General features: G+C 40.3%; 5 long non-coding RNA genes across 11 annotated transcripts; 3 read left to right on the top strand and 2 right to left on the bottom strand.

The window, feature by feature from the left end:
- Positions 1-74,457: 74,457 nt before the first annotated feature.
- LOC129657197 (uncharacterized) lies at positions 74,458-80,632 on the top strand. The gene is made up of 3 exons (XR_008716599.1): positions 74,458-74,621; positions 74,776-74,886; positions 80,375-80,632. It is a non-coding gene; the product is annotated as an uncharacterized LOC129657197 (long non-coding RNA).
- A 38,346-nt stretch (positions 80,633-118,978) lies between these two features.
- Positions 118,979-209,834, top strand: LOC129657741 (uncharacterized). Of its 6 annotated transcripts, none has more exons than XR_008717055.1 (7): positions 118,979-119,118; positions 119,381-119,441; positions 119,602-119,686; positions 119,792-119,902; positions 179,354-179,479; positions 183,485-183,653; positions 209,586-209,834. It is a non-coding gene; the product is annotated as an uncharacterized LOC129657741 (long non-coding RNA). The 6 variants fall into 6 exon arrangements; XR_008717054.1 differs by having other exon boundaries at positions 119,599-119,686; positions 119,804-119,902; XR_008717056.1 differs by lacking the exon at positions 119,381-119,441 and having other exon boundaries at positions 119,599-119,686; positions 119,804-119,902.
- LOC129657742 (uncharacterized) lies at positions 172,279-190,008 on the bottom strand. Its single transcript, XR_008717060.1, has 3 exons — positions 189,500-190,008; positions 174,424-174,456; positions 172,279-174,325 (listed from the first exon to the last, which is right to left on the bottom strand). It is a non-coding gene; the product is annotated as an uncharacterized LOC129657742 (long non-coding RNA).
- A 17,167-nt stretch (positions 209,835-227,001) lies between the features above and the next one.
- LOC129657739 (uncharacterized) lies at positions 227,002-274,189 on the bottom strand. The gene is made up of 5 exons (XR_008717051.1): positions 274,055-274,189; positions 264,795-264,880; positions 229,655-229,698; positions 229,070-229,156; positions 227,002-228,083 (listed from the first exon to the last, which is right to left on the bottom strand). It is a non-coding gene; the product is annotated as an uncharacterized LOC129657739 (long non-coding RNA).
- On the top strand, positions 272,502-276,306 carry LOC129657740 (uncharacterized). Of its 2 annotated transcripts, none has more exons than XR_008717053.1 (4): positions 272,502-272,567; positions 273,557-273,657; positions 274,609-274,741; positions 275,906-276,306. It is a non-coding gene; the product is annotated as an uncharacterized LOC129657740 (long non-coding RNA). The 2 variants fall into 2 exon arrangements; XR_008717052.1 differs by lacking the exon at positions 272,502-272,567 and adding an exon at positions 273,046-273,432.
- Positions 276,307-288,358: the final 12,052 nt, after the last annotated feature.

Raw genomic sequence — 288,358 nt, 5'->3', positions numbered from 1 at the left:
GATCCCCTAGAGAAAGAAATGTCAATGTACCCAGTCAGTATTCTTGCCTAGGAAATCCCACGGGCAGAAGATCCTGGTGGGCTAACAGCCCATGGGGTTGCAAAAGAGTCGGACGTGACTTAGCAACTAGACAACAGCAACTATCTATAAGCTGATTCTTTGGTGGTAATTTGGAAATTAGCTCTAATACTGGTGTTACTTCATTGGCACCAATAATGTGATTTATCCCGTTAGAAAAATCATAATTGTGGAATTATTTGCATGTTCATTTAGCTATTGTTTATTAACTGTCTGTTATGCACTGGGCACTGTGCTAAACAAGGTTCACTTACAGTGTTAATCAAGTAAGACACAGTTACAGATTTGTCACAATTTCTTTTCTTATGCACGATATGTAGTGAAAGACGCAATAATGCTCAGGAAAAGTGTTAGTTTTATAATAGCCAATGGAGCATCTATCAGCAGGAACCCAATCTTGCCTATGACATCAAGGAAGGCTTCTCTGACAAAGTGATACTTAAATTGAGATATTAAGAATAAGTAGAATTTAGCCAGATGAAGGGGTATTGGGGAGTAGTTGAGGGAAGAGGGTAATAAATTCTGAGCAACAGAAAATTATTTTAGCAGAATCAGAGGCAACGTGAGTTGAATAAAGTAAAAGATAGGAAACATGGAAAGATGAGTCTGTAAGATGAACCCAAACCAAACCATTTAGAGCCATGTAACTCTTGTTAGCGGAGAAGGCAATGGCACCCCACTCCAGTACTCTAGCCTGGAAAATCCCTGGTGGGCTGCAGTCCATGGGGTCACTAAGAGTCGGACACGACTGAGCGACTTCACTTTCACTTTTCACTTTCATGCACTGGAGAAGAAAATGGCAACCCATTCCAGTGTTCTTGCCTGGAGAATCCCAGGGATGGGGGAGCCTGGTGGGCTGCCGTCTATGGGGTCGCACAGAGTCGGACACGACTGAAGCGACTTAGCAGCAGCAGCAGCAGCAGCAACTCTTGTTAGAGTGTTTTATGCTAAGTTACAGTACTAAGTGATTTCATTTAGAAAGATGGAACCATCAAATATACAGTTTCAAAAGATTACTCACTACATATCAATTTCTTCATATGCAATAGAGGTAATGTGGTCTCTTGTAGCTTTCAAATTCTGTGATATAAGTTAAAAAATCTTGGCAGATTTGTTTAGCAATCTATGTATTTGAGTAATGATAGTTCCAAAGGACCATTGGCTTGGGTGACAAAATTCATTTTCTGAAATGCAAAAGAATGTCTAAGGAGAACTGAGTCTGGAAAAACATATGAACTTAACTCCTCATGGCTTCCTTTGGCTGAGCAATGACAGAACAGTGGATCTGACCAAAAAAACATCCATTCTGTATGTGCTACCTGATCATGTGGTCATATTTTACCCTTGCACATAGAATATATGTTCCTTTTATCAATAAACAAGAATCCAGAATTCTGTCCTTCACACCAATGAGATTTTAATAAATATATTACTTTATTAAAGTAAATTTTAATAAAGATATTACTATGTTTTTTTCAGTAGTGTATTGATGCTCTAATTTTCAATAATCCTAAATGTACTTACTTATTTTCACACTCTTTTCTCACTTAAGTTATGTTTCAGGAAGTGAAAGATAGGAGTGCCAAGTTGCCTCTGAAAGCATGGGGTTCACCTGGCCTTAGGTAAATGTGCAGAAGCCACTGGCTACCCTGATGTAGTTCTGCTCCCACCTCTGTATCACAGTGTTGAATTAGGAAAAGACAGTACCTAAAGGGGCTGACTGGTTGGTCATATTCCAATTATAAGCTGATGTAAAACAATAAAGAACAAGCTATTTTTTCATACAATTCAGAATTTTATTCACTTTAATTATTTTCTTTTTTCTGGCTGGAAATTCTTATGCTTTCTCCAGATGTTAACATAATTTTTTATCAGCTCAGGTTTTCCTGCACGTCACAGGGCTGAATTCTAGCAGAGAGATTGTAGGGAGAAAAAGAAATGCCCATTAAGGAAAATTTCTGTTCACACATGCTTTCATATCCACACACAGAGAATTTTAAAAGTCTGAACAGGGATACTTGGCCTACTTTATCTCTGTCTTCACCCTTCTGTCCCCAAAGAAACAGAAGGCAGTGAAACAGTGTAGATTCCGCATGCAGTTGCAGGACTGTTCATTTACATAGCCTAGCTGACTTAAGTCTTGGGGAATGCTTCTTCCCCATTTCAAATGATCCCTTCCCTGCACAGATCTACTGTTATTATAATATTCATGGCATCTCTTTACATCTTTTTCTTTCCCAGGGGAAAATGACTTATCTGAATGGTAATTTGCATGTGAAAAATTGTATCCCAGGATCATATTCTCTGACAATGAGATAACATTAGAAAATATTAATAATTAGGAACTCATGTGTTTAAAAATATATAAACAATTCCTTTTTTTAATTTATTTTTTTATTGAAGGATACTTGCTTTACAGAACTTTGTTGTTTTCTGTCAAACCTCAACATGAATCAGCCATAGGTATACATACAACCCCTCCCTTTTGAACCTCCCTCCCATCTCTTTCCCCATCCCATCCCTCTAGATTGATACAGAGCCTCTGTTTGAGTTTCCTGAGCCACACAGCAAATTCCCGTTGGCTATCTATATTACATATAGTAATGTAAGTTTCCGTGTTACTCTTTCCATACATCTCACCATCTCCTCCCCTCTCCACATGTCCATAAGTCTATTCTCTATGTCTGCTTCTCCACTGCTTCCCTTTAGATAAATTCTTCAGTACCATTTTTCTAGATTCCATATATGTGCGTTACTACATGATATTATCTTTCTCTTTCTGACTCACGTCACTCTGTGTAATAGGTTCTAGGTTCATCCACCTCATCAGAACTGACTCAAATACATTCCTTTTTATGGCTGAGTAATATTCTATTGTATATATGTACCACAACTTCTTTATCCATTCCTCTGTTGACAGACGTCTAGGTGGCTTCCATGTTCTAGCTGTTATATATAGTGCTGCAATGAATTATGGGATACATGTGTCTTTTTCAATTTTGGTTCCCTCAAGGTATATGCCTAGGAGTGGAATTGCTGAGTCATTTGGTGGTTTTATTCCTAGTTTTTAAGGAATCTCCATATCATCTTCCATACAGGCTGCATCAATTAACATTCCCACCAACAGTGCAAGAGCGTTCCCTTTTCTCCACACCCTCTCCAGCATTTATTGTTTGCAGACTTTTTGATGATGGCCATTCTAACCAGGTGTGAGGTGATACCTCATTGTGGTTTTGATCTGCATTTCTTTAACAATGAGCGATATTGAGCATCATTTCATGTGTTTGTTAGTCATCTGTATGTCTTCTTTGAAAAAATATCTGTTTAAATCTTTTTGCCACTTTTTGATTGGGTTGCTTGTTTTTCTGGTACTGAGTTGTATGTATGCTGCCTGTATATTTTGGAAATTAATCCTTCTCAGTTGTTTCATTTGCTATTATTTTCTCCCATTCTGAGGGTTGTCTTCACCTTGCTTATAGTTGCCTTTGCTGTGCAAATGCTTTTAAGTTTAATCAGGTTCCACTTGTTTACTTTTGTTTTTATTTCAATTACTCTAGGTGGTGGGGTCATAGAGGATCTTGCTTTATGTCATGAAGAATTCTGCCTATGTTTTCCTATAAGAGTTTTATAGTTTCTGGTCTTACATTTAGGTCTTCAATCCATTTTGAGTTTATCTTTGTGTATGGTGTTAGGAAGTGTTCTAATTTCATTCTTTTACATGTAGCTGTCCAGTTTTCCCAGCACCATTTATTGAAGAGGCTGTCTTTCCCCCATTGTATATTCTTGCCTCCTTTGTCAAAAATAAGTTACCCATAGGTGCATGAGTTTATTTCTGGGCTTTCTATCTTGTTCCATTGGTCTATATTTCTGTTTCTGTGCCAGTATCATGCTGTCTTGATTGTAGCTTTGTAGTATAATCTGAAGTCAGGAAGGTTGATTCCTCCAGTTCCATTCTTGTTTCTCAAGACAGCTTTGGCTATTCAGGGTCTTTTGTGTTTCCATATGAATTATGAAATGTTTTTTTCTAGTTCTGTGGAAAATGTCATACAACCCAACAATTCCACTGCTGGGCATACACACCGAGGAAACCAGAACTGAAAGAGACACATGTACCCCAGTGTTCATCGCAGCACTGTTTACAATAGCTAGGACGTGGAAGCAACATGGATGCCCATCAGCAGATGAATGGATAAGAAAGCTGTGGTACATATACACAATGGAGTATTACTCAGCTATTAAAAAGAATGCTCTTGAATCAGTTCTAATGAGGTGGATGAAACTGGAGCCTATTATACAGAGTGAAGTAAGAAAGAAAAACACCAATACAATATAGTAACATATATATATATAGAATTTAGAAAGATGGTAACAATGACCCTATATGCAAGACAGTGAAAGAGACACAGATGTAAAGAACAGATTATTGGACTCTGGGAGAAGGCTATGGTGGGATGATTTGAGAGAATAGCATTGAAACATGTATACTACCATATATGAAACAGATCACCAGTCCATGTTCTATGCCTGAGACAGGGCATTCAGGGCCAGTGCACTGGGACAACCCCGAGGGATGGAATGGGAAGGGCAATGGGACAGGGGTTCAGGATGAGGGACACATGTACACCATGGCTGATTCATGTGAATGTATGGCAAAAACCACTACAATATAAGAGTAATTAGCCTCCAATTAAAATAAATAAGTTAATTTTGTAAATGTCATTGGTAATTTGATAGGGATCACATTGAATCTGTAGATTGCATTTGGTAGTATAGTCATTTTCACAATATTGATTTTTCCTACCCAGGAACATGAAATATCTCTCCATCTGTTTATGTCATCTTTGATTACTTTCAATACCATCTTATAATTTTCTGTGTACAGTTCTTTTGTCTCCTTAGGTAAGTTTATTCCTAGATATTTAATTATTTTTGTTGCAATGATGAATGGTATTCCTTAATTTCTCTTTCTGATTTTTCATTGTTAGTATATAGACATGCATGTGATTTCTGTGTATTGATTTTGTATCCTGCAACTTTGCTAAATTCATGGATTAGCTCTAGTAATTTTCTGATACTATCTTTAGGGTTTTCTTTTTTTGTTGTTGTTGCTAAATCTTGTTATATTTTTTTTAATTTTATTTTATTTTTAAACTTTACATAATTGTATTAGTTTTGCCAAATATAAAAATGAATCTGCCACAGGTATACATGTGTTCCCCATCCTGAACCCTCCTCCCACCTCCCTCCCCATTCCATTCCTCTGGGTCGTCCCAGTGCACCAGCCCCAAGCATCCAGTATCGTGCATCGAACCTGGACTGGCAACTCGTTTCATACATGATATTTTACATGTTTCAATGCCATTCTCCCAAATCTTCCCACCCTCTCTCTCTCCCACAGAGTCCATAAGACTATTCTATACATCAGTGTCTCTTTTGCTGTCTCGTACACAGGGTTATTGTTACCATCTTTCTAAATTCCATATATATGCATTAGTATACTGTATTGGTGTTTTTCTTTCTGGCTTACTTCACTCTGTATAATAGGCTCCAGTTTCATCCACCTCATTAGAACTGATTCAAATGTATTCTTTTTAATGGCTGAGTAATACTCCATTGTGTATATGTACCACGGCTTTCTTATCCATTCATCTGCTGATGGACATCTAGGTTGCTTCCATGTCCTGGCTATTATAAACAGTGCTGCGATGAACATTGGGGTACACGTGTCTCTTTCCCTTCTGGTTTCCTCAGTGTATATGCCCAGCAGTGGGATTGCTGGATCATAAGGCAGTTCTATTTCCAGTTTTTTAAGGAATCTCCACACTGTTCTCCATAGTGGCTGTACTAGTTTGCATGCCCACCAACAGTGTAAGAGGGTTCCCTTTTCTCCACACCCTCTCCAGCATGTATTACTTGTAGACTTTTGGATCGCAGCCATTCTGACTGGTGTGAAATGGTACCTCATAGTGGTTTTGATTTGCATTTCTCTGATAATGAGTGATGTTGAGCATCTTTTCATGTGTTTGTTAGCCATCTGTATGTCTTCTTTGGAGAAATGTCTATTTAGTTCTTTGGCCCATTTTTTGATTGGGTCATTTATTTTTCTGGAGTTGAGCTGTATGAGTTGCTTGTATATTCTCGAGATTAGTTGTTTGTCAGTTGCTTCATTTGCTATTATCTTCTCCCATTCTGAAGGCTATCTTTTCACCTTGCTAATACTTTCCTTTGATGTGCAGAAGCTTTTAAGGTTAATTAGGTCCCATTTGTTTATTTTTGCTTTTATTTCCAATATTCTGGGAGGTGGGTCATAGAGGATCCTGCTGTTTAGGGTTTTCTATGTACAGTATCATGTCATCTGCAAACAGTGACCACTTTATTTCTTTTCTAATCTGGATTCCTTTTATTTCCTTTTCTTCTCTGATTGTTGTAGCTAGGACTTCCAGGACTATGATGAATAATAGTGGTGAAAGTGGATACCATTTTCTTGTTCCTGATCTTAGGGGAAATGCTTTCAGTTTTTCACCATTGAGGATAATGTTTGCTGTAGGCTTATCATAAATGGCCTTTAATATGTTGAGGTAGGTTCTTTCTATACCCATTTTTTGAAGAGTTTTAATCATAAATGGGTGCTGAATTTTATCAAAGGTGTTTTCTGCATCTATTGAGATTATCATATGGTTTTTATCTTTCAATTTGTTAATATGGTGTATCACATTGATTGATTTGCATATATTAAGAATCCTTGCATTCCTGGAATAAACCCTATTTCATCATGATGTATGAGCTTTTTGATGTGTTGCTAAATTCTGTTCACTAAAATTTTGTTGAGGATTTTTGCATTTACGTTCATCAAAGACATTGGCCTGTAGTTTTCTTTCTTTGTGCGGTCTTTGGTTTTGGTATCAGGGTGATGGTGGCCTCATAGAATGAGTTTGGAAGCGTTCCTTCCTCTGTACTTTTTTGAAAGAGTTTTAGGTTAGGCATTGGCTCTTTTCTAAACACATGTATACCTGTGGCGGATTCATTTCGATATTTGGCAAAACTAATACGATATTGTAAAGTTTAAAAATAAAATAAAATTAAAAAAAAAAAAGAATTCTCCTGTGAAGCCACCTGGTCCTGCACTTTTGTTTTTTAAGAGATTTTTGATCACAGCTTCAATTTCAGTGCTTGTAATTGGGTTGTTCATAATTTCTATTTTTTCCTGATTCAGTCTTAGAAAACTGAACTTTTCTAAGAATCTGTCCATTTCTTCCAGGTTATCCATTTTATTGCCATACAGTTGTTCATAATATTCTCTTATAATCCTTTGTATTTCTGCATTGTCTGTTGTAACCTCTCCTTTTTCATTTCTAATTTTGTTAGTTTGAATCTTCTCTTCTGTTTTCTTGATGAGTCTGGTTAAAGGCTTGTCAATTTTATTTATCATCTCAAAGAACCAGCTTTAATTTTATTAATTTTTACTATTACTTCTTTCATTTCTTTTTCATTTATTTCTGCTCGGATTTTTATGATTTCTTTCCTTCTACTAATTTGGGTTTTGCTGTTGTTGTTGTTGTTGCTCTTTTTCCAGTTATTTTAGATGTAAATTTAGGTTGTCTATTCGATGTTTTTCTTGTTTCTTGAGGTAGGATTGTATTGCTATAAACGTCCCTCTTCGAACTTCATTTGCAGCTTGCCATAGGTTTTGGGTTGTTGTGTTTTCATTGTCATTTGTTTCTAGAAATTTTTTGATTTCTTCAGTAACCTGTTGGTTATTCAGAAGCATATTGTTTAATCTCCATGTGTTTATGTTTCTTAGTTTTTTCTTGTAATTGATATCTAGTCTCATAGTGTTGTGGTTGGAGAACATGCTTGGTCCGATTTCAATTTTCTTCAATGTACCGAGGTTTGATTTGTGACCTAAGATGTGATCTATCCTGGAGAATGTTCCATGTGCACTTGAGAAGGTGTCTTCTTCTGCATTTGGATGGAATGCCCTGAAGACATCAGTGAGATCCATCTCATCTAGTGTATCATTTAAGACTTGTTTCCTTATTAATTTTCTATTTTGATGATCTGTCCATTAGTGTGAGTAGGGTGTTAAAGTCTCCTACTATTATTGTGTTACTGTCAATTTCTCCTTTTATGTCTGTTAGTGTTTGTCTTATGTATTGAGGTGCTCCTACATTGGGTACATAAATATTTACAATTGTTATGTCTTCCTCTTGGATTGATCCTTGTTCATTATGCAGTATCTATTTTGTCTGACATGAGGGTTGCTATTCCAGTTTTCTTTTGCTTCCCATTTGCATGGAATATATTTTTCCATCCTCTCACTTTCAGTCTATATGTGTCTTTAGGTCTCAAGTGGGTTTCTTGTAGACAGCATATACATGGTTCTTATTCTTGTATCCATTCAGCCAGTCTGTGTCTTTTGGTTGGAGAATTTAATCCATTTACATTTAAAGTAATTATTGATATATATGTTCCTATTGCCATTTTCTTAATTGTTTGGGTTTGATTTTGTAGACCTCTTTTCTTCTCTTGTATTTCTTGACTGTATAAGTCCCTTTAACATTTGTCGTAAACCTGGTTTGATGGTACTCAATTCTCGTAACTTTTGCTTGTCTGAAAAGCGTTTTATTTCTCCATAAATTTTAAATGAGATCCTTGCCACATACAGTAATCTTGGTTATAGATTTTTCCCTTTCAATACTTTAAATATATCTTGCCATTCACTTCTGGCCTGTAGAGTTTCTGCTGAAAGATCAGCTGTTAAGTGTATGGGGTTTCCCTTGTGTGTTACTTGTTGCTTCTCCCTGCTGCTTTTAATATTCTTTCTTTGTGTTTAGTCTTTGTTAGTTTGATTAGTATGTGTCTTGGCATGTTTCTCCTTGGGTTTATCCTGTATGGGACTTTTGGACTTGGTTGACTATCTCCTTTTCCATGTTGGAGAAACACACTTCTTACACTTGCTGGGAGTCACAGTCCACCTCACCTCCCTAGGATGCCCTCCAACACTGTGCTGATCTCTGGACTTACTGAAGGGGCAGCTCAGATTCTAATCTGGCCCTCCTCCTATGTGTTCTTGCCTCCAGTGTCTCAGCTATCAGAATTAGTGCATTTTCTTTTATGGGAGCTCTCAATGATCTTTTATATATTCCACAGACACAGAGTCTGCCTAGTTGATCATATGGATTTAATCTTCAGCTTGTACAGCTGGTGGGAGGGTTTTGGGTCTACTTCCTTAGCCACACTGCCCCTCAGTTTCAATTGTGGTTTTATTTCCACCTCTACATGTGGGCCATCCACTGGGGTTTGCTCCTAAGGCTGACCTGGAGGACTTGGGTTTGCCCCTGTGAGGGCCAGATGTGGTGGTGGAGCTCCTTGGGTTGCAGGGGTTCTGGCAGCACCAGGTACTCAGGGGAGTTGGCAGCTAAGGCAGCAGGAAATATAGTGCTCTAGAAGGGTATGGCAACCAGTATTGGCCAATATGCTCCAGTATTCTTACCTGGAGAATCCCCCTCCCTGACAGAGTAGCCTGACAGGCCACAGTCTACAGAGTCCTTAAGAGTTTGACACAACTGAAGTGACCCTTTGTGCATAGACACAAGACTTTTTTTGCCTGTGGTAGTTCTGCCCCAGTGAGAGTTGAGCATGAAGATGGCTCAGTTGCTTGGCTTGAGGGGACCCTGGTGGCACCAATGTACAGGGACACAGACTCCCTCCACCACAGGAGTTATGGCTCTATCAGAGTCTTTTTCTGAGTCTCTTGTAGCTGGCAATCAGAAGGCCTCTTTGGCCAGTCTTTCTCCATAGTTCTGTCCATTCAGGCACTTAGAAGGCTCCCTGGTCTGGAGTCCTTCTCTGTTGTTTGGTGTGTCAGGCACATAGAGTGGCTTCCCCTGACTTGGGTGCTACTCTATAGATCGGTGTGTTAGGCACTTAAAGGGGCACCTGGATGAGGCCCTGCTCTGTAGTTCAGTGCCTCAGGTGTTTGATGGGCCAGCCTCTCTATTGTTTAGGTGCCGCTAGCGTGTGGGGTGAGAAAGGCTATGGTGATGGCTCCACCCCCTACACATGACTCAGCAGTATCACCTTGCTTCCATGGCTGCCAGGCTTTCCTCCACTGGCATTTTGCACCACGATCTCCTCCCTCACCTCCCCACCATCTGTCTCTCTGAAGTCAACAGCATCCCTTACCCTGAGATCGCTCCACACTCCACAAACTCCAGCTCCCAGCTGCTGCACCTTCCAGGAGCCCTCATCCCTGTCCGGGGTATGTATGGCTGCAGCAAGGACTGTTTGATTCTCTTTCCATTTAGGCTTCCACAGATCAGCTGTTTCACTCTCAGCCTTAAATGTTTCTCCTCTGACTCAGACAATTGCCCCTCTGTGGGAATCAGACCTCTGCTTCAGTTCTCCCACCCACCGAGGGCAGATCCAGTCATACTAACACTCCTAGTTCCTTCGTCCTATTTCACATGGTTCTATATTCTTTTCCACTGGTCAGGTACTCCTGTCTGCTCTCAGTTGGTGTTCTGCATGGACTTCATGTATCCATGAAGAGAGATGTACTCCACGTCCACTTACTCTTCTGCCATCTTGTTTTTCCCTCCAATCTTTTAAATAATTTATTAATCAAATATTGTGATGAATACTAGAAAATATTTAGAACTGAAATAAAGATTAAACATTACATACCAAGTTTTGCAGGATATAGATAACAAAATATCAAGACAGGAATGTATAATCTTAACTGTATACTTTAGAAAGAAGGATAACTGAAAATTAATGAGATTATCATTCAACTGATATAGTTAAAGAACAATATAGCAAAAAAATAAAAGTAGGCAAAAGAATGAATATAATGAAAAGAGGATGAATTAGTGAAATGAAAAATCACTATAAATATAATTTGTTATTTGAACAAAGTAATAAAACATATAGCCTTCTAGTATGATTGATCAAGAACAAAAGAGAAGACAGAGATTTGCTATCAGCATATTATAATATTACTCACATAGTAGATATCTTTCTGTGACAGCATAGTCACAGAGACGGCAATGGTCCCCATAATAATCTCTATATTTGATGTAATTGTAACAGAAATTCTAACAAGGATTTTTCACCAAACTTGAAAAATGCATCCTGAAATTATTTTGGCAACAGAATTAAAATTTGACAAAATTATATTTCAACAGGAATAAGAGGAAGGAGGAAGTAGAAGAAAAAAGGAAACAGTAAAGAAAGGGGGAAAAGCAGATTAAGAGAAAGAAATATTCTTTCCATCACCTTTCCAGAATTTCTACAAGGTTATCAAAATTAAAAGAGAATACTGATTCAGGATAAAAATAGATTAAGAAGTGTAAAATCAGACCAATATACAAATGGCAGCCTGGTATTTGATAGAGGTTACATTAGAGATTTATTGATATATCAAATAAAATCAACATGCAAAAGTGATAGTTACTTTAAAAATGCCTAGTTCATGACACTTTTGCTAAGAGCAATTTAAGTAATGCTTGTTTAGAGTGAGATGAAAAGAGAATAAACAGTCTTTATCAAGTCTTTTTTAAGACTTCTATCATTATAGACATGAAGATACACAGAGGTAGAGATGGCATGGGGTCAACGGAGTACTATTTTTTCATCTGTGAAAAGCCCTAGAGTGCAACTATGTTTTAATGTGGTTATCTAACATAGGAGAGATTGTTAATGCAAGAGAAGGGGGAAGTAATTGTGTAAGCAAGTCCTTGAGTAGATGAGAGAAGATGAAATACAGATTTTACATGGAGGATTCACTTTACTAGTAAGGAAAATACTTTCATAGTTACACAAGAGAAGAAAAATAAACAATATCCCCTGAAGGAGGGCATGGCAACCCACTCCAGTATCCTTGCCCGGAGAATCCCATGGACAGAGGAGCCTGATAGGCTACAGTCCATGGGGTTACAAAGAGTCAGACATGACTGAGCGACTAAGCACACACACAGTGCTTTCTTAAGGCTACAGCTAAAAAAAAAGGAAAATCTCACTTTCCCACTTTCCTATTCCTGATCCTGTCAGAACAGAGGAACCTCCTACTTTTGATGAAATATCAGGGTATTAATACCACAGACATGTCTTGAAGGGCAAATCCAAGATGTCTCACCATCCCACCCACGTCTCTCCTCACCACTCATCAGTGGCTGTTTGCCCATGCACATTTTCTTCCGGTGCCCTCTGTCCCACACCCAGAGTGGAAAAGGCTACCAATTTCCAGGACAGAATAGTGCTCAGAGCCTTTGCTGCATTCACAATATGCCACCTAAATTCAAGAAAATCAAATCAATTCTATTTTTTTCTCTCTGTTGAAAACTAGGTAGTTCAGTTTCTTGGGCTTGAGCCTTTATTTAGAAAAAAATAATGATAAAACAAAGTTCTCACAAACAAAATTCTCTAGAGCTCAAGTGTTTGGAAATATTTCACTGTTGGTCTTTTCATTTTCAGCTCCTCTGGCAAAAGATGCACCATAAGGGGTCTCCAAATACCTCAGTCCTGCTGCTCTTAGAGTTTGATATGACATTTTAAAGATTTGAAGAAAGTAAAGGATTCTAACCTTGATATGTGTTTCAGTTAATGAAACAGTATCTTCTATCTGATATCAAGCACAAAGGGAAACTTTCAGAATTAATACACAGAATGTTTATACCTGGAGGTAATGAGTTTCCCATCATTAACACAATTAAGCAGATGTCAGACAACTATTCCATGAGAATGCAGGGAGCATAGTGACCTCCACTGTTCTGTTTGCCCAACATTCCTCCCCAATTCTACTGTAAGATGCTTTTTTGACAGTCCCATCACTGGCTTCCAATGGAAACATTCATGCTTTTATTTGACTCTGAATGCAATTTACTGGCTTAGTAGTAGGGAAAAAAGAAGAAAAAAATCAAAACCATCAGGGAATTTTCCTGATGTCATATTGGATCTCACAGAAATGCTAGGGTATTGAGTTAAAATTTTTGAGCTGTTGAGCTAGACTCCCCAAGTTCATATTAGTCCCTCCACCTGAAGCTGAGGATAATCTGAAAGACATAGCACAGAGGCAATGAAAATACTCTATACAATACTAAAATGATGAATACATATCATTACATGTTTGTCTAAACCCATAGAATAACACCAAGAATGAACCATAATGTAAATTATAGGTTTTGGATGAAAACAATGTGTCATTGTGGGTTCATCAACTGTAATAAATGTTCTACTCTGATGGGGGATATTGATAATGGGGAAAAATATGCATGTTTGGGAGCAGGAGGTGTATGTAGGAAATCCACATACCTTCCCCTTAATTTTGCTGTGAACTTGAGGTTAAGTTCTCCCCCAAAAGTCCCTAATTTTAAAAAATGTTTAAAAAAAAAATTAGAAAGTGTTAACAACATTATTATTACTATCAACTCTTCATTGGCCATGCATTTGTTGAAGCAGAGCTAGGTGATGAAGGAGAGTCTCTGGGCTTTCAAGTGTGTTTCTAGGTATCCATGAAGCCAGATATGTCTTTGATTTTCCAATATATTATTTTTGCTGAAATAAAAGCAAACCAAATTAAACAAAAAATTTGGGGCAATGCCAGGTGGGTAGAAACTCTGCCACTCTACTCTTCAGTGATTCTGTGTCTACCTCACATTGACCCACTTATATTATTGATCACCCTTTGGCCAGGCCTCTGCTCTCTGTTATCCTGCCATAACTCTATCTGAGCTTAGAGTGTAGTAGCCAGCTATAGACATGTAAATCACTGCAGCAGAAAAAAATATTCAGTCCTTACTTTCCAGAAAGAAATTTATAAGGTTATGAGAACTTAAAAAATATTAATACATGGTAGAAAGATACTGCATTGTCAAGGTAAAAATCAGTCGTTCTTTTCCTCTTTACCTAGGAAATGTAACATCTTTATCTAGAATCCATTCTCTCTCAACCTCTAGGTCTTAAATGCCATTTTAGCAGATATTAGCCTTTGTGTTTTTTTTGTTTGTTTTTTGTTTTCATTTTCAGTAACAAAAAATTACCTAAAGTTTAAAAGGCAGAGGGAAACTGGGCTTAAGATCTTCAAGTAAGAATTTAATAAATACTCTTAAAGTCTCTCTATTTATCTATTTACCTACCTACCTATCTATCTACATATCCAACTACTATTCAGTGGGGTTAATTGCTACCCAGATTAAATGGGTAGGTATGGAAAAAGATAGGTGCCAAGTACTGAATGTAGAACTAGAGTAACTTTATGGTGTTGGAGAAGACTTTTGAGAGTCCCTTGAACTGCGAGGAGATCCAACCAGTCCATCCTAAGGGAGATCAGTCCTGGGTGTTCATTGGAGGGACTGATATTGAAGCTGAAATGCCAATACTTTGGCCACCTGATGCGAAGAGCTGACTCATTTGAAAAGACCCTGATGCTGGGAAAGATTGAGGGCAGGAGGAACAGGGGACGACTGCCGGGAGCTGGCATATTGCATATTGAGTGAGGATCTGGAATAGCTCAACTAGAATTCTATCACTGCCGGGGGCCAGCGTGAGGCACTCCGCCCGTGGCAAAGGTCATGAGGAAGGAGGCTCCGCATACGCAAAGGCGGGATCGAGCCTCAGGAGTCCCCCTGGAAATTCTCGAGCATCTACCCCCAAAACCAGAGTCTGCCTACTTTCTGCTTTGTGCTTTCACCTACACCTCTGACTTTACGGGGGGCTGTCCCCCACTACCTCTCTCTGAAAAAAGAGTTAGCTTACAGCTCCAGTTAATAATTCCTGGGTGTGACAGTGTTTCAACCTACAAACTCCTTTGGAAGTCCTCTAGCCTGCCTGAATAGGTTTTTTCCGGCAACATGTGAGAGGCAGGAGATGTTCTAAACTATCTAAACACAGATTCCTTTGAGTAGTTAAAAGATTGATTAGAAATTGTATTGGTGAAGGGTTTTTCACTTGTTGGGCCAATGTTTGCTGCTAAGTCTCCATATCCCTTACCTACTGTGTCCTTGGCGGTGTATTGATTGATATAATGGGTGTATAGAAATGTTAAGTAGTAGCCTCAATGTTTGTAACCTTGGACCCTTGAGTTAATTCTTTTCTTGATTGAGCCCACCTCACCGTTTGCCCTATAGGAATGCAACTTTATCCAATGCTTTTTGGAGGCTGGCGCCTGACTTTAGAATAATCACCTTTAGAGAAAAATACGTTTCTTAAAATGTTAACAGGCCTCCTGGCCAGAAGATGATGTAAATCACCTAAACTTTTGCATATGATAAGTTTGAAAGCCTGGCTTCGATAAGGATCAGGAACTGCTGTCTTTGCATGACTTTACCCCTTCCCCCATTATCCTCTATGCACAACTTAAGGTATAAAACTACTTTGGAAAATAAAGTACGCCCTTTTTTTGTTCACCGAAATTTGGTCTCCCCATGTCGTTCTTTCACCTTCTAGCTGAACTTTTCCTCTGAGGCAGGGAAGCTTGTCAAGCCTACTAATTTTGCCTGGGCTTCTAAGATCTGACATGGGAGGCCTTAGTGTCTCCTCTCCTTCGGGAGAACGGGAGGACGCCTGCGGCCTTCGTAGGTGACGTAAATTCCCTGCTTTCGAATTTTATTCAGCCCTTTTTCTTCACTGAATTTCTTCGCTGAGCTATCCTTATTTCACCACTCTTTATATCCTTAATAAACGTTTAATTAAGCAGTTGTTTCCTGATTTTCGCCGACGCGTCCCCGCTTCGAATTCCCTGGATCCACCGGGGCTGGACCCCAGCAGACGACAGAGGATGAGATGGTTGGATGGCATCACCGACTCAATGGACATGGGTTTGGGTGGACTTCAGGAGTTGATGATGGACAGGGAGGCCTGGCATGCTGCGATTCATGGGGTCGCAAAGAGTCAGACACAATTGAGCAACTGAACTGACTGAACTGAAGCCCATTTTAGTCACCTGTATTACAGAATAACACATTTACTATAGTATTATTATAATATCTAGTGATAAAATATAGAAAAATATTATAAACTATGAAGCGCATATGCAAATAAAGAAAACTACACTCTGAGTCTTTAATAGTTATGGACCTCTGCCTTATTTATCTCTATGTTCTCTCAGCACCTAACATAATGTTCCCAATTTTCTAATAAGTAAAATCCAAATTTCTTAATATTATTTTTAAAAAATCCTTCATGATCTAGCCCTTGATCATGTGTCTTGCATTATTTCATGCCACCTTTTTTAAATCATAGTCTCTAATTGTAGTGATTCTGCCATTCTGAGTTCATGAAATGGTCCTTTAACACCTGGGATCTTTGCATATGTTCTTCCCTGTGCTAGGGGCCCTCCTAATTCTATTTTCTTGGTTATATCTTACTCAACATTTGTCTCATTCTTTCTACCATTTTCACGACATCCCAAAGATGGGATTTGGTGCTTCTCCTGTGTGTCTTTGTGATATTCTATATATACTTGCTAACATATCACTTCATACTCTGCAGTTTACAAATGTTCTGAGAAAAAAAGGGTCAGTCTTATTCATTTTGAACAAGAGCATAGCAAAGAGCCATAGGGTAGGTGCTCAGAGAAATATGTTTAGGATGAATTCTAGTGTATCTTAAGAAAATATTAATAAATGGAAAAAGTTCTAATTTTATCTTATGGGGATCTGGTATTATTTAAGAAACAGTTCTTGAAAAGAGTAATTAGAGGATGTGTAACCTTCTGAAAAGATTGTAAATAGAAATGTGTATTTTTAGATATGATTTGTTGTCAGATTTGTGAACATATTAGTAGAATGACATTAAATTCAAAATTTGTGTGGAGAGGCCAAAATATAGCAGATATTAGATATCTCTAAGAGTTAGTGAAGACAATTCTTCTTGCAAAAATCTTCAGAGCCACTATTTGAGACCTAGTTACAGGTATCCTGGATCTGTCATCTCATATTGAGGATATAAAAAGGACACAGAAGGAATTTGTGAGGAGGGTTTTTTGCAGAGAACCAATGGAGTTCTCTGTTTCTCTCTCCCTTGCAGCCCCTCTCCCACAGATATCTGCACCTGAGGGAAGGGTGGGGGAATCAACCTCCTTCCACTCAAGCATAAAATTGAGGGGCTTCAGTGGAACCATTCACAGAATTTAATGTGTGCAACTCTGAGTTTGAAAAGCAGGGCAGATGCATATCTGATACACTTGTGGGAAATTAAGAAGATGAAATAGATGTTCAAGTAGTCTACTTAGTGAAGGAAAAGCAACTTGGATGGATAGTCACACACTCCCTGAGATTTGAGGCAGATGATACAGGACCTTTTCCCATGGACCAAATGCAACAAAGAGAGCCAGTGTCCAGCTAGCTGTCTTGTTTTCAAGCTTGCAGGGAAAGGGGACTCCAACAGAGTGGGATCTGTGTGACTTGGACTTCCAAAGGCAGTCAGGATCCAGAAGAAAACATATTGTCCACATCCAAAGGCCCAGGAGGGAAGCCTCTAAACACCTCATGATAGCATCCCCAGAAGGTCATCGCCAGGCCCCAAATGCATAAAGCCATTTTCTCAGTGTGCAAAGTCAGCAGAAACCCTGGGACACCTTTACTCTTCTCTCCCTCAAGCTCCAACCCTACTTCAGGGCCAGACAAGAGAGAAGATAAAAAAAAAGCCAACCGTGTTCCTTCTACAAAGACAAATGTCATACAAATGCTTCAAAGCCAATGAAAACATATTTTATAAGACATTAGAAGTCAGTGGCCTTCCAGAAATAGCATTGTGGATTTAAAAGAATGAGAAAGAAATTTACAAGAAAAATTGGACCCATAAAAACAAAGTTTAAAATATACTTTAAACATTCATTGTTTTATTTAGCTATTTTTAGTTCAGTTCAGTCACTCATTTACATCCGACTCTTTGAGACCCCATGGACTGCAGTACACCAGGCTTCCCTGTCCATCACCAACTCCCAGGGTTTACTCAAACTCATGTCCATTGTGTCGGTAATGCCATCCAACCATCTCATCCTCTGTCATCTCCTTCTCTTCCGGCCTTCAAACTTTCCTAGCATCAGGGTCTTTTCCAATGAGTTAGTTCTTTGCATCAGATGGCCAAAATACTGGAGTCTCCACTTCAGCATCACCTTCTTATGAATATTCAGGACTGACTTCCTTTAGGATTGACTAGTTGGATCTCCTTTCAGTCCAAGGGACTCTCAAGAGTCTTCTCTAATGCCACAGTTCAAAAGCATCAATTCTTCAGTCCTCAGCTTTCTTTATAGTCCAACTCTCACATCCATACATGACTACTGGAAAAACCATAGCTTTGACTAGATGGACCTTTGTTGGAAAAGTAATGTCTCTGCTTTTTATTATGCTGTCTAGGTTGATCAAAGCCTTTCTTCAATTTGTGAAAATATCTCAGAACACAGACACAGAACACCAAGCTCTACTGTACCTTTGCAGGAACAATGAGGGGTGAGATAATGTGAGCACCATATAACAATGCTAAATTATCCCCATCCCAAGAGAGATAAAAGAATTTAAATGCTAGTCAGCAGCAACACAACCAAGTAGTCAAATTAAATCATTTCTATTCAACCACTAAGAAAAAATATTCCTTTATTCAATCTGTACTAAGAAAAATGAATGACTTAATTTTTTTTTAACTCTTAAGATAACTGATTCTAGCTGAAGGACAAATAAGGAAGCTGGATTGATGGGCATTGAAGAGGAGCCCCCATGAGAACAAAGAAAGCAGAAGTAATGACAGAAAGCTATAGACAGAGATGGGTCTCATTAAGTCGTCCATGTTATCATGTCATAAAATATCACTGGAAAGGGCATAACTACTTCATTTCACAGATTAGGGTCCAGAATGATAAGTTAATTTATTTCTGGTGAAATATAGTATGGCATTTATACTATAAATAAATAAATATATACTATTTATAGTCAAGCATTTCTTTCATTCAATTATTGAGATCTTCAGTTCCTTTTCTGAGAATGTTATGTTTATATTCCTTGTCCATTTATATATTAGGCTATTTTTTGTTGTTGTTTATTTGTATAAATTAGTTACATATTCCAGATACCAATGTTTCAATTCCAATGTTTCTGTTGATTTCCAATGTTATTACAGTGTAGTTAGATGAAGTTTTTGGTTGATTCTGGTTCTTTGATCTTTATTTAATTATGTCTTTTGCAAGGGTACACAGTCAATTTTTACAGGGTCCTGTCTATGCTTGAAAAGACGGGGTTCACTAACATTGACTGTGATGGTCAATATATGTTTACTAGGGCAGACTTTCACTGTTATTCAGATCATCTAGAGCATGAGTGATTTGACTGCTCAATTTTTATTGAAGGCAGTATGGTAAATTTTTTTAAGTATTTGTTCATTAGTCAGTTTATCATTGAAATTCTTTTGATTTTTGTTTATCATATGTTGAAGCCATATTGTAAACTCCTAACTGACAAAGACTTGGGCTGTTTCTAAACTTTTCCTGTCACAAATCATGCTACATTGAATATTTTTGTACCTAAATTTTCAAACATATATACATGCATGCTGCTGCTGCTGCTAAGTCACTTCAGTTGTGTCCGACTCTGTGTGACCCCATAGGCGGCAGCCCACCAGGCTCCCCTGTCCCTGGGATTCTCCAGGCAAGAATTCTGGAGTGGGTTGCCATTTCCTTCTCCAATGCATGAAAGTGAAAAGTGAAAGTGAAGTCCCTCAGTCGTGTCCGACTCTTAGCGACCCCATGGACTGCATCCCACCAGGCTCCTCCGTCCATGGGATTTTCCAGGCAAGAGTACTGGAGTGGGGTGCCATTGCCTTCTCCATGCTAGTAGGATAAAATCTAGAAAGAAATAGATCAAAGCATATGCACATTCTTAATATACACAGATTTTACCAAGCAATCCTTCCTACAGTTCAAATTGCAGAAATTGATTGGCAGAAAAAACCCTACCTAGTTAGAACTGAATAAATTTTGAATTAATGGTGATCATTGGCGAATAAGAACCTTAGTCAAACCTGGTGAAATCTTTAAAAAGTTTTACCCTCTACTTTTCCAACTCAAACTCTTTTCTCTGCATCTTGATAAGGTGGCTATCTTTGCTACAGAATCTTAAAATAGATCCATTTCCATTTTCAGAAAACTTTGATTTTATTCTAATATATATGTATTTTTTTTCACCTGTTCTTTGGCATCCATGGGTGTCAGTGTAATATCCTTGGATGAAAAGACTGAAAAGTCATATCTTCTATTTCACAAATCAAAGTGTACCCAAAATGAGAGTATTAGAGAGAAACTACCCATGTTTTGCCAGCTACTGTGAAAAACACATAACAAAAAAAAGGATCCTCTAGTCTTTGAAGAATATCCCAAATAAATTTTGCAAGTTCCAATTTTCACCTTCTTGAGAAATATTACCATGTTCCCTCTGAATCACCAGTATAAGTTGTTGCCATTAAATTCAAATAGCCATTTTACTGACTTGAGGCCAAAGGTTAAAATGCAGGCATATGAACTGTGCAAAATGACTGTGTTTTTCTTCTGAGGGCATGTAGCTGAATTTTTCTTCTTAAAAATAGCATGCAAAGGTGTAGAGAAAATATCATTGCCTTATTAGGACATGGTGCTCACCTTCAGAGAAAAAAAATGTACCTTCTAGGGAAGCTTCCATGGGTGAGGAGAGGAGGCAAGATGTTCTACTGAGAGCACTGGAATCCTAAGGACTTGAAAGTTATGTCCCCTCTGTTGTTGCTGTCAGTCTCTCAGTCATGTCCGACCCTTTGCGACCCAATGGACTATAGCATGCCAGGCTTCCCTGTGCTTCACTATCTCCCAGTTTGCTAAAACTCACATCCATTGAGTCAGTGATGCCATCCAACCATCTCATCCTCTGCTGCCCCCTTCTCTTCTTGCCTTCAATCTTTGTGAGCATCAGTTTCTTTTCCAATGAGTCGGCTCTTTGCATCATCAGGTGGCTAAAGTATTGGAGATTCAGTTTCAGCATCAGTCCTTCCAATGAATTTTCAGGGTTGAGTGCCTTTAGGATTGACTAATTTGATCTACTTGCTGTCCAGGGGACTCTCAAGACTCGTAAGCAATTTATTAATTTAATTCCTCTCTTGCTTTGGTTTCATCACCTATAAAATGGGGTTTCAACTACCCAGGTCTACTTACACTAGAAAAATTTTAAATAAATACAGATATTTACTGTAAATGTCTTTTCCCTATGATTTTCTTAACATTTTCTTCTCTCTAGCTTACTCTCTTATAATACCTATAGCATGTAAAATGTGTGTTAATCAATTTTTATGCTAAGTTTCTTGTCAACAGTAGGCTATTGATAATTAAGTTCAGTTCAGTTCAGTCACTCAGTCATGTCTGACTCTTTGCAACACCACGGACTGCAGTACTTCACTGTCCTTCACCAACACCCAGAGCTTGCTCAAACTCATGTCCATCGACTCAGTGATGTCTTCCACCATCTCATCCTCTGTCATCCCCTTCTCCTGCCTTCAATCTTGCCCAGCATCAGGGTCTTTTCCAGTGAGTCAGTTCTTCGCATCAGGTGGCCAAAGTATTGGAGTTTCAGCTTCATCATCAGTCCTTCCAATGAATATTCAGGACTGATTTCCTTTAGGATCAACTGGTTGGAACTCCTTGCAGTCCAAGGGATTCTCAAGAGTCTTCTCCAACACCACAGCTCAAAAGCATCAATTCCTCGGTGCTCAACTTTCTTTATAGTCCAACTCTCACAGCCATACATGACTACTGAAAAAACCATAGCTTTGACTAGACAGACCTTTGTTGGTAAAGCAATGTCTCTGCTTTTTAATATGCCATCTAAATTGGTCATAGCTTTTCTTCCAAGGAGTAAATGTCTTTTAATTTCATGGCTGCAATCACCATCTGCAGTGATTTGGGGGCCCAGAAAAATAAAGTCTCTCACTGTTGCTACTATTTCCTCATCTATTTGCCATGAAGTGATGGGACTGGATGACATGATCTTAGTTTTCTGAGTGTTCAGTTTTAAGCCAACTTTTTCACTCTCCTCTTTCAGTTTCATCAAGAGGCTCTTTAGTTCTTCTTTGCTTTCTGCCATAAGGGTGGTGTCATCTGCATATCTGAGGTTATTGATATTTCTCCTAGCAATCTTGATCCCAGCTTATGCTTCATCCAGCCCAGCATTTCACATGACATACTCTTCAGATAAGTTAAATAAGCAGGATGACAATATACAGCCTTGACATACTCCTTTCCTGATTTGGAACCAGTCTGTTGTTCCATGTCCAGTTCTAACTGTTGCTTCCTGACCTGCATACAGATTTCTCAGGAAGCAAGTCAGGTGATCTGGTATTCCCATCTCTTTCAGAATTTCCCACAGTTTATTGTGATCTACACAGTCAAATACTTTGGCATAATCAATAAAGCATAAGTAGATATTTTTCTGGAACTCTCTTGCTTTCTCAATGATCCAACAGATGGTGGAAATTTGATCTCTGGTTCCTCTGCTTTTTTTAAATCCAGCTTGAACATCTGGAAGTTCATGGTTCATGTACTATTGAAGCCTGGCTTGGAGATTTTTGAGCATTACTTTGCGAGCGTGTGAAATGAGTGTGATTGTGCAGTAGTTGGACCTTTCTTTGGTATTGCCTTTATTTTGGATTGGAATGAACACTGAACTTTTCCAGTCCTATAGCCACTGCTGAGTCTTCCAAATTTGCTGGCTTATTGAGTGCACCACTTTCACAGCATCATCTTTTAGGATTTGAAATAGCTTAGCCGGAACTCCAGAACCTTCACTAGCTTTGTTCACAGTGATCCTTCCTAAGGCCCACTTGATTTTGCGTTCCAGGATGTCTGGCTCTATGTGGGTGATTGCACCATCATGGTTATCTGGGACATGAAGATCATTTTTGTATAGTTCTTCTGTGTATTCTCGTCACCTCTTCTTAATACCTTCTCCTTCTGTTAGGTCCATACCATTTCTGTCCTTTATTGTGCCCCTTTGCATGAAATGTTCCCTTGGTATCTCTAATTTTTTTGAGATCACTAATCTTTCCAATTCTATTGTTTTCCTCTATTTCTTTGCATTGATCACGAGGAAGGCTTTCTTATTTTCCTTGCTATTTTTTGGAACTCAGCATTCAAATGGGTATATCTTTCCTTTTCTCCTTTGCCTTTCATTTCTTTTCTTTTCTAAATTATTCATAAGGCCTCCTCAGACAACCATTTTTGCCTTTTTGCATTTCTTTTCCTTGGGGATGGTCTTAATCATTTCCTCCTGTACAATATCATGAACCTCCATGCATAGTTCTTCAGGGACTCTATCAGAACTTCCACTATATAATCGTAAGGAATTTGATTTAGGTCATACCTGAATGGTCTAGTGATTTTCCCTATTTGCTTCAATTTAAGTCTGAATTTGGCAATAAGGAGTTCCTGATCTGAGTCACAGTCAGTTCCCCGCCTTTGGCTGCAAAGAATATAGTCAATCTGATTTCGGTGTCGACCATCTGGTGATGTCCATGTGTAGAGTCTTTTCTCGTGTTGTTGGAAGAGGGTGTTTGCTATGACCAGTGCATTCTCTTGGCAAAACTCTGTTAGCCTTTGCCCTGCTTCATTCTGTACTCCAAAGCCAAATTTGCCTGTTACTCCAGGTAGCTTTTGACTTCCTACTTCTACATTCCAGTCCCCTATAATGAAAAGGACATCTTTTTGGGGTGTTGGTTCTAGAAGGTCTTATAGGTCTTCATAGAACTGTTCGACTTCAGCTTCTTCAGCATTACTGGTTGGGGCATAGACTTGCATTACTGTGATATTGAATGGTTTGCCTTGGAAACGAACAGAGATCATTCTATCATTTTTGAGATTGCATCCAGGTACTGCATTTCAGACTCTTTTGTTGACTATGAGGGCTACTCCATTTCTTCTTGGTGATTCTTGCACACAGTAGTAGATAGAATGGTCATCTGAATTTAATTCACCCATTTCAGTTCATTTTAATTCACTGATTCCTAAAATGTCAATGTTCACTCTTGCCATCTCCTGTTTGACCACTTCTAATTTGCCTTGCTTCATGGACCTAACATTCCAGGTTCCTATGCAATATTGTTCTTACAGAATCAAACTTTACTTCCATCACCAGTCACATCTACAACTGGGCATGGTTTTTTCTTTGATTCTGTCTCTTCATTCTTTCTGGAGTTATTTCTCCACTCTTCTCCAGTAGCATGTTGAGCATCTGCTGACCTGGGGAGTTCATCTTTCAGTGTCATATCTTTTTGCCTTTTCATACCGTTCACGCGGTTCTCAAGGTAAGAATACTGAAGTGGTTTGCCATTCCCTTCTCCAGTGGACCACATTTTTTTCAGAACTCTCCACCATGACTTATCCATCTTGGGTGGCCCTTTATGGCACGGCTCATTGTTTCATTGAGCTAGACAAGGCTGTGATCCATGTGATCAGTTTGATTAGTTTTCTGCGATTGTGGTTTTCATTTTGTCTGCCCTCTGATGGATAGGAATAAGAGGCTTATGGAAGCTTCTTGATGAGAGAGACTGCCTGAGGGGGAAACTGGGTCTTGTTCTGATGGGCAGTGCGTGTTCAGTAAATCTTTCATCCAATTTTCTGTTGATGGGCAGGGCTGTGTTCCCTCCCTGTTGCTTGACCTGAGGCCAAACTATGGTGGAAGTAATAAAGAAAATGGTGACCTCCTTCAATAAGTCTTGCCACACTCAGTGGCCCCGACCCCACAGCAGGCCACCACTGACCCACGCCTCCACCAGAGACTCCTGGACACTCACAGGCAAGTCTGGGTCAGTCTCTTGTGGGGCCACTGCTCCTTTCTCCTGGGTCTTGGTGTGCATAAGGTTTTGTTTGTGCCCTCTATGAGTCTGCTTCCCCAGTCCTGTGTAAGTTCTGGCAACTCTGTGGTGGGGTTAATAATTAAATTGGGCAGAGTCAAAGGCTACACATAGATCTTTCATCACAAGGGGGTTGACACCCCTAACATCCCTGCTGTACACAGGTCAACTTACTGTCTTGCTTCATTCTCTCGACCAGAAGATGGTTAAAGTGATGTCTCTCAGTCATATCCGACTCTTTGCAACCCCATGGACTGTAACCTACCAGGCTCCTTGTCCATGGGATTTTCCAGGCAAGAGTACTGGAGTGGGTTGCCATTTCCTTCTCCAGGGGACCTTCCCAACCCAGGGATCAAACCCAGCGCTCCCACATTGCAGGCAGATGCTTTACCATCTGAGCCATCAGGAAAGAAGGTGGTTAAGCAGAGGTAAAACAAAGAGCAACAGGTGCTCATTTCTCTCATGGAGTTTACAATCTAGTAATCTCAAAAGCCTCCCCACCGTATGGCTCAGACGATGAAGCATCTGCCTACATTGTGGGAGACCCAGGTTCGAGCCCTGGGTTGGGAAGATCCTCTGGAGAAGGAAATGGCAACCCACTCCAGTACTCTTGCCTGGAAAATCCCATGGACAGAGAAGCCCGGTAGGCTACAGTCCATGGGGTCACAAAGAGTCGGAAACGACTGAGCGACTTCACTTCACTTGACTTCAATCTCAAAAGCAGATGTGCACTTTTGCCAGCTAGAACTCTCTACTCCACTCTGATTCTGATTAATTTCTACTTATCCTTTAAGAATCATTTTAGGGGAACTTCCCTAGTAACGGAGTGGATATGAATCGATTTGTCAGTGCAGGGGACATGGGTTGAATCCCTGGTCTGGGAAGATTCCACGTGCCACAGAGCAACTAAGTTCAGGCGCACAACACTGAAGCCCACTTGCTCTAAGGGCTGCCAGCCACAACTAGCAAGCCCCTCTGCCACAGCTACTGAGGCCCCCAAACCCCAAAGACAAGTCACAACTACCGAGGCTGCATGCTGCAACTACTGAAGCCCATGTGCCTAGAGCCTATGCTCCGCAACAAGAGAAGCCACCACAATGAGAAGCCTGTGCACCTGAACTAGAGAGGAGTCCCCGCCTGCTGCAACTAGAGAAAGGCTGCATGTGGCAATGGAGACCAAGCCTGGCCAAAAAAAAATAAATGAATACAGCAATGTGTTAATGTCAAAAATAATGCATATATATATATATATGAATCATTTTAGAAACAAATTATTCCATTAAACTTTTCCAAGTTATATGCTATGATGATCAGATTTATGGATTAATTTGGTTCAGCTACAGTCCTCAGCTATTTGATCAAACAGTATTTTAGGTGCTACTGTGAAGGTATTTTGTTGACATATGATTAAAGTTCATAATCAATTGACCCTACGCAAGGAAGGTTATCTGAAATAATCTGGGAGGGCCTGCTTCAATCAATTGAAAGGAACGTAGAGCAGAGCTGGGGCTTCCCTGTGAAACAGTAAATTCCACTTTTGAACAGCAGTGTCAGCCTTTGCCTGAAAGGTCCAACCAGCTCTTATGATGGTCAGCTCTGCAGATTTCCAATTGGCCTTGACAATCGTGTATGTCTGTTCCTTGCAATACATACATTCATACATACACCAGTGAAATAATGACTGTACCAATGAATGTAATAATCAGTGAATTAATGAAAATTAACACTTGTCTGGTTGAACGCTGACCAATACAGATGCTTCTATCTTATTTCTAACATAACACTTATTACTCTCCTATTATAATTGTCTCTATCATAACTAGTTTTTGGAAACATAATAGATAAATTCTCCTTGCTAGGAGAACACCTGTCACATAGTGAATTCTGTATGGATTTGTCTAATTTAATTTGTTTTAGATAACTGTCATTAGTAAATATCCTCTAAGGATTAAGCCTTTGGGTGTTAGGAAGATCTCAGTTTTTGAGTTTTGTCTCTCATTAACAGTGAGGTTTCAGGCAAGTTATCTAATACTTTTTAAGTTTTATTCTCCTGCTTTAGTCTGGGATGCTATGACAAAAACATGATAGACTGAGTGGCTTATACAACAAACATTCACAGCTCTGGTGGTTGGAAGGTGGAGGATCAAGGTGCTGACAGATTCAATGTCAGGTAAGAAACTGCTTCCTGGTCATAGGTTGCTATCTTCTCACTGAGTCCTTCTATAGTGAAAGCAGGAAGGGAGCGCTCTAGGATCTTTTCTCTGAGAGTGCTAATAGGGCTTCTCCGTCATGACCTAATGACCTTCCAAAGGCTCCACATCTAATAATATTACACTTGGGGTAAAGGCACTAACATATAAATTTGGGAGGGACATAAGCATTACATTCATCTTCCTTTCAGCAAAAAAGGTAGTGATAATATATCTACCACATAGAGTGATTTTAGGAGATATGAGAATAATTGCATTAAAATAGCATACTCGGAGAAGGCAATGGCACCCCACTCCAGTACACTTGCCTGGAAAATCCCATGGATGGAGGAGCCTGGTGAGCTGCAGTCCATGGGGTCGCTAGGAGTCGGACACGACTGAGCGACTTCACTTTCTCTTTTCACTTTCATGCATTGGAGAAGGAAATGGCAACCCACTCCAGTGTTCTTGCCTGGAGAATCCCAGGGACAGGGGAGCCTGGTGGGCTGCCATCTCTGGGGTCACACAGAGTCGGACAAGACTGAAGTGACTTAGCATAGCATAGCATAGCATAGCATACCCACTGTCACACAATAACAATATGATAAATATTTGCTATTCTTGTTCTTATAATCAACTGAAATGTAGAACAACTCTATGTGGCCTTTCTTTGAGAAATGTCCAATTAATTATCCAAAAGCAATTAATCTTTGTATCTGTGCCTTATTCCTGATGCTAGATGCCTCAGAGAACAGCACCTTGGCTGAGGTGCCTGCTGACCCAAGTCTCTGTAATGGACAGCCAATAACTAATAAGGTGCTGATCCCGCTTTTAGGATTCTCTCACACATGCATGCATAATGAATCCAATGAAATCTCAAACAGTACTTTCTTTTCATAAACATACCAAATCCATACAAGAATATACAACACCTCGCTCACTCAACTCTTCCCTGAAAAATCCAGCAATGATAAATCCACCACCACCAAGGGCACTCCTATCTATGTGGCCCTATCCCTTCAAAGCATTTTAATATTAAACAACCTTCTTTGAACCTTAGAGTAATCATTTAATGAATAGAGAGCATTTGCAAGTTCCCTTGGGCATTTGATGAGACAAATGATTTTTATATTGGTCTGTCAATTGTGTGAAGGAATTTATTTAGACTCCATGCAGCCTAGATAAAGACACTGGGGAACATCTCCCACTTACAGACTCTGTTTGCTAGTGTCTCTGCCATGAGAATCTAGATCTTATGTACTCAAAACGTTTTCTGGGAGCCCCAAAATACAGGGATGAAATATTGCCTTTTCAAGTTCCAACTCGAACATTATGAGTTGTACACCCTTGTGCAATTCACTTAACCTTTCTGAACCTCAATTTCTTTAACTGTAATGTTGGCAATAGTAGTATCTCCCTTAGAGGATTGTGAGGATTATAGTTACTAACATAGAAAGTAGCTCATAGGATCCTTCCAAGAAATGTTAGCTACAAAAACCTTTTCTTTCGAGAGGCCATTGTATGGTGTAGGAGAACTGCTGCTGCTGCTGCTGCCTGCTGCCAAGTCGCTTCAGTTGTGTCCGACTCTGTGTGACCCCACGGACTGCAGCCTACCAGGCTTCTCCATCCATGGGATTCTCCAGGCAAGAACACTGGAATGGGTTGCCATTTCCTTCTCCAATGCATGAAAGTGGAAAGTGAAAGTGAAGTCCCTCAGTCATGTCTGACTCTTAGCGACCCCATGGACTGCAGCCTACCAGGCTCCTCCATCCATGGGATTTTCCGGGCAACAGTACTGGAGTGGGGTGCCATTGCCTTCTCCCTGTAGGAGAACAGGCTGACCCAAATGCTTATTCCCCAACTAAGCTCAACAGAGACACATAAACTGACATATTAACCAGAACAGCCAAACAGTGAATAAAGAAAGATTATAGCAAATGTCTATATTAATGATGTAGAAAGGTCATGGTTACAGAGTATTTTTAATTTCACAAATTTCCACCTGTGATTAAGGAAAGCAAAGTATACCTATGCTTTTCCTTCATCAATATCAGTTACTACTCATGAGATCCATATGCTAAGTACAGAGAAATCTATCAAGAATATTATTAGAAAGACATTTTTAAAACAGCAGTGAAAAGTCTTAAAATTTATGAGTTTTACTTATTTCCTTCATTTCCTAAGTTATAATCTTTTTCTCAAAGGATAGATGCTCTGATATAGTATCACGAAAACAAATAAAATATGTTTAACCGTTTCTTGCTAAACAATATGAGCAACATTGCCACTTTCTGAATTGCTTCTCCATATTACATCCATTCTGAAATCTGAGCTCTAATAAATTTTTTAATATAAGATAATGTTATTTATTTCCCAGAACCAATAGCTTAGTTTATGTCTTGCAGCTGGTGTACCATATAAAAAATTCTGATAACATTATTAGGACCCTAAAACATCTTCATAAGATAGAATATTGAACGCTTCTATTGGTCATTTTCTGAGGCAATTTGATATTGTCCCATTTGGGAAAAAATAGAGCACTTATATAAGGGCTCTCGGAAGCAGATCTTTACTTCTTTCTCTCAGCTGGAAAAAAGAACTTACTATCTGACATCTACCAACTCTGTTTCTTTCTGTGAATATAGCAAGCCTCAGCACCTTGTCCAGCTCTCTATCATCACCTTCACCCTTATTCCCACATCTATCTGCACATTTCACTAACTAACCTAATCTTTCCCACATCCTTCCACTCTATCCTCCAAAATATACAGACTGCCTTATTTAAAAAAAAAAAAAGGAAAACCTTTATATCCTTAACTTGTTCATTGCTGTTTCTGTTAACCTTTCTCTCTCCACTTAATTGAATGTGATCTCTCCACAAGGATACCACTTGCCCTAAGCCCTCTCAAGTAGAAAGTCACTTTTGTCTCCTGCACTCCAACACCTCAAGGCTAAGAAACAAGCAGAGTATTCCTCATACTATTTTCACTCCCAAGCTAATTTTTATCCTTCCCCACACCCACACACAGACACAAAAAATCTTAGAACATAGGTTTTGAAGTTTTAATCATCGTAACTAACAACCACTATCCCTTCCCTTTTTTTGTAGATGTAATTTCCTAACCTCTCCTTGCCATTCCTCTCATTTCTTTTAAAATGTTAAGGTGCTCCTAATATCTGTGTTCACCTCTTATCTGATCAGGTGTATCCTTGAAAACACTTTAGATACTCTTGGATAATCCACTCATGACTCTGATCTCTCTTTTTCTTAACTTTCTCATTTACAGTTATCTTTTCCATCATCTCAATTCAGCCACCAGTTACTATCACCAGTATCATTCTCAATATTTGCAACTTCTTCTAGCATTTAAACTTATTGATTCTAGAAACACCATGTGAAAAAAAATCATATTTTTATATTGCCCATTTATTAACTCTAATTTCAATTAAGGTATAATCTCATATATTACAATGAACTGAGTATTAGATTTCTGCTTGCTCCCCATACTAACAAATATTTAATGACAGCTGGTATTTTTTCACTTCTATCCATTCTAGTGGATATCTGGTAATATTTCATATAAGTTTAAATTAGCATTTCTTTGATTACTAGTGATGTTGAGCATCGCTTCATGTGCTTATTGAGCATTCACATGTTTAATTTTTTGAAGAATCTGTCAAATCTTTTAATATTTGTGTATGTGAAAAATATGTGTTCACATAAAGACTTGTACAAAATTGTCCATAGAAGTTTTAACTACAATTGCATGAAAAAAGAAAGTGAAACTGAAGTCTCTCAGTCATGTCTGACTCTGCAACCCCATGGACTGTAGCCTGACAGGCTCCTCCATCCATGGGATTTTCCAGGCAAGAATACTGGAGTGGGTTGCCATTTCCTTCTCCTGGGGATCTTCCCGACCCAGGGATAGAACCCAGGTCTTCTGCGTTTCAGGCAGACTCTTTACCATCTGAGGCACCAGGGAAACCCTACAGCTGCATGCTGCTGCTGCTGCTGCTAAGTCACTTCAGTCGTGTCCAACTCTGTACGACACCATAGACGGTAGCCCATCAGGCTCCGCCATCCCTGGGATTCTTCAGACAAGAACACTGGAGTGGGTTTCCATTTCCTTCTCCAATGCATGAAAGTGAAAAGTAAAAGTGAAATCCCTCAGTCATGTCTGACCCTTAGCGACCCCATGGACTCCAACCTACCAGGCTCCTCTGTCCATGAAAGTTTCCAGGCAAGAGTGCATACAGTAACACAAATATAAAAACCATTATGTTGAATGAAAAAAAACAGACAAAATAGAGTTCATACTGTATGACTATTTGTTTGAAGTTCTAAAACAGGCCAAACAAGCCATAGTGACAGAAAACCTATCAGTGTTTGCTTGGAGCTAGAAGCAGGTGGGTGTAGGTATAGTTTGCAAAGTACACAGGAAACCTTTGAGTTGATGAAAATGCTATATCTTAAGTTAGAAGTAATTTCATAAATATGCACATATTAAACCTCTGAATCTGTTCAATTTATGGTATGCAAATTATACTCTAATACATATTATTTTTTAATGAAAACATATTAATTTCAACTTGGGCCTAATAGGAAACACTGAGTAAAGTAATGTTTACCCCTCACTGCACTCAGTGTGATTAAAAATTCAAATGTTACAATGAAAATAAGGCTATTATTTGGAGAGTTCTATATATGACTCTGTATATCAGGGTAATATGTGGCTCAATCATTTTCACTTTGAATGAGGAAAATTTGGGCCATGATCCAATTATGAGTTTATAACTCTGGTGAATAAGAATGAATGAGAAATTGAACTTTGCTACCTAATGAAGTATGCATGAAGATTATTTATCCAGATGAAAAATAACAAAAAAAGAAAATTTTACAGAAGAGTAATACTTTTAGAAACTTGCAGCCAATTCAAAACTATTCAATAACAAAATATAAAAAGGTAGAGTAACATTTTGTGTTGAAGGAAAACTATTAATTAGTATAATACATAATAAAATATATAGTCATATATATGTTATGTAAAATGTTTTATAAGCACTATAAAGTATTATTTTGGATGTTTCAAATATCCATAAGAGTATCACACTCTTACTGTGTTTATTCTACTTCGGGGATATAAAAGTTGTTTAAGAAAAAAACTCTAAGGCAAAGAGCTGCAGTTGGAAGGATCCTCAACACTTAGTATCATTAACAGCTCTATGTCTGTTGGTGAGATATTGCACAAGGGTGTTTTTACTTATGTATATCCTAGACAGTATTGATGGTTTCTCTGAAATGTGAAACCTGATTATGTGAATTTGCTTCACTATTCTGTGACATTGCTTCAAGCTGTTTTTGTGCCTGATCTATCAATCTCTTTCAACTACTGTCATTTGAAAATGGAATTTCCAGACACCAGCCCAAGGACTTGGAAGCAAAACAACTCACTAGTCTGTGAAACTAGGTACTGGTGTTTTCTTTAAAAAAAAGTCATCTATCAGCTGCCTGTCCTTTTCCAAGAAAGAAAATCATGAGAATTCCAGTGCCATTCTTATCCTCAATCCTGGCCTCTCTGCAAGCTGTTGTCTTCATAGTACTGGGATTCTGACATTTCAAAATGATTTGCCTAAGTGCAAGGTCTTATTCATCCATTGTGGCAGTTCCTTACTGTTCTCTTTCACTGTTAAGACCCATGTTCTTCAATCATGGGAACTTTTATACTATTTCTTTGGTATAAAGTCATCTCTTTTAATCTGTTCTACATTTATGAAATAATAGGTATTCTAATGCTGCTTTTCCTGGATGAATCCTAAATTTTCAAAACATTCTCCCCAAAGCAGATGTAATTTAATCTGCTTTTGAAAAATCTTCCATGGTTTTTATCATCTAACACAAAGAATTTGTGGGAAAAATAGAAATAAAGTTTATGCTCCTGGAAGCTCAGCTTTTCTAATAATGAGTAGATTGATACTAACTTTCTCATAAGGAAAAGCCCCATGCTCAAGGTTGTCTTCTCATGCTGCTGCTGCTGCTAAGTCACTTCAGTCATGTCCGACTCTTCAAGACCCCATGGACTGCAGCCTACCAGGCTCCTCCGTCCATGGGATTTTCCAGGCAAGAGTACTGGAGTGGGGTGCCATTGCCTTCTCTGTATCTTCTCATAAGAAGGACTAATCCATGGAAAGAATTTAAAAAACAACAGAATTTAAGGGAAAATGTAAAAAATTGTAACACAATTGGAATTGGATTCTCAGAACAAAATGAAACACAGAACATGCTAGAAGTACTTTTCCATGTTTAATGCCTAAGAATTTTCCAGAACTGATAAAAAAACACTATTTCATAGATTCAAAACCCCAGAAAACCCTGAGCAGGATAAATTCTAAAAATAATAAAATTTAATTTACAAAATAACAAGTGGATGCATTTTCAAACTGCTAAAAATCAAAGATATTTCATCTTAAATGAGCAAAGGTAATAGAGATAAATCATCTTCAAAGGAGAAAGATTGGTATTTCTTAATAGAAACTAGAAAAGACAATAGCATTGTTTAAGTGTTGAAAGAAAAATATTGTCATATTAGAATCTTATATCGTACAGAAGTATCCATCAAAACATGAAGTTTAACTAAACATTTTCAGACAAACAAAATCACAGATAAATTGTCACCTGAGTGTCTGAACCAAAAGTAACAATAAAAAGAAATTCTTGGGCTCAAGGAAAATGATGTCAGATGGATGCACAGAAGTGTTAAAAGGAAAGGGTCCACTGTAAAGGGTAAATGTTGACACGCTGCAGTGTGTGGTACAGTTTAGATCTGTGTATTCACTGATGTTACCTGGTGGTTTCAAAACCACAGTGGCCAAAGATTTTTACTCTTTTATGTATTTCATGATAGAATATATCTGGAGCATCCTGATCTCTCTTTCCAAAAAGCATGAGACATAAATAAAGCTGAGTGTCATGTGTCTTACTGTAAAAAAGGCTCCATTACTCCATGGGGATGCATCATGCTTATAAAAATCATCTAGGCTGCTGTTCCCACTCTTTCACTCCTCCTTGTAACTGTCTTCTTCTCTACTGCTACTGCTAAGTCACTTCAGTCTTGTCCGACTCTGTGTGACCCCATAGATGGCAGCCCTCCAGGCTCCCCCATCCCTGGGATTCTCCAGGCAAGAACACTGGAGTGGGTTTCCATTTCCTTCTCCAATGCATGAAAGTGAAAAGTGAAAGGGAAGTCGCTCAGTCATGCCTGACTCTTCGCGACCCCTTGGACTGCAGCCCACCAGGCTCCTCCATCCGTGGGATTTTCCAGGAAAGAGTACTGGAGTGGGGTGCCATCTCCTTCTTCTCTGCAGCACCACCTTTTTACCTTTCTTACAGAAAACAGGGAGGATCCTTGGCAATGCCTGCCAGAGATGCTGCTTTGATCTGGACAGTGACCCTGGGGTATTGAACCACTCAGTCATTCCTGAGTACAGAAAGACTTGACCTCTGATCCAGATCCCATTACCTCCTATGGTATGTGACATCTAGGGAATCACTATACTTTGAGCTTCAAATGTCCCTCTCTATGAGATAGGGGTCATAGAAATAGGCATGGCACAAGATTGCTGTGCTTTGACCATCCCAAAGCTCTGGGTTCCAGGTTCCAGGTTCCAGGTTTTCATCTCCCTCATAGTTCAGGGACACCCAAGGAAACATGAAAGGGCTTCCTTGGGTTGTACCCTGTGAGACCCACAGCCTTTCCATCAAAGTGTTGGTCACTGGAATGAAAAGAGGGCCAAGTTCAGGGTGTATGAGAGCATCGTGATCCTGAGTGATTGGAAAGCACATCAAAGAATGTTTTAGGGTTCCAGACAGCTTTGACATTGGAATGGAAATGAATGGCTCTGTGACACCTAAATGAGGAAAACTGATGGGAATCAGGTGTTCACTGGTGACCACATAGCCTTAACAATCACATCAGCCATCTCTACAGATACTAATGTAAGAGTCTCAGGGAAGAAAAAGGTGGGAAATGTGGGTGTGCCATATATATCCCTGAAGGGGACAGTATTTTTGCTTACAAGAGGGCTTTGCATGCTGTCTTAAATAAAATGGAGCTTTTGGGAATCTAGTAACCACACACTATTGTATTCAATTTTGCTTCTATGCATTCAGGTAGAATGTGAAGTCTGACTCAACTAAATCTTATGATCTTAGTTTTGGACCACACCACTTGCCCTTAACAGACAAACCATACCAATGGCCTTTGGTGAGAGTTTCTTACTGTAGGCATTTGTTGATATTTGGCTCTTTATATATTGTAAGTGGTGATTTTTAATTCTCATAATACTGTTATGTTTAAAATAGTTCTAAAAATTATTTTACACTGAAATAAAATATAGTAGTGGAATAGGAATTATTCTTCTGTATGATTGCCATCAACAATATTCATTGGATACCCTCTGTGTGCTGGAAACTCTGGAGAAAATTAAATATAAGATATTACCTTATATGCTTCTTTAGTTGGGAAGCTAAAAGGAGTCCACCTGTATGCTTCTCTAACTAAGGGGGTAAAAGTGACTGTATGTATTCTCACACATATCGTCTGGTACAAGGCAATAAACACCAAATGAGAATGATAATTAAGTGGTTTCTAAACTGACTGGTCATTTAGATCATCTGAATAGTTTAAATTTCAAAAACCTTATTCCAACCCCCAAAGACTGATCTGATCATTTGGATTAAGCTGATTCTTGGGCATTGGAGTATCAGTATAATTTTAACATAAATTTTTAATATATTGTTTACACCTACAAGGTAAAATTTTTAAATTATAAAAATGTAATGAGATATGTTTTACTCATCATCTGTTCTCTTGTCTGCTTTCTCACAAGCAAACATTTTTACAAGTATTTTAATCCTGTGTGTGCACACACACACACACACATATCTTTTTTTGAAAAAGTTAGCCCCACATGTACACTATTCTTTTACTTTTTCACTTAATGGAACTTGAGATTGTTTTATATTCTCAGGTAAAAATTGTTGCAGTCCTTTAACAGACCGGAACCTGGTGGTCTGGAGTCAATGATAAGATAGTGAAAGAGAGAGAGAGAGAGTGAAAGAGAGAGAGAGAGAGAAAGAAACAAAGAAAGACACGGGGACCCAAGCTCTGATGGAGCAAGGGTGCTTTATTAGCAGAAATGCAGGCTTATATATCATTAGTAAGATGATTACTCAGCTATTATACAGGATGAAATTTTATCAATAGCCACAATATGGATAGTCTAATACATACAAGGTCACTGACGCTGAAAAGAGTCACTGCATGTCTCATTCTATGACCTCAGTCTTGAGAACTGCGTAGAGCTCTACTCGTTCTCGGAATAGGAACTGATAAGGAACAGAGAATCCTTGAGAAATAGAAAACAGCATGCGGGAATCCTCCTGTTAAATGTTCCCTGACAAAAAATAAAAATCATGTGCACAAACTGTGTCAGTATTGAGACCATTCCTTTTATGCCCAAGTAAGACTCTGATGCTGGGAGGGATTGGGGCAGGAGGAGAAGGGGACGACAGAGGATGAGATGGCTGGATGACATCACCGACTCGATGGACATAAGTCTGAGTGAACTCCGGGAGTTGGTGATGGACAGGGAGGCCTGGTGTGCTGCAATTCATGGGGTCGCAAAGAGTTGGACATGACTGAGCGACTGAACTGAATTCAACTGAACTGATTGGGGAAAAGATCATCAGGCTAAAAGAAGGACAGGGTGAGATGTATGGAGAAAATAACATGGAAATTTACATTACCATATATAAATTAGATAGCCAATGGGAATTTCCTGTATGACTCAGGGAACTCAAACAGGGGCTCTATAACAACCTAGAGGGTAGAATGGGGAGGGAGATGGTAGGGGGAGGTTCAAGAGGGAAGGTACATACGTATACCTAGGGCTGATTCATGTTGATGTTTGGCAGAAACCAACAAAAGTCTGTAAATCAATTATACTTCAATTAAAAATAAAGAAATTTTTAAAAAATATCAGACATACCAAAGTATGTCAGTTGGGAATTTTAACTGCAAACTACTCAAATTGGCTCCAAAATCACTGCAGATGGTGACTGTAGCCATGAAATTAAAAGAAGCTTACTCCTTGGAAGGAAAGTTATGACCAACCTAGATAGCATATTCAAAAGCAGAGACATTACTTTGCCAACAAAGGTCCATCTAGTCAAGGCTATGGTTTTTCCAGTGGTCATGTATGGATGTGACAGTTGGACTGTGAAGAAAGCTGAAAGCGGAAGAATTGATGCTTTTGAACTGTGGTGTTGGAGAAGACTCTTGAGAGTCCCTTGGACTGCAAGGAGATCCAACCAGTCCATTCTGAAGGAGATCAGCCCTGGGATTTCTTTGGAAGGAATGATGCTAAAGCTGAAACTCCAGTACTTTGGCCTCCTCATGTGAAGAGTTGACTCATTGGAAAACACTCTGATGCTGGGAGGGATTGCGGGCAGGAGGAGAAGGGTACGACAGAGGATGAGATGGCTGGATGGCATCACTGACTCGATGGATGTGAGTCTGATTGAACTCCGGGAGTTAGTGATGGACAGGGAGGCCCTGGTGTGCTGCGATCCATGGGGTTGCAAAGAGTCGGACATGACTGAGCGACTGAACTGAACTGAACTGACTCAAATTCCAAAGAAGAGGAATTTTCAATGCAACCAAAGTGAAGTGCCATTGCCAGCATGCATATGATATTTCAGTCATAAATATGAAACTAGATATGGATACGAAGCAGGACTGAGTGGACTTCTTCCAAAGCAAGAAAATTTCAGTTTCTTACTTATTATAATTCCCATGAGAACTTTTGTTAACTGTAACACTACTGCTTGTGGCCAAAGTAAAAATGATGTCCCAAAATATGATTATATCAAAAGTGAAGGAAACCAGAATGTTTGAAATAGAATATAAAATGAAGCATAACAATATTTAGACTGATATAACTGGAAAACCATGGGCTCTGCTATGATGAAGACAATGGTCAATAAAAACTGGATTTCACTTCTTTCTATTTGACACAATCTAGTTTTCTTAGTCTTTTCAGTTTTGAAGTAAAAGTCAATTTCATCTGAGAGGCAAATGCTGATGTTATTGTTATTACCTTAGATTTTAGAACCAATTATTGACAGAAAATCAAAATTGAGAATCCCATTAAGAGAACTGGCAGGAAATTTCTGCCTGATTTATGTAAAGTTACCATCAGCATTTCAACTGAATTGTTAGGAAGATGGAGCAAATGTAATGCTTTTAATAAAACAAGCATGTATATGGCATGCAGGGTAATTCATGTTTATGCTGTAGCTTTCATTTTTTCCCTATAAATTTGGGAAGTTGAACTAGATCAGAAAATTATGATTTGTGCCCCAAATCCAGCCTGCCACCTGCATTCACATATAAAGATTTATAGGAATACAGTCACACCATTTATTAGTACATTGTTTGGGGCTGATTTTGCCCATGATGTCAAAGTTGAGTAGTTGCCAGTGGGATCATATACATGGCCATAAAGCCAAAAATATTTATAGAAGTTTATAAACTGCTAAATTAAATAATGACTAGCAAGATTTCACATTTGTGGAACACATGCTATTATCCACAAAATATACTAACAACTTTCTGTGCTTTATTTCATTTGTATTTATAAAAATGTATAATGAGTACTAAACTTTAGTACCTAAACTCATCTTGGGGGAAGTAATCCTAGTTCAGGTAAGATGGTTTTAAGGTCCTCATTCCTTATACAACACTTGTCAGTCTAATTAAGGACTAGGTGTATTTATGGAATGTGTATATCAGATAAGATGTGATGGATTTAAGAAGTAAAATGCATGAGTAAAATGATTGTTAGGCTATTTGAGGACAGGCATGATGTCTTTCTATTTCTCTAGTAATTATCACAGAACTGTCCTGTAGTTGGCACCTATTAAAATTTACATGAATGCATCAAGTCTGTGATCTTAAAGCCCCTTAATATTATATGAGATGACAAAAGACAATATAAAACCATAATAGAAGCCAGATATATTGTGGTGTACTCCTCTAAGAGACATAAGAAAAGTAAGATGTGTTATTGGAGGGAGCAATCAAAGTTGAAGCTTTCTATAATGCCTTTGAACCAGAAAATGAATAGGAATGGAATGAAGCTTGGACCTAGCTGCAGAATCTGTCTTCCAGAGCACAACCTTAAAATTCCAGTTAATTCTCCAAGGCATAGAGTGCTTACTGTCACACATCTGGAGAATACAAGTACTAACTACCCTTTCTGCATGTTTTCTTGTGTGTGAGGAGACCTCCTAGACAATGAGCTTGCTTTCTAACTAGAAAATATTATGACTTATTCCTCTGGCCACACCTCATTCAAAACACTCAACTGAAAAATTTCTAACTTCCTGTAGTACTAATAATTCTCAAAGCAGTCTCACAGGGGTCAGTTTCAAATCTGAACCAGAAAAAGTATTAAGAGATGTTATATAGATTTCATGCATTAGAGTAAGAGATCCCCAACCAAATCTAGGGGTTGCCAGAGTTGGTTAAATGTTACTTTTATGTATTCTCTGGTTTTATGTGCCTATCACTTTGAAACTCTTATAAATGAAAGGTATTTGCCTGTCCCCATCTGCAACAATAGCCCTTCACTAACTCAAAAACTGTTTACACTTGAATGATTCAACTCAGCTTAACACTAGGTCATATTTGTGACCATAATGTGATCGAAAGACACAAGCAAAGAACACTTAATCTCCTCTGTCAAATCTCCAGTATTATATTTTATATCAACTAGTCCATGTAGGAGCAAAAGCCAATAGTTATTAAACTTCTGCAAGTCATAAAAGGAGGAACTGTGATGAGGTGCCAGCCACCCACTGATGATTTCCTGGGATCATCAAAGCTTGTTGTCTTGAAGGAGGGAAGGGTCATGCTGTTCAACTATACGTGTGAAGTGAGGATAGCAGCAACACAAACAAGGAAAGGAGCAAGCAATGAGCACACAGAATCATATAAAAATAATTGACCTCAGAAGCCAGAATACCAAGTGACTGACAACTTCCCCCATGGTCATACGTGTGAATGGGAATATGGGAAGCTTCCTTTCTTAATATTACAAGACACTGAAAGTACTGTATTTCATAAAACACACACACACACACACACACACAGAGCCAGTAAAATACATGCACTTGGGTTAAAAACACATCTCACATTCAAGGAAGTTCTAGACTGATTTTAAATCTTAGCATGCACCTGAAATATGGTCAAAATTGATTTTCCTTCTGATTGACCTCTCTCAAACCTACGTACCATCCCAGTGGTTTCAGAGTCCTTATAACAAAATCCTCTGCTTTTAACTTGAGAACCCAGGCCACCTGCATCCACAAAGATTGGGATCTGACTATTTGTGTCAACATGACTCTTTCTTATTTGCTCAAGAAGATTCTTAGCCAAGAATATAAGGCTATAAACCAATAAATCACTTCACTATTGGTTCCAGGAATTTTCTAAAAGCCAATATATTTGATTGAATAATTTGCTCATCTGAGCAAACAACCCTGTTCTAGGAACAATGAGTTGGTCACTTAGCCAAAAAACTCACTTATCAAACAGCTATTCATCAGAACTCCCTATAAGACTTATTCCCGTGTGTCCACCGAACGAAAAATACTACCTCATGAACTTTACCCAAATCCCACTCAGAAAATGCCTTGAAGGACCTGTCCTAAACCATTAGGTCTCCCAAAGTTCAAACTCCTACCAATATCTACTCCTGACTTCTTTTTGAGGCACTATTGAGACTGGCAAAGTGCTACTCTCCCTTCCTGCAGTAGGTTTAATGAGCTTTGTTTTGAACAGTAGTTTATCCTGATGGTCTTTTGAGATGTTGATAGTCAACCCTTCCCAACTATATACCTGTCAGCTGCAATCTCCCCTGCTCTCTGAATGATTAAACTTCAGTAAGCATGGTGGGAATGTAGAAGAACAAGCTACTGAGGATGTAAATATGGAAAACCTATTCTACCTTCAGACATTTAAACTAGCTTGTCAGAAACAAATAAGACCACAATTTTATCTAAAATCAAAAAGGTGTTTTTGTCATATATGTGTATATTCATGAATCATCAAATACCTTTAAAAGACTATCGTGAGATTTTCTGATTCACATTTCAGATTATTTAATAAGAAGTAATAATATCTGAAGAGATAGGAAAAAGAGAAAGAAACATTCCAAACACAATTTGTAATATACATTTTGTTATTTTAAATAGCTTCTCAACACTCGTTCCCACCCTACCACCTCAATTCCCTTACTTCCTCTCCTGGTAAATGGCTTTGTTGACATTTGTTGACATTGTTGACATTGTTGACATTGTTGACATCAGGTGTCCAACAATGCTGCCATGTTATTTTGGAATGTTAAATCCCCCATGTTGGCTCAATTTTGTCAGCCAGAAAATTTCTTCCTTTTCATCCTTCATCCTTGTTTCCTTCCTTCCTCCTATTCCCTTTCTTTCTTTTTCTTCCTTTCTTCCTCCCTTTCCCACTCCCATCCCTCCCTCTTTCCTTCCTTCCTTTCTTCTTTCCTTTCCTCCTCTGATTTGCTTCTTCTGTTTTTTGTATTAATAATATATAAATATTATAATGATATTATAATATATTAAATAGTTAAATATATTAAATATATATTTAATACATTAAATAGTTCTAATGATGCTATGCTAGTCTATATCAATGAATAACTGGAAATGTTATGTGAAATATGCTTTATAAAAGATAATTTCATGACAGAGCTAGTTTTAAACTTTTCTGCTCAATTATATCTATACCATTTGACCTCTGGGAGACAGTGAAGGATAGGGAAGCCTGGCATGCTTCAGTCCATGGGTCCTAGAAAGTCGGACATGACTGAACAACTAGACCTCATCGTCAACTCTCCTAGGGGTCACATGCTCTGAGTCATTCTAAGAGTTTTTATTCATTACTGATTGATTACTCATTTAATTCTTCCCATGCTGTGTTATGCTGTCCTTAGTCGCCCAGTTGTGTCCAACTGTTTGAAAACCATTGGACTATAGCCCACCAGGCTCCTCTGTTCACAGGGATTCTCCAGGCAAGAACACTGGCGTGGGTTGCCGTGCCCTCCTCCAGGGGATATTACTAACCCAGATCTCCCATATTGCAGGCAGATTCTTTACTGTCTGAGCCACAGGAGAAGCCCAAGAATACTGGAGTGAGTAGCCTAGACCATCTCCAGGGGATCTTCCTGACCCAGGAATCAAACTGGGGTCTCCTGCATTTCAGGCAGTTCTTTACCAGCTGAGCTACCAGGGAAGCCTTAAGTCTTTCTGCTCAACCCAAATAACAGAATTAGCTATGTATTAAGTGTTGTTTCCCTGTTGGCTCAGATGGTAAAGAATCTACCTGCAATGTAGGACACCCAGGTTCAATCCCTGGATCTAGAAGATCCCCTGGAAAAAGAAATGGCTACTCACTCCAGTATTCTTGCCTGGAGAATCCCCATGGACAAAAGAAACTGGGCTACAGTTCATAGGGTCACAAAGAGTTGAACACGACTGAGTGACTAACCCTTTCACTAAGTGTGGTTGTTTAAAAGAATGATTCATAAAAACAACCTACTATTACATTTTATGTTTGTTTTGTGGTGTTTTAAAATGTAGGGTTTTTTATTATTTAGATATGGTGAGGCCAGCAGATCAAGAGATGATTACAACTGGAAAAATAGTTTGTTACTCACAGTGCTCCAGAGAAGGGGGCACACCAGGCCACACAGGACTACATAGGAAAGCAGCTAGGTTAATTAGGAAGCAGCAGTAAGGGGAAAGTATAGGCAGGAGCCCCAATTGTGGTTTTTGCGGGAAAAGTAAGACACAACAGGATAAGTAGACTTAGAATAAGCTAGTCTGAAATATTTCTGTGTACAGCACTTCTGGGTGATTAAAAGGTATTTTAGGTTTTACCATGCCAGTAGTCATATAGCGATTTTCAATTATGGTTTCAATTTCCATTTTCCTGATAAAAAATGATGTTGAACACTTTTATACATGTTAGTTAGTACCTCTCCAGGACGTTTTGCCATTTTTCACATTGAATTCTCTGTGTTTTTTCCTAGTTAATTTGTAGAATTCCTTTACCTTTTCTGAATATGAGTCCTTTGACAGATAAGTATTTAAAAATATTTCCTCCTAATCTGTGACTTCACTTTTATCTTTCTTAACAATGTGTTTTGACAAATAGAAGACCAATATATGGTGGCTCAGATGGTAAAGAATCTGCCTGCAATGTAGGAGACCTGAGTTCGATCCCTGGGTTGGGAAGATCCCCTGGAGGAGGGCATAGCAACCCACTCCAGTATTCTTGCCTGGAGAATCCCCATGGATAGGGGAGCCTGGCAGGCTTCAGTCAATGGGATTGCAAAGAGTCAGACACGACTGAGCAGCTAGGCACAGCACATGTAGTTTTTTTACTTTTATTTATTCTTTATCCATTCGTCTGTTGATAGACACTTAAGATGCTTCCATATCTTAGCAATATGCTGCTTTGAACATGTATCTTTTTTAATTAGTCTCTTCAGTAAGTAGACAGTTACATTTAAAAGAATGAAATTAAAACATTCTCTAATACCATATACAAAAATAAACTCAAAATGGATTAGAGACCTAAATGGAATACCAGAAACTATAAAACCCTTGGAGGAAAATATAGGCAGAACACTCTTTGACATAAATCATAGCAATATTTTTTAATCTGTCTCTTAAAGCAAAGAAAATATAAGCAAAAACAAGAAGACAGACCTACTTGAACTTAAAAGCTTTTGCACAGAAAAGGAACCCATTGACAAAATGAAAATACAGCCTACAGAATGGGAGAAAATATTTGCAAATGATATGAACGATAATGGGTTCAGTTCAATTCAGTCGCTCAGTCGTGTCCAACTCTTTGCAACCCCATGAACCACAGCATGCCAGGCCTCCCTGTCCATCACCAACTGCCAGAGGCTACCCAAACCCATATCCATTAAGTCAGTGATGCCATCCAACCATCTCAACCTCTGTCGTCCCCTTCTCCTCCTGCCCTCAATCTTTCCCAGCATCAGGGTCTTTTCACATGACTCAGCTCTTCACATCGGATGGCCAAAGTATTGGAGTTTCAGCTTCAACATCAGTCTTTCCAATGAATACCCAGGACTGATCTCCTTTAGGATGTACTGGTTGGATCTCCTTACAATCCAAGGGACTCTCAAGAGTCTTCTCCAACACCACAGTTCAAAAGCATCAACTTTTCGGCACTCAGCTTTCTTTATAGTCCAACTCTCACATCCATACATGACTCCTAGAAAAACTATAGCCTTGACTAGACAGACCTTTGTTGACAAAGTAATGTCTCTGCTTTTTAATACGCTGTCTAGGTTGGTCATAACTTTCCTTCCAAGGAGTAAGTGTCTTTTAATGTCATGGCTACAGTCACCATCTGCAGTGATTTTGGAGCCCCCAAAAATAAAGTCAGCCACTGTTTCCACTGTTTCCCCATCAATTTCCCATGAAGTGATGGGACCGAATGCCATGATCTTAGTTTTCTGAACGTTGAGCTTTAAGCCAACTTTTTCACTCTCCTCTTCCACTTTCATCAAGAGGCTCTTTAGTTCTTCTTCACTTTCTGCCATAAGGGTGGTGTCATCTGCATATCTGAGGTTATTGATATTTCTGCCAGCAATCTTGATTCCAGCTGCTGCTTCCTCCAGCCCAACACTTCTCATGATATACTCTGCATATAAGTTAAATAATGGGTTAATATCTAAACTGTATTAACAACTCGTACAAATTAGCATTGAAAAACAAACAACCCAATTAAAAAGTGGGCAGAAGACCTGAATGGATGTTTTTGCATAAGAGAAATGCATGTGGTCAATAAATACATGAAAAGATGTTTGACATCATCAGGGAAATGCAAATCAGAACCTCACACCTGTCAGAATGGCTATCATCAAAAAAGAACACAAATAACAAATGTTGGCAAAGATGTGGAGAAAGAGAAACTCTTGTACACTGTTGGTGGAGATGTAAATTGCTGCAGCCACTGTGGAAAACAGTATGGAGTTTTCTCAAAAAACTGAAACCAGAACTACCATGTGATCCAGAAATTCCACTCCTGGGTATACATATCCAAAAGAAAGTATTTCCTACCAGTTCTCCTTGAACTCCTCAGGTGGATATTATGACCTTGAATTCTGTTATAAACTATGGTAAGGACCAAATGTGACTGATCAGAAAAATATAACAACCACATAAAAAACCCCACAGTGTGTCTACTTACCCATAATCCTTCATTATTTAATAAATATATATTGATTTAATATATATTCTGAGACTATAAAGCTGAACAAGAAAAACATCGTCCTGAACCTTCAGGAAACTTCAGGAACTTCTATCATAGTAGGGTACATGGGTCAATTCATAGACCAGAAAAATAATAATTGCAGAATATAATGAGTGAAATAAAGGAAAGTGCTTTGACAGAGAAGAAAGGGGGCAGGCCAACCCTCAGATAATAACAAGTGATCAGGGAAGATCGCTGCAAGGAAATACAGAGCATCCACAGAAAATTAAGCTAACCCTACGATCTAGCCAAAGATTGATGCTTTTGAACTGTGGTGTTGGAGAAGACTCTTGGAGTACCTTGGACTGCAAGGAGATGCAACCAGTCAATTCTAAAGGAAATCAGTCCTGAGTATTCATTGGAAGGACTGATGCTGAAGCTGAAACTCCAATACTTTGGCCACCTGATGCAAAGAATTGACTCATTGGAAAAGACCCTGATGCTGGGAAAGATTGAAGGCAGGAGGAGAAGGCGACAACAGAAGACAAGATGGTTGGATGGTACACTGACTTGATGGACATGAGTTTGAGCAAGCTCTGGGAGTTGGTGATGGACTGGGAAGCCTGGCATGCTAGATAGATGGGGTCACAAAGAGGACACAACTGAGTGACTGAACTGAACTGAACTGCAATCTATCCAGGCAACTTCACATGCAAATTGCTCACTGAAGCAGGTAAGAAAGCACATTGACAGGGGGGAGGTCAATTGCTTAATTTGCTTATTTATCTGACTTTGGAAGTGGAGCAGACAAGACTAGAAATAAGAGCAAGTTTGTAAAATACTGCAGGTGAAATCCCAAGATGGGCTGTCAGTGGTTCTCTCCAGGAAAACCGTGTCAGTATCACCGGGAGTCCTTGAATCCTGCTTGTGCCTACACACATAAAGGCATAAAATAAAATAATTCTTATGGCACAACAGACACCCAGCCTACAGCCAGGAAAATGTCCAGAGATCCAGCCAGGAAAATGTCCAGAGAACATTTGGTCTCATGGACTTCGATCTGGCCAACCTATAGTCATGGGACATAAACTATTCCAATTTCCCCTAATTCTCTCTGGCTGAAGTTTATTTTAGCCTTGTCACTGATGGGTTTATTATTTTTAATGGCGTTCTGGGCAAAAGTACAACCTATTTCTCAAACAGAGCCTTGGTTTGTTCCACAAAATAATTCAACTTCTTCAGAAGACCCTGAAACTTTCTCAACTAATATAAAAAGAGCTTTGAGATCTAGCACATTGCATTTTCATCTAAACAGTTCATATTTAGAGTGTAGAGACATTTTTGTCTAGCAAAGGAAACACCAAATTTTTCTTCCTCTTTTATTAGCTCTAAGTTAAAAAAGAAACATTTCTTTAAAAAATTTTTGTTATCTTTTGGAATTCTTTTTTTTCTATAACCATTCTCTGCTGCTACTCTCACAATAAAATAGAGAACACAGCACAACTATTTTCTATGAAGGCTCTGGATTCTTTTCACCAAGGATTCTCTGAACTTGATGTATTTTAGAATGTTAAGATACATGAATTAGACTATCTGGTGACTAGATCTCAGTCTCTTATGATCAAAACTCAACTAAATATTTACAAAATCTGTGGTGAGATAGCCCCATGGTGTCCAATATTCAGGTGTAACAGAGAGGAAGAATGCTAGATTTTTCCCCCGTTTCCATCCTCAAGAGTAAAACTGAAAGAAACATTGTCGGTGAGATATTGTTTTCTTTGGACTGATACTCTGAGCAAAGACTTGAAATCACTCCTAGATGAAAAACAAGTGCCTCAGAGAATTCAAGAAGAAATACTGCAAAATGTGTTTATGAGGTTAAAGTTAGCACAATAAATTGTTTAATCCTCTCTGGGTGGAAATTAGATAGATAAGCAAAAATTGTAAATATATGTGTATGAGGGAGAGTTATATGCTGAGTTGTTTCCTATCAAAATTCTTATGCTGAGCTTCTCACCCCATTCCCTCAGAATATGATTCTATTTTGACATATGATCTTTACAGAGCTAATAAATGAGATCATTAGGGTGGGTCGTAATCTAATATAACTGGTATCTTTCTAAAAAGAGACTAGGACACAGACAAACATAGAGGAAAGAGCAAATGAAGATGTAGGGAGAAGACACAGCATTGTTCTCACTGAAGATAAATAGGTAGATGTCCCAGGTGACATGCAGTAAAGACCCCACCTGCCAAGGCTGGACATGTAACAGAAGCAGGTTCAATTCCTGGGTGGGGAAGATCCCCTGGAGAAGGGCACAGCAACCCACTCCAGTATTCTTGCCTGGAGAATCACATGGACAGAAGAGCCTGGCAGGCTGCAGTCCACAGGGTGGCACAGAGTAGGAATGACTGAAGTGACTTAGCATGCAGCACGCAGGCATGTATCCTCTAAAAGTCCCCTGCCTTTAAGAACACAATACCCAGGCATGTATAAAGCAGGTTGGCTAGTTTGATTAAGATTAAAGTGCATGTAGAGAAGAAGTGGACAATACATTTGAGAACAAGGAGTACTAAAAAGGGCACTGACTGCAAGTTAGGCAATCTGGGCTTTTGCCTTGCTTCTGCTACTTAACAGACTAGCCAAACCTGAGTAAGTCATTCCACTTACTGAGGCTTCTGTTTCTTCATCTGAAAAATGGGTATCATAACATTTTCACTTCTACCCTCAGCAAAAGTTATGAGAATCAAATGAGACTGTGAATAAGAAGATGCCTTGAGAACTACTGCACTGTATAAATATAAATTATTTTTTCAAAAATTACAGTTTGTGCCCCAAATAGAGAAAACTAAACTCACAAAGCAAATGCATTGTTTTTATGTCAAGACATTTGCATTCCCTTCAGAATGGGGTCTTGTTTATAGCAAGAGCATTTTCACACTAGAGGAAGGATACTAATTAGCTATCTGTAAAAGCGAAAGGGTAACCTTTCTATTTTTACTATAGAAACTGTAATTTAAACTTATGCAAGTAAATTTGTATTAAATTCCAAGCAGCATTTTGTTCTCTGATTTTCTGCTCTTAATTATGGATTGCAGCTATTCGATTACTATAAATGTATACATGCATATTGTTCAGAAATATTTTATGTTCATTTAAGGTATGACTTTTATTGTCTTTTATTATGACTTTTATTGTCTCTTTGGTAGACCTGTTGGGTAGATTATGTCTTGTGTTTCTGAGAGAACAAGATGTTTTCTGATATACAGAGAGGCATATTAAGCTATGGAAAAATATAAAAATATACCCATGTAGCAGCATATTGCAAACTCATATTTCCATTAATATAGAATTAAATAGAAAATATCTTCTCCTATAGAATTTACTGGCATGTCATCTTTTAGTATGCTAAGAGTGTCTCTACAAATTCTGAATTTCACAATTCACAATTTGTGAACTAATAGTTTAAAAATGTTGCTGTTTAGTTGCTAAGTCGTGTCTGAGTCTTTTGTGACCCCATGCACTGTAACCCACCAGTTTCCTCTATCCATGGATTTCCCAGGCAAAAATACTGGAATAGGTTGCCATTTCCTTCTCCAAGGGATCTTCCCAACCTGGCATTGAACCTGCTCTCCTGCACTGACAGGTGGATTCTTTACCACTGAGACACCTGTGAAATTCATTTAAAAAATAATCCTAGCTAATATTTTTGATAGACAATTATGTGCCAAGAACTGTGAATTCTTTACATGCCTTAACTCATTGAATCTCTAAAACAAAGCTACAATGTGCTTGTTATTAAGATCCTACTTTTACAGATCAGGAAAGAGTGTGCATCTCTCAGGATTAATCAAAAGAAACAAAAACTACTCTAAGTGTTTATGGCAGAATTTTTAAAAATCATTCTGCTAAATCATTCACAATTTAAAGAAAACTCTTAATAGACATTTTTAAAGATTAATGGCAGACACTACATATCAAAGCACATGGAATGCATCAAACATAGTCGTTTGAACAATTTTGTCATCTTAAATACTTACATTAGAAAATGTTGAAGCCTCAAGATGAATGAGCTAAGCATTCACACTAAGAATTAGGTGGTCCACTAAAAACCATAAATAAACCCAAATAAAATGAAAGAGAAGAGAGAGTAAACATATAAACAGAAATTAATATAAAAAAAACAGCAAAAAAGTTGGTTCTTTTAGTAAAAATTGTAACAAAGTTACCTATGTTAACATTTTTAGAGAAGAGAGTAGATGCCATATTACAAATGAATATAATCACAGATAATATAAAGAATAAAAAGATGAGAATATTAACAACTCTTTGTCATTCCTAAGGAAAACATGCAATTTACAAGGAAGAAATTGAAGTTTTGAATAGTCATATAATCATTAATGAACTTGAAGCAGTGATCAATCTATAAACCTATACCAAGGTCCTATTGGTTATAAAACACAAGTTCTACAAAACTTTCCACGAATTTCTGTACCTATTTTCCTGATCAACAGAAATGGATGATTATTCCTCAATTCAAAGTATGATACCAAAACTAGACAAATCATTATGGGCTTGCTTCATTCATAAATATAGAACCAAAATTCCTAAAAAACAAAAAAAAAGTTTAAAATTATAATGAAATAGTGCATTAAGAAGATAACATATTCTGACCACATTGGATTTATGGCAGGTATGCAAAAATAGTTTATAAAATCTAGTAATGTAATTTTCCACAGTAATGGTCTAAAAGAGAAAATTATATAATCATCTCAATAGATGCATAAATGTGACAAAATGCAAAACCTATTCAAGATAACAGTCTATTAGTACATTAGAAATAGAAGGGAACATCCTTAACCTAATAAAAAATATATCTCCCAAAATCATACATTACTCTGAAGCATTAGCTTTAAAATCAAGACAAGAAAGCAAATTTATCACCTTTTTAGCTTTGTTTTTGTTTTTTTAATTTATTTTATTTCAACTTTCAATGATTCTTTTTTTTTTTTCTTATTGGAGTATATTTGCTTTACAATATTTTGTCTGCCATAAAGAGTGAGGTAAGTCAGAAAGAGAAAAACAAATATTGTATATTAATACATGTATATGGAATCTAGAAAAAGGGTACAGATGAATCTATTTGCAGGGCAGGAATAGAGATGCAGACACAGAGATATCTATCACTTCTAATCTACAGTGTGTTGAATTTTCAAGCTACTAGCATTAAGCAAAAGAAAGAAACTAAAGTCACAAGAATTAGAAAGGACAACATTAAACTGATATATTCGCATGTACTCTCATTCACCTACAAACCCCAGAAAATGCATAGAAAAATAATTAGAAAAAATAGCAGCAGTTAATAAGGTGAACGGATATAAACATTACATAAAAGTCAGATATATTTTTATTCTCCAGCAGCAAAAATGAAGAAAGCATATTTAAAGAGAGGATTCCATTTAGAACTGTATCAAATAAATATTAAGTGCATAAAAATAAATCCAAAACAATCATGTTCAATATCTGCAAAGGAAAAATTTTAAAAGTCTGTGAAGTGGTATTCAAGAGTACCAAAGAGATATAAACCATGTTTATGGACAGGCAGGCTTAATGTTATGAAAATGTTAGTTTTCCAAAAATTAATCTATAAGATGAACAAAATGTCAAAAGCCTTCCTCAAAATGTTGGGGTTTTTTTAGTGGAACTTTACAAAGACTATTCTAAATGTGTATGACAAATTTGGGGCTGAGCATACCCAGGAAAATTCTAGTAAAAGCAAGAGGGAAGTATTCTCCTTATTATATATCAAGATTGATTATAAAATGTAAATAATCATGAATAGATAATAAGACTACAGGTCTTTGAGACGACAGATATATTATGTAAGATGAAGAAAGCAGAGATTAGAAATAAGTAATAAGTCAATTTGAACACTCTTTGCCAAGGCCTTTCTTTGGGATTGGAATGAAAACTGAACTTTTCCAGTCTTGGGGCCACTGCTGAGTTTTCCAGATTTGCTGGCTTATTGAGTGCACCACCTTACCAGCATCATCTTTTAGGATTTGAAATAGCTCAACTGGAATTCCATCACCTCCACCAGCTTTGTTTGTAGTGATACTTCCTAAGGCCCACTTGACTTCACATACCAGGATGTCTGGCTCTAGCTGTGTGACCACACTATCATAGTTATCTGGGTCATGAAGATCTTTTTTGTATAGTTCTTCTGTGTATTCTTGTCACCTCTTCTTTCTCCTTCTGTTAGGTCCATACTTTTCTGTCCTTTATTGAGCCCATCTTTGCATGAAATATTCCCTCAGTATCTCTAATTTTCTTGAAGAGATCTCTAGTCTTTCCCATTCTATTGTTTTCCTCTATTTCTTTGCATTGATCACTGATGAAGGCTTTCTTATCTCTCCTTGCTATTCTTTGGAACTCTGCATCCAAATGGGTATATCTTTCCTTTTCTATTTTGCCTTTCACTTCTCTTCTTTTCACAGCTATTTTTAAGGCCTCCCCAGGCAGCCATTTTGCCTTTTTGCATTTCTTTTCCTTGTGGATGGTCTTGATCATTTCCTCCTGTACAGTATCATGAACCTCCATGCATAGTTCCTCAGAGACTCTGTCTATCAGATCTAATCCCTTGAATCTATTTCTCACTTCCATTGTATAATCATAAGGGATTTGATTTAGGTCATACCTGAATTGTAGTGGTTTTCCCTACTTTCCTCAATTTAAGTCTGAATTTGACAATAAGGAGTTCATGATCTGAGTCACAGTCAGCTCCCAGTCTTGTTTTTGCTGACTGTATAGAGCTTCCCCATCTTTGGCTGCAAAGCATATAATCAGTCTGATTTTGGTATTGACCATCTGGTGATGTCCATGTGTAGAGTCTTCTCTCATGTTGTTGGAAGAGGGTGTTTGCTATGACCAATGCATTCTCTTGGCAAAACTCTGTTAGCCTTTGCCCTGCTTCATTCTGTACTCCAAGGCCAAATTTGCCTGTTACTCCAGGTAGGTCTTGACTTCCTATTTTTGCATTCCAGTCCCCTACAATGAAAAGGACATCTTTTTTGGGTGTTAGTTCTAGAAGGTCTTGTAGGTCTTCATAAAACTGTTCAACTTCAGCTTCTTCAGCGTTACTAGTTGGGGCATAGACTTGCATTACTGTGATACTGAATGGTTTGCCTTGGAAATGAACAGAGATCATTCTCTTGTTTTTGAGATTGCATCCAAGTACTGCATTTTGGACTCTTGTTGACTATGAATGCTACTCCATTTCTTCTAAGGGATTGGTGCCTGCAGTAGTAGATATAATGGCTATCTGAATTAAATTCATCCATTCCAGTCCATTTTAATTCCTGATTCTTAAAATGTCAATGTTCACTCTTGCCATCTCCTGTTTGACCACTTCCAATTTGCCTTGATTCATGGACCTAACATTCCAGATTTCTTTCCATGTTGCTCTGTATAACATCAGACTTTACTTCCATCACCCATCACATCCACAACTAGGTGTTGTTTTTGCTTTGGTTCCGTCTCTTCATTCTTTCTGGAGTTATTTCTCCACTCTTCTCCAGTTGCATATTGGGCACCTACCAACCTGGGGAGTTTATCTTCCAGTGTCATATCTTTTCGTCTTTTCATACAGTTCATGGGGTTCTCAAGGCAAGAATACTGAAGTGTTTTGCCATTCCCTTCTCCAGTGGACCATGTTTTGTCAGAACTCTCTGCCATGACCCATCCATTTCCCGTGACTCTACATGGCATGGCTCATAGTTCCATTGACTTAGACAAGGCTGTGGTCCATGTGATCAGTTTGATTAGTTTTCTGTGATTGGGGTTTTCATTTTGTCTGCCCTCTGATGGATAGGGATAAGAGGCTTATGGAATCTTCTTGATGGGAGAGACTGCCTGAAGGGGAAACTGGGTCTTGTTCTGATGAGGGGGCCATGTTCAGGAAATCTTTCATCTAATTTTCTGTTGATGGGTGGGGCTGTATTCCCTCCCTGTTGCTTGACCTGAGGCCAAACTATGGTGGAGATAATGAAGATAACAGGGACCTCCTTCAAAAAGTCCTGTGCATGTGCTGCCACACTCAGTGCCCCCGACCCCACAGCAGGCCACCACCGACCCACGCCTCCGCCAGAGACTCCTGGACACTCACAGCAAATGTGGGGCAGTTTCTTGTGGGGTCACTGCTCCTTGCTCCTGGGTCCCGGTGTACACAGGGTTTCATTTGTGCCCTCCAAGAGTCTGTTTCCCCAGTCTTGTGTAAGTTCCTGTGGTTCTATGGTGGGGTTAATGGCGACCTCCTCCAAGAGGGCTTATGCCATACCCAGGTCCACTGCACCCAGAGTCCCTGCAGCAGGACACCCGTTTCTCCACAGGAGACACTCAGACACAGTTCTGGCTCAGTCTCTGTGGGTTGGGCATGTGTTTTGTGCCCTTCCAGGTCTGAGCAGCTCATGCAACCAGGTGCTTGGTGAACGCATTGTCCCAGGTGAGCCATGCGTCTTAATCACCTACCTGGTCCTGGCCGCTCGGTTTCTCTGGTGCACCATGAGAGCACCTTTTCAGGTGTGCCGTAGGTCTCCTCTGGAGAGCTGATTTCGGGCTGCAACCCTCCTGGCAGGTGTCAACTATTCACGATCTCGGGAAGACATGGTTAGCAGCTGGGAGCCTGCTTCCAGTTTGGTGAAAGATGCCATCTCTGGGGCTGAGATTGTAGCAGCCCCTTGCCTTCCAGCTCTGGATGTTGTAAGCCCATCTCTCTGCCTCCGGGTGGGGAGGGGCCGGTATGCAGCCAGCTACATTTCCTTTGGTATTGGCTCAATCCTTTGTTCTGTGAGCAGGCCAGGTTTCAGGCTAGGGTGTTAGGTTAGAGCTTTTCTCAAGAAAGTTTTCTTTTCTGCAGTTGAGATTAGGCATGTATTCTGTGGGGTTTTTGTTTTTTTTCTCCTGCTTGTGTTGCCTTCTGAGATTACAAAACTCCCCATAGACCTGCCTGTAAGAGGGTTTCCTACTGTGTGGAAACTTCTCCTCCTTCACAACTCCCTCCCCAGGTCAGGTCTCCATCCCTAACTTTTTTGTCTCTCTTTTCGTCTTCTATATTTTGTCCTACCTTCTTTCCAAGAGAGTGGGCTGCTTTTCTGGGTGCCTGGTATCCTCCACCAGTGTTCAGAATTTGTTTTGTGAAAGCTGCTCAACATTCAAATCATCTTTTGATGAATTTGTGGGGGAGAAAGTAGTCTCCCTATCCTATTCCTCCTCCATCTTGAAGATCACTTTGACTGTGTGGATCACAACAAACTGGAAAATTCTTAAAGAGATGAGAATATCAGACCATTTGACCTGCCTCCTGAGAAATCCGTATGCAGGTCAAGAAGCAACAGTTAGGACTGGACATGGAACAACAGACTAGTTCCAAACAGGGAAAGGAGTGTTTCAAGGCTGTATATTGTCACCTTGCTTATTTAACTTATATGCAGAGTACATCATGCAAAATGCTGGGCTGGATAAAGCACAAGCTGGAATTAAAATTGCCAGGAGAAATATAAATAACCATAGATATACAGATGACTCCACCCTTATGGTAGAAAGCAAAGAAGAACTAAAGAGCCTCTTGGTGAAACTGAAAGAGGAGAGTGAAAAAGTTGGCTTAAAAACTAACATTCAGAAAACTAAGATCATGGCATTTGGTCCCATCACTTCATGGCAAATAGATGGGGAAACAATAGAAACAGTGAGAGACTTTATTTTGGGGGGCTCCAAAATCACTGCAGATGGTGACTACAGGCATGAAATTAAAAGACACTTGTATTCCTTGGAAGAAAAGCTATGAGCAACCTAGACAGCATATTAAAAAGCAGAGACATTACTTTACCACTGAAGGTCCATCTAGTCAAAGCTATGGTTTTTCCAATAGTCATATATGGTGTAAGAGTTGGACTATAAAGAAAGTTGAGTGCCAAAAAGTTGATGCTTTTGAGCTGTGGTGTTGGAGAAGACTCTTGAGAGTCCCTTGGACTACAAGGGGATCTAACCAGTGCATCCTAAAGGAAATCAGTCCTGAATATTCATTGGAAGGACTGATGATAAAGCTGAAACTCCAATACTTTGGCTATCTGATGTGAAGAATCAACTCATTGGAAAAGACCCTGATGCTGGGAAAGACTGAAGGTGGGAGGAGAAGGGGAGAACAGAGGATAAGATGATTGGATGGCATCACCAACGCAATGGACATGAGTTTGAGTAGGCTCCAGGAGTTGTGATGGACAGGGAACCTGACGTGCTGCAGTCCATGGGGTTGCAAAGAGTTGCACATGACTGAGTGACTGAACTGAACTCAACTGAACTGAGTAAGTCAATAATTAGTCAATAAGTAATAACCTTCCCTGGTAGCTCAGTTGGTAAAGAATCTGCCTGCAATGCAGGAGACCCTGGCTTGATTCCTGGATCAGGAAGATCTTCTGGGGAAGGGATAGGCTACCCATTCTGGTATTCTTGGATTTCTCTGGTGGCTCACCTGATAAAGAATCCTCCTGCAATGTGGGAGACCTGGCTTCCATCCCTGAGTTGGGTAGATCCCCTGGAGAAGGGAAAGGCTACCCACTCCAGTGTTCTGGCCTAGAGAATTCCATGGACTGTATAGTCCATGGGGTTGCAAATAGTCAAACACAACTGAGCAACTTTCATTTTCACTTTTCAGTCAACAAGTAAAGTAGGGGAACTTGGCTATTTGTATAGGAAAAGATGAAGTTGGATCCCTACCTGATACATTATGCAAAATCTACTCCATATGAATTAGGACTTAAATATCACAAATAAAAATTAAAACTCTTAGAAAATATAGGCTATAACTTTTTAGTCTTTGAGATATGAAACAAATTTTTATATGTTTACTGTAAAATATATATATATAAATCGATAAATTATGCTGTGCTACATTGGGGTCAGGAAGATCCCCTAGAGTAGGAAATGGCAACCCACTCCCATATTCTTGCCTGGAAAAACCCACGGACAGAGGAGCCTGGTGGGCTACAGTTGCAAAGAATCAGATACAACTGAGCACACACACATTAAAATTAATAATTTTGTTCAGCAAAATAAAACTTTAAGGACTTTTAAGAAAGTGAAAACACAGGCCCCATGCTTGCATGATATATTTATATTACACATAGTGGACAAAAGATTAATATCAAGAAGATATAATATAATATAAATTAGCATCCAAAACAAATACAAATATAGAAAAATGGGAAAAGAAATGTTAGAGTTCTTCACAGAGTAGGAAACATATGACCAATAAATGTGAAGAGCTATTCATTATATCAGAGAGAGAAAAATTAAGACCATAATGAAATACCATTTCACATCCTTTCAATTCACAAAACTTAAAGTATCCGAACATTCCAAGTGTTAGAAAGGATCCATGAGATCACTAAAATTTTTCTGATAGGGATAAAAATAAGCACAATCACTTTGAAAAAGTTTGATTTTATAGTCAATTATTGACTTCTCATATATCTGAAGGTTCAGTAATTCAACTCATTTTGTACACAAGAGAATCTCTTGTGGAGGTTTAATAGAAATTTCATTCAGAATATTCATAGCAGTCCTCTCTGTGATAGCAAAAACTTGGGAATACCCCAGCAGCCCACTGAAGACTATAAACAAAATGTGTTTTATTCACATGACAGAACATTGCATTGCAGTTAAAATGAATTAACTACAGTGTCATGCAACAAGCTAAATGAATCTTAGTCATATATTAAGTGAAATTCTAAGTCTCAAATGATTACATGAAGCATGCTCTATTTTAAAAGCTGAAAATAACTTTTAAAAAAAGACATAGTGCTTTAGGAATGATTATAGAGGCAATGAAAATGAGAGCAAGGGGACAATCATAGGAGTCAGAGGAGCAGGGATTCCTCTGGAGGACAGAACGAAAAGCGTGACGCATATAGCTGGATATAGATTATTTTCAAGGTCTTGGTTGCAGTTTTGCATGACAGGCTCACAGATGCTTATCAAATTATTGTTTAGCTTATATATACTAGTGTGACTATGTTAACTGCAACCTCCTAACTTATCCCCCTTTCCCCTTATCACATTATTAAAAACAACTAGCTGAATATATAAATAAACATGGGGCATTCATTGACCATAGAGAAAAGTGTATCAAAGGATAACAAAAGAAAACTGCATGTGTTTATTCCTAAATACTCAATAGAAACTCTCCTTTATATTACTGTGTGAACAGCCAAGGTTGGAACGGTGCAGCAAAAAACAATTACAGATCATTAATCATGATCTAGATCTGTTCCAAAATGATTTCAATTTCTAAGGAATTTTGCCCTAAAAGTTATTCTCCCTGGGTGTATCAGTCCCTCAGTTGCTACACGCACTTCAAAGGATCCCAATTTATGATAATTTAAATAATTTATACTCAACAAGTAAAGCAAAGCATGAAAATTAAAGACATCTTAAATCATTTTAAGGTTGCATAAGCATAATAGAATAATCTGAGAAGTAATTACATGATACCATGGGTGTGAATAAAGTCTAGCTCATGAATTAGGTTGCCTGTATTCTTTCTTAGTTCTCTACAAATGAGTCTGCATTTTAGAAATTTAAAGAGAGTTTAAACTAAGACCTCAGTGAAATTCTCTTTAGGGGCAAGCAGGCTGGCTTCTGAGTAGATGTCTGATATATGAAACAAAAAATAAAAAGGCATTTTTCAAGACATTTCTTTTTTCTCTTAGATAGAGGAAACATCCCTGTTTATCAAGTTCATCAGCATCTAAAATATGTTGCAGAATGACAATAAAGCTGTCATGGAGAAAATAATCCTAACCAATTTACTTCAGATGAGTCAACCCACTGTGTTATCTTCTCCAAGGGAGTGAAACGGTAACACCACAGGATCAAACGCAGCAGGTTTAGAAGAAGGAGGACTATTATTTCAGTGGTGAAGTGAACCTGCTTAGCAGGGTCAGCGAGCAATTGAGAGCCTCCCTTTATCACAGTATACTGATAAAAGATAAGTTTAAACTGCCTTTCAAATTAGCAAACCGCATATAATATGTTAAGTTTGCATTTGGTGGAAAATGCTCAGAGATCCACCTTGGGTATGAGACACAAATTTAATAGCTTTAAACCACTCTGTATGGATAGAAAGAGTAACTTCCTAAGTTTCTGCAGGGAAAAAAATAAAACCAAAGAATCACAGTCTGATATCTGTGGCTGTAGACTGATGTCATTGACAATGAAGAGTCCGAAGAGTAAATAGGATGATTTGAGTCAAGACCAACCACGCAAATATATTCCTATAGTGCTTGATTCACCTCAGGCTGCCATCACAAATTGCCACAGATTCAGTGACATGAAACAACAGAAATATATTCTCTCACAGTCCTGGAAACCATTAAATACTGAATCAAGATGTTAGCCCATGGTTATTCCTGCTGGAGACTCTGAAGAAGAATCTGCTCCATGGTTCTCTCCTAGATTCTGATAATTGCTAATGATCCTTAGTGTGCCTTGGCTGGTAAACTCCTCTTTCCATGCTCTCTCCACTTTTTAATGGAGTTTTCCCCTGGGTTTCATCACATAATGTTTGCCTAATGTATCTGTCTCTGGGTCTCTTCTCTTTTTACAAGATATCAGGTATACTAGATGAGGGTCCACCCTAATCAAGCAGGATCTCATCTTAACATGATTACTTCCACAAAGATACCATTTCCAAATAAGGTTATGTTCATGGGCCCTGGATGTTGGCTCTTTAATGTTTTTGAGGTGGGGGGAATTCAACCCACAACACTAATCAGTGGGAAAGTTTCAGGAGAAAAAGAGAGAATTATGGTCATAAAAAATGAAATTTCCTTCCCTGCCCTTTTATTCTGGGAACATCATCTGATGAAACATTCTGGGAATTAATAAGTTTCGAATAGCAAAGACCAGTAACACACTCATATGTCTCATAGGCTAAGAAGGTAACACTATTGAGTGAAATAGACTGTTTAATATGAGTTGATTTACTCACTTTATTCACTTAAAAAAAAAAAAAAAAAAAAAGCCTTAATAGAAAGTTTAATCCCTACCTCCTTTTTCAAATCACCAGGTACCTTTTCCATATATATTTTCCATGCAATTTTCATAATTCTCATTATGGTTTGTTTTACATAGGCATCTTGCATTGAACTTTTGACAGAGACACCTCACTGGAAATGTAGAAATACTTCTAATTTCCACAAAGAAATATGTTTTGTCTGAATTTTCTTGAAACACACACTTAGTCTAGCATATATCCTCTAACCTTTGATAGAATTATAGGCAGAAAATCATTTCCCTACTCTAAGACAAACTATAGTAAAAGCATAATGACATGCAGTGGCTGACACACAACTTCAGTAATGGGTGTCAGTAGGGAAGAATGGGGTTTGCCACACCTGTCCAAAAAAGGAAGAAGCTACTTAACTTCAACCAGTTAGCACCAGAAGAGAAGGCATGGACAGTCCTGAATGCAGGATGTCCAGGTAAGATATTTTAAGAAAAACGAAAAATCCAGTTCTGATTTTTCAAAAGAAACCACAAAACCACATTTTTATGAAAAATCTCCAGATGTTTTTAAAAACATAAAAATATTATTTTATGAAAGCCAAATAAAACACAGCTGTGAATTACATTCAGTTATAGACCACTTGGACTGCAAGGAGATCAAACCAGTTAGTCCTGTATGTTAGTTCCTCAATGTGTCTGACTCTGCAACCTCATGGATTGTAGTGCACCAGGCTCCTCTGTCCATGAAATTCTCCAGGCAAGAATACTGGAGTGGGTTGCCATGTCCTCCACGGGATCTTCCCGACCCAGGGATAGAACCCAGGTCTCCTGCATTATAGGCAGATGCTTTACCATTTGAGCTACTAGGGAAGCCCAGTCCTAAAGGAAATCAACATATCAACCTTTAAATATTCATTAAAGGACTGATGCTAAAGCTGAAGTTCCAATGCTTTGGCCACCTGATGCAAAGAGTTTACTCGTTGGAAAAGACCCTGATGCTGGGAAAGATGGAAGGCAAAAGGTGGAGGGGGAAGGGAGGTGGCAGAGGATGAGATAGTTAGATAGCATCACTGACTCAATAGACATTAATTTGAGCAAACTCTGGGAGTTACTGAAGGACAGGGGAGTCAGGTGTGCTGCAGTCCATAGGACCACACAGGGTCGGACACAACTTCGCGGCTGAAGAAATAGGCTACTAGTTGTATCCTTGAGACCACCAGGACAGCCATTTGAATGAATAGTTTTCCCTTTGGAAAGATTGACTTCCCTGCCTCCTTTCCCATTTCACCCCTTCCTGTCACTGCCTCTTCCTCTTTCTCCTTATCCTCTCTTTCTCCCTCCATGACTAAGTTCTGGCTCTCAAAATATGCTCTCCTCAAACAGAATTTGAAAAACTGAACCTAAGTAATCAGCTACTAAAATTAAACTATTGTTGCCTAATTTGTAGAAGAAAAATTAATCTATGAATAGAAGAATCTCGATTTTAAAGTTTTCTTCCACAAGCCAGCCCATGTGTTTTACTACTGACAGGAGACTTGATTATGTATAGTTTGACAGCTTTAGCTCTCTGCAACCCATCTTTATTGGATGTTATTTTCCACTGCATACATGAAATTAGACACTTTTTTGCTAATATACAGATTTTTTGATAGACATTCATCATTCTCATTAGCTACACAATAAGAAAATCCTTCTTCTTTTATCTTTTGAAATCTCAATTTCACAAAACAAAGGAAAATGTTTCTCTTACTAGAAAGTTCAAAGAATGACTCAAGTGCCCCCAGAAGAAGTTGAAAATGCCAAATGCTCATGCTTCACTATCAGATGCACCAGCTAGAATTTTGATACCCAAGTTAGGACCAAAAAGTAGCAGGATCTGTCCACAATCCTTTCTGGTGAGAGTGCTGGACAAATTGACCAACTTATAGAAATCCACCTTGACAGGCAGCAGGGAAAGTAATGGTTCTAGCTATATTGAATGATATTCAGCATTTGAGAACTGGTGGTGTCAGCTTGAACATCTATACCCAGGAGTGATGTTCAGTGGCAGTCCCCAGAAGGTCTTCATGTCCCATGGCATAACGTAGGCCCTGCTGCCGGCTGTGAAATCTCTAAGCTCAATTGTCCACATATCCAGAAGATTATGGATGATGTTGGGAAAGACTGAAGGCAGGAGGAGAAGGGGATGACAGAGGATAAGATGGTTAGATGGCATCACCGACTCAATGGACATGAGTTTGGGTAAACTCTGGGAGTTGGTGATGAACAGGGAGGCCTGGCGTGCTGCGATTCATGGGGTTGCAAAGAGTCGGACACGACTGAGTGACTGAACTGAAACTGAAAACTGAATTTCAAGTAACCAGATAATTTCTGTTGCTTGTAACCAAGTTGCTTGATTTATATAAAAATTAAATGTTAACAGTTATAGTATTTGTCTCATGATGCCTAAGAATTTTGCCTGATGAATAGCTTCCAGAACCACTGTTCTAGAGATGGAAGCAAAGCATAGTGGTTATTATTATGGACTCCACCTTAAATCCTGGCTCTGCTAACTCTTTGCGCTTCAGTTTTGTCATATGTAAAAAAAAGGAGTGGGTGCAGTAATAATGAACAATTATGAGATTTTTGTGAGGATGAATTAGGCGCTTGAACACAATGAACACTCAATAAATGTTGCCTATAGACATTATTTTCTCCTGAGCTATGCCACACAATTAGATGGAATTAGCCATTCCATCTGGATGGATGGTAAAGACATAGAGCCAGAGAGGAATTACAAGGTTTTGAAGCTGGAGTACTTAGGGTTTCAGTCTCTTTTGAAAGCAGTCAGCTGATACAGGAGTTGGATTACTCCAAAGTCTAAAAGCTTAAGAGAAAAACTGCAAATAATATCTGTTGCTTTAATGCTTCCCTCCAAATTCTAAAAATAAAAATCCTAGGAAGTCTCACCATTTCCATTCCTACAGTTTTTCCTCAAGTCTGGTATTCTCACAAGGCTCTCTATATCAGAGAATACAATTGGAGATCTCTGCCAGTGGAGCTTATATTATAGAACAAAATATATAAATAAATTAATGATAAAGTAGTAGGAAGGTAATTCATATGGTATTTGCACTGTAGTAAGTGTTAGGGGATATAATTGAGCAAGATAAGGGAAAATCTAAAGTGTCTGGAGTCCAAAGTTATAGCAAGTTACAATTTTAGAAGAGGTTGATATTTGAGTAGAGTTAAGGAAATCAAGAAACTACCTGTGTGTGAATAGCTCTGGAAAGAGCTTTCCAGGAAGAGGGAACAGCCACTGCAAAGATGCTAAGAAAGTTACATGCCTATTCTTTTGAAAGAAGAGCAAGGAGTTTTAGATGGAGCAGAGTCAGTAGGGGAAATTCACTGGATGAGATCACAGAGACAACTAGGGATTATTTTGTGGAGGCCTTTGTAGTTATTACAATGATTTTGACTTCTTCTGAGTGAGATGAGAAGCCACTGGAGACTTTTGAAGAGAACCAACCTCATACAGTTTATGTTCTAATAGCATCATTCTAGCTACAATGTTGACAATAAACTATAAACAGAGATAAGGCAAAGACAGAACGAGGGAGACCTGTGAGGCAACCACTTCAGGAATCCAGCAGAGCAATGACCATGTCTTATCCCAAGCTGGTGCTAGTGCACATGGTAAGAACTGGTCATACTCCATTTACAGTTTGAAGGTAGAATCAGTAAGAGTTCTGGATACTGATGTTTAGTTCTTCCCTGTGTCTTGTCAATCCTACTTCTGTATTTTGTCTTATCTCACACCAATGGCCATCTCTCCCGCTACATTGATGTGAGAGGTTCACTTCAGACATTATCATCCTACTTTCCTGAATTATCTTCCATGGCCCTTCACATATCTTACAATATAAACTCCTTAATATAACTCTCAAGACCTTTTATGAACTGGCACCTGTCCATGTGCAGGCTTTACCTACCTCTATCCCTGCAAGAGGGCAGTTGACTTCAGCCAAAGGATACTGAATGACGTGCCCTGTACTCATATTGCTACTTCACATGTCTGTGCCATCAGACCTACATTCCTCTTCCCATAACGTCTCTCTCCAGCACTTCATCTTGCTGACTTTTACTAGAGATCACTTAATCCAGTGTTTAATGAAGAAAAGTGATTTCAGGGAAGGAAAAAAAATGTCAACAGCCAACTACAGAATATTGACCACATTTATGAAAAGCTGGGAGCATAATTAGATTTCTAAGTTCATTGGATATGATTAAAAGAGATGAAGATTTCATATGTGCAGAAGTTTCAGTTAACTACACATCAGCAAAAGCATTACAGCAGAAGGAAATTCAGAAAAAAACGCTCTTTTTGTGTGTTAAAGTACACTCTTTGGATCATTTAGTCAAGGAGTGACCTTAAGCCTTCTCAAAGGACCCTTTCCATTGGAAAAAAAGTAGACCCTCTACCCATAACCTGCATCCAAGAGAATTTGAGGAAACGATCTGATATAAAAGTAAGTAGGGGAGTGATATAACCTGCTTATGTTTTTAAAAGATTATACGGGTTCTGTTGTATAGGATGGCAAGGAAGCAAAATTTGAGACAAGGACAGCAGTTAGGAAGCTATTTCAGTAGTGGTTCATGCATGAAATGGTGAGGCCTTAGACTAGGATTGTGGCTCTGAAGATGGTGAGCAGCAGCCAGATTCAAGATGTATGTCAAAAATAGGGTAGGTATAGCCCACTTGTGAAGGCTTATTCATGCTCAGATATAACAGCATGGAGGAATCAAGAGTAACTGTAGGCTTTTGCTTGAAGCAATGATGTCAGGACAGTGGTTTGTACAGTGTTGTACATGAAGTTGGAAGGTCTCTGTGAAGTCAGACACACACTGATGTACCTGAATGTGAGTGACCAACATCTCCCTTTCTGCCAGCCCTTTGGACAGCTCCATCACCTGGCTAGAATCAGTGCCTGTTACCTGTGGCTGTGACATTGAAGAGTAAGATGCCAGATGAGCCGTCTTCTCAACCTTGGAAACTTGTCCTGTTTGTTCCCACCATGAGTGGTTACTGGGGATGTCTCTTCAAATGTGCACAGACACTATCTGCACCAGGCTGGTTTATAATCTAACACAGAAAGAACATTAAAACAAGAAAGAATTCTAGTGTTCAGAACACCAAACCATCTACAAATGTTTTCCAAACTTACATAATTATCATAATAACTTGCTAACAATGCAGATCCCAGGACTCACCCTGGATCCATTGGGTCAGATCTTCCCAGAAAGGCAACTGTAAACTCATTGTTTTTCTTTTTTAACAAGTTCCCCGAAGTTAGACCAATGATGAGCTCAGTTTGGGAAACACTGGTCGACACCCAAACCTTCATTACAAGAGGAAATGAAAAGCTCCCCCCCCCCAAAAAAAAAAAGAAAGAAAAGCCCCAAGGAGTTAAGTAATTTCAAAAAGAAACAGTTCCCCTCCTGCAACTGAGAGTTTTACTTTTTTGCTTTCTTCTTTTAACTTTCCTCACTCCCTGTGCAATATATAGAAGTTACACGTTTTTGATCAATTTCGGAGAGGACTTGCTAACACTTCCTAATCATGTCTCCCTGGAGAAGTGACTGGAAACCTGAAATGGTCTCGGGAACTGCTCCATCCTTTCCTCATAAAAAGCTCACCTTGAAACAGAGGCAGACAGTCTCTACTCTAGGAAAATTATTTCTTCTTAATTGGAACCATCTAGAGAGATTTGGACCCATAGAGGCTCTCTGCCAAGTCTAAAAAAAAAAGAAAGCTGTCCCTTTGTCCTTATTATTTTCGAGATGATACATGTGATCTAACGGTTTTTGCACACTATGAGGCTCTCGTGGACATCAATAGGCATTATGCATGTAAAAGGGCAGCAGGAGTAGCTCATTATCTCCAGCCCAAGCAGAGAGAAATGCAATAATCATCGTTCTCTGCTTCTCTTCAAGCTTTTAACTGGCATTGGAAACATAAGTAACCTTAGTGCCTTGGGTTAGGTTGAGTAACACCTTTTTCAGTTGCCATATGGAATTCAATACCTGCTTGAAGAGCACAGAGGACTCAGTGAAGGAGCCATGGAATAGAAGGAACTATTCTTATCTCTAAAATGGAACAATTTGATTTGACTTTGAGAAGAACAGTGAAACCCCCAATAATACTTTCCAATACGCCCAAACTCTTAAGTAAATGAGGACTTTGTGTGTCCATCAAAGTTTAAAGTTATCTACATCAAAAATAAAAGTTGACTGGGGAAAATGCCAAACCGACTTCAAAAACATTATTAAGTCAAAGTCAAACCACTTTGCTTATGGAGTCTTCTGTTCTTTTTCTGGTCTAGACACTGCTATTGAATTGATAGAGCTTTACATCATACGAAGCCAGTTAGGTCTCAATTACCTGTTCCAATGAGAGAAGCCTGGCACAGATCATTTAAAATAGAAAAGGCACATCTCTGGATCAAAGCCTTGGCTTTTCTTCTCTCTGAGAAGCAATATTATCCTCACTTTTAGTCTTTCTCTTTTCCTGTTTACATTCTGAAGCTTCCAGGAGAAGAGTCATTCATTCATCACTTCCTTTGCTGAAGCAAAAATTATAAGAAAAAACACTATTTTTATCCTAATAATGATGGTTTCCTCCTCTCCAGTTGTGTAGGCTCTCAAATTGCCTACTCTGTTGTATCTCACTCTTTTCCCAAAGGAAAAAATCCTTTTAAGATTCTTTTGGTCAGCATCCTTTCAGAAAGGTGATCTTTTAATTGAGAACTGGATTTCAGGATTAAGATTTGCCCTGAATATCTGTCAATACTGCTTCAGTCACCCAAACATTAATGTCAGCGGTACTCCTTTCAAGCCAAGCTAATTCAGGCCAGTAATGCCATCAAGCATGATAAACACAAAATCTATATTATGAAAATTGAGATGACAAAGATCTCAATTTCTCTAAGTAATTCATTGAGAACAGAGCTTTACTTTTGTCTTTGCATTCTAAGCTACAGTAAATATTCTGTTCTTTTTTCTTGCTGCCAATAAAAAACCTGGTTTTTTGTTTTAGTTTTTGAAATATGTTTTGGCCACAGCCTTTTCAAATGCAGTGTAACATAGGAGGAGGCCGGCCTGATCCTTGCTCTCCTAGGGCTATTTCCAGAGCATTGATTTATCCTTGACTCACCATGTTCCCTGGGGTCTTTCTGCTGAAGACCAGGCCACTCAACTTCACACCCACTCCATGTACTCGAGCTGATACCTCTCACTCCCTGCTGTAAATACACATGTGCACACCCCTAACACAAGATTGCATACCTGGGTATGAAGGAAGAGCTAAAAGCCAAGCATCCTGCCTTCTCAGGTGGTAATGGGCAAGAAAAAAAGCCAAGAAGGAATGTAAGTATTCTTTTCATGCTTCAGACTGTGTCACAAGCCTATTATTGTTATCAAATCACCTTTCTTTCTATAAAACCACCCTGGCCCCTGAGCTAGATGATTCCTTAAGAGGAAGGACTGTGATTGATACTTCTTTGCATGACTCTCAGCTCAATGCCAATCACACAGTAATGGTCAAGAAATTCTTATTAATGGGCAGAAAATGTGATAGGCTTTTTAAATCATATAATTTAAACCCTTATTTTAAAAATAGTAAAATGTTTTCAGAAAAATGAAATGTAATCTCTGAAGTCACATGTATAACCAACAGGAGCCTAAGGCAGGACTAGAATCCAGGAATTGAATCCATGAACATCCAGGCTTTTTGTGTTTCAAGAACCAGGTAAAATAGATCCTCAGAATGATTCAGATATAAGAGATGCGGAGTTCCACACTGTCAGCCACTCAACTAAGGTGTCCTGTCAGAGAAGCAGGCCAGAAATTCAATTTGATAGGGATGAATTGGGCATCTTCTACATACAAAACTCAGTGTTAGGCATTTAGAAGAAAATACAGTAAAGTATATTGGTTTATTTATACTTCACAAAAACTATGACCCAATTGTCTTTATATAGATCACATACTTAATGAGTATAAATGTGTAGTAAACAAGTACATCTTGAATGATTTTTATGAAAAATAATGTAGTTACTCAAAGGACAGAGTATTTTTATTCATTTACTCATGTGTTCACTTATTCAAAAATACATGTTGAGAATCAAACATTTTGCAGGCCATCTCTCAGACAATTTGAATACAAAAGTGAATAATTCCAAGCCATTATTCTTTGTGATTTTACATACAAAAAGAAAAGTAAGTGAGAAAAATGTTATGGCAGCAACTCTGCTCTGTAACAGACCATTGGCATGGAGATGGTAGTTCATGAGAAAGAAGTCAGTTCATAAAGTATTTTAACTTGGAAGACACTCATTGAGCAGTTAAAGGTGTGATATGTTCCAGATGGAAGGGAAAGATTAAGACACGAAGACTTGGCACCACCTTGATGAAGGCTGTGGAAGAAGAAAGGGATGAAGTCAGGGAAAACAACAGGAAAGAATGGGGAGAAAAAGAACAGATCAAAATCTTTAGGAATTGATGAAGATTTTGGATTTTATTCTGTGAGCAGTAGAAGGCAATGAAAGTTTTCCAGCAAAGAAAGAATTTGATCAGATTTGAGGTGAATTGGGGAGATATGCCCGACAAAACATAGACAGCTAAATGATGCTTGAAGTTTTGGGTTAGAAACAACCGACTTTCAAATACACAGTAGAGATTTGATATGGAAGCAGGAAGGAGGTAAAGAATTTGATAACAAGTTAGATTTTGGACTTTATGCTAGGCAGAAGAAGGACTCCCCACAATGTCTCTGCTTTAATCTCAATAACCTGTGAACACATTACCTAACATGGCAAAAAAGACTTTGCAGATATTAATAAAGTTATGAACCTTAAAGGCACAGATACTTTCCTAGCTTCCCAGCTATGGTCAGAGAGAAATGAAATGAAAGGAGGGAGAGATTCAAAGTGTAAGAGGGATACAACTCTCCATCTCTGGCTTTAAATATGGAGAAAAGGGGCCAGGAGTTATGGAATATGGATGGCCTCTAGAAACGGGGAGTGGGCCTCAGCTGATAGCCAACAAAGAAGGAGAGATCTCAGCCCATAAAAACAAGGACCTAAGTGACGTCCAAAAGCTAAATAAGCAAGGAAACAGGTCCTCTTCCAAAAGCTTCAGAAAGAAACATAGTCTTACTGACATCTTGACTTTAGTTTGGTGAGATCTGGTGAGACCTATATCAAACTTCTAACCTAAAGAACTACGACATAATAAATTTAAGTTGTTGAACCCACCAAGTTTGTGGTAATCTATTGTGGCAGCAGTAGAAAACTAATACAGATTTGAAGACAAAAAAAAAAAAAAAAAGAGTCTAAAGAATTCCCAGAGAGGGAAAAGAAGAAGAATTTTCCAGAGATTTTGTAAAGGAAGAATTGGAGAGGTAAAGAGAAATCAGAGGAAATAATAGAACCAAAAGAGGAAAGAACTCTGAGAAGGAATGATCCAAACTGCTAACTGCAAGATGTCAAATAATATTGGACTGGTAGCCTTTGCCAAAGATAGTCTTCAAATCTGTGAACAGACTCTTTGAAGGATTAAACCAAAAGCTAGAAACAAAGCCTGTGCCTGGTGGACTGGCATCCCATAAATGAGTTAGTAACTTGCAAGAGATGATTTGACTCTAATTTGAATCAAGAGAGGAAAAGTCCACAGAACCAGTAAAGGCATGAAATGTGGTTTCTGTCTTCCTTTTGGCTTTATGTTTCATGAACATACACCCTAGTAGGTTAAACCGGTTAGTTTTAAAGCACTTAAAGTATTATTTGAAAGCTAAAAAGGATAGTGATTTTCTCTATTCCTTGGGGTTCCAATGGCATGAAGTGCAGCTGCCAAAGACCTAAAAAAACTCTAGTTGATCACCCTATTCTCCCACACACTTTCAAACTTCTGAATGACTTTAATTTAAATACAGCTCTTTACACCTATACCAGCCGGGCCTATCTTACTCAACTTTGTATCTCAAGCACCTAATCAATGGTGGGAACGTAGTAGATCTGGAAGATTTCTTTTCTGACAGCATTGGTGAATAAAAAAGCCTCATAATAAGTTGGTGAAGTCATAATAATATCCAAAACACGAATTATCACATGACTTTCAAAGACTCCCATTACCATGCATAATATTCATAATATCTGAACTTAGTTCTATTAAAACCCATACAAAACAAAGTTAACAGTAGCATAGAGATAATATTCAAAGTACTACATGTTCCTGCATACCTCATGGAGCTTTGTTCCAGAGAAGAATTGTTCCCAGGGAGTACCTTATCCTGACAAGGCTGGTTTGGCACACAATTGTGATGTATGTCCTTGACTAAATTCAAATTCACAGAACACAATACATATTTTATTTTCTGAAATAACAGAGCATTGTCTTGCCACAAGCATTCCTGGGAATACTTGGGTGTTATTTAAAAATCACTTTGAGATTCTCTGGGCAGCTTTGTTCAATATTTCCCAAAGTAGGTCTTCAGTTCTCTTTGCCCACATTATCCTTAGCTGCCTTCTTTCTTTAAAGCATGCCTCAGCTAGAGCCTCCAGGGCTCTCTCACAGCCCACCTCCACAAGAGCCTAAACTCGTCAATTTACTTATATGGAATTTAGAGACTGCTAGGGGATTTAGAGACTATTCAGTCCCACCAAGAAGAAGAGAAAATGGAATCAAAGGAACTGAGGTGAGATGTTCAGGAGACAAGGCTTATTAATGGCAAAGCCAGGCTGCAATCCTTGTTTATTGACTCAAAGGTGAATGTTCTTCCCACAACATACAGAAAGATGCCCACTCTTTCTTATAGGATTCAACCAACTTAGACAAAGTTTCTATTTCTTGCCCCCTTTGCAGAATGATTCTTCTGGTTCTTCCTCAAAGTATTAGGCTGATTAATACCGTCCAATGGCAACCCACTCCAGTAATCTTGCCTGGAAAATCCCATGGACAAAGGAACCTGGTAGGCTGCGGTCCATGGGGTCGCTAAGAGCCGGACATGACAGAGTGACTTCACTTTGACTTTTCACTTTCATACTTTGGAGAAGGAAATGGCAACCCACTCCAGTGTTCTTGCCTGGAGAATCCCAGGGATGGGGGAGCCTGGTGGGCTGCCGTCTATGGGGTCACACAGAGTCGGACACAACTAAGTGACTTAGCAGCAGCAGCAGCAAGGCTCAAATAGTAAAGAATCCATAAGCAATCTGGGAGACCTGGATTCTATCCCTGAGTTGGGAAGATCCCCTAGAAGAGGGCAAAGCCACCCACTCCAGTATTCTTGCCTGGAGAATCCCCATGGACAGAGGAGGCTGACAGGCTACAGTCCATGGGGTCACCAAGAGTTGGACACAACTGAGTGACTAAGCACACAATGTGTAGATTGTTAAACCAATCATAAAACCCCGTGGAAATCAATCCATGATATGCTCAGTTGTGGACTTGTGACATCTTTTGGAATTCATGTTATTTCCCTCTCCAACTCACTTCTTTCTACTCAGATTAAATTACATCATTTAGTCTATTTATCCATTCTTTTATTCATTCGTTATTTATTTCTGTTTATTCATGCATTCAATATTTTATATTTATAAACATTTATATATCATTTAATATTATGACAATCTATTCCTAAGCACTAAAAATACAGAGATGAAAACAGAAATGCATGTGTGTGTGTGTGTGTGTGTGTTTGCTTGCTTGATGTGAAAGGTCACCAAGAGATCTGGTTTTATCCTCTTTATGTGTTATGCTTTTACTAGTGATATGGACAAGTTTATAGGCCCATGCAAATGGGAAAGGGGAAGGAGATTTCAAAATAGGAAAAGCTGAACAAGAATTTTACCCCCCAAAATAGCTTTTATTTCTTCAGTGCAAGTGATTTACAAATAGCTTAATTTGTGACTGTCAGGTATATTCTGTTATTTCTTTGTAGTGATAAGAGTTTCCTTGGAGACTGGCAAAATCCAGGCTGGGAAACAGATTTTTAGACAGATAAAAAGCCATCTTCTATTTCAAGCATAGCATTTGGTCTCCTCCTTGTACTATATATGTGCTCAGTCACGTCTGACTCTTTGTGACCCCAAGGACTGTAGCCTGCCAGACTTCCCTGTCCGTGGGATTATCCAGGCAAGAATACTGCAGTAGATTGTCATTCCATCCTCCAGGGGCTCTTCCTGACCCAGGAATCGAACCCATGTCTCCTGCATCTCCTGAATTGACAGGTGGATTCTTTACTACTGAGAAATCTGGGAAGCACTTCTTCTACTAGATAACTACTTAAACATAAGAAAGATTTGATAGATGATAAATAGATACATACATTCTTTCAGAGATTTCTGGCCCAAGATTTAGATGGATGCCTTTCCCTTTGCCATGCTCCAGTTAATCAACTGATTCTTTTTATATTTAGAACATGAAAGATTCCTACAGTTTCCATGATTCCCCAGATTCCAAGATTCCTCAGATGTCCCTTCAGGTGAACGTGCTCTGAGGAGCCTGAGCAGCTGACAGCCCCCATCTGCCACATGCCACAGCAGTTATGTCTAGACCAGCTTCCCCTGGGGGCTGCTCTCTCTTACTAATTGAGCACAGCAGGGGATGAGAGCTGGACAGTTTCTGCCCAACACAGCTTCTCTGCTGGGCAACCTCTGCTCTGAGACTCTTGTCACCCTGGCCAAGACTCTCAGAGCTGCCTGGAAATCTGAAACTCCTTCTTGCTAACTATTTACCCTTCCTTCTCTTCTTTCATAAAAGTCATTCAGGCACTGTGGGTGAGAGTCCCTTATGCCTGTTCCCAGTCTCAGAGGCAGAACTCAAAGAGATAAATATTAGTCAAAGGATGTTTTATACTTCTTTTATGGCTTCTAAGAGCTCTCTTGACAAGTTTTCTTTTTAATTTCAAAATTCTATGCTACAAAAAAATCCTCATCCATATTCTACCCATCTTAGGAAAGAAGAGAAAATGGTCTACAGGCAAGCCTTGTGGGTATGCCATGATTACTGCTTCCTAAGAGAGGAGGTGTTTGGATGATGGACCATGATTGTATTGAGTCACAGGTTTTCTTGAACTGAGGGGCAGGGAGGGGTCTTGAAGCCAGGATTTTTCTGTTGTGTAACAGAAATGTTGCAAAGGAGCAAAGCTAACTAATTCATCTAAATAAAGAATGAGATGTGAGTTCAAAAGCCTGTTGGTGTTTCTGTTTATTCCCTCTGTCATAATTACATAAACCATCTTTTGTAATGAAATTGCCAAGGTCTTTCAGGAATCAGGAAACACTTGTGATGTTCTAGGGGACAGACTATGGCCTGAATCATGCTCTCCCAAAATTCGCATGTTAACAATTTAACCCACCATATGACTATATTGGGAATTGAACCTTTGAAGAAGTGATTAAGATTCAATGAAATCTTAAGAGTGGGACTTTAATCTGATAGGACTAGTGCCCTTTTTTATTAATTAATTAATTTTTTTGGTCTTGCAGCATGTGAGATATTAGTTCCCCAACCAAGGATTGAACCTGAACCCCCTTCACTGAAAGCACAGAGTCTTTACCTCTGGACCACCAGGGAAGTCCCAGTGCCCTTATAAGAAGAGGTAAAAACATCAGACCTCTTAAGCTCTCTTTATCATGTGAGGACACAGTAGGAAGGTAGCCACCTACAAGTCAAAAGCAGATGCTTCAGAAGGAAACCTACCTTGCTGATACTTTAATCTTAGACTTTCCAACTTCCACAATTATGTGAAATACATTTCTGTTGTTAAGCTATCCAGTCCAATTTTAAGATGACTAATACAGGCATTAGGACAATTATTGTCTGTATCTTTTCAAATATTGTCATAGGGTAGGTGGCCAAGAGTCTCCTAATACAGTGACATACAAAGATACCTTTTAAGAAAAAAAACATTAATTTTCTCCTTTGGTTAATTTCCTATTAGATAACTTTTACTGCTTTTATATATTAGTTAAAATATATAACTCAGTACCATTTATTCTTTAATTAATTCAGAAACATCTGCAAAGTTCTGCTAGGACCCAAATAGTGTCTCAAAAGAAAAATATTACAAAAAGAATTAAACTTTCACAATTAAGGCTATGGTTGGTACAAAAGTGTATGTGTGTTGGCATGGGGGAGTAACATGTAATAGACAAGAGACAGAGCTATATAGATAGAAAAAAAAAGGATGCCTTTAAAAATTCCACTAATTGCTGTTTGTTTTCCTTTTAATAGAAAAATGTTGGAAAATAACAAAGAATAAAAAGTTAACAGGAAGCCCCCTTTCTAACAGACATTTTTCTCTTACAATCAGTTAAAACAGTGATTTTATCTCTAGTAAAGCAAGGTCATGTTTTGTTTGTTCTCTGCAGTAAGTTTAGATGGAGTTCCTTAGAAAATTGAGAATGGGAAGGCTGAATGACAGTTGCAAAGTCAACTGTTGGAAAGTCAGGCAAGATACACTAAATGAAGAGTGGTGATCAGATTCCCCTCCCGGACTCTTGAATAAGCACAGACCCTAGGACTGCTTTTCTTAGACCATGCTCCTCAGGATCCCTGGATTTCCTAGAGATATATCACGGGACTCCTGGAGTGGGATGGGGACCCTAATCAATCGATACTTAATGTTCCCTTCCTCAGCCCCTCTCTATTTCATAAAAATGTTTTAAAACCAATCATGGTAGGTGCCTCCCCAAAAATGTTCAACTCCTGGTCTCCACATTGTGTGAATATATTGCCTCACATAGCAAAAAGGACTTTGCTGATTGATTACTGATTCTGAGACAAAAAGATCATCTTGGATAACACAATCACAAAGATCCTTATAAGAAAAAAGGGAAGTAGGAAAGAGTCAGAGAAGGAGATGTGACAGCAGAAGCAGAGGGCCAAGTGATGGAAGGGAGCATGAGCCAAGGAATGTGGGCAAAAGCAAGGAACCAGATCTCCACGAGGGCTTCCCTGGTGGCTCAGTAGTAAAGAATCTGCCTGCAATGCAGGAGACCTATTTTCAATCCCTAGGTTAGGAGGATCTCCTGGAAAAGGGAATGGCTACTCACTCCAGTATTCTTGCCTGGAGAATTCCATGGACAGAGAAGGCTGGCAGGCTATATAGTCCATGGAGTTTGAAAGAGTTGGACACAACTGAGCGACTAACATTTTCACTTTCTTTCAGATCTCCTCTGGAGCCTCCAGGAGGAATGGAGCCCTGTTGATACCTTGATGTTAGTCCAGTGAAACCCATTTCTGATGTCCACTCTAGACTTCTGACTCTCCCAGTTATAAGGTAATAAGCATGTATTAAGTCACTCAATTTGTAGTAATTCACTACAGCAGCAGTAAGAAACTAACACACTGATGAACTACAACAAATATTTCTCTAACTTTAATATATATAAGCCTCATCTAGTATTTTTATAAAATATTAATTTCCAGACTCCACTCCTCAGAATTCTGATGTAAGTTGTCTTCTGGTTAGTCTGAGAACATGCATTTTTAAGGAATACTTCTCCCTCCACACATGATACTGATTCCAGGTTTTCAACACTGAATGAAATCAGATTCACCATAAACAATCTCATAACATACAGGAAACCATGATACTAGCTAAAATAGTGTTGCCACAAATATCCCATCCACCCTCTAGTACTTTCAGCAAACATCCCTAAGAAAGATGCATCAGACACTGAACTCTGCCTGTGTTACATAGCAAGCTTCCAGTGTAAGCTTCCATCTTACAACTGTTCGTTGTGACAGTATATTGCAATGGAAGAGTTATTATTTACTTCACCAAAGAAATAATAAGTATAAGGAAATATAATTTAAAAGATCTGGGTCTTACAATCAGTAGAGATTGATCACACACTCTTCTGAGTCCCTGTCTAGATGTATAGCACTGGACTTCTCATCTTTGAACCTCAGTTTCCCCACATGTAAGGTGAGAGTTTTTAACAATCTCATAAGTACTTCCAGCAAGAATGTCCTCTAACTTATGGTCCACTTGAGTCTACTTGAAAGCAAGCAAAAGACACCAGCAAATTCCATTTTTTTTTCCTTTTGTCTCTAATCAACTTTGCTTCCTAAGGACATTCAAGAATGTATGGAATGTACGGAAAAGGGCTTCTTTTCCATTTTCAGGTGTCTACATTCTTAGGAAAATTATATCCCTTCAAAGGGAAACATATGTACACCCAGAATATGCCTAGTTTCGATGACTATTTCTTTACAGGCACACTTTCCCTCCAAAGAAGGTCATGACATATGGAGGGCGTGCCTGTTCACCTGGCAGACCTACCATCTTCAATTACTCTGAGACTCATACAGCATCCTATTAATCATCTGGTTCCTTTGTTTCACTACTTCTTTCTCCCACTAGACTCATCCTTATCAGTCCTTTGGTTTGGCATAATTCCTAGAACAAGGTAAGTAACTACCTTTCTCTACTCTGAACTGCTTAAAACAGACCTGGAACATTAAGCTTACATTGGAGAGGGAGATGGCAACCCACTCCGGTGTTCTTGCCTGGAGAATCCCAGGGACGGGGGAGCCTGCTGGGCTGCCGTCTATGGGGTCGCACGGAGTCGGACACAACTGAAGCGACTTAGCAGCAGCAGCAGCAGCATGGGGTGGGTGAGGGGTTGTTATCACATCTCACAAAAGAATTGTAATGTACAATTAAGAACACCTACTTTAGAATAAGAAAAGGCCCTAGTTCAAATCCAGGCTCTGCCAATGACTAATACTAGATATGCATCTTTGGGAAAGCTACTCAACTTCTCCTTACTTTGGTTTCCTTAACTACAGATATAGAGAGATACAGATTTATATCTAAATCTAGAGAATGAAGATGACAATACCTAATTCACATCATTGTGGACATTAAAGGTAATGTTTGTAAGGTACCTGGCACCCATTAAAAGCTTAGTATGGTAGATTTTATTTTCCCTATTATTCTGGTCAGTGAACTTTGGCATGTCCAGAGCTTAGGGATCTAGGATGGCTAGACTCAAAGTCATATCATAAACTTATAAATATCAGGAGTATTTGGCATAAGGAGACAGAACACAGGAGACAAAATAATTGTCTTTAAATATATGAAAAAACAAATTACATATGTTTTCTCCATTTACTGAGAACAGAGCAAAATTTGATAGGAGGATTTCTTTTCAGCCTAACAAATAATTTATTGACTTCTAGGACTGTGTGGGAATGGAAAGGACTCCCTTGAGAGGTAATGAGTATCCCATGGCTGAAGGAATTCAAGGGAAGCCCAGCTAGCCCTTTGGTGGGCATGTAATATAAAAGATTCAAGCATGGAATGAACTATTGGATTTTCATGACATTTAAAATACCTTCTAAGACTGAAATTCTATGGTTCTGTGATTATTACCAGCCCCAAAAGAGGAAGCAGGAGAAAAGTTTTAAAAGGTGAAAGAAAAACCAATCAATTTGGCTATCTACAAGAAATTCTTGAGAGAGACAGATGGGCTACAAATGTTGGCAGCATTAGTAAAACTAAGGATTGGGGATTGAAACATTCTGCACCTTCCCATTTACCATGGCTCTTAAATGTGCTTTTCTCAGTTGTAGTCCTATAATGCCAAATACATTATGTAAAACCTAAGTGTATGGATAGATTGTGAGAGACTCTTTAAAATGTAAACTCAATGGCAAAGCCCATTACATGAAATTATGTTTACTTAACTAGCTAAGAGCTTCAAAGCAGTTAAAACACATAAACCACCTTTTCTCCAGCTGAGAGATCATGAAAATGGATATAAAGAGTGTTAACAAGTATCCAAGGATTTGTAAAATGTCAGGCCCAGTGAACTCTTGAGTTTTAAGGAAGTGTACATCCAAGTGTTTTGAAGTCTTAATAAAGGCTGCATATTGCTCTCTCACTAGATCACTGTCTTTAGCTCTCTCTCTCTTCTTCAAAATGATTCAAGCATGTCTCATAGAAACAAGAAATTAGTAGGCTCATAATTTAAAAGAAATTATGGTAGATACTTTGGACATTATTTATAAAGAAAATTCAGTAGAAGCATTTGAAAAAAGCTGATGATACATGTACGTACATGTACCTACACACACGCGTGCACACACACACATACACACACATATTGCAGACTAATAGACTAATATCCTTCTCTAATACTAACAAAGCTAGGTGTTGATCTTAGGGCCTGACATAAATGCTAGGATGGATTTTCACTATGTATCAAATCACTTTTTAAGAAACAACATTCTTGAACTGTGGTATTGGGGAAGACTCTTGAGGCCCTTGGACTGCAAGGAGATCCAAGCAGTCCATCCTCAAGGAAATCAGTCCTGAATATTCATTGGAAGACCTGATGCTGAAGCTGAAACTCCAATACTTTGGCCACCTGATTCGAAGAACTGACTCATTTGAAAAGACCCTGATGTTGGGAAAGATTGAAGGTGGGAGGAGAAGGGGACAACAGAGGAGGAGACGGTTGGATGGCATCACCGACTCAATGGACGTGAGTTTGAGTAAACTCTGGGAGTTGGTGATGGACAGGGAGGCCTGGTGTGCTGCAGTCCACGGGGTCACAAAGAGTTGGACACGACTGAGCGACTGAACTGAACTGAACTGAAAGTTTGCAAAGAGCTTTCACGTCTATCTTTATTCTCACTCCAGTCTCTGTTGAACCAGGCAGGAAGAAAATTTGAGGATCAACTGTATTCTTAATATCATACATGGCATGTGTGACCAGCACACACACATGGTACAACATGCACCTCTGAAATATTCAAAGTGGAGTCACCCAAAGATGCTGATGATTTTTTGTTTCATACAGTGATTATTATCAAAGTGCTACTCACATTTAGAATATTCATTGAAAGACAAGAAACAGGTTATGAGTCCAGAATATCTTACAATGTTCAAGGGCTTTTCTGTCACTCAAGAATGTATATATGCTTTTGAAAAGAGAGAATTTTATTCTTTGCAGTTTCTAGTTAAGCAAATTAGAATGACTCCAGTGTTAAGCTTTGGTGACAAGTTGTACATTTAGTTTCTAAAAGCCTTTAAAAAGAATGCGTAGGTAATCAACAAGAAATGAAAATCTATCCATTATGCCCTGATTCTATCAGCAAATGGTACTATAAATAGGACCTAATAAAAGGACCAGAACAAAGCCCTCTGGTCAGGAGCTGGGCCCCAAATCATCTGAAATTCTATTTAGGAGATTAGATTGAAACCAATTCAATCCTTAAACAGAGGAACTAACATTAGACCTTAACAGAGATAACAAGATACGGTGATAAATGACATCAGAGGTGACCAATAAGCCTAACAGGACTGGAAAAGCCTACAAGTCATTCAATTTGCTGCTTTTCCAAGTAAATCACTAATGTCCACAAGCTGGCTCCACAGGAGCTGTGGGTGTGACTTATGACCAAACCTGAGAGGCTGAATGGTGTAATTAATGGAACATAGAAAGGATCTAACAGGGCCCACGCCTCTAAAGCAATCACTGCTGAATGCCCATGGAATGAACTGAAATCTCAAGTTTTTCTCCAAGGTGCTTTCCTTTTCAAATGAAATTTAATATGACATAGCTTTAAACCTTTACTATGAATAAAAATCATAATAATAACTAACATTTATTGAGCACATAGCATGTGTGGGTATCAAAATTCAGAACACCATGAAAAGGAAAGAATTCTAGATTTAGGCAGGTGTCTTGGGTTATAAAAAGTAAAAATGGCAAGGCATGAACAATGAGGACAAGAGCAGTATCTTTTTTAGGATTAAAGAAAAAACTACTGAAAGCAACCCTGGATCTGGGAGAGCTCTGAGAAGTAGCTGTTCATCAACAGCCGCTGAATACAGGGAAGAGCAGGGGACATGCAGGAAAGCAGGCTGCCAGCTAATAGGTATGATGCTCCATAATGCTCTATGTTTATGTGAAGGAATTTACAACCCAGCAATCACTACCGCAAAGCTTATACTTATCTCTTTACAATGCGTGCCTGCTCCTGGAGTTTTCCTGTTCCCTAACTCAGATGTCGAGAGAAAGAGGGGATAAAGTCCCAGTAATAAGAACTGGAAGACAAACCACTATATTTAGATATAGATTTAACCCTCTGTCTATATAAGTAGTGTCCGTGAGGCACAAAGCTGCTTAATCTTCCTCTCTTTGTATGCTTCCAAATCTCATCTCATTTTGCATCCTGTGTGCTCTGCACAAATGCCAATCCCCTTCGATTCAACCCTGATGTCAAATGACAAAGGGAAACATTCCCACTTGAACTCCTTCCCTTTCAGCCTTTTTGCTTCAAGTCTCCTTCAAACAAAGAATGCCTCTAATTCCCAGCTTGAGACTACTTTCTTACATGACGGGTAGCCTGGTGTGGCCAGGCACTTAAGGGAAAAAAGGGCAATGCCTTAGATTTCCCCCATGATGTAAATTAGAGAGTTGCAACCCCATCAGGGTCCTCCAATGAAGCTGCCCGCTGAGTGAGAAAGTATTGGATTTCCATCTGTGTGCCTCATACCATTGGTGGCTATTGTTTAAATAAACATTACTTTGTATTGCATTTTTTAAAAATTCAATACATGTTGATGCCTGGTTAAAAGGAAAGAAAATTGCAGTATTAAAAGACTAGTATTTTCAGAGTCTTGTGATGTAAATTGCTAATTTAAAACCCAAAATATTGTTAAAGTGTCTTTATTTAATAGCAGGTGATTGCAAGCTGTAATTTGCAAGCTGTAGATGCAGATGGTAATGTTTTTCCTCCCTTTTCAGCACTGCAGTACAGTATTTATTGCAGATCTATGCAGACACAGAACAGCCAACTGTGAAAGAAAACATTCTGCAAGAAGATTAACCACAAAGTTCATAAGACCAACATGGCTTTTGAGACCTGATCCACTCTGTCAAGGCAGGATCCTCTCCTTCCAAGCTTAGAGAATGTTTGCTCACCAAAAGAAGCTGAAGGTGACGTCATTGGTCTGCCAGGTCCCCACTAAGGTTAAAATACATGAGTGAGAGAGTGATATTTAATTTGGGCTTCATTTATTTATTCTCTGGCAGGAGAGAATCCAGGGAAGAGATGGAATGTAGAGAGAGGGTTAGAAGTTAAAATATAGGACTCTCAGTTAAATTTGAAGTTCAGACAGACAAACAATAATTTATTAGGGTAATTGTATCCCAAAGTGCTTGGGACAGCCTTACACTAATAAATTATTGATTCTTTATCTGAACTTCAAATTTAACTGGGAGACATGTATTTTAATTGGGAGACATATATAGGAGGGCATGGCAACCTACTCCAGTATCCTTGCCTGGAGAATCCCATGGACAGAGGAGCCTGGTAGGCCACGGTCCATAGGGTCCCAAAGAGTGGGACACAACTGAAGTGACTTAGAACGCATACATACACATATTTTTATTTGCTTAATCTTGCAACTCTATGTAGCGAGAAAGGGTAAGTAAATAAATCTCAATGTCATTTTCAGACAACAGACATGGCACTTGATGTTTACTGAACACTGGGCTAGGGACTTGCCTTCTGCTGCCCATGTAATCATGGCGAAGATTTATCAGTTAGCCTTATTTTGAAGATATATAATTGCGGTTCAGAGACCTTTGGTAACCTCACGCATAGAGATCACAGTAAGTCTGGACTTGGTGAGCAAAGTCTCTGTGACTTCAGAGCCTGAGTCCTTTCCACAAAATGATGCTGAGGGCTCACCTTTGTTCATTCTATCCCACAATACTCAGGGCATCTGACAGAAAATCAGTGCCGTTCACCAGCTCCTGGTGGCCTCCCAACTCTCTCAACCCTGCAACAAAACAAACCAACAAACAAACCCATCTATATCCCCCTGTGGGTGCGTGCTAAGTTGCTTCATTCATATCCGACTCTTTGTGACCCCAAGGACTGTAGCTTGCCAGTCTCCTCTGTCCATGGGAATCTCCACTCCAACTGGAGTGGGTTGCCACGTCCTCCTCCCAAGGATCTTCCCAACCCAGACATTGAACCCAAGTATCTTACATCTCCTGAATTGGTAGGCAGGTTCTTTACCACTAGCGATGCCTGGGAAGCCCACCCCAGTGACAACTAAAGCACTATTTGCTTTCATTTTTATTTTCAAGAAGGATAACAGCTGTTTCCCCAGGCATGTCATCCAAGTGAACTCCTGATAATTATTATATTCTCTTTGATTTGATTGTAACTGATTACCAAAAGACCTGGGCAGTCTGGCCTTCTTTGAGCACTTGACCTTACACATTTATATGGAATTCCAAAAGTGGTGACGCAGGACTAGAGCAAGAACAAGAAGGGGGCTGTTGACTGCTGACTCAGTAGCCACACCTCCCTTCTTTCCTGTTTATTCAGTGTTCACTACCTTACCGATGACTCCATAGCAGGTCATGATTGAGTGGTAGGGCTTCTCAACAGTTGTACTGTTGGCATTTGGGTGACATAATTCTTCATCCCAAGGCACTCCTCTGAATATCACACTTCTTCCTGTATCCTGGATCCTAAGTACCGCAGTCAGGCATTTAGTCACTTTGTAAACCTAAAACAGCCCTACTCATTTCTAAATCTTTCTGTTGGGGCAGGGACACCTCCGTCAGGCAATCTGGTTATCTCTTTACCTTAGCAGTCATGGGTTTGGTGGCCAGAGTCATCCAGGTCGGGCCAATGTAGACCTGAAGGGAAGTCCACTTGGAGCTTCTAAGAAAGATTTCCTCACTAAAGGAAAGAGAATCAGGGACAGAAGAGTGTCTCTTTCATCACTGGGTGTGCTTGTGTCTGTGTGAAATGTGGAGCTACCACAGCAATTCTTCACCCATGGGGGCAAAAACTGAAAAATGGGACAATGGCAAAGTGCAAAAATGGAAAAATCCTGGGCCCATGATGATATCACTGAGCTGCAAACTAGCAAACCTTGGGGCTGCCTGACTTGAAGCATGCTATCCTTGTTAAAGGCTCTTGAATGTGGGGGAGAGGGAGCACTCAAGTCACTTGCAGCTCAGAGGACCCAACTCTTCCATGATCCAAGGGCCCTGGACGTTTGAAGGGAGGGCAAGGAAAGAACTATGATGGGCGTGGGTGCCAGAGACAACTTTGGCAGATGATGGTAGAATTATAGGGGGAGAGGGGAAGGGGTGAAATTAGAGTAGTGGAATTGGAAGCCTAACTCTATCGCTAAATAACTTTGCAATCTTGAGTAAGGTCAATCATTATCTCAGCCTTACATTTCCAATCTGAAAACTATAAGGATGAAATTTACAAAAGTTTTTAGCTCACACCGATGGGCCACCCTACACCCACAGGACTGCTGTTTTTCACTGGTCCCTCCTCCTGACAACAGTGTGGTTCAGCCATACAGACCACTAACCCCACAGTCTTACAGCCAGGCCTCTTCACTCATCTCACCTGTACAATTTCTGAGCCACTTGAATTCAGCAACCCAATCTAAACCCACTCCCTTCACCCAGCTCCCTATCTGCCTACACTGCAGCCATGGCTCCTATGAAAAATCTTGTGGCATAGGGATCAATGAAAAGAAGCAGATCCTGACGTTTCCTCTTGACAGTGCCCATCCTGTCAAAGATGGAATCATGGATGCTGTCAGTTTTGAGCAGTTTCTTCAGGAAAGAATCAAAGTGAGTGGAAAAGCTGGAAATCTTAATGGAGATGCTGTAACAATGGAAAGAAGCAAAAGTGAGACTACCATAACTTCTGAGGTGCCTTTTTTCAAAAGGTATTTGAAATATCTCACCAAAAATATTTGGAGAAACATAATCTATGTGATTGGTTACAAGTAGTTGCAAAGTTACAAATTGCATTACTCCAGTTTAATCAAGATAGAGAAGAAGAGGAAGATGAATATTTTGTATGATGTCTTGAATAAAATTTGGGCTTCCCAGGTGGCTCAGTGGTAAAGAGTCTACCTGCCAAGGCAGGAGACGAGGGTTAAAAACCCATCCCCTACCATCCTAGAAGAGGTAGATATTGTATTTTATGGCTCTAATATGAATATCATTTGGGTCAAGAATCAGCCTCAGGATCTCTGCTATTTCTATGCATCTTTATGTCTGCACCAAATGAATTTCATGCTAATTAAAATACCAAAACCCAGTTCTGAGACACCCACAGTTAAAAAATTACCAATTTTTACTTTCAAGGAGCACCTAGTATACAGAATACACAAATGTTAACATTGCATCCCATCCTGTTCAACTTCTTATTAACGTTATTTGCAGAAAAATAAAAATTATTTCTCTTCATCTACTTAGAAGTATTATATAAACCACTTAGATACAGGATTCTCTAGTGCCATCTAGGGGATTTCAGACCAAAAAAAAAAAAAAAAAAACAAGAATCATCGGCTCAACTGAAAGAGAAAAACAAGAACTGAAAAATCAGCTATGACTCGCAATGTAATTTCTTATCCATCCCCAATAATGTTTCGGTAATCTTTTATTTTACAGTTTGGATGGCTGAGCAAGATCACACATGGTGCAGCATCTGGGGAACACATAAATGAGCAAAATGTATGACATTGCACCCGTGCTCTGTAGCCTGATATTTCAAAAACATAACCTTGAGAGAAAATGTTTCCCTATTAAAATCAATGCTTCTTTCTAAAACCAAATCAAGCAGGGTTTGCTAATATTTTAAAATGTGTTTTCTACATTCCTGGTTCCTACATATTAATCATGTGCAGTTAAGAATCCCAGCAAGCTCCCTATAAAGTTAAAGAGAAAAACCAGGTTTGATGCACGATACTGGATGCTTGGGGCTGGTGCACTGGGACGACCCAGAGGGATGGAATGGGGAGGGAGGAGGGAGGAGGGTTCAGGATGGGGAACACATGTATACCTGTGGCGGATTCATTTTGATATTTGGCAAAACTAATACAATTATGTAAAGTTTAAAAATAAAATAAAATTTAAAAAACTAAAAAAAAAAAGAAAAACCAAAAAGTGATGCACTTTGCAAAGACCTCATCTTCATCCTCAGGCCTGAGCACAGTGCCAAGCAGATCGAGGTCACAGCTAAGATTTCATTTTATTGAACTGAGGTCACTGAAGTGAAAGTGAAAGTCGCTCCGCTGTGTCCGACTCTTTGCAACCCCACTGACTACACGGTCCATGGAATTCTCCAGGCCAGAATACTGGAGTGGGTAGCTGTTCCCTTCTCCACGGGACCTGCCCAATCAAGGGATGGAACCCAGGTCTCCCACATTGCAGGCAGATTCTTTACCAGCTGAGCCACCAAGGAAGGCCAAGAATATTGGAGTGGGTAAGCTATCTTTTCTCCAGGAATCTTCCTGACCCAGGAATCGAACTGGGATCTGCTCCATTGCAGACAGATTCCTTACCAGCTGAGCCACTAGGGAAGCCCAAACTGGGCTCAGTAGCTTCTAAATGGTGTTGATTGACAATATGCAGTCCATCACTTCAAACATGCTATGGGTGACCCAATGACAGTAGTCTCCATGGACCTAAATAGCACATTTCTTGGGGAGGTTTACTTGCGTGATGACACTGTGAGGCACTTCTCCCTTAGGGGACTGCATTTAATCCTTCCCTCCAAACCTCTGATTCTTATAAATACCTAATTCCTATTTTATACATAAGAAAACTGAGACAAAGAGAGTGGAATAGCCTCTTCAAGGTAGCACAGTAAAAAACGTATAAGCAAGGTTTCAGATCCATATCGGACTTCAGCCTCAAGCAGTGTGCTTCTTCCAATAAGTGGAATTTCAAATATAGTATTTAAATATGACTACCAAATATCTTACAAACTATTTCAACCAAAGGGAAAGTGTTCATCAGGCTGAACCCTGTGAAATTCCTGACATCCAATCATTTTGTGCTACTGAAAGAGCACTTACATGCGATTCAGCACATGGGAAGGCAGACTCAAAGAAGTCTGGGGAGAAAAGAGACCTGTGTCTAAGGGTGTGCAGTACCCTGGGCTCTGCTATGTGGGCACCACCCCCAGATTCCAACCCCACGCATCTTTTACATGCAGCAGAATTCCCACACACTCAAAGAGATGGTCTTTATGGAGAAGCCTAGGAAGGGAAGAGATTTGTGTCCAGGTCAAGAATGGGGCACATGAAAAGTCTGACCACCTGGACAAGGGGGCAACATCTGACCTGGGTTCCTGGCACCCACATGTGAAATGACCCCCACTCCAGGCCTTAGGTCACACCCGCGGGGAGCCCAGCAGGGCCCCAGTGCTGGTGTCCCAAGCTGAGGACTGCTGGCCTTCCCTCCCTGCTCCTTAAGGCGACAAGCTGAAGTTCTAATAACAATTCCATCTGGTAAGTGTAGCCCTGGTAAACAGGTCCCAGGTTCCTGTCACTCTGCTGGTTTTCTGCCCTGAGGTCACATCCTCTCTGTCTTCTCCCTCCTCCAGACACTGTGCTGTGCTTCTACACACCTCCTGCCTACAGCTGGCAAGCTCCTCGAGCCTCCGATCTTAACTTCCAATTCCTTTCCCTAGGAAGGGTTCACCTCACCTCCAAAGCTAAATCCATGTCCCTTTTATGTGATCCTTTAAGGCTGGTAGGAGGAAAAGGTAGCTTTTGTTATGTTTGATTTGCCATAAGCTTTTCAGTTCTTCGCTACTGCAGACTTTCTTCATTAAACTGAATTACCTCCAATGATGCAGCTTCCTCATGTATACGTATGTGCCTGTCAAGATGAAGGTTCCTAAACTTCACCTCCAAGATGTATTGATTTTATTTATCCCACAAGTATTCTGTGATAGTAGGCACTGGCAAGGCAGCTCTCACATAATTTCTTCAGATTAACTTTGCTAATATCTGGCTTAAACAAATGTTCTTTCTCACTTGCTTCATTTGGCTGGAATAAGCCTCCGTGAATGTGTTGAGTTTGATGGGGTGATCAGGAATAGATGATGGGTGGGTAGATATTTTATCTAGCAATGGGTCAGAGCACCTTATTATTTTACAAAACTGAAAAGCATTGACTGTTTAATGGTGACTCTCAAGCAACCCTGATGGAGCCGCAATGGGCCTTACAAAGGCCATATACTGGAAAGTAGAAATGATCAAGGCTTATTGGTTCTCATTCCAATAAAGCTAATGACTTCTGCTTAATATGCAGTCAAAGGCTAATTGGTTTTAAGCAAAGATTTCATAACTTACTTATACTTTGTTTCAAAATACTTTCTCTCCATCCTTACCTTTCAAATATAGCAGGGGAAAATATAATTTATATATGAGTTTATATAACCTCCTTCTTTTGTTCAACCCATCTCCATCTACCCATGAAGGAAATATTTTGCTGAGTTGTCAAAGGAAACGTGTATAGGGACAGAAACTGGGGCCCACAGAAATGGCTGTGCAGAAGTACTTCATGGAAAACTAAAAGACAGGAAAGAAAACAAAAACTGAGCATGGACAGATGTTGTGGTGGCAAACAGGTAGGAGAACGAGAGGAGTGTGAGCAAAGAATTTAAGAAATACTTTCATGGATGATAAAGCGGAGCATCTTTGACTTTATTGAAAATTATCAAATAAAATAGTATTTCTCTATTATTTCAGAATGCTGAACTATAACCAATTAACTATGACCCTGCAGTGAGACTAAGCTATGTGGAGCCCTAAGATTTACTCCTGATAACCTGAGGCAAAGAACTGACTCATTTGAGAAGATCCTGATGCTGGGAAAGATTGAAGCCTGGAGAAGGGGACGACAGAGGATGAGATGGTTGGATGGCATCACTGACTCAATGGACATGAGTTTGAGTGAACTCTGGGAGTTGATGATGGACAGGGAAGCCTGGTGTGCTGCAGTCCATGGGGTCGCAAAGAGTCAGACACGATTGTGTGACTGAACTGAACTGAAGATTTACTCAGATTACACTAATGTGATGTACAATAAGAAAGACTAGTAGAATTGTGACTTTGTATAGAATTATCCTTCCCAATTAGCCTGCCCTATTTCCTCTAAAGCTGCAGGATTTATTGCATTATTTGGTTTTCTGATTTTTATTGTCAACTCTACACAGCATCCTGACAACCAGTGTCTCTGCTGTTCCCCTTGCCTCAAATATCCCTCACCTGAAAAATCTCCTTACAGTATCAATTCTGAGTTCCTCTGAAAGAGAAGAGGATTATAGAGAATGAAATAACATTTGAGATTAGACCTTTAGTGGGAATCTACCCAACCATTTAGCAGGGCCTCAGCAAGTCTGCTGGAGAAGGCAATGGCAAGCCATTCCAGTACTCTTGCCTAGAAAATCCCATGGATGGAGGAGCCTGGTGGGCTACAGTCCATGGGGTCACCTCGAGTAGGTCACGACTGAGTGACTTCACTTTCACTTTTCACTTTCACGCAATGGAGAAGGAAATGGCAACCCACTCCAGTGTTCTTGCCTGGAGAATCCCAGGGATGGCAGAGCCTGGTGGGCTGCTGTCTATGGGGTCACACAGAGTCGGACACAACTGAAGCGACTTAGCAGCAGCAGCAGCAGCAGCAGCAGCAAGTCTGCAAAGCATCAGGATGCTCACTAAAACCCAAATCCCAGAGTTCCAGCCTCAAAAATGATGACATCCAGACATTCAATATTTGAAGGCCCAGTGGTTTTCTTTACAGTCTTATTAACAAAGAGAACACTAAAAAAGTTCTCTTTGCTGACTTCTTTCTTGGCATTTCGGTTTTTTTTTTTGCTTGATTGTTTTCTGTTGACATGATCTGTCAACAAAAAGGCACTGAAGACGGTAAGCCTCATTTTAATTGTTCACAACACCTTCTATCACCTTATACCACTGGCTTATCACAATCTTGGTCACTAATTTTGGACTTCACTAAGCCCCAGTCTTCCTAGTCTATGAAATGAGATGTTGCAGCTTTCCTTTCTTCAATATATTTTTTTAATATCCTATTGGATGGTTTAAGATGCACATTAACTATTCCTGACCATGAAAGGCTTATTACATTTTAGGCATTTAGCTGTTTAGCTAAATTTATGGCATTACATTATAAGTTTTTGATATAATATTCATTAGTGACATCTGAAATGTGTTCACAAGTACACTGGCATTGATTGGAATTAAAAAAACTAAATTGGTTTAACTTTTACACTGTCTACAACTGCATATTTCTGTCTCTGTGAGCTTAAATAGGTAACTTTACCTCTTTGATCTTCATTATTTCATGAATAAAATGACTATTAGAAAATTATGTTAATAAAGATGGAAATGACTAAAATAAACACATTAGAATCTTAGTGGCTTGATACAACAGAAGGTTTTTTCTTATTCACATAGTGTTCAGTATGGGTGTTTAGCATTGTCTCCCGTGCAGGGATTCAGGGATGCAGGCTTCTTTCATCTTACAGATTTGTCTTCCCCTTCACTATGGCTCAGAGGTTAAAGCATCTGCCTGCAATGAGGAACACCCAGGTTCGATCCCTGGGTTGGGAAGATCCCCTGGAGAAGGAAATGGCAACCCACTCCAGTATTCTTGCCTGGAGAATCCCATGGAGGGAGGAGCCTGGTGGGCTACAGTCCACGGGGTCTCAGTCGGACACAAATTAGCGACTAAACAACAACAAATGGGCATATATGACTCTAAGCAAGCCTGAAAGAAAACTTGTGTTGGCCCAGGAGAAAAAGAAACTACGGTCTTATAAATTCATAACATTCTCTGCCAAAACACTTTTTTCAATGGTTGTGGAGAGGGTCATATGAGATAATGAGCATGCAAAATTACTTTGTAAATTATAATCTGCTATGCAACTATAGAATGCTATTTTTATTATAATTACTATATGTAACGTCTTTGTGAATACCTTACCACCAGGGAGTGGTAGCCTCCTTGGAAAGAAGAGAGTTTATGGATATAAAAAACACAAAATTTGGGGATTAAGTAAACTCTAAAAATTACATTTTATGAAACAAGGCAATCAGAGCCCTTTCCTCCAACTTGGGTGCCCTGGACTGCCCTAAAATTTCTTCTTCCTCCATGGTAGTAACAAGTTTTGTATGCAGAAAAACAATTACTGAAGCACTTTCCAGGTTATCTCAGTAGTCAGATTATTCACTGCAAAATTGAAATTTATTTATGATACCCTTCAATGCCAGAAACAATGAGTTGGAAATATAAAAATGAATCTACCCATAGTATTAACTAATTAACTAAAAATCTGTGGTTAGTATTCTCTAAGAGTAAAGCACTGTGCTGGGAAGATAGGGCACATCAGAAATCATATAAATCAAGATAAAAACAATTCTCAGTGTGATCCCTTCAATCAGATTTTTGAAAGTCTCACTTCTAAACCATTTAATGTTTGAGATCAGGTCATGGTATTTTTTCATCAGCCTTCTCACAAAGTAGCATGAGCAGCCCAATTATTCCACTAATTTTCAAAGAGTTCGCTTCTGTTTGTGTCTTTTAAATGATGGAACATGGAGAAAATGAAAATCCAAAAGATTGAATAAATTATATTGAATAGGGATAAAGCAGGAATGATTCATTTATTTATTTAATTTTTAGCCAAGAGAAACACTGAAGGGACTTCCTATGAGGCAATTAGCCATTCAACCTTTGTAATTTCAAACAAAGCAAATGAATCAGATATTTAAAGGGGTTTACAAAGATCTCACAAACTATAGGAGGTAGACTACAGATGCATTTGTATACCACTGCGTTGACTAGTGGGGATGATAGTGCCGGGTTGAGAGTGGTGATGTGGGTGTGTCTCTATGTCTTCATATTACATATAATCTCCACACTTGTAAATAGCCTGTGTTCAATGGATAGGGTATGAGTAAAGCAGTCCAAGTTTTTACCCTTATTCCCCAGCATAACTGATGGCTCAGTGGGTAAAGAAGCTGCCTACAGTGCAGGAGACACAGGAGATGCGGGTTCGATTCTTTTTTTTTTTTTTTAAACTTTACATAATTGTATTAGTTTTGCCAAATATCAAAATGAATCCGCCACAGGTATACGTGTGTTCCCCACCCTGAACACTCCTCCCTCCTCCCTCCCCATTCCATCCCTCTGGGTCATCCCAGTGCACCAGCCCCAAGCATCCAGTATTGTGCATCGAACCTGAACTGGCAACTCGTTTCATACATGATATTTTACATGTTTCAATGTCATTCTCCCAAATCTTCCCACCGTCTCCCTCTCTCACAGAGTCCATAAGACTGTTCTATACATCAGTGTCTCTTTTGCTGTCTCGTACACAGGGTTATTGTTACCATCTTTCTAAATTCCATATATATGCATTAGTATACTGTATTGGTGTTTTTCTTTCTGGCTTACTTCACTCTGTATAATAGGCTCCAGTTTCATCCACCTCATTAGAACTGATTCAAATGTATTCTTTTTAATGGCTGAGTAATACTCCATTGTGTATATGTACCATATCTTTCTTATCCATTCATCTGCTGATGGACATCTAGGTTGCTTCCATGTCCTGGCTATTGTAAACAGTGTTGTGATGAACACTGGGGTACAGGTGTCTCTTTCCCTTCTGGTTTCCTCAGTGTGTATGCCCAGCAGTGGGATTGCTGGATCATAAAGCGGTTCTATTTCCAGTTTTGTTTTTTTGTTTTTTTGTTTTTTTTTTAAACTTTACATAATTGTATTAGTTTTGCCAGATATCAAAATGAATCCGCCACAGGTATATGTGTGTTCCCCACCCTGAACACTCCTCCCTCCTCCCTCCCCATACCATCCCTCTGGGTCATCCCAGTGCACTAGCCCCAAGCATCCAGTATCGTGCATCGAAGCGGGTTCGATTCTTGGGTTGGAAAAATCCCCTGGAGGAGGGCATGACAACTCACTCCAATAGTCTTGCCTGGAGAATCCCATGGACTGAGGAGCCTGACGGTCTATAGTCCAAAAGGTCATGAAGAGTCAGACACAACTGAACAACCAAGCATGCACACTCACTCTGTAGAGTGTTCCCAGTTTGGACAATTCATTATATGGACAGGCTGTCAATGGATATGTGTTCATGGCTTGATAAGCAGAACTTGGGAAGCTGGCACTCATGTCACCTCATAACAGCTTCAAAGATGATTAAAACATCAAAATGCACAAATAACTGAGCACAGAGAAAGTCATAGTATCTCCAGCTCACAACTAAAATTCTTACTTTCCTTCCCATTAACATGGCCAGAGAGATCCACAGCAACAAGAAGATAGCCAATCAGCACTGATTTGTGAACTGCCACCCCAGAAATAGGAGGTGAGTGGTTATTTGAGAATCTGTATGAACTTATATCACCATTGCTAAAAGCCTGAACTTTAGCACCTGAAGTAACTTGTCCAATTTTTTTAAAATGCAGTATTCCTTGCTTTGATCCAGTAAAAATGATGACTCTATTTATCAATTAAGCCCTTTACTTATCTTTTCCAAGGGTGAATCTTAGATGTATTTATTTATGGCCTCATGATTGATTCTGAATTTTATTAATCATAATGATAACATTTCATATGACAAGAGGTCAGAGAGAACTTGGGCAGCATCCGGTTCTACATACTTCAAGTTATAGCACCCAGAGAGAACTAAAGCATTAGCTTATTGGAAACCTGGGGGGACTCTCCCAGTCCCCAACTCCTTACCTATATCCAAGTCACCACAACACCAACACTTGACTTCTGCTGGTTTCCAGTTTCTGCATTAGTGTTTGGAAGCATTAATACTGGAAATGTATTTCTTTCTCTAGAAGAATTAGGAAAGAGAAAATGAGTTTGGCATTCAGACCAGATCAAGCAAGTTCAGAGTGGTATGACCATAGCCTAAGCTAGCATTCAGTTAGAGAAACATCAGTTCACCCAAGCCATTCTTTCTAATTTGAGGAATAACAGTAAAACTCTTGATTCCTCCTGAGATAGCATCTTGCTTGAATGTGTGCTAAGTTGCTTCTGTCATGTCTGATTCTTTGCAACCCTATGCACTGTAACCCACCAAGCTCTTCTGTCTATGGGATACTCCAGGCAAGAATACTGGAGTGGGTTGCCATGCCCTCCTCCAGGGATCTTCCTGACCCAGGGGTCGAACCTGTGTCTCTTATATTTCCTGTATAGCAGTCAGGTTCTTTACCACTAGCACCACCTGGGAAGCCCTGAGATAGCATCAGTCAACAGCAAATAATATGCTTTCTCCTCTTAAATGTTCTCCGAGCCCATGCTCTTCCACAATCAGCCATAAAAATTCTCACAACCCTCCATGTAAGGATCTTTCCTTTGTTCACTGTTGTGTCCCCAAGGCCTGACCTAGTGTCTACCTGGGAGCTGTTTCAGACATATTTGTAAATTCATGAAGAAATGATGAAGTTCCCAAAGGGAAAATGCAACCAGGATATGAGTCTGCTGGGCAGTAAGCAGCCACATGTCCCCCTCACTGCCAGGACTCTGTAGAGTTGAGGAACCACCAGAGTCCCTGGGAAAACTGCCTTAGAGCCCAGAGAAACCAAGTAAGAAAGAGGTTTGCAGAAAAGTTATTAGCACTGCAAAAAGAAAAGAGTCATTCCTGGATGAGAATATTAACATTACAGAGACACAGCAAAAAATATATGCAAGAGGTAAATTGTTTATTGCGGAGGATTATGAAAGTGAGAGTGTTAGTCACTCAGTTGTGTCCAATTATTTCCAACCCCATGGACAGTAACCTCTGTCCGTGGAATTCTCCAGGCAAGAATACTGGAACGGGTTGCCATTCCCTTCATTCAGGGGATCTTCCCGACCCAGGGATCAAAACCCACATCCCCTTTATTGCAGGCAGATTCTTTATCATGTGAACCATCGGGGGAGGATAATAGCATTTGTGATTGAGTGGAGGTGGTTGTTGATAGCTGTAGACAACAGAAATAAGAACTCAAACTGGCTTAAATAATCCTAATGTTATATTTTCTGACATAATTGCTAGCCCAGGGTAGCTGGAGAATTCAGAGAGTCAAAATGTCATCATGGGTCCAGGTTCCCTCCAACCCCTGGCTTCTCAGAATCCTCACTATCAACATGACCTCTGAATGGCAGCACCATGGCTGAGGCAAGTGTCAAATCTAGATAACAATGCCCACAGGAAGAAGAGAGACAAACACTCCCTGTGGCTCTCTTTGTTTTATTTATGTATGTGTTGTTCATTTATTTTTGAAGAATGCATGCTCTTTATTACTATTAATGAGGCTTGTAATCCCCTGACTATCGTTTTCTCCCTGAACCAGAGCAAACATAATTCTTAGAGTCAGAAACTGCAGCTTTCCTTTACCAGCAATGAAACTTTTCCAAGAAGCTCTCAGAGTCTTTCCACTCACATCCCATTGATTGGATTCCACTTCTTTTCCTAACACATTCCTCAAAGCAAATGGAAATCCCCTTGCTGCTCTTATAGGGGCTGTGACAAGCTTAGGCTAAAGCCTATGACTGCATAGGGTGAACACCTAAAAAAAGAGTTATGCTAGAGAGAATAAAAAGAAACTGCTGTGTCAGCACCCATTAGGACTCCAGAGTAAGAGCATCAATGATTAATTAGCAACCGGGGTTAACTCTGTGACATGTGAAGACTGAGGCAATCCCAGAGAAATATCTCACACAGGCAAGGTGCTTAGTTTAAAAAATCTTTCCAGATCTCTGAAGAGGATAGCTACTGTTATCCTACTATCCTCTTTCCAGATAAGGAAACAAAGGTTCAACTGACTGACACATCAAGTTATATAATCAGGAAGTGGCAGTTGCGTATGAGGAGTCACACAGTTAGTGAAAATGTGTCCGGTTCCCTGTAATCAAAATTTCAAGTCACAGGGTTTTGAAAGAAAACTTGCAAGCAAATGCCCGAGACCCTATGAAGCCATATGTTAGATGTATTTCAAGAATCATAGTCACATTCTTTTGGTACATCATTTATTCATTTATTCAGTGACTTATTATGTGCAAGACAAACTGCCAAATACTTGAGACTAAAAAGATGAAAAGTACTCTGCCTCTGTGTAAAGTCCTGAGTTCACCTAACAGGTAAGAGTAAAAGGAAATCATCAACCCTATTTCCTAATCCTAAAATGTCATCAATTGGAAAACATGCAAAACCACACTGAAAAAGTAAAGGGGAGAGAAAATGCAACGTTAAGTGCACATATTGATTGTAAACTGCATATAAGTTTCAGAATGGTTCTAACCTGGAGGGAAAGACTGTCAGAAGAGGAGTGCTCTGCCAGCCACAGCACAGGTTCTATAATAAGGGAGACATGCAATGCTTCATGCAGGCACAGAGCTGAGTGTTCTCCAAGGAGGGTGTGGGGGTGATCGATGGGGAAGTTAACATTTTAAATACGAGCACAGGAAAATGAGCTTTCCAGATAGAGAGAATCCAGGAAGAAAGAACACAATAAGAAAACTGGTGCAGGTGAACCGAGTTCCAGGGTAGGAATAGAGATGCAGATGTAGAGAATGGATATGTGGACACAGCGAGGAAGGGGAGGGGGGAATGAAAGGGAGATGAGGTTTGACATAAATACACTGCCACGTGTGAAATAGCCAATGGGAGCCTGCAGTATATCCAGGGAGCTCAGCTTGGTGCTCTGTGATGACTTAGAGGGGTGGGATGGGGGCAATGGGAGGGAGGCCCACGAGGGAGGGGATATATGTATACAATATAGCTGATTCACGTTGTTGTACTACAGAAACTTCCCTGGTAGCTCAGCTGGTAGAGAATCCGCCTGCAGTACAGGAGACCCTGGTTCGATTCCTGGGTCAGGAAGATCCACCTGAGAAGGGATAGGCTACCCACTCCAGTGTTCTTGGACATCCCTGATAGCTCAGCTGGTAAAGAATCTGCCTGCAATGTGGAAGACCTGGGTTCAATCCCTGGATTGGTAAGATCCCCTGGAGAAGGGAACAGGTCCCCACTCCAGTATCCTGGCCTGGAAAATTCCATGGAGTGTGTAGTCCATGGGGTTGCAAAGAGTCGGACATGACTGAGCAACTTTCACTTTCACTTTTCACTGCAGGGACAAATACAACATTGTAAAAGAATTATACTCCAATAAAATATTTTTTAAAAACCATGATGTGGGAAACAACAGTGAATAATCAGTTCATTGTGGCTTCAAGGCAGGATCTTCCTCATTAAGGCAAGGGAAAAAAGCTACAGTGAGAAAGACAGTGAGAGAGAGAGAGCTGGGTACACATATAATCTAGGGCTTTTCAGCATGAAAATTTCAGCTACCCAATTATTCATTGAGCTACTGGAGCCAAATGCCTCTTGATGAGAGTCCTTAGCCCCCGCACGTACTGGCCTGGTCCTATAACTTCGTTTTCCTAAGCTTCATCCCCATCCTGTGTAACAGTGGCAGAGTCCCCAAGCCTGCTTCTCAGGAGGAACTCTCAGGGCTTACTGCCAAGCTACCCAGGAGGCCAAGAGCTCAAAGCTTGGTGTGTGGCAAGCATCCAATAAATGATAGCAGGCTAAGAAAAATGAGGAAAAGAGACCATTACTCAGCTTGACATTCAAAGAAACACCTCTCTTGGGTGCCACTCACACCCCTTCAGGAAAGCAAGAGGGTTTAGACAGAGGGACTGTGACCCTAAATGTAAAAACAGCCCAGTGCACCTCATTTCTGCAACCACCTGAAAAAAAAAATGGCAGGGTTGAATCTAGGGAAGAGCAGAGTGGAGATGACAGAGAGAGAATTATAAGCTGTACCACCTAGTAATTTCTGGAGATGGCATGGGTGGGGGAGGATGAGAGAATCTCCCCTGAGGTGTGGATGATTTCAAAATAAGGAGACTGGTGTCCCATTTCATTTGAAGATGGTTGAAAAATGGGAGGTTTACAAACGAATCAGTGGAGTGTGACAGAACCAGATTGAAGTGTTTCTTGTCAAAAGAATGGCTCTCACCCATTCTTTATGCTCTGAAGGCACTGAAGGGCACTCAGTATGATTCTAGGCCACTGAATGGAGAGGCACAGAGGCTGGTGGGCCATCATGCTGGCACACTACTCTGGACAGCGGTCCACAGTGCGGGCTGGCAGAAGCCCAAGTGACAACCCCTCCACCCCAAGAAGCAGAAGTAAAGCTGAATGCTAATGGAACATGGAAGGAGATGGGGACATGCGTGCCCCCACATAACACAAGCTCACCACCCTAGCTGTGAACCCAATATTAAACAAGTCCAGATAGAGACAGTGTATGCCACCCAGTCCCCCCACCAGATCCCAGGTCTTCCTGCTGTGAGCCTTGAACAACTCCCACCTTAGGGACTAACCCAGTGATGATTTGGAAAACTGTCACCAGAAGAAACTCAGGACATGAAACACACAGGCTAACCTCCTTCCCCATAACCCAGATGCCATCCTGGGAGGACGAGAAGAGGAAACTCACTGAATATCTACCCCAAGGACACTAAGCTTTAAACCAGTAGAACTTTGGGATTATGTTTTCTGCCATGTGTTCGTCTGTTCAGATAGCTGCAACAAAACAGCATAGACTCGGTAACTTATAAATAACAAACATTTGTTTCTCACAATTCTGGAGGCTGCGAAGTTCAAGATCAAGATGTGGATAGATTCAGTGTCTGGTAAAGGCCCACTCCTGGCTTCTTGTATCTTCAAGTGGAGAGTAGAGAGTGAGCAAGCAGGCTCATCTGTCTCTTCTTTAAGGGCACTAGTTACTTTCTTAGGCTTCACCCTCATGACCTAATGAACTTTCAAAGGCCCCACCTCCTAACACCATCACTTTGGGGGTTAAGGTTTCAACAAATGAACTTGGGGGGACATATACATTCAGCCCGCAATATAAGAGGCCATGAGAGGATTCATGAGTTAAAATGAGTTTAATCATAAGAAACCCAGGAGTTGAGAAAATTTCAGCTAACATTATTGAACCTTTGATTTTGTCAGGGGTGAGGTTACACATTTACATGGATTGCCAAATTGAATCCTCCTAAGTAGATAGCTGCTACAGTTATTTCTATTCCACAGGTGAGAAAACTGGTGTAAGAATTATGTGCTCTCATGTACGTATTGAGCAGAAACAGGAGTTAAAGGAGTAATACGCCATTTTATTCTCTCTCTAAAACACAGCAGCAAACATCACCTTCATGGGGGAGGAGTGCAGATGCCACCGAACACCCTTGAAATACCATCTCGTAAAAACGTGTGTTCCCAGCGCATGGGGTCTCCCCTCCCGTATCAGATGGGAAGGACAGCAATATCCAGGCGAATGTGTGATGGGGTTTTGGCCAGTGCCTCCTGTTCTCAGTGGAAAGCCTGGACTCTGGATCTGAGCTGACCAGCCTTGTCATCCTACGTCTGTGTAAACTGGGAACGCAAGTTCTCTGTGCCTCCCTTTCCATATGCTTCCAAGAAGATGAAAAGCCCAATGTGTCAGCATTGTAACAAGGACAGGGAACAAGATATGCAATGATGTGTGTAACACCTGGCACAGTGCTGTTACTTTTGCCATCTCCACAGCCTCATTCTCAGATACCTGTTCATTTATTAATAGGGAGCAAATTTCTCCTCTCTGACTCATAAAAGGTACATTTAAGAATTTAAAAGTTTTCTCCCTCCCAGGGCATTTCACTATCAGCATCATGAAAATCATAGCACCTTTAAAGACACAAAAGGATCAATTTATAAAAGAAAGATTTAAAATTCCCCATCAGGATGGGGATTTTATTAGATTTTATTAGATTAAGATTTTCCATGGGTCGAATGAAGATTAAGATTTTCAATGGGTCAAATCCCTTTCCTAAAACAATAAGAACATCATTTTAACTTTTTCTTTATTTCTAAACTCATTCTCTTCAGAAAACATGTGAGATGGTCAGGAAATGAAGGCAATATATTTTGTGAAATATTAGTTATTCAAAACAAGAAATAAAACATCAAGAAAGGAGATAGAGTCAACCTGTTCTTCCAAAAGGTCATGCCAAGCTATAGAGTCTAAAAACAACAGACCTTGATCTGAGTGTCTTATGAGCTAAAACAAAAGTGTTTCTGTTGCTCCCGGGAATTTACACCTTTAAAGCATATTCACCTACATGTTTTATTTGTTCCTCTCAGGAATCCAGTGAAGAAGAAATTATACTTCCCATTCAGTAGATAAGGAAACTGAGATTCCAAAAAGCAAAACCATCAGACCCAGACATCTTAAATCCTTGTTCAATGGCTGTTTGACTCTTCTGTTACCCCTTAGCCACCTACTTTCCCAGACAAGGTAGAATTCTGAAGCAGAAGAGGACTTCCGAGGTTATATAGTCCAGTTTTTAGAGAGCTGTTTTGAATTATGCATGTGTTTCAATACTCACATAAATAGTTTTAAATCCAATAAAATAATATTGAAATTCATGATTATCAGTGGTACATGCTTGACAACACAGCTGGCCACTTCCTTTGGGTTTGAGGTTGTATATTTTATGACACAGAGTAGCTAGAAGGTCAAATTATGTATTAGGGCATGATCCAGGTCCCTTTGGTTTTCTCATCTTGGGCATCAAGTGTCTAACAAGATTCATATCATTATCCCTGATAAGTCATGAATTAGGCATGTTTTTAAAAACTCTCTGTGGTTAAATAATACTTAGCAACATCATCCTCCAGAAGCACTTCTCTCCAGTCATGATTAGCCCTTTCTAATGATTCCGCTCAGCTAGGATTTTTAGTGTTTTTTAATTGCGTATTTTATGATATTTTAATTTTATGTTTATTCATTATTAATCATCTTTATTATATTTTAATTGTCAATGCACCATCCTAAGCAGTGAGAGGGAACACTTCACAAATAAGAATATTAATTTATTTGCCTTAAAATAACAATTAGGATTTTAATAAAATTACTTCTCATAATAGGTCTCTGTGGAATGTTAATTCCCCACCCTTTAATGAACTAATGAGATACGAGGTGAATTTCATTAAGCGCTGTGCTCACTTCTAACCAAAAAATCGTAAGCAACAATAGTAAACCTTCAAAATATTTACCTAAATGTAAGTTGCTGATTCCCTCTAAAAGGAAACCTAAGAGTTGTGCACAAAGAACTAAACCTAAATGCATCCTCCCTCATTCTGGTGACTGTTGAGAGGATTGAATACATTGACACTGCCCATCCCATTGTGGGCTCCAAACCACCTTGCAGTTTACTTGTTCCCCTATCAGGGAAGGGCTCCCTATGAGCACAGTTCAGTTCGTCACTCAGTCGTGTTCGACTCTCTGTGACCCCATGGACTGCTCCAACCATCTCATCCGCTGTCATCCCCTTCTCTTCCTGCCCTCAATCTTTCCCAGCATCACAGTCTTTTCAAATGAGTCAGCTCTTCGCATCAGGTGGCCAAAGTATTGGAGTTTTCAGCTTCAACACCAGTCCTTCCAATGAACACCCAGGACTGATCTCCTTTAGGATGGACTGGTTGGATCTCCTTGCAGTCCAAGGGACTCTCAAGAGTCTTATCCAACACCACAGTTCAAAAGCATCAATTCTTAGGTGCTCAGCTTTCTTTATAGTCTAACTCTTACATCCATACATGACCACTGGAAAAACCATAGTCTTGACTAGACAGACCTTTGTTGGCAAAGGAATGTCTCTGCTTTTGAATATGCTGTCTAGATTGGTCATAACTTTCCTTCCAAGGAGTAAGCATCTTTTAATTTCATGGCTGCAGTCACCATCTGCAGTGATTTTGGAGCCCAAAAAAATAAAGTCTGACACTGTTTCCACTGTTTCTCCATCTATTTGCCGTGGAGTGATGGGACCAGATGCCCTGATCTTAGTTTTCTGAATGTTGAGCTTTAAGGCAACTTTTTCATTCTTCTCTTTCACTTTCATCAAAAGGCTCTTTAGTTCTTCTTCACTTTCTGCCATAAGAGTGGTATCATCTGCATATCTGAGGTTATTAATATTTCTTCCAGAAATCTTGATTCCAGCTTGTGCTTCATCCAGCCCAGCATTTCCCAAGATGTACTCTGCATATAAGTTAATTAAGCCGAGTGACAATATACAGCCTTGACGTACTCCTTTTCCTATTTGGAACCAGTCTGTTGTTCCATGTCCGGTTCTAACTGTTGCTTCCTGACCTGCATACAGAGCACACAACTCTGCAAAACATCCTTAGTTGCAGGACCATTCAAGGTGCACACCTAATGTAATAATATTGACTGTTGATGATGCTTGCACCCAAAGATGTCACAGGGCTCTAAAAACATGTAAGCCCCACAAGTTCTCAACACCAGGAGAAGACTGCTGGTCCAGTCTTATAAACAGGGGAACCGAAGGGCAGGGAGAGGAAGCCACTTCTGTGATGCTTCCCGGACATGGTAGAAAGTCACATGGAAGAACAAGCTGGCCAGAAGCAGGCTGAACTTGCCTGGCCCTTCATTAAACATGGACTATCTTAATGGCTCTTGAATTTGCCATTAAGTTCTCCTACTTATGTTGTCAACACAGGAAAGTTGTGTGTGTTCTTTTAATGAATGTATTTTTTGTATTAAGAAGCAGAGACATTACTTTGCCAACAAAGGTCTGTATAGTCAAAGCTATAGTTTTTACAGTAACCATGTATGAATGTGAGGGTTGGTCTATAAAAAAGGTTGAGCACCAAAGGATTGATGCTTTCGAACTGTGGTGCTGAAGAAGACTCTTGAGAGTCCCTTAGACTGCAAGGAGATCAAATCAGTCAGTCTTAAAGGGAATCAACCCTGAATATTCATTGGAAATATTGTTGCTGAAGCTGAAATTCCAATACTTTGGCCACTTCCCAGATAGCTCGGTTGGTAAAGAATCTGCTTGCAATGCTGGAGACCTTAGTTTGATTCCTGGGTCGGAGAAGAAATAGGCTACCCACTCCAGTATTCCTGGTCTTCCCTTGTGGCTCAGCTGGTATAGAATCCTCCTGCAATGTGGGAGACCTGGGTTTGATCCCTGGGTTGGGAAGATCCCCTGGAGAAGAGAAGGCTACCTACTGCAGTATTCTAGCCTGGAGAATTCCATGGACTATAGTCCATGGGGTCACAAAAAGTCAGACACAACTGAACAACTTTCACTTCATTCACTGACATGAAGAACTGACTCACTGGAAAAGACCCTGATGCTGAGAAATTGAAGGCAGAAGGAGAAGGGGTTGGCAGAGGATGAGATGTTTAGATAGCACCACTGTCTCAGTGGACATGAATTTGAGCAAATTCTGGAAGATAGTGGAGGACAGAAGAGCCTTTCAGGTTACTGTCCATACATGCATGCTAAGCTGCATCAGTCATGTCCAACTCTTTGTGACCCCATGGACTGTAGCCCGCCAGGCCCCTCTGTCCATGGGATTCTCCAGGCAAGAATACTGGAGTGGGTTACTATGCCCTCTTCCGGGAGATCTTCCTGACCTGATGACTGAATCTGAGTGTCATGTCTCTTGCATTGGCAGGTGAGCTCTTTACCACTAACACCACTTGGTTGGCCTAGGCTACAGTCCACGGGGTCGCAAGGAGTTGGACACAGTGTAGGGACTGAACAACAACTCCAGCTTTTTTGTATTGCTGTCAAGGTTTGTTTTAATTCCACCCATTGATCTTTAGCTTTCTTGTCACTTGACAGTTTTAATAATCTGCTTCCATGTTGCAGCAGTAATTTTTCAAGTTGATATTTCCTCTTTTGGCAGACAATGCTACAGCTAATGTGGAATTAACCTAATATTCTTCCAGTATCATTTTAAAAATAATGCCATTATAATGGCTTTTTTGGTCATATCTGTTACTGTAGGATTGTGATATGTTCTTATATTGTTAATTTTCCAAATGCATAATTTATAAAAATCCTTCCCCAGAAAAGAAAAACAAATGTTAGCAAATCTTCCCATGTAGGTAGAAGTTTTTGTTTTGTTTTGTTTTGTTTCAATCAGTGGTTAAAATAATTCCCTTCACATGACTTTATTGTTTTCCCTTGAGGTCTCTGAAAGTAAACTAATTCACTTCAATGGAATCACTGCCATTAGTCTAGTTACCACACTGAAGTTTATAGTACATGACTACTAAATGCGACTAGCAGGAAGAAAGAAAAGCAACTCCATGAACTCTCAAGTAACAGTATGTTTTGTGCCCCAACACCCACTCCTACACACACGCACACGCACACACACACACACACACACACACACACATCTTTTGCAGTGTAGTTTAGGCTCCAGACATCTTTTAAAAACCATTTGGTAACTGATTAGGAGAATGAGTCCCTCTCATTCTTTAAATGACCCATTAAAATATCATTGTAAAACCTTCTACTATAAAGTCCAATTCCCTTGATATTATGAAACCCAGCCCAAGGAGAAGAACCACATAAGTGTTATTTGTTAAGACTAGAAATAAGAAGGCTTTCAGAGCTCTCATTTCCAAGTTCTCTTTTGATCAATCAAGAAGTGAAGTCTAACAAAGATGTCATAAATCTAAAGGTATTTAACACCATAGCAACCTAAGAAATAAATCTAACAACAGCAGGACCCACTTCAAAGAGCAGAAGGTAAATGTGGGAAGTAAAATTGTCTTCAGCAAAGTGACAGAAGAGAGGGACAGTTCCAAAACACACTTGGGTTAATTTCATTTCTCTTTCCATGAATCAATCATGAATTCTTAGAGGAAAGTGTTGATCAAAATATCTTTACAAATAACAGAAATCAATAAGGGTGACACCAACATATAGTGTGATTTTTGAGAATTAAACAATAAAGTCAACATTAAGAAATGTAAAATATACAACAGATGCCTGAAAGACACAATGGTTTTGTATAAACAAGCAAGTAAATCATAATGGACTTTACATAATGAAAAGTAACTGCTAAGTCACTTCAGTCATGTCCAACTCTGTGCGACCCCGTAGATGGCAGTCCACCAGGCTCCCCCATCCCTGGGATTCTCCAGGCAAGAACACTGGAGTGGGCTGCCATTTCCTTCTCCAGTGCATGAAAGTGAAAAGTGAAAGGGAAGTCGCTCAGTCGTGTCCGACTCTTAGTGACCCCATGGACTGCAGCCCACCAGGCTCCTCCATCCATGGGATTTTCCAGGCAAGAGTACTGGAGTGGGGTGCCATTGCCTTCTCCGAATGAAAAGTAGAAGCTTATCTAAAGAATGAGAGGACCGAGGGGAAGGGATGGAGAAGGGGCTCCTTGAAGTTTAGGAAAGCAGAGTCAGAGAGCCTGGTGTTGGCAGAAGAGGGGGGCCTGGCTCACGAGCTTGAGTCCTCCTGCTCCTGAATGTCACTTTTGTGGAGAATAGACTTAACTTACCTTAGCTCATTATCACTAGACATTAAGCACCACCCTGACACAAACTCCCGTTGTTGAGGCGCTGTGCTAACCAGGCAGTCTTCTAATTCTCAACTCGCTTCCATAATAGATGTGCTGCCATTCTAGTCTAGCTATGTTGGCAGTTAAATTTATCTTGGGAAACCACCCAAAGTGGCATTTCAGTTGATACTTTCTCAATTGTGAGTTTGTTTATTCTGGTTTATAGAAACAACTGGAAAAATAATAAAATATGTCTGAGGAGTTTAGGTCTGAAACTATCTTTTCCATCTTCCCCTCTTAGGCTGTATCTCTTCCTCAGAGTCGTTGAATTCCTGTTGCCAGCCCACCTCCATCACATCTCGGTGCCCATTGCTAATTGGCCCCTCTCGTTGATCTCTGAAGCTTCAGACTAGCCCCTGATATTAAGTTATCCTCACTTCCCCAGGTTAGAGGTTTTAGATCTCCAGATTACAATTGTGACTAAGACCCCTGACATCTGGGCAACCTACCCAGCTTTAATCCAATAAGAAGAATAGATCAGATAATGGAGAACTCAGCCTTCAGGCAAAAGACATTACAGGTGACAAATTAAAATGAGACTCTATGCCCCATGGCACCAGCCAGCTCACTTCAGGACATCTGCCATCTCTGGTCTGCATCCACTGGATGGCTTTGGGGTCCTCTTACCATTGAGACAATGAAATAACCCCTACAAATGTCCAAAATGTCCCCTGGGGGTGGTGACATTGGTTGAGAAGCACTGTTTTAAGATTTCTCATAAGCACAGATTGCTGCCCTCCATCAAAATAAATAAATAAATAAATAAAGCAGCCCATTTTTAAAAAAAATAGAAAGAGACCCTAATGCCTCCTTAACAATTTTGTTACATTTTCTTCTTCTCTTCATTGTCTTTTCCCCAGACTTGGCTGAAACACAGAGAGAAATCTCCTGACTTCAGCCCCTACTGAAATCCACCAGCAGACTTCCTGTTATTCTTAGCTGGAAAGCATGCTTAGGAGTCTGTGTCTCATATGAAACTGGGGACCCAAAGATCGAAGGGACGATTCAAAATGTTTTCATCAAATAACCATGACCCTTTAGGAAAGCCATCTGATATAGAGTCAAGGAACTTACGAGCTAGAAAGGACCTGAGAGATCACCTAATCTCATCCATCTATTATGACTCCATGTACATGGCAATGGCAACCACTTAAGTACTCTTGTCTGGAAAATCCCATGGACAGAGGAGCCTGGAAGGCTGCAGTAGATGGGGTCGCTAAGAGTCGGACACGACTGAGCGACTTCACTTTCACTTTTCACTTTCATGCATTGAAGAAGACAATGGCAACCCACTCCAGTGTTCTTGCCTGGAGACTCCCAGGGACAGGGGAGCTTGGTGGGCTGCCGTCTATGGGTCGCACAGAGTCGGACACGACTCAAGCAACTTAGCAGCAGCAGCAGTACATAGCAAGACTTTTCCAAAATCACATATATAAGAAATGAAAGGGAAAATCATACTCACCCTCAAATCCAAATATTTTTCCATTCCACCAAGCCTTTTCTTCTTAATTTCATTCAGTTCAGTTCAGTTTGGTCACTCAGTCATGTCTGACTCATTGCGACCCCATGGACTGCAGCACCCCAGGCCTCCCTGTCCATCACCAACTCCTGGAGTTTACTCAAACTCGTGTCCATCGAGTCGGTGATGCCATCCAACCATCTCATCCTCTGTCGTCCCCTTCTCCTCCTACCTTCAATCTTTCCCAGCATCAGGGTCTTTTTAAATGAGTCAGTTCTTCACATCAGGTGGCCAAAGTATTGGAGTTTCAGCTTCAGCATCAGTCCTTCCAATGAATATTTAAGATTTATTTCCTTTAGGATGTACTGGTTCGATCTCCTTGCAGTCCATGAGACTCTCAAGAGTCTTCTCCAACACCACAGTCCAAAAGCATCAAGTGTTCGGCATTCAGCTTTCTTTATAGTCCAACTCTCACATCCATACATGACTACTGGAAAAACCATAGCTTTGAGTAGACAGATCTTTGTTGGTAAAGTAATGTCTCTGCTTTTTAATATGCTGTCTAGGTTGGTCATAGCTTTTCTTTCAAGGAGCAAGAATCTTTTAATTTCATGGCTACAGTCACCATCTGCAGTGATTTTGGAGCCCAAGAAAATAAAGTCTGACACTGTTTCCATTGTTTCCCCATCTATTTGCCACTTTTTAATACTTTGATAATTAATTTCATTATTAGCAAATAAATAGGTTGAATTTAAAAAGATAGTTACAATCTCTTTATAGTTGTAAAGATTGTAACAATCTTTTTAACAGATTGAAGCAATCTGTTCTAGTCTCAACAACCCTTCTGAGTTGTTGAGACTATAACAACCTAGGCAATGTTTCTAGTATCAGATTCCTCTATCCCTATTTCAATTGAAATTGTAGAGAGAAGGAACTATTAGGACACTATTAATTTGCAGAAAGTTCTGGTAGCATTGCTCAGCTTGGGGAATGTAAGACGTTATCCACCACCTATGAAATACATGCTGCCTGAGAATGAAGCCAGCACAGAGAAGGTAGATCTGAGAGCTAGAGACAGCATCCTGACAATGTCCCTGGGACATCTGGAAACAGGCAAGCTTAAAGTTAGGCCTGACTTCACACCTGAAAATTGCAGTTCTATGAATTTAAGGGAAAAAAAATCTCATTTTTCCTTCAAGTAGTTTGGGTTCTATCTCTTTCACTTGAAATCAGGAAAAAACCTAATACAATGATAACATTTTCATGCAGCTTGAAGGAAAGTGATCGTCAATGATAAGGTTCTGAATTACAGAACAAAGTATTAAAAAGTGGACTGAGTATTCCAGAAAGCCTTGAGTCAGAACTGTGACTTGAGAAGAAAACTATCTTCTCTAGAACCCAGTTTTCTCATCTGTAAGACAAGATAGTACCTCCCTCACAGCGCTATGGTGAGAACTAAATTAATTTATAAATGTAAAATGATTAGATCAGTGTCTGGCACATATCTATATACCAGTGTGCATTTTATATTGCTGTTGTTGTTGAGTCGCTGTCATGTCCTACTCTTTGCAACCCAATGGAATATAGCCTGCCTGCCTCCTCGGTCCATGGATTTCCGAGGCAAGAATACTGGAGTGGGTTGCCATTTCCTTTTATATTAGACATTAATTAGAAATGAAAGCTAAAGTGTAAGTTATGGCAAAGGCCACTTGGGCTGCACTCAAGTTGGGAGACCTCATTACTCCTGGCCCAGCACCCAAGGAACCTGGGGGAACCCCAGATAGCAGGGGTTAATAAAAGGGCTCATTTCCACAGCTTTGAGAATCACATACAGGTTCCAAAAGTGACCCTGCCATGTGAGTGCTTCATTAATATGAGTGCATTTGTGTGTACATTTTAGCTTTACTTTTTACATTTTGGAAGAATCAAGATCTTATTTTATGCTGTGGCAGCTATAGTCATCATACTGCCAATTGAATTCTTCAACCCAGGTCCAAAAAGACAGTGACTTGTCTCTCTCATCATTTTTATTACAGTGATCATGCCAAGCTCTTAAGTTTTGAGGAAATCCCTTGCCTGTCTCATTTCCAGGCAGAGCACAAGTCAGAAAAACTGAGTTACAAACTTCTCCCCTTAGAAAAACAGTTCCTCGTCGCAATGAACTGACAGCATTCTTTTGAACTCTGCCTTTTCCATGTTTGTGATGTGAATAGACCTTGCAATTAATTATCAACATGAATAATATATGACTGTGAGCCCAAGAAATAAGTCAAAGGTTCCAAACTTTTTTTCTCTAGTTTCACCCGTGAGTGTTCTTGCAAATCCATGTTCCATTTTAAACATGTCAACACATTTGGGGATAGAAACATTTTGGTGCTGGTCTTTTCAAAGATGGCTCATTAGTGAACAACTCATGCAATTGATAAGTTACTGACTGAGGATGGAGAGACTCACATTTCTTATCTCTGCCTTTGCATGTTCAAGTGTCTCAGATGTACCGATGAAACTTTATTTTCTGTCTCTGACTCTGTCTCTCTCCTCTTTCTCATTTTCTCTCTCTCCTCTGTGTATCACAATAATTAGTTAGAACAGACTGGAGTTTTGCCAACATGTAATTCTCTTTCATCTCCAAGTGTGTCTTTTGGTCACCTTTCTTTTCCCTCTTCCACCCTCCCGCAAGTTGGTGAGTGGCTCAATCGTGTCCAGCTCTTATGACCCCATGGACTTTAGGCCACCGATCACTCTGTCTGTGGGATTTCCCAGGCAGGAAAACTGGAGTGGGTTGCCATTTCTTTCTCCAGGAAATCTTCCAGGCCCAAGGATCGAACCCAGGTCTCCTGCATTGAAGGCTGATTCTTTATGGACTGAGCCACCAGGGAGTGACAGGCCTTTTTGATTATAAATTGAGGCTTTGCAGCAACTGCAAGATTTCAGTTACAATATCTGATATCTTAAGACATAATAAGTATTCAGTGAAGGATATAGTTCAAAGTTCCACAGGAAAAAGAGATTGGGCTAAAACAATAGTGGTTTTTTGTTTGCTTTTTACATTCTGGTTGCAAGGCATGTGGGATCTTAATTTCCCAACCAGTGATCAAACCCATGCTTCCTGTGGTGGAAGCGCGGTCTTGATCCCTGGACCACCAGGCAAGTCCCCGGGACAGACATTCTTTGTGACAGCACTAGAGCTAAGTTAAACGGTGACGCTCACTTTTTGGGCAGCTTTCCAGGTATCCTTTTTTTTCTTTTCTCTCATTAATGACTGTGAAAACCAATATGGGAAGTAGCATGCACAGGCTAATTTGGTTGACTGACTAAATCAAATGGGCTGTTAGTGAATTACTAGCAGGGCTGTAGATTTGCATGAATAATCTTGGCTGATATCCATAACATCGCAGTCACACTTCTGCTAGTCTGTGTTTCATGAGGGCTGACTGGGCATAACTGCTTCCTCTCTGGTTGTGCCAGTGAACTAACTACGATTCCTGATGCTGACTGCTCAGTGCATCAAAAAGCCCCACTCCTCTGAGCCTAACAGAGGTGGGAGAAAACCAGGGCATTCTGTTGCTTTCGTGACAAAGGAAAAGGTACAATCCTCCTCCTTCTTCAATATCTCTAGGCAACCATTTAGCAGACAACAGAGCTCAACCCCTGGAAGCAGAGACCTAGGCTTCAGTCCCAACCTGATCAGGTATTAGTGGCGAGGACTTTAGCAAATCATTTCAATTCTGTGCCACTCATTTCCTCATCTGCAAGATGAACTTACTAATGTCTACCTTTGAAGGTTCCTGGGGGAATCTGATGACAGATAAAAAGCAGGAGCCTAAGAATAGTAGTTCTTGGTAAAAAGTTCAAAGAAAATAAATGAAAAAATTAAGAAACAGAATTTCATATATATACATATACATACTTCCCAGGTGGCTCAGTGATAAAGAAGCTGCCTGCCAATGCAGGGGATGTGGGTTCGATCCCTGGGTCAAGAAGATCCCCTGGAGAAGGAAATGGCAACCCACTACAGTATTCCTGCCTGAGAAATCCCATGCACAGAGGAACCTGGTGGGCTACAGTCCATTGGGTCACAGAAGAGTGGGATATGACTTGGCAGCTAAGCAACAATAGCAATATGTATATATACTTTACAGTACACTTGAAACTAATGTAACATTGTAAATTAACCATACCTCAATTAAAAAAATAAAGAGAAAAGGAAACAAGATATTAATAGTATCAAAGCAACAATAGTACTATTGTTATTATTAAACTAATTCTATGAGACATTATCAACAAGATTATCTAAAAATGATTCCAGGGGTTCTCTCTGGATTGCGTGAATAGGAGCTAGTACTCTTGCCTGGAAAATCCCATGGACAGAGGAGCCTGGTGGGCTGCAGTCCATGGGGTTGCAACTGAGCACTTCACTTTCACTTTTCATTTTCATGCATTGGAGAAGGAAATGGCAACCCATTTGCCTGGAGAATCCCAGGGACGGGGGAGTCTGGTGGGCTGCCATCTATGGGGTTGCACAGAGTTGGACTCGACTGAAGCGACTTAGCAGCAGCAACAGCAGCACTGGGGTTTACTCCTTCCCTCAGCAAGAAAAACTTGTCCCATGTTAGATTTTCTGTCTTTGTCTGTCTGAGCTTCTGTAACAAAATACCCTAGACTGGGTAACATAAAACAATAAAAATTTCTTTCTCACAGTCTGGAGACTGGAAGTTTAAGATCAAGGGGCCAGAGAGGCCAGGTTCTGGTGGAACCCTCTCCAAGTGTCTTCACATGGTAGAAGGGATCTCTGTGAGGTTTTATTATAAAAGCATTAATTACATTCATGAGGGCTCCATCCTCATGACCAAATTACGTCCCCAAATTCTACCTCTTAACCCCAACCCACTAGGTGTTAAGATTTCAACATGGGGATTTTGCAGGGACACAAACCTCCAGATGTAGCCCATTATAAGAAAGCACAGGAATAGGGGACAGGTTTCCTCTTCTGATATTTATCCCTGAGGTTTGCCCATCAGAGTACCTGGTCCTCAAGCACATTTACTTGGGGATCATGAAAGATATCAAGACTGTGTACTTTATTTTCTTGCTAATTCTTGTTGTGTAAATTTCCCAAACGGAACCTGTTCCTTAACCACACACTGTGATACTGAGGAATTTTTCTGGAGCCTATTGTACTTAGTCGCTAGTTGTGTCTGACTCTTTGCGACCCTTTGGACTGTAACCCATCAGGCTCCTCTGTCCATGGGATTTTTCAAGTAAGAATAGTGGAGTGGCTTGTCATTTCCTTCTCCAGGGGATCTTCCCGACTAGGATTGATCACACCTCTCTTGTGTCTCCTACATTGAAGGCAGATTCTTTACCCACGGAATCATTGGAGGAGCCCTGGAGCCTATTGCACAAGTCTAAAACTCTGGAATCTTTTTTACCAATCAATTCTAAAGATCCATCAATGAATTCTAGTTACATTATCTGTCATTATTGGCACAGATTTTCTTCTCTGGCCAGAGCACTCTACTAACCTCAGGAGGGCCAATTAATTAAAGTCTCCTCAAAGTGTTTGGTTTTTGTCATTATCATGTGGTCATTTCATATATTTAGTGGGAAGGAAAGAGATACAATAGATTTAGCAGGATAGAACAAAAATATATCCCCAGTGGTACCTGTGTCACCAATTGATTGATAACAAATTATAAACCAGGCACTATACAAGTCACTTAATAGATAGTGTCTTACAAAATTCTGACTTACCCTCTGATAAAAGAACTGGGATTCGGAGTGGTTAAATAACTTGCCTGAGGTCACACAACTGGTGAGTGATGAAAAGAGTTTGAACTCAGTTTTATTCTTGTAATAATAATTTATCCTGCTTCCTAAACAACTTGAACAGCCAAAGGGAAACTCAGAGCAGATGAATTGGGCTGGACTCAACACCCACACAGTTAGTCTCTTTCTTTCCAGTCACTAAAAAGGTGCCCCAAGGGCCTGAGAGTCTGCATGTGTCTCTGTAAGTGATCATTTATTTCCAGAGAGTGATTAAGGAAGAAAACAAGTAGGGTAGTTCTAGACACACAAATCACATTGCAAAGTATCTTTGTACACTGATCAGCTCTCATAAAGCTCATATTTAAAGCCCTGTCACATTCAAAATATTGGAAATATAAGTCGAGCTTTTACAGTGAATAGGAAGAATAAGGACAGAGTTTCCAAAGTTATAGCAAAGTCTACAAAACATGCAAATGAAATAAAATGATATTTTTCAAGCTTCACAAGCTTCAGTCTTTCAAATATTTACAGCTTTTAGGGACTAAAAGTACAATCCCCTTAGAACAGCAAAAAGATAATAAATGAGCAAGTCAGCACTACAAGTCACTTGAATATGCTTTATAAATTCCATTAATATTACCATAAATTGTAAACATGTTGATCCAGAGGAAGGTAAAAATGGAGCTCATATTTGTTTAGGACCAATTGTGCACTAGATTCTGTTCAGGAATATAATCCCACTTAATCTTCAGAGAGTAAATATTTGTATTTATTTTTGGCTTCCCATCATCTTATTCCCTCCCCTACATTTGAGTAATTCTCCTCCTGATGAGTCTTGTTGCAAGGCTGAAACTGCCTCTCACTTTGGAAGTTGAAACCCTTGCAGCCAAAGTCAATATGCTCCAACTTCAGAAAACCAGTTACGCCTGCACCAGAGTATGAACAAGGAACCAGCGAGAAAAAGAAGCAGCAATTCCACCACTATCCATGATAGTATCCCTTGACAGCGTCTCTTGACTTTGGCCATTATTCTTTCTGCCTCCATGCCTAATTCCTCATCACTTCAGGTGATTCAGTGAATCCCGTTTCTGCTTAACTCAGCCAGATTAGGTTTCTGTTGCTTGCCACTCAGAACCCAGCCTGATCCGCCTTACAACAATCTATCCTTTGGTAGGAGTATTATTATCCTATTATATTACCAAGACAATGCAGCTTTGATATTTCCAGTGATCTTTCCAAGATCATGCAGGTAGTAAGGACAGAATTGTGCACAATAGATTCTGTGTTCTGATAAGAACTACGAAGTGGTACCCAAAGCTTGTGTTAGCACCGCCATTGCTTGAGGAAAGCTACCCAAGGAGACAGCTGCCGAATGGCTCCTTCTCTGGAGTTGGAGTTTGCAAGGTTCAATTGTTAAGCAAACTGACTTATTTTAAAATACCAGGATCATATGCTGTCTTTTGTGAGGAGGCACTCTGACTATCCCAAGTAGAAGTGAATTTCCCAGGTAATACTGTGTGTTTTGATATTGACATTGCTATTCTGGTCTTGCAAAGCCATCCACCTAGGACCTTGTGCAGAGTTTAACCTCAGGAGATGCAGGAAGCTTCATCTGAACTTCAGCCCTGCTAACTCCATGACAAGGGAGAGGGAGGATGGGAAGAAGGAGGAGAGAAGGTTCTTCCTTTATGCCCCAGCACAAGAGAACTTTGGGGGTTGGGGGTAGGGGGAGCGGGTCTGCAGCTTCTCCAAATGGAGGCTGAGTTTCACAAGGCTGGGATCTGTTTTCTGACATAAGGAAGGAGCAGTGAAGAAAAGTCATTGCAGAACATGAGCTTGTCACCTCTGTGTTTACAAAGTACTCCTTTTTTGTACAAGGCAGTTAATGGGAGTACATTTAAAGGAAGCTGGAGGAATCCAGTGTTTTGAAGTTCAAGTTTTTCTATCTTTCATTGATCACATATCTCAATAAACAGACTTGCTGGATAGAGAGTGGCCTGAGTGACACTCCAAGCAGTGATGACTGGGACTTCCCTACCCGCTGGCAGAAGACCCTGCCTCAAATGAAAATGGACACTGGTTCTTGTGTTTAAATACAAAGAACACTGCAATGTGTCCTCCAGGGTCTGACAGATCTCTGCTAGAATGAAACAGGACCCACCAGTGCCTCTGTAGAGGCCCTTGCTTTTCAGATGGGAAAGGCTGATTCATCCCACCTCCCCTTTAAACCTTTGAACAACTGGCCTGAACATCCTTGTTGTCTTCAGAATGTGGGCTTCAGGACGTGCTTGGGTTCATGTCTTCTGAATGGAATGTGCCTGGGTTCAAACTCTGCTTCTGTGTTTGTTACTCCTAATTTTTGCCCAAGTTCTTTGCTTTTTATGTATCTCACTTTAGTTATCTATGAAATGAGAATTATAACAGGACCTACCACACTGGTTTGTCATGAAGAATAAATGAAATCCTTCCTTTAAAAGTTCTGAACATAAACTCAAAATGATATCTGTCTGCAAATATCCATGTACCTCTTGGCTTCTAGAGAAAGATGAGTTAAAATTTTATGATTAGCTCAATGCTTCCAAAGTCCCAAGCACCCCAGCTGGCCAAGTTACCCCTCCACTTCCCCAAGCCTCACTTCCATGTGTGTGAAAATAACCAGTGGTAGATTGCTGTTGTTCAGTCACTAAGTTGTGTCCGACTCTTTGCAACCCTAAGAACTGCAGCATGCCAGGCCTCCCTGTCCTTCACTATCTCCCAGAGCTTGCTCACATTCATGTCCATTGAGTCAGTGATGCCATCCAAGCACCTTGTCCTCTGTCACCTCCTTCTCCTCTTGCCCTCAGCCTTTCCCAACATCAGGGTCTTTATCAATGAGTCAGCTTTTGGCATCAGGCAGCCAAAGTGTTGGAGCTTCAGCTTCAGCACCAGCACCAGTTTTTTCAATTAATATTCAGGGTTAATTTCCTTTAGGATTGACTGGTTTTATCTCCTTGCTCTCCACGGAACCCTCAAGAGTCTTCTCCAGTACTATAGACCAAAAGCATCAATTCTTCAGTGCTCAGCCTTCTTTATGGTCCAACTCTCACATCTGTACCATGACTACTGGAAAACCCATAGCTTTGACTATGCAGACTTTTGTCAGCAAAGTGATGTCTCTGCTTTTTAATATGCTATCTAGATGTGTCATAGAATTTATTCCAAGAAGAAAGCCTCTTTTAATTCTATGGCTGCAGTCACTATCTGCAGTGATTTTGGAGTCCAGGAAAATTAAATCTGTCACTGTTTTCACTTTTTACCCATCTATTTGCCATGAAGTGATGGGACCGGATGCCATGATCTTTGTTTTTTGAAAATGGAGTTTTAAGCCAGCTTTTTCACTCTCCTCTTTCACCTTCATCAATAGTCTCTTTAGCTCCTCTTCACTTTCTGCCATTAAAGTGATATCATCTGCATATCTGAGGTTATTGATATTTCTCCTGGCAGTCTTGATTCCAACTTGTGAGTCATCCAACCCAGCATTTTGCATGATGTCCTTTGAATACGATTTAAATAATCAAGGTGACAATATACAGCCTTGATGTATTCCTTTCCAAGTTTTGAACCAGTCCATTGTTCCCTGTCCAGTTCTGTTGCTTCTTGTCCTGCATATAGGTTTCTCAAGAGACAGGTAAGGTAATCTGGTAGACTATAAGAAGACCCATGGGCTTGAGGCAAGGGTCAAATGCAAAAAATATAGAAGCTGTCAAATCAACTAAAAATCGGCAGGGATGATTAAACATTTTCCTAGATAGAAATCAGGCTTCTTGCTGTTTTTTGAGCATGCAGATGATATTCTCACCTCAGACCTTCACCCACACTGGGCTCTCTATTTGGAACTCTCTTCCACCAGCACTTGCCACGGTTAGCTCCAGCTCAAAGACCAAAGACCACTTCCTCAGAACAGTCTCCCCGACTACTCTATCTTAGTTAAGCAACACACACACACACACACACACACACAAACTAGTCACTTGCCCTGCATTGTTTTATGAACCCCACTGATTATATATTTGACACACTTCTTTGTGGTCTGTTTGTTCCCTGTCCCCCTCCCACCCCCACCCCACTGGAACATATACTCCTTGAAGAGCCCTGTCTCTCCTGCAGCTAGAGGAGCAGCTGGTACATGGTAGGTGTCCAGGAATACTTACTTGATGCATTGAAGAATTTTGAATTCTCTGTTACTCTAGTGTTTACTATATCAGTTAACACTGTGGCTGTAATCTTCTACTTACTTGAGTCTCAAGGCATTTGAGTGGCCAGGCTTTGTCAAGGTCACCCAAGGGCAATGATTTTCATGCTATGCTCTCTGGCACAGCTTCCCAAGCCAGACAATTGCTGACACATTCAGCTCTCAGGGCCTTCACCTCCCTCCTAGAGCAGAGTTCTTCCCATATTATGAATGGGGTTTGATGAGGAAAACCTTGAGAAGCACTGCTCCTGGGAGCCTGTGTGATTCCAGAGAGGTGCCCCAGGATCCCCAGCTTAGCGTGGTGTGGCATGGTGTGGTGTGGTATGGCAGGAATCCAGTGGCTTGACTCCTGGGTGCCCCACCCCATTTCCAACACAGCATCTCCACTTCATCCCTTCTTTATGCACTAAATGTCTAGAAATTGTGATATGTAAGAAATGAGTCCACAGCAACTTAAATCAAGACTTGAGTGATCCAGGCAGATGCAGATTATATCCTTGGAGGCACCCTTGCAGACCCTCTACAAAAATAAACATCTACCCTTCAGTGGTGAGTGCCTCATTGACAACAGTCCTCTAAATCACAAATTATCCTGCAGAAGGTCATGTGTCCTTGAATCTTAGAGAGAATAAATTCATTAACGCATTTTCTGAAGAATTTGCAGGAGAGCTGCTGTCCTAGGGAAGTGAGACAGAGCCATAGCACTAGGACATGATCAGAAAAGGCTTGAAGGGAGGGGGGACACCAGAGACCAATGGCCTCTCCCGGTGTTGCCCCTGCTCACACTGGTTATTGGTAAATGCTGTCCCATTGGCCCTACTCTGTCCCTTGCACAGACCTGTTGGCCTGAAGCCATTCATGAGCCGGCAGCCAACACGGCTTCTCATGCAATCCTTCTCCACATATCCTGCCAGGGAAACAGATTTTCAATGGCCTCCATCTGTAGGATATTGCTACCCATTCAGGGGTAAATTTCTAGTTCAGGGTAGCATAATAATTCCCATTAATGATGATATTATTCATGCAGCTAAAATCTGCATGCCCCCAGCTAAAACATTCCCCTGTAGAGGCTGCAACCCTTATCTATTCAGAAATCCTTCATTACAGGTGGGTAATGCGTTTGCTCTGTACAGGAGTGTGACACACAGTAATAGCCTCCCTCATTGTGCCTCTGAATCCTTTAAAGCACCAGGGGATTTTTATGTGCACCTTTAATCACTAAGCCCAGACTTCTGTTTGCGAGCATCCTGCTATCAGAGCAGATGACGAGAAGCGGTGCTTTCAAGCCCTGTGTTAGGAGGGTCTCATTTATCGCAAATATCTTCTCCACTCATCCCTGGTGCTGTTGACAGTTTGAGCCAAATAATTCTTTGTTGGGGCAGAGCGGCACTATCCTGCACATCGTAGAATGCTTGGCAGCATGCCTGGCCTCTACAAGGTGCCAGTAGCATCCCATCCACAGTGTAACAATCGGAAGTGTCTACAGACTATCAAATAGCCCCTTTGGGGCCAAACTCACCCCAGTTGAGAACCAGGAACACAAATATAATGAAAGGAGAGGAGAGATATCCCCTATTGTCCTAAAGCCCAAAATGTGAAACCCAGTCTACACACAAAGAACCCACACAAAAGCAAGAAAGCAGGTATTTTTCGTGTCAGATGAAACAGGTAAGTGGGCTTCCTAGGTAGCTCAGTGGTAAAAAATCTGCCTGCCAATGCAGGAGACATGGGTTCTATCCATGACTCTGGAATATTCTTTGGAATAGGAAATCACAGACAACTCCAGTATTTTTGCCTGGAAAATTCCATGGACAGAGAAGCCTGGTGGGCTACAGTCCAAAGGGCAGCAAAGAGTCAAACAAGACTAAGTGACTGAGCACAAGCACAACAACAACAGTCTCCAAGTAGCAATGGGAGCAGGAAAATTAACTTAGGTTTTATGGGTTTTAAATTAAATAAGTTAAGAATCCCTGATTAGAAAGGGTGATAGAGACCATTCTGGACAACTCCCCCATGATACTTGGGAGAAAACTCAAAAATGATAAGTAACTTCTGAATGGTCTCACAGTAATGATGACAGAGCCTGGACTCATTATTCAGGTCCCCAGACTCCCAGTTTTTAGCTTGCTACTCTTTAATTTATTCATTTATTTATTCATCAGGCATGTATTTTACATTTAATCCAACGTAAAGGACTGAGCCAAGGTTTGCGGATGAAAAAAGAGGCATATTCCCCAATAACGACAATGAAGACCATTCATCAGATACCTCTTATGGATCCATGGATGAGGCACTTTAGGTATATCAATCCTCATTTAAAAAAAAAAAAATCTATGAGGTTGGTACTAGTTGGTGATATTGATGGGTGCAATTAGACACTGGAGCCCCTTAACTCAAGTGACATTTACAAAGCCCAGCATTGTAACTGGAAATGTGCCAAGTGTCCTTTAGGAGTGATGTATCCACCAGAGCAGAGAGAAGTCCATAGTCCCTCACTGCTGGTAAGGGAACCATCACCATCTGCCAGCTACACATGATGAGTGGCAAAAGAAGGGACAGCAGCAGCAGCACAGAGCTAGGGTCAAACCCTGGCTCTGCCCTTTTTCTTTGCATCTTTTGAGCTAATCATATAAGCTCACTGGACCTTGGTTTCCCTGTTTGTAAAATGAAGACTTTAAGACATTTAGTAGGCAGTTAGTGTGGCTATGAAATAGATCATATCTTAAAGTCACCTCAGGTAGCCCCGCATAAGAGTGAATGTTCACTATTTCCTTTTCTTACTTTTTCTGCATGTTGGTTTCTTTATCTATAAAATGGAGATAATAAAAGTAGCTACTTAGTAAAGTTGTGAGGACTAAGAGTGTATATATTGGATTAGCCAGAAAGTTCCTTCAGGTTTTCCACACAATATTTCCATACCAGAAAATGTTTAGGGACTAGAGGTTAATACATATCAGATTTAGTTACTTTTTCAAATGCAAATAGCTCTGGAATAACATTGGTAGATGAATCAAAGGTGAGGATTCACAGATGCACCAAAGAGATGAAATATCATGCTTTCCTTCCAGTGCCCACTTCCCTTCCTGCTCATTTTGTGGATGAACAAGTAAGAAATCTAAGACTTTAAAAATGGAATAATTTTCCCAAGAGTTCTTGGTAAGCTGCTTTGTACCTCCAAGAGCTACCCTGAATCTGGCTGGAAGTAAGTTTCCTGTGGGTCAAAAAAGTGACATACCGGTCACAGACTGTCCATATTGAGGTCTCACTACAAATTTCATTGTGCAATTACTTAATTTGAAGAGTCAAAAATTACTCTGTTGTAACTAACAACAGAGTAATGCCCATGTAAAAATACTGCCACAGCTCCTGCAGGGTCACCCCCAATTGGAGATGCCACTGAGTCACTCCGTTCTCAGCAATTATCACTGCTTCAGAAAGCCTTTCTCTGACTATTCTATCAAAAATAACATGTCTTCCACTAAAGGTAACATTGCCTATATCACATCAGGCTTCTCAAAATTGATGTATTGAAATCTAATCCCCAGTAGGGTGGGGTTTGGGAGGTGATTAGGTCACAAGGATGGAGCCTCGTGAATGAGATTTAGTGCCCTTAAAAAAGAGAGCCCAGAGAACCCCCTTGGCTCTCCCACCATGCAAGGATACAGAGAGAAGACAGCCATCTATGAAACAGGAAACTGGGCTTCACCAGACAAGGAATATCTGGCACCTTGATCTAAGACTTCCCAACCTCCAGAGCTGTGAGCCATAAATTTCTGTTGTTTACATTATTCATGAACCACCGAGTCTATAGTATTTGTTTATAGCAGCCCAAATGGACTAAGGCACTTGGCTAATTGCTTATGTTCTCAGAGGTTTAGGTTTTTCTTGTGCAAAACAAGGATAATAATACATTTCTCAGAGACTTCTTACGATGAATAAATGAATTAATACGTGCAAAGTGCTTAGCACATGTCAGGGCCAAAAAGTGATATTTATCATTATAATTCTGAGCTTGCTTAGGTGTTAACCTCAAGAGGAAAAGTCAATACCAGTGCCGGCTTTAAAAATACCCCTTTGAAAGGTAAGAAAAATTTCGTGCAACAGGACTCCATAAAGTGCTCTTTCACTGTGCCTGACAGTGTTAAAGCAGCTTCCCCAAGGACCTCTCATTCATCAGGAGAATCTGCTTCCTCCCTCATGTTTCTGCTCGCCCTCTTTTCTCCCATCTGCACCATTAGCAGGGAGCAGATTGCCAGAGACCTGGGAAAGCACCTGGAAAACAGAAACGCCATACCATGAGCGGGTGAGGCTCTGGAGCCTGTACAGGTAATGGGGTCGAAAATGAAGATGTATTAGGGGAAGAGGCGTTACAACTCTGCTGATTAAGTGATGAAGTGAATGGAAATGAAAAACATGGCATCAATAATTAAGTGATCTTCGCAGCTCCAGGCAAAGGTAAAGGATGAAGGAGGCTGGATACTGTTGAAGGTTATAGAATGATCCGGCACCTGTAGCCTGAGGCCTTGCTGTGACACAAAGGAGGTAACTTTACTCCCAGTGTTTTCTATATTTATTCATGGTTTCTATCTTTTCAAAGATGTTATCAATTCTCTGGTTAGCTGGCTCTGCTCACTGAATAAATATAGGAAATATCTTCAGATTAACACACAGATAAAAACACAAGTTTCTGCCTATAACCTGAAAAACTGAGCTGAAATATTTCAATAAGCCATTTTGGATTCTAGATGCAGTGTTGTGCTTAGTTGCTCCTGCATGTCTGACTCTTTGTGACCCCACGAACTGTAGCCCGCCAGGCTCCTCTGTCCATGGGATTTTCCAAGCAAGAATACTGGAGTGGGTTGTCTTGCCCTCCTCAGGGAATTTTACCAACCCAGCGATCAAACCCAGGTCTTCAGTATTGCAGGCAGATTCTTTACCAACTGAGTTTGTAGGGAAGCCCAAGAATACAGGAATGGGTAGCCTATCCCTTCTCCAAGGGATCCTCCCATGACTTCTAGTTCAGTTCTGTTCAGTTCAGTTCAGTCGCTCAGTCGTTTCCGACTCTTGGCGACCCCATGAATCACAGCACACCAGGCCTCCCTGTCCATCACCAACTCCCGGAGTTCACTCAAACTCATGTCCATTGAGTCAGTGATGATATAGATTCTTGTAAATAGAAACTGTTGTGAAAATTTGCCCCATGTATAGACACTTTGGGCTTCCCTGGTGGCTCATACGGTAAAGAATCTGCCTGCAATGCAGGAGACCGAGGTTCCATCCCTGGGTTGGGAAGATCCCCTTGGAGCAGGAAGTGGCTAGCCACTCCAGAATTCTTGCCTGGAGCATACCATGGAGAGAGGAGCCTGGTGGGTTACAGTCCATGGGGTCACAAAGAGTCACACACAACTGAGCAACTAAGCACGCACACGCGCGCGCGCACACACACACACACACACACACACACACACATTCATAGGTGCCTTGGGAGGGGAAGGCTTGAGTATATTCACCAAGTGATGTACTCTTCGCTACTTTAAGTTGCGATAGTGGTTTCTCCCCTGACGACAGGCACTTGCTTGAATTGAAATTTCTCTGTTTTTCTCTGTCTTCTCTCTTTCTATCTCTCTCTGTCTCTCTTTTTTATCTAAGGACACAGTCTCTGGCAGTTTCCTAGAGGAAAGATTTTGTGGCTTAGAGGTTGGGTTAGCAAAGATCATGCAAGATGCCATTGCAGAAGAAAGCAAAGAAGAGCTACCTCACAACTCCTGGGAGAGACTGATGGTCTTGGCTGGCAAAGACTTTCCCAGTTCCCCCATCTCACTTCCTAGGAGCCTCATTGTGCTTCCTTTTCTGTCCAGGGATTACAGGAGAGGGAACCTGATAATTAACTCCCTTCTCCTTGAAACTTTCTAGTTTGAGGGAGGATCTCAAGTCTCACAAAGGTAATTAGCTGATTTATATGAGGCTAGAAGTCTCTCAATCACATTTCAGACAAGTGGTCATTCAGACTCTGCTTGAATACCTCTTATGATGGTAAACTCATTACCTACAAATATAGCTAATGCCATTTCTGAACAATTCTTCTTGGCCAGGGGGCCAATTGGTGCAAATAAACATTTCCATTAATTAGCCAATCAACTAATAACATTAATTCAAGGCTAAGGATGCAAACACAGCCAGAGCAAGAAAGGTTAATCACAATCCAATTATATATCCTTCCCCCAAACCTTCTTTCCTACAGCATCACTGGCCCATGCACTAAACAATGAATCAGGAAGCATGGAAATCTTTTTGTCAGTTTGGTCTCTGTCCACATTTGAACAGCTAGAAGGATAGTATCAAAAGAACAACAAAAACTTACTTAGGAAACATTATAAAGCACTCTGTCTGCCTCCATTAGATTAAAGCTGGGGAGTCATAAAAAATGCTTTTGTGGCTCTTTTTGTCCATAGTTCTTTGTGTAAAATTGTGTTTTTTATTCTGGTGACAGAAGTAATACGTTTTCATTGTAGAAAATTCAAAAACATGGTAAAGCACAAAGAAGAAAATAAAAATCATCCATAACCCCACTATCCACAGATAAATACTGTCATTTTGAAGTATATGCTTCCAGAGGGTTTTCTTTGTTATATTACTTAATTGGGATTATATTTTTCATAGTGTTTTATAATTTGCTTTTATTTAACATAACAATCTATTATGAACATTTTAACAAGTTACTAGATTTCTTCTTCAATGTAATCTTTAATGGTTATAGTATTTGTATACATACAGGTATATAACCTGTTTATACATACTTTTGTTTACAGTATATATATATATATATGCTATCTGTTTATATATCTGCTTGTAATGCTGTTGATGGGCCCCTAGGCTGTTAGCAGCTTGACATAATATGATATTACACATGACAGATCAGGACCTCTGGAACTACAGAGGAAAAGCCCAGAATCTAGACTTCAAGGGTCAAAGAGAGTTTCCTGAAGGGTGTGACAATGAATATTACTTTTCAGATTAGAACGTACAATAGCATACATTATGTGTTTGGTCTTCATGGTCAACCAAGACGGTCTTACCATTTTCCTTGTCCAATTAAACTTTAGACAAACTTTTTCCTGACTCTAAGCCCTGACCTCCCATCTCTTAAAGCATTTACTTCAGAAACATCTGTCAGTTCTTTCTTTGCTCCTTTGACAGGTCAATCTTTTTAAAAGCTTCTTGCCAGTTTTAGGGAACAAGAAGGTCTTTCTCAAGGACCTGGGAGCCATCCAATGGAAATGTCATCTTGGAGGTCAAGGATGCCCCTATGTCTAAGTCTCCCCAATAAGGCAGGAGCCTAACTTTGGCAGGCACCTTGCTCCAAGCTGTCTAACTACCTCAGATCATGAGAAAGTTTACTTTTTCTTTCAGTGAAGCCAATTAGCAAACAAAGACGGCCTGGAATTTGCCCTCATGTTTGCTCTTAAAAGCTCTCCAGTTCTTGGTTTCAGCATTTAAGCTCAGACTGTGTTCTGGCCTCTCTTCCTTATTGGAATAGTCTTCAGTAGAGTCTTTGCCTATTAGACAATCTTTGTCTCAACACCATGAAAGTTTCAAGAGATGTCATACCTCATTGTGCAAGTGAGGAAAACATGCCAACAAGAGAAGTAAAGTAGCTAAGAAATTTGAGAGCACCCAGAGTGGATACTAGTAAAGTGTTTGAGTTATCTTTGAATGGCCACATGCTGAGCTGCTATAAAGAAGTTGAGATTAACTGAAGCAGTTGTGTTATGCAATGAGAGTTCTGAAAGCTCAGTGGGTGCTCTGTGGCTTCTTCACCCACAAAATGAGAACAGTAATAGTACCCAATTACAGGGTTGTTGTGAAGATGAAATGAGTTAGCACATGAGAAATAGCCATTCCTGGTACACAGAGAGTGCTGTTCTTATGAATAGCGTTACAATTATTACCAAGGAAGAGCACCGATTCTAGATTCAGAATAGACTGGGAACCAATGCCAGCTGCATCACTTACTGAGTGAATTATGCAATTAATTTGTGTCCTTATAGATTGTTCAAAGGTTTAAACTGAGTAGTACATGCAAAACAAATCATTTACATTGGTCCTGTGGTGAGCAGAATTTTAAAATGGCCTTTAAGGTTGCTAGTACCAACTTATTCATTTAAACACTAATATAAAACCTGTAACCTGTAATCTATAACCCTTTATAGGCACTGCTTATAAAGAAATTTTGTAAATGCAATTAAAATCCCAAATCAGTTAACCTTAAAATACAAAGATAGCTGCAAAGGTATACTCTAATCACTCATGCCTTTTAGAAGCAAAAATTGTCTTGGCTGGTCAAAGAAGAGAAAGAAAAATTCCAAAAGTGAGAAAGATTCAGTGTGCAGTTGATGTCTGAAGTTGTAGGAGGCCACACGGAAGGACCTGAGAGCAGCCTCCTGGGGATGAGGGTGTATGCCTGTGTGCGTGCTAAGCCGTTTCAGTCATGTCCAACTCTTTGCAACCTTATGTACTGTAGATTGCCAGGCTCCTCTGTCCATGGGATTCTCCAGGCAAGAATACTGGAGTGGGTTGCCATGCCTTCCTCCAGGGATCTTCGCAATCCAGGGATCAATGCACATTTCTTACGTCTCCTGCATTGGCAGGCGGGTTCTTTACCACTAGTGAGCAGCAAAAACCATTCCTACATCTCAGAGAACCTACGCTCCAGAGAACTGAGTTCTCCCAACATCCCTCATGAGAGTACAAGTAGGCTCTTCCCCACATCCTACAGATGAGAGCACCACTTGGCCTATATCTTCATTTCAGCCTGTAAGACTGTAAGAAGGCAGCCAAGCCTGCCCCAACTTCTGACCTACAGAACCATAAGATAATAAATGGGAGTCATATTAAGCCACTACATTTGCGTTCATTTGTTATGCATAAGTAGAAAACTAACACAGTCCATTAGTTATGTGGGAAGTTTCTTTTTTTACCCCAAACCTCTTTTAACCACTGTCAAACTCAAATCAAAGGCAGATCCAGGGGCAGCCATGTAACACACTCTTTCCTGGCTGCCAATATCCCCTGACCCAAGGTCAAAGTATTACACTATTCCCCAAAGGATACCCTGGCCACTCAAGCCGATGTCCTGGTTAAAAGTCTAGGGCAGCCTCCAGAGTCCCTTTGAACATATACTTGCTTTTCAAGCCTCAGCACCAGTGTACTAAAGAGATCAGACTGTTTTCAAAATTGAGAATCTCAGGCAAGTCCATTTGTCCCTTTTTATTGACATTTCTGACCTTGCTGGAAAAACGTGTTATATTCTGTTATAAAAATTATCAGAGAGTGCAGCTTGCTGAGTGATGTTTTATATTAAAGGACAGAACATTCAAAGCCACTCTCCTTGAAGGAGTCCTACTGCCACTAAAAATCTCTAGGATCTTGGTGAGACTTTTTTCCCCCCTAATGTCAAGTCTTCTTTGTTAAGTGGGCCTGAATGTTAGCAAGTAGGTGGAACCATAGTGTGACATTTTCTTGATTGAATCTCTCCAGCAAGTTTAAGTACAGTTTTAAATCTAAGAGAAAGGCTTAGGCCTTATAAGAAAAAAAAAATTATTTTCTAAAAGTTCTTGGTTATTATTGAGGATACTTGTGAACACTGAGTTTGTTTAGATGTTGCTTCTTTTGACAAGTCTCAAAACAAAACCCCAAATCAAATTAGGATCAAATAAACATAAGTCCTCTGGGCTCTACATTATCCTATTCAGATGTCTTAAGATAGAAAACTTGTTCTGTTTAGGATAACCCTGCTATATATCTACCCTAATCTACAGTGACAGAGTACCCATGTTGGCCAGTATTCATTCAGAATTTAATTAAGTGTTTACTGATATATGTTAGGGACAATGACAGATGCTGGAGATGCAAGTTTGAAGGAGATATACTCCATATGCTGAAATAGAAAAGGCAGATATTAACCTTTATAAGGAACTCAAGCTACCCTTTCATCCTTTCCTATGAATAGATCAAAATTAAAAGCTGATGGGATCCCCTCATGGCTCAGACGGTAAAAAAAATAATAATAATAATTAATTAATTAAAAGCTGTATTGTGTTTTATAATAAGATAGTTGGACAACTGAGGGTCAACTCCTACTTGCCTAACTACTAGCTATGTAACCTTGGACAGATCATTTAAGTTGTCCAAACCCCACTTCCGTCATCTATAAAATGGTGGGGGGACATAATGATAATAAGATAATGAAAATATTGTGATGATGCAAGGAGATGGTCCATGTAAAAACACTTAGCACAGTGCCAGGTCCATAGCAAACAAGGGGTGATGATGATTACCATTATTATAATGATGATGATAATAAAAGGCCTTACTTGGCACACACTAGTGCTAGGAAGATGGATTTTTCTGCATGATTAGTGAAACACCTAAAGCTCTGGCTCCCATGAGCTGCGGCTTTTCTAATTTGTCCCTGTAGATTGCTTGTCAGCACAGGGCAGGAGGTCTCAGTCTTCCTGCAGAGATGTCATTCCCACCTGGAGAGGTTTAGGGTAATAAGGCATGAGACCTGTGAGAAGACATGCTCAGTTTGGGAAGCTTCCCAGAAAAGGACAATTTTCTAGGTGGACTAGAAGAGAAGAATGAGTGTTGACAAAATGTTCTGATCCATGCAGAGGTAGTTGGAATGGCTAGATTATGTGTGAAAGAAAGGAAACGGCAAAAGTGGAGACCACTAAAGTAAGGAGAACCTTGTGAAAAATGTCCTGTACCATGCCAGGGAGTTGAATGCTGAAGCATATTGTGTAGGGTTGTGGTATGTTCAAGTCTACACTTCTAAAAAGATCACCCCTAGCAACCATGAGGTTGGATTTATAGAAAGACAAAATGAGAGGCTGGGATCTCAGAAGGCTTTTATGCTGGAGAGGAAGGAAGGGGGTGGTTATGAAAACAGTCATTATGATGTGGACTGTGGCACAGAACCATAAAGGAATATGACATAGTGTAATATGGACCCTACACGTATAGTAGACCATGACCCCTGTAAAGTAAAAAGCCCCACAGTGTCTTGCTGATGCGACAGTAGGAGTTAACTGCTCTCTACTTTTTGAGCCATCTTCTCCCCTTCTGATGTGAAAATCTGAGTTTCCAGTTACTCTCATGACTTAGCCTCCATCTTGTAATCTCTTGGTCCATGTTAAGCCTTAGTCTAACTGCATACTTTGTGCAAATCTCCAAGACCTAAAGAGTTTTTTCAAAGGCATAAAAGGTAACTAATTTTACACAAAGCACATTTCCACTTCTTCATGGCCTGCCTTCCTCTGGAGAGAAAGAAACCAAGTTTGGGATAATTAGGATGCACGGAATGGTACTATCCCAGTAACTGCTAGCAACTAGGGTATGACTCTTATTACCACTTTCCTGTGCAGGGAAGATATTTTCATTTCAAGGGCTGCAAATTCCCCATTAAACCAAAAAAATATGAATTAATTCACCTGCAGCATTTTCTGTTGTTGATTTTCTCTTTTGATCCCCTTATCTTCCCAGTCATTCTGAACTGAACTCAAATCAATAACTCACACCTTTGCAATGAACAACATTTAAAGAAATTTCTGGTTTGAAAATTGTCTTACTGATTAATTTTCATCTTTAAAAGATATTACCAATGTTGTATTTGCATTTAGTTAAAGAAACCAGGCTCCCCAGGTGGCTCAGGGGTAAAGAAACTGCCTGCCAATGCAGGAAACATAAGAGACGCAGGTTCATTCCCTGAGTCGGGAAGATCCCCTGGAGAAGGGCATGGCAACCCACTCCGGTATTCTTGCCTGGAGAATCCCATGGACAGAGGAGCCTGGCAGGCTATAATCCATGGGGTAACAAACAGTCGGACACAACTGAAGTGACTTTGCATGCATGCAAAGAAATGAAATTACTCCCACTCACAATACCTATACCTTGGTGAAGAAAGCACAATTGGCAAAAGTTATAATGATTTACTCTTTGGTTGATTTATTGATTCTGCTTTTCAGATCTGATAATAGAGAGTAGTTTTTATTATTATTATACTTTTATATTTCAAAACAAGGTATATCCTGAAAATCACTATGAAAACTAAAGTGTGCTCATTTTTAAGTCACAAATAAGCTGAAATTGATAAAAATAGATTTTTTTGTTTTTACTTCTAAGTCTGCGCAAGAAACTACTAGCAATTCAACAGGCATGAGAGTAATAAATATTTCTTGATTACAAACATTTTACCAGGCTCCAGAAGATTGTCCATTACTTTTAACACTAGTCATGATTTCCTATGCCTGGACTTGAAGAAAAATTTACATTTGAACAAAAGAGGTTCTAGCATCTGTTCTAACATATATTTTTGATGTCACCAATTTGTTCCATATTTCAATCTCCCCATCAATATTTGGTATGCTTAAAAGTTGACTTTTAATCAACATGATTATATAATTTAATGACATAGGAAATTGCCCATTAAAGTTTATTTCAAAATAAAAGCAAAATGAAGAGAGATAACTATTTAAATAAATGTATTGACTTCTTTAAAATCTCAGCTAAAATGTATATTCATCAAGGTCAGTATCCACACCTATTTTTTTCTTGTTTCTCTGATTCCCTTTTGTCATATTTCTATAAATAGTGCTCCATAAATTTTAATTAAGTAATTGACTGTAGTCATGCCACAGGTTGACATTCATGTCCCACACTCAGCTTAGAACATACAACAGTGAATCAGGACAGAGCTTCTGCCACCGCCACAAGAAACAAATAACAGCCCAAAAACCCAGACTCGAGATCTTAGTCATCTAATGAGACACATAACTTTCAGCAATTTCTATTCCATTTTCTTCACATGGAATTTTTTTGTCCTTTCTGCACCGAGACCTCACAACAACATTTTTTGTACAAATATGCTATTTTATCTAAGCAGAGACTATGATAGATTACAATAGCTCTTTGGTCAAATATTAAAAACGTAGGGAAACTTGGGAAGATAGTCCTTTGATTTCCCCAACCCAGAGTGCTTAAGCTGATTTTAGGCAATTAGCTATCAAGGCTGAATTTTCTTCCTGCCATTTGTTTTGTTTTCTTTGGAGGAACCAATCCATCTACTGCTCCTACAAACATTCCTGAGGCATCTACTATTGGCCAGGCCCTATGCCAAATGGGAAAGTAAATAATAAATACAGTCCCTGACCTCAGGTAGTTTATAATCAAGTAGAGAAAATCTGTAACCGTTTAAAGTATTACATTAGTTTCTGACTGCAGTTCCCTGTGAATATGACCTGACAGGAGGCTGTGAGGTGAAGCTCAAAGGAAATCATGTGTGTAAAATGATAAGTTTAAAGCCTGGGACAGTTCAAGTACCCCCACCAGCCCTTGCAGAAGATCATGGAATCAGGGCCCCTGGGTACAGACACTGGGAGCTGAAAGAGCCTCTTTCCTGAGAGATGAGTGGAAATGGTACTATTATGGGTGACTGAGAATGCAATGGTACCTGGAAAGAAGAGGTCCTGAAGATATCATTTTCCATGTGGCGCTTTTGAGAGGATAAAGCTAAAGCCAAAATAATTTTCTTTCCTTGAATATCAACTGTTAAATACCAATTCTTCTTTTATGTACATTCTTCATTTCCTTAGCACTTGCCTGCCTTTCTAAGGTAGTTTTATAAGCCCTTCACTGCATGACTTCAGTAGTTACTGTGCATTAGTTCTACCATGCCAAGAAGTGTGCAGAAGGCACCCTGCTGAGCCCTCCAAGGAAGAGCTGCTCAGCCTGGAGAAGGAGGGTGGGGTGGCCCTACAGTGGGACTGCAGGCATGTAACACAGCACATGGGCTTGGAGCAAGGCAATTCTCTGCCAAATTTCTAGTCACTAGGATATTACTCTTCCAAACCCTGCAGGTCATCCAGCATCTGCTCTCTCTCTCTCTCTCGATCCTTTTGTTTCATGAACAACCAAGTACTTAAGATTCTGCCTTCTAAATACTTATCCAAATGGCCTCTCCTCTCTACCTGACTCCATTGGACTTCTGCTGTGGCTTCCTTCTTTACCTTGTTGCCTTCAGCCCTTCAGCTCCTTGACATGTTTTACAAAGTCCTTTACAACCTGTCTCTCATCTAACTTTCCAGCCACATTTTCCACAGTGCAGTCTGCACTTTTTCCTCCAGCACACGTGCTGGCCCTTGGTCTAGGATGCTCTCTCCAAACACATGTTTCTCCTTTGAGGAAATAAAATGACATTATCTCCACATATGGTGACTAACTTGTCCAGATTTATATGGGAATTGCTAGGGTTTACACTGGAAGTCCCATATCCCAGGAAATTCTGCTCAGTACCCCCCTTCCCTGGTGGCTCAGACAGTAAAGCGTCGGCCTACAATGCAGGAGACCCAGGTTCAATCCCTGGGTTGGGAAGATCTCCTGGAAAAGGAAATGGCAACCCACTCCAGTATTCTTGCCTGGAAAATCCCATAGACAGAGGAAACTGGTAGGCTATAGTCCATGGGATCACAGAGTCAGACACGGCTGAGCGACTTCACTTCACCCCACTTCTCTAAGCTTTCCTCGCCCCTCAGGTCAGTACATCTTTGTGCTCCCACAGTGCAGGCATGCTGTCCTCACCATGCTGTAGTATAATTATAGATTTATTTATCTTGACTCACCCTTTGACTCTAAGCTCCTTGAGGGCATATTTATTTTCTTCTTTGAATGCGATAAGCACCTAGTAGGCGGAGCCTGGCAGGCTGCAGTCTATGGGGTCGCACAGAGTCAGACACGACTGAAGCGACTTAGCAGCAGCAGCAGCAGCAGAAAGAGAAGGAAAGAAAGAAAGACGGAACAAAATAAAGAACACAAGACTGAAGTTATGTTATAGTAACTCTCGTTGAACTCCAGCTGACAACGACATCATACACTTCTCCATCACCATGCTTTTTAAATACGGAATACCTGTTGACTTAGTTTTTCTTCCTAAGTGCACTTCTTTCTACAACAATGCATGGGGACTTCCCTGGAGGTTCAATGGTTAAGACTCCATGCTTCCATTGCAAGTGCTGCAGGCTCAATGTCTGGTCAGGGAGCTTAAAATATCACGTGCTACATGGTGAAGCCAAAAATAATAATAATAAAAAATAAAGTAAAAATTTTTTTAAAAATTAAGAAAACATTCATGGGAGTAGAGAGCAGTATACTACTCAATAGGATATCTTTTCCAGGAATATACTGACTGGGGACTAAGAATAAATGCTAAAAAGCTGCTGTAACAAATAAGTACCAACACTTCAATAGTGGGACATAATAGAAGTTTAGTTTTCATTTAGATAAAGTTGAATTTAGAAAGCGAGTGCTCTTCTACAGCAGACACCTCTCCTCCACGTGGTCAGAGTCCCAGGCTCTTTGGGGCTAATATCTCTGCCATTCCCTTGAATTTAGAGTCCTCTAAGCCTAGACAACACAGAAAAAGAGCCTAGAGGATAGATTATGGGAGGCTACATAGGTCAGTCCTGATGAGGTTTGTGCACATCACTTCCCTCTCAAGCCATTGGCTAGAACTTGGCCCATAGCCACAACTATCTGCATAGAAGCTGGGAAAGGCAACCTGTGTGCCCAAGAAGTAGCAAAAACAGGTTTGATGAGTGACTACTCAGCTTCTGCCACTTCACTGAAACGAAATGTACTCCTACTAGCTGGGCAAACTTGAGGAAGGAAGTTAGTCTCTCTCGGACCCAGTTTTCTTACCAGTAAAATGGGAATAATAATGGTGCTTAACTCGAGGTTGTGAGATGAGGCTCAGATGAGGTAATAGATGTAAAATGATAAGCAAAGCCTGACATAGTCTATGTGCTTCATAAATGTGCATTAATTATGATTATGATTATTACCTACTGCTATTACTATTATTACTGGTATTACCACTACCCACTTTATGCCAAGGACATTTTGAGCAAGAAGTTGTCATTAAAATTGTTTTCTGGAGCCCTTAAAAATTTTCTTCTGGAGCCCTAGCTGCCTTCACACAGTCTGTCATTTCCTCCATCAAGCCCAGCCTCAGGTCTTCCAGCTGCCCTTATTAATCCTAAGCCACTAGGAGGAGAGAAGCAGAGAGTTCAGTTCTTTGACCACATATATACTAAATATCAAGCTTTACAAGTGGCAGTATTATCCATCATCAGACAATGATAAACTATAATGAAATACAATTTCACTTGTACTCAACCATGTATTTTATGAAGCAGCATAAAGTTTTACCATTAGCCTCAAAACACCTATGATTCCTTTTGTTCTATTTTCCTGGGCACCTTCAACAAAAACAACTATTGATTTTGAGTTGTCTGAAGTACACTCTGTAAAAAATTACCCTCAGTCCGTGGCTTTCTTTTTACTACACTCCGATAATGAGGGAAAATAGGATAGCAGAGAAATACACATCCAAGAGAGTTGTATGGAATCTTACGGTTAATGGCAGCCTCCATTTTAATTGTGCTCAAACCTGAATCTAGAAACCAAAATCCTAGCACTGCAGATCTGTCTCGAATAGAAACCTACATTCTTTCTAATACCTAACTGAGTCAAAATAGAGACAATAGAGAAATGTTATTTCGATTTCACAAAAGACTCTTCTCTTCATAGGTTTTTAAATGACACATTATCATATTTGATCCTCACAACACCCCGTGATGGAGATAACATGTTCCATGTTTAATAAAATAAAGTTTTGAAGTTAGTTAAGAAGTTGCTCAAGGTGATAAAGAAGTACTATGCTGGTAATAAGAACCCAATTCTTCTGTTCTAATTCTCAGACTATCACTCATTCCTCATTGTGGAATTCTTTAAAAAGTCAGGAGGATTTAATTCTGCAATGGATGCAAGGATAAGGTGTGAGTTCCAAGAGTGAAGCCCTTAGAACTGAAGTCACATAACACCTGAACCGGATCGTACTTACTCCAGCCGCCTAAAGGAACATGGGCAGCCATGAAGTCTCCTGCATCCTTAGAGGAGAAAGAGGCATCTCTCCCAGCTTTATTTGGCGTCATGGACTTTGGACTATATTGAGGCTGTGATGTGTTTTTCACAGTTCTTGGTTTCTTTGTCTCTCCCCCTAAGCCCACATATTTCCAAGCTTGGCTCCTTTGACATACACTCTTCTACTTGGGTGACTCCTGGTTTTTGATAGTGCATGATAAGAATTCCACAATGAGGAATAAGTGATGCTCCAGGAATTAGAACAGAAAAATTGGATTCTTGTCACCAGCATACTACTTCCTTACTACCTTGGGCAGTAGACACAGTGGCTTGTATGAAAGGAAGCTTTTCAAACAGTGGGGGTTTATTTCTTTTCCTTGCTTATTTCCCCAAAATGCCTGCAGAAAAGAAAGATAATCAGCATCTGAGCGGCTGTGGACAATTCACAAGGACATGCTTATTTCTTCCTAATTGATGGGAATTTATTTTCAGATTATAATTTAAAACACAGAGCTGACCCCAAATCATTATCCCAGTTACTTACTAATCCTCTCTAGCTTGTGTATTTCATTACTGTGTGCAATTTCTTTTGTTTTATTATGTTGTGTTTTACCACCCCGCTCCCCCAGACTGCTCTGCTCAAGCTTGATGTAAGGTATGTAGGTGGGGGTGGTGGGTACACATGGAGACACTGCATCTGTCTCACCTACAGCAGTGTCACCTATGAGCAGAGATCCTTCTACAGAGGCACTAAAACCACCTCCAGGAGACACAGATGCTCCATAGCTTCCTAGAGTCATTTGGAAACAAAGTTGCCTGTGTACACCCATAATTGTCAAACTCATTTGTAGCCTCTGCATTGCCACCACCAACCCCCACTGCCTTCTCTTACCCTAAATTGTTCCCTGAAAATGTAAGTTCCTCCCAAGCATGTGTTACCCAAAGAATAAATGCAATCATCTTACAGAAGCATTTATGCAGGAAGACAATAATAAAGAATGACTAGAAGAAACTGGTGGCAAGTCAAAAGCTAGTAGCAGCTGATAGCTTTTGTACAACCTGTCTCAGGCAATTTGGTAAGGGTGATTTCAACCCACCCGCGGGAGACACCCAGCCGGTTAATCGTCTGCCCCAATCTGCATCAGATCTTTCCAGCAACGGCCTCCTCCCCCAAGTCATCGAAATGAAAAGGCAAGTTAGTACACCTTCGCCATTAGTTGTTCACTGCAGTGCCGTCTTGTTTCACCTGAACTTTGTCATTTGGAGGCTAATGTTAGATAAAAAAGATAAAAAGCTGCTTTACATTTTATCTAGCCTGTTTTTGGAGTTTGAAAGGCTTCTGTTCTTCGACAAAGCCCTCAGTGGCTTGGCAAATGTGACAAGTGTGATTAGGCTGGAATGTCGTTTTAACAGTCAAACTCGAGGTAGTGCGAGTTTCACAGGACAATGAGGACTATTGCTAGAGCCCTTCCTCCATCACCAGGTCCTGGCAGAGAGCTGAGTGCTACTCCAATATGCATTCCCATCAACACACAGCACAGAGGTCTTCAGGGCACAGTGAATGCCTTTCCAATTGAATTGAATGCAAAGGAGTTTATATTGAAATAGCCAAAGGATCCTTTTCCTCTCAAAAAGGTCTCCTGGTGGGTGATTTTCATTTTAAGGTCTCCTGGTGGGTGATTTTCATTTTCTCCTTGGCCTTTTCTACATTTTTTTCAGGTTCTCTGACACAAACATTTATTACTTTCATAATCACTTACTTGAAAATCAGTTGTATAAAAATGAAGACTCCTGAGACCCTGCCTCCAAGAGGGTAAATTTCTATTCTGAAAAATACATAAAATGCAGGTTTTGCTGTGATCCCTACAACCTTAGAGTTATGAAATGATCATCAGCATAGAGAGGGAAATGGTGTCCTGGACCAAGTCTTATACATCTCTGTAGCTCCCAGGACACAGTGATATATTAAAACCATATATGTACATCAGGTACCTCATATACGTATGTGCAGTACACATGTGTGCAAAAGCTCTGACTACAGCTTCACGGTTTCAGCTTAGGCATTTAGGTAATATTTATTTCCTGCTGGAAAGGGAATCTAATCCCTAGTTTCTGGGAAGTATGTCACCTTTCTGTGGCCACAGAACCAAATATGTCTTAATAAGAGTCCTCACAGCATAACTGATGAAGCCTCAGTGTTCCTTCACCCCCAAAACTTTAGTGTCTTTTTTTTACCAAACTGAAAGGGTCAGGATTGTTGTCGCCATCTGAAAGGATTCAAGTCTGCTGGAGCAAGCTTTCACTGCATTGGAGAGCTTCTCCCAAACTTCTGGGGGCTCCACAGTCAAGGGGAATACATGTACCTCGAATTCAGTGGAGAGAAGGGTACTGGTCCCTCCACCACTCAGTCTGGACAGTGGCAGAGATGCTGCCTGCCTTCTCTCTAAAGTTGCCAAGATTTTTTCCAATTCTCTTTTGATTGGAAACAAAACTTGGAGAGAAATTCACACCACCATCCTTTCTCTTACTGAATTGATAGCTTTGTTCTTGCCCCTGCTGTTCATCAAAGGCTACTCCAGAAACCCAGAGTGGTACCTGGCTCTAACTAGTTTTCTTGGAAAAGCAGGGTGTAGAGGTCAGTGGAGGGCATTGGGGTCTTGACTCAGGTAAAGCACGAAGGTGAGGAAAGAACCCAGGCTGAGGGGACTCAGGGGCTCACCACATCCAACCCTCTTTCCCTCTCCCAGATCAGCTTCTTTCTAGGTATCAGCTGTGTTTTCTCCAAACTCCAGTAAGAAAGCTTGATGGCTTTGCTCCTGGAAGTTCTTATCTCAGATGCTTTACACATCACAACTGGGATTAAAACTTCAGTTTGAAAATCTAGGGAAGGATTCTGACCTGGCTGAGGTTGTTGTGAGATTAGGGTTCCAAAACAACACTACATTCATTATCTCACTTGAACATTACCAGAAACCTATTTAAAAATATTATTGCATGCATGCTCAGTCATTCAGTCATGTCTGACTCTTTGAGACCCCATGGAATATAGCCCACCAGGCTCCTCTATCCATGGGATTTTCCAGACAAGAATACGGGAGCAGGTTGCCATCTCCTCCTCCAGGGGATCTTCCCGGACCCGGAGATCAAACTCATGTCTCTTGCATCTCCGGCATTCGCAGGTGGATTCTTTACCATTGCATCACCTGAGAAGCCCACAAGTATTATTATGTGTTTCAAAGATTAGGAAACTGAGGCTAAACAGACTTTCCCAGTGTCTTGCAATTCCAGAGTGAGAGCAGAGAAGCCCCTGCAGTAGAAAATAAAAATAGAAGGCAATAATAAATATGCTGTAACAGTTAAAATCAATATATTGTTTTACTGAAACCATAATAAGCATCTTTTATGCATTACCTCATTATCCTTTCAGCAACTAAATGGTGATGTTTCTGTTATTATCTTCATTCTACAGAAGAGAAAACCAAGACATAAAGGGGTTTAATAACTTGCTTAAAGGCACATGGTAAGGGAAAAAGATTTAGTCACATGTGCGCTCTGAGCCACTAGTCTACATGGTCCCTATGCCTAAGAATCTGTTAATCTATTAGCATGCAAAAGTCCACTTTATGAAACAACAAGTATAGATGGTATATAATTCATTGAGAAATTGTATAGGATACACCATGAGTTCTACAGGAATTCAGAACAGGAAGAAATTAAATCCATGGAACCTAAAGTAGTCAGGAAAGATGTGATCAAAGTTCTAGACTCCAAAGGATATGGGGAGTTACTTGAACAAAATGTCGGAGTGATAGCATTTAGGGAAAGAGGAAGCATTAAGAATGGAATGCAGTCGGAAATAACTTTGGTATTTTTGAGGATGGAAAGAAGAAAATGAGTAGACTGGAAAAGCCAGTCTCTGGATCTTTTTTTCCCTTTACTTCATGTTATTATCATTATTATTTTTTTTAATAACGTGGAGCCCTCCTTCAGAATCTGATAAAGGCTATGGGCTATATCTCCTCATTAAAATGTGCATACACTCTGATATCACTTACATGTAAAATCTAAAAAAATGCAGCAAACAAGTGAATATAACAAAAAAGAAGCAGACTCATAGATACAAACTAGTGGTTACCAATGGGAAGGGAGGGAGGGAAAATACAGGGTGAGGAATGGGAGGTACAAACTGCTGGGTGTAAAATAGACTACAAGGATGCATCGTTGTACAACACAAAGAACATAGCCAATATTTGTGGATAAAATGATTAAAATGGTAAATGTTATGTTATGTATATATACCTTACCAGCATAAAAAGAAGAGACAAAAAAAGCTATCCCAAAAATAAAATGAAATAATATTCAGCATTCTTAAAAGGAAAAAAATGTATATCACCTTAAAAATTGTATCATGCATAAACACTATGATTGACCCTCCCCGATATAGAATTTCCTTCCCCAACCAAGCCCATCCATGAAAGTTTGCTGCAGAACTCCTGCACTACAATGTCCTAGGTTGGATTGTTTTCTAAATTAAACAGAACCAGGTACTACCAGTCTATATGAGGACTACTCAGAACTGGAAAAACTGGATTCTATGTCCTGGTAATTTCAGCCTCAATCTAGGTTCCCAACTTCTATGTCCTGAAGTACTCTGCTTCCTCATTTGGAAAATATTTATGGAACACCAAGGACTTACCCGGTGGCTCAGAGGGTAAAGAATCCTCCTGCAATGCAAGAGACCTGGGTTTGATCCCTGTGTCAGGAAGATCCCCTGGAGGAGGGCATGGTGACCCACTCCAGTATTCTTGCCTGGAGAATCCCATGGACAGAGGAGCCTGGTGGGCTACAGTCCATGGAATCGCAAAGAATCAGGCACGACTGAGGGACTAAGTACAAGGAACTGCAAGGCTTCCCAGGTGGCATTGGTGGTAAGAACCTGCCTGCCAGTGCAGGAGATACAAGAGATGTGGATTCAATCCCTGGGTCAGGAAGGTCCCCTGGAGAAAGAAATGGTAACCCTCTCTAGTGTTCTTGCCTGGAGAATCCCAAGGACAGAGGAGCCTGGCGGGCTACAGTCCATGGTATCTCAAAGAGTCAGACACGACTGGGTGACTTAGCACACACTCACTCGAGTCCCTGCTAGGGAGGCTCATGCTGGGCTCTGGCAGGACCCAGTCTCCAAAGAACTCATGTCTTGGTTCTCACCCTGACATTTCTGTCCATCATCTAACCTTACCTTTCTCATTTCTACATAGGTGAAATGATGCTTTATCATTTGAAAGGGTTCAGAGTATATACTCAGAGAAGGCAATGGCACCCCACTCCAGTACTCTTGCCTGGAAAATCCCATGGATGGAGGAGCCTGGTGGGCTGCAGTCCATGGGGTCGAGAAGAGTCGGACACAACTGAGCGACTTTACTTTCTCTTTTCACTTTCATGCACTGGAGAAGGAAATGGCAACCCACTCCAGTGTTCTTGCCTGGAGAATCCCAGGGATGGGGAAGCCTGGTGGGCTGCCGTCTATGGGGTCGCACAGAGTTGGACACGACTGAAGCGACTTAGCAGTAGCAGCAGCAGCAGAGAATATACTGATATACTAAAGAGTATACTTATATACTCCGTTATCCTAATACCTACATACTTGATTCACCTCACATTTGCCTGCTGAACAAATCTTTCTGGATCATTTCACTCTTACCTCTATGTTTTCTAAAATTCAACTCTCTTTATATGTGGGTGCTATTGACATATATGGAAAGTCATGTGGCCTATCAGAAGCCAGGCACCTTCAAAGCTGGAAAGTTAAAAACTTGACTCAACCACTTCCTAGCTGGAAGGTCCTGGGCAAGATGGAACTCACTAGCCTTGATTTCTGAACCTGATGAATGGGAGTAATAATCTACATTTCACAGTTATTATTTTGAAAAGAAGTAATCGATATCTGGTGTTTAGCATTTAGTTGGTATTATTTTTTAGTTGCCAAGTTATGTCTGATTCTTTGCCACCCCATGGACTGTAGCCTGCCAGTCTCCTCTGTCCATGGGATTTCCTAGGCAAGAATACTAGATGGGCTGCCATTTCCTTCTCCTGGAGATCTTCCTGACCCAGGGATTAAATCTGCATCTCCTGTATTAGCAGGCGGATTCTTTACCACTGAGCCTTAGGGAAGCCCTTGGCATTTAGTAGCTGTTCAGAAAATTATATAGTATACGTATTTTTTCATTTCTTCCAACATGTCTATTGCTTTTACATTTTAAACTGTTGGAGAGCAAAACAAATCAACAAAAGTGCTAGAATCACATGCATCATTTAATCCTGGGCAAGGGATGGAATTTCTTGTGGCAACATTAAAGAATCAGTTAGTGCTTTCTTCATATAACTCAAAGTCTGGCATTACTCCTGACTTCAATTATTAGCTAATGTTGCCCAAATCCAGTTTCAGCTTCAAATGTGATACATGTCCTAATTATTTGGCTAACTGTGCAATAACAGACTTTTTACTTTAAAGCATCAGTTGTGAATCCTTATGTTGCTAAGGATATATTTCAGTGCCAGAGGACCTTGTTAGATCATTTCTTATAATCAATTAGTTGGCATATAGGCAAGGCTATAAATTCTTTAACTGTCCTCTCCCTATAGGTTTTGATAATTTTCTTTCTTCTTTTTATTGAAGATAAAACACCCAAGAAATACCCTAAGCAGTTGCCATCACATTTCAGATAGTTTAAAAGTTTTATCCTTTTCTGACTCAGCTTCTCATCGAACAGAAAGCAGGGGTCCGCTGCAACCCCTCCCTGCCTCACAGCAGAAAAACAAGCCCACTCTGGGCTCCATGAGGGTTCTGGACAAAAGCACACAGCGCTTTGGCAAGTTACTGTGAATGCAAAGCACCACCATTAAAGGAACTATTTGAAACTAAATTGATTCTTTGTTCTTTCGCCAATTGGCTAATCCTCCTCTTGAGACGGAGTTCCATTTCAGAAATCTAAAAACACAGCTCTCGGATTGAGACTTAAAAGAGGCGAGGGATGTGCTGACATAGACATTAAGTAGGATTGAGCCGACCAGCAGCTGCATCCTGATGAGCTCGTTCAGGATTTCCCCAGGCTCCGCACTCCTGGAGCAGAAGAGAGAGAAGAGAAGGGAAAGTGAGAGGAAGGTCTGGGTGTCTGAGTCTGTGTTGGTGCTGCCCAGAGTGGCCCGTACCCTGCACCCCACCCACTAAATTCCAGCAGTGACCTTTTCCCCTGCTGGACACTTTTTAAACAGTTCCTGATTTTCATGAGAAAACTCTGGTGTCCTGGTCTCCATCTTCACAATATGGTCCCGGGGAGAATCCTTAGGTATAAGCAGCAAAACCGTTCAATCTGCCACATGTAGTTCGCATTGCATTTCTTTTAAGGGAGGATCAGGGGGTAGGGGAAAGGGGAAACAGAAAAATGGGGGGAAGGAAGGGTGGACTAATCTAGGAAAGCAAGGGTGTGGCCAGAACCTCATGGAGATCTCTCTGAGATCTTCTGAGTATTTATAACAACTTTCTCTTCTTTATTTTTAAGCTTTTGCATTATTTCATTATTACATGGTGTCTGTTCAATGCACAAATGTAGAAAGACAAAATAGAAAAAAAAAATTCATAATCCCCAAATTCCTTAATCCTTCCAGTCATTTGTATGCATTTATATGTATATATGGGCTTCCCAAGTGGTGTTAGTGGTGCCAGTGCAGGAGACATAAGAGATCTGGATTCAATCCCTGGGTCTGGAAGATCCCCTGGAGGAGGGCACAACTACCCACTCCAGTATTCTTGCCTGGAGAATCCCATAGACAGAGGAGCCTGAAGGATTACGGTCCATGGGGTTGCAAAGACTAGAACGCTACCAATGAGACTTAGTACACACACATATGTATATACACATCTTTTACATAAATGAGATATACTGTATGTATTTACTTAATTATATATCACTCATTCATTTGGGGCTAGTAAATTATGATAATTACTTTTATGTGTCAATTTGATCAAGCCATGGATTCTGAGATATTTAGCTAACTATTATTTTTAAGTGTGTCTGGGGGTGCATTTCCAGATTAGCATTTGAGTTAGTAAATTAAAGCAGATTGACCTCCCCAGTGTGGGCGGGCATCATTCAATCCCAAAATTCACTCTCTCTGATTAACTGAGCTGCAACATCAGTTTCCTGTACCATCAGTTCCCCTGATTCTTGGTTTTCAAACTGGGACTGGAATTGCACCACTGGCTTTCCAGAGATACAAGTTTGCATCTCTGGAGAACCTAATACATAAATACACATTCATGCTAATATTTTTAGTGGTTGCATAGAATTTTGTTGTATTACTCAGCTGTGGGTCTTTCCTGGCAGCTCAGCAGTAAAGGATCCGCTTGCAATGCAGGGATCAAAAGACATGGGTTCAATCCCTGGTTTGGGAAGATCCCCTTGAAGGAGGGCATGGAAACCCACTCCAGGATTCTTGCCTGGAGAATCCCATGGACAGAGGAGCCTGGCAGGCTACAGTCCATAGAGTCGCATGGAGTCAGACACAACTGAGTGACTGAGCTCACTTGCACTCAACCATAATTTAATTTTTTAGCTTCCTGACTGAGGACATTTATATTGTTTTCAAATTTTTAACTATTATAAACAACTAAGAAAAACTTTCTTGATCACATATTACTGCACATTGTTTTGAACATCCTGATGACCATGTGGCTTAATCATCCCTCCCCTGTCCCCAGTTTCAGTGCCTGGATTATGATAGGTGATGTAGGCCCCAGCTGTTGCCTGGGATGAAGGAAAAGACAGCACCACACACTCCATCCAAAGAACTGACAGGGTCTGGGTCATTTTAGGCCTCCTTAGAAGTTCTAACACCACCACATCCTTGAATTATGATTGAACAGTTACTTCTTGGGGAACACAAACAGCATGTGCTTCTCAGACATCAGCTAATTCAACCCTACTAACCACAGCCTTGGGGAAACACCTGATAAGATAAACTCCAACCCAATCTACAAAGAATCTAAGTCAGAACTGACACTTTCAGCATCCACCTTAAGGGACTCAGAACAATGAGATCATATTACAGGGTTCTTTTATTCTCACTCTGTTTTGAATGGTTTTACATTTTTCAATTTAAAAAACTTTTTTTTTTTTTTTTTTTGCTGCACTGGGTCTTAGTTGCGGCATGTGAGATCTAGTTCCCTGACCAGGAATCAAACCTGGACTTCTTACATGGGAGCTCAGAGTCCCACTGGACCACTGCGGAAGTCCTTTTAATAGTTTTATAATCATGTTTAGACATAGCAGCTGTAAGATGGATGGAGTTGGGAAGCTGCACTGGGGAATGTCTCCAGTCAGCAGTGGCATTGGTACACATCATAAAATATTCAAAGGCTTCCCAGGGATGTCAACTTATTCATAATTGACTTAAATGAATCACTGAAAAAAATCCTTTAATCTCTCATATAACATGTCTCTAAAAAATAAAGCTGGAACCACAGTTCAGTAAAAAACAAAAAATATATCCAGCAAGGGTTTCAATCACCTAGATGGATTTGTTGTTTGGTGTGGTGGCTTCGTTAAGCATTCCACGTTTGAAGGCACTCAAAACTTGGTCTCAATGGTCTTTAATGAAAGACATATCTAGGAGGATAAAAATGGCATTGTCCTTCATGTTATCATTGGGGTTTTAACTTATTTTTCCTTCAGAAAAAAAAAAAAAGAAAGAAAAAAACACAAAAGAAAGGAAGAGGAATACTTAAACTTCTCAACTTCACTGTTTCAAAAATGTTTTAAAATTCAAATGCAAGTGTTTAGAAGAGCCCCAGATGGAAACACCTTCTGTGTGGCTTCTGCCCCTGGAATCTCTTTGCAGAGAAGTAACTGATAGTGCACACTGTGGCAGCTGATGGGCACCAATGGGGCACATCCCTTGGTCATGCTGCTGCTGCTGCCAAGTCGCTTCAGTCGTGTCTGACTCTGTGCGACCCCATAGACAGCAGCCCACCAGGCTCCGCCGTCCCTGGGATTCTCCAGGCCAAGAACACTGGAGTGGGTTGCCATTTCCTTCTCCAATGCATGAAAGTGAATAGTGAAAGTGAAGTCACTCAGTCGTGTCTGACTCTTCTCGACCCCATGGACTGCAGCCCACCAGGCTCCTCCGTCCATGGGATTTTCCAGGCAAGAGTACTGGAGTGGGGTGCCATTGCCTTCTCCATACTTTGGTCATAGTGGGAGTTTTCATCATGAAAATTGGCAAATGTTACTAATCAGAGCTCTCCCTCCCACCCCCAGAGCCAGTTGTTAAGCATTCACTAGTTCCTGCCCCATCCCTGCCCACAGCCCATTAATCCGCTTCCTCTGACCAAGCATTGCCAGTGCAGAGAAGAGCTGCTGGCTGGCCACACACACACTCTTTGGAACACTGAAGAAATACATCTTTATCAATCAATAAAAGAGTAATCTTAGATTCATGAATAATAGGCATTTTTCTCTATCCTCAGAAAGGACTGAAATTCTACTTATAATTCTCATTTTCACTTAAATGTTCCCAAGACACATTGACACCCTGAACTCTCACAGTAGTTAGATTAAGAAATTAAATTAGGAACTCTTGTGCAGCTTATTATAAATTGCTCATTTGTCAAACCATTAAAGTTTTCGGAATGGCTGTGACTCTTGCCTGGGTTGTTCTGGTCAGTGAGCAAAGCATACAGGCAGGTGTGTCCCAAATGCATGTCCCCAGTAAACACTCAGTCTTCCAGTGCAGTGATTGGTTCATAGTCTACAAGCCCCAGAGTTGGATCCTAGGTGAGAGCTGCTACTTCTCTGCTATGGATTAGCCTTTCCACATGAATGCATTAATAGCCATTATTAATAATCACACAAGCATGAAACTGACAGACAAAAGATTTGCAGGTCATGGTTCTATCACACACAGTTTCATTTGTTCACTGATTTATTAGAATTTCATGGCTAAGATAACACAAATTTTAGCTATGCTAACATACGTGGATCTTAATTCTTTCTCTGCCAGGCTGCATTAACAAACAACATCCTCTTTGAATTTTTAAATTTTTTTAATGGAAAAGAGGAATAGAGAGCAAGATATGTAGAAAAAGCTTAAAATATCCCACCAAAAACCAATAGAAGCTTTAATAGAATACTAAATGTACAGTAAAGTATCCCACCAAAGACCAATAGAAGCTTTAACAGAATACTACATGTACACTAACTGGCATTCTAGTAAAAATTTGGAACCTCCAACTGGCTACTTGGGCTGAAAGAAAAAAAAAAAGAAAAGAAACAAAGAAGATAAAAAGAAAAGGCACCGCTACTTTTGTTTCTCTGAGTCCAGTTGTTGGAAATCTTTCAACTCAGAAAGACTGAACTCATCCAGTCACCTATTGTAGCAAATCACCAAACACTTAGTGCCTTAAAACAACACAAACTCATGATCTTACAGTTCTAAGAGTCAAAAGTCTAAAATGAGTCTAAGCTTAAATCACAGTGTAGGCATTCCCTTTGGGAGATCTAGGTTAAAAAAAAATTAACTTTTTTCCAGCTTCTACAGGCTGCCTACATTCCTTGGCTTGTGGTCCCATCAACCATTTTCAAATCCATTGATGTATCACTTTTAAATCAACATCTGTCTTCCTCTCTCTATCCTTCCCTTGGACACTTAAGATTACATTTGGCCCACCCAAATAACCCAGGACAGATTCCCCTATCTCAAGATCCTTTACGTAATCACTACTGCCAAGTCCCTTTTGTCATATAAAGTAATATGTTCACAGTTTTTGAGGATTAAGACATTGCTCTCTTAAAAGGGGTCACTATTTTGTTTCAGTTCAGTTCAATTCAGTCGTGTCCGACTCTGCGACCCCATGAATCGCAGCACGTCAGGCCTCCCTGTCCATCACCTGCCAGAGTCCAGACCCGGCTGATCCAGGGTATTCGAAGCGGGGACAGCGTCGGCAACCTATTTATTTATAAATATTTATCAAAGATATAAAGAGTAATAGAATGAGGATAGCTCAGTAGGAAAGTTCAGTGGAGAAAAGAGGCTGAGTAGCTTGGTTTACGCGGGAGACCAATAAAACTTCAAGACAAGAAGTTTGCACCACTTACACAGGCTGCAGGTGTCCTTCCGTTCTCCCAAAGGAGAGGAGACACTGAGGCCTTCCCGGTCGGATCTTAGAAGCCCAGGCATAATTAGCAAGCATGGTGGGTTCCGCGCTCCAGATGGAGACTCAGCCAGAATTTGAGAGAGTGACATGGGGAGACCAAGTTTCAGTGAACAAGGCCCACACTTTATTTTCCAAAGTAGTTTTTATACCTTAAGTTGTGCATAGAGGATAATGGGGGAAGGGGTGGAGTCATGCAAGGACAGCAGTTCCTGGTCCTAATCGAAGCCAGGCTTTCAAACTTATCATATGCAAAAGTTCAGGTGAATTACATCATCTTCTGGCCAGGAGGCCTGTTAACATTTTAAGAAACTTATTTTTCTCTAAAGGTGATTATTCCAAAGTCGGGCACCAGACTCCAAAAAAGCATTGGACAAAGCTGCATTCCTATAGGGCAAAGGTGAGGTGGGCTCAATCAAGAAAAGAATTAACTCAAGGGTCCAAGGTTACAAACATTGAGGCTACTACTTACATTTCTATACACCCATTATATCAATCAATACACTGCCAAGGACACAGTAGGTAAGGAGTATGGAGACTTAGCAGCAAACATTGGCCCAATAAGTGAAAAACCCTTCACCAATACAATTTCTAATCAATCTTTTAACTACTCAAAGGAATCTGTGTTTAGACAGTTTAGAACATCTCCTGCCTCTCACAGTTGGGAGGCTCTGAACAATCACATGTGGCCGGAAAAACCTATTCAGGCAGGCTAGAGGATTTCCAAAGGAGTTTGTAGGTTAAACACTGTCACACCCAGGAATTATTAACTGGAGCTGTAAGCTAATTCTTTTTTCAGAGAGAGGTAGTGGAGGACAGCCCCCCCTAAAGTCAGAGGTGTAGGTGAAAGCACAAAGCAGAAAGTAGGCAGACTCTGGTTTTGGGGGTAGATGCTCGAGAATTTCCAGGGGACTCCTGAGGCTCGATCCCGCCTTTGCATATGCCGAGCCTCCTTCCTCATGACCTTTGCCACGGGCGGAGTGCCTCATGCTGGCTCCCAGCAGTGATAGAATTCCAGGTGAGCTATTCCAGATCCTGAAAGATGATGCTGTGGAAAGTGCTGCACTCAATATGCAATATGCACTTAATATGCAATATGCTGGCTCCCGGCAATCACCAACTCCCAGAGTTCACTCAGACTCACATCCATCGAGTCAGTGATGCCATCCAGCCATCTCATCCTCTGTCGTCCCCTTCTCCTCCTGCCCCCAATACCTCCCAGCATCAGAGTCTTTTCCAATAAGTCAACTCTTCGCATGAGGTGGCCAAAGTACCGGAGTTTCAGCTTTAGCATCATTCCTTCCAAAGAAATCCCAGGGCTGATTTCTTTCACAATGGACTGGTTGGATCTCCTTGCAGTCCAAGGGACTCTCAAGAGTCTTCTCCAACACCACAGTTCAAAAGCATCAATTCTTCGGCGCTCAGCTTTCTTCACAGTCCAACTCTCACATCCATACATGACCACAGGAAAAACCTTAGCCTTGTTTACCACAGAGCAAAAACTGCCTTTGGAGGTAGGGAGGATAGTTCCTCATGGTGTGTGTAGTGAAGTCAACTGGAAATACTATTGCCTATATTTATTTGTAAGATAGAGCACGGACATGTGGATATCACTAAGGGGACTTCCAGGTAGAACGGTGAAAGTGTCAACTGGTTCTCTTGAGTAAACAAGAGAGAGATTATTTACAGAGAGAATTGTTCAGTTTGCAGGCAGAATTGCAAGGAAATATAGATGTAATGGGTTGTAATGCAATGGGTTGAAAAACAAAACCCAGGATGTAATGAGTTGAAAAACAAAACTATTTCACATTTTCACTATCATTAGTCAGTGAAAGATTAAAAAGTGAGACCTGGCCTCAGGGTTAAGATCAAATCAGAAGTGTATTTATAAGAGCTTTTGTTAAGACCTCAGAAGGATTTAGCAGAGTGCCTAGTTAGACCCTCTCCATGAGAATAAAGAATTTCTAAAAATCTTAAAGGCAATGTCCCACAGCACCCTGACACTCAGTCCAAAATAAAGGTCTGCCTCAAAAAGAAGTATGTGTGTGAGTTTAGGGGCATGGGTGAACCTAGTCAGACTCATAGAATTCCCACTGAGTGACCAAATGTAATAATGTATCAGCTTGGACTAACAGGGGTATAGACAGTTCAAAATGAATAGAGTCTGGGCTCTACCAGCAGCAAGTGGTTGGAGAAATCTACCTAGCTGCAAATACAGGCCATTTCTTTTGGAAAAAGAAAGATCAGAGGGTAAAAACAGAAGCTGCAGAGAACAATGGATTAGGAAACAGCTGGGGGTGGGTTGGGGGGTGGCAGAATTGGACCCTCAGCAAGCAACACTTCTTTATTTGGAATAAGGAGCCCTAATATGGTGGGCCAGGCTGGAGTTCAGAATTGTTATGGACCCATGACTGCTATGAGACCCTCCTACCCTTTGTATTTTGCTTCACTTTATCTTGCTTTGTTTTTCTACAGAAGGGCAGAATGCCACTGGCAGTGCCTCATTTGTATATATCAGAGGGCTTCCCAGGTGGCCCAGTGGTAAAGAATCCACCTCAGTGCAGAGACGTAAGGGACGCCGGTTTGATCCCTGGGTCAGGAAGGTCCCCTGGAGAAGGGAATGGCCACCCATTCCAACATTCTTGCCTGGAAAATTCCATGGACAGAGGTGGGCTACAGTTCATGGGGTTGCAGATTCGGGCATGACTATGTGAATTCCTTTGGCCCATAAGACACCTGCAAACAGAAATAGAGACTTGAAAAGAGCTTATATGTTTGGGCTTGTCCTCTTGTAATGCTGCCCCCACCATGACTCAGTCTAGCCTCCTTGAGGATGAAGAATCACATAGAAAGAGAGGTCCAGCCATCTCAATGCAGTCACATGAATGTGCACAGGCAAAACCAACAGAATAGATAACAGCAGTAGATAACTAATGTAGGAATTTAGTGTGAAGATGGTCCCAGGGCTTCCCAGGTGGCACTAGTGGTAGGAACCTGCCTGTCAATGCAGGAGACATAAGGGACATGGGTCCGATCCCAGGCTTGGGAAGATCCCCTGGAGGAGGGCATGGCAACCCACTCCAGTATTCTTGCCTGGAGAATCCCATGGACAGGGGAGGCTGGTGGGCTACAGTCCATAGGGTCACAAAGAGTTGGACAGGACTGAGGCAACTTAGCTGGCTCCGTACGGTTCCAGGAGCTCTTGAGAGCAAATGAACTTAAGTACCACTTTAAATATCTTTTCTAGAATCTGGACCCAGCTACCTCCTCATCTACTCTACAAATCAACCTACCACTCAACTGGTACCATTGCCTTCACTGATACTGGATTATCATTCATAAATCCCATTCCTAAAACTGAGTCCAACTCTTGCCCTCACTTGCATCCACCTTGAGACTCCCAGAATCATATTTTAAAATTAAGAACAGTTGTCAATAGTTGTGGTCATGTATGGATGTGAGAGTTGGACTGTGAACAAAGCTGAGTGCCAAAGAATTGATGCTTTTGAACTGTGGTGTTGGAGAAGACTCTTGAGAGTCCCTTGGACTGCAAGGAGATCCAACCAGTCCATTCTGAAGGAGATCAGCCCTGGGATTTCTTGGGAAGGAATGATGCTAAAGCTGAAACTCCAGTACTTTGGCCACCTGATGCGAAGAGTTGACTCCTTGGAAAAGACTCTGATGCTGAGAGGGATTGGGGCAGGAGGGAAGGGGATGATAGAGGATGAGATGGCTGGATGGCATTGCTGACTCGATGGACGTGAGTCTGAGTGAACTCTGGGAGTTGGTGATGGACAGGGAGGCCTGGCGTGCTGCGATTCATGGGGTCGCAAAGAGTCGGACACGACTGGGTGACTGAACTGAACTGACTGACCCTTTTTTAGATCTTTCTCCCATAGACCTTTACAGATTATTGAGTAGAATTCTCTGTTCTATACAGTAGGTCCTTATTAGCTAACTATTTTATATATAGTAATATGTATATGTCAATTCCAGTCCTAATTTAGGGACTGTATTCTCATAAAGTGATGCTCTCTTTTATACTAAGCAAAAATTATATGAGAATACATATACTGTTTTTAAAGGTATTGTTTAAGAATTCTCTTTAATAAAAGAAAAAGTGCACTGAGGAAAATAAATAAATAAAATAAAATTTAAAGAACAGTTGTCAATAGTTTTATGAGGTTTTAAAATAACATCATCCTTATAAGATGTCATATATGGGTCCTTGGGTCTTCTGTTTTCTAATAGCTCAGGTTACAAAGTTATAACGTGTCATGAGAGTAAACGTTCTTCATCGAGAGGAACTTCCATAATATGCTGTTTTATGAGACACTTTTCTCCCTCAAAATATTTTGTCATTTTTGCAAAAAAAGCTGTTAATATTTTAGGTAGCTTCTTTTTATCCTCCAGGTCCTCCTGAGCCTGGACTCCCAAGCAAAGTCAAGAAAATTAGAAACTTCTCTACCACATAGATTAATGAGGCAGATCCACATACTTCACCACCCAAGTCCCTCCTGGGAAGTAACTCCCATGTTTAGAAAAGGGCTCTTCCAGGTGGAAGCAGGCTATAACACTGATGGGAAAATTAAAGGGCAGAATGACCCAAACACTGGTAAGAAACAAGTTTTCACTATTATATCATTTCACCTGCTTCTCTCCTCACACCCATGAGATGAGCAGAGCTGATCATCATCACCACTTTAGAGATAAAGAAACTGAGGCTTCAGAGGAATAAGCGATGGCCAGGAGGTCACGGAGATTGTACGAGGCAAAGCCACAGCTTCAGCTCAGGTCCCTCTTTGAAATAGTATTTTGACAATTATCACTGTTTGGAGATGTCTGGACCCAAGCCTTGAATCTTTCTCATGTGAGCAGGTAAATTTCAGGTGATTTTGTAATTTTATCTTTTATCTGTGGATGATAGTAGTTGCATTGCAGAGTTATCATGAGGATTAGATGAAACAGAGAGAGGGGGAAACAGAGAAGCAGCCGTTTAATATGTAGGAACTGAATCAGATTGTGTGCACACATGCTAAGTGCTTCAGTCATGTCCGACTCTTTGCAACCCTATGAACTATAGCCCTCCAGGCTCCACTGTCCGTGAGATTCTCCAGGCAAGAATACTGGAATGGGTAGTCATGCCCTCCTCCAGTGGATCTTTTGGACCCAGAGATTGAACCTGAGTCTCTTACATTTCCTTCATTGACAGGCAGGTTCTTTACCACCAGCACCACCTGGGAAGTCCTATGTTGTTGCTGTTGTTCAGTCACTCAGTCGTGTCTGACTCTTTGCAACCCCATGGACTGCAACACACCAGGCTTCCCTGTCCTTCACCATCTCCCAGAGTTTGCTTAAACTCATATCCATTGAGTTGATGCCATCCAACCATCTCATTCTCTGTCATCCCCTTCTCCTCCTGTTTTCAATCTGTCCCAATATCAGAGTCTTTTCCCATGAGTCGGCTCTTTGCATCAGGTGGGAAGCCCTTCAGTTCAGTTCAGTTCAGTTCAGTCATGTCCGACTCCTTGCGATCCCATGAATCGCAGCACGCCAGGCCTCCCTGTCCATCACCAACTCTCGGAGTTCACCCAAACTCATGTCCATCAAGTCAGTGATGCCATCCAGCCATCTCATCCTCTGTCATCACCTTCTCCTCCTGCCCCCAATCCTTCCCAGCATCAGAGTCTTTTCCAATGAGTCAACTCTTCACATCAGGTGGCCAAATATTGGAGTTTCAGCTGCAGCATCAGTCCTTCCAAAGAACACCCAGGGCTAATCTCCTTTAGAATGGACTGGTTGGATCTCCTTGCAGTCCAATGGACTCTCAAGAGTCTTCTCCAACACCACAATTCAAAAGCATCAATTCTTCGGTGCTCAGCTTTCTTCACAGTCCAACTCTCACATCCATACATGACCACTGGAAAAACCATAGCCTTGACTAGACGGACCTTTGTTGGCAAAGTAATATCTCTGCTTTTCAATGTGCTATCTAGGTTGATCATAACTTTCCTTCCAAGGAGTAAGTGTCTTTTAATTCCATGGCTGCAGTCACCATTTGCAGTGATTTTGGAGCCCAAAAAAATAAAGTCTGACACTGTTTCCACCGTTTCCCATGAAGTGATGGGACCAGATGCCATGATCTTCATTTTCTGAATGTTGACTGAAGCATGTTAATATCTCTGCCTCTGTTTCCACAACTTTAAAATGGAGATAAAGATAATAGTCTTACATCATAGGATTTGGGGGAAGATTAAGGATGAGCTAATGTATGAAAAGCTCATCTAACAGAATCTGGCTTATAGTAAGTATCAGTTTGGCCTATAAGTCACATTCAATTGGGTACAAGTCCTGGGCTCTTTCCACTGCTCCATGCTACCTCAAAATTTTAGGGTTCCCAGGTTCAACTTTGGTGGATATTTGGTTCAACCAAATATCCGGTTTGCAAACCAAAACAAGTAACTCCTTTTAGGTGGCACTATTTTTAAAAAAATAGAGTTTGTCTCTGCTTTGATGAAGCACTAATGATTTTTGTGTGTGTGCCTGACTGTAACTGACTGTATTAAATAAATTATTTGCTATGACAGGGGAAAAGACTGAATATTTTTGAACAAAAGAAACAGTTCCACACCACCTAAGAAAGCTCCGTGGTCCCCTGTGGAGCTGAGCAGACACTGGTAAGGATCAATGTCTCGGAGAGCCTAGACTGTACATCAGCCCTTCAGCAAACCTCTATCAGCCTTCTGAGACTCTGAGCTCTAGGGATAAAAGAGGATGTCAATCAGAAGTGCTAATAAATCCTGAGTCTGAAAACAAAGGAGCTTAAAAATAATGACAGATCTCAGTGCATAATTAGGGGAGTTCTATTATATGCATGTTTAATTTTTTGTATTTTTTGTAATTAAATTTATTTATTTTTAATTTCAGGGTAATTGTTTTACAGCATTGTGTTGGTTTCTGCCAAACATCAACATGAATCAGTCGTAGGTATACCTATGTTCCCTCTTTCTTGAACCTCCCACCCACCTGCCTCCACATCCCACCCACTAGGTTGTTAAACAGCCCCAGTTTGAGTTCCCTGAGTCATACAGCAAAGTCCCATTGGCTATCTAGTTTGCATATGGTAATGTATTTTTCCATGTTACTCTTTCTATACATCCCACCCTCTCCTCCCTCCCCCGCACCCATACAGACATAGTTTTTATAAACTTTAAAGATATGCTCTTAAAGGGAGGGGATATGTATATGCCTATGGCTGATACATGTTGAGGTTTGACAGAAAACAATAAAATTCTGTAAAGCAATTATCCTTCAATTAAAAATAAATAATTTTTAAAAAAATAAAAAAAATAAAGATATGCTCTTAGGTTAAAAAATAAAGAGAGAGAAGTCAGAGAGACAGGGAGATAAGGAAATAACCACATGAGGAATGCAGTTAATCTCAACCAAAATCCTACTCCCCATTACTACACCCGGGCACAACAACGACAGGAGAGACACAGCCACCTCACAGTAGACTCATGAGCCTCCCCAGTGGAAGTGCTCACCTCACCAAGGTGTGAATGGAGGGCAGAGAGGGGGCTGCTTTTCATATAGCCTGTCTCAAAGGCAAGCTAACATCTTCCCCTAGTGCCCAACCAAAGCAAGATCCATCTGCTTTACTAATGACCCAGTTTTGTTCCTTTTTATGGCTGAGTAATAGTCCATTTTATATATGTACATCTTCTTTATCCACTCATCTGTTCATGGTCATCTAGGTTGCTTCCAGGTGGGTGTGTGCTTAGTCATGTCTAACTATTTGCAGCCCCAAGAACTATAACCCGCTAGGTTCCTCTGTCCATGGGATTCTCCAGGCAAGAATACTGGAGGGGGTTGCCATTTCCTACTCCTGGGGATCTTCCAGACCCAGGAATTGAGCCCATGTTTCCTGCAACTCCTACATTGGCAAGCATATTCTTTACCACTGAGCCACCTGGGAAGCCTTGCTTCCGGTCCTAGTTATTGTACATAGTGCTACAATGAACACTGCAATACGTGTGTCTTTTTGAATTATGATTTTCTCAGGATATGTGCCCACTAGTGAGATTGCTGGGTCATATGGTCAGGGCTTTGTGATGATCTAGATGGGTGGGAGAGCGGTGGGGTGGGAGGGAGGTCCAAGAGTGAGGGCATATATGTATACATATTGCTGATTCACTTTGTTGTACAGCAGAAACTAACACATGTTGCAAAGTAATGACACTCCAAAAAATATATATAAAAGTAAAATTAATGCCAAGAAAAGAAGCTCCATCTCCTCTAACACTGGAGGAGAAACAGCCTTCAGTGGATTTCCTGACACAAATGTCACATCCAGTGAGCTGCCATCCTAAGAGTTTTTAAGGGTAATCTTAACAACAGGAGATTTTCACCTCAGCTGCAACTCCATTGTTTTGTATTCTTAGAATGTATACAACAGTGCTTCAACCCTGGATCATTAATGTAACCTAGAAGAAATAAGAAACTTCAGTCTTCCTTCTAGAATGCAATTGATCAGGCCTTGTCAGTTCACACCCATACATTTAATTGGATTGCATTTTGGTAGGACACAGAATTGCAATCTTGTGTACAAAAAAGGAAAACAGAGATCTTTATTATTCCTTCACCCATCCTAACAATTACCGTGCTTCATCCTGTACAAGTAACAGTGCATTCACCCTTCAGCCACTGGGCTTTGGCCACATTCCTGTGATGAAGTGTAGTATTTGCAATAATGAAACTCAGCAGGAGTCATTTCTTTGAAAAAAAAATGTAGAATAAGTGTAGTACTACGCTTTCATCATCTGCTATGAAAGTAATACCACTGTCAGGAGGATTTGCTTTAAGTTTATCTGAAACTAATTTATACAGAATGGGATAAAGTACTGCTTCTCCCTGGAAATTGTGTCTGAGTGAGGAGAGGGGAGGAGATACAATTAAAGAGCCTTTTCAAAGAGAGCTTTTAATATAGGAGATTCAGACAGATAAAATATATGTTTTCAATAGAGTTAAAATTTCTTAAACTTGAAGCTTTATTTTATATATAAAATAAAAATGAAATGATCCTATTGTCTCTTTCTCAGCTTGATTATCAGCATTCAATTCAAATTTGGCCTAGATTATGTTATCAAGAAGCAATGCAAACAAAAAAGAAAAATAAATTCTAAGTGTTCAATTGATAGCTGCTCAATGAATTGCATCTCATTTAATTGATAAAGTTATTAGTATTATTCCCATTGTAGAGATGAGAAGCCTGAGGTTCCAGTAAATTAAGTGACATACTATTGTCTCATAGGTGATGGAACTGGGATTGAACTTAGTTAAGTCTCTTCACCCCAACGTGGCTTTTTTTTTTCATATGACTCACATCCCTGAACCATAGGGCCATCCCTAAGGTAGCTAACTTTACTCTCTTTGTGTAATCAGAGATACATCTACTATATCATGGGCCACTGACCAAGAAGAAATAACATCCTCAGGCCCTCTTTCTTTGGCCATCTTATCTATGCTTGGATAATCTGGCACAAATCCAAAAATTATAGTGTGCTGTCTTTCAAGGTCAACTCTTCATCTCTAACAGCTGGTGGAAAACTACATACAATCTATGGAAATCACAAATCAATTAATCAATCTGCTAGCCAAAATCAGAGCAAAAGATATTTTAAAACCTGTAATAAGTCACTTAATCTTAAAGGTGTAAAAGGTTTAGAAATTTAAGAATGTATCATTATGAAAGGCATGTTTGGGTACCACTGAAATCGCACCCAGACTGCTGAGCATTCAGCAGAGAAGAACTGGCTCAATGTTTAATGAATCAAGTGCTCTCTGTGGTTGCACCTGGGCCTCTCAAGGCCTCCTCCTCTGCTCAGCCCCAGGGAACCAGAGGAGCAGCAGCCGCTAAAAAGCACTGGGAGCAGCAGGGAAAAAAAAAAAAAAAAAAAACCTAGGTAACTTGAGATTAACTTTCTATCCCTCGGGCTGATAAATGCAGAGTGGGCAAAAGCAAAAAATAGAAATTTCCCATCACCTTCTTGCAATCTTCCCCCAGGATTCTGCGAGACCACTGTGCTGTCGATGATAGCAAGATGTATTCCTTCACCCAACCACAGAAGACTGGCTTCTTCAGCAAACACCCTGTTTTTCACACACCTTGATTCTGTCTTTTCTAGTGTTCAATTTTCTAATCCATTTCTTCCAATAGCTTCCAAGAGAAAAGGGGAAAATGCTTTCAAACTCTAATGTAAAAGTCTACAAATGAATAATCGTATGCAATCGTATGCACTTCTGTATGCTTTTAAGTGAGTATTTTGATTCTGTCGAAAAAGCACAAAATGAAGTGGGTACTAGAAAATAAATTCATTCCTCACGCATAATACAGGCCTTCCAAAATCAAACGGAAGCCCAAATTATTTGATCAAGTGAACCTGATAATAACCAGCTCTGCATTGTCAGTCAATTGCATGTGGGAACAACTTGGTGGAATGCCATTGCTTATGACTGTTATCATGGCCATCTACAATGCAGCATTTAGACACTTAACAAGTTCTAAATAAGCATCGTGTCTCACCACTTACAATGGTCCTAAATAATGAAATCTCTGAGGTTTAATTTATTAATCTGCATAATGAGTAAGTTCAAATAAATAAGCCCTGATATCCTTCCCAGCTATCTTATTTTCTAAAAATAGTCTAAGACCCTCAGTATGCCTGAAATAAGGGCATTTTGTAAATTATAATTTAAACCAAATGAAAAACAAGAAATTATTTTAAGGAAGCCATCAAAACAATGGACAAAAGTCAAAGGAACTGAGTGTCTTGGTTAGCTATTGTGAAATAAAAACCACATCAAACTTAATGCCATACACAATAGTAATCAGTTATCGGTATTTCCTCTCACAGTCTTGGACATTTTAGGTCTTGGAGGTGGGTGTTGTTCAGGATTTTCCATGAAGTTGGGGTCTGAAGTGCCTTGGGGATGGAGTCATGCCAAGCTGTCCTCACTCCTCAGTCAGGTTCTTGACACCAGTGATCAGCTGGGACTTCAACAGCCAACGCTGCCCAAAATACCTTTGGGTAGCCTGTACTTTCTTGAGGCATGACAGCTAGATTCCAAGAGGGAGCATTGCACAAGAGAGAGCTAGGTGGGTTGCCTTTTATGACCTGGGTAGTCACGTATTTTCACGTCCCTGCATTCCTCCATGTTTAGCATTCAAAAGCAAGCCACTAAGTCCTATCCATATTCAAGGAGAAAGGAAGAAGTTTATACTTCTTGATGAGAAGAAAGTCAAAGAATTTACATGATTTTTGAAATTGCTACATTGGCTTTGGTCAAATCACTTAATATTTAGGGCTTCACGATTCAATAAATTATGAAAATATGTATTTTGATGTCTAAAAGTCAAATATAAAACAGCAATGAATTCACCTGCATTTCTACAAATAGTTTCTCTTTCAAGAAAATAATAGCAATAGTATTAATATTAGCATTCATTGTGTGATTATTATGCTAAATGCCTTAAATATATTTTAAATTCCCTATGTCATAAATGTAATTATCATCCCCTTCGAACCTTATTGGGCTTCCCTGGTGGGTGACACAGCTGCACCTAAAACTCAGAGTAATTTGTTAACATTTGAGAAACCTAACAAAATCTATGTTTGCAATTGCTCACATAAAGAAAGACTGTAAACATTTCTTTAGAGCTCTGCAACAGTAATGTTATTTTGGTTTAAAATGTGTTTTCAGTACACTGATCATTATCAGGGAATGTTACTTATTCTTTATATGGAGAATAAATACAACCATCTCAAGTCCCTTTCCCAAGTTCCTCTGGGCAATTTATTCTGTAGAATAAATCATCCCCAAAGGAGTGTGCTTTGAGGACAAATGTATGTTCCCATTCTGCCAGTAGACACTCCAGAAGGACCCTTGAAACCACTTTGGAGGATACCCATTCAATAAAGAAAACGTTCCCCTATCAGAGAAGACCATGGGCAGTTATGGCAGGCCAGGCTGCAGGGAAATTCTGAAAGCAGAACTTTATCAGAATGCCAGAGCCCAAACCCAAGTGTTATTGTGCATGGAAGAAGCCTGTTCCTTCCACAGAGCATTTCATGCAGACTGGCCTCATTATTTTAAAAGACAGTCAGTCACAGCCTTAACAAGAGGTGCATGTGAAAGCCAGCTCCAGCATGATCAGGCATTCAACTGAAAAGTGAGTGTGTGCAAAGGCCAGGGGTTAAGTTAGACAGAACATGTCCCTCCCCTCCCCAATTATTGACATATTGACTGAGCAGAACAGTCAGAAAGCCAGGCCATCCCTCAGTCCTCCAAGTCCACACCACTTTACTGCAAAGGAAAATAGCCTTGCAACAAGTTGGAGAGCATGATGCTGATTATACTAATCAAGTGTCGCTCTTTCATCATTTCCAAATCACCAAAATGACCATTCAGAAAAGGTCAGATTTAATTCAACACAATCACCCACAGGGAGTATGGAATCCATGCTATATTAGGGTTGGATTAAAAAAAATTAAAGAAAAGATAAGTAACTACAAAACACCTAAAGAAGAAAAGGAAAAGAACAGATACTGTTCAACTTCCCCCTTGGAATTTATCCCATTGAAAAGTGTTTCCATGTACATTCAGCACCCAAGGAGGCTGGGGTTTTATTATATATCAGTAGACAAGCAAATATGAATAAATCAAAACCTGAATTTGCTTGGACAAAAATATGCCTGAAAAGAAATCAAACTGGCCTCTTATGATACACAGAAGTCCAGATAAACTTAATAACAGAGTTTATTGAAACGGTTGCCATACTGTTAGACTTTTACCAGTCCCTGCTACCTTGTGAAATTTCCATTACATAATTAGCTTGCAAACATTCCCCTGACTGCTCTTATATATGCTCTCCAGGGATGACTAGGAGGGCTCCATGATTGTTCTTGCTTATTGCAGAGCAAAGGTATCAGGGGGGTGTTTAAGATGTGGCAATGGCTATTCCAAGGTCTGAACCACACTAAGTCACCAAAAAAGGATTTGAATCCAAACTCTGTGGCTTGTTTCTAATAGACCTTGCTCAATATAGCTTGAGTACCCAAATTTTCTAATGTTCTTTAGAAATACAGTGAAATTCCAGAGCAGAGAACATGCCCCCCAAAAGTCCAAGTTTCAACAAATGAACAATATTTGTATAAATTTATATATATTTGCATATATACTTATATATATTTGTATATTATATATAAATTATATATAACATATGTAATCTGTTCTATATATCATTTATATATTTGTATTTTTTTTATTTTATTTTATTTTTAAACCTCAAACACTGTATTAGTTTTGCCAAACATCAAAACGAATCCACCACAGGTATACATGTGCTCCCCATCCTGAACCCTCCTCGTATATTTTATATATATGTATTAATTATAAACCATTGAGTCACCGCCTTACTTTCTACTTTCTTATACTGGATGTGTTACTTTTCTCCCCTTCATAGTAGGTGGTCACTTTTCATTGAATACAAAGACTCAGAACTAATTTTAGAGTTAATTAATGTATGTTGATAAGTGCATACTCTATGCTAAAGACTGTGAAAGGCACTTTCAACTGCTTCTACCTTATTTAATCTTCCACTCCTTTATTTAATCTTCCAACTTCTCCCTCTACTACACGATGTGGGTAAGTTAATTGGGGTCTTGGAGCCCCAGTCTCTTCATAGGGACAACAGGAATAACTATTGTACCTACGTCATAGGATTACTGTCAGAATCAAATAAAATAATGATGAAAGTGAAGTGGAAGTGTTAGTGGCTCAGTCGTGTCCTACTCTTTGAGACCCCACGGACCACAGCACACCAGGCTCCTCTGCCCATGGGATTCTCCAGGCAAGAATACTGGAGTGGATAACCATTCCCTTCTCCCGGGGATCTTCCCAATCCAGGGATCAAACCTGGGTTTCCCACATTGCAGGCAGATTCTTTACCATCTGAGCCACCAGAGAAGCCCCGAAATAATGATAGTGTCTATATATAAGAATTTTTTTGTTGCAAACAAATTAAAAAAAAAAAAAGGACTTGAAGAAAAAACGTTTGGAGAAAAAAATGGAGGAAGTAAAAAGATTAATGAAAGCTAAAGGACCATGTTCTCAGCAGCTACAGATTCCCAGAAAGTGTTCAGGGCAGGAAGCATGCTACCGTATCACAGTGAAGGCACCAGCAATGAATGAATTCTAGCTATATCTGCCAGTTACCTTGCTCAATATATACGAATCCCAAACCAGAAGCTCTGGTTAACCATATCCGAATTATGTGACTTTCCTTTGGGGCTTCCCTGGTGGCTCAGTGGTAAAGAACCTGCCTGCCAATGCAGGAGATATGGGTTCGATCCCTGGGTCAGGAATAGCCCGTGAAGAAGGAAATAGCAACACTCTCCAGTATTCTTTCCTGGGAAATATCATGGACAGTGGAGCCTGGTGAGCTATAATCCATGGGGTTGCAAAAGAGTTGGACATGACTTAGCAACTGAATGAACAACTTTCCTTTAGGTATATTGGGTGAAGTAAAGAAAGATCTGGCAAAAGGAATCCCATCAACTCCAAGGTTGAGAAAGGAGACCCTGAGTTGACACCCCCACTAAGAGGCCACAGACCTAGGGAGAGTTAAACCTCCCACAGGAAACGGAACCCTATCAGAGGGAAAGAGAATGGATGCCATGTATCAGGATAAAGGACGTCCACTACTGTATAACATACATGGTGCACGTGGGAACTCAGTAAGCGTCAGTTATCTATAACTTCCTTAGGATGTAGCTATGGTTATTCCATTCTGCAAAAATAAATAAATAAACTAAAGTTCAGAAAGGTCAGGTAATTTTCCCAAATTACATTTAAAAAATATTAATAAGTGAAACAAACTATCTGAATTCCAAGGCCAAACATTTCCAGTGGGAAGAATGTGGGTGAAGAGTTGAGAAAAAATAAAGAGCTATATAGTGCAATGAGTAACAAACAAAATATGTTTAGGATTTTAGTTATTAAGCTTGCTTTTTCCCTGGGCAAGGCCTGAATTTTCAATGTCTTGCTCTTCTGCAGTCTTTTCTGTGATCTTTGGATGTGCATTCCTGTGGGGATCAAGTATCATTATTCCCCCTTGGGGAAGCCTTCTGTTCAACAAAAGAAAAGCCAAACTTCTTCAGAGAGGTTAGAAGGTGCAAGTACAAGCTTTAACCATGTGTTTTCTGATGAAATGGTAGAAAGCAGTAAATGTTGATGAAGCCAGACACACATGAATTTTGCAACTCATCCCACATGAAGGGAAGGCCACCTGAGGCAACTGAGATGGCAGAAGGCATTGGTATCTTATGACGGTTATCTGGACATGTTTCCCTGAACCCTAGACCCCAGTCATCTCTAACTGATAACAAAGCCTGTTGACACTAGTAAAAATATTAAAATTGAAGAAAAAGAATGCATTCGTTTTCAAGGGTTACTTCCTCATTCCTACCCCACAATCACAATTCAAAGAATATTCTAAGTGCAGCTTGTAGCAAAGGTCTGAGCACTTCAGACAGAGTGGAGAAATGCTAGTGGTATATATGCTGCCCTCAATTCTAGCATGTTAGGACAGTTTACTAAGAGTTCCCTTTGCAGAACTTTAGGGAGAAACAGGAATAGAATTTAGGGAAGTTGGTTAGATCCTTGGACATCAGGATAAACACTTCTGTGAAGGGAAAAACAAAAAAAAAAATGAGGTCAAAAAGTATATGAGGGGATGCGGGGCTTGGAGATGGTGTATGGCAGACATCCAGTGTAAAGAGGAGCATCCCAGTGCCCAGATTCTGCCTAGAGTCAGGGGATTTCAGGGTCAGCAGTGAGGGATGCGTTTTGAGGGTGGTGATCCTTGTTTCAAGTACCAGGGCAGCAGGAAATATTCACCAAAGGTGTCGATTTTCTATGAGAGATGAACTAGTGAGAGACTCAGCTGGGACAGGAGTAGCCAGAGCTAAGAACAGAGAAGGTGCTAAGGCAGGAAAAGAAGAGGATAGCAGACAACCCTAGGGCAAAGAAAAGCGTGTCATCAGTGGGAACAGAAAGTAGGAGGATGTTCACAGCCCCAAAGAGCACATGAGCAGTCAAAGAACCGATGGAAATGAGAGGGCAAGTAGATAAGCCATAGTATAACTGCTCTTTGTGCCGACGTGCTCATAGGGTACTGACCCTGTGCAAGCACTCATATTTTCTGATAACAACAGAGGAGGTGTATTATTGTCCCCGTTTTACATGTAAGGAGAATTAAGCAAGGGCAAGTAACTTGCCCGAGGTCACACATGTTACAGTAGAAGCAGGGCAAAACCCAGTCTGTCTCCACAGCCCACATTTTGCATCAGCGCACTATGCCCATATTCCAACCTACATTTTGAAATACACAAGTCAACATACAACAGTCATGTGCATTTTTCTCTACAATTCTTTATAACAACTGTATTCTACCAGACATATTACCTTGAAGCTTGCATTTTTTTCCTTAATATCATATCTGGGATATTTCTTCTTGTCTGTTATCTGTTCCTTTTGTAATTTTATCATGTTCCTTAGAATACCACAGTGCAGTGGTCAGCAAACTATAGCCCACTGGCCAAATTTGGCCTGCCACCTATTTCTGTAAATAAGTTTTACTGGCACTCAGCTACATTCATTTTTTATATATTTTCTAGGGCTACTTTCCTGCTTTAACAAGAGTTGAACAATAACTACAGATGTTATATGGCACAGATAACATTGGTATATTTTTACAAACTTTCTTTGATTACTAGAAAGAGAATGAATATCCTTTCATATGCTTATCGTCCATTGCATTTTCTCACCTATTGCCACTTTGCTTTGCTCACTTTTGCACTATTGTCAGGAGTACAATGCAGGATGAAGCATACTTTCTCTGCATACTGCTGGAATTAGCTAAAATCCTGTCCCCAAAACTTATTAGTTGTGTAATATAGGGCACAGCACTTGATTTTTCTGTACCTCAGTTTCTCAGTCTGTAAAGTGGGATGATAATATTGTCTCTGTTTATTACAATTATTACAAGAATCAAGAGAAAACTATCCTTTTTATTTATCACTTCTCTTTTTCTCTGTTTTTGACATCCTGTGTAGTCAAACAGTAAGAGATTTTGCAACTTCCTTTTCAAAATTCCTAAAACACAGAATTTTTGAAGGCACTAAAAAGTGTGTTGTTGGCCTTTGGGTAAGATCAAGGAGGCCCATAGCTAATGGGAACAGAAGTGCTTACTGATGTGATTCCAGGTAGTGCAAGAATAAAATATCTTGTTTCATTTCTTTGCTCGCAAACCTTTCCTACATCAGTCCAAGAAACCATAAGTGAATCTTACTGTAATAAGTTAGGGATCACCTTCTTAACATTAGTTTCATTGTATCGACAGTAGGAGACAGAATCCAAAATCCACTGAGACTGTGATCTGCCTTGATTGGAAAAAAAAACATTTTTCCCCTAAATTGCAGATTTCCTGCAATTTGGAAAAATATTTATATCCCTCTCATTGCTCTTATTATCTATATTAAATTTATGTCCTCTTTTAGCTATTAAACTGAATGGCTTGAGAACAAACTAAGCATTTGTTTTATCTTTGCTTACCTCACAGGCCCCAGCAGAATATGTTACACAACTAGGTGCTTATTAAATAATAGTTTACCATAGGAACTAATTATTAGTGGTTATTACCATTAATAACAATGTAAATAAAAATCAACTATCCCACCTGGTTTCTTTCTTTCCCCAGAACAAAATTTTTAAAAAGGAATTTTAGTCAATTTAGGGCTTTGTGTTATTGGGTTATGACTAATTGCTTTCCAGGTTGAAAGGTGGCTTAAACATCAGAAAAGTATTTTCTCACAGATCTGGAGCTTGGCAAGTCCAAGATCAGAGTGTTGGAAGTTATCATCCAAGGCCTCCCTCCTTGGCTGGATGGCCTCCATCTCATCATGTTCTCATGCAGTTTTTCTTCTATACACATGCATGCATCTTATACACATGCATCCCTGTTGTCTCCTTTTGCGTCCAAATTTCCTCTTCTTTTAAGGACACCAGCCACATTGGATTAGGAAGCACTCAAGACTTCATTTTAACTTAATCACCTTTTGAAACACCCCGTCTTCAAATACAGTCACATTCTGAGGTAATGCAGGTAAGGCTTCAACATATGAATTTGGGTGGGAGATGCAATTCAGCTTGGAGCAAAGAAAATCTCTCTCTCTCTTTAATTGGAGGCGAATTGCTTTACAAAGTTGTGTTGGTTTCTGTCATATATCAACGTGAATCACATGTCCCCTCCCTCTTGAATATCCCCCTACTCCTCACCCCATCCCTCACCTCTAGGTTGTCACAGAGCAGTACCAGGTTGGGCTCCCTGTGTATACAGCAACTTTCAACTAGCTATCTATTTTATTACATGTGGCAATGTATGTTTCAATGCTACTCTCTAATTTTGTTCCACCCTCTCCTTTCCCTGCTCTGTCCATGGGCCTGTTATCTATGTCTGTGTCTCAAAGAAAATCTCTTTAAAACAAGTGTAAGCTATACCCATTGACCCACAAAACTGAGTACAAGTAGATGATGGAGAGATGTTCAGAGGATTAATGCTTGGAATTCTAAGTGACCCAGATTATACAGCCTGTCTGAAAACTTGAAGCTGAGTCATAGAGCCAATTATCTCAATTATCCTCATTTCACTGCAGCAATACTTCAGGGGTTATGAGTAGTATTACTTTTTAGAAAGATTAATTATAATGGCAAATTTCACCAAAAAGTCTAAAAATAATTTTAAGTATGTTGCCAACCCTACAGGTTATTAAACATCTTTAGACTAGAAAGAACAGAAAAGGCACTTCTAAAATTAGAGACCTCTACATCCTGCATGGTGGGAGGGAGATGAGGATGAATTTGTCTCTAGTTGTGTGTGATGATGTGAGTCTCTGGTTAACTGATGTTTTCCTGGCCCCATTACTTTGCTTAGGTTCATTCCTCTGTTGAAGTCCCCTTTCCTTGACCCATGAAAAAATGTTGAACCTAAATGTTCCCTTCACCATGAAGCATCCCCTGATCACTGCAGCAGGAAAGGATCTCTCTTTTTCTTGTATTTCTCAGAATGACTTAGGAGTGAAAACTGAGCTCTTGTAATGAAAACCCCCAGAAACATTGTGGCTTGGATAAGATGAAAGTGTATGGATTTCCAATATAAGATTCTTGAAATGAGCAGTCCAGGTGAGCCCCCATCATTTACAAACCCAGACTCCTTTTGTCCTTTGGTTCTGCCATCTTTGGGGTCATTATCCTTATCCACATAGTTGAAGATGAGTCACATAAAAGAGCTCAGAGGAAGTAGAAATAGCAAGAATCCAGGGTCTGTGATGTTCTTTTAAGCAAGAGAGATAAAATTTGAATATGCCATTTTTGCTCACATTTTTCTCATAAAATTTATTTCATGGCCACACCTAACTGCACGGAAGGATGGTGTACTACTTGGTGTTCTCCAGAGAAATAGAATCAGTAAGAGAGAGAGAAAAGGGGGGGATTTATTACAGGAATCGTCTCATGCAATTATGCAGGTTAAACAATTCTGTAATCTTCCATTTGCAAACTGGAGGACCAAGTAAGCCAGCAGTATAATTCAGTTCAAGTTCAAAGTCCCGAGAACCAGGGCATGATGCTTTATACTCTACAGCAGGAGAAAATGGTTGTTTCTGCTCCAGCAAAAGGAGAAAATTCACACCTCCTCTGCCTTTTTGTTCTTTTCAAGACCTTGGGTGAACTGGATGATGCCCACTTGCATTGATGAGGGCAATTTTCTTTCCTCAGTCTACCTATTCAAATGTTAATATCTTTTGGAAACACTCTCTCAGACACAATCAGAAATAATGTTCTACCAGCTGTCTCCACACCGCTTAGCTCAGTTAAGCTGACACATAAAATTAACCATCACAGCTGGGAAGTGTATTTTCTCACCAGAAGAAAGGTAACTTTTGGGTAACTAGTTGTCACCACTCCAAATTCTTATAACACTACTAAAAGACCTTTTATTAGAGCTCCTTGTGAAGGTGTTTTATTTCCTCAATTCATTATAAACTCCGCAAGTGCAGAGATGACTAGAACTTATGAGACTGGATGTTTTGTACCATGAAGGCTCAGCGGCCCACACTTGTGTTCAATAAAAAAGAGCTGGATGAGTGAAATGTTCATCTTATTTACACAGAGGCCATGGATACTCTGCCTGATCACTCTTCTTGTAACACATACTTCAATTAAAATGAATCGCTTATAAATATATCTATTTAATATTATTTTCTCCTCGTGTGTACCATATCCCTTTGTGATACTGTAAATAAAATGAGGACAGGGGCCAGGTCTGCAGTCTATGCTCACTTGGGAAGTACACAGAAAATATTTATTAAATAATGAATGAGTGTATTTGTCAAATGGTGGTGATGGGTTCTTAAGAAATGTAGAGGTGAGGGTAGTCGTAAGGAGTGTGCTAGAGACTGGAAGGCATTTCCCTTTTCCCCTGGACAGGCAATTGGACCTGTTGGTGACAAGTGTGGTCTTGAGGTGGGTTCTGGCCAATGGGATGTATGGGTGTAAGGGTAAAATGAGGTCCTTCTCTTCTAGCCCCAGGCCATGTAAACCCCTCCAGGGCCACCATCTACCTGCTCATCCTCTGCCTGCTGACAAGATACAAGAGAAGACCCTGAGGTCTTGAGGGATGATGGAACCATCAGATGGAAGGATAAAGGTCCCTGAATTATCATGTAAAACACTGCCAGCCAAGGACTTGCAAAGAATAGGAAACAAGTTTCTACAGTCCTGAGCCACTGGTGTTCTCCACCTACCCTAACACAGAAAGAAAATCCCAGAAAAAACAATTTGATATTTCTTAATCCTTTTCAGCAAGATGCTCCGCTTCTTTCCTCATTTCCAGACATGAAGTTCACTAACCAAAATGCCTGAAATTTTCACAATTGAAAATTCATTATTTTTAGATTTTAGAACCTAATTTTTGCAACAGTTTTATTGCAGTTAATAGGCATACAGTAAACTATACATATCTAAAATGTATCAATGTAATGTTTCTCCGCATGTAAACACCTGTTAAAACGTACCTACACAAATGTATCATCTCCAACAACTTCCTTATGGCCTATTTTAATCCATTCCTCCTTTTCTTCCCCATCCTCTCCTTGTGACATCCTCTTCCCCAGGCATCAACTTACCAGTTTTCTGTTACTATGTGTTAGGTTGTAGTTCCTAGATTTTTATGTAAATGGAACCACACAGTATTTACTGGGCTTTTTCCGGCTTCTATCATTCATGTAATTATTTTTATATTCTTTTATATGGTAAAGTATATCTACAGTCTATTCCTTTTTATTACAGAGCAATCCTCTATCATGAGGATATACCTCAATGTATTTAACCACCACCTGTTGATGGACATTTCAATGGTCTCAGTCTGGAACTATAACAAAAACCATTATGAACATTAGTATACAAGCCTTGATATGAACACATGTTTTTGTTTCTCTTAGGTAAATAACAAAGACTTTAAGGGCTGGGTCATACAGTAGGTATTGATATATGCTTAACTTTTAAAGTAAGCATCAAAGGAAATGTACCACTTTACATTTCCACAAGCATTGTATGACAGTTCTAGTTCAACTATATCCTCCCCAAAAGCTCACATAGTCAGTCTTTTAAATTTTAACTGTCTTAGTAAGTATATATGGTATCTCATTGGCCTGAGAGAAAAATCCTGAAGGTACTTTTAAAATTCCATTTTGACATTGTGAAAAGAACATGGACATTAATGGTAGAAGAAATGGCTACATGTCTTCAAAATAACATTTTTGTAAATTAAAACTCTGTCAAACAAGGGGGCATTCTAGGGAACGGCAGCTGCAAGGACTTAGAAGTATAAAAGAGCTTGTGTGACCCATGACAACCATTCAATAGTGCTAGAGTTTACAGTGAGAAGTCCAGATTGGCAGGAGACAACTCTATAAAAGCAAGTGGTGGCCAGTTCATAAAATGTATGGCATGCCATATAAATAGCTTCAGATTCTGATCCTTGAAAGGGAAAGCCATGATGGAGGAGAGTGCCATAATCAGATTCATGAATTAGAACCGGCGGATCTTTTAGGAACCAGCAGAGGAGATGTAAACCCTGTGGAAGAGAGTCCTCTAAGAAGATTTCTGCATGAGTGAGTCCGAGATGATGAGCACCTGATCTAGGAGAGCAGTAGCAGGGAGAGAGGATGGAAACCAAGATACAGAGGAAAGAATTAGCCAGGTTTGGGAGGATTCCCTGGATTATGGGTGACTTACAGGTTTTTGCTTTGAGCAGATGGATAAGCAGGCTGTCTCCTTGTAAAATAAGGAACAAAAGTTTGCAAACAGTTGTGTCAGGGAAGATGATAAATTCTTTCCAGGACATTCTGAGATTAACGTAACTTTGACTATAAAAATGGAAGCATTTGGAAGTTAACTTTTGCCTCATTTATTCAAAACAAATGTATTAATCATTGTTTATGTGCCAGACATTGTAAAGAAATGTGGGGCTGGAAGTAAGACTAGACTGCTGCTGCTAAGTCGCTTCAGTCGTGTCCGACTCTGTGCGACCCCATAGACGGCAGTCCATCAGGCTCCCACGTCCCTGGGATTCTCCAGGCAAGAACACTGGAGTGGGTTGCCAGTTCCTTCTCCAATGCATGAAAATGAAAAGTGAAAGTGAAGTTGCTCAGTCGTGTCTGACTCTTAGCAACTCCATGGACTGCAGCCTACCAGGTTCCTCCGTCCATGGGATTTTCCAGGCAAGAGTACTGGAGTGGGGTGCCATTGCCTTCTCCTAGGAACTAGATATCTCGATTTCAACACTGGTAAGCCAGCCAGTCAGCTAGTAATTTTTCATTTATCTTGGATAAGTCTCTTAAATTCTTACTTATCTCTAAAATTGACATAATAATACAAATTTTGGCCATATGCAATAGAGTAAAGAGCACTTTATATCAGATATAAGATGATAATTCAAAGTAGAAAGTGTTAAGAACCCTATAGGAGATTTAAAGGGTTCTGGAGACCCAGAAGAGTGTTTACTTCCATTGTCTTTGGCCTCACATTGTAATATATGGCTACTTATGCCCACATTATTTACAGCCATACAGAGGGGAGGGTCTTGAAGGAAGGAGCCATAAATGCACTTTGATGATTTGATGAGGCAGAGAGAACGCCAGGCCACAGTATTCCAGCTGTGGTTCAGGTAGCAAGAGGACTGCAGAAGTTCATGCTATTCCTCCCAGAGGCCAGTACAAAGGGGTGTCTCAGTTCAGTTCAGTTGCTCAGTCATGTCCAACTCTTTGTGACCCCGTGAATCACAGCACGCCAGGCCTCCCTGTCCATCAGGAGTTCACTCAGACTCACATCCATCAAGTCAGTGATGCCATCCAGCCATCTCATTCTCTGTCGTCCCCTTCTCCTCCTGCCCCCAATCCCCCCCAGCATCAGAGGTGTTTCCAATGAGTCAACTCTTTGCATGAGGTAGCCAAAGTACTGGAGTTTTAGCTTTAGCATCATTACCTTCCAAAGAAATCCCAGGGCTGACCTCCTTCAGAATGGACTGGTTGGATCTCCTTGCAGTCCAAGGGACTCTCAAGAGTCTTCTCCAACACCACAGTTCAAAAGCATCAATTCTTCCGCTCTTGGCTTTCTTCACAGTCCAACTCTTACATCCATATATGACCACAGGAAAAACCATAGCCTTGACTAGACGAACCTTTGTTGGCAAATTAATGTCTCTGCTTTTCAATAAGCTATCTAGGCTGGTCATAACTTTCCTTCCAAGGAGTAAGCATCTTTTAATTTCATGGCTGCAATCTCCATCTGCAGTGATTTTGGAGCCCCCAAAAATAAAGTCTGACACTGTTTCCACTGTTTTCCCATCTATTTCCCATGAAGTGATGGGACCAGATGCCATGATCTTACTTTTCTGAATGTTGAGCTTTAAGCCAACCTTTACACTCTCCTCTTTAACTTTCATCAAGAGGCTTTTAGTTCCTCTTCACTTTCTGCCATAAGAGTGGTGTCATCTGCATATCTGAGGTTATTGATATTTCTCCTGGCAATCTTAATTCCAGCTTGTGCTTCTCCAGTCCAGCATTTCTCATGATGCACTCTGCATAGAAGTTAAATAAGCAGGGTGACAATATACAGCCTTGATGTACTCCTTTTCCTATTTGGAACCAGTCTGTTGTTCCATGTCCAGTTCTCACTGTTGCTTCCTGACCTGCATACAAATTTCTCAAGAGGCAGATCAGGTGGTCTGGTATTCCCATCTCTTGAAGAATTTTCCACAGTTTATTGTGATCCACACAGTCAAAGGCTTTGGCATAGTCAATAAAGCAGAAATAGATGTTTTTCTGGAACTCTCTTGCTCTTTCCATGATCCAGCGGATGTTGGCAATTTGATCTCTGGTTCCTCTGCCTTTTCTAAAACCAGCTTGAACATCTGGAAGTTCACGGTTCACGTATTGCTGAAGCCTGGCTTGGAGAATTTTGAGCATTACTTTACGAGCGTGTGAGATGAGTGCAATCGTGCGGTAGTTTGAGCATTCTTTGGCATTGCCTTTCTTTGGGATGGGAATGAAAACTGACCTTTTCCAGTACTGTGGCCACTGCTGAGTTTTCCAAATTTGCTGGCATATTGAGTGCAGCACTTTCACAGCATCATCTTTCAGGATTTGGAATAGCTCAACTAGAATTCCAGCACCTCCACTAGCTTTGTTTGTAGTGATGCTTTCTAAGGCCCACTTGACTTCACATTCCAGGATGTCTGGCTCTAGGTGAGTGATCATACCATCGTGATTATCTTGGTCATGAAGATCTTTTTTGTACAGTTCTTCTGTGTATTCTTGCCACCTCTTCTTAATATCTTCTGCTTCTGTTAGGTCCATACCATTTCTGTCCTTTATCGAGCCCATCTTTGCATGAAATGTTCCCTTGGTATCTCTAATTTTCTTGAAGAGATCTCTAGTCTTTCCCATTCTGTTGTTTTCCTCTGTTTCTTTGCATTGATCACTGACGAAGGCTTTCTTATCTCTCCTTGCTATTCTTTGGAACTCTGCATTCAGATGTTTATATCTTTCCTTTTCTCCTTTGCTTTTCGCTTCTCTTCTTTTCACAGCTATTTGTAAGGCCTCCCCAGACAGCCATTTTGCTTTTTTGCATTTCTTTTCCATGGGGATGGTCTTGATCCCTGTCTCCTGTACAATGTCACAAACCTCCTTCCATAGTTCATTAGGCACTCTATCTATCAGATCTAGTCCCTTAAATCTATTTTTCAATTCCACTGTAATCATAAGGGATTTGATTTAGGTCATACCTGAATGGTCTAGTGGTTTTCCCCACTTTCTTCAGTTTAAGTCTGAATTTGGTAATAAGGAGCTCGTGATCTGAGCCACAGTCAGCTCCTGGTCTTGTTTTTGTTGACTGTATAGAGCTTCTCCATCTTTGGCTGCAAAGAATATAATCAATCTGATTTTGGTGTTGACCACCTGGTGAGGTCCATGTGTAGAGTCTTCTCTTGTGTTGTTGAAAGAGGGTGTTTGCTATGACCAGTGCGTTCTCTTGGCAAAACTCTATTAGCCTTTGCCCTGCTTCATTCCGCATTCCAAGGCCAAATTTGCCTGTTACTCCAGGTGTTTCTTGACTTCCTACTTTTGCATTCCAGTCCCCTATAATGAAAAGGACATCTTTTTCGGGTGTTAGTTCTAAAAGGTCTTGTAGGTCTTCATAGAATTGTTCAACTTCAGCTTCTTCAGCGTTACTGGTTGGGGCATAGACTTGATTACTGTGATATTGAATGGCTTGCCTTAGAAATGAACAGAGATCATTCTGTCATTTTTGAGATTGCATCCAAGTTCTGCATTTTGAACTCTTTTGTTGACCATGATGGCTACTCCATTTCTTGTAAGGGATTCCTGCCCACAGTAGTAGATATAATGGTCATCTGAGTTAAATTCACTCATTCCAGTCCATTTTAGTTTGCTGATTCCTAGAATGTCGACGTTCACTCTTGCCATCTCCTGTTTGACCACTTTCAATTTGTCTTCACTCATGGACCTAACATTCCTGGTTCCTATGCAACATTGCTCTTTACAGCATTGGACCTTGCTTCTATCACCAGTCACATCCACCACTGGGTATTGTTTTTGCTTTGGCTCCATCCTTTCATTCTTTCTGGAGTTATTTCTCCACTGATCTCCAGTAGCATATTGGGCACCTACCGACCTAGGGAGTTCCTCTTTCAGTATCCTATCATTTTGCCTTTTCATACTGTTCATGGGGTTCTCAGGGCAAGAATACTGACAGAATGTGGTCCACTGGAGAAGGGAATGGTGAACCACTTCAGTATTCTTGCCTCGAGAACCCCATGAACTCTAAGGGGTGTCTAAGAGACACATATAAGAGAAAACATATAAAGCAGCTCAGGATCACTACATCAATGTGATTTTTGCACATTAGCAGAAACTGTAGGTGCACAGGCTGTTCCCCTGCTACAGGGTGCTTGTGTCAGTGAGAAGAATTCTATAGAAATCAGAAACTAGAAAACCAGTCCCAATACTGCTACAGAATAGCTATGTGACCCTCAGTGTCACTTACCATCTCTGGTTCTCTAGCCCCACGTGGAAAGGAGAGGTTTAAATGATTCTACCAATCCTGCCAGCTCCAACAATGAATGTCTTTATGAAGTCTCTCTGGACACATCGGTCCTTGAAAAAGTAGCTCCTTTCCTTTGCTCATAAATCTAGTTGTTTGCTCAGCAAGATGAAAGAACATAATAAATATTCAAGCCAGGAACTGTTTGGGCTGTGATGCAGTTTAACAATGCTAATCTGCTGCGTGGCAGTCAAAGTCTGCATCAGTTCCACATCTTTGTGAAAATATCCTTATCATCCTGTGCTTGGGTCATAGTAAATTCAAATTTTCATTGGTGACTTCATTTAGCCATCTCCCTGCCACGGGTTCATTAACTGGGTCTTCAGCATATAGGAGGTCATCTATGCAGAGGGAAAGTAAATGTCTCCATGTGTTTTGAGAATCTGAATGCTATTTCAGAACTACAACAAAGTGATCCAATCTGTCACCTTAGGGATCTGGATTTTCTGAGGAAAAATTAATTGTTGCCCTGGTCTTGGCTGATTTTTGCTAATTATTCAGGACTTTGGACAGGCATATTGCACTGAATATGCTGGTAGATGCAATGTGAAAATCTGAGAACCTGTTTGGTGGGTTGGAGAAAGCTGCCTTCAAACTTAAATAGGGCAGACTATCTTTGCAGGCAATATAGTGGAAAACTACCTTTGTCAAAATGTGCATGCTCTGCAAATGAGAGGTTGCTATTTTCCAAAGAAGTAATCATATAGTTGGGGGGAGGGGAGGTGCTCATGTAATTCTCACCAGTATCTATTACTGTAAAATGCCAGAAGCAATTATGATGTCATGTGTTGTCTAAAATTGGAGCAGTCAGACAGCTTGAGATGCAGTCAGAGCTAATAAACCAAATAAAATCTGCAGAGTTTTACTGCATCATTTTCTTTCTTTACACAATTATAAGCACAAGAAAGGCATCTGCCACATTACAGTCGATTTATTCCTTCTTTACTTTCTCTCTTCTTTCTTCCCTTTGTTAAAAAGGAAGCATGTGAAGTTGAATTGGTTAGGGATAAATTTCAAAGGTTACAGTGGGCAAACGAGGTGCTGTTATTAAGAAAAACGCCTTCCTGGAGAGATCCAATGTAACTTTCTGTTGCAAGCCTTGAAAACACCCCCCTGATTAAAATATGCCTTCCCGTTTTGTACCTGCTTTAGCATCAAGCATTTGAGAAAGGAGCAGAAAATAAGAGATGCCTGCCACTCAGGATCCTTCTAATAAATTCTACCTAAGAAGGTCCAGCACTAAGGGCTAATTTCCAAGGTATTTCCTTAATCAGATTCCTAAAGCCAAATGTATGCGTCTTTAATTTCCTTTGGATCTGACAGCATTAAGTTGAGAAAAGTCAAGAGCTTATTTTTTCATTTTCTGTGTGTTAAAAAAATTCGCCCTTTCCATGTGATTTTCAGATGAGATCAACTGTTTAATTTCTCTCAAAAGCTAACAGCCAGAGGGTAGTGAAGGAAACCTAGGGACCCAGAAGCCAAGAGGATCCTCTGACCTTGTTCTTGGCAAGCCAGACAAGCTACTTCCTTAGAGTTTAATGGAGCAATATATTCAGAAAGAGGGTTTTTGTTTCGTGTTTGCTTTATCTTCCATCACGAGCTGTAAAATCCTTCACATCTGACCGATTAAAGAAAAGAATACATCACAGTACATCAGAATGCACACCATCATTTCAATTGGACCCAAACAACCTTCAAGGTCACTTATTTCTACTAACCTCAGGCTCCCTTGCTTTCTTTATCCATCTCTCACCAGCCCTGCATATCGTGAAAAAAATCTTCATGCAAGAAGCAAGCATCGCATTAATTATGTGAACCACATCTGCACACAGGTTGTGGGAGCTCTCAGACCGCATGTGTTGAATGCCAAGGCCAAAAACACCCAGCTCCACAGGGATGTTGTTTGCTATGCCCTTTTGCTCATTGGTAGATTGATTTTCATGTTCTGGCTAAACAAATAGCTAGCAATGCTGAGCATCGTTCCTTGCTTTGCACTGAAGACCCAATTAGCAAGCATAGTCAATGGACAGGTCGAGAGTTGAGGTTCAGACAGACTCCTCGAGGCCAAACCTCTCTGTTTGAACAGCTTTCCACTGACCTTTGTCCTCATCACAGGTGATCTCCTGTGAAACATGTCACCGAGCTCCACGTGCAAAGCCAGAGAGGAAATAAATAGCAGTTTATCCAAATATCATGTGTCACTGCACAGACAAATCAAACTGCTCTGGAAAGATCATTACTGATAAAGAATGAACTGCTGGCACAGAAATGTAAAGTTGTGGGTCAGAAAAGGCTGTAAGCTGCAGAGGTGAATAGATGCATGGTGAATATTTAGAGCCGGCCTGTGTTACAAGTAATTTAAATGGGATGTTACTTTTAACTCATGATAGACCAGCTCTGTGGATGTGGGTGTGTTGGGGATCCCCTGTGAGTAAGTAAGTGGTGGAAATACCTTGTCATCAGTTACACTTCAGTCTGCCACTATAAATTCACATTGGATTTACAGCTTTCTGAACCTTCTCAGCAGAGTTACAGAACAATAACACAACCAGAATGGCAATCTGGCTAGCTGTCTCACCCAATACTCATTTTACAGGCTATAGTCTTCAAGACACCAAGGAACTGTAACGTCTAGAAAATAAATCCACCAGGGGTCAGAGCTACAGGGGTCGTGTTTAGACATCTGACCCATGAAACACACTTGTGCAGGTAAGATTCATCTATTAGTCTCCTGTGAGGTGCTGGTGCGTAGCAGACCCATTTCTACAGAGGCTGTCCCGGAAGGACAACAAATTAACCATCAGTCCATCCACCAAGTCCCTCTGTGAGCCAACAGCTGGGGTGGTCTGGGATCCTCCGCCCCAGGAGTCATCACTGCCTTGACCAGATGATGATGGCAACGGATTTCCAAACATCAAGGATTTGTCTCTCTTTGAGGTTTGTAAAACCTCCAAACTCTTTAGGCTGACTCCCCTCAGACACTGGAACAGAGAGATGGTGATTAGAACAATGAAGTGAGAAGCCACACATGGATGGCCCTTTCATGAGAGGGCGAATATTTTCCAAAAGCTGGACTTACTCAACCAGATGTATTCATGACTGGTTTCAGGCACTGAAAATGAAAAGAAAACAAATAAACCTAAGCAAAAGTAACAATCGTCCCTGGCTTCACAGCACTCACACTTTAGTGATGTGGGTGAGCCATCAGTAATATCTGAAACCACCACCAAGCACTAGGCTAAGACAATCCCTGGAGGTGATCCCAAATTCCAATAGCTATTGACCTGAACTCTTTAATATTCTTCTAATCACTGTTATCCTCCTTTCTCACTGCCAGTAGGTTAGAGTCACCAACCCTCCATCAGTTCCTTCCATTGCACATGAACTGAGTACACTGAAGCATGGTCTGAGATCTACCCAAGTGAGTGGAGTGGAGTTCAGTCGCTCAGTCATCTCCAACTTCTTGCAACCCCATGCACCGCAGCACAACAGGCTTCCCTGTCCATCACCAACTCCCAGACTTTACTCAAACTCATATCCATTGAGTCGGTGATGCCATCCAACCATCTCATCCTCTGTCATCCCCTTCTCCTCCTGACTTCAATCTTTCCCAGCATCAGGGTCTTTTTAAATGAGTCAGTTCTTCACATCAGGTTGCCAAAGCATTGGCGTTTCAGCTTCAGCATCAGTCCTTCCAATGAATATTCAGGACTGATTTCCTTTAGGATGGACTGATTGGATCTCCTTGCAGTCCAAGGGACTCTCAAGAGTCTTCTCCAACACCACAGTTTAAAAGCATCAATTCTTCAGCTCTCAGCTTTCTTTATAGTCCAACTCTCACATCCATACATGACTACTGGAAAAACCATAGCCTTGACTAGATGGACCTTTGTTGGCAAAGCAATGTCTCTGCTTTTTAATGTGCAGTCTAGGTTGGTCATAACTATTCTTCCAAGGAGTAAGCATCTTTTAATTTCATGGCTGAGGTCACCATCTGCAGTGATTTTGGAGCCCCCCAAAATAAATTCTCTCACTGTTCCCACTGTTTCCCCATCTATTTGCCATGAAGTGATGGGACAGGATGCCATGATCTTAGTTTTCTGAATGTTAAGTTTTAAGCCAACTTTTGCACTTTCCTCTTTCACTTTTATCAAGGGGCTCTTTAGTTCTTTTTCACTTTCTGCCATAAGGGTGGTGTCCTCTGCATATCTGAGGTTATTGATATTTCTCTCAGCAGTCCTGATTCCAGCTTGTGCTTCATCCAGCCCAGCATTTCTCAAGTGAGGCAAAGGCCAAGACATCTTCACACAATGTTATAGTAACTTACTTACTAACTTGTTTAGTAGCTAACTTGGTCAGTGACTTAGAGTACACTTGGTTTGTTACCATCCACAGCAAAGTCTCCATACTTTCAAGAACATGGTGCTAAAAAGACTACCAAACAATTCTGAAATTAGACTAGCTTTCGCAAAATTTCCATCCTACTTTTTCAGCCACATTTTATCTGCCTGCTCCTATTTTTGTCTGTTGATCCTACTCACTAAGCCCATATCCACTGCTCAGTCAGTGGTCACATCAGGTTTAAAACTTATTTCTTTGCATACGTTTCCCCCTTGTGGGGGAAGCATACATCTAAGTTTCTGGTGATTTCATGGTTCTGCCTAGAAAGCAGATTCATCTTCATATTATGCAAAGAGGAAGAAACACATAGAGTCTAATCTAGAGAAGTTTAAAAATGCCTTTGAACTCAAGTATCCCTCTGCCTCTAATCCCACCATTAGAGTTCCACTGGTTGAATCTTGAAGAATAGCTTTTGTGGTTGTTTACCAAAATTATTCAGATTAAAAATAAACATCCAATGGGAACTTAAATCTCAATTCATGTTGTAGGAAAGGGTTCTCTAACCACCTTATCCCATTCAAGCATGAAGCTTGGACTTTTCTTCCCACAGCATCTTTGCCCCTCTTGGTGTTGTTGTTCAGTCACCCTGTCAAGTCAAACTCTTTGTGACCCATGGACTGCAGCACTCCATCCCTCACCATCTCCCAAAGTTTGCCCAAGTTCATGTCCATTGCCTCGGTGATGCCATCAAGCCATTTCATCCACTGATGCCTTCTTCTTCTGCCCTCAATCTTTCCCAGTATCAGGGATTTTTCCAATGGGTCTTCTGTTTGCATCAGGTGACAAAAATACTGGAGCTTCAGCTTAGCATCAGTCCTTCCAATGAGTATTCAGTGTTGATATCCCTTAAGATTGATGGGTTTGATCTCTTTGTTGTCCAAGGGATTCTCAGGAGTCTTCTCTATCACCACAGTTTGAAGGCATAAATTTTTTGGTGCTCTGCCTTCTTTATGGTCCAGCTCTCACAACTGTACGTGACCACTGGAAAGACCATAGTCTTGACTATACGGACTTTGGTTGGCAAAGTAATGTCTCTGATTTTTAACAGACTGTCTAGGTTTGTCATAGCTTTCCCACCAAGATACAGCCATCTTCTGATTTTATGGCTGCAGTCACCAGCCTCAGTGATTTTAGAACCCAAGAAAAGGAAATTTGTCACTGCTTCCACATTTTCCCCTTCTATTTGCCATGAAGTAATGGAGCCAGATGTTATGATCTTAGCTTTTTTAATATTTAGTTTTAAGCCGGCTTTTTCACTCTCCTCCTTCACCCTCATCAAGAGACTATTTTGTTCCTTTTCACTTTCTGACATTAGAGTGGTATCATCTGCATATCTGAGGTTGTTGATATTTCTCCCACCTATCTTGATTCCAGCTTGTAACTAATCCAGCCTGACATTTCTCATAATGTGCTCAGAGTATAGGTTAAATAAAGGGTATCAGTAGATAGCCCTGTCATACTCCTTTCTCAATCCTGAACCACTCAGTTGTTCCATACAGGGTTCTAACTGTTGCTTCTTGACTTGCATACAGGTTTCTCAAGAGACAGGTAAGATGGTCTGGTATTCCCATCTCTGAAAGAGCTTTCCACAGTTTGTTATGATCCACACAGTCAAAAACTTCAGTGCAGTCGATGAAATAGAGGTAGACGTTTTTCTGGAATTCCCTTGCTTTCTCTATAATCCAGCAAATGTTGGCAATTTGAGCTCTGGTTCCTCCTGACTTTTCTTTTGTGTGAAATGACATCTATTCTTTATTTTGGGGCTTTTATGTATATCATGGGCTTCCCAGGTGGTAAAGAATCCACTTGCCAAGCAGGAGATGTGGTTTTGATCCCTTGGTCCGGAAGATCCCCTGGCAAAGGAAATAGCAATCCACTCCAGTATTCTTGCCTCAGAAATCCCATGGACAGAGTAGACTGGCAGGCTATAGTCCATGGGGTTGCAAAGAGTAGGACATGACTGAGCAACTAAACAACAACAATTGTATGTCTCAGGCCACAGAAAAAGGTGGATGTCCTCCCAGAGCAATTAGATGGCCTCAGTGAGGTATCATAATAAGTGCCTTCCCTCTGGACAATCCATAAACTACCTACAGGCATCTCTCCATGGAAAGTCCACATCTCACAAGGGCAATAAGGCTAATGGCCACACTTGCATGGTTTCTCTGCCCACCTGAAGATATACATTAACAATATCTTCTACGGATTGGTTCTAGGACACCCTGTGGACACCAAAATCTACAGATGCTCAAGTCCTTTATTTACATATAACCTACTCACTTCCTTCTATGTACTTTAAATCATCTCTAGATTACTTATACAACCTAATGCAATGTAAATGTTATGTAAATGGTTGTAAATACAATGGAAATGCTATGTAAATAGTCACCAGCATGCAGTAAATTCAAGTTTTGTTTTTTGAACTTTCTGGAATTATTTTCCTGAATATTTTTGATCTGAGGTTGGTTGAGTCTGCAAATGCAGAACCCATGGATATTGAAATTCAGCCATACTCTCCATTGGCAGCAAGTGATCTGCCTATGATGACTGGGCTTCAAGGATGCTCCCTTGTGCTCTGTGTAGCTACCTGTATTCTTTACCCTATACCACCTCTCCACCTGATTTACATCACCTTTCCCATTCACTCATCAGCCTCCTACTTCCCCTCCACTAAGGTCACCCATCATCCCTGCTTTTGTCTTTCATGCAGGGACCTGCCTTTAGTGATGTGGGAAGAAGAGCAGGTTGACTTTCTAGTTCTTACTCTATCCTCTCTCCAATTTTCTTGTTACAGCCATGCTTTCTTAGGACCCACTTTCAAGGTCAGAAAATCAAACTTGATTGTTTCTTGAAGTTCCTAAAAGTATTGTGGATGCCTCTGATTAATAGGGAGAGGTAGGGAAGTTGAATGGGGTGATCATGTAAAGAAAATGGGAATAAAAGAAATACAGACTCTAATACTTCAAAGTATTATTTGACTTCACCAAATATAGGCTTTTATCATTTGAAGAAGGAATTCCCTGGTGGTCCAGTAATTAGGACTCTGCACTTCCACTGCAGGTGGCATGGGTTTGATACTGGTTGAAGAACTAAGTTCCACATGCTGCCCAGCACAGCCAAGAAAAAACATAGTGAAGAAAATCAAAGGACTTTGAGTTGACTGTGCTAGATGCTAGAGTATCCCTTCCTCATAGGGCTGTTACAGTGTTAAGATAATACATGTAAAGTGTTTAACACAGTACCTGACACACAGTAAGTGCTTGATAAATGTTAGCTATGTTGTTATTATTGAAAAGAAAAAACTGAGCTGGAAGTACCCTAGGAGAGAATAAAAAACAAAGAAAAACACCACTGTTCAATCTTTATGATAGCCAATAAGACCAGCCCGCCATCTTGATTTCTCCCTCCTCGGAATCCTTTGACACAATTTGTCTCTCATGGCAGCTAGGAAGCTTCATCCTACTTACCTTCCACAAATTATTAGACCCCAAGAAAGCTTTATCAACACTTTATCAACCTCAAAGGCTGAGTTCATTTTTGACCTATTCTTTGAAATTTTCCAGTAAGGATTTTGCTGTACCTGTAATTATATCGAAACACTCTTACAGAAATTCAATGTCAACATGGTATTGTGGCAGATAATGCTGTTACAGAGTGGCACCATATGTCTCTAGTGACAGGATCCTGCAGGAAGTGGTCCCCTTCAAGCCACCACAGAGACCCTCTGACAACAGGTAAATACTACAAAACTATTCATTAGAACCAGAATATAACATGCCATCACCACAGGGAAAGCCAGTTTAAAATCATAAATGTCAAGACATAATTAGCTTAAAGGTCAGGTTTAATTACAGTTGTTGAAACTGAAATACACTAATTATTGAAACCATGTCAGAAAATTATTTTAATGGAGTAGAATGTTTCGTCAGTGCCTTTGTTTCTACAGAAGGATGGTTCTTATTGCTTGATGGAAACAAAAAAAAAGATGATGGGCATTTGCTTCCCTGCGTGGGTGGAAGCAGAGAACAAAACAGACGATAGGGCTGATAAAAGGAGCCCAGAACTCCAAACAGTTCCACAGAGCAATAGTCCATGTTATTGTATTATTAATCATTTTCTTATAATCTGTGCCTTAGATATAATTTTAATGAAGCTTCAAGGAAAGCTCAATGCATTACATTGTAACAACAGAGGAAGAACATTTATCACTGGGTTCATAGGTTTAATGGTAAACCAAATCAATAAATAAACAACTGGTGAGAAAATAACTCAATAACTGTAAAAAGTTGTCATACCTGTATGATTTCTAAGATTTCTACCAGGAATATTTATTGACTCACCTAAATATTTTTGTTGAGTTTTGTCATCTTTCTCCTTTGAGTTTCTGAGGATGAGAAACATTTGAACAATCTTTCATTTAATTTTGTTTTGTCCCCTGTTTTGTTTAAGAAAAAATAAGGGATAATACCTCTTAAAGTTCAGCTCTGTTTGAAAAAGCAAATAAAAGGAAAAAACTCCACAAGAAATGCAAGTGATAAGTAATCATGCATTACCAGAAGCTCCTCATAATTGATAAGAAAAGTCCTTTGGAAAATTCGGTCTGAATACTGATATATCCCTATAGGGGAAAAAAAAGTTTTATGTAGTGTAGTTTTCATATGGAGATTAGCACTCCTGAGGAGAACTAAAACATCAGTTTCAGAAGGAAAAAAAATTGTTAAAATGAGGCAAAAATCTACAGATTATGTTTTGTCAAAATGGAGAACAAAGGGCTAAGGAAACAGTATTTTACTATCTGAAAGACACATTGGGAGAGACTGTTTTTGTTAAGAGAGGAGAAACTGCATGACTCCAAAGCATTTTAAATAGCTCCAAAGAACCCGCTTATGACAAAGCAAGAGCTGAACTTTTCCCCAGTAAGCCACAGACAATGCCAGCAGAGTCTGCACTCCGCTCTAGTTCAATAATGGAAAAAGAAAATGACATTTAATTAAGAGTCGCCTGCCTTCCAGGTACTTATGACATTGAAATCAGTGTGGACATAAGGCATTAAAGCTGACATCAACATAGTTCACCCAAGAAGTCATTTACTTAAGATTTACAACTGACTGTAAGAGAAAAGTGAAAATTTATGAAAGGTTTCCATCTGGCAGTCTATATCATTAGTATTCACACTGATAGCAGCAATGATTTAAATTTCATAATCTAAGTGAAGATATGCATCAAAAAATTCTCCTAAAATATGTCTAATAGCTCTAACTGACTGCTTTATTAGAGTCTGTCCGTGAAAAAAAATGTTAGATATCAATGAAGAAGTCATCAACCATTAATTTCTGTCTATTCAACTAATATGTATAATAAAGTGGTAATGATGGGGCCGAAACCCCCACCCAAACTCTCTGAAAGAGACACAATAAACTAACTGCCTTCCATTGCTTTAAGAAGTAAAAACTGATTGCCTTGTTTGATCTGGTTATAGCAAGCATTTCAAGTCATAGCAATGATTATTTATTAAATATTAATGACTGTTTTGGAGAATGGAGGGGAGTAAAAAAATGCAGCCTTTGGCGTGTGTTGTTCAGGGCGTATGAATAAATCCTGTTAACAGAGAGGAGGAAATATGTATAAATCTCCTACTGCAGAAGAATCACTGTGCCATCCATTTTTCTGAATTAAAGCACACTGTCACTGCAAAACACCCTCATGTTGTCAGAGTAAGACTGTGTAAGAAGATAAACCCTGGATACCCTCTCTTAAAACTGTAGATAGAGAAGTGTTTAAAACAAAAAGAAATGTGGTTTGCACAGCAGAAAACAAAATTAGAATACCATTGGATGGCGCTGGGTACCGATTAAAAACATCTTTAAAAGAGGTTAATATAATTCCAGGGGTTTCATGTAAGAGGCTGCAGAAATAAAAGAAAGAACAAGAATTCCAGAGTCAGGCTGCAGGCAGGCATTAAATTTGGCTCCACCGCATTTTAGCTCTATGACCTTGTGCAAGTTTATTTATCCTCTCTGGTTGTCTGTTTTCCCCTCTGGAAAACAGCACCTAGCTCACTGGGTTGTTGGACTAAGTGAATACATGCTCAGACGTGTCCAACTCTTTGTGACCCTATGGGCTGTAGTCCACCGGGTTCTTCTATCCATGGGATTTTCCTGGCAAGAATACTGGAGTGGGTTGCCATTTCCTCCTCCAGGGGATCCTCCAGACCTGAGGATCAAACCTTCATCTCCTGGGTCTCCTGTGTTGTCAGGCGGATTCTTTACCACTGAATCACTTGTGAATCCCAGGTAGATGTGATATAGGAGGTTCCCAAAGCAATGGTTTATAGAGAGATTTCAGCTATGCAAATCTTATCATGGATGTAAAACTTTTTTCTCAATTTGTGGATAATTGCTTTACCATGTTGTGTTGGTTTCTGTCGTACAACAACGTGAACAAGCTGTAAGTTTATAAATGTTCCCTCCTTCTTGAACCTCCCCCTGACCCCTCTCCCCCCAACCCCTCTTGGTTGTCAAAGAGCACCAAGTTGAACTCTCAGTGTTATAAACTTGAACAGAAATCTCACTTAAATAGAGTTGGGAGACCAGAAGGGGGAGCTCTCATGCCCTACAATATTAATAGCAGAGTCCAAAAGAAAGAAGACTCCTTTCCTAGCAAGAACTCAGCCATAGCAATGAAAAGCCATGGGCTCCATTTACTAGAGCCCTCCTAACTTTCTTTTCCCCTCTGTAAAAGTGTTCTCCTTTCCTGGCCATGGGGGGATTCACACATGATTCCCCATGGCTGCAGACCCCTAATTGCAATTCTCTGATAATCACTAATAAAACCCATCTTTGCTAGAGAAATATCTGGCAGTCTATTCATTTCAGAGCAACATGGCTCTCCATGGAACTGAAAATGCATTACACTAGGCTCTATGGAACTCCTAGACCCTTCCAGTCCCAGAAGTTAGCTGCAGGAGGTGAAGGAATAAAGTTTCAAAGACACTGTTGGTTATCTATCCAACCACCACCCCTCCCTTCTCCTTGCTAAGAATATGTCAATTGCATCCAGATACACCATATAAATGTGCACAGGAAAACAGGTCCCTCTCAAAACTCCAGGGGATAACCATGAGTTGTTCTACTGGTGGGGGGAGCATATATAGTCATAATTAGTGCTAAATAATCGCCAAATATTTCTGTCTCTGCTCCATATGAACAAGGTCATCTGCACTTCCTGGCTTTTTTGTGCTTGGATGGAATCACGTTAAAAGTTACAACTGACATGTAAAATATCATGTATGAAACGAGTAGCCAGTCCAGGTTCAATGCACGACACTGGATGCTTGGGGCTGGTGCACTGGGACAACCCAGAGGGATGGTATTGGGAGGGAGGAGGGAGGAGGGTTCAGGATGGGGAACACATGTATACCTGTGGCGGATTCATTTTTATATTTGGCGAAACTAATACAATTATGTAAAGTTTAAAAATAAAATAAAATTTAAAAAAAAGTTACAACTGATAGATGGGGAATACAAGCATTTGGATTTAGTGGCTTATGTGAAATCCTCTTTTCTCTCTGATACAGTAACCAGTTATTTTTAAGATGGTGGCTGTTCACTCATCCTAAGTCTCTGAATGATGATGTGGAAAGAGACCCTGGCCAATTCATGATAGACGTGGAACATGAGCAGTAAGTAAACCTCTGTCACTGCAGCCCACTGAGACTTTGGTGTTCTTTGTTCCCATAGCAGGCCCTGAAGTCTCCTGACTCACGCAACAGATGTTTCCTACTGGGACCTGATAAAATGATGGAGGGATGAAAAGAGAGAGATGCACAAGGAAAAGACCTCATTCTTCCAATTCCTGTGCAATTGTGTAAGCAGTCGATTCTACCAGAGTCAGGGAGGAAGTAACGAGGTAAACATCATAGAGAAAGTAAGGCTTGAAATAAATTGTGATTTTAAAATATTTGACCTTACCACGTGGATTGAAGGGGAGGGTGAAAATATTGCAGAAGGAGAGACCACATTGAACAAGTAGACAGAGGAACTGGTACTCTCAGAGATTTGTCTAAAGAGATAAAATATCAGGGAAGTTCTTATATAGTCTTCACGGAATTTGGAATTTATTTGGTGAGTTAGAGGCTGTTCTACTGTAAAATCTGTGACAATTGATGATGCAATTCAGGACACATATCCCTGGAAAATCCCAGAATGTGAGTGAAATACTGAATGACGTCATCACAGTCATTGCTGGTAGTTGCTACATGTTGTATCTCATGACAGAGAAGAAAACTACAGATAACCTCATTTCTTGCTATTCCATTCAGGAAAGATGTTGGAGGTCAAAATGGCAAAATTCACATTGAAAATTAAATTACTACTGATCTTCAATAGGTTAACTCAATTAGTAGCAGACAGTTCAGTTCACACTCCACCAACTATCCTAATGCACTGATAGGTCCTTACAAAGAACTTACACTGTGGGTAAGGGGAGAATCAAAGGATTTTAAGCAGAGGAGTAACAGAGCTGGAGAAGTAATACATTTTAGAAAAATTTTTCTAGCAACATGGGATGGATGGAGTGAATGGGGTAAGATGATGGCTAGGGCGTCATTTAGGAGACTAGCAGTCATAGTTGTTACTACTTACAAAGAAAGACAAAAAAAGGCATGTGTCTATACGACATTTTGAGAAAGAGAAAATTTGTCTTTCTTGGTGTCTGTGCTTAATTGAAAACTATCTTCAAATAAGTTTTGTTTTCCTCCCAATAATCTGTCAGTGATGGTACTTATCCACTTAGTTCTACCTTCTGTCTCTCTTCTCTCTCCATCTCCATTCCCTCAGCATTCCTTCATCCCTTCCTTGGGAGAATTTGTACGTTTCAAGACCTTAAGCAGCTGTGCTGCCAGTGGAATGGAGTGGTTTCCTCTTAATGCCCAGAAACCCATGATGATAACAGCCCAGGTTATGATGATGAGGCCCTGATCTGAGATAATGGCAAATAAAAGGAAGAGAAAGAGCTACAACACATGAGTGGTAAACTATAGAACTTGGTACACCCTGTTTATTGTAGGTGGAATCCACTTTCTGACTGAACAAATTCCCAGAATATTATAAGTACCCAACAAGTGTTGCTGAATAAATAAATAAGTTTGAGAACCAAAATGCAAAGCACTGAATGTATGTTAGGATGAATCAAATTGAGTCAACCATGACTCTCACCCTAGAAGATTTTCTGTCATTACCATTAACCTGAAACCTTAAGACATGGATAGCAAATATCTCCTTCATTTTATGCACTCATGGGATTCACTTTAAGTTGACTACAACAATTTTTCACTTTTGAATCTAAATACACCATCAGAAGCCTTCAGAAGACAATGCTCCAGAAAGTCATTGCCAATTGATCCAAACTGGCAAGGGAAATGGAATCCAATTGCCTATTCTCAGACTTACCAATACATTTAATGAGTTGAAAAGGAATTAAGCAGCAAACTGAAAAACAACGAGCTAATTCTGTGTTTTATTCCTATGCTCCCTTTAACTGTATTTCTTGAGATTCTTTCCTAATGAAGGAAAACTAAAGCATTTGCCATCAGCAGATGCCAGCTGACAAGTTTTCAGTCTCAAGAGGAGTAACAGTGAAGGGGAGGCCTACGTGGGTTGAGAAAGGATGGGAAGGATGAAGTGAGTGGGTTAGCCAATGTAAAGAACTTATTTTGAGAGAAAAAGATGAAATTTGTTCTATTTATTTTGTTAACACAAAATCTGCAAAAATGACTCCTACACAGATCTTTTCAGTATAAACCATCTAAGACAAATAAAGATTATGAAAACCACATCAGACAAGAAATCAAGGACCAGAACATTTAATCCTGCTCTCACAATGAATTCATAGAGTAACCAGAGATATCAACCACCTTTCAATTTCGCTATTGGTAAACAGGGGCTCAGAATTTCTTCCAATGATAAAAACCACTTATCTAATGTATACTAGATATTCTAAGCATTTTGCATATATTATGAAAGCCTGGTGCATATCTCCCTTGGAACCAGGAATGGTGAAAATGCATTCTCCTTTTACTTTATTTGTATTATTATCCCCACTTGATACATGGCAGAAATCAAGGCTCAGTAAGATTAAGGAACTCATGCTCACATCATATAAAAAACAAAGTCTGCCTGGTCCCAAAGCTAATCAGAGTAACCACTATGTTATATAGAATCTGCTCACTGTCATTTTTCAAATTACATCCAGGCAGTTGGTTGGGCTAAGACTGAGACTTCAGAAAACAGTACAATCCCCATGTGTGGTGGTAACACTTCTGTTTAAGAACATAACACTGACAAGACTGAAAATGAACACCATTCAGCAGACACCGCCTGCTTAATGACTACCAGTGTCCTGCTATATGCTGACTGACATTGGCATATAAAACATTTTATGAGGCCTTTATTGACCTGTTAATGTCACTCCCGGGGCTAATGGAGTAGTACATTATCCACAATGGAACTGTGGAAACCTCTATCCAGTGGCAGTCACTAGGACTAACTCAGAAACATACAGTTAACCTGGGCTGCCTGCCATTGGATAAATGAAGAACTTTGGCTGCCTTATCTTCCTACAACACAGATAACAGTAATGCCCTGGTAAAAGACTGGTTCTTTTTTTAAGAAGTAAATATCCCCTTAGCGTTCACAATTACTAGATGATTTCACACTGTTGCCAGGCAAGAAATAGAACATTCTGGAAATGTCCTCTCTCAACATTTGGCACCTCAAACCCAGAGGAAGAAAAGAACTTGGCAAAATCACTTAGAAGGATGAGAGATGTAAGTACCATTATGAACCATTTTCCAGTGGTAAATAACCAAGCTTTTATTGGGTGAATGTAATTAGAGACAGATTTCAGTGCAGCTTGGATACAGCTGTTTCTGTCATCCCAGTGCCAGGCTTTTGCTGGATCGTTCTGTGGCCATTGGCAATTTAGCCAATCAGTTCTGCCTTGGTGCACCCATTTGATCTCCTTTTTCACTGAGATGATGGACCTGCTTATTAAGACTGCTCAGAACTCCAAACAAGGTCCCCAAATCTCAAAGGCACCTTGAAGTATGTGCCTCCAATGGCATATCTTATCTTGATAGTGTTTGTTCTGGGTTTGCTTGTGCTTTAGGAGGCACTTAGGGAAAAATTCCACAAACAGGCTGATGCCTCCCTGTCACTGCCAGGTAAAGGTTTTGCTTCTCCTGGAGATCAGAGGAATTAAAGAACAATGTCTATTGTCTATTCTTCTGAAGGAAGAAATGAAAGACCTCTATATACAGTTAAGAGATAGAGTGTCCACAGCAAAAAGAGATACATGCAGATGCTCAAGTCTCCTGTGTTTTTAAACTATGATTTCTTGCTGTTTATGGATTCATAAAATTAGGGTACCTGATGCTGGGAAAGATTGAGGGCAGGAGGAGAAGGGGCAGCAGAGGATGAGATGATTGGATGGCATCACCAACTCAATGGACATGAGTTTGAGCAAATTCTGGGAGATAGTGAAGGACAGGGAAGACTGGTGTGCTGCAGTCCATGGAGTCACAAAGAGTCGGACATGACTTAGTGACAGAACAACAACAACAAAAATTAGGAGAAAGCTTGTTTCCCAATGTCCCAAATATGAGCTTATAAGATACTGATAGGACATCAGGATAAACTCAGTTTCTGTGCCTTGAATGAGACAGTAGAAGAGTTAAGAACATCCTTGGTCTTACATAAGTCACCCTTTACTTGTATGTAGACTTAAGACAAAAGCTTCATAGACATAAGCTTCAGATTAACCCCCTCAACCATTCACCTTAACAACAGGAAAGCCTTATCAACTCCTGGGCCCAATATTTTTTAGATGGAAAAAGTCTCATAGTTCTACATAGGTCAGGCAACAATATAAATAGTGCTTGTATTTATTGGGAAACAAAGGAAGAGAAAACCCCTAGACCAGTCTTTGTCTTTTGGTGTTTTGCAATTTTAGTCTCCTTGTTAACAGTAGGAATCAAGTGCCATCTGGTCAGGAGAAGAGAAGTGCCACCAATTTGCACAGAGCCAAAAATAATCTCTCTCCACCCTAGATGGTGAGTAACTACTAGAGGACAGGAACTGTTATTCTGCTCATAGTCCTTGCCTCACAATGCTGAACACAGAACTGTTCCTCAGAGTTACTCTACAAATGTTCGTTGGATTGGATTAGAGTAGACAACAATATTCTAAATGTCTCTTCCTCAGTTTGTAACTGAAGGGAGGAACACTATTTTGTTAAAGCTTTAAATGTAGTTCTGTCTTTGTTTGCAAGGCAACTGCAAGTAGTACACCTTCATTCCATTGGTATTTGAGCCCTAAAAATAAAGAGACTGAATATATCATTGTCTACAGGGAAAAAGATTGGTCCTGGGTGTTCCTTGGAAGGAATGATGCTAACTCCAGTACTTTGGCCACCTGATGCGAAGAGTTGACTCATTGGAACAGACTCTGATGCTGGGAGGGATTGGGGGCAGGAGGAAAAGGGGATGACAGAGGATGAGATGGCTGGATGGCATCACTGACTTGATAGACATGGGTTTGGGTGAACTCTGGGAATTGGTGATGGACAGGGAGGCCTGACATGCTGCAATTCATGGGGTCACAAAGAGTCGGACACGACTGAGCAACTGAACTGAACTGAACTGAACAGGGAAGAAGTCCTACAAACTCACTGAACAACAATCTCAAGAGGTCAACTGGTCAACCTTCAAGCCAGTGATAATTGCAGTGGCCCCCCTCCCTTTCCCGTGGCTCAAAAAGGCATTGTATTTAGAAAAAATCAAATTCCTTTCTATATAAGATCCTATTGCTACATAACAAAGTACCTCAAGTTTAGCAGCTTGAAACAACAATTTATTATCTCACAGTTTCTAATGATCAAGAATCTGGAACTCGTTTGCTCAGTGGTTCAAGCACAGGATAAGATTGCAGTCAAGCTGTTGACTGGAGTTGCAGTGATCTGATGGCTTGATTGGGACTGGAGGATCCAGTTCTATAATAACTTATATGGACTTAAACAGGAAGCTACATTTTCTTACCAAGTGAGCCTCTTTATAAGATTGTTCACAAGACGGCAGCTGGTTTCCCCCAGAGCAGATAATCCAAGAAAGAGAGAATAAGAAAAAGAGAAAGAGAGGGAGAACACACACCCAAAATACAGCCCATGGTATTATTTATAACCTAATCTCTGGTGTCCCATACCATCACTTCTACCATATTCTACTGGTCACACAGACTAATCCTAGTACAGTGTGTGGAGGGGCCACGTGAAAGTGTGACAGGACACCACCCTGGCTTCTACCCTTACCCAAACCCACAACGTACAACATGGTCCCCTCTCTTCTGACACCTCCAAATTCACCTCCCCATGCAATACATGCCATACTCCCCATGCAAACCCGGCTCTAGTAACTTGCCCTTTTGACAGTTCCTAGATGCCGGGGTCCAGCCCCGGCTGATCCAGGGTATTCGAAGGAGAGACGGCATAGGTGAGGGTCAGGAAACAACTGCTTAATTACACTTTAATTAAGGATACAAAGAGTAATAGAATAAGGATAGCTCAGTGAGGAAATTCAGTGGAGAAAAGCGGCTGAAATAAGGATAGCTCAGTAGGAAAATTCAGTGGAGAAAAGAGGCTGAGTAGCTTGGTTTACGCGGGAGACCAATAAAACTTCAAGACAAGAAGTTTGCACCACTTACGTAGGCTGCAGGCGTCCTTCCGTTCTCCCAAAGGAGAGGAGACACTGAGGCCTCCCTGGTCGGATCTTAGAAGCCCAGGCATAATTAGCAAGCATGGTGGGTTCCGCGCTCCAGATGGAGACTCAGCCAGAATTTGAAAGAGAGAGCGACATGGGGAGACCAAGTTTCAGTGAACAAGGCCCGCACTTTATTTTCCAAAGTAGTTTTTATATCTTAAGTTATGCATAGAGGATAATGGGGGAAGGGGTGGAGTCATGCAAGGACAGCAGTTCCTGGTTCTAATCGAAGCCAGGCTTTCAAACTTATCATATGCAAAAGTTCAGGTGATTGACATCATCTTCTGGCCAGGAGGCCTGTTAACATTTTAAGAAACTTATTTTTCTCTAAAGGTGATTATTCCAAAGTCAGGCACCAGCCTCCAAAAAAGCATTGGACAAAGCTGCATTTTACATTTCTATACACCCATTATATCAATCAATACACTGCCAAGGACACAGTAGGTAAGGAGTATGGAGACTTAGCAGCAAACATTGGCCCAACAAGTGAAAAACCCTTCACCAATACAATTTCTAATCAATCTTTTAACTACTCAAAGGAATCTGTGTTTAGGCAGTTTAGAACATCTCCTGCCTCTCACAGTTGGGAGGCTCTGAACAATCACATGTGGCCGGAAAAACCTATTCAGGCAGGCTAGAGGATTTCCAAAGGAGTTTTTTGGTTGAAACACTGTCACACCCAGGAATTATTAACTGGAGCTGTAAGCTAACTCTTTTTTCAAAGAGAGGTAGTGGGGGACAGCCCCCCGTAAAGTCAGAGGTGTAGGTGAAAGCACAAAGCAGAAAGTAGGCAGACTCTGGTTTGGGGGGTAGATGCTCGAGAATTTCCAGGGGGACTCCTGAGGCTCGATCCCGCCTTTGTGTATGCTGAGCCTCCTTCCTCATGACCTTTGTCATGGGCGGAGTTCCTCACGCTGGCTCCTGGCAGTGATAGAATTCCAGTTGAGCTATTCCAGATCCTGAAAGATGATGCTGTGGAAAGTGCTGCACTCAATATGCAATATGCAATATGCACTCAATATGCAATATGCCGGCTCCCGGCACCTAGATAGTTCCTTGAAGTATTTCCTTCCTCAGTTTCTTTTTTTTTTTTTTTGCTCTTTCCTATGCCTGGAATGCTTTTCAGCAGTTCTCCAAACAGGCAAATCCTTTTTATCAGGTTAAACATCCCCTTATCATATAGATCTTTCCAAACCATCTACTTTAAAGAATCTCTTCCATTATGTGATACTCTATTGTTTGTTTTCATAACATATTTGGACTTACTTTTACTCATGTATCTACCTGCTTATTTCCTTTCTGTAAATATAATAAGCATTATGAAGATAGGAATACTGTCTGTCATGCTCACAGTTGCATCCTGGGTAGCTGGTACTAAATTGGTGCTTGATAAATATTTGTGGTCTGAAGAAAAAGGTACAGGCAATAGATCTTCCCAGTGAGTATCTTGTACTCTAACCACCCTTACCCACCCTTGCACAGTGGGCCAGTGGGCATTTTCCTAAATCAGACATCAAAACAAACCCCAGGACACCTATTCCTTTCCATATCCTCCATCTCATGATTCAGCTTCCTCTAAGCAGCCACAGACAGAGATCCAAACTGGCTTAGCACCTCTAAGGTTTCCATCCCCACCTTCAGGTATGGCATTAGGCTTTTCTTTTAAAGTTCCCATAATGTCAACCCATAATCAACTCACCACCTTCCATCTAACCTAGTCTTTCTTGCTCTGCTGTACCAAGTTTTCCGCCAGTTGCCTCATATTCAATTTCTACTACTTAGACCAATATTGTCAGGTAGCTGCTTGGGCATTCTGTCTGCGTGGGCTCTCAAACTCAGCATCACCCAAGGATATTAAATTCCTGACCTCGCTCAGGTCCTCATTTTACAATCTTGTGCCAAGGCTGGTTCCACACCCACACTTAGCCAGAACTCCCATAACCCCTGCTTGAGTCCAACAAGCAAGGCTCAGCCTGAATTAGAACAATATAAGAAGTTCAGACAAGTGCTCGTTTCTTGTTTTTCTATGGCCTCTTGTTCTCTAGAGATCTGGTTATCATTTGAACTCCCACATATAAGGTTTTCAAATACTGAATTGGTTATTTTTCTTCCATTGGTTTTAGTTAGAGCCTAATTGCCAATTGACTCATTGGAAAAGACTCTGATGCTGGGAGTAATTGGGGGCAGGAGGAGAAGGGGACAACAGAGGATGAGATGGCTGGATGGCATCACTGACTCAATGGACATGAGTTTGAGTGAACTCAGGGAGTTGGTGATGGACAGAGAGGCCTGGCGTGCTGCAATTCATGGGGTTGCAAAGAGTCAGACACGACTGAGCGACTGAACTGAACTGAATTGCCGATTTTAATCAGGTGTGATGTATGCACAACATTTGATTGAATGTTCCCCTTCCTTTAACCCTAATTCTACATTGTGAAGTGAAATCTGCCAGTAGATCTAGGTTCTAGCCCAAATGCTAAATTTATCATCAGTTTCCTGATCTGTAAAGTAATAACACAGATATTTTGAGATGCTCACCAAAGCCTTCCTAAACTTTCTAAGTGTAATACAAAATGTCAAGGCACATGCAGCTTTCTGTAGTTTTTGTTTGTTTGTTTAATCTCTGATTCTTTAGGTACTTCTGAAATCAGATGCCAGTTCCCTCAGCAAGAGACATGACATCCAAAACCCCAGTTCCCCCTCTGCATGTATTCTCTTGACCCAGGTAGCCTCCTTGCTCTGCCTGGAACTTTGATTCTCCTTTCCTCAGAGATGTGTTAGAATCATCTTCCATAGAGGTGAACAGGTCCCTATCCTGAGACATGTACTAACCTCTAGAGACCTTTACACCAATCAACCCTGACAAGGTTGTCCCCATCATTAGCACAGCTTGACTTTCTAATCAACTGAGACACAAAGTCTGTCACATTCAGAGAAGAATGAAGGATTTCTCTATTAACTCTCCAGATGTGTCCAGGGACAAAAAGAAAGAAATGAAAAAAGAAGTAAGAAATCTAAACTGTTTAAACCTGAGCACCAATATACAGGTACTCTGTCCCCTTTTACTCACTGTTACAAAATACACTCTTAAAATTAGTTTATACAAAATGTTTTCAATTCTTTTTGCTTTCAGGGTCTATAAACAAGAACTCGTGTTAAGTTTTGGACTTTCAGAATGAGAGCTGGAGTCACACTCAGGATTTGTTGAGTCTTTGCTTTTTTCTTTTTTTATTTGCAACATTTTATTAGTTTTAGGTTTACAGCAAAGTAATTCATATGTATATATATATATATATATATACACACACACACACATTCTTTTTCAGATTCTTTTCCATCATAAGTTTTAAGATTTAAATATTATAAGATTTAAATTATTAAAAGATTTTAAAATTACTTTTTAAAATTATAATTTTTAAATTATAAAAAATCTTATTATTATAAGATTAAAATATATTTCCCTGTGCCATACAGTTGGTCCTTGTATTTTTATCTATTTTACTTGTCTGTATCTGTTAATCCCAAACTCTTAATTAATACATGCCCCTCCACCATCCTCTTTCCCATTTGATAATCATAGTTTGTTTTCTATGCCTGTGAGTTTTTTTCTGTTTTGTAGAGAAGTTCATTTGTATCATTTTTTTGGATTCCATAAGTGATATCATATGACATTTGTCTTTCGCTGCCTTACTTTACTTAGTATGATAATCTCCAGGTCCATCCATGTTGCTGCAAATGGCATTATTAAGTAAACTTTGTGCAAAAATAAAAGAAAAAAGTACCTTATTTAAGCAGATGTTTCTGCACGGACAGTTAGCTTGGTCCATGGAGAGATCTTCTATGAAAAGTAGAACAAATTTCTTTAGGGCAGATGCAACTGTGAAGTTGTTAGAGGACACGGTGTGTCAAGCAGAATTGTGGCTGTATTTCAGCCCCTCCTCACCTTTGGCTTGGATGAATATTTGTTGAATAAAAAAGCAAATCATAAAATAATATTCTGTGCATATTGCATTCTGTGTTTCCACCCACATTCATTGCTTTCTGTTATATTTGGGGTATATAAACAATCAAAAGAAGAGACTAGATTGTCTCTACCTAAAGGCAAAGTATCTTATCTTTTTTATAATTTTTAATTCAATAACAGTGCCTAAATCCAAGAGTCTTTTCATCTCTTTACACACACACACCAGACAAGCTCCCAGGAAAAATCTCCAGCTAATAATTATCACAACACATTCGAACACATCTACTTTCATTACCAAACAATGAGTGATAAGCAAAACTACAGTCATTCTACTCAGGCTCCCGGTGCCTCGGGAAACTTTTCAAGTTTGTGAAAATGATAAGAGATTGGTCTTCCTCAGTCTGAAACCAGTTTCTCCACATTCTCTTAAAACAACTTGTTTCAGAAAATACTTTTTTCTAATCTTCTTTTTTTTTTAATCCTTACTGATATTTTCCTATAGAAAAACCAAGAGATAGTTCAGAGTCTGTAGTTAAAGAAGGCCACTTGTGCATTCCTATCAAGGGTTTTAAACTAAGAGGATTTCTTCAAAGTCCATCATGAAAGAGTCTTTCAGTTATGCAACACACCAAGAAAAATAAAATGCCTCAGAATTATCTCCTCCAAGTACTAGTCTCTTCTGCTTCCTATCACACACATTTTAGCTACTGTGCCATCTGTTAAAATTCATTATTAATTATTTTACTTTTCTTCTGGAGTTAATTGTTGTTAATCTGCCTTCAAGACAGGTTAGAGTCATGCAAGCAAATGAACAACTCAAGGCAGAAAATGCATTTCACAGACCTGGTTCATTGTCATAACTCATCCAATTATTTTCAATGAAATGGCTATTTTAAAAACTGGCTAGAGAGAAGGGAGCCATGTAACTTTGAGAAAGTTAAAAATAATTCCTTAATAGTATAGGATTAGATAGCTAGTGTTCTATATAGATATACAGACAAAGGCATAGGTTACAGATTAGGGCTCTATAAAATAATCATTTGCCCTAGGGAAAAAGAATAAGCAAATCATTGTTTTACTTTATAGAATATATAGAATTAAATGACAACTGCTTTGCTCTGAAAAATGAACAGGTATCAGGTATCATGTATCAGGTATCCCAAATGTTAAAAAAAAAATATGTATCAATTAAAAGGAATGATTAAAACAGCAAAAAAAAATTAATTTTTAAATCTTAATTTACTGAAATCATTCTTATCTTATTTTGGATTCTCTTATAAGCAGAACCTATGACATGCTATATGTGATTTTGCATTGCCTAAGAATATTCTTCAAAACTTGGTTCTAGAATCTTTCTTTCTCTATATGTAGTTATGCTTTCATCTGCTTCTAAGTATTCACTTGCTTCCATGGTTTAAGTTACCATGGATTTGGCTCTCAGATACTTCTTCAAGCAACCCCAGGACTGTTCTGCTTGGAATTCAAACCAAGATATCAAAACTCAATTTTATCATCATGGATTCCAACAAATCCAGCTCTTCACATTTTCCTACCATTGATGTAGAAATCACCATCTTTATGTCTATGCAGCTAGGCATTCTTGAAAATAATTTTTCATTTGCCCCTCTTTTTTGTCTACAGATCAGTTTCCCAGTACTGTAGATTCTCAGCAATATAGTTGTTCTTAATCCATTTCCTCTTTCTCAGTACTTAGCATCGTGGTTCTACCTCAGTTCAGTTCAGTCGCTCAGTCGTGTCCAACTCTTTGCGACCCCATTGACTGCAGCACGCCAGGCCTCCCTGTCCATCACCCACTCCCAGAGTTCACTCAAACTCATGTCCATTGAGTCAGTGATGCCTTCCAATCATCTCATCCTCTGTCATCCCCTTCTCCTCCTACCTTCAATCTTTCCCAGCATCAGGGTCTTTTTAAATGAGTCAGTTCTTCGTATCAGGTGGCCGGAGTATTGGAGTTTCAGCTTCAGCATCACTCCTTCCAATGAATATTCAGGACTGATCTCCTTTAGAATGGACTGGTTGGATCTCCTTGCAGTCCAAGGGACTCTCAAGAGTCTTCTCCAACACCACAGTTCAAAAGCATCAATTCTTTGGTAATAATAAGAGGTTCTACCTCTTATTATATTAAACCCAAATTATTTCTACAGCTACTTTCTGGTCTTTAATCCCCGACTTCAAAAGGATCCCCATCAGTGGACTAGGACTTATAGAAACATATCAAAACTATACACTAGCTGTCTAAGAAAGATATCTTCTTCCTGAGTTTTTTTCCCAGATTCCTGAGTTTTCTTTTTCCATGATTATGTGTGCATGCTCAGTCATTTCAGTCATGTCAGAATGTTTGCAACCCTATGGTCCATAGCCCTCCAAGCTCCTCAGCCCATAGGGTTCTCCAGGCAAGAATACTGGAGTGGGTTGCCATGCCCTTCTCCAGGGGCTCTTCATGACCCAGGGATAGAATCCACATCTCCTGCATTAAAGGCAGATTCTTTACTGCTGAGCCACCAGGAAAGCCCTTCCATGACTACAGTAGTGACCTATTGTTTCCTCTTCCAGAACATCCAGAAAAATTTTACTTTCAAACTTCCTTTGGATTGAGGCTATCTGACTGAGTTCCAGCCAGTGAAATGGCTATAATGCTCACGGTTATAAACATCTCAGGCAGGTGTCATATTAGGCCTTGAAGGTGGCATGAAGCAGCCCAATAAAGAAGCAAGCTGAGAAGCTGGACAAGGCATTCAGTCAGAAACAGAAGGAGGAACAGAAGAAACTTGAGGAGCTAAAAGCAAAGGCCATAGGAAAAATTCACCTGGCTACAGGTGGAATTAGGAAATCTGGCAAAAAGTAAGCTGTTCCTTGTGCCTGAGGCAACGATGAGCCTTAGTTCCATTCCTGTTTGAACATCTGTGTTCCCTGCCATAATATCTGTTGCCACCTATAGCTAGAATGAAGTATTGTCTTGGAACCTATTGTAAATTTAAGGATAAAATTTTGTAAAAAAAAAAAACTTTCACAGGATACCCCATATCTCTCTGTGACTGGTTATATTGGTGGCCACCTGTTCCAGATGGTATAGCTAAAAGATAAAGAAGAGCCACCCTGCCTACATGACGGTGTGCTTGAAGAAAGAAATAAACTTAAATGTGTTCAACACCCATGACTCAAGGGTTTCTTGGCACAGGAGTGACATTATTACATGTCACTTCATTCTACCTCCTGATCCCCAAGCCCTTAGATGAGGTAGCCAAACACCGTGGGAGCAAAAAGTGAGTAACTTTCTTAATCAACATTCATGCAAAATGAGAGACTGAAAACTAAATTATCTTTAATTTAAATGAACCAGGAAATAAAAATGGATCCAGAAAAAATTACTATCGGGTTATGTGACATTGTCAGTACACTGCAAAGGAAGACGTGAGACACAGCGCTCCACCAAATCACCAAAGATGAGGCTCAGTCAGCTTTGGTTACTTCAGGTCTTAACCGGCTTGATTTTTCAGTAACAACGGGACAGGAGGTAGACATCTCAACCATATTGACTCTTTTATTCTACAAAGACTAAGAAAATCTCCCCAGCAGTCCTCTCAACCTTTGACTGAAGTAAAATATCCACATTCTTTTCCTGAAAGTTTACCTTGTTTTCCACTTTCTTCTAACTCTTTCAGATTATCTCGTGGGTTTGGACTCTGCCTGGCTCGGCTTCTCCTGATAGCACTGCTCTTTAGTTCGTTTTGGGCTCCAGGCTCGATGGCATGAGGGCTAGCCCAGAATATGCATTTCAGCTAGTCCAGGCTTTGGGAACTTCTGCCTGGACTTTGAGATTCTCTCCTCTTGGTTCTGAGATACTTCAGTCCTTTTAATTGAGACCCTGAACCCTGCCCACACACTTAAAAATAATTTTTCATTAAATCATCTTTAAAGTACCAATTGAGACCTCTTTTGTTCTCTGCCAAAGTGAAAGTGAAAGTGAAGTAGCTCAGTTGTGTCTAACTCTTTGTGACCCCCTGGATTGTAGCCCACCAGGCTCCTCCCTCCATTGGATTCTCTAGGCAAGAATACTGGAGTGGATTGCCATTTCCTTCTCCAGGGGATCTTCCCAACCCAGGGATCAAACCTGAGTCTCCCACATCACAGGCAGACGCTTTAACCTCTGAGCCACCAGGGAAGGAACTTAGCTAATTAAATAAAGGAAAAAACAATGGAACCACCACAGTCTTTGTTGTTGTTGTTCCGTTGCTAAGTCACGGCTGACTCTTTGCAGCCCCATGGACTGCAGCACGCCAGGCTCCCCTATCCTTCACTATGTCCTGGAGTTTGCTCAGACTCATGTCCATCGATTCAGTGATGCCATGCAACCATCTCATCCTCTGTCACCCCCTTCTCCTGCCCTCAATCTTTCCCAGCATCACAGTCTTTTCCAATTATTTGGCTTTTCATATCAGGTAGCCAAAGTATGTGTAGATTTGGCCATTATAAACCTGGAGTCTTGTATAGTTCAATCAAAACACCCTATCCAATTAAAAAAAAACAGCACAACTACTAAAGTGATTAAAAAGTAGCTCATGGACTTCTGTGGCAGTTCAGTGGTTAAGACTACGCACTTCCACCCAACAGGGCACGGGTTCAAACCCTGGTCAGGGAACTGAGCTCTCACATGCCTCATAGTGCAGGGGAAAAAAAATAGTTCAAAGCCACTTGTAATCCACCACAGCAGATACAAATCTCACTAGAAGCAAGGTGTTACACAGGGTGGATCCAGATGCATGGCATGGGCTCTTCCCCAATGACATTCTTTATGTTAAATAATAATAATAATTAAAAATAAACACCTTGCTCTGGTGCTTCCATTGCCATTTCAAAAGAACTAACTATCATTACAAAGGATTATTTATAAACACTGGTCTTTCCTGGTTCTTAAACTAAACCCAACAGCATCTTAGTCTGGGAAGGCCACATCTTCAAACAGGGAGTGAACAATACCTTTAGCCTTGCAGAAACTCAGAGGTTACTTTGCAGTTTGTACTACAGTTGGTCCTAGGTATGGTGTGTGTGTGCACTAAGTCACTTTAGTCATGTCTGACTCTTTGCAAGACCCCATGGACTTTAGCCCACCAGGGTCCTCTGTCCATGGGATTCTCCAGCAAGAATACTGGAGTGGGTTGCCATTCCCTCCTCCAGGGGATCTTCCCCACCCAGGATCAAACCTGGCTCTCTTACATTTCCTGCATTGGCAGGTGGGTTCTTTACCAATAGCACCACGTGGGAAGCTCCCTAAGCATGTTATTTGCCCAGGAAACAAAGAAGGGTTTGCAATTTTTATAATACAGTGTGCTCCACACAGAAGACACAGAGATGTCTTGTCTCTCTGCCAAGCAAAGGACATTGAACCATTCCAAGTGACTATTTGTAAGGTGCAGGGTTAAAGTACTTTTCTGCATGTAGATAAAACCAGCCAATGAGTCAGTGAAAAAAATTCCCCGTGAAATAGCTTTTAGATGTACTTGTTCATTGTCCATACAAGCATTTATCTTAAAAGGATATGCTCATCTGTTCCACTCACTAACGTTTATACCTATCCAAACCACAATTAAATCCTCTTGAAAATTTTGTTTTCATGATTATTATGGAACTTAATCATGTTTATGGCCAAAACCAGTTTAGTCATTTGAACTAGGCATCTCTTGCAGAACAGGCCACCTCATTGTAGACAGACCATATAACACCTTCTAGACAAATGCTCCCCACAACCTGTCCCCAAAGCAATGTGAACTCAATGTTCTATGAATGAAGGGGAGGGGTAGGAGGACTTTCCAAATATTTTTATTCTCGGAGATACGCATATATGCAAGGGTATGAATATATAACATTTCAATATTGTTGGAATATACACATATATTTCAACCTGTTGCCAAAATATACCAGAAGTCTCTCTATAAAAACATGTAATCTTTGCAGATGTGGCACTTTTAAGTCCACAGTCTTTGCAGGACCCAATCAGAAGACTCTACTCAAAGAAAAATAGGACAACTACCAAAGTAGTTAAAAAGAATGTCAAACCCACTTGTAATCCATCACAGTCTCTCCTTTTCTCTACACTTCTCTCTCACCTTGATCTTCAACCAACAGTGATTTTTTTTTTTTTTTTTGAATGACCAAAAACTTTCTCCCTCACATATCCTCTGTGGCTCCTACATGGATCACTAATGTTGACTGGCCTAATATGTTGACTCTCTCAGCCAACAATAATCTTTCTCTTGTTGGGAGCAGAGAGAGAAGAACCTGGAAAATTGAAGATAATACTACATGTAGACAGTTTTTCTCTAACACAATGCTAACATTTAAATAAATATTATTTAAAAGTTGTGAATTTTACTATAATCAACTTTCTATTGTGAGAAACAGAAATTCAAACTAGCTCTAGAAAAATAGAGTAGTGGAGAAGGGGAGAGTTATCCTTCCTATAAGGATACAATAGGCATTTAGGCATTCAAAGACAGGAAATTAAACAGAGCTGGGCCTTCCTGGAAATTATAAATTCAGAAACTGAGTCTTCTGTTTCTCAGGGGCCTATCTCCATCTCTGTTCATGAGCTCTCTGTTCTCTTTATTCCTCTTCCTGAGTTGTTTTATTTACTCACCCTCCACTTTGCCCATAATGCAGACATCAGCTTCCGATCTTTCAGATTAGGTCTTCTTTACTTAAATCACCTACTATGCATCTTAGTTCGAAATCAAACCCCCCCCCCCAAAAAATTAAGATTTAATTTAGTGAATTGATTTACTGCCTTGGGTTAGGGATTCTTCCCTGGCCCAAGAAGCCAGAGCTAACAAACAGGATCTCATGGGATGTAATACTTCCACCTGTAGAAAAAACATCATACTTTCCAGCCACATCTTTGAAATTCTGAAGTCTAAATGAGAGCTGCTAGTATAATCCTGATGTTTGATAGGCTGGTGACAGGTTCTGGTAGATGAACTGACTCACCATCCTTTCCAGCTTCCTTCTTAAACTGTGGACAGCTAAGAGCCACATTTCCCAGACTCCCTTGAAGACACATTTTGGATATAAACAGGTTTCCATTAAATCTTAAATACTGCCCTGATATTTTGTCATGAGATTTTAGAAGGTGAGCATGAAAAACAGGGTTTCCTTCTTCCTTGGTATTTGCCATTGCAAACATCGTCATGAAAAATATTGGGATTTACTATGTGTAGGAGCATTTGAGGTCTACCCCTTAGCCTCATGTGAGTGGGGTAGAAAAAGCCAGAAAGTTGACCCTGAATCACAGACAAGGTGATGTGTTCCTGGGGACACTGTTCCGAGGGCAGTCTCCTCATTCCCCACACTGTTGTCACAATGAACAGTTTTCCTGATAGCAAGCCTAACAGGCTTGTTCTGGAGGTCATTTCCAGGGGCTGGCCCACGTCTGAAACCTATAGCCCTTCCAAAGATTGTGTAAGCACTAGATTCTTATATTAAAACTCATTCTACTAAAAGTAGCCGCAGTGGTTTCTATTTCCTGCAACTGAAAAGTCACTGGGCCCAGATCAATAAGATTCAGTGTAGCAATCAAAATCTAGAGGAAAAAGAAAGCTGAAAGTCAAGAAGTGTCTCCCAGGAATAGAAAATTACTTTGAGGTTATCAAGAAGCTTATTCTCCATTCTAGTTGCCTAAACATAGAGGGAGCTTTGGATACAACCATAAAATATCTTCTGTTAAAGGAAAAAACAACTGGACAGTACTTAAAGCAGTAAGAACAGATTTTATTCAGGAACTATAGCAATAAGGGGAACAAGACCCAAGTATAGAACCAGCCTCAATCTGAATATAACAAAGAAAACTAGAGATTTGTAGCCCAAAAGCAGGGTAGGGTGTCAGTGGATGGAAAAAAAAAAAATAGTACAAGAAAACATTACAGACAAGGGGGATTCTGGTGAAACAGATTCAGTAGGATTCTTGCTGAAGGCAAACTGAAATGATCAGATACCACCTGGGGGAACACGCAGGATGAGGGATCTTATCAGATGATCGAACACTGAGGGTGGAGGATTCTCTCTAAAGGGATTTAGCATGATTTTTTAGAAAATTGGGTGATACAAAGATGGACATGTAAGTCCAAAGGTCAAGGCCTAGTTGAGGAGAGCATTCAGAGGCATCATACTAAAGGTAAGTAAAGGACAAACTCTGTCCCCTCTACTCCAACCCCAAAGGAACAGGTCTGGATTCTTACAGTGGGGGTTTTAAGGAAATGAAGGAGTAAGCCCAATCTCTTGATAATTAAGTAAAATGACTGTCACATTCTGAGACCTACAACAAACTAAGAGAATAAAGTTAACATTGATGAGGGGAAAAAAAACCATTCCCCTGAACCGTTAAGATGATAAAGTTCTATTTGAGAACTTTAATAGGCACAGAAACCACAGGAACAGATAAAAGCTAGACACGTGAATGGAGACTAGCCAGAGTACCTTCAGCAGGTGCACTTCCGTAGATAGCAGATCATGAGGCACTCAAAACAAGTAGGCAAGGTGTCCACTCTCATCAGTCAATGGTGCAGCCCAGCCCTCCTAGTCTGCGTCTTGGGGCCATTCCTACTGATATCACTGGTGGCCATATTTCTGATGTTACAGGGGAACACACTCTTTTTATTTTCCTTGACGAAAGTAACACAGATCTAAAGGAAGATTCAATTAGATACTTTCTTATCAGGGTTCTACCATGATGTGAGAAATAAAGGGAAAACATGTGGATTTGAAAAATGGGAAAAACATGCATGAACATAAACACAGTTAGAAATAAGAAAATGATAAAAGGACTTGGAGACTGATATAAGAAAAATAAGAAAGATCAATTTCAGGAGGAAAGAGAATAAAAATGGCAATGGTAAAATGCAATTTAGTAAACAAAATTTATTGAGTACCTACTCTGTACCAAGCATTGTTCTAAGGGCTGGCGATATTGGAGTGAGTTATAAATACAAGGAGAAAAGACATGGTCTAATGAGACTTAGATTCTGATAGTGAATTAGGATAAAAATCAACAAAGAGCTTTTTTAAAGCAATTTTGACATTGTCCTTTAGAAAATCAGGAGCCATATTTTTAATTTTTGAAAAATAATTCTGGCTCATGTTAGAAATGGATTATAAAGAGATAACACTCCAATTCATCTACTCTTGCAGTAGATAAAATAGTTAAGGGGCTATTGCAATGGTACAAGCAAAACTCATTATCATCTTCACCACCATCATTATCACTTGATCTTCCATAATTACTTTTTAATTGTTTTCATCACTTTCTATCTTGAATAATTAGGTAGCATGAATCACATTGGTAAAGGCAGAATAGGAAGTTTTCTGTTTCTGTTTTGGTTTAGGGTTTTCAGAAAATAGTTTTCTGTTTTGGTTTAGGTTTGGAAGGGAACTCAGAGTACTACCGTAGCCTGTTGAATTTCAGGGACCTATATCATAACCTGGCTTCCCTGGTTGCTCAGCTGGTAAAGAGTCTGCCCACAATGCAGGAGACCCAGGTTCGATTCCTGGGTCAGGAAGTCCACCAGGAAAAGGGATAGGCTACCCACTCCAGTATTCTTGGGCTTCCCTGGTGGCCCAGGCAATAAAGAATCCACCTGCAATGCAAGAGACCTGGGTTCTATCCTTGGGTTGGGAAAATCCCCTGGAGGAGAGTATGGCAACCCAGTCCAATTTTCTTGCCTGGAGAATTCCCATGGACAGAGGAACCTGGTGAGCTACAATGCATGCAATGATAAAGAGTCGGACACGACTGAGCGAATAAACACACATATCATAACTAAGTGAAAGTGAATGTATTAGTCGCTCAGTCATGTCCGACTCTTTGTGACCCCACGGACTGTAGCCCACCAGGCTCCTCTGTCCATGGGACTCTCCAGGCAAGAATACTGGAGTGGGTTGCCAGTCCCTTCTTCAGGGGTTCTTCCCAACACAGGGATCAAACCCACATCTCCCTGCATTGGCAGGCAGGTTCTTTACCATCTGAGCCACCAGAGAAGCCCAAGTTAAGGGTAGCTCCAAAGATCAATAATTATAGTTTGAGAAACTGTAATTAGCATATAGTTTATGCTTTCCTACTGGGCTTAACGGAGAAAGCAATGGCACCCCACTCCAGTACTCTTGCCTGGAAAATCCCATGGACGGAGGAGCCTGGTAGGCTACAGTCCATGGGGTTGCTAAGAGTCGGACCAGACTGAGCGACTTCACTTTCACTTTTCACTTTCATGCAATGGAGAAGGAAATGGCAAACCACTCCAGTGTTCTTGCCTAGAGAATCCCAGGGACAGGGGAGCCTGGTGGGCTGCCGTCTATGGGGTCACACAGAGTCGGACATGACTGAAGCGACTTAGCAGCAACAGCAACTGGGCTTAAGGAAATGTTTGCCAGATCAAGGAAAATCAAGCTGTCAGTTTCTCCACAGTATACACCATTAAGGGCTTGGAGCTTCCCCTGATTTTATGTTCTACTCCCATTGTACTAACCCTTTCTTATCCCTCCAAAAATTCCCTCCAAGGATGAATTCCCTGCAACTGTCACGAAGAGTTTTCATAATCTTGGAGAATATTATCAGTCCAATGATTTCTGAGATGGGGAAACCTCCAAACAGGCTTTTAAGTCAAATCCAAGTAAATTAGGTGTCTGTGTCCAAAGACAACTAGTATATAATCAGGACCTAGTACCAAGTCCAAAGTACTGGTGCCTGAAATGAGTTTGAAACAACTTTAAAGAAGCTTAAATACATCCTCTGTACTGGGAATACCACATTATTTATTTCTCCCCACACCATCATCACCTTGCCAAGCTTACTAGCTATATTATGCCCTAATGCACCTGCCATGTGACCCTGCCTCCTTTGACTACAGTTTATTGGACCAGAAGTAAATGACTGCACCAAATTGGGCTATTAGATTCTCTCTCTTGGGAATCACTTAATTAAAGCAATTCATTCTGAAAGATCATTAAAAACACAAAGGCTGCCCTTTTTAGGTGGTCTGTTGTGAAGAACCCAGATACAGGCAGATGAATGACAAAGAACCTGGCAAAAAGCCAGGCAGACAAGCATAAATGAGAGACCATCTGACCAAGGATGAGAGAGGTAAAGCAGCAGTTGTTTGACATTGTCCCAGGTCTTGGGAGCTCCCCAGTGATCCAGGGGCACCAGGGACCAGAAGAACTAGAGTGTAGATGCCCCTTGCCCTCCCCCTTCATCTCCCCATCTCTTCTGATGACAAATTGAAATTAAACTGGAACATCCGAGTTCAGCGTACAAGAATAGACTAGGAGGCCATTGAGAATCTGGTCTCAAATGCATCTCTGCACCACTGAGAACTTGAACTTTCTGTGAACAGTACCTAGCCAAGGATACCAGCAGTTTTTAAAAGTGCCAGCTGCAACTTTGTGTCTCAAGGTCTCCCCTTGTAACTATGCCACCATGTCCCACTCCAACAGATTCCTACTTAACAAGCACCATTTCTTCTTTTCAGCTCCAACTATAATTCTTGATAAACAACTCGTGTAACTAACTATAATCTTGCCATTTCTGCCTTTCATCAGCTTCCCCCACTTTGAAGTCTGGGGCAACACAGTATAAGTGCTTACTGAATCTATGTTTCCTGGGCTGCAGTCCTCACAAATCCAAATAAAAACCTTTGATTTCATTCAGTTATCCATTTCTGACATTTTGGTTAACACTTCCAATCATCTTACTTCCTTTGTACTTCAAGGAAGTTTATCTCTTTGCTACCTAGTTGCTTTTAACTGAAAGCAAAGGAAAAATTCTGGCCAGACAGAAGAAAACAGAAGTCTTACTTGAATCAGCAACAGAAAAAAAGTCAGAAAATATGGATCAAGATAGATAAGAATTCTAAGAGCACAGATATCAGGAAGAGTTCTAAAGTAGTTTGTTGAAGTAAAAGAATCTAGAGAAGGCTGGGAATTAAGACACATACAAAAGGGATTTGTGAAAGTGTTGCTTTAGCTAACGAATTGTTTTTGTTGTTTAGTTGCTAAGTCACATCTGATTCTTTTGTCACCCCATGGACTGTAGCCTGCCAGGCTCCTCTGTCCATGGGATTTCCCAGAGAATACTAGAGAATGAGAATCCTAGTGAGAATATTAGAGTGGGTTGCCATTTCCTCCTCCAGGGGATCTTCCTGACTCAAGGATCAAACCCACGACTCCTAAGTTGCAGGCAGATTCTTTACCACTGATCCACCTGGGAGTTTACAAATTCGGTTATTTTAAATCATCTTCAAATGACCCAAGAAAATAATATTCTTATTTGATATATTTCAGAGGCTAGACTATGCATGCTTGTGTGCTGAGTCACTTCAGTCATGTCTGATTCTTTGTGACCCTATGGATTGTAGCTCACCAGACTCCTCTGTCCACTGGGAATCTCCAGGCAAGAATACTGCAATGTATTGCCATGCCCTCCTCCGGGGGAGTTTCCAGATCCAGGGATGGAACCTGAGTCTCTCATGTCTCCTGCATTGGCAGGCGGGTTCTTTACCACTAGCACCACCTGGGAAGCAAAGTCTAGACTATGCTGGTACAGAAGTGCTTGTATACTGAGTCATAGTACATAGGCCCTAGGTTTACATGGGGTGAACCTATATTAAATTTTCAATCTTTTAAGCTAAATTGAGTGAAGTCCCATTTCTTGTTTCTGAATCATTCTTTGGATATCATCTTTAAAATTTTAAGATTCAATCCCAAACTTATCTCATTCATCAAACCATCTCTCCATCCTTTGCTGTAGTACAGAGTTGGGTATCTTGTTCTTATTTTACAGAGAGAAAAACAGGAGCTCTGAAATTCTATTTGGAATAAAGAAATATGGAATTTGACTATCTTTTCTATTAGCCTGATCTCCTTTTAATTTAGATGGAGTTTTAATAATTATTGAAAGTAAAAATAAATGGATGAATATTAAATAGTAAAACAAATATTAACACTTCTGTCTCTGGATTTTAATTCCCAGTCCTCTAGCAGACTGACTTGCTCCCCACTCACTATTCAATGTCCCCTAAATTTAATGATATCAAGTCCACTGCCATTTCCATCTTTCTTCATTCAATAGCTGGAGAAATTGTCATTGGTATGCAGACTGGTCTCAGGCAAGGAACATTACTCTTTAATCTCCTAATTTTAATTGGTATGCCATCACGCAGACTGGGGCTGCTAATGGCCTAGTTTGTAGATTAAGATCAGCAGACCTGAACTACGGTATGCCATTAGTTACAAATAAAGAGAGCAAAAACACTGAACAATGATAAAAGAAGCCATTCCAAATCAGACAGAAGATGATTCTTCCTCATCTTCTCCAAGGTTCGTGACCCTATTTCAATGTCCATTTGTAACATGATCCGGATTAATGCTTTCTGCTTGGTCAGATAATTTCAGAACAGTTGGTAAATTGAAATGATTTGTTGTGTGTTTACCACTGTTATTGGCTGGCCCAGAAAATGTTGCTGAACTGTTTGCTCATAAAAGCATTGTTCCAACTGATAGAGTTGTTTCTTTCACTAGGAAATAAATATTTTAAATGAAAAGACTATTTCATTATTTAAGGAAAGCATGTTTTTCTCCAATGGAATTATTACTTCTAGTGTCTTTTCAACCTCCAATAAGGAAAGAATCCAATATAAGTTAAGCATTCATACAGTTCACACATATATCTGTCACCAGTAAAGTTCCAAGTGAAAAAGGAATATATGTTTAGATAGATAATTGATAGACACACATATATATAAACACATAGATGGACAGATAGATAGATAAGGGAGACAGTTATCAGACATTATGAGACAGGAGTAAAATAGTTTACCTTCCTGATCTTGGCAGTGGTTCTTATTTGCTCCTTCTGAGAAGTTAAATAAGAATCATTGCCAAGGTTAAGAAAATAGACAAAAAGAAAAGAAGGTTGCATTACTCTGAAAACAAAACTAAGGAAATATGGTAGTTTTATTCCTAGTTTTTTAAGGACTCTCCATACTGTTCTCCCTAGTGGCTATCTCAGTTTACATTCCCACCAATGATGCAAGAGGGTTCCCTTTTCTCCACACCCTCTTCAGCACTTACTGTTTGTAGATTTTCTGATGACAGGCCATTCTGACCGGTGTGAGGTGATACCTCATCATAGTTTTGATTTGCATTTCTCTAATAATGAGCAATGTTGAGCATTTTTCATGTTTTTATTAACCATCTGTATGTCTTCTTTGGAGAAATGTCTGTTTAGATCTTCTGCCCACTTTTTAATTGGGTTGTTTGTTTATCTGGTATTAAGCTGAATGAACTGCTTGTATATTTTGGAGATTGATCCTTTGTCAGTTGTTTCATTTGCAAGTATTTTCTCCTTGGAGATTCCTTTAAAAACTAGGAATAAAACTACCATATGACCTAAGAATCCCAGTACTAGGCATATACCCTGAGAAAAACATAGTCAAAAGACACATGTGCCCCAATGTTCATTGCAACACTGTTTATAATAGCTAGGGCATAGAAGCAACATAGATGTCCATTGACAGATGAATGGATAAGGAATTTGTGATATATACACACAATGGAATATTCAGTTCAGTTCAGTTCAGTCTCTCAGTCGTGTCCGACTCTTTGCGACCCCATGAATTGCAGCACGCCAGGACTCCCTGTCCATCACAAACTCCCGGAGTTCACTCAGACTCAAGTCCATCGAGTCAGTGATGCCATCCAGCCATCTCATCCTCTGTCATCCCCTTCTCCTCCTGCCCTCAATCCCTCCCAGCATCAGAGTCTTTTCCAGTGAGTCATATCTTCGCATGAGGTGGCCAAAGTACTGGAGTTTCAGCTTCAGCATCATTCCCTCCAAAGAAATCCCAGGGCTGATCTCCTTCAGAATGGACTGGTTGGATCTCCTTACAGTCCAAGGGATTTATTACTCAGCCATAAAAAGGAAGGCATTTATTAATGAGGTGGGTGAACTTGGAGCCGACTATACAGATTGAAGTAAGTCAGAAAGAGACAAATATTATATATTAATGCATGTGTGTGGAATCTAGAAAGACGGTACTGATGAACCTATCTGCAAGGCAGCAATGGAAACACAGACATAAAGAACAGACTTATGGACACAGGGAGGGAAAGAGAGGGGAGAAGAATTGAGAGAGTAGCGCTGAAATGTATGCATTACTGTGTGTAAAATTATAAGGTTGATGCAAAAGTAATTTGGGTTTTACATTGTTGAACTTTGCCATTTGATATTGGAACACATTCTTAAATAAATGCGGCTATGTTATTTTTAAAAAGTTAACTTGTATCTCAACTGAAAAAAATCTAAGGAAATAAAATACAATAACCTGTTAATGCCTATTAAGAGTTGAGTTGTGTCCCCTGAAAAGATACAATGATGTTCTAATTCTCAGTGCCTATAAATGGGACCTTATTTGAAAAATAGAATCTTCACAGATATTCAAGTTATAATAAGGACATTAGAGTGTGTCCTGATTCAAAATGACTATTTTTGTTGTTGTTCAATCATTCAGTCATGTCCAACTCTTTGCAATTCCATGGACTGAAACATGTCAGGCTTCCCTGTCCTTCACCATCTCCTGGAGCTTGCTCAAACCCATGTCCATTGAGTCGGTGATGCCATTCAACCATCTCATCCTCTGTCGTCCCCTTCTCCTCCTGCCTTCAATCTTTCCCAGCATCAGGGTCTTTTCCAATGAGTTACCTCTTCACATCAGGTGGCCAAAGTATTGGAGTTTCAGTTTCAGCATCAATCCTTCCAATGAATATTCAGGATTGATTTCCTTTAGGATTGACTGGTTTGATCTCCTTGCAGTCCAAGGGACTCTCAAGCATCTTCTCTAACACCACAGTTCAAAAGCATCAGTTCTTCAGCGCTCAACCTTCTTTATGGTCCAACTTTCATATCTGTACATACTGGAAAAACTGACTACTGGAAAAACCATAGCTTTGACTATAGGGACTTTTGTTGACAAAAAAAAAAAATGACTATTATCTTTATTTAAAAAAGGGAAAACTGAACACAGAGACAGACACAGTGGAAAGACAACATGAAGGCACATGGGGAGAAGACGGCCGTGTGTTTTCTGGAGTGATGTATCTACAAGCTAAGGAAAACGGGATTGTCAGAAAATACCCAAAACTGGAAGAAACAGAGGAAGGTTCTCCCCTAGAGCCTTCAGAGACAACACAGCCCTGCTGACACCTTGACCTGGAGACCTTGGACTCCAGAGCAGTGAGAAAATAAATGTCTGCTGTTTAAAGCCACCAAATTTGTGGTGCTTTTTTTTTTTACAACAGCCCTAAAAGCTCACACAATGCTTATCTTAATTCTGCACACACATACCTTATTTTATTTTATTTCTTACAAATTTAAGGTTTGTGGCAAACCTGAGTTTTCAGGTGATTGTTAGCATTTTTTAGCTACAAAGTATTTTTAATTAATACTTGTGCTTTTTTTTTTTACATATAGTGCTATTCACACTTAATAGACTCAGTTCAGTTACTCAGTCGTGTCCAACTCTTTGCAACCCCATGGAATGCAGCACACCAGGCCTCCCTGTCCATCACCAACTTCCAGAGTTTACTCAAACTCATGTCCATCGAGTCAGTGATGCCATCCAACTATCTCATCCTCTGTTGTTCCCTTCTCCTCCCACCACCTTCAATCTTTCCCAGCATCAGGGTCTTTTCAAATGAGTCAGTTCTTCACATCAGATGGCAAAGTATTGGAGTTTCAGCTTCAACATCAGTCCTTCCAACGAATATTCAGAACTGATTTCCTTTAGGATTGACTGGTTGGATCTCCTTGAAGTCCAAGGGACTCTCAAGAGTCTTCTCCAACACCACAGTTCAAAAGCATTAATTCTTCAGTGCTCAGCTTTCTTTATAGTCCAACTCCCACATCTATACATGACTACTGGAAAAACCATAGTTTTGACTAAATGGACCTTTGTTGGTAAAGTAATGTCTCAGCTTTTTAATATGCTGTCTACATTGGTCATAGCTTTTCTTCCAAGGGGCAAGCATATTTTCATTTCATGGATGAGTCACCATCTGCAGTGATTTTGGAGCCCAAAAAAATAAAGTCTCTCACTGTTTCCACTGTTTCCCCATCTATTTGCCATGAAGTGATGGGACCAGATGCCATGATCCTAGTTTTCTGAATGTTGAGCTTTAAGCCAACTTTTTCACTCTCTTCTTTCACTTTCATCAAGAGGCTCTTTAGTTCTTCTTCACTTTCTGCCATAAGTCACTTCCCCACTATCTGCCTCTATAGTCACTTTCCCACTATCATTCTTCTAGCCTACCTGTGTTCCCTCCTTTACTAAAGAATTTGGTTTTGTAGAAGGTCACAGAGAAATAACAGAAAGTAATGTTTCTTGAGATAATTCATAAACCATGTTACTTAATCCTTAAGCAACCCTGAGGGCACATATTATCACTGGAGCTCTGAGATGTTGAGTGTTTTGCCCAAGGAAGCACAGCTAGAAAGAAATACAGCTGGGATTTGAGCCAATGGAAAGCATGCTACTGCTCTAGGCACTCCACTGTGTCACACTGCTGCTACGAACTTGACAGGGTGAGTAAAACAAAGTACTAAAATTCTTGGTCTCTGGCAAATAATTGCATCATTTCAAAGCCAACATTGCCACAAGATAGAAAGGAAGATTCTAGGGACTGGAGAGACAGGTAGGTGTGGGGATTGGTGAGGCGAGGGGATGGGATTGCTCCCAAGGTCCTGCTCCTCCTCGCTTTCTGGGGCTGGCCCTCAGGATCCCTGGGTGTTCACCCACACAGGCTGGGGAAAAGTACAAGGAAGGCAGGCTTATTGCTCTCCTACAAAAATTATGATATTCTTCAGTCTTCTCCAGAGATCCAGCTTTGCAATGAACCACACACACACAAAACAGACTGTTTTTGCAGAAATTGGCCTCTAAACAGATGTCTGGACCATTTTTGGAGCTGGCATTAAAAATAGAGCAGGATATCCAGAAACCATCCCTGTGGGTGCAAAGTAGCTGAAGATGTCTGGGACGGGCAAAGGTATGTAGGGAGAACAGAGGCCAGGAAGGCTGCTCCTTTCCCCTGTCAGATAAGAGACGATTCCTGCCCTCATGGGGGCGGAGGGCGACTGGTGGCTCCTCCTGTCACAGGAGGCTATTTGAAGCTCTTCAAATGCACCAGGAACCTCAGAGAATAAAGATTCTGCTGGCCTCTCTCTCTCCTTTCCACAGTCGCAGTGATTGAAAATAAGTATCAGCCTTGGGAGCCTATTGGGATAGTTTGCTGTTGTTTTGTTCTGTGTCAATGATAATATTTTTAAGCCTGTGCCCCTGAGACACTCTCCGAAAATAGTTGACAACAACCACAACAAAAACACTTAACTTTCCATACAAGTAAAATCGTAGTGACTTCTTTAATAACAATAATGACCATCATACTGCTCCTGATTGTTACACACGAGGCCCTGAAGGAAGTGCCTGAGTAATAGTCACGTTGGTCGCTCAGTCGTCTTTGACCCTTTGAGACCCTGTGGACTGTGGCCCTCCAGGCTCCTCTGTCCATGGAATTCTTCAGGCAAGAATACTTGAGTAGGAAGCCACTCCTTCTCCAGGGATCTTCCCAACCCAAGGATCGAACCTGGGTCTTCTGCACTGCAGGCACATTCTTTACTGTCTGAGCCACCAGGGAAGTTGCAAGTATTAAATCATAGAATCCTCTCAGCAATACAGTAAAGTAGTTGTTATTATCCCCAATTTATGGATGAAGCAATTGAGGCTCGAAGAGGACAAATGAACTTACTCAAGGCCAAACAGCTAGAAAGTGGCAAAGCTCAGGATACAATTTGCAGTTTATTTTGACCCTAGAGTTCATGTTCCTCTCCCTAGAAATGAAGACAGGTGGTTGAATGGGAGGTTCAACGGATTCACCCTAGAAGAATCGGAATCCTTATTCCAGTCCACATATTGTGGGAAGGATCCTCAGGGAGTAGCAATGTCTTCTTGTAATAAACAAAAGCCTCTTCCTGTTGCTCCTCCAAAAGCCCCACATCCTGCAGGGCACTCATGTGATTAGCTGGTGTGACCAGAAAAAGTGAGGAAGCTCCCTCATCTTTCCCACTCAGGCCAAGGTAAGAGATGATGAATGTGAGGCTCCAAATGAGCAGGTCATGTGTTTCCTGAAGGAGCATCACTATAGCAAACAAATGATCCTCAGCCCTCTTTTGCAATGCAGTCAGAACTCTCCTACTGCATACCCCATTAGGGACAATGACCTCCAAAAAGTTGTAGGGGATTGTGGATTCAGTTCATTATCTGACAGGCACACTCATTAACAGCTGAGGCTAAATCCAAGGCACCCACAAGAAATGAACCTGAAAAAGGAAACCATTTCTCACTCGCTTTAGACTCAGAGCAGTGCAGCACACAAAAATACACTCAGAAAATATTTGTGGTAGAGCTAGATAATTGACTGGATGGTAAAGAGAAATTATTAAATCTATGGTAAGCAAAAAATCATCAACAGTCATTGTTGGAGGGAAAGTGTTGAAAGAAAGCAAGAAATTGGAGACGGATGAACTGTCTGAAGGATAGGAGCACCATCCATTCACTCAGCAAATATAGAATGGACTATACGTCAATTCTATAATTTTTTTTACCAAGTTCCCACCATATGCCAGGCACTGTCTACACATTGAGGGTACAATGTCAAAAATCTCTGCCCTCATGGAGCTTATATTCTAGAGGGTAAAATATAGTTGAAAATATAAAAAATCAGTAAAGCAAATGGTATACTGCTGCTGCTGCTGCTAAGTCGCTTCAGTCCTGTCCAACTCTGTGCGACCCCATAGACGGCAGCCCACCAGGCTCCCCCGTCCCTGGGATTCTCAAGGCAAGAACACTGGAGTGGGTTGCTATTTCCTTCTCTAATGCATGAAAGTGAAAAGTGAAAGTGAAGTTGCTCAGTCCTGTCCGACTCTTCTCGACCCCATGGACTGCAGCCCACCAGGCTCCTCCGTCCACAGGATTTTCCAGGCAAGAGTACTGGAGTGGGGTGCCATTGCCTTCTCCGTAGTATACTGCTAATGGAAGCAAAGACAGCAAAGAAGAGGGAAAATGTTGCAATTTTATAGAGTGCAGTAACAAAAGGCTTTACTGAAATGATATTTGAGCAAGGAAAGTCTGGGAAAGTTGAGAAGCAAATCATGCAGCTCTGGAGGAAGATAACTGATGTCAAAGGGAACAGTCAGTACCAATGCCTGAAGCTTGGAGTAACGAAAGAGGGGCAGGTATGTTTGAAACAGTGACAGAGGGAGAAAGATTAGGAAGGTGAGATCAAAAAGGTTAACATATAACTAGGTTCCCTACTGGACAGTGAAAGTGAAAGTCACTCAGTCGTGTCCGACTCTTTGCGACCCCATGGACATAGTCCATGGAATTCTCCAGGACAGAATACTGGAGTGGGTAGCCTTTCCCTTCCCCAGGGGATCTTTCCAACCCAGGGATTGAACCCAGGTCTCCTGCACTGCAGGCAGATTCTTTAGCACAGGGATCTACCTAATGCACTGTGGTGACCTGTTGGGAAGAAGTTCAAAAGGAAGGGGATATATATATATATATATATATGCGACTGATTCATTTTGCTGTACAGAGGAAACTACCACAGCACTGTAAAGCAACTACACTCCAATAAAGGCTAATCCAAAAAACAAAGAAAACAGCCTTGCTGTGGACAGATAAAACTTTTTTTTTTAATGGTTATCATAAAGGGGCAGGTCACAGGGCTTTGGAAATTCTACTGAACCAAAGGAAGATTTTGAGCAGAAGACTGGATTGGTCTGACTTCCACACCCTCACTTCTACGTCCAGACAGGAGAAGGGAGAAAAGAATGGTATCCAGAGACCATCTAGAGGACGATTGTAACTTACTGTTGAAAGGCGTAACATTGTTGAAAGGTGGTTCAGTGGTAAAGAATCCTCCTGCCAATGCAGGAGATAGATTTGATCCCTGGACGGGAAGATCCCCTGGAGGAGGGCATGGCAACCCACTCCAGTATTCTTGCCTGGAGAATTCCATGGACAGAGGAGACTGGAGGGCTACCGTCCATGGGGTTCACAAAGATTTGGACATAACTGAGTGACTGAGCATGCATGGAAGCATTATTGAAAGGTGTCATACGATGCTGGTATGGTGATGGCAGCGTAGATGGTAATAATTATCACATTCTTGGTGCATTTTCCAAAAGAATGCCTCTGGATTTTCCCAACTTGCTGAATATGGGCATGAAAACAAACAAGAAAAGAAGCCACAGGTGGTTATTTATATATATTATTGGCCTGAGAAATTAGAGTTATAAACTTAGATGGGAATGCCAGCAATGGACCAACTGTGAAGGGAAGCTGAGGACTCAGATGTACATATGTAAGGTCTGAGGCGTCTGTCCAGCGGTGATGCAAAGTGTTGGAGTTGCATGCATGGATCTGGAGCACAAGGGAGAAGTCTGGGTTAGAGACAGAAACTTAGGAATCACCAGTTACATATGATATTTAAAGTCCTGAGACTGGATAAGTCCACCACAGAAGTGGATGTATATGGAGACAAGAAGAGGACAGAGAACCGAGGCCTGGAATTCTCCAACATTTGGAAATCAAGAAGAAAAGATTTTGTTATGAGATCCCAATGAAGTTCTCCCCAAGTCGGGATGGTGCCCCAGAAGCCAAGAAGAGCAAGGAAGAAGAAGTAAGCAAGAGTGATAAATGTTGCTAAGTCAAGTAAGACCAGAACTGACAATCAGCTGTCAGATCTACACAAGAGCTAACTGCGTGAAGTGGTTGGAGTCAAAGTCTGGCTGATGGAGCCTTTGGAGAGTTGGAGTCAAAGTCTGGCTGATGGGGCCTTTGGAGGGAATGGGAAGAGAGACAAAGGAGACAATGAAAACAGACCAAAACAATAAGAGAAGGAGAATAGGAAAAGAAAAAAGAAGGAGGAAAGGAATGAGTGGCATGCCAAGGAGGCAGGGACATGAGAGAAGCCCACCCTGGTACAAGCAATAAGGAGGTTGATTACCTACAAAGAATTTTTAGACAATTTTTTAAAGCTGACTAAAAGTCAGTCTGCTTTGGATTATCATCTTGGTACAGGTATTCTAAACAATATCAGCATAAAATACTCCCACTCATTAAAGCAGGCATCTCTCTCTTGCCACCTTCACCCATTGGGTTAACAATTATAAAGAATGGAAGGAAAAGAGTGCTTTTTAAAAAACCTTATTTTGACCTCCACATAAAACCCCTCTCTATTGTGGTAGGTGAGATAAACGTAACATAGCAACTGTTGTTACCTCCTTCCTGATGACAGACACAAAGGTACACTGGATCACTTCCCAACCTCTTGATTTGAGATCTTGAATCATTCCCTTTTGTCTCATGAGGACTGTAAATTTCCCAGACATGCCTCTAATAAAATAGAGCAGGACTTCAACAGCCTCTTTCCTATATGGTGTTGAGAAAGACGTCATGTTTTATAAAACATATACCTGATTATTTCCCTGTGGTCAAGATGACTAGGTGTCCACTGAAGCCACTCTAATAATAGAACTGCAGCCAGATCTTGGCTGTCCAGCCAGACTGCAATTAGCTGTGGTCACAAGACTACGATATCGTCAAAGCAATGTGAGGAGCAGTGGCGCGTGCCACTTCTATGCCTGGGACTTTAATCAATAGGTGTACTTTCTCTACATTGTCTTTCCTCTTCCTCTTTTCTGGAACCCAGAAGGCAGCCGTGATGCAGTTTTGAGGATGAAGAAGACAATGTATCGGGGATGAAAAAGAAATGACTTAGCAAGAGATGAGACCCTAAATGATCATATAGAACAAGCCAACCAACTAGATATGGCAAATGGAAGAAAATCAACTCCTGTAAACTTTAAGTCATTATTCTCAGGGTCTATCTGGGATGGAACTTTGCATCTGCCCTGACTCATGTGTTTACCTGTCCTCAAAAGTGTCTACAGCCCTTCAATGCCTAGAATATAAAGTGCTGGTTACTCAGTACAACAATGGGCTTCCCAGGTAGCTCAGTGGTAAAGAAACTGCCTGCCATGCAGGAGGCAGGGGTTTGATCCTCAAGTTGGGAAGATCGCCTGGAGGAGGAAATGGCAAACCATTCCAGTATTCTTTCCTGGAAAATCCCATGGAGAGAGGAGCCTGGCGGGCGACAGTCCCTGGAGCTGCAGAAGAGTTGGACGCAGCTGAGCAATTAAACAACAACAAAACTCGGTACAGCACACGGCGGGGGACAGGGGGTGCGGCGCTTCACTGTGTAGCCCTGTCTTGCACCATCTTGCATCCCCAGTCCCATTTTCAGTGATACCGAATTAATGTTCTCAGAGATCCAGCACAGAGCCAGCACATTGAAAAAAAAAAGTGTCTAATTGATAGTAACCTGAAGAAGTTAAGGCCCTAAAAGAATAAAAGAATGATGTCTTTTTTTCCCCTGTCTTCTTCATTAAGTAAAGGAGAACACAATATCAAGATTGCATCTTCTCTCCTTAATAGAAGGGAAAAAAAAATTATTCCAAGCTGAATAGGGTAGAGGGACAAAGTCTGCAGGCAGTTTGAGCATATGGATTTTTCAATGTGATCAACACGTTTCTTCCCTTTTCCTCAAGAAAAATTCACTCCTGAACTATTCATTCATTCTAGTAGCAGCCAGAGCTGCAGCAGTGTTTTCACTTCCAATTATAAGCTAAGAGCTTTACATGGACCTATGATTAAGAATATACTTCTATCTCCTTAACAACTAGAAAGTCTGCAGTTACATGCTGCTGCTGCTGCTGCTAAGTCGCTTCAGTCGTGTCTGACTCTGTGCGATCCCATAGATGGCAGCCCACCATGCTCCCCCATCCCTGGGATTCTCCAGGCAAGAACACTGGAGTGGGTTGCCATTTCCTTCTCCAATGCATGAAAGTGAAAGGTGAAAGTGAAGTCTCTTAGTCGTGTCCAACTCCAAATTAATTACAACTTAGAGTCATATTGCGTAGTTTTTGAAATTCTTCCACATCCATAGGCTCGTTTGCTTTCATGCATGTCTTCCTCCACCTATCCACTAGAGTTCCTGCGGCCCACGCTAGTGCTTAGTCCTCTATCATTTTTATATTGATTTTTGTTAGGTCCAAAGCAAGTGTTCTGTACGTTTAATTGATCTGGATCCTCATAGCAACTCTGGGAAAGGCGAGGCAGATAGCAGTATGACTATTAGACTGAAGAGGAAACTGAGGCTCAAAGGACCTTCTCATACAAGTTCCCTTCTTAGACAATTCTTATACAAGTTGCAATTTGCTTATTCCTCCCTTGTTGTTGAACTTCTCTCAGGAGAAAACAGTGAGCCAGATCAGAATCCTAACATGTCATTTCCATTTATATCTCATATATCTAACTCCTTGTTGGGTTTCTTTAAGCTTCAAAGTATTAAAATGCCTAGGGAGGAGAAGTACTTTTAATTATCTTATACATTATCACATGCACTTGATTTTTACAGATGCAAGCAATAACCAGAACACAGAATAAAGGGTAAATTCTCCCTCCATTTTTCATCCAGGCCTTCTTGGATGAAAACTAAAGTAGCACTTTCAGTTTTCAGTTCTTCCTTTAGTAAATTAGACCCCAGACCCTGGATTTCTCAGCCTCAGCAAAAATGTCCATGCCCTCACACGGCACAAAAATGATGAGATGCCTGACATCAAGGGACCACAATGGTGTGTGGACTAAGGCAAGAGGGGAATCCTCAGGAATAAGGTTTGTGTGAAACCCCCATGATCTTTGTGTTATTCAAAGAAAGCTAATCTAACGATTTTGATATTTATCTAACGATTTGGTATTTATGATATTTGAGATTTAAAAAAATAGAAGTTTATTTCTTGCTCAAGTAAAGTCGATCTGGGTGGTCCCAATTAGCCTTCCCTCAACCCAAGCACCCCACTCCAGTACTCTTGCCTGGAAAATCCCATGGACGGAGGAGCCTGGTAGGCTGCAGTCCATGGGGTTGCTAGGAGTCGGACACAACTGAGCAACTTCACTTTCACTTTTCACTTTCATGCATTGGAGAAGGAAATGGCAACCTGCCCCAGTGTTCTTGCCTGGAGAATCCCAGGAACGACGGAACCTGATGGGCTGCCGTCTATGTGGTCGCACAGAGTCGGACACAACTGAACCGACTTAGCAGTAGCAGCAGCAAACTAAACTTGTTCTTCTAGGCTCCCTTCTCTTCTCAGACCTCAGTGGCCTCAAACAGCAGAGGGAAGAGGGGTGAGAGAGCCAAGCCTGGAAGCAACACACATCACCTCCACTCATGTACTGAAAGCCAAACTCAGTGACTTACCCATGACCACTTGTCACAGAGCCTGGGAAATTCTAGGTATCCCAGAGGAAGAAGAAGGCTTGGCCCATTTAACTACATGGGTGGAGGTGGGGAGGAAAATCCCTAATCCTGACTGTGATTGTATTCTTATCAAATTAGCAGGGTAGATATTGTAGCTTTATTTCATTAGATTCAAAAAAAGAAATGAACATTTCTCATACACTTGGAGTTTTGGAATATGACTCATATTTGCTACAAGCTACTGCCTTTATTTTGTGATTTATCAACACTGGATAGCACCTGTTAGCTCCTCACTGTGAAGGATGAAGAATTTAGTTCATCTATTCTGTCTTCCACCTTCCCTCCCTGCCTTGCTCTTCAAATTTTGTTGGTGATATTGTTATATTTGTTTGCTTTATGACTTGAAATATGACAAACAAACTCTGTGTTCTGGAGTTTGAAATTTAACCAATATCTGTTGACTTCTTGCTATGAAATATGAGGAAATTACTTTCTTTCCTATTTTTACCTCTCTTTTTCTTCTCTACCCTTCTTTTTCAGTGGTTGTTCTTTTTCCGGCTTGCTTTATTTATTTTATTTTATTTATTTATTTTTAATTGGAGTATAATTACTTTATTATATTCTGTTAGTTTTTGTTGTACAACAATGTGAATCAGCTATGTGTATGCATATATCCCTTCCCTCCTGAGCCTCCCTTCCAAACACCCGATCCCTTCCCTGCAGGTCATTAGAGAGCACCAAGCTGAGCTCTCTGCTTGGTGCTATGCAACAACTTCCCATTAGCTGTCTGCTTTACACATGGTAGTGTATAGATGGCAATGCTACTCTCTCAATTCATCCCACCCTCCCCTTCACCCACTGTGTCCACAAGTCCATTCTCCTTACCTGCATTTCTGTTACTGCCCTGCAAATGGGTGAGCTGTTATTTTAAATTGTAAAGGTTTATGACCTTAACATTCTATTCTATAACTCTAATATCGAGTGTACCAGCTTTTATTTACAAAATTAATGCACAAATTGAAAAACAGAAAACATTTTCATGATTATGCTTATGTATTATTTAATGCAGAATCATATAGTATGGTTCCAAAGACAGCAAAGGAAATGTAATGTATGTTACTGAGGCCCTGTTGGTAAAGGGAAAACCTTTTCAATGTCTTTAAAGAATGCTTCTCAAACCTGAATACACACCCAGAATTTTGTTAAAGTGCATTTGGTCTCAGGTGAGGTCTAGGATTGCATTCTTAATAACCTTCCAGGGGATGCCAATAGTGTTTGCCCCACTCTCTGGATATCAAGACCTTCTTTTCATATCTTTTTGACTTTTGTCATTTCTTCTGGGTCATAGCAAACCCCTAGTGTTTTTAAATCCATTATTGTCTTCCTTTCTTGAATTTCTAATTCCATGTAATCTCTGCATTCCATTTTCAAGTCCCAGCAAAAGAATGTTAATCACTTATCCAGGACTTCTTTTTCAGTTGACTATATGTTTCGAGATATTTAGGTGAAAGACTTTTGACTCTGTTAGTTTAGTACTCTGACCAATTCACACCCCTTTCTGAATCCATTCACTCCTATTTCCCTGCTTAGAACTTCAGAATTAGCATTCCAACCCAGTTCTAATTAAACTAGTTCCAAACAAGTGACCAGGAGAAGGCAATGGCAACCCACTCCAGTACTCTTGCCTGGAGAATCCCATGGATGGAGGAGCCTGGTGGGCTACAGTCCATGGGGTCGCTAGGAGTCGGACACGACTGAGCGACTTCACTTTCACTTTTCACTTTCATGCATTGGAGAAGGAAATGGCAACACACTCCAGTATTCTTGCCTGGAGAATCCAAGGGACAGAGGAGCCTGTTGGGCTGCCTGCCATCTATGGGATCGCACAGAGTCGGACACGACTGAAGCGACTTAGCAGCAGTAGCAGCAGCAAACAAGTGACCAGAGTTTTTGAAATATGTTCATCAATCAAGTCAACTGACTCCAAATCACCATTTCTATCAAAATATGCTAATCTGAGGCTTTATCAAAACTAAAATGTTTCCTCCTTGAAATCTGGTCATTAGACCTGACCCCTTGAAAGCATAACCCACACCCTTCCCAAAAATATATCTCATTTGCTTTCCAGAAAAATCAGTTTAAAGTTGTTTTCTCATCTCTGTGACACTAACAAATGATACAGAGGAGAAATCATCTAGTTATTTTAAAAAGTTCTTCTGAAAAGGTCTATAATTCATTCTCGTTTCACAAACTACAGCATTAAGAGAAATGTGATAAATCCATTCTAATGAGAAATACTGTTACAAGAAAGAAGAGAACTCAGTTAATACATTTTAAAATAATCATAAAATAATGCCAAAGAGTACTCTCGATTCCACATCTTGAGATATGATTAGTCATTTTTTTTCCTTTATCCCACAAACCCTGATTACACAAAAGCAATTATGAGAAAATGTGTAATAAAACAGCAGGTGATACCTAATGGAATTCAGAAGACTGCCTAAGGGGAGAAAAAAAAGAGATTCATTCATTGCTAAGCATCCCTAAACACTATACTTTAGGAAGACTAGTGAATATTAATTTTAAATATTTAGAAACTCAAGGGTGTGTTGAATACAGATCACCTGCCTCCCCTCCATTCTCAGCTTGGGAAAAACTGAGTCAGCAATCCTCAATGCCCCAAACTTCTACAAGGTTTAACCCCAGAAGGGCACTCAGAGCACAATTTGATTTAGAGGTATAATTAGGAACTCTTCTTTTACTTAGCTGAGTCACCCGGTGTCTTATTGCACACTTCTACTAAAATTAAATGTATTAATTTTTTAAATTGAGTCAGGGAGAGACCCATCTGCAGTGTAATCAAGGTAAATTATATTATTAAGTGTCAGAAGCCCAAGACACAAAATAAAATAAAATAAAATAAATATGTATAAAAGACTAACAATGCCCTAGGCAGAGAGCTAGGAAACTGTTGATCATATTATTATTTGAAACTATTACCAGCCCTAAACTACAAAGGTTGAAGCAGAGGCACAAATATTATTTTTCCTAGCAGACCATTTTCTCCAGTGCAAAAGAAAACATACTAAAATTAGAGCTGCTGGTTGGCTATTTGATGAGATCCTGAAATAAGTACTTAGCTTTTTAAGCTATAATTTACGTCTCACAGAAGTCGATCTGTAAGGCTCTGCATTGTCACCAGGAGAGTGCTGGCTTCAGGAAACTTCACATCCTTGGGTCTGCTCCTCTAATGGAGCAAAGCACTCTACTCACTTGCTTCCTAAATTCTATCTGTACCAATAAAGACATCTTCCAAAATTAGAACTCACTGGGGTCCAGGGCTCACTCTTAATTCTAGGAAAGTTTCATGATGATCCCCTGCTCAGGGTATTTCCTGGAGTTTGCAGGCATTCTGTTCAGAAATGGGGGACCTTACAAGTTTATGGAATTCACAAGGATCACAGGCCCCTTTCCACCTAAGGGAACATAACAGATATTATGCAGTTTCCAACAACCTGAAAAATACTGAGGCAAGGGCAAGGATGTTGTTAAGAATGAAAAAGGACTCAAGCAGGAAAAAGAAGTGATGAGCCAGAATACAACAGAATGAAGCCCAAAGGAAAATGCAAGGAAGCATTCCTTCCACCAAGTGCAGGCAGGTTGTCTAAGGCACAAGGAATGGTGATGGCTAAATGCATTCAAAAGGTGTCTTCAGGGCATGGGGACATATATATGGGATGGAAAATATATATCAACCTGGAAAAATATATCAACCTTTGCTCTTCTACTGCTTCAAAATGGCTTCTGCTGCAGGTTTTGATTTAGTGACATGAGGTGGTGGTGGTTGGTGGTTTAGTCACTAAGTCGTGTCTGACTCTTGTGACCCCATGGACTGTAGTCTTCCAGGCTCCTCTGTCCATGGGATTCTCCAGGCAAGAATACTGGAGTGGGTTGCCATTTCCTTTTCCAGGGGTTCTTCCCGACCCAGGAATTGAACCCAGGTCTCCTGCATTGCAGACAGATTCCTGTAATCAGGTATATTATTAATGTGTGCATGAAGACCAATGACCTCATTGGGGATGTTAGAGAATATATATAATAGACCCTGTGTTACTGTTTCTTGTTGTCCTTTAGTCTGTAAGTCATGTCTGACTCTCTGCGACCCCATGGACTGTAGATTGCCAGTCTCCTCTGTCCTTGGGATTTAACCAGGCAAGAATACTGAAATGGGTTGTCATTTCCTTCTCCATTAGTGACTTATGAGATCCCGATAAAGCAACTAAGTTTACCTTTTACAAAATTAAGAATTCCTTGGTATATCCATGTGCCTACAGAGATCCAGGACAGGAGTTAGCACACAATAAGCCTAGTGCCTGTTTTTGTGAATAAAATTATTTTGGAGCACAGCCATGGCCATTTATTTGACTGTTACCTATGACTGCTATTATGCTATAGCACTAGATTTTAAGCACTGCAGCAGAAACCACGTGGCCCTCAATGCTCAAAGTAGTTCATGACTGTCTACACAAAGCATTCTGCTGATCCCAAGATAGGTAGCAGACCCCTCAGTCCCAAAGCAGTGTAACTGACTTCTAGGACATCGGATTTGGCCCATCACCTCTAGTTTGTGCTTCCCTGATGCCTCAGATGATAAAGAATCTACCTACAATGAGGGAGACCTGGGTTTGATCCCTGGGTTGGGAAGATCCCCTGAAGAAGGGAATGGCAACCAACTCCAGTATTCTTGCCTGGAGAATTCCATGGACAGAGGTTACAGTCTATGGAGTAGCAAAGAGTTGGAGGCAACTGAACAACTAACACTCTAGTCCAAAGAGGGTTTGAGACGTAATTGCTGATAACATTTTATCTACTACACATAGTGAGCATGGTTGCACAAATCTTAAAAGCACAGGCCCTAGAACTGACTAGTTGTGTGTGTGTGTTTGGTTTTGTTTTCATTTTATGTATGTATTTTTGGCTACATGGGTCTTCATTGCTGCGGCAGGCTTTCTCTAATTGCAGCGAGCAGGGACTACTCTCTAGCTGTAGTTCTCGGGCTTCTCTCACTGCGGTGGCTTCTCTTGTGGAGCATGGGCTCTAGAGTGTGTGGGCTCGGTGGCTGCAGCACATGGGTTTAGTTGTGCTGCAGCGGGCATAATCTTTCTGGACTAGAGATTAAACCCATGTCCAGTGAGTTGGCAAGTGGATTCTTAACACTGGACCACCAGGGAGGTCAGATTACTTATATTTTGATCCTAGCTCTGCCACTTACTATCTGTGTGACTTTGGGCAAATTGTTTACCAATTCCATGCTTCTGTTTGCTCATCCATGGCAGACAGCCACTACCCTTGACTTCAGGTATTTATGCCCTTCTGTAATCCCTTCCTGCTGAGTGTAAGCCAGGCCTAGAGACTTGCATCTAATGAACAGAACATGGAAAAGTGTTCAGGGTCATGTCACCCCTGAAATTGGGTTACAAAGACTAAGCCTTTCTGTCTTGCCCTCCTCTCTGTTCTCTCTTGTTTGCTCTGATGGAAACCAGCTGCCACATAAAAAGATGCCACATGAGAGCTTCACATGGCAAGGAATTAAGGGAGGCATCTGGCCAACACCCAACAAGCACCCAAGTCCTCAGTACAATAATCAACAAAACTCAAAATCCTCCCAGCAACCACTTGAGTGAGTTTGGACTGAGGCGCTGTGAAGACCACAGTTCCAGCTGACACCCTGAACGCTGCTTTGGGAGAGACCCTGAGTCAGAGGTCCCCAGCCACAATGTAACTGGATTCCTAGAACACAGAAATTGTGAGATATTTAATGTTTTGTTGCTTGCTCTAAGCGACTCCGTTTCATGATAATTTGTTATGTAGCAGGCTACTGTTTAATATTGTTATAACAAGTAATTCATGCATACAAAGTGTACACAATTATGTCTGACAAATGTCTTACAAATATCACCTATTATTAGGTGAAAACCTTTTTTTTCTTCCTTTATTTATACTTCCATTGCTTCAATTAATAGTTAGGACTGTGAGCTAACTACATCAATTTGGCAAGTCACTTTACCTCACTGAAATCAGTATCCTCACCTGTCAATGTGGATAAGAAAATAATGCCAAACTCAGGATTTTCATGTGTATTTATGATGCATAAAATATCCCATAGATTAAGTGGCTTATTAAACAACATAAATATATTTTCTTGGACTTCTCTGGTGGCTCAGATGGTAGAGTCTTCCTGCAATGCAGGAGATCCAGATTTGATCCCTGGGGTGGAAGATCCCCTGGAGAAGGAAATGGCAACCCATTCCAGTATTCTTGCTGGGAAATCCCATGGACAGAGGAGCCTGGCCGGCTAGAGGCCAAAGGCTTGCAAAGAGTCGGACACAACTTAGTGATCAAACAACATATTTTTTCACAATTTTGGAGGATAGAGATCCAAGACTAAGGTGTCAGCAGGTTTGGTTTCTTCCTGAGACCGCTCTCCTTGGTTTTCAGGTGGGCATCTTCTCACTGTGTCTTCAGGTGGTCATTGCTGTGTGTGTGCATGTTTCCAGAGGCTTCCCAGGTGGCTCAGCGGTAAAAAATTCACCTGCCAACGCAGGGGATGCAGGTTCAATCCCTGGATCGGGAAGATCTCCTAGAGGAGGAAATGGCAACCCATGCCAGTATTCATGCCTGGAAAATCTCACTGACAGAAGAGCTTAGCGGGTACAGTCCTTGGGGGTTGCAGAGTCAGACGTGACTGAGCAACTGGCCACAAACCGTCATGTTTCTAGTATCTCTGCTCTCTCTCTCCACCTTTTTTCTTCTCTGTCCTAATCTCTTGTTATAAGAACACTAGTTGTATTGATTAGAGTTCACCCTAACATACCCATTTTAACAAATTACCTTTTTAAAGGCTTTCTCTCAAAATACAGTCACATTCTGAAGTACCAGGGTTTAGGGCTTTAACATATGAATTTGGGGTGGGGTTGGGTGGTCACAAATCAGCTATTTGAATTGGATAATCCAAAGAAATAACCTGGAAAAAAAGAAAGCCCATAAAAGATACAAATCCAGGTAGCTCTTATTGGTTTTCTTTCCAAAACATTTAATTTTGAGCTATAATTTCGAGCTATAATTTTAAGCTATAAAGGGCTGTAGAAGCCCAAAATTCAAAACCCCTTACTTCAGAGATGAAGAACAACTTACAGAATTCCATGTTAATCACAGTAGAGAAAGAAATACAGGACATTTTTAAACTTCCCTAGAAATGTGCTCAATATTTTCTCTGTCTCAGCTCTGTTCTTCTGCTCATGTTAATCCTTTTAACCTTGAACATGGTCAGATCATGACCCTTCAGATTTTAATTCTAGACTCCCCTGCCCAGATAAAGGAAGAAGAGGGAGTAGAAGTCATTAGTGCTGTGCTGCTCATTAACTATTTCAGACTTTCTGTCTTCCTGGCCACTTGTGCTGGCCAGTGAATGGTAAAAAAAAAAAAAAAAAAAAAAAAGCATATGTCATTTCTGAGCCAATGTGAGATTCTCCTGCATTCTGTGTAACGGTGCCCCAGCTCCTGACAATATTCAAAATAGAGATCTCTTAAGAGACCAAGATAAATAGATCTCCTGTTTATCCTCCCATCCAAAAACCCACAATGGAATTTATACTGGATGAGAAGTAAGCCTTTTATTTTAAGATGCTGAGTTTGGTAACCAATAGATGCTATTTGTTACCACAGCAAATTTGGTCTATTCCACTAATAAAAAGACCCATTGTTTTAGGGACTACTGAAGTATTGTTCAACATGTTTCTTTATGTACTTTTGTAAAAAAAAAAGTTTAAGCCTAATTTAAGGGAGAAAAAAGAAAACAAAAAACAGTTGACAACAGTACCCTAAGCCTGACCTTACTTTGTACAATTGCTAATATTAGCATGTTCATTTTTAATAATTACCACAAAGGTCCTTTCATCTGTAAGAGAGTTTTGTTCTCTTATTAACACTCCTTTCTGATTCCAAAAGTAAAATATGTTTATTGAAGAAAATATGAAAATACAAAAGGCCTAAATAGAAATTTTAAATCATTCATAATCCCCAAACTCAGAGATAACCACTATTAGTTTTGCAAATAGCCTTCCTGTCTTTAAATTGGGAAGCATATTTTCTGTTTAGTTTCCTAATCTTCTACTTTACCTAAAAACATATTGTCAATAATTCCCCTTATCATTAAATATTCTTTCCACCATTTTAATGGCTGAATAGTATTCCATCACATGGCTGCATAAAGATTTGTTTAATAAACCCCTTAGAGTTGAATTGTTTCCAATCATTTTCCACAAAATCAACATTTTCCTAAATCTATAATAATTTTCTCAAGACCAGTTTGTAAAATGTGAAAACTTTTGATCTATTTTTGCCAAACTGCACTTTAGCAATTTAAGTACATTTCACAATCCATCCAGCAGTATATGAGAGTATTTATTTCTTATATGCTCTTCAACACTAGAAATTCATCAATATTGCCTCAAACATGAAAATCAGTTTCAAATTTCTTTAATTAAATGTTGAATGCCTTTCCTACCCCACCATAAAAAATATTTTTTTCTAGATCTTTTATTGTTTGATTTGTTAATATTTCTTTAGATAAGCCAACAAGGTTTTGGTTTGGTTTGGTTTTTTGTTTGTATTTAGTGTATAATGTGAAAGACAGATATAACCTAGTTGCCAAATAGCCATTTTTTCTAAAACATCTATGAAATAAACTATCCACAGTCTCTATATATTTAGATTTGTTTCTTGGCTTTTCTCAGTTATGTAGTATTTTAATTACTAAAACTTTTATAGTATTTTCTTAAGATTTTAAAAAATGCATATGTACACACCTCAAGGATAATCATTGTTTTTCTTTCTCAAATTCATCTTTCAGTTCTTCAGATTGTGTTAATTTCTGTTCTCCTCTTTTGATGCTCACATGAGGTGAGAAGATAAAGACTTAGGGCTTTCATGTTAGGAGCAGCCCCTGAGCAGGTGCAGGAACTATCAGTGGAGGAAGCTTTAGACTCGTTCCACGGGGCAGCTGATGGCATGATCACGGCTATGAGACAGAGTTTCTTCTTCCCAAATGAGGTTTCATTCTTTCAGTCTGAAAAATATTTATTTAGTTCCTTAATGTGTCTGGGCAGTGGATAGGATACCATCCCTGACATTTCCACAATAGAGTGGGAGAAACAGACAAAAGAGGCAATGGGAGAAACAGACAAAGAGGCAATTGCTACATATTGGGATCAACTGCTGCAACAAAGCGGAGCACAGGACTTCCTGAGCTCAGGTCCTTCTGACAGGCAAAACGACTGACTTAGACTAATCACAAGTAGGCAGGCCACACTTTGGGAAGCCACAAACAAAAGTATTGAAAGTCGCTGTCCTTTCCACAGAAGAGTCAGGATTTTTCACCCACATAGTCCCACAGCAGGGCAGCAGGTCTAGACTCTAGGTGATGCCAATAGCATACTATACCGATCTGCTTTCGCCACTGATTTTATTAGGCATGCACCACTACAAAACATAAATACTAAATAATTTACTTAAAGCCCTTTCTTCACTGAAAATACCATGCATGATTAATTTTGTCCTTGATAGTGAGATGCAAGCTGAATTGTTTCTGTCTAATTGGCAGTTCCTTTCAACAGCTTATTTTCATTAGTAAGCACTTGTCATTGCTTTTCTTGATGCAAAGTAAACATCATAATGATTCCAAATGTTTTTAGGAATGAGATGAGATGTGCTGCCTGTGACTCCAAAGAGAGGCAATTTCATAGACAGTCCCTCAGGGAATATGAACTAGGACCTTGCCATTCATAAAGTGGTCAGCTTCCCTCACTAGCTCGTTAGAAATACAGAAACTGAGACACTGTACCAGACCTACAATATCAGAACCTTTAACAAAAAATCCACTGATGCTGTGCACATTGAATATGAGAGGTTCTGACCCAGAAAGTATAGGGAAAACTCATGGCCCCAAATATCTTTCTCCTCTCACAATTCCATCACAACATATCGGTGGCTTAGCCACTGACCTGAAATATTCAACACAGAGAAAGGATACAACCAAAAAATGAAGATACCCACTCTCAGTCTTGCCGCTGGAGCTGTCCTTGAGGGTCCAACAGTCCACTGTTGTCAGCTTGTCCACCCAGGAAAGTGACGAACACAGGTCTGGTGATTTTTAATTTGGAAAAATAAAATAGCTAACATTAGATATTTTCTAATATTTTTTGGATTCTTACACGTAATGGAGAACTTCCCAGCTATGAAAAAATTATTATAGTAAATGATATGCAGTAAATGGCTATCACATTGCAGTGGAATACTTTGTTAGAAACATTCTTGCTTCCCTCTCATGTTTGTAGAATTCTAGAATTTTAAAGCTGAAAGAGACCTCAGAAGTCTTCTGATCTGACCTCCACCTTCCATTAACTACTTATCCAGTCTTTGCTTGAGCATCTCTATGATGGGGAGCTCACTACTTGAGCAAGGTGGCCCATTCATTTTTTGAAAGTCTGCATGGATAGAGAGCACCTTCTTCCTCTTGTTTAATAAGCATGTCTCTCTATAGTTCCTTTCCCATGAGCTGGTGTTCTAGTCTTTGGAATTCATGAATAACTTAACTTCTTCTTCCACAAGCCAGTCCTTCAAATAGCTGAAACCACTCACTATGCTTTATCTTCTGAAAACTCAGCATCCAGATATGTTATAAGCTGTAAGAGAAAAATCAACTACAATTAGAATCAACAATAATTTCTTATGGTTTGGAATTTTCTGGTCTGGCTACTTCCCCCTGATTACAGTTCAGTTTATATCCAACAGGATCCATGTGTTAATACTTTCATTCATTTATCCAGCAAATATTTATCGAGAAATTGCATGCTTACTGGCAGTCCGGCACTGTTGCCAGGCACTAGAGATACAGAAATGAATATAATCAACAAAATTGTAACCCTCGTGGAGCTTACATTCTACTTGTGGGAAAGAGCAACAGAAAAATATAACAATAATAAGACTATGTTACACTAGAGAACAGTGTGTTAAGGAGGCACTGGTGGTAAAGAACCCACCTGCCAATGCAGGAGATGTAAGAGACGTAGGATTCATCCCTGGGTTGGGAAGATCCCCTGGAGGAGACCATGGCAACCCACTCCAGTATTCTTGCCTGGAGAATCCCATAGACAGAGGAGCCTAGAGGGCTACAGACGATAGGGTTGCAATGAGTCCAACATGACTGAAGCAACTTAGCATGCGCGCATAAGAAATGGTAATTGCGGTGTAAAAAAACTAAAGCTGTGTAGGAGGGATAGAGAATTACTATTTTATACAGGATAGCCAGAAAAGCCAATATTTGAGCAGAGACCAGAAGGAAGTGAGAAAGTAAACCATATGGATATGGAAAAGAGCATTCCCAGAGAGAGGAAACAGCAAGGACAAGCCTCTGAAGGAGGAGCACGCTTGGTGTGGTCATGGAACAGTAAAACAGCCAGTACAGCTGGAACTGAGTGACTGCAAAGGTGAGGAATCAGGGGCTGATTACAGAGACTTAGAAACATTGAAAAGACTTTGGCTTTTTTTTTTTTTTTTTCCTTTGCAGTAGAAATCCAGTGGTAGGTTATAAGCAAATGAATGACATAATCTGATTTAATGTTAGATGGACCCCTCTGGCCACTGTGTAGAGAATAACTGGGCAAGGTGAGGAGGCCAGTCAGGGATAGAAGAGCAGCAAAGAAAACAAAGAGAATAAAAAAGCAACCTATGGAATAAGTGAAAATATTTGCAAACAATGTATCTCAGAAGAGGTCAATTTTCAAAATGTAAAAGGAACTCTTACAAATCATAGCAAAAAAAGTCAAATAACACAATGAAGAAATGGGCAAAGGGCATGAATATACATTTCTCTAAAGAATACACAGAAATGGCCAATAGGTATATGTAAAGATGCTCAACATTACCAATTATTGGGGAAATACAAATCAAAACCACAATGAGATGTCACCTCACAACCGTCAGGATGACCATTATGTAAGTGGTAAGTGCTGGCAAGAATGTGAAGAAATTGGAACACTTGCGCGCTGTTAGTGGATATTAAATTGATGCAGTTGCTACATAAAGCAGTATGGATTGTCCTTTAAAAACTGAAAATAGAACAACCATGTGTTGTATTCAGTCACTGAGTCTTGTCCAGCTCTTTTGTGACCCTGTAGACTGTAGTCTGCTGGGCTCCCCTGTCCATGGGATTTCTCAGGTAAGAATATTGGAGTGGATTGCCATTCCCTTCTCCAGGGGATCTTTCTAGCTTAAGTATCAAGCCAATGTCTCCTGCATTGGCAGGAGGATTTTTTACTACTGAACCAACAGAAACACCAACAGCCATATGATCCAGGAATCCCACTTCTAGGTATTTACCCAAAAAAACTGAAAACAGAATCTAGAAGTGTTTGTATTCCCACATTCAGTGCAGCAGTGATTATAACAACCAAGATTTAGCAACAACCTAAATGTTCATTGACAGTTGAATGGATAAAGAAATTGTGTGTACATACAATGGAATATTATTCAGTTTGAAAAAAGGAAGAGAATTCTGATACATGTTACAACACAGAAGAACCTTGAGGACATTATGCTCAGTGAAATAAGTCAGCCATGGGACAAATACCTCATGTGTGCTGTGCTGTGCTTAGTCACTCAGTTGTGTCTGACTCTTTGCGACCCCATATACTGTAGCCTGCCAGGCTCCTCTGTCCATGGAGATTCTCCAGGCAAGAATTCTGGAGTGGGTAGCCGCGCTCTCCTCCAGGGGATCTTCCAACCCAGGGATCGAACCCCGGGTCTCCTGCACTGCAGGGAGATTCTTTACCATCTCAGCCACTAGGGAAGCCCATGGTTCTACTTGTATGAGGTATCTAAAGTAGTCAAACTCATAGAAGCAGTAAGCAGAATGGTGGTCACAAGGAGCTAGAGGGAGGGGCGACTGGGGAGTTGGTGTTCAGTGGGCATAGAGTTTAATCATGTAAGATGAAAAAGTTCTAGAAATATGCTGTCCAATAATATTCATATAGTTAATAGTACTATATACTTTAAATTTTGATAGGCGAGTAGATCTCACGCTGTGTGTAAAAACAAAAAGTAAAGCAAAATTTGCCAGCAATAGTCATGAACACATATGCATTAAATATAAATTTATTAATATGAATTTTCCTTTATAAAATTGGATAAACCATTTTGGATGAAGCTTGGGCCATCAATCTAGAATGCCTATTCCTTTCTTCTAGTTTTAATTAACAACCTTCGTAACCATGAGCAAGTCTCTTACCTTCTCTGAGCCTCAGTTTCCTCAGTAAAATGATTAAAATAAATTAACTCTAAAGTTCTGTGGGTCTATGAGTGCCAAAGGGGAGATAAATTAAGAATTGGGATTAACATATATCCTTACTATGAAAACCAACAATCACCTACTGTACCACACAGGAAGCTATACTCAATATTTTATAATACCAATAAGGGAAAAAAAATCTGAAAAAGTATATGTGTGTGTGTGTGTGTGTGTGTGTAACTGATTCACTGTGCTATGTACCTAAAACTCACAACATTGTAAACTGTACTTCAATTTAAAAGAATTATAATAGAGTTCATCCTACCTTAAAGTCTTATAATTCTGAGTTTCTCATTTATTCAGTATAATCTTAGTGATAAAAGCCACAGTGATCAACTAACTAATTTCATATTTTCAAGTAGCTCATGGAGGCAATTTCTTTCTTAGCCTATTTTCCTGTGCTAAACTGTATAAATTTGGCTTCTACATGTGCCTCAAGCAAAATGGTTGACAGAAACTGATGAACCTATCCTGCTCTGAGTCGTATGATGTAATTGTCGATAATCCTAATTCTGGATCATAGTTTGCTTGTCCATAATTATGGCTGCAATCAAATACTTTTAGCGTTAACATTAGCCAGGAGTTGCCAAGCTCCCTCCCTATCTTAGGGAAACGGAACTGTGAGTACATTTCAAAGCAAGGTTTGCTGCTTTTTTGCCTGGAACACTTTTTAATTGGGTATCATTTGGAAATTTCTAAATCCCATTTTGGAGCTTCTGGTCACTGCGTTTCTTAGTGAAGCCCAAAAAGCTGGTTATGAGGCATGCCTAAACTGTGCAAATGTCAAAACAAAAATTACTATCATCCCTGATTTCTTCACAAAATGAAAAAGAGGCATCATCTTGACCCTTTTTTAATATATACTAATAGAAACCAAAGATGGCAAAGCTGCAAGAGAAAGCACTCATGAATTTGGGATGGAAATTGCACTTCTAATTTAAACTTTTCCATCTAGTTAGCAGGGTTTAAAATCATTGGGTTTTTCAGAAACCCACAGACTATGTAAATGTGCAATTTGAGTATATTCACCCAAGTGCCTGACTAGAAACCTTAGTCATCTTTACCTTCCACCCTCTCCTCCCCACCCACACCTAGTGAGTCAACAAACTCTACCCTTTAACTCTCTAGTGATGTGGAAACCTACTCCCCTGCCTCCCACCCCCATTCTGCTGAAAATGCAATTAAGAATCTCAGTACTTCTTAAATAGGTAAGTGGTTGGCTTGACCCCAGGCCTTCTCCACCTCCAAACTCTCCTCTATAGATACAAGAGTTGGCTTTAACAAAGCACAAATTGGAGCCTGTTCTATTATTTAAAAATACAAGATGGCTCTCCATAGTACAAAATAATCTAAAACCTTAGCTTGGTATTTTCTACCTCTTTAGCTCACTTTTCAAACTTCCCCCTCATCCCCTCCAGGTTTCTAGACCTTACTCCAAGGCCTATTATTTCTCAGCCTCTAGAACCCTCAATGGCCCATGATGTTGCAAATATTCCTCTTGTTAGCTCTTTCCAGGAACTCCAACTTTATACACTGATATCCTACTCATCCTTGAATATGAAATTCAACCATTATTTCCTATGAAACCTTCCCTAATCCTTTCAGAACAGTTCTTTCCAACATGCTTCTCTAGAACAATTCATTCCTTCTTTTTTTTTTTTCATTCACTAAATCTAAGAAACAATTAAGTTCTGGGGATATGGCCATTAATAACATAATCATGGTTTTCTTGTGGATTGTTTCTACCATATGTTGTTGCTGAGTTGCCACATGTATGCCAGCCAAGTATCTTGTTGACTGTATTTTTAAATTTATTTTACTGAAGTATAGTTGATTTACAATGTTGTGTTAATTTCTGCTGTACAGCAAAGATATTTATATATAACCCACCAGGCTCCTCTGTCCATGGGATTCTTCAGGCAAGAGTACTGGAGTGGATTGCTATGCTCTCTTCCAGTGGATCTTCCTGACCCAGGGACTGAAGCTGCAACTCCTGCATCGCAGGCAGATTCTTTACCACTGAGCCATAAACATTCTTTTTCATATTCTTTTCTAGTATTTCACAAAATATTGAATATAGTTCCCTGTGCTATACAGTGGGCTTCCATGTTGGCTCAAATATAAAGAATCTACCTGCAATGCTAGAGACTCAGGTTTAATCCCTGGGTCAGGAAGATTCCCTGGAGGAGGGCATAGCAAACCCACTCCAGTATCTTTGCCAGGAGAATTCCATGGACAGAGGAGCTTGGCAGACTACAGTCCATGGGGTCACAAAGGGCTGGACACGACTGAGTGACTAACACACTTTTCATACAGTAGGACCTTGCTGTTTATCCATTCTCTATACATAATAGTTTGCATCTGCTAATCCCAAACTCCCACACCATCCTTCCGCCACCCCCTCCCCCTTGGCAACCACAAGTTTATTCTCCGTGTCTGTGCGTCTGTTTTGCAGTCAATTCATGTATGTTACGTTTTAGATTCCCCATATAAATGATATCATATGGTATTTGTCTTGCTCTTTCTAACTTACTTCATTTAGTATGATAATCTCTAGGTCCACCCATGTTGTTTCAAATGGCATTACTTCATTCTTTTCTATAGTTGAATAATCTTCTCACCCTCTCCTTTCACCTGTCAATGGACATTTGCGTTTCTTCCATATTTGGCTATTGTGAATAGTGCTACTATGAATATAGGTGTGCAAGTATTGTTTTTAAATTAGAGTTTGCCTGGATATACGCCCAAGAGTGAGATAGTTGAATCACATGGCAACTCTATTTTCAGTTTTTTGAGGAACCACCATACTGCTTCCCATAGTACTCACATTTTAATTGGTGTTCGATTTCTTTCCTTGGACGACAAACTCCTGAGGAGGGGATTATGTTTCATTCAGTTTCCAGCACAGTGAGTGAGTCTCACCTAAAATCTATTGAATCTTATTTAAATTAAATTGGCTCACTACTTGACTATATATATATTTGTACTCAAACCAAGTAGCTTATAAGGCCTTGTAATTTAGAAGCCGTACATTGTCCTAAACATCCCCCTTGTGCCCTTATCCATCTTAAAACCAGACATTAGCATAAACACCTCATGAAATTTATCAAAGATAACGTACCGAAGCACTTGCTACAATGACTAGCATTGAAAAAGTGCTAAATCAACACAAACTCCTTTTCAGCTTAATTGGAGTAGATTTTAATTCTTCTGATTGATAATAAGCTAGTATTTGTTTAAGCTTGATGGACTTTTCCAATAAGAATATCCAACAAAGCAAGAATTTCCTCCATCTCATCAAATGGTTACCATTCAATTAGAAATATTAGAGGTGCTCAAAAGCACTTGCAGAAAATGGTGAATGTTTAAATTCCTGATCTTCATATAAGACTTGGTAAGCAAGGACTGGGTGATGCAAGACCAGGATTCTAGAAGCAGCTCTGACATGAATTAAATTCTGAAAAATCACCTTATTTCTTTCCATATTCTTATCTGTTGAAAATGGGGATATTAATACCACTTTTCCCTCCCTTGTAGAATTCTGTGGATAAAAGTATAATACCTGTGAAATTACCCTGGGAAAAAAAAAGGTAAAGACTTATCAAATGTGAGGTGGTATTTGTAATAGTGAGAACTCACGGCACACTCTTATGACAGGACCATCTCTCAGGGATGTCCCCAAGCGAATATGAGGCTGCTCGGCAAAGTGATACACATATGGTCAGGGATTTAGTGTGAAGAAATAATAAATCCTTCTCGAGTCCTCTTGGGGCAGATAAGGAACAAGTACAGCCAACCCTCAGTGACCTGTGATAACAAGGCTGGGGATAATATGGATAAACGGATTTCACAGATTATCCAAAAATATAACTTTCACCATTTACAACCTCTAAACTTTTGCAGAAATTCCTTAAAAGAAGCCAAATTACTTTAACCTGGACTCATAACTTATGTGAGTTTCACTGCCAGTTCCTACCTCTATCTGTGCCCAGACACAACTTAAAAAACAAAGAACAACCAGTAGAAATACTGATGGTAGTCTAGTCACTAAGTTGTGCCTGACTCTTCCGATCCCATAGACTGTAACCCACCATGTTCCTCTGTCCATGGGATTTCCCAGGCAAGAATACTTGAGTGGATTCCCATTTCATTCTCCAAGGGATCTTCCTGGTTGAGGAATTGAACCTGGGTCTCCTGCATTGGCAGGCAGATTCTTTACCTACCAAACCACCAGGGAAGCACTGAGTAACTGCCATAAAAATGGCTGGTCTATCCAAGAAAGCACAGCACATTTTGTTCCCAGAGACCTATGAGGTATTTGTCCTGTCCATATTTTCCTGGGGCAAGGAAGAAGCAACTGGGACCAGCAAACCCAGAAAATTCTGCTAGTGACCTCAAACCATGGTGATTTCCCCAAGTTATTTGAAGGAACTTGTCCCCACTCCAGTACTCTTGCCTGGAAAATCCCATGAATGGAGGAGCCTGGTAGGCTGCAGTCCATGGGGTCGCTAAGGGTCGGACACGACTGAGCGACTTCACTTTCACTTTTCACTTTCATGCATTGGAGAAGGAAATGGCAACCCACTCCTGTGTTCTCGCCTGGAGAATCCCAGGGACGGCGAAGCCTGGTGGGCTGCCGTCTGTGGGGTCGCACAGAGTCGGACACGACTGAAGCGACTTAGCAGTAGCAGTAGTAGTCCCTTCAAATGATCCTTCCCAAAGCAACAATGAAATCAGTTCTGGGATAGTTCCTCATCCAGAACTATTCTACAGATGTCTCCAAAGGTGGGATGGGAAATGGCTTAGAAATAAATAAATCTGTTATTTGAATTATTCAACAGTTCTCTCCCTGACATTCCCAATGAGAGAGTGGTCTTCCTGTCACTTCTCATTATGATAGCTTTTCTTTCCCTTCTTTTTGCCATCTTTTCTGCAATATTGCCAAGATGATTCAAAAATGCTGTGAAAAACACCAAAGGAAGAACCATCTGCAAAATAGCAGCCCTGTAGGTTCTACAAGACTTCCTCTTATCCAATAACTCAAGATCAAAATCTGGGCAAGTTAAAAAACAGAAAATCACTGATAGCCTCTTCTGAGAATTAGAGTAACAATGAAAACATAGATTAATGATATTCCTGCTTCAAGGGGCTTGTATCCACTCATCCACTGATTCAACAAATGTTTGTTGAGTATTTGCTCCATGTCAGGTAGTTCACAACAGAATGCTTGGGATCTGTCCATCCAGTTTCTAGAATACCATCAATAATTGCAATGTGCGAGTCCCCTCCAGCATCTGTCCATTTCGTATCATGCCAGTGAAATAAGTAACTGACACCTTCAAGAGAGCACAAGGTAGGTGACCAGCCATCCTTGTTAGTCCAGGACTATGACAATTCTACATAAGACTTTCCATTTTAAAACTGAGAAAGTCCTGAGCAAACAGGAATAAATTGGCCCCTCCAGCGCAAGGCCCAGAGCCCGTTTCAAATCTCTGGCTAATGGCTAGATTTGATCTTTGGCAATCTTTGTGTGAGCTTTGAATTTTTTTTTTTTAAATCTTTAGACCTCAACTTCCACTTCTGTAGAATAAAGTTGCAAGACTAGATTATCTCTAAGGATTACCTTCCAAGTTTAATAGTCTAAGAGTGAATTTAACATCTTTTTGGGATTAAAATAGATCTCAGCGTGCTACAAAGCTATAGGAAGCTCCCTGCAAATCTCTGTCCACCAGTGAAGATAACAGCAAGTTGAAATCCTGTTGAATCCCCAACAATTATGAGGATCACACCTGAACTCAAGCTACTCCTCTAAATTAAGCATCAGAGTTCTTTGCCTCGGTGCCTGGGTAAACTTAGCCCAGAACAGAGAATATTCTATTCAGAAACTTGCAGAAAACCTTAGAGTCTATTTTGGAAGAATATAGTTCAGAATTATATTTAGCTATGTTACTTTAGCAATTAGACAGAGTCATGACCTCAGAGTATTTAAGGTGAAACAGACCTTTGTTGCTGGCAGATGCCTTGGTATCTTAAGATTGTAGAAGGAATAAAGGAGCACTCCTGACATGAACAATCACTTCTTTGGAAGAATCGTAAGTAAAAAAAAATAATAATAATAGGGGTTGGGGGAAGCGTGATCCCAGTTTTAAAACTAGCTTGCTTTACTTTAATAGCCTTATCATAAAATGGGCAGACGACATACTTCTCAGGGTCATGTGAAGAGAGATTTGTTCCTTTTATTAAAGTTGTGTATGTGTATGTGTAGTCTTATATTCATCCATCCTTATATTTTATACATATGGATTTATATATGAATGGATTTATTTTATAAATCCATCCTTATACTTTACATATAATGTATATATTTATATATAAAATATCTATACACTATATGTAATATATATAATACATATACATACCTACAATGTTCCTGTCACATTCTTAGATACAAAAAGCATTTCAAATGTCATACATGTTACACAAATCTAAAGGAATATGTTGTGAATTAGTTTCAGAAGCATTCTCTTTAGCTCCTTCAAGTCCTATCAGATCATGCTTTTGGCTAACCCAACACAGTCACCCAGATTAAAATAGGAAGTAAGTTGTCAATGGTATCTCTCTCAGAGGAGCATTTACCCTTAAATTTTTGTGGGCAAAAAATAAGAATCCCTCTTAATCCATAGAATGCTGTGCTTTAATCTCAAGAGTCCCCTTGTCTGAGGATGCCTTCTCCAACTTGAACAAATGCCCACCCCAGTCCCTGCTTGAGAGCAGCCAGGAGCTCAGAATTCAGATGCTCTGAAAACAGTGCTTTTTGCCTTAATGCATTTAATCCCTGGCTTGGGACGATCCCCTGGAGGAGGAAATGGCAACCCACTCCAATATTCTTGCTGGAAAATACCATGCACTAGGACGGCTGGCAGGCTTACAGTCCGTGGGGTCACAAAGAATTGGGTAACACTGAGCAACTGAGCACACAGGAGCACAATGCATCTTCACAGATTCAGCTCCTATGGATTCCCCTGATTGCATCCTTTGTGATTCCTGAAGTTAGTAAGGAGCTAACCCTCTTCTCTCTTATTATCTCCACACACACATACAGTAGGCACTCAACAAATGACAGTGAGGGTCCTTCCTCCCTTTTTAAAAATTTATTTATTTATTTTGGGCTGCGCTGGGTCTTTGCTGCTGCCTGGGCTTTTCCTTAGTTGCAGGGAGCAGGGGCTACTCTTTGTTGAGGGGGGCAGGTTTCTCATTGCAGTGGCTTCTCTAGTTGCAGAGCACGGGGTGGGGGGCTCTAGCGCATGTGGGCTCAGTAGTAGCAGTTCCCCAGCTCTAGAGCACAGGCTCGATAATTGTGATACACAGACTTAGTTCCTCCCCAACATATGGGATCTTCCCCCACCGACGGAACCCTGTCTCCACCATTGGGCAGATGGATTCTTTACCGCTGCACGCTCCTGGGGAAGCCCCCACCCGCTTTCTCCCTTATGCTTTTCTCTACCCTATGTAATTGCTAACTCGTTAGGTCATGGATAGCATGCTTTAAAAAACAGTTTTCCCGATGTCCCTGAAGGCGTGCTCTAGGCTGACGATGGCCAGGAAGTTCCTTGCGGGATTACCAGAGCAAATTCAGGAGGAAGACGGGTGAGTGAAGCCGCACTTTGGCGCAGGGATGTGCATCGTATTTGCAACCCAAAGAGGCTCTCTCGCCTTTAGATTGGCAAATAGTCCAAAAACTGCTGAAATTCCTGCTTGGTAGTGAAAGCCTATTGCTCTCCCAGTCCTTACATCAGGGGCATTGCAATGCTGTCCTGAGTTTGATTTAACTTCCTTGCCGATACACGGGAACAAGTTGTTGGAAAACAATTATCTCAGGACCTCCCTCAAAACTGCGCTGTTTTTCAACCCCATTAGGGCTGAGATAGCAGCGCACAATTTCAGGATGATTTATCTCTCAATACTGATCTGCTGCTACATTACTGGACATTTCCTCCACCGCCGATTCCATCAATCAAGCAGTCATCTGAGCGCTTCTGCAACCCGCGCTCCTCTGACAGGGCCGCGCTTGCTATTTATCTTACAGGCCGTCTCTCACTCTTGTCAGTTTTAATTCCGCTCCATCCTCATTCTCTTCTCCTGTCCCCTGAGGGCTCTCTGTCTGGGATATATTATTATTCAGTATTTACAGGGATGTCACTTGAAAAATGTCACCATTGCAAATGACAAAAATGTGGGAATTTGCACAGAATTGTCTGTACCCCAGCCACCATTTTGAATTTTTATACCAGGATGTGAATTCTGCAGCTACCCATGAATCTTTCAAACCACTGACCTGGTTCAAAGAAGCCTTAGGGCAAGAGTATGACACTTGCTAAAAATCCTTCTAATTTAATTGTAAAGTTTCCACTTTTGAGGAGGATTTATTCAGTTCCCTATATTTAGAAAAAATATAATTTAGAAACTCTCCCACCGTTATTGACATAGTCAGGCAAGTCAATGTGCAAGGTTTATCCTTAAGCCTCTATAATGTACAATTATGGGTTGTCCATGCCTTATTATCAAATGTCTATCTCTTTTCATGATGAAATTGAAATGCTTATTTTAGCTAACACCCAAGTAGCATTTCTGATGTTTCACAATCTGTTTTAAGCATATATACTCACATATGTTAATCCTTAAATCAAACCTACATTCCTCGTTACCGTCAAAGAGGATATTTGGACAAACTATTTAAATAGAAGGGGAAATCAGATTTATTCAACACATACTATGAGCTTGGCTTTTTCACAAAAAATTGTCTTTCAAATGCTGAACACAGTTCTGAAGTATTAATATAATCAACTACATATTCATAGATGAGAAAGCTGAAGTGTGCCCAAAGGCTTGCAGACTCAATGAGGTCACTAAGCCAGCATTTTAACCCATATCTATCTGATTTCAAGTTACTCGCTGTCTCTGCTTTTAGAAAGAGATCTGAGGCTATTCTAGGTTACTGTCAAAAATTCTTTGAAACTTGTAACATCAGTCATAGGTCAGTCATCTTTTTATATCAGCCTTGGTGGTAATTCACTCGTCCAGATTCATTATGAGAGGCAGAAAATGTGCTTGTCTTTTCCCCAGACTGGACTAGAATGATCTAAAATTCCAGCGTGGTCCACAAATTGGGTTTGCATTGGTGCCAGGCCACATGAGGGGATCCAGTTTAAGAATAAAGGTAGCCTTCTCATGGTCCTTGATAGCTGAGCTGGTAAAGAATCCACCTGCACTGCAGGAGACCCCACTTCAATTCCTGGGTTGAGAAGATCCACTGGAGAAGGGATAGGCTATCCACTCCAGTATTCTTGGTCTTCCCTTGTGGCTCAGCTGGTAAAGAATCTGCCTGCAGTGCGGGAGACCTGGGTTTGATCCCTGGGTTGGGAAAATCCCCTGGAGAAGGGAAAGCCTACCCACTCCAGTATTCAGGCCTAGAGAATTCCATGGCCTGTATAGTCCACAGGGTCGCAAAGAGTCAGACACGACTGAGTGACTTTCACTTTCACTTTCTCATGGTCCAACCACACTCACTGGAGTTGTTCACCTGGATCTGGGACCCAGGGTCCAGCCAGGGAAATAAATTCACTTAACTTGCTTTGTTCAGTACAACTGTTTCTCCTATAGGACTTACATGGGGCAGTGACTGGTTGATAAGAAATAACAAGTATTTCTTGGTCTTCCAGCCAATCTAGCATACCACAGATGATTTAGAGGAAGTTCAGGGGCCAGCAGAGTGAGGTATTCGGGGCATGAATTGGCAGATCATGAAGGCAATCCACACAGAGTATTCAACAGCAGGGAGGCCAAGCAAAAAGGATCAGGTGGCTAAAGGAAGACTGGAGGCCAGTATAAGAGGAAGGTGAAGATCACAGGAGAAATGTGGGCACACTTAAGGAAGTCCAGGTGTGGTCACAAAAGCTAATCCCTGGTCTCTTGGATGACTCAAGGGAGATGGATGGAGCCCTAATCTCCAATAATTCAATTTTCTGGACAAGTTATCAAGACATACTACTACTACTAAGGGCTTACTCAGTGGCAAGCACTTTTGCTTTATGTGTTATTAACTCTCTTGGTCTTCTCAACAATCATATAGTTCAGTTCAGTTCAGTTCAGTTGCTCAGTTGTGTCCGGCTCTTTGCGACCCCATGAATTGCAGCACACCAGGCCTCCCTGTCCATCACCAACTCCCAGAGTTCACCCAGACTCACGTCCATCGAGTCAGTGATGCCATCCAGCCATCTCATCCTCTGTCATCCCCTTCTCCTCCTGCCCCCAATCATAGGAGCATAGGAGGTCTTTTCCAATGAGTCAACTCTTCGCATGAGGTGGCCAAAGTACTGGAGTTTCAGCTTTAGCATCAGTCCTTCCAATGAATACCCAGGACTGATCTCCTTTAGGATGGACTGGTTGGATCTCCTTGCAGTCCAAGGGACTCTCAAGAATCTTCTCCAACACCACAGTTCAAAAGCATCAATTCTTCAGCACTCAGCTTTCTTCACAGTCCAACTCTCATATCCATACATGACCACTGGAAAAACCATAGCCTTGACTAGATGAACCTTTGTTGGCAAAGTAATGTCTCTGCTTTTGAATATGCTATCTAGGTTGGTCATAACTTTCCTTCCAAGGAGTAAGCGTCTTTTAATTTCATGGCTACAATCATCATCTGTAGTGATTTTGGAGCCCAGAAAAATAAAGTCTGACACTGTTTCCACTGTTTCCCCATCTATTTCCCATGAAGTGATGGGACCAGATGCCATGATCTTCTTTTTCTGAATGTTGAGCTTTAAGCCAACTTTTTCACTCTCCTCTTTCACTTTCATCAAGAGGCTTTTTAGTTCCTCTTCACTTTCTGCCATAAGGGTGATGTCATCTGCATATCTGAGGTTATTGATATTTCTCCTGCCAGTCTTGACTCCAGCTTGTGCTTCTTCCAGCCCAGCGTTTCTCATGATGTACTCTGCATAGAAGTTAAATAAGCAGGGTGACAATATACAGCCTTGATGTACTCCTTTTCCTATTTGGAACAAGTCTGTTGTTCCATGTCCAGTTCTAACTGTTGCTTCCTGACCAATCATATAAATCAACTGATATTCCTCTCCCCAATGGATATATAAATTTGTTCAGTATCTTTAGGCCCATATCTGAATGAACCAGACATTCCACAGCTGGTCACATGAACTCTAGAATTTACACTCTCAATCACTCCCTACTCGTCACCACCTCTTGGGGTTGAAATGAAGGCTAAACAGCAAACACTTATTATGAACTGTGATCTGCAATGGAAAGCACAAGTCCAGGCAGTTATTTTAACCCATAAAACTTTTACAACAATCGTATGAGACAGTGTAATAGCGTTTGGTCAGGAAAACAGAAGCTACCTTGAATGTTCCAAGTATCAGTAATTCCAATGCAAGGAATTTCAAGGCCTTCCTTACACAGTCTTTTGGAAAGGCTGGGCAATGGATTTTAGGGAAGCCACCCAGATCTGATGCGTCTATGCAAATGGGCTCAGCACCCATCCTGAGATTAATGCACATCCTCCGGGCCTCTGGGACACTCATGGCCTATCTTGCAGGCAGCTCTGAGACAGAAAATTCTCAGTAGGCTCACCTGAAAGCCACTTTGAACCTCGCATCTTCCCGCCCACACATCTGCCTGTAACTATCTCCTTTGGGGACATAATGTGCCCTTCTCTTTTGCCAGGAAAATATCACACCAGTGTCTCTCTTCATCAGATGACAGCCAAAGCCGTATGTGAAAGGATATCCTGGGAACAGGCTTCTTCACAGTGCACAGGAGATTTAGAAGGTGGTACAGATGCAGTAAGCTAACAACAGATAATCTGGTACAGTTGGGTATAATTGTTATTCCCATTTGACAGTTGATGCAGCTGGGGCACAGAGAGATTAATCGATTTGTCCCAAATCACAACAGAAAGTGATAGAGTCAAGATTCACATCCAGAGTCTGGCTCTAGAACCCTCTCTCTCGCCAATGCATGAGATTGTGCTCATGAAAGACTTAGCCCAGTAAAGCTCAGCACAGATTATACACATTACATTAAGCTGTGGTTGTTGTTATCAGGCTTCCCAGGTAGCATAGTGGTAAAGAATCCTCCTGCCAACGCAGGAGATGTGGGTTGGATCCCTGGGTTGGGAAGATCCCCTGGATTAGGAAACAGCAACCCGCTCCAGTATTCTTGCCAGAAGAATCCCATGGACAGAGGAGCCTGGTGGGCTGCAATCCATGGTGTCACAAAGAGTCGGACACAACTGAGCACTGAGCACTGTTGTTATTATTGTTGTTGTTCTTATTATTGTTCTATTGTATTACTATGTTTGTTTTTCTCATAATTATCATAACTGGGGTTGCCCAGCTACTAGCTAAAATATGTTGACTATGCCCACCAACATTCTGTCCCACATTAGCCACCTTCCAAGGCCACCTAGGTGGATTTCCTTGCCCTAATGAATGTACCATTATAATTTAGTCCCAGATTTCTAAACAATCTTTTAAAAAACAATATCCTGAGTAGCCACAGGTATATATGTATGAATATGAGCATGCATGAATATGTACACACACATATGTTTTGTGAACAACAGAAAGGCAACTATTCCAATTGATTCAATTGATGTTGGTGAGCTTCTGAGAGTGGGCAATCCCAGCTGTCCAATTATTGCAGGCAACCTGCCCCCACATATTCACTGCACAAAAATCGTGTCAAATGCACTTGGAAACAACCCTAGGCTGCAGCACACTGAGAAAGAGAAGCTGGGAGTTGGACTCGCTGGCTTTGGGCTGCCCAGCACAGCCTGGAATGCATGTGTGGTCTTTGATTCCACCTCTAGATACTGCAGGGAAGACTCTGTAATTGAAAAAGCCTGCCCAAGCAGAAAGTCTGCCTTGTTTAATAAACAGTGTCCTCTGAAGAAGTTCAAAATTTACCAGAGGAGAAATGCAGCCTCTCGTGTTCCCATCAACTAGATGGGAACTAGCTGAAACAGATTTAGGTTCCAGCTGTGTTCTTTCCCTTACAGCTTTACCCATACAATTTGGCAGCTAAGTAGATGCTAAATATCTAGAATTAAACATGCCTGCCATCAATCCAATGGTCAGAACTTTTTTGGCTTCAAGGTAAATGATCAATGCACTCTTTCTTTATCCCTTTTTCTTCATCTCTACCATCTCCAATCATGCTTAGGGGGTAAAAAGGAAGAAAGAAACAAAGGTGTTTATCTTCACTCAGCAACTTCATGATTTCTATCAGATGGTAGGAGCAAAAATAATAAGTTGGAAGATTTCAAATGAAAAAGTTATAGAGCGGAGCACATGGTTGCTAATGCATTTGGTAAATGTTGGGGGGTGGGAATTATGCATGAATACCAAATTTCCATGATAGGAAGGTGAACAGCTCGTTTAAGGACTGCAGATTCAATTCTGGAAATCACATCACTCTGAACAGATATACAGTATTATATTCCAATTGAAAAAGGAATAGCATGTGAAATCACTGGGCAAAAAAGGCAGCAGAAGACTATTGCATCTTTAATAGGATTTTTGATTCAAATGTGCTGAGCCAAACCATTTAAAATTGCATTTGAATAGTGAACAGATAACATCATCATTTAAAAAAAAAAAAAAACCTGCCCACTTGTGCAAGATCAACAGAGGGCCTACAAAATAAAAACAGGGAGAAGGAGGTATTAGCTCTGAATAGAAAATAAAATTAGATATGACTTCTCAGCCATGAGGCCTTCTTCAGGCCTCAAAAAGGTAAAGCAAGGTGAACACCGTCTTTTGTTAGCACAACTCCAAGAAGATTTCGGAGTCTGGAGGTCCTTCCTCTTCAAAGTATTGTTATCAAAGGTGAATTTAATTTTGGTGATGATTTACCTTGCTTCTTCCACAAAATTGTTTTAGTCTTATTCATCAGTTTGCATTATTGGTATTGAATATGTGAGATCGGGAAAAGGGAAGGAGAACATATGATCGGGGTGGAGAACAATGCAACCAGGGGCAGACCCTCTAGCATTAAAATGCCCATGATTCAAGTGTAGAAGGTGTCTGAGGAAGTCCAATGAACCATAGGAACCACTGCCCCTGCTAGCAAACCCTCTGTTTCCTCCCAAATGAATCCTTCTGTCAGGCCAAGTTGCTGCCTAACTGAAGGCTAGGCAGCTAGCTTTGGTGTGCTGACTTCCCTGCAGGCTGTGTTTTCCTACAGTCTTTTTTGAAACAGTATTTCCCCATATAGATTATACAGATCCAGTGCTCTGGGACCTTTGTCTACTTTAATTAGCATTCTTCAGGAGAAATTCATACAGAAGAGAAAGAATTCCTTGAGTAAGTGAAAGCATAAATGGCTGTCAACTGAGAAATTCCTCAGATTTTTAGTGGAACTTCTGAGCCTAGGATTTTCTGATCTGCTCATTAGGCAACGTTATTTTTCTCTTCTCTGCTTAGAGTATCTCAATGGCTTGCAATCAAGGCTTATGTCCTTGAGAAAAGCATCACTATTGAGGGTTGGAAATTTACACCTGGAAAGACTGACATGAAGGTCTCTGGTGTATCTCAGGCAGAAGACACACAGTCTGAAGCTTTGGGAAAACTATAGCTTGCCCATGAAACAGACAGAGGCATGATCAGAATCAGCACAGCAGAGACATGAGGTCATGGTTTTCTTACATGATTGTAATAAGGAAGAACAAATCTGACTCCATATTGGAGTCACACACTTCTTACACACACCAAGTGTCAAAATATGCTGGTACCAGCTACCAGCTGGTACCAGGTATCCAGCTAGTTTAGAAATCTGATGAATTTCCTGCTGGATTAATCTTTTAGGTCCTAAAATATTTTAGTTCTTCAGAGGCTGATACTTGGAATCACACGAGTTCATCTGGCCCAGTGATTTCTATTCCAATAGTTTCTGGACTCACTTGACCCCAGAAACACCTACAAGAGCAGCAAACAAGAATCAGTATTGTTAACAAAAGCCCCTTGGTGGGCATTAGGCATACAACTTGCTGCTGCTGCTAAGTCACTTCAGTCGTGTCCAACTCTGTGTGACCCCAGAGACGGCAGCCCACCAGGCTCTGCCATCCCTGGGATTCTCCAGGCGAGAACACTGGAGTGGGTTGCCATTTCCTTCTCCAACGCATGAAAGTGAAAAGTGAAAGGGAAGTCGCTCAGTCATGTCCGGCTCTTAGCGACCCCATGGACTGCAGCCTACCAGGCTCTTCCATCCATGGGATTTTCCAGGCAAGAGTACTGGAGTGGGATGCCATTGCCTTCTCCCACAACTTGCACTAGTCCTCTAATCTAACCCATCACCTAATTACCAAATAAACCCCAACAGTTGAACCCTGAACTTGCTTTCATGAAGTCTAAAGATACTACTTCCTAATGATAGCTCAGTCAGCAAAGAACCCACATGAAATGCAAGAGACCTGGTTTCTATCCCTGGGTCAAGAAGATCCCATGGAGAAAGAAACGGCAATTCCCTCCAGTATTCTTGCCTGAAGAATCCAATGGACAGAGGAGCTTGACAGGCTACAGTCCATGGGGTCACAAGAGTCAGACACGACTTAGTGGCTAAACAACAACAACAACAACAGAAGAGGTATAAAGAGTTGTGGTATTCCAATTTTGTCATATATATTTTATTTTCAGTCCCACAAAACACATTCAGGCTCTGTGTTGAAGAGCTATAGGGTTTAGATCAGCATGTATGTTCCATGGAATGATATCATTCCCAAGGAGGCAAAATTTGATTCTTGAGAACACAAAATCCTTATATATTACATTGGTTTATGGTCCTCTAAAGGGCCACAGTACATAAACAGATACATAGTATATCCATGGTATTACAATTTTATGGAGATGGGGAAGTAATTAGAAGGGGAAAAAAATGTCTCCAAAGGTTTCTTAGAAGAACAAAACAATTAAAATGTTTAGAAATATCAGGAAGTTGAAGAACTTGGGTATGGAAAAATGCAACCATTTGTAGCTGCAACTAAGTTGTGCCTGTGTTAAAATATGGTATGGCCATAATTTTTCAAGACAAAACATAAATCTAGGTATTTAGAAACAATTTCCCAGTTTTAAAATGTTAGTTTGTTTTGAAAGAAAATCAGCAAGAGCCCTTTGTACTTTCTAAGCCAAAGAAAATATATCTCCAGGGCCATGTGGCCCACCAGATGTCAGTATACAGTCCATATCCTCAGGGGAAATTTGAAGGAATGGTTATGTCCTTAGAGCATTTGGTGGTTACTAATCAGTTAAATTAGACAAAGAGCAAAAGCATTATTCATGTTGTACTCTTTTAAGAAAAATGTTCACCGTTAACTCCATAAGTGAAACCATTTGCCCATTGGCAAATTTTAAGAAACATTTTTCTGGCTTCTCAATATTTACCAAGGTGTCAATAATCTTTGCAAAAGGGCCTTAGTCATTCCAAAGCTATTTTTAAATGAACAGAACAATTCTCCCATGAGAAGCATGCGGTGATCCATTCAAGCTTTGAAAGTTGCACTTTTCAAACTAGCAAACCCAGCTCCTGCATAAGAAGAGATTTGTTTATTCTGCTTATCTCAAACCACAGAGAATACTGTCCCTGTCTTTAAATGGTCAGATTTCTGCATACCATATCTTAATTCTGCATTAGAAAGATAACTCCAAAAAGTTAGAGACTGTTTACTGAAGTTGTTATATTCACACAAAAGGATGTTAAATATTTGATGATAATCTTCCCGCTCTTTGAATTAATATGAGTGCCAATCTAAACGGCACATGTTGAACAAAAATTTTGTTTTAATTGCATTTCCCATGTTCCCTTCCCTTCACATATATTCTAAGAAGAAAATTAAAGTCTGCTCTAAAAAGTATGTCTTCCTGCCTCTAAATGACATGAAGACATTAGTTTTGCTTTAATCACTCTTCATTTGAGCAGCTTAGGAAGGCTCAGCATGAATTTTTTATGTATCAGATCTCTTCTTCCACCTCCTCAATCCTTTCCTGCTGTTTTCTGCATTTCTCCCCCCATTTATCCAAGTCATCCTGGACTTTGGATAATCTATTTCCTCCAAGATATTTGATGGGTTTGTAAAGTATTTTTACTCCCAGTTAGCTGGAACACAATGCTGAGTATATAGGAATATTGGTAAACTCAGCAATTCAATAGGCAAAAATAGAAAGTGTCAAAGTGGTGGAGGATTTTGGAAACTCTTCTGATGCATTCCCACTGGGCTCCAAGAGGCCCTGACGAGTCTGAAGAGCACTTTCATATCCAAGATGGACAAGAACTTTGTTATTTCCTCTGTGTCCTCACCTAGAGGAGTTGAGTTTGGGAATTAAAATTTAATAAAGGATCAAGTTTGAAATTCTGTACCATATCCAATACTTATAAATACACCACAGAGATATTATCTAGGTATTATAAATAATACATGTAATGTTGATTAAAATTTTGATGTAAATTTCTAAAAACTTTATTAAAGTTGTAGAATAACTGACATAGGCTGTTTACAGTTGGATGACAACTTAATTAATCAATTGCTGTCTCCCCTGCAATAAAGATGAGAAGTGCACATTCTCTACTTGATTTTTATCCCTGAAGAATGAGCCAGAAAACACAAAATTATCTCCCTTTTAAAACACCAAATTACCTTGCTTTCAAAACAATATGAGTATTAACTATGAAGCATGATGGTACATAATCTTTGCCTAGACCAATAATCTGGAAAATACAACTCTCTGACATTTGACTGGTAAAGAGCTAAGGGGCTAAACAGAGAACACTTATGCACACTCAGTCCAGAAATGATCCTTTATATCTTGATACAGAGAAAATTTTCAATTTTCAGGTCACTAAGCGATTTAATTCTGTGTTAGAGATAAAAATTAAGAGCACAAAGCATTAACACACACACAAAAAAAAACCTATATATACAAATACATTGCACACTGCTAGTTTCAAGATTCTTGCTTAATGAGACTTTTGCCTTTTTAAATGAGAAATCCTAGAGCAATACTGAAAATAAGATGATGTTGAAATTAATATAGATAGTTGTTACTTTATTATTGCCTTTTTCCAAGAGTTTTGATACAAATAAAATGCTGTTGACTGAGGAATTATAAAATACTAGTTCTTAAGGGCAAGTGTAATCACTGAAGCAGGATCCATCCATTCATTCATTAATTTACTCAATAAGTTTACTACTATAGCAGACATCAGGAGAGTTATAAGGGTCAGCTAGATGCAATTCCACTGAAAGGAGTTTGCAGAATAACAGGCAAGATGCATCATGGATACAGATAACTTTGTAGCACAGAGACTGAACCAAACACACCTGGATTCAAACGCCCCCTCCATTTGACCTCTCTGATGCTCAATTTCCTCATCTATAAAGTATGAATAGCAGTATTACTTCATTGAAAATTTGTTATGTGGTTTCAGTGAGATAATTCATGATAAATATGGAGCTCAATGTCAAATATATATTAAGTTCTTTACAAAAAGTTAATTCTTCTTCATCCTGTAACTGCAGTGCTGTTGTGAATGTGGTTGTTGTCCAAAGAAGTCATTGCCAGGTCCTGAGCTCTTAGCATATCATAAGGAAAACCTGCTTAATTAATACGCAGATCTACATCCTTTCAAAGCACCATGATTATCCTGGCTTTCTCTCTAGGCTCAGCCATGTATAATAACTATCTCCTTAAACCTTCAAATCTGATTCATGTTGCTGTCTACCAGCATTAAACAAGAGATGTGAATTCACCATTAGACAAAATAAATATGTGTTTAGGGTACAAAGGGAAGGGAAGGGAGGCACCTCAGAGTTTTTCTCCCTAGCTAATGTGTCCTTAACTCTTTCACAGTCAATCTCAACTTGACTGGGGTTTTTTCTTTATCATTGTTTTTGTCATGTTTACCTTTATATTACTTTAAAAAAAAGTTTTGGGGGACATGGTGGGTAATTAAAATTTTAAATTTTGGTTTGAAGGTGTGCTTAGACATAACATTTGTTTCCATTTCATGAAATGAGAGTTTCCACTCCCCTTTGTTTGTAAACACAGCTGGCTGGATCTGGCTAGCATTTAACTCATCAGCCTATTACGTAACCCATACTTAAGCCTCTTATTGTAAGTGATGGAAGGGCAAAGCGAGAACAATTGCTGATCTGGTCTTGGGGCATTACTTAACCTTCCTCCAGCCGTGTTGTCAAACTTGGGGCTATACAGACTCTCTTATCTTGTATCCTGATAAAGATTTTCCCATATACATGTGAGTCTGACTCTTCTTGCCCAGATGCAGGACCACATTCACTGTTTTCATGAAGTTCAAATTTTCAAGGACCACTCAACATTGTCCAATCCAGCCTCCTGCTGGAGGTCTAAATCCCCTTTCTCTTTTCGCTGCTAAATCACGTCAGTCATGTCCAACTCTATGTGACCCCATAGACGGCAGCCCACCAGGCTCCCCCGTCCCTGGGATTCTCCAGGCAAGAACACTGGAGTGGATTGCCATTTCCTTCTGCAATGCATGAAAGAGAAAAGTGAAAGTGAAGTTGCTCAGTCATGTCCGACTCTTCACGACCCCATGGACTGCAGCCTACCAGGCTCCTCCATCCATGGGATTTTCCAGGGTAGAGTACTGGAGTGGGGTGTCAGTGCTTTCTCTTTTTAGTTGCCTTATGAATCTCTAGTCCTGCTGTGTTCTGCTGTTTACTGTTCCTACAGCATTTTGAAGTGCCTTTGAAGTCCCTCTATTGTAGCCTAATCAGTTTGTACTGTCACTATCGGTTTATGTGTTTATCCCTTCAAGATTACACCACACTCATCTTTCTGTCTTTAACAACTGACTCACACATACATAGTGAATGCTTAATAAATATTTTGAACAAATGAATTAATAATTTAATTCAAAAATCAATCAAAGTAGCTGAAAGCATATTTAATGCTTTTTATCCAGGTTCTAATTAGATTGAGCCTTAAGAGTCTAGTCAATCAGGGTCTCTTTGCAAAATCCCTTCATTACTGAAGTTTCTAGACCTGAAAGGCCAAGTTTGATGACTGATAAATCTCAGAAGATTAATAGTGTCCAAGATACTTATCCTCTCAGACAACATGAAAAGCAGTTAGAATGTTCTGGGTCACTCAGATTGCCACCTTCTCTTACAGTTGATTCTGATGACATTAGTTAAATATCAGTTTGCCTTAGATTCTCATCTTCAACTACTCCACCTTCTGCATTTCCTTCCAGAAAAACAGATCAATGCAACTGTCTATTCTTGCAGATTTTTACCAGTTCTCCATATTTCCATGTCCAAGGGACAGCTCTCAGTCCTCATATGTATCTAAGGGCAGGATGTGGCATAGTTTATTACTTTCTGCTCCTTGAAACATTTTCTTCACTTAATCACTTCTTTTTTGACTGGTTTTCCCTTATCCCCCTACCCTCCAAACACAGGAAACTCTTCCCTATCATCATTCACTTTAGACACCTCATTTATTCTCATGGTTTGAAATTCCAACTATATATGGAAACTGGAGGAGGAGATGGCAACCCACTCCAGTATTCTTGCCTGGGAAATCCCATGAACAGAAGAGCCTGGTGGGCTACAATCCATGGGGTTGCAAGAGTCGGACATGACTCAGCAGCTAAACCACCACATGTAGGTAAAATATCTCCACCTAGACACCTAACAGGCATCTATAACCCATCATGTCTAAAATTACCCTCATTCTTCCTGCCTCATGATAGCAACTCTTTTCTTTTTTGTGGTTACTCAGTTCAAACTCCTTAGAATCACCCCCTTAGTCCTGTCTTCCCCTCATCTACTCTCCTCATCATGTCTACTCTAACTGTAAGTCCTATTGATTCTACCTCCAAAATACATCCAGCATTGACCACTTCTCCCTACTTCCACCCTGGTCCAAAAAGCATCACCTCCGGCTTAGATTATTATGACAGTTCCCTAGCTAGGCTTCCTGCATCTGTCTGTCCTCCCTCTAGAGTCTATTCTCAACATATTGACAAACAAAGTGATACAGTGAGCTAGATGATGTCACCTTGCTGTTCAAACCTTCTGACAGCCCCACAACTCATCAGACAAAAGGTGACATTTTTACAACGGCCTGTAAGACTCTGCAAGATCTTGTCTACTGTCACCTCTCCACCTCTATAGCCTCATCTCCTACCATCACCTCCTCACTCTGTTCCAGCCACACTGACATCTTGTTCTTCCTGAAACACACCTGTGTCTAGATCAGGATTTGCCACCTGTGGGTATTTGATAACTATTTATGGAAGGAAGGAAAGAAGAAAGGGAGGGAGGGAGGGAGGAAGAAAAGAAGGCAAGAAGGAAGGAAGGGGAGAAATGGAAAATTGTTCAAACGTAAACACAAAATGCACTCAAAAGCAAAGTGGCTGTTTTTAAAATAATATGCTCTGTTATTTTAACAGTCAATAGAAATACTCTTTAGAATATGTCTTTGCAGAATTTGGATTTTGATACTAACTTTAAGACTAAACTGTAGGTTTGTAACCATCCATACTATTCAGGGTTTTTAGAAAATTATCTAAGTGTCCAAAGGCAAATAGAAGGGACACATTATAGATCCTCAGAATGATTTCAGAAATAATCAAGGCATTTTATACAACAGGAAAAAATATTCTGAAGGATTATGTAGAGGAGCACAGGCCTTTATTTCATGGACAAATCAAAACTGCAGTGCTGAAGAAATTGATGTTATGTCAGGGAAGAAGTATACAACTTAAGGGAAAAAAAAAGAGGTTAAGAGAAGACAAATAAACAACTTCTGATATCAGATAAAGAATTCAGAATAAGTATGTAGAAACTTGTAGTTGACACAGACTGTGTCAAACCTAACAGACTGACTTTAAAGGCATTCTCATTGTGCTACAGAAAACTTGCATCTAGATCCGTGAAACTTCAGTTACTGAAATCTTAACAACTTTTATACCATTTAAAAAAAAAACCATCATGACCTCAAATTCCATAAACTAGGGAAATAAAGTAAACGGGGTCTGAACAATGAGCTGAGAGATTCTGCAAAGATCCAAGACACTGTGAATAGATCTCTACTGAGAATGAGAAGCAAAAGGCTGATGTCACCTCTTGAGGGACAAAATTCAAAGTGACTATTCAATATTTGATGTAATTGCTTAGAGTGCGCCTAATACGACATAGCATCACAGTGGCTCCTTTTTTCTGTCTGTCTAGTCCACTTAAGTGGTTTATCCAGATAACTAAAGCTTACATGATTAAGTCATCAGCCTTTTGCTTAAATATGCCTAAAGTATATTAGTTCCTTGCCTACATTTTCAAGCAGAATTCACTGAACATAATTTAACTTATTTCTGATGCTTAGCTATTGTCAAGGAGACATTTTGATGTGTGTGTGTCATGCATGCGTGCTCAGTCGCTAAGTCATGTCTGATTCTTTGCGACCCCATGGACTGAGCCTGCCAGCCTCCTTGATCCATGGAATTTCCCAGGCAAGAATACTGCAGTAGGTTTTCATTTCCTTCTCCAGAGGATCTTCCCTACCCAGGGATTGAATCTGCATCTCCTGCATTAGCAGGCAGCTTCTTTACCACTGAACCGCCAGGGAAGCCCACAGTTTGATGTAGCAATTAAGAATTGGATTTTTTCCAGCTTTATTAACATGTAATTGACAATTAAAACAGCATGATATTTAAAATATACATCATGGTGATATGATATACATATATGTGATATAAATACACATTGTGAAAGGATTCCACCATCTAATTAATTAACATATGCATATTGTGGGGGTGGTTTTGGTGAGAACATCCAAGTTCTACTCTCTTAGAAAGCTTTGATTATATAATATAACTTATATATAACAAAATATCATGTAATAAGTTATATATAGTAATACAAGATATACAATGTTAGATATATAATGTTACCAACTATATGTAATATGTTAAACCCCCCTCATTTTATAGCTGAAAAGTTTGTACCCATTTACCAATCTTTCTCTATTTCCTCTGTTTCTGATAAACCCAACCCCTGAGCTTCTGGCAACCACTTTCTACTCTCTTTCTAAGAGTTAGTCTTTTTTTTTCTTTTAAGAGTCCACATATGGGGATTTCTCTGGTGGTCCAGAAGCTAAGACCCCACACTTCCAATGCAGGGGGCTGGGGTTCAAACTCTGGTCAGGGAACTAGGTCCCAAAGGCCCCAGCTGAGAATTCACATGCCACAACCAAAACCTGGTACAGCCAAATAAATAAACAAATATTTTTTTTTAAGTCCACATATGAGTGATATCATGCCATATTTGTCTTTCTCTGTTTAGTTTCTTTTAGCATAATGCCCTCAAATTTCATCCATGTTGTCATAAATGACAGCATTTCTTTTTTTATAGCTATATAAATTCCACTGTATGTATATGTGTGTGTATACATATATATATATATATATATCTTTCTCATCCATTCATCCACTGATATATACTTAGGTTTCCATATCTTGACTACTGAGAAAATACACATGAAGTAAGGTGGCTCAAGAAGTTGCCAGGATGACTCAATGGACATGAGTTTGAGTGAACTCCAGTTGGTGATGGACAGGGAGGCCTGGCATGCTGCGATTCATGGGGTCACAAAGAGACACAACTGAGCAGCTGAACTGAACTGAACTGAAAGGATACTTTGCAACAAGTAACAAAACAAAAGTTTTCACTAAAAATAATGTCTCCAATTATAGAAGGTTCCTGATGGTTTATTGATTCACAGGAAATCCAGTCAGAGGCTGGAGATACCATGAGCAGATCCCTCAGAGGGAGTGAGGAAGGACTCATCCTTGATGCTTACGATTCTGTGACCAAAATATGATCTAGACACCACCAGGCAGAGAAGCTCAGATTGCTAATACATTTCCTGCCCAGGTCTGAATGAGCTCAGAAATTGACTGAAACTGAGGGAGACCAACCAATCAATCTAGTCAACTCCCAGGAAGGCACAGGTGAACAAAATACTTCTTCCCATGGCCTAGCATCTTGAAAACTGTGGCCCTGCTGATAAAAGGTGGTATCTCCCTGAAAAGGAAATCAATTAGTACATGCAAACAGGGTCTATGCCCTTCTCAGCCCACTGGAGTTGGCATTTCTCCACTACATAAAGAAGAGAACAGGAGCATAGCATTCACCTCTCTCTTCCACTAAACAAAGCCCAGACATGTAGCTTAGCTTAAAGTCCCTTCAAGACTAGAACCCTCTGGGACCTCCCTGGTGGTCCAGCAGTTAAGACACCATCCTTCTACTGCAGAGGGCACAGGTTCCATCCCTGGTCCTGAAAACTAAGATTCCCACATGCCCTATGGCTTGGCCAAAAAAAATAAATAAATAAATAAGGGAGAACGAAAGTTTAAAAAAGAAAAAGACTGGAGCCTTGTCACTGCAGGCACCCTCCTCACCATCACAGCACTTTCCACTGCCTCTAATTCACATTAATCCATCTCAACTCCAATGTGAGTCAGGAACTCTTGAATCACAGAGCTTTTCACCATACTTTCAGTCTGGCAATCACCCTGCCTCTGTGGATAATTCTACTTTTTGAATTCTTCAAACTTCATCTGTGCAGTCTTTTGCAGAAACCCACACCTCATTTGGTCCTCACTACTGGCAAATATCAAACCCTGAAGATGTGTTGGCAACTCTCCCTGGATTTCTGGCTCCATGCAAAACCGCTCATTCCCATAGTGCTCGGATATCGTCCCCAGGTGCCAATCACATTATCTCGATGAAACCCGTCATAGATTCTAAGTCTAGTGGGGGAAATGGCCAAGAACTAAGGCAGTCCAATGTTTGTTTAGCCCATTCTAAGGTACCATCTACCTGCTATTTCCTCCTATCCTGGGTCTTCCCTGGTGGCTCAGTGGTAAAGAATTCGCCTGCCAATGCAGGAGATGTGCATTCAACCCCTGAGATAGGAAGATTCCCTGAAGAAGGAAATGGAAACTCACTGCAGTGTTCCTGCCTGGGAAATCCCACAGACAGAGAAGCCTGGCGCTACAGTCCACAGAGTCCAAAGAGTCGGCATGACTTATTGGCTAAAAAACAACAAAGGTATTACTGCCGGCTATTCCTCCTATCCCAGGTCTTGGTTTATTTTTAAAAGAAGCCTCTTGTCCTCCGACCTTCTTTATTAATAGCTGAGAATGTCACCCATAAAACTTTTTCCCCACCCCTGCTTTGACCAAATAATGCATCCTCCCAACATCCTCCCGTGGCATTCAATATCATATCAAATTCAAATAAATCACAGTTGACTTTAAAGCCCTCCAGCAATTCATGTGTGCCTATATCAACTCCCACACTCCTCAGCTGCTCTTGTCACATAAACCATCTCACAGCCTCTTTCCTCTACTACTTGCAATTCTTTCCCTTCTCCCTTGCTCTCTCACCCACCTGAATCAACATCCCATCACCAGCTATCGAATTACTTATTTTAGAGGAAGCAGAAAAGGTTGAATAAGGTATCTTGGTTCATAGCCTCATCCTGCTAATTCCTAACTACGTGACTTTGTCAAACTGCAATAATAGTGATGAGAACAACACAAGCCTTTAACCAACACTTTTAGGTGTTCATCCAATTAACCCTATGAGGGAAAGGCTAGCATTATCCAGATTTTGAGGATGCAGAAAATCACCCAGTTTTACTAAATACACATTTTCTTATGTGAAAACTAGAAATACTAACATTTACTTCTCATAGATAAAAGTAAAACATGACATGAACAGCACACAATTTATGTCAATTTCCTTTCCCATCACCAAACCCACCTTATTCACCATCTCTGCTCTCTATAAAAGAAATAATAGAGCTCTTCTCCAGCAAGATTGTCCCTTTCTTATCTTCACAAGGGATAGGAGCTAAATACCAGAAAACAAATGGTATAATCTGCTGTGAACCAGAAAAGTAATGACCTTCAACACAGCACACTGTTCCATGACCAATGGTTGGAAACAGAAATCGGACTTTACCTTTAGGAAGGACAGGTAATTCCTACTAAATGTGAATTGAGGCTTTTTACCCTCTGCTTCTCTCTCTGGAGAGAACACTTCTTTCCCACCTGTTTTGCTGAAATTCCTTCCTCAGAGGACAAAGATTTCATTCCACAAAGCCAGGCTTAAAATGCAAATACCATTGGATGAGCTAATACTTTGATGTGCTTCCAAGTTACTGGTTTCATATCTCTTCTTGCCAACAGGACTTGGCAGAGATGATGAGAATCAGAAAGGGAAGGAGGGCACCAAGACGAATGCGTCCACTTAGCTATTTGACCCAGAATAACAACATTTGTCACCATGCCTAGTATAGGAAAAGGCTATGGCAATAATCAAGCTAAAATATACGAGTTTTCATGTGACTTCGGAGCAAACAGAAGATTGATAAACTATGATTACAAGCTATCTGTAGCCAACCAAGAAGACTTAACTCAGTTTATAAGGTGGCACATCTGTGCTTCTCCTCTACATCCTTGACATTAAATGATTATTAATTTTCTTATATTGACAGTCCTCTAAAGTCATTGCAATTGCCAATATTTCACATGTTTCAACGTAGGGCTGGAATTTACCTTCCTTAAGTAAATAGCATCTTGTTGTAAAGATTATTGTTTTCCTCTAGCTAGAGACACAGAATAATCACTTCCTATATCCAAAATCACTGTTCTGAAGTAAACAAGGTGGAGGAACATTTGATGTTGTGGGAGACAGCCTCTACGATGACCCCAGTGATCCCCATCTTCTGGTTTAACAGCCTTGCATAATCCTCTCCCCTTAAGGGCATATTGAAATTACTGACATGCTTCTAATTAATGTAGAAAAGCAATGGGATGTCCCTCGTGAGATCAGGTTATAGGAAAACTGTGGCTGCTGTCCTGGATGTTCATTTCCCTTCATTCACTCACTCACCTTGAGGAATTCGGCATGTTTTGAGCTGCCCTATGAAGTCCACCATTTCTGTCCTTTATCGAGCCCATCTTTGCATGAAATGTTCCTTTGGTATCTCTGATTTTCTTGACGAGATCTCTAGTCTTTCCCATTCTGTTGTTTTCCTCTATTTCTTTGCATTGATCGCTGAAGAAGGCTTTCTTATCTCTTCTTGCTATTCTTTGGAACTCTGCATTCAGATGTTGAAATCTTTCCTTTTCTCCTTTGCTTTTCACTTTCTTCTTTTCACAGCTATTTGTAAGGTCTCCCCAGACATCCATTTTGCTTTTTTGCATTTCTTTTCCATGGGGATGGTCTTGATCCCTGTCTCCTGTACAATGTCATGAACCTCATTCCATAGTTCATCAGGCACTCTATCTATCAGATCTAGGCCCTTAAATCTATTTCTCACTTCCACTGTATAATCATAAGGGATTTGATTTAGGTCATACCTGAATGGTCTAGTGGTTTTCCCTACTTTCTTCAATTTAAGTCTGAATTTGGCAATAAGGAGTTCATGGTCTGAGCCACAGTCAGCTCCTGGTCTTGTTTTTGCTGACTGTAAAGAGATGGGAATACCAGACCACCTGATCTGCCTCTTGAGAAATTTGTATCAGGTCAGGAAGCAACAGTTAGAACTAGACATGGAACAACAGACTGGTTCCAAATAGGAAAAGGAGTACGTCAAGGCTGTATATTGTCACCCTGTTTATTTAACTTATATGCAGAGTACATCATGAGAAATGCTGGACTGGAAGAAACACAAGCTGGAATCAAGATTGCCGGGAGAAATATCAATAACCTCAGATATGCAGATGACACCACCGTTATGGCAGAAAGTAAAGAGGAACTAAAAAGCCTCTTGATGAAGGTGAAAGTGAAGAGTGAAAAAGTTGGCTTAAAGCTCAACATTCAGAAAACGAAGATCATGGCATCTGGTCCCATCACTTCATGGGAAATAGATGGGGAAACAGTGGAAGCAGTGTCAGACTTTATTTTTCTGGGCTCCAAAATCACTGCAGATGGTGACTGCAGCCATGAAATTAAAACACGCTTACTCCTTGGAAAGAAAGTTATGACCAACCTAGATAGCATATTGAAAAGCAGAGACATTACTTTGCCAACAAAGATCCGTCTAGTCAAGGCTATGTTTTTTCCTGTGGTCATGTATGGATGTGAGAGTTGGACTGTGAAGAAGGCTGAGCGCCAAAGAATTGATGCTTTTGAACTGTGGTGTTGGAGAAGACTCTTGAGAGTCCCTCGGACTGCAAGGAGATCCAACCAGTCCATTCTGAAGGAGATCAGCCCTGGGATTTCTTTGGAAGTTATGATGCTAAAGCTGAAACTCCAGTACTTTGGCCACCTCATGTGAAGAGTTGACTCATTGTTAAAGACTCTGATGCTGGGAGGAATTGGGGGCAGGAGGAGAAGGGGATGACAGAGGATGAGATGGCTGGATGGCATCACTGACTCGATGGACGTGAGTCTCAGTGAACTCCGGGAGTTGGTGTTGGACAGGGAGGCCTGGTGTGCTGCAATTCATGGGGTCGCAAAGAGTCGGACACGACTGAGCGACTGATCTGATCTGATCTGATGAAGTCCACAAAATGAAGAACTGATGGAAGAGTCCTCTAATCAACAGCCAGCAGGAAACTGAAGCTCTCACTCCAACAGGCTGCAAAGTAGGAACTCCTTCCTACAGTCACTTAAGAGGTTCTGGACATGAACCCTCCTTTAGTCAACTTTGAGATGAGACTGCGGCAGCATGGCTACAACCACACAACCTTGAACCAGAGACACTCAGATAAGCCTCATCTAGATTCCTGACCCACTCTGGTGGTGGTGATTTAGTTGCTAAGTCATGTCTGACTCTTGAGATCCTATGTACTGTAGCCCATCAGGCTCCTCTGTACTTGAGATTCTCCAGCCAAGAATACTGGAATAGGTTGCATTTCCACCTCTAGAGGATCTTCCCGACCACCCTAACTGTGAAATAATCAGTGTTTTCTCTTTTAGGAATCGAATGCACGTCTCCTGCATCTCCTGCATTGGCAGGCAGATTCTTTACCACTGAGTCACCTGGGAAGTCCCTTGTATCTCAACAGGCAACAGCTCATTGATTGGCCAGTTTGCCAACAGTCCTGATTTCTCAAGTAGATTTCATGGGGCAAGAGCTCTCCTTGGGGTTAACTTGCTCTTCACCTAGGTTAATTTAAATAGCAGTTGAAAATTTAGCTTGAAAGGATAATTACAACATTTCACCTTCTTTTATCTCAGGTTATGTAAATGAGGCTTTCATCTTCTCACAGTTCATATTATATTAATACAGGGAATAAAAAGGTCTCACTATATTGTGTGCTGTCAATCACTTTAGAAGAATATTCTCCAATAATCTTAGTGGGTACAAATTGGACAAATTTCCATCATCATGAGCTGTGTCTATTATCAACAAGGAAACACATAAACTTATAGCTTGGCAGAGTTCTCACCTGAGCAGTGAAAGGTGTCAATTTTATCAGATTGCAAAGTTGGAGGGGCTTTTTTGACATTTATCAAGTATTAAGAACATTTACTGTATAGCTAGGAATAGCCCTGAAGAAGCAAATTCAACTTCTACCCCCTTTTAAACTATGATGTTCATATCCTGCTGAAGGCGGTGAAAGCACTAACCCTGAGTGACGGGCCCTGGACCATAGCTTTATCCTCTGCTTTGCACCACAGCTCTTCTGGGAGATGCTGTCATTCACAGTATTGAACAGTGAAATGTGATGGTTAGACAAATGCAGCATCGTCGAGTTTAATAAACATCAGGAGGAAGCTGGCAGATAAGTTTTAACCCCAGGACATTTTTAGAAAATCAAAATACTGTTCTCTGTCCTCCTAGTGTTAACACAATACCATGTGTTTAAACTAGAGCTTAGAAAAAAAAAAAAAACTAAAGTTTTTCTATTATACCTAAGGCCAGGCTCAAGGTCTTATTCCTCCAGGAAACCTTCCGTGATTATCTCAACTCTAAATAATTATTCCTTCAAGTGTGGGGCCAGAAGACATTACTCATTCCATCGAAAGGCAGTGTACAAAAGTGGTTAAGAGAGTAAGTTCCATGAGTAGACCACTTGGATTCAAATTCCAATGAGCAGGGGCTCACTAGCTATGGAGGTTGGAGCAAACAACTTAACCTTCATAAATTGGTTTCATCAATAAAATGGGGAGAGTACCTGTGCCCTAGATTGCCTTAGATGATCATGCAGAGAGACCGCAACTGCATGGGCCCTTTAAAAACATTTGCTCTTGAGCAACTACTGCTTGCCAGACAGAAACATTGACCTGTTATATCTCCATACCTCTACTATACTGTAAACAATAAATCCCCTTGTGGATGGACCTAGGGTCTGTCATACAGAGTTAAGTAAGTCAGAAAGAGAAAAACAAATGTCATATATTAATGAATGTATGTGGAATCTAGAAAAATGGTACAGATGAACCTATTTCTGAGGCAGAAATAGAGACACAGACATAGAAAATGGACATGTGGACACAGGAGGGGAAAGGAAGGATGGGACAAATTGGGAGATTACGGTTGACATATACACACTATGATGTATAAAATAGACAGCTAGCAGGAAGCTGCTATATAGAACAGGGAGTTTCAGTTCAGTGCTCTATGATGACCCAGAAAGGTGGGAGAAGAAGGTATATCCAAGAAGGAGGGAATATGTGTATACATATGACTGATTCACTTCATCATACAGCAGAAACTAACATAGCATTGTAAAGCAACTATATTTCAATTGAAAAAAAAAAAAAAAAAAAACCCTGAGTTAAATCTGATTACCTCCATTTTACAAATGGGAAAGTAAGGCTAATAGAAGTTAAGTAACCAGTTCCCACATACACAGTCGTAGAGGTAATATACACAGTCGTAGGGGTAATATATGAAACATGGCATCTGGGGTCCAAAGTCCACTACTACAAAATATCACAACTCTTGTACTTCTGGAAAGTACTATCTTCAGTTTTCAATAATTTATTACACCTGAATACATACATATCTCTCTCCCTTACTGCACTGTTGAGTTACCCTGGGGTAAGCACTGTTTCTCGTTCTTCTTGGGATTCCCAATGCCTAGCATAAAACACTTAGCCCATAATAGATGCTCATTACATTTTCTTGAAATAAAATAAGTTGGTAAAGTTGCAGCTGCCCTATAGGAACTGTAACCCTTCTTTAAAGAAAAAGTCTTACCAAAAAGGAAAGGCCACAAATTTCCCTCAGCAAAGAAAATTGTTGAAAAATGAATAAACACACTTGTGGGCCCTGAGCTGTCAAAATCAAAATGGGACTTAGATTCTGCCAGATGCATCTCCCCTCAAGCCCGTCAATCAGTGTATACATATTGATTATCTTCTGGGTGCTAAAATAACCTCATGATATCAGTGACTTCCAAACAGCCAGATCAACCTTATTTCTGACATACAAAGGAAGAGTACAGGTGACTATCTAACCCTAGAGGACCTTGGAAAACCTCTATTTTCAGTTATCCATAAAAGTTTACAGTTCCATAACAAGCTGCTTGTCACATGTTAGTCCCTTCAGTAAATGAAGTTGCTGTTTTCAGGTCCTACTGAGGAAAAGTGGTCCATGGATGCTGTTCCTCTCTAAATGATATTTGTCAAAAATGGAGTTAACCCTTAAAAGGTGAAGTAATGAGAAGAGTAATTTTGTCCTACTTTTATGTGATAGTTGAGATGAATTCTTAAAGTTCTAAAGATATTGAAAGAAAGAAAAACAATATTTGTCAGAGAATTAAAGAATCAGTGATAGGGATGATCAGATTTTCGAACACAAAAGAATTACATTGAACCCCTACCTCACATCACAGCCTTTTATCCCAACCTATTCAAGTAACATTTAAAGAGAGGAGCTTTTGCTTATTATTTTATAAACTAAGTCCTAAAGCTAGGCTTGAATATATTATCATTTAACTCTCATCATTATTGAGGTATTCTATATTTATAACAGTTAACTGATGTGTCACTTTCTCAATAAAAAATTTAATAGCATAAAATGACATACCCTTTCTTCTTTCTGTAACTCTCACCAGAAAGAACTTAGCTGTGCCCCAAAGCACACTGGTCCCAGCCAATCACAGGGTGGCTGCTGCCTGAATGCAGGTAACCTTCTTTAAAGAAATGGCTCTGAAATTGCAGAGTTTTTAGTCATCAATATTTCAGAGAACTGAGGCCATTTTTGAAGATACAGATTTGGGTTCAATCACTAGTCAGAGAGCTAAGAAGATCCCACAAGCCACACAGGCACCTGAAAAAAAAAAAAAAAAAACACACACACACACACAAAAATCACTCCAGGAAAGATTTCTAGATCTCCAGAAACTTACCTCAAACCTGAAGTGGCTTTCAAAAATAGAGGACTTGTGTTGAGTTCTATTGGCTTCCCTGGTGGCTCAGACTGTAAAGAATCTGCCTGCAACAGAGGAGACCTGGGTTTGATCCCTCAGTTGGGAAGATTCCTGGAGAAGGGAAGGGCTACCCACTCCAGTATTCTTGCCTGGAGAATTCCATGAACAGAAGAGCCTAGTGGGTTACAGTCCATGGGGTCACAAAGAGTCAGACACAACTGAGTTTTATGGAGGTTTGGGCTTTCAAAATGCCAATCACTTTGTTTCTATCATTTTCCTTTCAAACGTTAAGGGTTTCATCAGGGCAACATCCATATCCTGCCATGCTTGTAACCTAGACAGGTTCACAGCAAACCACATGATGGGTTCTCCATAACATGATTTTGGTGTAATTCACAAGAATAAGATGTAAACCAAATTAAATCACAGCAAGAGAAAATAAAGATATAGCAGGAAGATAAGACCAGTGGAAAAAATTAAATAAAGCCATGAAAGTGATAAGATCTTAGAGGAAATAACACTGAGCCAAAAATAGAGTTGTGAGGTTCTGGTGGCCAAGAATTTACCTTTTTAGATAAACTAATATGATTATAAAATCCAGGTTTTTTCAGAAAAGAAAAAAGATATACGATTTCCTTCCAAGAAGCAAAGCTTTTTCCTGAAACTTTAGTATGTACCAGTGCTGTCCAACAGAAATATAATGTCACATATGCAATTTTAAATTTTCTAATAAATACATTTAAAATGTAAATAAAATGACATTAATTTTTATAAAATCTTAATATATTCAAAGTATTATCATTTCAGTATATAATCAATAGACAAATTAACCATGTGGTTTTTTTTTTTGCATACTAAGTCTTTAAAATATAATGTACATTTTACACTCATAGCACTTCTCAGAGGCGCTAAATTTTCATTGGAAATACTTGATCTATTATATTGGTGCAAAAGTCATTGTGGTTTCAAACCATGAATTTCATTATGACTAGGCTCAAACACATCTTTATTAATCAAAATAGGAACCATTATAATCAACATATTTTTGCCAAAGAAAAATAAGTTTGCTTATTCCTGTAGCATAAAAATTCATACTTCAGGATTCAACGAACTCTTGGAAAGAATGCTCTGCCTCCTGCTCATTGTGGAAGCGTTTTCCCTGCAAAAAGGTGTTAAGATGTTGAAGTGGTAGTCAGTTGGCGAGAGGTCAGGTGAATAAGGCAGATTAAGCAAGACTTCATAGCCCTATTCATTCAACTTTTGAAGCGGTTGTGCAACACGCCGTTGGGCGTTGTAGTGGAGAAGAACTGCGCCCTTTCAGTTGACCAACGCAACTGCAGGCGTTGCCGTTTTCAGTGCATCTCACTGATTTGCTGAGTATACTTCTCAGGTGTAATGGTTTCACCGGGATTCAGAGAGCTGTAGTGGATCAGACCGGCAGCAGACCACCAAAGAGTGACTATGACCCTTTTATTGTGCATATTTGGATTTGGGAAGTGCTTTGGAGCTTCTTTTTGGTCCAACCACTGAGCTGGTCATCAGCAGTTGTCCTATAAAATCCACTTTTTCTCACACATCACAATCCAATAGAGAAATGATTCATTGTTGTTGCATAGAAAAAGAGACAACATTTCAGACTTTTTTTTTTTTTTGGTCAGTTCATGAGACACCCACTTATTGTGCTTTTTCACATTTCCAATTTACTTTACATGCTGAATGACCAAGGATGGTCTATGTTGAGTTCTTTGGCAACTTCTCGTGTAGCTGTAAGAGGATCAGCTTCCATGATTGCTCTCAATTGGTCGTCATCAACTTCTGATGGCTGGCCACTATGTTGCTTATCTTCAAGTCACTCGTCTCCTTTGCAAAACTTCTGGAACCACCACTGCACTGTATGTTCATTAGCAGTTCCTGGGCCAAATTCGTTGTTGATGTTGAGAGTTGTCTACGCTGCTTTATGACTCATTTTGAACTTGAATAAGAAAATCACTCAAATTTGCTTTTTGTTCAACATCATTTCCTAGTTTAAAATAAATATTAAATGAATAGCAAATAATAAGTCATTAGCAAAAAACATAAAGTGAGAAATGAGTATTAAAATGATCTATAAAATAACCACATTTATTAAGAATGTATTCTGATATTAAACATCAAATTTCAACAATGCAAAAACAGCAATTATATTTGCGCCAACCTAATATATCTTGATTTCACAAACTGTACAGAGGGTTCCCTGGTGGCTCAGACAGTAAAGAATATGCCTGCAATGCAAGAGACCAGTGATCGATCCTTGGGTTGGGAAGATCCCTTGGAGGAGGGCATAGCAACCCACTCCATGGACAAAGGAGCCTGGAGAAGCCCCATGGACAAAGGAGCCTGGGCTACAGTTCATGGGGTCTCAAAGAGTCAGACACAACTGAGCAACTAAGCACAGCACAGTAGAAAAAGTAGATTCACATAACCAAATTATTCCAACATACTTAAAGCTTTTCCAATTACTGAATATTCATTTTTAAATTTAAGTTAATTAAAAATTAAATAAAATTTATTTTCTTAGTTGCATTGGCCATATTTCACATGTGGACAGCACAGTTCTAAATGAAGGAGTTGTCTAGGTCTACCTAGAGGATACAGAGTAACACAGAGTACAATGTCTTCAGCAATCCCTCTACAAAACTTTGATTACATCTGTCAGTGTAAGCTGGGGGCACAAAATCCAACTCGGTGTCAAGCAGAAAGTCAAGCCTTTGAGGTCCACTCACCCCAAACTCTGATGATTTGGAACAAAAGAACCTCTCAGATGCCCTTCACTCTATTCTGTCTACATTACCTCCCTTGACTGAATTTTTGATTCACAGACTAAAGAAGATAATGTTCATAGGCAAAAGTCTAAAGTTCTAGTAAGGTTTTTCTTTTTTTTAAGTATGTATTTTTACTTATTTTAATTTTAATTTTTGGCCACTCCCATAGCTTGCAGGCCCTTAGTTCCCTGACCAGAGATTGAACTCAGGGCCATGGCAGTGAAAGCATCAAGTCCTAACCATTAGACCACCAGAGAAGTCCCAAGTAATGTTTTTCTTGATTAAGAATAATCCATGTTTTTTTAAATAAATAAATGCAATTTTTTAGAAAAGAATAATCCATATATTTTGAAAGTATGATAGTAGGAAATTGATAAGTATATCCGAGAACAAAGTATATAAAGTTCTTTTGAGAATTAAAAAAATTACTTTTAAAAGCTCATGAGTCAAATAGAAATACATAATTCTAATACTATGTAAGTACTGTTTAAACAAAAAATAATATAGAAAGCATCCTTGTTTATTTTTATCAAACCACCAGAACCCTGGGGCTTCCCTGATAGCTCAGTTGGTAAAGAATCCACCTGCAATGCAGGAAATCCTGGTTTGATTTCTGGGTCTGGAAGATCTGCTGTAGAAGGGATAAGCTACCCACTCCAGTACTCTTGGGCTTCCCTTGTGACTCAGGTAATAAAGAATCTGCCTGCAATGTGGGAGACCTGGTTTCAATCCCTGGGTTGGGAAGATCACCTGGAGAAGAAGCTCTATACAGTCCACAAAAACAAGACCGGGAGCTGACTGTGGCTCAGATCATGAACTCCTTATTGCCAAATTCAGACTTAAACTGAAGAAAGTGGGGAAAACCACTAGACCATTCAGGTATGACCTAAATCAAATCCCTTATGATAATACAGTAGAAGTGCGAAATAGATTTAAGGGACTAGATCTGATAGACAGAGTGCCTGATGAACTATGGGTTGAGGTTCATGACATTGTACAGGAGACAGGGATCAAGACCATCCCCATGGAAAAGAAATGCAAAAAAGCAAAATGGCTGCCTGGGGAGGCCTTACAAATAGCTGTGAAAAGAAGAGAAGCGAAAAGCAAAGGAAAAAAGGAAAGATATAAGCATCTGAATGCAGAGTTCCAAAGAATAGCAAGAAGAGATAAGAAAGCCTTCTTCAGAGATCAATGCAAAGAAATAGAACAAAACAACAGACTGGGAAAGACTAGAGATCTCTTCAAGAAAATTAGAGATACCAAGGGAACACTTCATGCAAAGATGGGCTCAATAAAGGACAGAAATGGTATGGACCTAACAGAAGCAGAAGATATGAAGAAGAGGTGTCAAGAATACACAGAAGAACTGTACAAAAAAGAGCTTCACGACCCAGATAATCATGATGGTGTGATCACTCACCTAGAGCCAGACATTCTGGAATGTAAAGTCAAATGGGCCTTAGAAAGCATCACTACTAACAAAGCTAGTGGAAGTGATGGAATTCCAGTTGAGCTATTCTAAATCCTGAAAGATGATGCTGTGAAAGTGATGCACTCAATATGCCAGCAAATTTGGAAAACTCAGCAGTGTCCACAGGACTGGAAAAGGTCAGTTTTCATTCCAATCCCAAAGAAAGGCAATGCCAAAGAATGCTCAAACTACTGCACAAGTGCACTCATCTCACATACTAGTAAAGTAATGCTCAAAATTCTCCAAGCCAGGCTTCAGCAATACATGAACTGTGAACTTCCAAATGTTCAAGCTGGTTTTAGAAAAGGCAGAGGAACCAGAGATCAAATTGCCAACATCCGCTGGATCATGGAAAAAGCAAGAGAGTTCCAGAAAAGCATCTATTTCTGCTTTATTGACTATGCCAAAGCCTTTGACTGTGTGGATCACAATAAACTGTGGAAAATTCTTCAAGAGATGGGAATACCAGACCACCTGATCTGCCTCTTGAGAAACCTATATGCAGGTCAGGAAGCAAGAGTTAGAACCGGACATGGAACAACAGACTGGTTCCAAATAGGAAAAGGAGTACGTCAAGGCTGTATATTGTCACCCTGATTATTTAACTTTTATGCAGAGTACATCATGAGAAACGCTGGGCTGGAAGAAGCACAAGCTGGAATCAAGATTGCCAGGAGAAATATCAATAACCTCAGATATTCAGATGACACCACCCTTATGGCAGGAAGTGAAGAGGAACTAAAAAGCTTCTTGATGAAGGTGAAAGAGGAGAGTGAAAAAGTTGGCTTAAAGCTCAACATTCAGAAAACTAAGGTCATGGCATCTGGTCCTATCACTTCATGGCAAATAGATGAGGAAACGGTGGAAACAGTGACTGACTTTATATTTCTGGGCTCCAAAATCACTGCAGATGGTGATTGCAGCCATGAAATTAAAAGATACTTACTCCTTGGAAGATAAGTTATGACCAACCTAGATAGTATATTGAAAAGCAGAGATATTACCTTGCCAACAAAGGTCCGTCTAGTCAAGGCTATGGTTTTTCCAGTAGTCATGTATGGATGTGAGAGTTGGACTGTGAAGAAAGCTGAGGGCCAAAGAATTGATGCTTTTGAACTGTGGTGTTGGAGAAGACTCTTGAGAGTCCCTTGGACTGCAAGGAGATCCAACCAGTCCATCCTAAAGGAGATCAGTCCTGGGTGTTCTTTGGAAGGACTGATGCTAAAGCTGTAACTCCAATACTTTGGCCACCTGATGTGAAGAGTTGACTCATTGGAAAAGGCCCTGATGCTGGGAGGGATTGGGGGCAGGAGGAGAAGGGGACGACAGAGGATGAGATGGCTGGATGGTATCACTGACTCGATGGATGTGAGTCTGAGTGAACTCCGGGAGTTGGTGATGGACAGGGAGGCCTGCCGCGCTGTGATTCATGGGGTCGCAAAGAGTCGGACACGACTAAGTGACTGAACTGAACTGAACCCACTCTAGTATTCTGGTCTAGAGAATTCCACAGACTGTATAGTCCTTGGGGTCACAAAGAGTCAGACACAACTGAGTGACTTTCACTCGGTCACTCACTCACCATAACCCTTATAACAAATCCTTAAAAAATATTTCTTAAATTTAAAAAATTACACATACTGAATTAAATTTATAGTGCCAATTTCTTTCAAGAATAGGTCCAGGAATTCACTAATGAAATTTGAAAATCCTTTATACTGGTTTACTCTTCTCAATATCATCATCTCTCTAATTCAGTTGTGGAAATAGATAAATTCAAGTATATTTGAATTGTCAAGGATTAACAGTAGAGAAATTACCGAAACATAAGCAGTACTCTTGCCTGGAAAATCCCATGGACAGAGGAGCCTGGTGGGCTGCAGTCCATGCAGTCGCTAAGAGTCAGACACAACTGAGCAACTTCACTTTCACACATTGGAGAAGGCGATGGCAACCCACTCCAGTGTTCTTGCCTGGAGAATCCCAGGAATGGGGGAGCCTGGTGGGCTGCCGTCTATGGGTTCGCACAGAGTCGGACATGACTGAAGCGACTTAGCAGCAGCAGCAGCAAGCGTTAAAAAAAAAAAAAGAGCCTTAATCAGAATTTCCTAAGAGAAAACATAAAATTTCCCCCATATTTTTCATTTGCCGTAAGTTTTTAAATGCCTGTCCTGTTTAAAAATTAGTTTTGCGAGAAACTTTCCGTTTAAATCGACACATCCATCTCTTGAAAAGAATCCCATTGGAAAAGGGTACTCAGGTTCCATATTGACTCTAGCAGGTCTCCTCCTCTGGCAGCCAGAGATGATTATCTACACCACAGGGTGCACAGAATAAATAAAGATTAAATGATTATCAAAATGTGACCAACATCTGAGCAAACAGCATGCACCTTGGCAGGAGGGATACCAGCATTAAGGCAAATCACATCCAACTGTGGAAATAAACTTGTCAGATACAGGCTCCGGCTGCATCCCAAGCTACAAACCTTCTCCGGGGCTGCCAGGCTCCAGAGGACGATTCCAAAATGGTTCAACAGCACCGGGCCACCTCCCAGGGCCGCCTTTGGCTTCCCTCCGCAGCTGCCTCTGCTCCCTGTCAGTCAGTTTCACTGCTGCATGTGTCATAGGCAGCCTAACGTTTGAACTCACAAGTCCTAATTGGAAGGGACTGGGAATAGCAAACGGCAGTATTTGTGTAACTCAAGTGTGAGGTCTAGGGAAGAAAGAATCTTTGATCTGTTGGACTCCACAGCCAGGCAGGATGAGAGCTATTTGGGGCAGGCAACCCTGAAAGGAATGAGATCTCTCAAGGGGAGTTCGAGGGGCAGGTTTACTGGGTGCCAAGGATTGTGTGAAGAGCATTGTCTCATCTAATCCATGTCCCTATATGTGATGTGATGTGAAAGTCGTGCCCAATTCTTTGCGATCCCATACTGGAGTGGGTAGCCTTTCCCTTCTCCAGAGGATCTTTCCAAACTAGGAATCAAACCAGGGTCTCCTGCATTGCAGGGGGATTTGCTTGCAGTGCAGGAGACAAAGGAGACCCAGGTTGCATCTCTGGGTGGGGAAGAGGGGAGGAAATGGCAACCCTCTCCAGTATTCTTGTTTGGAAAATTCCACGGGCAGAGAAGCCTGGTGGGCTACAGTCCATGGGGTTGCAAAGACTAGGACACAGCTGAGCACAGCACAGCAGCATGGCCCTATGGAGTAGGTTCTATTATTAATCACGTTTCAAATAAAGAGACTAAGATACAGAGAAAGTAAGAAACTTTCCCAAGGTCACACAGCTAGGAAATGGTGGAGCTGAAATGTTAACCCCAGGTGGTGACTCTAGAAACTTCCCTCTTTAATAGCAATGCCACACTGCCACCCCATGGCCTGGTGGGAAAATCCACTTGCCAAGGGAATCCAGTTAAGTGAGAGTTTTAGCAGATGTTAACCTCAGGAATGGCAGAGCTCCAGTAAGAAAGGACTGATGGTGGGTAGGGACTCCTTTTAAAAACAAAACAAACAAACAAAAAAAAACACTTGACAATTGTTTGAATTACAGATAATAAAGAAAAAGTAAACTATGAACACTATAAGAGAAATAACTTTAAAAATCGGAAAAGAGGGAATATGACAATACTAATCTTTTATGGCAGAAACTCAAACTCAAAATGTAATTTTTTTAAAAAATGATAGTGATTCCAACTTGTCAATATTTTGCATAATCTTTTTAGTGGAATATTTTAGGAAATAACATCTCTTATAGTAAAAAAAATAAATAAATCTGTTTAAAATTTCATCTTTTATCTTCATTTTTCTCTTCTGTTCAGTCAAATGAAATTAAACTTAAAACCCACCACTGACTGATAGTCCTATCCTATTTTAATAGAAATATGTATAGATGACTCATTGGAAAAGACCCTGATCCTGGGAAAGATCGAAGGCAGAAGGAGAAGAGGGTGGCAGAGGATGGTTGGCTGGCTGGATGGCATCACTGACTGAATGGACGTGTGTGTGAGCACACTCAGAGAGATAGTGAGGGTCAGGGAGGCCTGCAGTGCTTCAGTCCACGGGGTCAAAAACAGTCAAACTGAACAACAACAGCTGAACAACATCAGGGTGGATTCCCTGGCGGCTAAGTGTGGCTCAAAGAATCTGCCTGCAAGGCTGGAGACCTGAGTTTGATCCCTGGGTTGGGAAGATCCCCTGGAAAAGGGAATGGCAACTCACTCCAGTAATCTTGCCTGGAGAATCCCATGGACAGAGGAGCCTGGCGGGAAAGAGTCGGGCACAGCTGAGCGACGGACACTTCCACTTTCACAACAGCAACAATATAGAACAGTATCTGAAATGAGGTGGATTCCTCATATGAACGATGTTTATTTCTGGATGAGAGTATTTGGAAAGTTTTTCTTATAATTAATATTGTTTCTTTTATTAATATTTCATTGATTCAATTGTTGTTTATTTATTGAGCAGGTACACTATACCAAGAATTGTTCCTGGCTCTGGGGGTATGGCTGTGAACAGAACAAGTCTGGTCCTTCTTCCACTCCACAGGGAAGACAGATGTTAAACATGTAAGCACCTGCTCCCTTGTCAGTACTTCAAAAAGAGATGATAGAGTGATGACAGGTCGAACTATTTTTAACAAGGTGATGAAAGAATCTCCCCATGGTAGGAACACTGAAATCAAGAATCAAAAAAAGTTCAAGAGGGAATCACTGTAAATACCTAAAGAAAAACATCGATGTAGAAAGAAAAGCAGATATAAATGTCCTGGGGCAGGATATAACGATGCAAAAAAGGATGTCCGTAAATCACAATGCTGAGGCTTTCCAATTTGAACCAAGTATTTGGTGAATCAGATGGCATGCTTAATTTCATGCTATGTAATACATGACTAATATTCAAGTTCAGTCTAGCTCTTATTTATTTTCATTTTCCTGTAGCCTCCCCCGATTTCCCCAGACTCACCGAGCAACCTCTTTACACTTGGACCCAAGTTCTTGTCCCCATGGAACCCTGAATTTAGCAGATAGCCTGCTTTGGTCTTTTCCCAGAGCAGTGATGGCCCAAGTGGAGTTGTTAAATGCTTACTTAACTAAACTAACAGCTACACTGAAATTTTATTGACATTAAACCCTTTCAAAGGTATCTGACAACCTGGCTAAAAGCAAATATACTGTGTGAATCTCCCTCATTAATGAGGCAATTAATCCTGAGAATTAGCCAGCTTCACTGAGGACCAAGTGAGCTGCTATAAAATTGGAATTCTGGCTTCTCCCAAAATGCCCAGTCAGGAAAGGCAGCCCCTCGCAGTTGAGGAAGCCTGGGAAGATTGACAGCTCAGCTTATTGATTTCAGATGTCAAGAACAACCCCCAGGGGGCTGGTATCAGCCAGTCAGAAGCAGAATTTGATGAGGCAGATGGGACCCTGAGGGAAAACATTGCAAGGCGGAGCAGCGAAATGCCCCTTCCCTGACCTTCTCAGGCACGATAAGAGATGGCCTGGTTCTCATTTTTACAGGATTCATTCCCACCAGGCTGCATGTGAAGAAGATGTCAGCCCAGAAGAGTCTTGCTCTTTGGAAAAAAAAATTAAGCTTCTTAAGTGCAAAGTTTTAAACTGCCACCAACTGGCGTGTGCTTCAGGGAAGAAGGTAGGGGCAAAACATCTCATGCCCAGACCCACTCTGCCTCCAGTTTGGATTGTGCTATATGTATTCAAGCATGTGTGTGTGTCTCTGTGTGTGGTGTGTGTGTGTGCCCTCTCCAACCTGAGAACAGATTCTAGCAGCATTTCTCAGGATATATCCTTGTAAGGGAGGTCCCTCACCTCGCACCCCATGACACCTGCCATCAGAGGCAGGTGGTGGGATTATTCTAAGCAAATGAAACAGCAGGTTGTTCTCGTCTCCTAAACAAACAATTCTCAGACACACTCAGGTGGAGGAGTGCCTGGGAGCTGTCGGGGTTCTGCCATGCGAAATAATGATGTGCTTCATTCCAGCTTACAAGAGAGAAAACTCTTCCTCTGGCAGGACGCATAACTGCATGATGTGTATTTCAAGTGAAATCTCAACCAGAAACACATAGGCCCCTGAAATAAAATGTGAACTGTGAGGGTGTGGCTAGGAAAGCTTTTTGCATCAGAGCACCCTCTCAATGTGCCAAGTGTTCCTTTACTTTCTCATCTCTTCACATTATTTGCATTTAAGCTTTGTTGTTGTTGTTGTTTAGTCACTGAGTTGTGTCCATTTCTTTGCGACCCCATGGACTGTAGCACACCAGGCTCCTCTGCCCATGGGATTTCCCAGGCGAGAATACTGGAGTGGGTTGCCATTTCCTTTTCCAGGGATCTTCCTGACCTTAAGCCTTGGCAGATGCCAAAGTTTTCATGGAAAATTACCAGAAGACAGTTTTAAGTCATCAGCATTTTAATCTCACTGTTAACTTTGTTGTTTCTATAAATTAACAAAAGTTTCCTTTGATTGTTTGATTCTAGAAGTAGAACAGCTCTGTTCAAGGTGGTCAGCAGGAACATAGTGTAAGCTTCACACCACAGCTTTTGATTCTGTGAAAGAGCTTTCATTTTCTTGCTGCCACACACTTCTCCCTGCTCCCAGCGAGCCCACTGTCACTCCCAATAAAGTTTCAAATGAGTGAAGGAAGGGTCTTGCCTGGCAGTCCAGTGGTTAATTCACCTTCCAATTCGGGGGGTACCAGTTCAATCCCTGGTCAGACAGCTAATATCCCATATGTCTCACTGCCAAAAACATAAAACATAAACAATGGTGTAACAATAAAAACTTTTTTTTTAAAAGGAATGAAGGAAATCATTGGGATGGCTATGAGGCTGCAGGGTACCCCGCATCCACTCTCTCAGCCTGCCAAGTTAAATGAAGTGGAATCAAGGAGAGCACATGGCAGCCTAGCTAGATTACACAACCAGCCTCTTTTTGTCCCTTTGACCTAGTTGTGGGGCATGGAACGTGCCTCCTCTGTGTTCCCCATTCCGCTTTCCAATGGCTGGAACCTGAATGTGACATCAAACCAGCTTCAAACATGAAGAAAATGGCAGCGCCCCAGACGACAGCAGACCAGCCCACCTGGACTGTTCACAACAGGACTGTTTCATAAGAGGAAAAAAAACTGCTTTACTCATTAAGCCACTGTATTGTCAGGTCTCTGTTATAGCAGCTTGTGTGGGCTCAGTCACTCAGTCAACCCCATGGATTATAGCCCATCAGTTTCCTCTGTCCATGGGATTCCCCAGCAAAAACATTGCCAGTAGGTTGCCATTTCATTCTCCAGGGGATCTTCCCAACCCAGGGGTTGAACCCGTGACTCTTGTGTATCCTGCATTGGCAGGCAGATTCTTTACCACTGAGCTGCCTGTTATAGCAGATTCAGTTCAGTTCAGTTCAGTTCAGTCGCTCAGTCGTGTCTGACTCTTTGCAACCCCATGAATTGCAGGACACCAGGCCTCCCTGTCCATCACCAACTCCCGGAGTTCACCCAGACTCATATCTATCGAGTCGGTGATGCCATCCAGCCATCTCATCCTCTGTTGTCCCCTTCTCCTCCTGCCCCCAATCCCTCCCAGCATCAGAGTCTTTTCCAATGAGTCAACTCTTCACATGAGGTGGCCAGAGTACTGGAGTTTCAGCTTTAGCATCATTCCTTCTAAAGAACACCCAGGACTGATCGCCTTTAGAATGGACTGGTTGGATCTCCTTGCAGTCCAAGGGACTCTCAAGAGTCTTCTCCAACACCACAGTTCAAAAGCATCAATTCTTCAGCGTGCAGCTTTCTTCACAGTCCAACTCTCACATCCATACATGACCACTGGAAAAACCATAGCCTTGACTAGACGGACCTTTGTTGGCAAAGTTATGTCTCTGCTTTTGAATATGCTATCTAGGTTGGTCATAACTTTCCTTCCAAGGAGTGTAGCAGATTAGTCTTACTCTAATCTATTATAGGAATTAATCACAAGACCTATGCTGTAAATGAGCTTCCCTGGTAGCTTAGCTAGCAAAGAATCCACCTGCAATGCAGGAGACCCTGATTCAATTCCTAGGTCAGGAAGATCCCCTGGAGAAGGGAACAGCTACCCACTCCAGTATTTCTGATCTGGAGAATTCCATAGACTATATTGTCCATGGGGTTGCAAAGAGTCAGACATGACTGAGCGACTTTAAAAAAAGAAAAAAATGCTGTAAAGACACAAGACATGCAACCATTAATGCTACTTGGCTCTTAGCTCCTTGTTTAATATTTCTCTTGGTTTGTTCATTCCTCCTTTCACCTATTTAAATCCCTGTCCTTCCAGGTTAATCTCCAACATCACCTCCTCCAGGATGGGAACCAATCATACCAGCAATCTGTTCCACTGAATCTCATTATCTCACTTAAAATGCCTCATACAAAGCCTGGCCTGTAGGAAGTACACAGTTGGTTCCCTTTCTGGTAGTTGTTCAACATTATCCAATGCAAGACGTCAAGTTCTTCTTGTGAATTTAGATATACCTTTGAGAATTTTGGCTTGAATGATCACCTGGCTAGTGTAGCCATTAACTAAGATGAAGAACAAAACTACAGAGAGAAAAAGAAGGTGGGCTGGAGTAGGAAGTTTGCTCACCTAAGCAGTCCTCCAGGAAACTAGCCAGTTCTAGAAGAGAAATTGAAAGATGTTCTAAAAGAAAAAACAAAAAGGAAAAAAATGTAAAGCCATGTTTCAAAAGTAATAACCAAGAGTAGTTGGATCAAACAGCCCAGAACTGGAAAGGAGAGGGAAAGAGAGAGGCTACCAACCTCATTGCCCTTAATGTAATGAAGCAATTTGCAAACAATCATTATTGACTAAACAAAAGATTTAATTCCAAATACAATCACTCTCCCATGGCCTGAGATCCCCAGTTGATCACCTTTATCTCTATGTATTTGCTTTTTCATCTGAAAAATGGGAATAATTTCCATCTTAAAAAAAAATAAGAACAATGAGATAACTAAACAGAATAATACACATGAGAGTAACATATAAAAAAGAAAAAGGCATATGTATATGCATTTTTATGCTTTACATTGCATTCAAAATGAGTGGGAATGTGGATAGTATCTCTAGAGATAGAGATAGGATGGTACAGGCTGGGGAGTGGAATAAAAATAAGTTTAGAATGTTGAATAGGACGGTGTGAGGTGATGAAATAGGAACCTAGAAAAATAGAACAGTAGTGAAAGCAGGTATTTTTTTTATCAAGCACAGCCCTTACTTCTTTTACCCCCCACTGCTGTCCTCCCAGTTCTGCCACACACACACACACACACACATACACACATGTGCACAATCCATTCTCACCTGATGAGTGATGGGGCTTAGACAGGGAACCCACAAGAAGTAGAAGTCAAGCTGGCAGAGCACACACTTCAAACAGAAGTTGAACAGAGATGGTTTATGAGATCATACAGCTTAGCAGGTGCTATGGATCAAGAATAGATTTTCACAAATGGATGATATAGACTTTGGAAAAATGAAGAATTGTTCACTGGACATAAAATTTCAGTTATGCTAGATGAATAAGTTCTAGATATCTGCTCTACAACACTGCACTCAAAAAGTAAAGAGAGTAGATCTTGTCTTAAGTATTATTACCACAAAAAAAAAAAAAAAAATACTCAATGGGGAGAAAGGACACAGAAAGGTTGGGAGGTGTTAGATTTGTCTGTTACTTTGATTGCCGTAATGTGGTTGTCGTTGTTCAGTCGCTCAATTCATGTCTCTGCGACCCCATGAACTGCAGCACACCATGTTTCCCTGTCCTTCACTATCTCCCAGAGCTTACTCAAACTCATGTCCATTGAGTCAATGATGCCATCCAACCATCTCACCCTCTGTCATCCCCTTTTCCTCCTGCCTTCAATCCTTCCCATCATCAGGGTCTTCTCCAATGAGTCAGCTCTTTGCATCAGGTTGCCAAAGTACTGGAGCTTCATGGCCCCTATAATTACTTACAAATACTTGCTCTGTCTTAATTTCTTTTCTGCCTGTTCTCCCAGTAGCTTTTTTAAGCTTTCAGGTATTTTATTAATAGCATGGGCATTTCCTTGGCCAAAAGTGGCTCTTCTCTTATCCCCTTTGGTTCCTGGTTCCCTTTAAAATTCCTAAGAAAGAGAAATTATGTAGTTTAAGGTAACTGGTATCTAAGTAATTCATTACTTTCCCAAACCATATACAAAAATAAACTCAGAATAGATTAAAGAACTCAATGTAAGACATGAAACCATAAAACATCTAGAAGAAAACATAGGCAGTATGCTCTTTGACATTTGTCTTAGTAATATTTTTTTTTAATATGTCTTCTTAGGAAAAGCACACAAAAGCAAGAAAAAAAGGGACTACACCAAACTAAAAAAACTTTTGCACAGCAAACAGAACTATCAACAAAATGAAAATGTAACCAACTGAATGGGAGAAGATATTTGCCAACAATATATTCTATAAAGGGTTAATATCAAAATATACAAATAACTCTAGGATGCGGACAAAAGGGAATCCTTATGTGGTGTTGGTGGGATTGTAGGTTGGTGCAACCACTATGAAAATAGTGTGGTGGTTCCTCAAAAAATAGAACTACCAAATGAATCACAATTGCACTTCTTAATATTTACCCAAAGAAAATAAAAACACTAGTTCAAAAATATATATGCTCTCCAATGTTCATTGCAGCATTACATACAATATGTAAGATATGAAAGCAATCTAAGTGTCTGTGTATGTGTGTGTGTACATACATATACAATGGAATATTACTCAGCTTATAAAAAGCTATCTTGCCATTTGCAACAATATAAATGGATCTAGAGGATATTATGCTAAGCGAATCAAGTCAGACAGAAAAAGACAAATTCCACATGGTCTCACTTATATATGGAATCTAAAAAACAAAACAAAGTGAGAACAGACTCACAGAAACAGAGGAAAACTGGGTGGTTGCCAGAAGGGAGGGAGGGATGTAGGGAGTGGACAAAATAGATAAGTGGGATTAAGAGGGACAAGCCTCCAGTTCTGTAATAAGGAAGGCATGAGCATGGAATTCACAGTGTAAGAAATATGGTCAATAATATTGTAATAGCTGTGAATGAGGACAGATAGCTATTAGACATGAGGTGGTCATTTCATAATGTATGCAAATATCAAATCATCGTGCAGTATATCTGAAATTAACCTAATATCAGACACCAACTACATTTCAATAGAATAAATAAATAAACAGTAAAAGTATGTAACTTTTTAGTTGTCTAGCTGAGTTTTAAAAAAGAACAACAAAAAGAAAAACCATTAAGTCACAAGTCACCAGCAGGACTATAGTGTATCATAGATTTACTTGAATACAGACCATTTTAAATTTTTACGTAACTTAATCATCTTATTTATTTGCAAAAATGCTATTAACATCTTGCTAAACAGTGCTCCACAGAGCACCATTTGCAAAATGGAGCTCCAAATAGTGCTTCATGACCACAGCTATGAACTGTGACGTCAATGGTGGCTCAGTACTACTGGCAGAGCCCAGAAAATCTGAGGGTTGTGAGGTGTTCTCTGTGTGTTCCCCAGACCCCCCTCACTTCCTGCCCTGTTACTGGAGGATGCTGTAACTCCTGTGCCCATTCAGTGCATAGTCTCTTGCTTAGCACAGTGAGCATTATAAAACAAAGCAAGAACTTTTTTCTCTTGCTCCTACAGTGCTTACAGACCAGCAAGGGCATGCAAATGCCCTCACAACCCCAGTGAAGGGCATGATGGGGTAGTAAACACACAAAGTGCTCTGAAGGCCAGAGGAAGCGTGAAAAATGAGCTCTTGTATATTCTGTGTGTGCATATACACACATACACACACGCACATACCTACACTTCACCTGGGGTGTCTCCATGGTGCTCAGGATAATATTTGAGACACCACTCCACTGCAAGTCAGCAGAATTATGTGATTCTGTTACCAGCATCAGTATTGATTTACTTCCCACCCTGAGAGAAGCTCTATAACCTCCCAGGGACATAATCCCCCATTTTCTCTGAAGGAAAGGCCCCTTTTGACAGAGGCCTGGGGAGAGTCTATTAGCTCGCTGTCACAAGCCAGGGTTTCAGACCAAACACAGACAGCTTAGTTTTCAGCCTTTAGCTCCCAGCTAATGAGTCTGCAGCCTCAACCTCAGGCTTAAGTTCTTCATCCCTGGTTTAACAGGACCCAGATGGCCGAGCCCCTACCCCAGTGCTCTAAGATGACATGCAGTTTGGGTTCTGCAGCTTAGTTAAAGCTAACCCCTGTGAGTTTCTGTACTGTTCTTTTATTGAGTCAGCAAAGTATAGTCCTCTGTTATGTATCCCTTTTCTTGTTTCAGAAGGAAACTACTTTGGATCAAGAGACATACCCACTCTTGAACATCATCTGTTGTGTGTGTACTTAGTTGCTCCGTCGTGTCCAACTGTTTGCAATCCCATGGACAGTAGTAGCCCACCAGGCCCCTCTGTCCCTGGGATTTCCCAAGCAAGAATACTGGAGTGGGTTGCCATTTCCTTCTCCAGGGGATCTTCCCAACCCAGGGATCAAACTCACGTCTCCTCTGTCTCCTGCAGGTGGATTCTTTACCTGCTGAGCCATCAGGGAAGCCAGGGAAGCTGATTATCTATTACAACAGTCAAAAATTTTGCCCACTCTCTCTTCTCTCACAACACTTACATCTTATCCAGAGTCCTGTACACACTCTGCTTTTGACTGAGGCTTTTGGGGAATTCCCTGCCTCCACCACCAGACTATTATTCCTATATTGGTCCAGTGGAGGCTCCTGAATTTCAGGTGGCAATGGGGACCAGCGGGCAGTAATCTGATTAGTAAATCTCTTTCCAGGGATTTACCTAGAAGTTCCATTTGTGCAGCAAGCACACTACAGCAAGTTCTCCTACAATTCTATATATTTCTTTGGAGTTGTATGAAGCTGATTACATTTCAAGCTCCCAGTGTTTACTACCACTCTCTGATAGTATTTTTATGTGTCAATTTGGCTGGCCATCAGATGCCCATACAACACATTACTTCTGAATGTGCCTATGAGGATGTTTCCAGATGAAATTAGCATTGGAATCCGGACTCAATAGACAGCCCTCTTCTATGCAGGTGGGCATCATCTATTTCATTGAGGTCCTGAATAGAATGAAAAGTAGAAGATGGAGGAAATTGCCCTTTTTGCTTCCTCCCTGCCTGCTTAGGCTGGGTCATCTTGTCTCATCTTCTCAGCCCTCAGACTGGGATTTAAAACATTGGCTCCCCCAGTTCTCAGGCCTCTGGACTCAGACTGAATTATACCACTGGCTTTCCTGGATCTCCAGCTGGTGGATAGCAAATCATGGGACTTCTCAGCCTCCATAATCTCATCATCCAATGTCTCATAATACATATATATTTTTTGTTAGATAGAAAGACAGATATTTATTCTACCAGTTCTGTTTCTCTAAAGGATCTTGGCTAATACATACCCTATGTTGAGTTTGGATGGATTTGGGAGAGTGGTGAGAATGAGTGGGAAAATAAAGCCCTTTCCCAAGGTCACCCTTGGAGTTGCCCATACTGTACTGTACTGTAAGTCACTTCAGTCGTGTCTGACTCTGTGCAACCCCAAAGTCGGCAGCCCACTAGGCTCCCCCGTCCCTGGGATTCTCAAGGCAAGAACACTGGAGTGGGTTGCCGTTTCCTTCTCCAATGCATGAAAGTGAAAAGTGAAAGTGAAGTCGCTCAGTCGCGTCCAACTCTTAGCGACCTCATGGACTGCAGCCTACCAGGCTCCTCCATCCCTGGGATTTTCCAGGCAAGAGTACTGGAGTGGGATGCCATTGCCTTCTCCAGGAGTTGCCCATGGCTGGAACTAAATCCTGTTCATTGTAGTATCTCAAAGAACACCTAGCACAGTAGAGGCAGGAGTTGCAACATTTGGCTACAAAATGACACCTGAGATGGAGCTATGATCCAGAGAAGTGAAGTTGCTAAGTCTGTCCAACTCTTTGTGACCCCATGGACTGTAGCCTATGAGGCTCCTCTGTCCATGGAATTTTCCAGGCAAGAGTACTGGAGTGGGTTGCCATATCCTTCTCCAGGGGATCTTCCCGACCCAGGGATTGAACCCAGGTCTCCCACATGGGAGGCAGATGCTTTACCATCTGAGCCACCAGGGAAGCCCTGATGATCCAGAGAAGGACACAGCAAAACAAAGCTGGAGAAGGCACAGGTCCACAGAGCTGGGCCTAAGCAGGTGGAGTCCAGACTATTACAATAAGGCAGTACCCAAGGCAGCCATGTGGCCTTGTGCAGAAATATCAAACAATAAAAGAAAATCAGCCTAGCATTAACAACAATCCCACTGATCCCTAGGAAACACATTGGGTCACCTCTAGGCAAGCACTCTAAAAATGGGAGAAATGTTAGTGCTACCAAGTGGCGGTCAGACATTAGAGCAAATTTAAGTTCTTTGGCTCCTGAGTGCCAAGCTCTCTCCAAAGGCATCTTGCCCATTAGCCTGCTAGTGTCTTGATCTAATACCCTTGAGGTCTCTAAGTAGCAGTTTTACAAGGATAATTGAAAGGGTATTACTGGCTGTCTATTTATCATCTCTTGTTCACCTAATACCATGGTACCTATTCAGATGAACTAGTGGACTATGTGCTAAAGGCGCCTCAGCTAGAAGTTTTGCAGCTTTTCCAACCGGAGACAAAACCAGATTGTCCTCAAATCCTCTCATTTTGGACCAATCCTGTGGACCGATTCTGCTAATTAATCATGATTACTCTATACAGTAAGCATATTTGAGGAGATTAATCTCGGGTAGTGTCCTAATTAACAATATGCTGAAGCAGCATTCTCCTTGTGAGTGTAAATACAGCTTTAATGCCATTTGCAAAACAACATGACTTTAAAAACTTTCTGTCTTCTGACTTTTCCGCCTTGTCATCTTGGCTGGATAATCTTATACCAACCAGAAGCAGCAGAATATGTGGCTCAGCACCTTAGAAGATCTTAATCAAAGAAAGAAAGAAAAGAGTGCAGGCAGGAAAATATCAGAGTTAGGAAATCTTAAAGAGCAACATGGAAAAGAAAACGGCAACCCACTCCAATATTCTTGCCTGGGAAATCTCATGGACAGAGGAGGCTGGCAGGCTACAATCCATGAGGTCACAAGAGTCAGACATGACTTAACAACTAAACAAAGCAACAACAAAGCAAAGAGCAACTATTCACCCTCTTCTATCAGGTGGTAAGAGCTGAAATATCTGGAATTGAATTAGATACGATAGATAATGCAGACAATACATTTCTTCATCCATGTTTAAGGGGAAATGAAGCAGAGGCATTTGTAGGAATGCGTTGACCCCCATCCCATTCATCCAAGCTCATGTGGCCCTTGGCCTTCCTTTAAAGCCCTCCCAGCTCCCAAGCCTCCCTCTACATTTCACTTTCTCTGTGCTGTGCTTAGTTGCTCAGTCGTGTCCGACTCTTCAGGACCCCATAGGCTATAGCCTGCAGGCTCCTCTGTCCATGGGAATTCTCCAGGCAAGAATACAGGAGTGGGTTGCCATTTCCTTCTCCACACTTTCTCTGTACCCCATCTGTTTAAGTTGATCTTGGACTCCCATATCATGGAGAAACACATGGTTACTTTAATAACTCACTGAGGCTCCATAATATGGATGCCCCATAATCCATTCATCAACTCCCTTACTGATGAGTATTCAGATGCCTTCAAACTTTTCCACTGCAAAAATATTGCAATTAACATCTTTGTACACATATGCTTAGCTAGTTTGCTTTTCTTCTTGTAGGATGAATTAACAGGAAATTGGAAAAGATTTCTGGGTCAAAGAATATGTTCATTTTTAAAATATTTTTTCAACAGTATATAAAAATTAATAATCCTATTAGTAATGTATAAGATGTCCTATTTCCCCACATCCTCACCAACACTGATTGCTACAACTTTATAAATTTCTGCTACTCTGCTGTCCAGTATATTCTCTCATTCATTTCAGTTGCATGTTCTTGATAAACCAGAGAAGCTAAGCAGCTTATCATGGTTACTGTCCACATATCATTTCTTTTCTGAGTTGCTCATTCCAGACTTTTACCTAGTTTTCAGTTGAGTGATATGTCATTTCCTTATCAGCTTGTAAATTATGGTTATTAATCCTTGTCATTCATATGTACTGCAAATATCCTCGGAGTCCATTGTTCGACTTTTTATTCTGTCCCTGTTGCATTTTTCTGTGAAGAAATTTGAAGTTTTTTAAAATCTTTTTATTATTATTGGCTATGCTGGGTCTTTGTTGCTGCACGCAGGTTTTCTCTAGTTTTGGAGAGCAGGGGCTCCTCTCTAGTTGTGGAGCGTGGGCTTCTCGTTGCAGTGGCTTCTAGTATGGAGCATGGGTCCTAGGTGCACAGGCTTCAGTAACTGTGGCATGAGCTCAGTCGCTGCAGTTTGTGGGTTCTAGAGCATGAGCTCAGTAGCTGCAGTTTGTGGGTTCTAGAGCATGAGCTCAGTAGTCGTGGTACACAGGCTTAATTGCTCCATGGCATGGGAACTCTTCCTGAACAAAGGATCAAGCCTGTTTCCCTCTCCACTGTGCCACTAGGGAAGCTTGTAGTTTTAAGTGATCAAGTCCATCAACATTTCTTTTATAAGCTCGCAAGGTGAAATTTAGGGGTGATAAATGTAACTATTGTCATCCCTTTATCAACCTCCTGATTGAAGCTCAGAAAATCCTTATTGCCAGAGATTTTGAGGTTGGGAAATTAAGATAATATAACAGAAATCAAGAAACTGAAATCAGAATGGAACCTATGAAAGCTCATTTAAATATATTTTGCATTTATGAAAATAAAAGAATAATTATATTATTAGATTAGTAGTATGGATATTATGACATTAATTTCCATTTAACTTTCTTGAAATTTTGAGTTTCTTAAAATTTCAGTGAAGTGCTTGTAAATTCTATTTCTTTTTTTCTTTGCCTGGTTCTCCATTCAAATGATCAATGCCTTCCTGATTACATGACTCAGAAGCTGCTTTCTACCTCCTCCCTGGATCACATGCCTGTCAAATATTCTCTCTCACATCTCAGCTCTCAATTCCTCACCTCCTCCTCACAGATGTCACCTGAATATCCTGAGTCTGCTGTGCTTCATTTTCCTTTGTCTTCCCCAAGGATTCACTGCAAAACTCTCCATCCTTCCTCCGCCATCTGCTCTACCTCCCCTATCTATTCCAACTCCCAGTTTCCTCTCTTTCTGATTATCCTCAGCAGAAGTGACTCACAATCCACGCAATTCTGTTTTTCTGGAACTAAAATTCCAACAATTACCAAACAGGTGTGCAGAAGTAGATTTCATTCCAATTTAGCATTTTTTCAAGTTGGAGAAAGATTATTGCACTTGAATTAAGTTCAAAAAAATCATAGGCACTAGTAGGGAAGAAGTAATCTAGTTTAATAACTGTTGATGTAAAAATTATCTAGGGGTATTAGTTTTATACAGGTTTGAGCTGACAAAATTATAATAGCAACAGAAATGGAAAAAATTAGTATACCTCAAGAGAAATATATATTCAGATCAATATTCAGTCCTCAGTGATTACAGTGGAGGATAGGGAATTATCTTCATCAATCTTCATCTTCATCATCCAAACATAGCCAACTAGAATAGCACTAACAAGATGGGCCCAGACCAAACTGGGTCTCCACAGTGAGTGGGAATTAGGGCTGTGGCAGCATTTCCTGAAGTACCTGGTCATGGAGACTGAAAATCCAAAGTACTGTTTGAAAATATAAAGAAGAATATTTGTTTCCCACTTCTCATGTTTCCTTCCATGTTGTAGGGAGCCCCTTTAGTATAAATCTCCTGGGTCCTCTCTACCCTAAATCCAATTGAAAATGATGGGAAGAGGAGTGGGATGATATATCTGGCTGGTAAGTTTGGGAGGATCAGCTGGCCAGATTTCCATACCATTCCCCTCAAGCCCTTCTCGTTATTTGAGAGGCATGCAATCTCCTCTCCACTTTCTGACTCTTCATCTGACAACAGCAGTACTCCACACAGGAAATAATGTATTTTAGTGAGGGGATATGCCTAGTGGCTCAGATGGTAAAGAATCTGTCAATGCAGGACACACAGGTTCAACCCCTGGGTTAGGAAGATCCCCTGGAGAAGGAAATGGCAACTCAACTCCAGTATTTTTGCCTGGAGAATCCCATGTACAGAGGAGCCTGGTAGTCTACAGTCCTTGGGGTCACAAAGAGTCAGACCCATCTGAGCAACTAACATTTATGTTTAATTCAGGTGACAGTGAGCTTCTGGTGCATGAGTCAGGAACCCTGGGAAATAGAAAAGGTGTAAGATGTAGGGCAGCAAAGTCTTCATGAACCTGTTGAAGCTTCTGATGGACAAGGGCTCCCAGTGTGGGGCGGTGGGTGTGAACGTGCAGACACAGGTTGGTTCCTAAATGTTTACTTTGATCCATCCATACGAGTCTTTTTTACAGATGTGCAGTAGGCGTTAACCATCAGGTCAGACCAGAGGCCCTAAGCATCTTGGCAGCAGTACAGATTACTTTGCTCAGAACAGCCTCTTCATTGTGGCAGATTCTACATAAAAATCTTGAGCAAAGTCTTCTGAGTCTCATCAAAGACAGGGAGCCAAGGGCCTCAGCAAAGTCAGAGGCCATAGGGCACCAGCTAGGAAAGGGATCTCACCCAGCACCAACCATTGAGGGTTTAGGAAAAGAGAAGCCCGCCCTTTGCCCCTGAGCAAATGCCTGCGTCATCATCAGGCATAGAGACTGACTTGGATACAGGTTACTTGCTCTTGACCTTGAACTTTGTCTCAGCTTTTCCTCAGCAGGCATTATCTTAGGTCAGGTTCCCCAAACTGCTGCTACTGCTGCTAAGTCGCATCAGTAGTGTCCAACTCTGTGCAACCCCATAGACGGCAGCCCACCAGGCTCCCCCATCCCTGGGATTCTCAAGGCAAGAACACTGGAGTGGGTTGCCATTTCCTTCTCCAGTGCATGAAAGTGAAAAGTGAAAGTGAAGTCACTCAGTCGTGTCCAACTCTAAGCGACCCCATGGACTGCAGCCTACCAGGCTCCTTCGTCCATGAGATTCTCCAGGCAAGAGTACTGGAGTGGGGTGCTATTGCCTTCTCCAAGGTTCCCCAAAAGCAAATTCTTAACACAAGGAT

Source organism: Bubalus kerabau, chromosome 7 (genome assembly GCF_029407905.1).
Source record: "Bubalus kerabau isolate K-KA32 ecotype Philippines breed swamp buffalo chromosome 7, PCC_UOA_SB_1v2, whole genome shotgun sequence".
NCBI classification, from domain to species: domain Eukaryota; kingdom Metazoa; phylum Chordata; class Mammalia; order Artiodactyla; family Bovidae; genus Bubalus; species Bubalus kerabau.
Note: the sequence above shows the minus strand (reverse complement) of the source record. Positions and strands in the feature narration are given on the sequence as shown.